This window comes from Callospermophilus lateralis, chromosome 7, assembly GCF_048772815.1.
Source record: "Callospermophilus lateralis isolate mCalLat2 chromosome 7, mCalLat2.hap1, whole genome shotgun sequence".
Lineage (NCBI taxonomy): Eukaryota > Metazoa > Chordata > Mammalia > Rodentia > Sciuridae > Callospermophilus > Callospermophilus lateralis.
The window spans coordinates 26,001,535-26,281,424 of record NC_135311.1 but is presented as its reverse complement, the minus strand read 5'-3'; the positions used below and the strand labels follow the sequence as shown (position 1 = coordinate 26,281,424).

The window sequence follows — 279,890 nt, the reverse complement described above, 5'->3', positions numbered from 1 at the left end:
GAAATCCTTTTGCCATTGTTAATTTGTTGGGTGTGGGTCCACCAATGAAAAGTGTTATGTAAAAGCTTTCAAACTTGCTTTATAATAGATTAAAGATTTTGAGAGAAGTAAGTGAAAGTTAAAACACATAAAAAGAATGTGTTAATTACTTTTGCTTTGACTATATATGAAGTAGTATAGTAGTAGTAATATGAAAAAGATTACTAAGTTAAAATTTTAGCTGGCTATATAGTGGTGCTTTTCTTTTCCTTCCCAATTATTTCCATTTTTAGAAAAGATGGGGCTTAAGTAGGGCATGGACCCAGGGTGATGTTGGTTATGTGTTCTCCATAAAGAAAGATAGAGCCAACAGCTTGTTAGCCAGTGAAGTACTGGAGAAGGAAAGAAACAAGCTTAGGAAGCCTGTGCCTTGTCCCTGAATATCAAGGAGGAGATCAGTCCTAGAAAGTTCTAAATCATTGCTCAGGGATCTAGATACTGTCTCATTGCAACTAGGTGTGAAACAATGTTCATGCCTTGCTGTGATTTTTTTTCCAGGAGTGTGGTCAGCCCATTAGTTACTGAATTGACATTTAAAAGTCAGCTTTCAAATGTAAGTTCTTTCCAGCCTGAGAAAATGTTAAAAATATTGTTTTTAAAAATTGGAAATTGTATTTTTTTGAGTTTCTAATAAACTTAGTTGCCTAATAACACTTCCCTCTTCTGATCCAATTATGCATATGTCCATGATTGAGGGGCAAAACAATATATAATAAATTTTAAAAATCAGTGAAACAGTAGGGCCAATTTGTTCAGGTCAGTGAGGTTTGTTTTGTTTTTGTTTTTTGTTTTTGAAATGTGGTTTCACTATGTTGCCCATACTGGCTTCAAACTCATGGTCTCAAGTGATTCTACCACCTCAGCCTCCCAAATAGCTGGGACCGCAGATGAGCGTGTTCCCAGCTTAGAGACATACTCTTAATTTAAGTCCTCTTAAGTTCTACTTTAAACACTTCTCAAACATTTTCATAGAAAAACATGCAAACCAGAGAACTTTCTAGGTTACATAGGTTGTATAATTATTTGTTACATTAAATACAAATTATTAAATAAGACTTAAGTTTCAGTCGGCTTGACAAGTAGCATAAACTCACTGTCCTCTCCTTTAGAATAATAGTGGAGAAAGATGATTGTTGTTGGATTCTCTGTCACATCTTACACAGTCTACTTGGTTTAAAGGTGGAACTACCAAGAAAAGGTGCATTTTTAGCACACTGGTGAGCAGAGCAAGACCAGCTGAAATCGAGAGACACGCAGTGTTAATCTCAAGAAAATCTGTGGTTGCTGAGCAAGCCAGAAAGGCATCCTGGGAGAAAATGAGAAGGGTGTGTTTTTGTATTGTCCCTATGTGAACTCCTTAGTCTTGGTTCCAGTGGAAAGATATATTTTTGTAGCTGAAAAATCAAGAGACTAGGATATTACACAAGTCTCCTGTGATAAATATCCAGGAACTGAAAGAACCCATATTAGTATTTGAGGCTATTTAAAGTATAATAGCTTTGGTTATATGAGTAACATATAATTTAAAGAAGGTTTGATGCCAAATTTAATAGTTTTCTTTTTCCAACTAAAAACAAACCACTTTAATGGCTTATTAGTGCTCCCAGTCTAGGTTTAGAAATTAAGTGAATACATAATCTAACTATAATCTTTCCCTCCACCAGGGGGAGCTTCAGTATCGGTAACACTGCTACAAGCCTTGCAAGTATTCAAGCCATCTCTTCTACACACACTGCATTCCTCAGAGTCATCTAGGCTCCCTCAAGAGTTTACAATCTAGTTGGGCAGGAAAGATACACAAATAAAATTCATCCAAGATATGGATAACAATAACTTACTGAACTTGAGTCCCCCTTTCAAGAATGGAGAAATGCAGGCTGGGGATATAGCTCATGAGCACAAAGCCCTTGGTTCAATCCCTAGCACCACCAAAAAAAAAACAGAATAGAGAAATGCAGGTGTTGATGTGTTGCCCGCTTCTTCCTCAACTCTGAACTCATTATCTGTTTGGTACCTTGATCTGCCACCACCAATGGCCGTCTTTCACTCCTCACTGAAACAGTCAATTCTTTGAAGTTAATGTACTTGGAAAACTTAATATTTAGGGGAAATATCTTTATTTTATTAGAGAATTTATTAAAACAGGTGACTTGGTGTGTAGTTATTCTTTACATATGAATAATAATAAAAACATTCTGCATTTTTGTACCTAGCTAATTTAAGATATTTTGCGTCTTTCTCCTCACAGGGGTGTGGTTGGGGGGGGGTGAGAGAGAGAGAGAGAGAAAGCGAGTGAGCGAGCATATGCCTGAGTTTTAGGGACTAAGGGACAGAAAGAATTAAGGAATACCATGGTATTTTCCTTTCTAAGCAATCCTAATAAGCTGTCAGAAGCTCTTATAAATCGTATGTCTTTTGAAACCAAAGTGCAAAGAAATTGTCAGGTAATGTGGAGGAGGAAAATAATTTATAAAACAACCTTCTCTTTGGGTCTTATTCTTATTTAGGTTCTAAATATGTGTTAAAATAGCTCCACTTGAATTAGCTCCAAATTTAAAAGGGTAGAGTGGTTTGGGTGCTTTTTCAAAATATGGAAAGAGCCCATCTTACAGTGAGAGAAATGATTGTGAGCCTTGAGGCTGCCTAAACCACATAGCTATTAGCATGTGTAATCTCCAGAAGTATGAATATTAAAGCTGGGCTTGGTAGCATTGTCCTGTAATTCCAGCTACTCGGGAGGCTGAAACAGGAGGATCTCAAGTTTGAGGCCAGCCTCAGCACCTTATTAAGACCATGTCTCAAAACAAAAAATTGAAAGAGCTGGGATGTGACTTAATGGTAGAATATTTGCCCAGAATGGTGAGACCATGGATCCATCCCCTGTACTGCAAAAGAAAAAAGTCAAAATTGAAAGTTAATCCTGAAAATGTAGTACAGATATTACATTGATCATGGGTTTTTCTTACTGCAGTTTTATCTTGCGTTAGTTGAATGTGTAGTCCATTTATTGCCTTGTCCTGCTTAAATATTCTAATTGAGAGCAGTGGGAGGCTTTGGACTGGGTGCCTAGTTCTGTTTTCTAGGAAAGGAACATGGATTTTGCATTTGAAATAAATAGCTTTTAAAGGGAATTGATGGGGAGCATATTCTTTGGGCTTGTTAAGAAGTGGCCTCCTGTGGTTCTGGGCCCAAGTTGTGATGTACATTTCCCACTAATTGCTTCTCTTAAGAAGCAAGAGACTGGCTGTTCCTCTTGAGGAAAATTCTTAATAAACCTTTCCATTTTAAACAGTGTTGTGACTCTTTTGAACTGTTGTTTTCATAGAATTTTTTTTAAGCTCAACCCTTTCCAAATTTTGTGCTAAATGTCATAGGGCCCACACAGCAAAACAGGGCATGACTTATGGGCCTATCAGCAAACATTTATTGTGCTTCTACTGTATACCGTGTGCAGTCTATGCTTGGGCTACAATGGGCGGACCATACAGACAAAATCTTTTAAAAAATTGTAAGTGTGTGTGTGTGTGTGTACACGCACACATACACTTAGTAAGAGAGCTCTTTTCCTTAATCCACCCCTGTTGGGTAGGTGCAAACTTTCCCACGGGGTCCCATCAGGCCATCCCCTGGGGGTGAGAGAAAGGACACAGGCCATACTTATTCATGTAGCCCCCTGTCATTCTAGCCCTAGGCATCACTGAGGTCTTTCTCCACTTTGGTGGGTTGGGAATTTGAAGGAGCCACCAGGATTAAGGGAATGCAAAGCATGTAGTCTTCCCGGTTTGAAAAGTAGGAACTAGAATAGTGGGACCGGAGCCTAGCCCCTGCCTGTCTTCCATGGGCAGGGGATATATTTAATGGAGAAGTTTAAAGATGATATTGTATCCCTTCACTCCCACCAGGGTCCTGAAGCCTATGCCAGAAGCTTTGGGGTCCTTCAGGCCCTTGAAAACACTGATGCAAAGCTAAACCCTTATTTTCTGGTACATAAGTGATTTTTTTTAATCTTTATTTTTTAGTTGTAGATGGACAATACCTTTATTTATTTATCTTTATGTGGTGCTGAGGCTCAAACCCAGTGCTTCACACATGCTAGGCAAGAGCTCTACCACTGAGCCACAGTCCCAGTCCCCATAAATGATTTATCTGAACAGAAGCTTAGAACCTCAACCCAGGGATCCAACACCAACACCAGACACCAGTCTGGCCCCGAGCTCTCGATAATGAGCAAGCTCACTGGCCAGTGGTGGGTAAGGAAGTTGAGTGATTCATTGAGGTGGTCTGGGATGACACTAGCCTTGACTGCTCTGTTCAGGGAGCCGAGTTGATGCAGGGGATTCAGTTGCTTACCTACCCACTTGGAATAAACTGTTACTTAAAAAAAAAAAAAAAAAATCTGCCTAATGTCCTCCCCTTTCCCACCATTTCCACACAAATGGCTGTACACATGCTGCCTTGCTGGCAGCACAGCTCCTGGTTGGGAGACAATGTCTGGAGTGTGGCCAGAAGTGGGACTGGAGGTGTGGAAGGCACCAACACCCAACTCTCAACTTCCTTCCCCATTGCCCTGCCTGTCCCTCAACAGTCACAATGAGGGGAGGAGAATCTAGTAGACTCAATGTCCCTGGTAGGGTGGGGCCCTAGCCCAGCAAGTCAGAAAAGATCTCAGGGCAGGGTAAGTCTGGGACCAGACACTGGCAGAAGAAATGAGAACGATGAGGTCAGGAAGGCCAGTGGAAAGGGGTCAGCCCAAGAGAGGGGAAACATTTGAAGACAGGAAACCTCTGGGATGACAGCTGGATCCATTTGGGACTGAGCAGGCATAGCTCTAGAGGACCCCAGCTCAGGGCAGCCCAGTGACAGCATAGCAATGGGAACAGATAGGGAGCTAAGTGGGAGGTGAGGACTGAGGCTCCCCAGATAGCCTGCATTAAAATAGAATTGGCCTGGGAAACCAGATCAGCAGGCCAGGGGAACAGGGAAGTGCACAACAGCTTAGAGGGAGGCCGGGGACCAAAGTTCCCAGAGGTCACCATGTCCCAGCCTGCCCTCTCCTGGGGAATGGGCTGTGGAGTAGAATGAAGAGAGGCCTTGGGAGGCAGCTACGGAGCCTTGCCTGCTGGCCTTCCTGAAACAGAAGCCAGAGCTGGGCCCGGCCTGCGTCTTGCTCTGGGAGTCGAGATCACCTTGGGAGCCCTGTGTGCAGTGCTGAAGATGCAGAAATGAGAAAGGAGCAGTTGCTCCCAGCCCAGCGAGGAGAAGCAGCAAACAGAAGTGACTTACAAAGTAAATACTATGGTTTGGTCAGAGGCACAGCTTAGGCCTGTGAGGAGGGTTTCCCCAATGGCCTTCAAACTGTGTGGTGAAAGGCAAATAAAAGTCAGCCTGAGATTATGGGGCAATTGGATTCCTCAGGAGACAGCATGCAAAGACATAGTGACATGAGAAAATCCAAACTTGGAGCACTCAAAGCAACCCTTCTTGGCGTGGGCTATGAGGAGTGTCCGGAAACAAGGCTGAGTAGGCAGGCTCGGGGCTCACTGGGCAGGGCTGGCCTCTAACCCCGGGCAGAGTGGAAGAGAGGATGGAGTCAGATCCTGCACTCTGCATCCTTTTGGACCCTGAGCAGCATTTCCTGGCAGGTGCAGGCCATAGCCTCCTGTTGGGGAGGTGAGGAAGGGGCCGTGAGGAAGGGGCCCATGGGTCAGAGGGAGAGCAAGGCAGAGGATGAGGACAGCTTCCTGGGTTTGCAGGGAAGTCTTGGATTGGGGTGGACTCAGAGCAGGAAGCAGCAGGTTGGGACCCAAAGAGAGCAGAGGTGGAAGCCCGTGGAAGATGGTATTTGGCATTGGTTTCCACATCCCTGGACAGGGGCCATGGTTTCGAGGGACATTGCCAGAAGGGTATAGCGAGGATAGATGGCTCCCGTGCAGTGGCAGTCAGGGATTGGACAGCTGGACCCAGAACCTCATCCAGTTAGTGATCCTGTCACCTATACTCAGGCCTGAGTGAGATGCAGGGAAAGGAAAGCATAAAGGGATTGTCATTTTAATAACCCGTCATCGGGTTATTATTGCCCTAACTCTGTTCAGAGGCATGGTCCTCAGGGGCCCCAGGAACACAGGAGTGCTCTGAGCAGCATTGGGAGAGTTCAGGGAAGAAAGGGGAACTCCAGCAGGGGACACGCATTTAAGCTTGTTGTGGGGACATAGGGAAGGCTGACTGCACTGTGAGGCTTGCTGCACCCACGTGTTCCTGGAGTTGTGGGTATCTATCGGGGGCTTAGAGGTGGTGAATGGAGGAACCTGTCAGGACTGATGGGAGGGAGAGTCTCTGGGGAATGGCAGGAAGTAAGTCCTGTCAAAATCAGGGAATCTGGGAGAGAGGTTTCCTCCCACTCTAAGGGTTGGACAGAGCGGGAGAGTAAGGCAAGAGACACCCTGTCAGTAGTCCTAAGGGGATGGCTGCAGTTTGAGGTCCTGGCCTAGGCCTTTCCGCACATCAGAGCCTCAAGCCTCTCCTGAGGGGCAGGCTTCACAGAGGAGGGAAGAGGACGCAGGAGCACAGCCACAGCACCTGCGGCCTGGGGAGCAGAGAGCAGACTGGGGGCTGGACTCTCCTCGAAACCTTTAGAACTTGACTCATTGTACTCTCCCCCTGACAATTGAGGTCCCAGGTTGACAATGAGGGACAGCAGGGTACAGGGGTGGTTCAGTGTCCATAGGTAAGTCCAGCCTCAGGCAGTCGTGTCCTCAAACACCTTCTCCCTGACTTGGCCCAGACAGGGGCTGCATCCCAACGCCCCATATATCATTCCTCCACAGGACAGTACCAATCTGCCACTAGCAAGTCATAGCCCACCTGGGTAATATTTCTACAATGTACGAAAACGTGTCCACACCTGGGCCTTCTCCAGTCCTTGCCACAATCCTGTGAGGCAATGAGAGTCAGTAGACATTTTTTAACAGAGACCAAGGCTCGGAGAAAACACTTTATTTTGATTTCGCCTTGGGTCACATGCTCAGTGCTGCCCTAGGGAATGGGCAGTGCAGTATGGTGGAGTTTCTGTGTTCCAGGCAGTGAGTGTGACCCCCAGGTGCATTGTGTCCTCTAAACCCCACTGCAGTCCTGCCTTACCCCTGTTCCACAGATAAGGAAAACAAGGCTCAGAGAAGTCAAGCAACGTGTTCAAGTGCACAGTGACAGAAACGGATCTCTCTGACTCCAAATCCAGTGCTCATACCATGGTGCTGGTACAGGTGCCTTAAATGCCTGGGTGGCATTTAAGGCAGATTGACAGCTGCTTTGGAGAAGCTGGAGACAGACTATGGTCTTGCTTTTTCCTTGGGCCCTGCAGGAAATGCTGGTGTGGCTTGGAAAAGACAAGGGAGTCCCTTCCCCAAGCCTCTGGGGAGCAGCTGGGTGTGGTGAGGATAGATGGCTCACTACCTACGGGAGCATAAGTGAACCAGGCTTCCCTTAGTTGGGGTTCAGAGATCACCCTGAGGGGAGAGTTTCAGAGGAAGTGCCTCAGGGAGAGAGAGGTCCCATCTGAAAGATTAAAAAGGAACAGGTCCCACCAGTCCCAGCAAGGACCTTTTCGTTCCACTAAGGTTAGAAAACATGTACAGGTTCTGGCCACGGGGCCGCATGAAGCAGGTGGAGCCCTGAGCAGATGCCTGGGTCAGTGGGCCAGGTGTGGGGTGGGGCTGTATGCCAGGGAGGGTATTAAATGAGCTTCCAGTTCATTTGCATGTCCTAATTAACCACAAAATGAGCCCCAGAGGCAGAATCAAGCTGTCAGTTTCTCTCTGCTGGCTTTCACCCTCTCCTCTCCATCCACCCCGCCCCGGGGCCCCATGATCTCCAGCATAGGCCCTAGGATTAGTCCCATTCATTTCTTCACTTGGCCTCAGCAAAACAGTTCTCATCATTGTCGCAGCAGGAGCCCAGAAGGTGACAGAAAAGTAAGAATTATAGGTGGGTTAATGAATCACCATAATCTTTGATTAGCAAAGCATGAAAGTGGGTGGGGCATGACATCAAGACCCAGGCAGAATTCCTCCACCGCACAGTTGGCGTGCCATTCATTATATGTGGGGAGGACAGGTTTTGTTCTTGATTTACCTCTGGAACAGTTTGGGGGGTAAGGTAAAAGGCACAAGATTGGAAGTAAATGGGAACTGTTAGAATCCCAGCTCTGTTTTTCTGCTGTGCGATCTTGACGAGTTGTTTAACTTCTCTGAGCCTATCCGTGTGAAATAAGAGGAACAGCACTCCCTTCCAGCATGTAGTGAAAAGGAAATAGCACAAAGGCAAAGGTGCTGGCACCTGTGGATTATGTTGGCAGCAGATGTCACTTCCTAGTTGCTTTGTTCTGGCCCAAGTTAAAATGAGTCTTCAGTCCTTTGAATCTGTTCTGGTTCATTGATGGTGGAGCTGGCCTCTTCTTTTTCCACTGGATCCCCTGGAGGTCAGCACCGGGCCCTTTTCATCGTGCTGTTCTGGGTTCCTAGCTGGCACTGGGCGGAATTCATCAAGTTTTGCTCAGTTGATCTCAACTACTATGACTAGCCCATGAAAACAGAAGAGTCACAGGTGAAGAGCCAAGAGGTGGCTTGGTTTCCTATGGAATCAGACCAGACTCAGAGCTGGTGTCATCCTGAATAATTTGCTGGGTGGCCCTCCTTTCAGGAATCAGCAAATCAGTGCACATTGTCCCCCCCACACACATCAACCACCACTACCAAAGGCAGCCACAGCCAACCTCCCTTCACAGAGTAACGTCAGAGTTTATTGGGGAGACAACAGGATGTGTGGGCTCTGCCCCCCAGAAAGAGGGAGCTCTGTTGGCAAACTGCAGGCGAAGGTGTAGAGTAGAAAGAACAGGGGTTTGGGAGCCAAATAACCCTCTGGTTCAATTTCTGGTTCTTTTCCTTTGCTGGCAGCCTGATGGGGGCAGTTTGCATGATCTCACTAGGAGCCTCCACTGCTGTACCTGGAAGATCATTCTTTCTAGGGTGACTCAAAGCTTGAAAGAGATGTGCACACTGCCTGGTAAACAGCGCGGGCTCAAAACAAGTGCCTCTCTGTCCTCGTATAGCTCACCCCACCAAAACTAACCATCTACCATTTGAGTGGCACTTGAGGGTGACCTTAATCAGGACTGCAGAGCCCTCTGCCCCTCCCTCCATCCATCCATCTCCGCCCCCTGGGGCTCCAGGCTGCCAGTAGAGCCTTTCTTGTTATTTTTCTTCTCCAATTTGCTCTTAATGCTCTCAGGGCGGGAATGCGTCTTGCCTCTAATTGCAGCTGTCACACCCCATCAGGCTGAGCTGTGGGTCCTTGGGGAGGGAGAGAGGGGGACGAGGGCTCTCCCTCCTGGGCGTGCCGGGCCAAACAGGGACCCATGTTGTCCTCTCGTGGCCAGCAGGCGTTCCTGCCAGGGTGGGAGGGCCAAGGCGCCGTCTCACCACGGGCCACTTACCCCAGCAGCTTTCAGAAAGCCCTGCACCACGGTCTGGAACCCTCACTCTCCAGTTAACTTCATTCTAGGGTGTGAGCAGGGAGACCCAGGCCCCTGGTAGGCTGGAAGCTAAGGGGCCTCAGGTGGGACTAAGAATTTTTTAAATGAGGGGGAGTTTCTCCAGGGCTCACCCTCGCTTCTCTGGTGAATTTACCTGTTCTGCCCCAAGAGTCAAGCGCAGGAGGCTGGCTGTTGGTGTGGGCGACAGACAGCTGTTAGGGGCCAGTGTGTGAATCCAGATCACAGTGGCCTGGCTGCTCACCTCCCAACGGTGTGTCCTGGGACGGTAGGTAGCCCCTGTGTAGGCTGCCTTCTCAACTGGAAAATGCCTGCCGGCCTGTGAGCACCAGGGACTAGAGAGCTTGATGTCAAAGGGCGTCCACAGTCCACAGTGGCACGTCCCCTCATTGCTTCCCTGCGCTTATGGGAAGGCACACCTCATCCACCGCCCTCCTTCAGCCCATATACCAGGACCCAGGTATGGGCTGAAATCCATGGAACAGGAATGCTAGCCTGGGGATTTGCCTTCCTCTTCTCTGACCCCCAATCTCTGCCTTTGGCAATGCCAAGCCGGGGAAGCAGACAGATGTAAAGTTGGGGGCACCAAAGACAGGTCTGTATGCGGGGGGTCTCTGTGGCACCTGCGGCCCCAGTGAGCTTTTCCATGCATAATGTTCCTCTGAGGTCTTTGAGACCAGTGGAGGAATGTCAGAGGGATTTTCTGGTCTCCTCCCCTGCTCCTCCCCAACTGTCATCTCCAACCCCTGAACTGACCCCCCCCACACACACACCCACATTCTCTCCAGGAACTCACCTCCTCCACCAGCCAGCCCTGTGACAGCCTCTCCCGGCTGCATTCTGGTCAGCTCTGCCTGAGAACTCTGGCTTCTCCCTCCTTTCTGGGGGAAAGGAACTTGGATTTGGGCTTCTGAAGGCCTTACCACCCTCCCGCCCTCCTCCCTAGGGGCCCAACCTTTTAGGTTCAGCCAATTTTTGGTCTCTGGTGTTCAGACCCAAACAGCTGTGTTAATATCAAAACCCGTGGGAGAGGGATCCATGGCCTTGGGGCTACTTGTCGGGGGAGTCTCCCCTTGTCTGGACTCCCCTGTACTCGGGAAGAAGAAACGTCCAGAGCCCTTGGAATGGCTCCGCTTCTTGACCTTCTGAGAACGTCCTGCTCTCGACTCGGAGACCATGGGTGTCACCCAGCCTGGCTTCTCCTTCAGCAGCCGGTCACGGTCGGGCCTCACGCTCCGCAAAAACTTCCTAAAGATGTTTGCTGTTAGGGCAAATTTGTGGCCCAGCTCCCGAGGCCGGCCTTTGTCTCCTTTGTGCTCTTCTTCCCTCTCCGGCTCATCCTTCTCCCCGACCTTCTCCAGTTCTGGCAGGTCGAGCCAGTTGCCCACCAGGTCTGCAAACACATTGTCCCCTAACACCAGAGGCTGCCGATTTCTGCCCCGTGACATCAATGTGGAGGTCCAGTCATCTGGTTCCACTCGCTCTGGCCCCTGCTGGGCACAGCTTTGGTGCTTTGGCAGCTGTGTCCTGGGCAAGGGGGCGAGATCCCTAACACAGATACTCCTATGGTATGGAAATTTGGTGCTGCTGCCGGGAGAAGGTTGGCTGGATGGGGAGCAGGATCCAGGTCTGGCAGGACCTCTGCCACCCTCCCAGTGAAGGTGCTTGGACTGGGTCGGGGGGCTTTCTGGGAAGCCTGGGACAGGATCCCCTCCAGAGATCTCCAATTGTTCCAATGCTGTCTGCACCTGTAGGAGTTTCAGTTCTTGCAGAGCCCCCATCATGCAGTTCATCTGATCCTGTAAGCCATCACCCACCTCCTTCATGGACATCTGCAGGGGAGAGGGAAAGCACGGGGCCAGTGAGCATGGGAGAAGCAGGGAGGACTGCCCTGCAGGGCCCTGAACCAGCCACCCGCCAAACACACTCTCCAGGATCATCCCAGCCTGCCACTAACCCCACTTCTACAGCCTAGAGCAGTGCCAAGCTGTGCTGAAAGAGGAGGACTTTTAACAGTGCTAAGGCTAGATAAGGGAACTGAGATACATGGCAATGAAAAAACTAAGGGATGCAGTTGTCCTAAAAGCTATACAGATATTCCTCCACTTATGATGGGGTTATGACCAGATGACCCATTGTAACTTGAAAATGTAAGAAAAAAAATGCATTAAGACACCTAACCTACCAAACATCACAGCTTAGCCTTGCCTACCTTAAACATATTTAGAACACATCAGCCCACAGTTGGGGAAAATCATCTAACACAAAGCCTATTTTATAATATAGTATTGAATATCATGTAATGTGCTAAACACATAAGTGACAAAGAAAATGATTTTATGGGCACCCTTTCCCACTATGGTTAAGTTCAAAAATTGTTAAACCAAGGGCCATCTGTATGTGTGTGCTTATGAATATGAATGGATATGTATGTGCCCCCAACCTTATATCTCTCTCTCTCTCTCTCTCTCTCTCTCTCACACACACACACACACACACACACACACACACACACACGTATATATATATATATATATATATATATATATATATATATATATATATATATAAATTAATTTATTTAATCTCTCCAACTACCCTGTGAGGTAGTGACTATTATTGTTCCCTCTGACAGGTGAGGAAACCGAGGCACATAAGTAACTTGCCCAAGATTAGATAGTGAGAGAGAGAGAGCTAAGATCACTTTAAGGGTGCACAAAGTTGTGGGAGCCATCCTTGTCCTCTTTTGTACCTGTGTCCTCTTCTTCCTGGGTGCTGATGGTCACAATATCAATTTGTGAGCATTTACTGTGTAATTGAAATGGCATCATCTCATTTAATCTTACTTACATGAACCCTGTGAGGTTGCTCTTATTGTTCTTACTTTAGTGAATGAATAAACTGTAGTGCACACAGCTCACAGAGCTGGGACTCAAACCCAGAACTGTCTCACTCCAAATGCTGTAGTCTTGACTACTAAACCCCTGCAGATGGATGGGCAGTGGAGCTGGGCTTTAAGGCTGCTCTGTCCTCTATAGGGCTATGGAGAGGAATTGATAAGAAACATTAACATAAAGGGTAGACCCAGGTTTCTTGTAATTGCTGTTCATATCCAACTGCTCAGGAGAGAGGTTAAGAGGCCAGGAGATTCCTGTTTGCTGGGAACCCTGGCCCAGCTCTCCCTCCCAAACACCTGTCCTATTTCAGCTGCCCTCAGACTTGGCTCAAGTGCTCTTCCTGCCTTCTCAGCCCAATAGGCTCTGCTGCCCTGGCCAAGCCAGAATGGGGATCCTGAGTTAGTTCTTCCAGCTCTTTTGGGGATTCTTAGGCTGGAGTCCCAGGTACCATCTGGACAGGCTGAGAGATTGCCTTGGGTATGGGCTGCATTTGAAGGTTGCTGGGGAGAGGTTCCAGCTGATAACATTCACAAGATTCCCAGCCCCTGGGCCCAAGCTGCCTGGGTCCTGCCAGCTCCCTCCCCAGATCCTGATCAAGTTACAAACATCAGGCCTCTAGTACGTTGACCATCTGTTTCTGAAGCCCCCCAGAGACCCAGGGATCATCTTACCTTCCAGTCTTGTCTTAATGTTCAGAGCTAAGCCCAGGGGGTGGGGGTGGGGGGTGGAAGGGCAGGCAGAGAGGCTCTGCAGGGCTGGGCTGGGCTGGCAGCTGACCTGGGGCTTCTGGGTAGAAGCTGTTCCTGCCAACCTGGCCTTGCTGGGGAGGGAGGATCCAGCACTAACGGATAGTGGAGGACTGGCTTCCTCAGAGGTCAAGGAGAGTTTCGCTGGGGTGTGGGAATTGCCCACACTTTGTACACCTTCCTAAAACAGGGCTAGAAATGGTGGTTTGAGGACCCAGGGCCCCCAGGGATTTGCTTGGGTGAGGACATGCCATTTAGATGGCAGCAGCCAGAGACACAGAGCCCATGGTGTGTGCTTGCTGTTAGTGGACCTTGCCCTGACCTCTTTGCTTCTACCTTCCTTTCAGAGGCACTGAGCTGCATCTGGGAAGAACCAGAGTATAGCAGGAGGAGACGCTAAGCCCCAAACTAAGCATGGTTCTTTCCTGGCAACTGCTTCTCCCTCTGACTTTCCTACCCCTCCCCACTCTCTAACCCATGTTCCTGTCACCCCTGCCTGGAACCTCAGTCATTTTTAGCTTCTCCTTTCAACCACCCTACTCCTGTCCAACTTAATCATGCACTATTTGAAGTCCTCCTCCCCCAGATGGTTCAGAGCTTCCCTTCTATGCCCTGGAAATCTACAGAAGCCTTGGAGAAGGCCTCCCAGCCACCAGAGGACCAGGGCCTGGCCAAGTCTTCCTGACCTCCCATCACTGACTTGGTGGCTCACCATGGCCCAAAGACTCAAATCCAATTTGGTCCTGCTGTCAAGACCCACAGCAGGATTTGCAAACTCAGGCAAATCCCTGCCCCTTAAGAATACGCAGCAGGCTCCCGTGAGTGCCTCTTTGTGACCTTAAGAAGCTCTTACCTCAAGACCTGCTACTGAAGCACTGATCCTATGTCCTCCATAAGTTTAAAGGCTCAGTTGCTCATGAAATAGTTATTGAGCATCTATTGCTTGAGGGAAGATTAAGACCTACACATCGTTATGTCACCCTGGAACCTAGCTGGCTCCTTGCACTTGCTGCATACTCACAAATCGTATGTTGAGTACCACTGGCTTCCCCAGATCACCCTCCAAACTGCTTGCATCCTTCAGACAGTCAACTGCCACTCAGGGAGAGAGAGCCGTTGCCCAAGGTTTCATTTCACCAAGCGGCAAGGAGTCTGAGCTGGCAGGCTTCCTTCCAGAAGGCAAAACACAGTCCAGGTTAGAGGCAGTGGGAGGAATGAAATGACCCCATTCAGTCTCTTCCAGGGTGGAAAAATCCATAAGAAATAATGCTGACATTTTGTGCAGTTTTCCAGTGAAAACGAATGTGTGGGTATGTGGGTATGCATGAATTCAGGGCTGCCCATAAAACAGAGGCCCCATTTAAGTAAACAAGGGCTGAACTTGTGCCTGTATGGAAAATAATATTCTCTATTAGTTAAGATCTTGGGTTCTGGAGACCAAAGGAACAGGGTTCAAATCCTAGCTCTGACACATAGTAGCTGTGTTGTTTGGGCAGATTATTAAAATTCTGTTTTCAGTTTCTCCATCTTTAAAATGGGAGGGCTGGGGTTGTGGCTCAGAGGCAGAGCGCCTGCCTACCATGCATGAGGCACTGGGTTCGATCCTCAGCACCGCATGAAAATAAAAAATAAAGATATTGTTATAACAAAAAATAAATATTTTTAAAAAATGGGAAGAAATTCCTGCCTTGTGCAGCTATTGTGCAAATTAAATGAAGTCATGTGTATCTCTGCATGACACACATAAAGCATCAGAGGAACAATGGCTGTTAAGACTTCCTGTACTTGCAGAACACTTCTTCCTCAGTGAAACTCAGCACAAGGTAATGGGAGGATTCCATCCATCGTATCTGGTCTCATTAAGTGGAAACAAATCTCTTGTCCTGTCCCTTCCCCTCCCAGCCCTGCCCCACGCCGGGGGAAAGGAAGGGAGGGAAAGGGAAGCCTCAGCATCCTCCTGCCCACTCTCGTGCTGACCTCAGTGAGCCCGGCCACAGGCAGGGTGCAGCACTGACCGTCAAGAAGGCAGCTGTGAGAGGGATGAGAACAGAAGGAGGAAGTGAGCTGTGGGAAACAGGGAGGCCAGGGCAGTGGGAGTAGGAGCATCTGCTGGGTCTTGACCACGAGGGGAGCCAGCAGGATAGCCTTTCCCACCAACCCCAAGGGGATGATGTCACCCACAGAGGAAGAGCCAGAGGTCAAGCTGCTCTCTTCACCCAGAGCGTGGGACCTTCTTGGGTCCCAGGGCTTCTCTTGCCTCAGGATGGAAGAGGGAGAAAAGGCAGCATGTGGTGTGGGGAATGAAGGAGTGGAGCCAGCTCCCGGGACCCAGGAATGAACAGCTCTAAATCCCAACCTGTAGGCTGGAGGCTGCTGAGTTCCTCTCTGGCCTCCTAGTCTCAGTGCCTTCTATTGTGCCTCAGGACAGGGACCAGATCATACCAATGTGCTCTCAGGGTCAGCTGGTCCTGATTAGTTTGAATGGAAAGTGATCTAACAGCCACTTCTCTTAGTCTCATCCCTAGTCTCTCACACACACACACACATACACAGAGAGAGAAAGAGAGAGAGACAGAGAGAGCAGTATCCACCATCAGATGCAAAGCCCTAAATAAGCAGATCCCAGTGAAAATCATGGGAATCGCTTCTGAAAAATGCCCTAAAAGGTGGTCTCACCCCCACCCTTGCCTCTGCATCAGTCCTTACCATTTCCCACCCCAAAATCTTCTGGGACTCAGTTTCCTTCTAAACATTTTCCGCCCATCAAACTTTAGTCTCTCTGGGAGTGGTTTACACCAGCCCCTGGCAGACTCTGTGTTAGAGCCGCATGGCTGCTGCGCCGTCCTGGTTTGGTGAGAGCCCCCACTGCAGTCTGGTGATCTGTCCCTAGCTGACCACCTTCTTTGGGCAAATTCACCAAGCTTTTGTGTTTCAGTCCTGAAGCTGTGAATGATAACCCCTCCCATGTGCATGGCACAGGCCCTTTTCTCTGTATGGCCTGAGCTCCTTTGGCCCGGAGGCTGGCCAGGCAGGTGGAGGTCGCCTCCCCAAGGGATGGACTAGGAAACTAGGGAGTCTCTCAGATCATCTCCCTCCATGTTGGCCCAGTATTCTCTTCCAGGCCCTCTTCATTATTTTCATCATATCTCTACACGATCCAGACTCCTATTTAGTAATTTATTTAAGTCAGCTTATGCAAATAAATGTATTTATAATGGAAGTTATAAGAAATGTGTGACTCGCCATCAACAGATCCCAGCCACAAATATATATGCCGTCTGGATCACCCCCAGGGAAAACACTGTTCTAAACTTAAAGTCCTGAGGACTGAGACCCCAAGTCCAAACCCTTCCTCTGGGCCAATGAACTTTCATGCCATCATAATCCCTGTCCAGTGGGCCTCACGGAATATGGAATACGTGTGAGAAGAACCCAGGCTAGTCAGCGGGAAGTGCAAAGGACAGTTGCCTCCAGAGGAGGAAGAGAGCATAAAACCATCCCCCCAAGGTACTCCAAGACCCAGTTTGTCGAGGGCCACAACTGAGTCGGAAGGCATTTTGCCAGAAGGGCCAGCGAGCCATTGAGATGATGATGGTTATGTTAAGCTGTGTATTCAATTGTGTATTTGACCTTTACTGTCCTTTACTGCCTCGGGTGCCTACTACTTTGGAGTTCCGGGTGGGAGAGGTGAGAGGTGGAGAGGGTGAGAGTGTTCCCGGGAGCCTGTGTGGAGTGCTGGTGGAATTCGGCAAGAAAGAGTTGCTGTTTTGAACCTACAAGTGCTTCGTGGCGGCTCGGTTATTTGTGCCCAGCCAGACTGCGGCACCAGTTCACTTCCTTCCCACTGAAGGCTCCTCTTCCTTGGGTCACCCAAAGAGGAAAGAGGAACTGCCTGCCTGGGGCTGAAGGAGAAGACGCCATTTTAGGAAGTCAGATCCCACCATCCTGAGCCCAAAACGGGAGTCTAGGGTCAGCTGCCGTAGATAGCACCCTCCCTCTTGGCACTCTCTGGGCGCTTTGTGGTGTGGGAGGAGTGGGGATGGAAGAAGAGATGCCAGCATCCTCGGCTCCCTTCCCAAGCCCTGCCCTGGGCCCCTGACTGATCCTGCAGCTGTGCCCTCCATCCATCCATCTCACGCCCTCTCCCAGCTCAGCCGGAATCCTTTGACACAGGCTCGGCTTTGCCCATGAACCTGGCAGTATGCCCTGCCTCACTTCCCCACCCCCATTACTCACAAGATCCCCACACAGATCCTTTCAGCCCCTGGGGAAGCCAGAGGAGGCTCAGGGCCGGAAATGGGAAAAGCCCCATTTTTGCCAAGTGGCCCATTCTCCAGCTCAGTGAATAGGGACCTTCTTGGCTCTTGGCTGGGACTCTCAACAGGAAGGTAACATGGAAACTGTGCCAAGAGCTGCAGGAGGGAGGAGAGTAAAGAAAGGAGGAAGTGAGGGATGTGAAATGATGAGCCCTCTTTCCCAACTGAACCATCTCCTGGGAGTCACATGCTCAGGCAAGAGGCAGACAGATGGAGAGAAGGGCCCAAGTTGCCTCCTCCAGGGCTTGCCTCTCAGTCTCAGCAAGGACCAGCCTTAGCTCCTCTCCCCTGCAGCCTGTGAGATTTCCTCCTTCCTATTTCAGGCCTTCATACCCAGGGCTTTTGTTTTGTTTTGTTTTGAAGCACACGCTTAACCACTGAGACATATCCCCAGTCATTTTTTATATTATATTTAAAGACAGGGCCTTGCTAACTTCCTGAGGCTGGCTTTGAACTCGCACTCCTCCTGCCTCAGCCTCCCAAGCCACTGGGATTACAGGTGCCTGCCACCGCGCCCGCTTGCCTGGACTCTTATATTAACATCCTCATTCACCCTCCTGCCTCATTTTCTGCCCTCCCTACCCTCTACTCCATACCACCTCTAGGTTCTAGGACATATCTCTGGCCATGTCAACCTCCAGTGCACATAGAAAAGGTCAGACTCCATAGCATAATGGTCAAGTTTCTTTCAATCCTGTTGCCTACTCCTTCTTTGCACACGCCTTTTGTTCCAGCCAAGCTGGCACATCCACGCTACTTCTGCCTCTGCACCTTTTGTCTGTCTCACCGTCTGCCTGGAATGTTGTATTTCTCCTGTGCCCATCTCTATCCATCCCTCAAAGTATGGCTCACATACTGCCTCTTCCATGACAGAAAACTCTCCCTGATCTCTCAGTTGGAGGTCACTTCTCCCTTCTTGGAGCACAGTGCCCCTTAAATGGCATGGACCCTCACGTACCTGCACTAGAGATGTGCATATATGTGTTGTGGGCTAGGAATGTAAGCTCTGCAGTCAGCCCGACCAGGTATGAAGCCAACTGCAACACTTATCACCTCTGGACAAGTCACTTAGCCTCCTCATGTCTATTTTCTCATTTTAAAAATAGGAATAATGAAAATACAGCTGCTTAGTGTTGCTTTAGCAATTAAATAACAACACATGATATGCCTGGTATATCCAGGTTAACACCAACATATGGTATTATCTTTTCTATTAAATTGTAGGTTTTCTGAAGACAGGATCTGTTTATATTTATAATTATAACATTAGTGCCTGGTTAGTGCCTGAAATGTATACAAGCTCAATAAAAATGTTCTGTGAATGTCTCTTACTCAAACCAGTCTGATCACCCAACACCAAGAGTTTACCAAGTGCCTGCAACACATAGGGTTCTGTGCTATGTGCTGAGGGCATACAGTTGGGAAAGTACTTTACTTATACTGCTATTTAATCTTCATAGTAGCTGTACAAGGTAGTTATTTTTTTAATCTTTTTTTAAAGTTGTCAATGGACCTTTATTTTATTTGCTTGCTTGCTTGCTTGCCTATCTATCTATCTATTTATCTATCTATTTATATGCAGTGCTGAGGATCAAACCCAGGGCCTACACATGCCAGGCAAGTACTCTACCACTCAGCCAAAACCCCAACCCAAGGTAGGTATTTTTAAAAGCCCATTTGAAAACAAGAAGACTAAAGTTCAGAGAGGTTAAGTAATATTCCATGGTCACACAGAGTCAGGATTTAAGTTCAAGTTGGCCTGACTCCAAATCCTATGCTCCATGTTCTTCCAACTAACCCCAGTCTAACTGGTCCAAAAGTCCTCTTATCCCTATCTTTAAAGATCAAGCACACTGCAAAATGAGATCCTTTTCCAACAATTTCGGGAAATTTGCTCTTTTGTTTCAAGAGCTGAAAGCTGCTCCTACTGTAACTCCTCCCTTCCCTTCTTTTCTCCTCATATTGCCTTTAGGTCCTGGTCCTTAGCCTTACACCCGAGACTTCTGAACTTGTAGCCACTAGAGACTAAAGAATTGCCTTCTGGGGAAAGGAGGGTGCCCTAGGAGGACTTTCCCACCTGAAAGAAGTCCCTCTGCTGCTTCCCCATGTCTCAACCAGGATGGACATTCCAGAAGATGGCCTCCTCCAAACTCCCCCTCCTCTAGAGAGCCTTTTGCAGCCTAGCCTGATCATTCAGCCTTTATGCATTCTGTTTGTTGCACATTGATATGAACTCACAGGAATGCCCTGTGAGCAGCTTATATTTGCTTCCTCTGTGTGTCTGCATCTCCCCCATTTGTTGGAAGTCCACTGGGAGCTATGTGTAAGGAACAGCTGGTCCCAAGGCCTTGTGCTCAGGCAGGGCCCCTCTTTGGCGGCTGGAAGGGGGAAGAGATGTGCTCCCTGCTGGGTCTTTGCAGCCCCAATTCCCTCATCTTAATGAAGAAGTGTGTCAGCTGCTACTACTTCTCCAGGCACATTTCATCCCTGAAACTTGACCCCCCCTCTTCCAGGCAGGGAGGAAGGGCCAGTTCTCTAGCCATCAACTTAATTGAGCCAGGATCCCTGAATTCTCAGCCCCCCCACCCCCAGTGCTCACTTGTTACAATGCAAATTTTCTGCTTCAGGGAATTGGAAATTTGTGCTACTGAAAATCTAGATTGTATTATCTAGATTTTCTGGGGCAAAGATAGGGCCAAGATGTAGGAGGGGAGCACAGAATCTACTAGAAAAAGATAATTTCATGCCCGGTTAATGTTTCTTTTTGCAGCAGGTTTATCCCACAGTGTCTCCAGGACTTATGATCTTGGAGTGAAATAATTAGTGAAATAAATGAATGTGGAAGTTGAACATTTTTACTACAAGAGGACATTCCTGGTCACAAACCAACTGGGGAGATCCAGGCAATACACAGTCCTCAGGCATGCGCACCCTCCCGTCCCCGCCTGCCCGAGTGCCTCCCTTGGATGACCCATCTGCAAGGCAAAAGTTTCCAGCTTGTGATGTAAGTCAACTTATGCATTTCCCACCCCATTGCAGCCAATAAGTCCCTAACCTAGCCACAGTCAAGCTGCATGAAATTCAGTCCCTCCAGTCCTTAGAAGAAGGCAGCCAAAGGGCTGACCTTGGACTAACTCAGCTCCCGGTTTTTCCCATTGGTGATACTGAGGCACTAAGATTTGACCCTTGCTACTTAAACTGAGATGTCAGGGAGTGAGACTCAAGTATCTGTGCCTTGTCACTCTGCTCTGTCTCCTTTACAAGCAGGCTGGCATCAGGGAGGGGTGGAGCACCATGGGGGGTGGGGTGCAGAGCTCTCCCATCTGAGTGTCATTCTGGGCCCCAGGCCAGGAATTTGGCTTCCTTTCCAAGAGAGTCAAAGGCTGGAGCTGCTCAGACAAAGGGCCAAATAAAAGCTGATGGGGAGCTGGGTGACTTCAGCCTCTCCCCTTCCTTCTCCCAGGCGCTGGGGGCTCAAGGCCTTGGCAGGAGAGGGTGCAAATCAAGATCTGGAGTTCGGCTCAGTTCAGAGTCTTTTTTTTTTTTTTTTTTAATTCTCCTGGCATCCACAGACTGTCTTCCTCCCCTCACCACCTCCCACCTAGGGTGCTGGAAAATATGCAAATCAGTAGGATTTTAAAATTCAAGCCCATGCCAGGAACACCCACAAACCCTCCATTAAGGCAGATCCTGGTGTGGGTGGTATAGTCTCTGATTCCAAGCACAAAGAGGATTCTATTAGATTCTTTTCTTGGCATGGGCCTTGGACCTCAGACATTATCTGTGATGATCTTGACCTCCCTTTCTGGTTCTGGACATATGAACAGGGAATATGAGAATTGTGTATGTGTGGGCTGGGACCACCCTCCTAAACTGGTAGTAATGTGCGTCAAAACTAGTGAGGGAACTAGTATAGGTTCACAAGATCAGAATGAATACTCTGCTCTGGGCTAGTAACTTTCACATCTGAGTGTCAGCATAAAAAAAGATCATCAATCTGAGAAGGCAGGCAGAAAGAGTGTCAGGGCAACTTGGTCAGGAAGTATCAATGAGAACACCTGCTCCTTCAAGTTCAATTCCCCGGACACCGCCCCCCCCCAACCATCACTGCCACCACCACCACCAAGGCTGTTCTTAATACAATGCCAAGTTCCCTCCCAAGCAGGAAGACTTAGCCCTTTGTAGGCAGAAGTGGGAAGGTTGTCAGGAAATCTGGAGAGCCATAAGCTGGCATTTTCTGGATACAGGTCTGCCATTGTGCACCTGGGTGCCCCTGGTTCTCTGAACAGTAAGAAGAGGAGGGGAGCAAAATAAGACAAAAGAGTCAACACCAAAAGAGACATACTAAAAGAGACACACAGAGGTCCAAGCAAAGACACCACATGGAGCCTGCTAGAAGAAGTGAAGGGCAGGGCATTCTGGGCGTAAATGCCTGAATTCTGGTGGTTGAAGGACTAATAAAGGTAGAAGGTATGTGTGGCGGAGGAGGTGGGAGTGGGTGGTAGGTGAAGTCACTGAGAATCAACCTGGCCTCCCTAACATAGCTTTAGTAATCAACGCCCCTAGTTGGGTGATTCACCCCCGCCCCTCCAGACTAAGCTACTTCTCCCAGCCCCAGCACCCAGGGTCTCCGCACGCTCCCTGCACACTCCCCAAGCCCAGACCTGACATCTGGCTGGGCCCGGGCAACTCCCGCTCGCGATCTGCCAGGCGGCGCCCCTCCTCCCTTGCAGGCCCTCCTCCGTCATTACAGCTGCCAGCCCCCTCCCTGCTGGCAGACAAGCCCAGGCAGACAGCCGGCCAAGCCTGCCCCCGCAGCCGCGCCAGCTCTGCCAAGCCAGGCAGAGTTAGGGGCCCGGGGCGGCGTCAGCTCCCCTCGAGCGAGCGGTCCCAGGTGACCTCCTACCCGGGGCGGGGATCCGGCTGGCGCACCCTCCCGTCCCCGCCTGCCCGAGTGCTCCAGGCACAGCGCAGCCCTAGCACCTAGGCGCTGGCGTCCAGCTGCCTGGGCCTGTCGCTCCCGCGCCTTCGGGGTCGGCGGCGCCAGAGCCTCACTCACTCCGTCTGCCCAACTAGCAGTATCCGCTTTTCTCCCTTGTTTTTTCTCCCCATGTCACATTTTAACCTGGTCGGTTGCTCTCAGTCACTTCTTGTCTCATCGCAAATCTTTCCCCTAAGTTTTCTTGTGGCCCTTTCCTCTGAAGACAGTCCCTACCTTCTGCCTGCCAGTCCTCGACCCCTCATCCCCTGTCTGGCCTTGATTGCCCTGACACGCGCCTGGGCACGTCCTGGCTCCCCGGACCCAGGCAAGGGCCAGGTACCCATCAGAGCAGAGAAGCCCTCCTTGCCCCTGCGACAGCTCCCGCTCTTACCAGCTCCTGTTTGAGGCGACGCAAATAGCAGTCCATTTCCCGGCTCTCCTTCCTTAAGCGCCCATTTGCCGGCAAGACTCTCCGAGAGTTCCCAAGCGGGAACACCGACCCCAATGAAAACCGCGCGCTCGGCGTTTCTTCGCCCCTGAGCTCCGCGCCTCTTGCAATGGGAAGCAGATCTTCTCCTCCAACGCTGGGACTTGGAGCAGCTTACCCCGCTGCTCGCTGCGCGCGGCCGGGGCTCGGGGAGGAGGGAAAAGTGCGGCAGCCAATGAGAACTCAGGGGGAATGGCTTCGGCCAATGAGAAGAGCGGCCCCCAGGGTGGTGGGGTGAGGCGCGGGCTAGGCCGCAGCGCCAGAGCTGAACCCCTAATGTGTGCGGGGGTCAGTGGGTACAGGTGGGTGTCATCTGGTCCTGGCCATCGTGGCAGGAGACATCGTAACCCCAGGCTGTGCCAACGTCTCCAACAAAACACACGACGCCCTATTTGGTTATAAAGGGAGTGCGCAGTTTAATGGGTGGGGAATTGAGTAGCTGTCTCAGTAAGGGACAAAAGTACCACAGTGAGGTAACCTTATCCAAATTCCAATCGGAGAAAAACACCCCAACCTCTCCTAGACATCCCTCAGAATCTCTTCTCTTTCCGAAGAGGACCCTGAGAGTATGGCTCCACTTTTGTCTCTCCTAGTATAGTGTCGGCTCAGCCCATTCCTCACCTGCAGAGCCGACTGGCCGCCACTCGGTCCATTCTCTTATTTAACACGAAGTAATGGGAGGGCTGTGCTCCCGGCAAGGTTGTAGGTCTGGGGATACTGAGTAAGACAACCTAAGTCTCTGCTTTCAAGAACTTATAATGGAGGACGGAGGTTGAAGGGAAGATAACAGGTAAAAAGAAAAAAAAATTAAATGTGTTAACTTCAGAAAGTGATTTTTAATGAAAACATAAAAACGGGGATAGTGGGACTGGGACCCGACTCAGGTGGAGGTACTGGAGTTGACATGAGCCACCGCATCCGGGTCTGCGGGTCTGCTTTCAAAGGGGTGGATAGGAAAACAGGCCTTCCCCCAGTGACGGCCTTTGTAAGGTTGGGGAAGGGAGGAGAGATTCGAAGACGCTCCAATTCTAGTCGACAGGCCCCTAGGTACCTGAGGCGTGCGAAGTCCAACCTGACCCTCGGGTTTGGAGTTGACGCGGACCGGCTCCAGAGGGGTGACAGGTCGTCGGGGCGCTCCTCCCAGCGGAACCCGAGACTCTCCACGTAGACCCTAGCACCCGCCAGGGCTGACATTATTCCCGTACAGAGGCACCGCAAAAACCCTCCGGGCCCACGGGCACGGTGTACAGAGCCTGAGAGTAATTAAGACAATTAGCGGCCTATTGCTTCGAAGTAATTAACGGGGGAAGTTTGCTCTGGCAGGATATTTGGACTCCGCACGGGACAGAAGCGTTAAGTACGCGAGGGAGCGAGGGAAGGCGTGAAGAGAGAACTCAGGCGCTGCAGGTCATTTGCCTCGGTGTCACTTCTGCTAACAATTGAAAAAAGGTGAAGAAAAACAGAGCAAACAGGGCAGAACCAGGTCCAAAACCTGCGTCTCTGGAACCCAAGCGCCCGCGCTCTGCTCACTCTCTTCGCAGTTACTGCTCTGGAAGCTGGCTGTCAGAAGACGAGATGGCAGCAGAATGGAATTGCAAATCTGAGTGGGCATTTCCAGTGCCCGCTGGAGGAGCCTAAAATCACTTTCCTTTGCTCTCCGGTCAGGTCTTGAATCTGCCATAGAAGGCAGAGCAGCATCTGCCCTAGGCCCTTGGGCTTCCTTGTAGTTGTGAGAAAAAATTTTCCAAGGGATCACTTTCCTTGTGATCCACAGGGTGTTCAGAGTGGGTCATTTCCAGGGACACAGCTATGGTTTCTGGTCCAATGGCACAAATTCTGGAATTTAATACTCTGGAATAGAAAGGAGAACTTTTGTAGTTGAAATCTAATCCATGCAGGGACCCTTACTCAAAAGGGCTCCCCAATCTGCAGGGCCTTGCTTTGCTCACTTTTATCTCCAGCCTCCAGCATAGACATTTACTCCTCAGTAAATGTCTGTGGGCAGTCACTGAAATGGTCTTTAGAGTCAAGTTAGCTCTGGTTTTCTCCATACTTGATACCATTTGGGCCTGAATCCTCTTAGAAGTTAGGAAGCTGGTTGTAAAACCCCAAGAGAAGCAGGCCGATCTCTTGAAAAGAACCTAAAACTGGGTAGTTAGATCTTCTATAGTTTTGACTACACAGTGCTTCACTTATAATTTAAACCTATGTGAATCTAATACTTCAAACTCCTTACAAAACTCTCTTCTGACAACCATCTGTCAGGACAAGAGGGATGTTTAGCCCATGATACAGAAGAAGACTATATTGTTAGCAAAGGCAGCCAACGTTCCAGCGTAAAGAAGGTAAAGAAGTTGGAAAGAAAAATAATTGATAACCTATCTCAGTACAGAGCTTAAAAGAGAGGTTCCAGACAAGTCAGAGATACTTATATTGCTGTACAGTTCCCACGGGACTTTGGAAGACAATGTCTGTTGTCTCTGAAGCCCTTTCATGATGCTGGGTCATTGCAATCCCTAAGAAGGCCAATATTACCCCAGGGGTGTATGAGGGTCTCTCCCTCTCACCTTGTTTCTAAAGAGGTAGTTCTTCTTTGGCAGAACATATGGCAAAGTAGGAAAAAGAGCTGCCTTTCACTGTTTCTTTTTTTTTCTTTTTTAAAAAAGAGTTTAAGTAATAGAGAATAAAGACTGTTGCCATGGTTTTATAAACATGGGTAAATATTCCTAGGTTGAGGATGGAGGTTGGGGTACGTGATTCATTTTTGCTGAAGAGGAATGTGATGGCTCAGCCTCCACACTCCCACCCCCTGAAACAGCCTGGAGGGAGAATGGATTATCTAATTTGAAAATAAATAATAAATTAGAGGTTTTGAGATTGATTGTGAGCATACTTTCTCAAAGTCATCCAGAGCTAGACTGGATCCTTCATAATGTACCTGGGCATTTGTCCCCAGCTAGTGGAGACAAATGGATAGTGGAGCTGGGCATGGTGGTGCATACCTATAATCCCAGTGACTCAGGAAGCTGAGATGGGAGGATCACAAGTTCTGAGGCCAACCTTAGCAATTTAGACGGTCTCAAAATTAAAAAAAAAAAAAGGAGGGGGGGAGACTGGGGATGTAGCTCAGTGTCCCTCAGTTCAATCCCCAGTGCCAAAAATTTAAATAAAAAAATTTAAAACCTGGGTAGTGGGTATTTTTCCTGTGGGGTATAGCTCTTGGAACTGTATCCAAGTAAATGTCAAACACTTGGGATTTATGCCCAGGAAGGGTGGTCCCCTCTGTTGGACTGCCAGAGCCTGAAGGTCCTGGCACCTATGCATGAGCTCAAAGGGAGAGGCAGAACCAGGTGTGTCCCAACAGAGCTTAGATCCTGAACCAAACATTGGAAACACTGCCATTCTCCTGCTTCCAGGAGAATGGCCCCCACCTGAAGGTTCCCACACACCAAGTTTTGGCCAGCTCTGGAAGACACACCCTTGGGTGACGTGGTGTCCCAACTTCTCATCTCCACTGGCAACAAAAGACCTGGGAGCTCATCCCAATACAAGGAAAGAAAATGTGACCACACAGAGTCTGGAAACCTCAATGTAAGAGCACTCTCCCAAGGGTAGGGTCCCACACCCCATTAACCTCTCGCCCCCTGTGGCTGTCAACAACCATTATTCCCCATCCCATTTCCCCTCCCCCATGACTCCTGAGCATCAACAGGAAAGGCTGACCCTGGAGATAAACACATGTTGTTGGAATGTGTTCAGATTTCACTGCAGAACTGCATCTCTCCAGGGAGAGGACCTGCCTGACAAGCTGGCTGAGAGGTGCTGAGCAGAGACTGTGTACCGTGTGTGAATGCATGGGGGCTGTGGAGAAATAACTATACCAGCTATTCTTGTGGAAGAGTCTAACTCCTGACTTGCATGACATATTACCCTGTCCACTTCAGATAGAGAACTGGGCTCCTCTGCCCCTTATGAGCCCAACATCATGAAGGGCAGTAGAGAGGGTGAAGTGGTCTCTGTGTTGGGGAAACCCCTCAGTTCCAAAAGAAACATTCATTTTTGTGGAGGGGATCCTTATGATGATAGACTCAAAGCTCTTGTCAAATCTCCATGAGTGGTAAGTGTTTTCAAAGAGTGTTATTCCCTCAATTTGTAAATGGCACAACTGAGGCCCAAAGAGGCTGGTGTGTGTGTGCAGAGGGAATAGGGTGTTCTAGTTTCTGGGATAGTGCTCTTTCTACTATTCTACTCTGTAGAAAAGCAGGAAGGATGTACCCTATGGTAGCACCTTGTGATGAGAGCCACTGAGGAGGTGAGTTCTGGTGGAATCACCAACACTTTCACCCTTTGTGCTGACTTACACCACTGCTCTCACAGCCTGAACTTCTTCACAAAGTAACTGGGCTTTAAGATCTGGTTATCAGTTCTTCAGGTGCTAACATTTTTGAAGGGGGACAAAAGGAATATGGTGGAGGAAGAAACAGTAATACAGTATTTTGAATAAGGTTTATGTATGATCTCTTACATGAACAATTCAGTGGGAATTTTGAGTGCAAAATTAGATTAGTTTAGGGTTGGGGATATAGCTCAGTTGGTAGAGTGCTTGCTTCGAATGCACAAAGCCCTGAGTTCAAAATAGATTAGTTTAAATAATAAGAATTTTAGTCTGTGGTTTGATATTCATCCTTATATGGAATTATTTGCAGCTATAGGTTTGGATCTTATGGTGCCTAAGCAATGTCCTCATCACTCCATGGAAAGCAAATATTTCCATTTTGCAAACATTTGGTGGAAAAGCAATTATTAGCTATAAAGAACACCTGAAGAATGTCAGGGCACAGCTAAGGGAAATACAGTATTTGTGCAAACTAATGCTGGTAGATGCAAACTGGACTAAGAAATGGCTCGCTTCCAGGAAACTACTGGGGACATTCTGCAATGTCTGACTCCCTAGAGACCCAGCAATGGGTCTCTGTAATCTTCCTGTAATCTTACCATGGTCTGTAACCCACAGAAAAGGCTTGTTTCATTACCTATTATTTGGCCCATTCCACCAGCTGTATGCAAGGACCAGGGACAGACAGCCTGCCAGGGAGTGACTTTTTAGCATGAGGGAAAGGGAAAGAAAGATTTCCTGCTTCTCCTCTAGGGGTCATGGGATGAGGAGAAAAACTTAAACAAACAACCCAGTTTGGCTTACTTCATATTTGTCTCTACTAGGTTGGCTCTTAAGCTTCTTCTGGTGTTCTGTAGGAGTTGAACTGTCCTAGCACTAGTCAGATATCATCCTGGGATATGGTGGAAATTTCACCCTGGAGAACTTGAAAGGAGTCAGTGCTGAGGATTATGGCTGGAGAGGCAGGACTTTATCCCTGGGGTTTGGAGTGGGCAAGGTTGGCAACAATAGTACCATCAGCAATAACCTGTATCAAAACTTGAAGCCTATATCTCAAGTTTCTAGATATCAAAGGCTGTGAGGTCAAGAAACAGTTTCTGCAGTAACAACTGAAGATGTCTATTGAAGAAATAGGAGCTGAACATGCAATGGGGTTTGGTTTTACTTCCCCCTTCTCCCTAGCATTGGACAGGTTTTCTTTGCTGTGATTATTCCCCATGAATCATCATTCATAGAAAGTGACTGAGGCAATGGAGAGTGAATAATAAATCCCCTTAATAGTCTTTCATGTCTCTGCCTGGAGGGTTTTAGAAATAACTTGAATTTTAATTTTTCTTAGAGTCATAGAATTTTGGAACCATAAAGGACCTTATGGATGATCTGGGCATGTGGCTTTATGGAGAGACTGGAAGAGAAGCTATGTGGGTTTCACTCTCCAGTCCATCACTAGAAATAGTCCTGACCTATCATGTATTGAAGGCCTTCCTTGTGTTGGGCACCCTGAGAAGTGAATGTTCCTATTCTTCCATTCTGCAGATGAGGGAGGAAAGATAAGGAGGAAAGATGAGGAAAGAGTGGCACAGGCTACTCTTTTTTTTCCCCCTTTGAGCCACCAAGGGGAACTGGATCTGGCTGGAGATCCCCCACATTCTCAGTCATTCTGCTCCTCACTTTAAAATCAAACTTCTGTGGGATCTTGATTTTCTTCTATGTAATCTCTAAAGTTTAAAAATCCCCTTAAAATCTGCATTTCCTTTCTAAGCACGTGATTTTACAAGTCAAGAAAGTGAAGTGCAGAAGTGTGAGTGACTTGCCCTAGGTCACTCAGAGGGTAGGGCAGAATCAGCCCAGGAATCCAGACCTAGTGACTACTGCTCCAAGTGAAGACCTCCTTGCCCTCCAACTTCTAATGTGAAGTATTTCTAGGAAAATTCAACTTCTTGTCTTAGAGGGGACCACTACAATGGTTTTAGCTAGATTGGAGATTTTAGGTTGGGTGTGGCCAATTGTAACACCAAAGATGAGTTTAGAAGACCAGTGATATTTGTCTTAAGTACCTCCAACCTATCCATCTGCCTGCTGTTTGGGTGTCTTTTTCAAGTCATGAATGGTGACCACAGGGAAAGAGCACAATGATACCCACATCTGTTGTGGCACATACATACTTTCCCCAATGGTGCTTCCAGTTGTTTGTCCCCTTCAAACAAATTTTACTGCTTTCCATTAGTTCTTTCACACAGCGTCTTTCGTGGGATCTCTCAGCAGTGGAATTTCTGCTCCGCTTTCCTCCTTCCCTGTGCTTTGCTCCCTTTGTCCAGAATCTGATCATTAATAGGTATGCAGCCTGGATGTAATGGGCATGGCTGTGTGGAGCAGGGTGCTACAGGATCCCGGCTATACTTTGGTAATTGGCATGTACTACCTTTAACAGAATCACCATCGCAGTGTCCTTCCCACTGAAAAAGAGATTGGAAAAGGGTGATTGTGTCAATAAGCACATGATTGGGTGCATCTGAAGCAAGAACAAGGTATCCTGGGTGCAGCATTACTCTATTCACAACACACCCTGTACGTCCCAGAGCAAGTGTGGTTCAGACACTCTGAAATGAGCTCTCACCCACTGGTGAGTGGAAAATTAGCTTTGGCAGGCGAGGAACTGGGTGACAGGTGAGGAAGCCAGCAGGGTATCAGTGTTATCCTCCTACTATTGATGTTTGATGGTGTTGCTAACAATCTCTCCCCACCTCTCCCCCTCCTCTGAATTGCAATTAGGTCAGGTGAAAATGACTTGGAAAGGCTTGAGTGTGTGATATGAGGATGCTGGAATGGCCTCATGCCCTTTGGAAGCTAGCTGTGTGCTTTGCAGGTGGGCTGCACTAGGCCAGTTGGGAATTGGCATTTTCCTGATGTCCCACCACACAAGCTGTGCGGTTTATATTTCTAGTGCGTGGAAGATGAGATGGCGCTCCAGGGACTAAATCATAGGAAATTCTGCCATATGGCATAATGTTGGAGGCAGTGTGTGCCAGGACTGGGAGGCAAAAGAACTGGGTTCTTGGACTGACTTTAGATCAGCCCTGTAATTTACAATGTCTTGGTTTCCTTAAGTGTAAAGTGGGGCAAATAATCCCACTGCTGCCACTCTGCTGTGAAGGTAAAGTATGTAAAGGCCCTTTGAAATGTCAAGAGTATGGTTCTAAATGTGAGGCCCGACTGCCAGGGGAGTTTGCCAAGCCTCCTGGGAAGCATCAGTCTGCCTCTGCATCAGTTTCCACAGTCTGTGCTCAGACAGGTCCTTAAGCATCACACATCCATGAATCTCATCGCCTATCTACAGTCAGCAAATAAGGGAAAGGGCAGGCTGATGCTCTGCTTGCGTCTGATCTTCTTACCACCCCCCCACCCCCACCCGGTGATGATCTTGCTGCCCTCCCTCTTCTGCTCCCGGCCTGTCAGTTTAATTTAACAAGGTTGGAAGAAAGGTTTGATTTAATCAAACCAGTTGCTGTATCCATTCTGCTCAGAGGTTCCTCAGTGTCACCACTGAGACTCAGATTAGACAGTGACAATTACTTCTTCCCTGGCTATTGCCTCCCCCTCCCTTTCTCCCCCAGAGGGAATAGGGAGGTAGACCAATCTCTTGGGACCTAAGAATAGATGCGGGAGGATCAAAGGAGAGAAACAGGCACTGGCCCCAGAAAGCCCCTCTCAGAGCCTTACATGGCCTTGTTCAAGGCTGAGGAATGGCCCAAGGGTGGGGGCAGGAGAAAATGTGAGCAGAGCTGCCTTACAAAGGCTTAAGGCTGCCTGAGGACAAAGCTTGCCATCATGATGGCCCTCGGAGATTAAAAGCAATCTCCCCTATTGTCAGGACACGGGGGTGGTAGGTAAAGTAGCTGTAAGCTCCACACACTCCAACCACAAGCATTTATTTCCAGGTTCTCTGCTGGGATTCTGGGGTCTCTGAAGCTGGGAGACAACAGCAAAAATAAGGTGAGGCTCTATCCATCTGAGTTCTGCAGCTCTGTTCTTGGCATGCAAGCAGCAGTGACAGGAGGAGCTGCCAACTGAGCCAGGGTTTCAGGGGAGGCCATGTAGGCCATGAAGTGACTGGTGTGTGTGTGTGTGTGTGTGTGTGTGTGTGTGTGAGTGAATGTTGGTATCTGGAAGACAAGGCAATGGGGGTCTGGTGCAGCAAGTTTAGAATTCCAGAACAAATCTCCTTTCTTTAACCCTTTTATTTCCCTTCGTTTTGGGAAGTGGGTGCTCAGCACCTCTTGTTTTCTTGTGCAGTTCACAGAAGAAAGACAAAGCCCTCTTGAGGGGAACCCTCACTAAAGGTGGTGGAAATCCTTTTGCCTTTTGCTCATTTGTGTCACATTCTTCCATCAGCTGGGCAACTGACAGGTGCACCCCTCCCCCGGCCCTTGCCAGATCGCCTCCCTGCCATTTGTCTCTTACCCAAATACCCAGCAGAACTCACTATCCATAAGAGCTGAATATGATTAGCAGAAACCCCTTCTGACAGCTCTAAAGAGAATCCTTCAAATGCATATTCTATTGAGTGCATCTCATTGCTGCTGACAGCTGCTTTATCAATTAAATTCCACGTTCTCAGTCTTTGGAGACGCCAAGAACCTCCTCACCTAATAAATCACAGGCTCCCAGTTATTGTTAAATGTCCCATCAGTCTCCAATAAACTCCCTGCCAAAAGGGACAGGTTACTTATTATGCTGCCTGGATAAGAATGGATCAGGCCCCTTCCTCACAAGGAGAAGAGCAAATGTACCACCTTCCTCCCTAAAGACTGAGGCAGTGATGCTAAATGGGGCAATCAATCAACTCGGGTCTCGGACAGAGGGGAATCTGGTCTGGAGGGAGGTGATATCACCTGGGGTTCTTTTCCCAAGCCAGGAAAATCCAATGAAGCACTTGTGAAAACAGTTATTCTCCCTGTTGAGAAGTAGTCAACTAGGACTCAGTAGGCTCATAAAACAGTATGTTCTTCCCAGAGGGCAGATGATGATTTTTGATAAATTTGATACAAATTAAGATTATGGATGGGGCTAGTCCACTGAACAGATGATCTAAGAATACAGGAGTGAAAGTCCCCTTTGCTGGTGAAAGGATCTAAGCACATGGCCAGCCATGCTTTGCAAGATAAGTGGCACACAGGTAGCATTGGCACTTAGCAAGTCCCAGGAGCTGTTAGGTGTTAGGAAGTGGGCTTTACCATTACTTGCCTCAAATTAGATTCCAAACTTAGTGATGCATCCAGGTCTGAAAGTTCAGATGTGAACTCCTCAGCTTTGCCATGAACCAAGCCCCAATCTCCATTTCCAACTGTTTTTTTTTGTTGGTTTTTTTTTTTTTTTTTTTTTTTTTTTTTACTGTTACATAACACTACCCTCTTTGGAAGAGCATAACACACTTACTTTACATTCCTTATGGTGGCAAACAAGGCTCTCCATCATGTGGAGCCAATATATCCCTGCAGCCTCATTTCCTGGTAATTGCTATCATACTTGCCTCTGTTCACACCAAAGGACTTATCTTCTCAAAACTATTATGGGTTTTCATGCTTCCACGCCTCTACACAAACTGTTCCCTTTGCCCAGAATATCTTTTGGAGACTTGTCTTCCTGCTCTCCTTCCACTCCCACTTCCTGGAGAGCGCCTTGTTCATCCTTCAGAAGCTCAGAATATCAGCCTCCACTGCTTCCTGGGATTGCTGCCTTGACAGAAATGCTGGACTCCAGATATTAGGTCAAGAATAATTTTTTGCACATGCAGTTTTTCTCATAGTTCCATGCATACTTTCAACCACTTCGTTTTTGAGTGGGGATGAGGAGGACATAGCGAAGAAAGCTACTGCACTCTGAATACCAAAAGCTGTTTTCATCAATTTTTCTGAAGTTCCCACTCTCTCCCACATGACAGCCACACTTTGAGCAACGAAGGCCCTGCAAAATGTCAGTACTGCATATGATTTTACACCAGCTTGTGCTACTTGCATATTTCATGCTTGATCATTTTCCCTGCTGGACTGTCACCTCCTTTAGGATGGGAGTAGAAAGAGGCTGGGCTTTGCTGTCAGGCAGATCTGAGTTCCAATCCATTTCTGAGCTCTGTGACTTTGAGCAGATTTCTTAATTTTCCTCTGAGGACCTCCCTGAGGGAAACATCTCCTTTAGCATCTGACAGAGAAGGCTTTTAGGGTCGGTATAGATCTGATTAAGAGATGTTCACCCAAAAGCTCATGAGGAAATGCAGGAATGTTCTGAGTTGAAATGTTAAGCAATATAGCCTAATGAGTAGATTAATTCACTTGCTAGATTATTAATCTGAATAGACTATTGGGTGGTAATCATAGGCAGGTGGGACATGACTAGAAGAAATAGGTCACCAGGAACATGTCTTTGGGGTTTATATTTCTCTGGCACCTTTCTTGCTGTATCTCTGCTTCCCAGCTACCATGAGTTGAGAAAGTTTTTCCTCTGCCATGTCCTCTGGTCATGATACTCTGCCTTACCTCCAACCCAGAGTAAAGCAATCAGCTGACCATGGACTGAGTCTCTGAAACTGTGATCCCACAATAAACGTTTCCTCCTCTAAGTTGTTCATATCAGGTATCTCAGTCACAGTGATAAAAATTTGACTAACACAAGGATAAATTGCAGACATGAGCTTGGCCTCAGCTCACCCCTCTAGTCTCCTCAAAGCTCACTCTCCATTTGCGTGCTAAGCTTCTCCAGACCCATTTCCCTTTCCCTGTGACAAGGCCCCTGTCTCCTATGCATTCCTCAGATTTTAACTTAGCTCCAACTTTGGGATGATATGGCAGACTGTTGATTGCTTCTAAAGTCCTTTCCCCTCTTCTTTTATAGTAATAAACATCCTTTCCAACAAGTGTTTAGCTGGGCAAGCAATTGCTGGAAAAATAACTACACTTCCCAGACTCCTCTGCAGAGAGGTATAACTCTATGGTTAAGTTCTGGCCAATGAAATACTTAGTAGGAATATGGCAGTTTTTGAGGATATTTCATAAAAAAGACTGTTGGATGATGACTTCTACTCCCTTTCTGCTTTTTTGAGTCTTCCTTTTTGCTGTTGACTAGATGCAGAGATGATGGCTGAACTACAGCAACAATTTAGGTAACAAGACAAAGGCTTGGGTATCTAGGAACTTTGTGGATGAGAGCTACTATGTCTGTATTACTTGCAAATTTTCCGCCAGGGAGAAATGAACTTCTATACTGGAAAAATAAACTTCAACCGTAAGGCTTTATCTTCAATCCAATCTAATTCTGATCCCCAGGTCTTTCCTGGCTTCCCATATTTGGGAAAGAAGCTACCTGTTTGTATCTTTCCCCTTAAGGTTGGAGGCTTTGTTTTGTTCCATTTTAGTTTCCTTAGCATTTTTTGATTTGTAGCAGATATTCAGAATATTTTTGTGAAAAAAATGAATAAAGATATGTTTGTGAATTGAATGTAAATAATATTGCCTACCTCTTGTTGCTTTGAGGGTTAAGTGAGAAAAAGTGACTGTAAAACTTAGTTTCTGGTCTGGGGTTGTGGCTCAGTGGTAGTGCACTCGTCTGGCATGTGTGAAGCATTGGGTTTGATCCTCAGCACCATATGTAAATAAATAACTAAAATAGTTATTGTGTCCATCAACAAATAAAAAAAAATATTTAAAAAACCCACAAAAAACTTTTAGTTTCTTTTCTTTACACATTTCCCCATTGATCCTCATACCTAGGGAAAGCCACTATCCAACCTGCCTTCATTTATACTGCCTCCCTTCTGGGCTCAGAAGTCTCTACTGCAAAAATGATTAGACAGGACTCTTGTGAATCACATCCATTCTGGGTCTAAGTCTCACTTTAACTACTTCCGTTCACAAGAATCTCTGAGGTGTAATAAGTCATGGAATATTAAGGACTTTGGTCTAGTTTGCTCTGGCTGCAGGAGGTAGGTGGGCTTCGATGCCAGAGAAAAGTCTGGGATCCCACCGTGATCCTGGGAGAGGCAGGGAGGCAGACATAGTCCAACTGATTGCTGCATGTTACTCTCACACTTAACCTAGTTATTAAATGATCTCTAGACTATGTTTTATCTTAGCAGCACTGAAGATTGGTTATCAACATTGTTAGTTTATATCTCCTGAGGAATAAAATTTTAGTGATTTGTTTTTATTTATAGGAATATAATTTATTCCCATCACTGCGATATTTGTGTCTATGAAATATCATAAACAAAAAATGCAATAAAAGAATGCCTATAAAACTATAAATGTTATTTTTTGGAAAGTAGTTTCTTGGAGAGCCAGTTCTTTGACATTGGTGTGAGTTCTACAGAATGACTGTTGTATGCATGAAGACTTAGTAGTGATTTTTCAGCAAGGAAGTGTCATTCAATTTGCTAGGTCTACTAAATGCCTGGTCTGGGCTGGAGAGCTTGGGGTGACAAAAGTGCTGTCCTTAAGAAGCTCATTATATATTTAGTAAGAGGCGTAGAGAAGTAAACAATATACCATGTAAGAGCCTAACTGGATTTATAGCATAAAAAGCCTGGAGTGGGGATAAAAAAAGTGTATCACAAGTTCAAGGCAGCCTGGGCAACTTAGAAAGACCATCTTAAAATAAAAAAGAACTGGAGATGAAGCTCAATGGTAGAATACCCTTGGGTTTAGTTCCCAGTACTACAAACAAACAAACAAACCAAGTCACTTCTTAGTTGGGATGCAGCTCAATGGTAGAATATGTGCAAGCCTTGGGTTCAATCTCCAGACCAAAAAAAAGGAAAAAAAGAAAACGAGGTCACTCTAGTACTGTGGAGTTCATAGGCTAGGATGGAGAAGAAACTCTGGGGAGGAGGTTTACAAAAACCTTGGGGTAAGGAAAGTGCCTAACATTGGGCAGATGCTACAAAAACTGAAAAGGAATGAATGAACCATTTGGAGGCAAAATTACCTGCTCAGTAAATTAATTTTAGAAAGAGGGATAAAATGCAGAGTGAAGAATGGTTCCTAGGTTTGTGATGTGTGGACTAGGAAGATGAAAGAAGTGGGATGTTAAGAGGAAGATGGGAATTTTAAGTATCATACACTCATATCATCTCCCCTAATTCATATGGATAGTGGACATTTTCTAAGTGTTTTGCAAATTTTAATCAAAACACATCTATGTTCAGTATCCTCTTCCAATGGGATGCACATGCCAAGGCCTTCCTACATCAGTTGGAATGTGGGCTGTCACTCTGTGTGAGAAACAAAGACTAGGATTATTAGGACAGATTGGGGTTGGATGAAGTCTATTTGGTACTGGGGATTAAACCTAGTGACCCCCTACCATTTAGTTACATTCTCATCCTTTTTTAAATTGTTTATTTTGAGACAGGGTCTCCTGGCAGGCCTCCAACTTGGAATCCTGCTGCCTTGGCTTTCAGAGTAGCTGGGATTACAGGCATGTACCACAGTGCCAAAAGCAGAGAAAATTTAATTTTATAATTATGTATAAGATTAAGTTCCAGAAATAATTTAAGAATTATGACTAAGACTTTGTTAAAGGAGCTCAGTTAATAAATACTGAGTACTTACTGTGTGTCAGATTTCTATTTCCTTGTCCTCATTAAGTGGGGGAGACAGACAATAAACACATATGATTTCAAGAAGTTAGAAGTATCAGAAAAATAAAGAACAAGGGGATAGAGAGAGATAGGAAAGGCCAGGGGGTGGGCAGGATTCCTAAGCTATCCTAGGTTTTAAAGAAAGTTCTCTTTAAAGAAAGATCCCTTTGACGGGTGATATATGAGCAGAAAGCTACAGTAAGGTAAAGGGCTATGCTAGTTTCCCATCCCGAGACATGGGGGAGAAGCAGCACGTACAAGACAGGTTAACTCCGAGTCGTCCACTAGTTGTGTAAACGGAGCCCTTGAGGAGGCAGGGGGATGTACCACCCTGGAGTTTAGAGATAAGTTCGAGCTGGAATTTGGGAATTGCTAGGATCCCACTTCGACTTACTTTGATCAGAGCTGGCCATTTTTTCAGTGCTAGGGAATGGGAGCACGGAGATGACAGAGCTATAACGAACAGGGGTCGACAGATCTTGTTCTACTCTGGGCGCTTCTGCGAGCACTGAGAGGGCAGCGAGTTGGGGTGCCGAGAGGGGAGCATTCCGGAAGAGGTTACCGCAGCCCAAGAAGCCGGGGCCAGGAGGGGGGGCGAGTGACGCGACTGGTGCGTCACAAGGTGCGCGTTGTGAGCACTGCGGCGCTGGCGCGGGCGCCAGGCCCAGTGGGCCTGCCTGGAAGAGGGCCGGAGGCGGACGGCGTGCCCACCGCGGGGACACGGCGCCCTCTGCAGGCCGCGGGAGGCGACACACCGGTAGTTCGTTTTTCCTCCCCTCCCTCTTCCCCAGGCCACATTTTTTTTCTGTTAAGTGTTCACCAGTCTGTGTGAGCCGTCGATTTCCGTCCCTTCCCTCCACTTCCAGGCCAGGCGTGTCACTGTCTTCACGGGAAGAGTGCCAATAAAGTTTTTCCTCTTCTCGCTCCCAGAAGCTCCGCCTCGCCCTAAGTATCGCGAGATCTGGTGGCGGGGCTACCATGGCGGCCGCATTTGAAGCCTCAGCGGCCGTAGCAACCGTGGAGACCGTTATGCCAGAGGAGCAGGTGGCCGGGGAGGCCTCGGCCCTGGAGCCCACTCCCGGGCCCGTGCGGAGCCTGAGGACGGCTCATGATATTGGCGGTCCGCGGACCCGCACCGGAGACGTACTGCTGGCGGAACCCGCAGACTTTGAGTCGCTGCTGCTGTCGCGGCCGGTCCTGGAGGGGCTGCGGGCGGCCGGCTTCGAGAGGCCTTCGCCGGTGCAGCTAAAGGCCATCCCGCTGGGGCGCTGCGGGCTCGGTGAGGGCGGGGTCCCGGAGAGTCCTCGAGGGCAGGAGGAAGGGAGGTCGAGAGGCGGCTGCGGCTTGGCCTGGGAAAGACCCGGCTCGGCGCCCATGCGGGACTCGGCCTGGCCGAGGCGCTAAGGGCACTATTGAGTCTGAAGGTAGTTTTAGACCCTTTCGCGCTGACAGGTGGTTCTGTTTGAGAAGATCCACAGTAGAGGTCTAGGGAACAAGCGTGCTTCTGGGTATGGCCTCCTGCATGTTTGAGAGTCAACTAAAAGTAAAGGTGCCCAACTGGGTGATCTCTCGAGACCATTCTGGTTCTCTTGTCCCATGTTGGTACCTAAGCTGCTTCAGTGCGTACTAGCTAGTGAAGATTTTTTAAAAATATATATTTAAAAAAATATATGTGGACACAATACCTTATTTATTTTTATGTGATGCTGAGGCTCGAACTCAGTACCTCATACATGCTAGGTAAGCGCTCTACCCCTGAGCCACAACCCCTGGCTCCTGATTTTTTTTTTTTTTTTCCTTCCTCAGATTTAATTGTTCAAGCTAAATCGGGTACTGGAAAAACCTGCGTATTCTCCACTATAGCTTTGGACACTCTTGTTCTTGAAAACTATAGTACTCAGGTGAGTTTAGCTCAAAGGATTTAGAGGTGGGTGTGTTATGTGTACTTTATCAAAGGTCAGATGAAATATAGCTCCTCAGAGGTGGAAGTGAATTTGATGAATGGAATTAAACCGTATGAAAAAGTATTTAAATAAAGTAGATATTAAAGTCGTTCAGTGATGATAGTGTGAATAATTACCAAGGGTATATTATTAGTGTTTGAAGTTTGAAATTTTCTGTTATTACCATATGTTGAGGGATGTGAGGTAGTGTTTGACCTGGTTCATAGTATTGTGATGCTTTACTACAGGTGGTCTTAAGTTCTGTGAATGTATCATTGATCTCATTTTCTAGGTTGTCTTGGAGTACATGTAAGATCGTCTTACCCAAATTATGAGGAGATCTGGGTTTGGAGATCAGTTCTTTGACAATAATTTGTTACACACTTATACTACATATAAACAGAATGCCAGGCATTGGGAAATTCAAAGATATTGTCTTTATAGTTTTACTCTGAAATTTAGTAGTTTTTGCAGATGTTTATTTCAAGTTCTCAGACATGTATATCTGATGATGAATTTTCAACAGTTGTTTTTAACCTGGGATATTTATCATCTAGGAAGGTTTTTTAGTCCTATCATATAATTACTAAATATTGTACAAAGGAAGGCCTCCTATTTCCTAAGGTCCTGGCATCAAGTCAAATGCAGAAACCTTAAAAAAGTTCCATATAAGACTCATATTTTTTTGTTTAAGATCTTTGCATTGTCAAAATTAAACACTTTATGTGTGTATGTGTGTCAAAGTAATACTAATTTTTGAAATTTGGAGCATCCAGAATAATTACAGAGGACTACTAGAAAACAAAACTTATAATTCAGCTACCTATACCGTTGGCATTTTTTTTTTTTCCTAGTCGTTTTTTTAAAGCAATTTCTTCTTTTCATGTAGTCTTACCTTCTTCTCTAGTAAGTACCTTGCAGAATTTTCACCATGGCTCTTGAGGCCTTTTGGGATCTTGTCCCTGGAATTAGCTGTCTGACCTTTACTTTCCCCCAAATCTGTCCAGCCTCTTGGGCCTTCTTGTTCTTCAGGTACTGTCTTAAGGTACATTTGTTGTACTTTGCATTTGTTGTTTCCTCTTCCTGAAATATTTCCCATGGTGTCACACAGCTAGCTCTGTGATTACCTTTAGCTCTCTTAAATGTTACTTCCTTGTCATTTTTTATATTTATTGTTTATCTCATCATCCCAGAATGAAAGTGCCAAAAGGTCAAGGACTTTAGACTTTTAACTGTTAATTCTCCAACAGCTAGTATGTTGCCTCACCCACAGTCTTATTTTTATTGAATGAATAGATGAATGAATGGTGTGTTTTCCCTTGTCAATTAAGAACTCATTATTTTATTCTATTAGAGCTATATAGTTATACATAGTATTGGGTTCATCCCAACAAACAGACATTCATGGATTTTGATTTCAGTTCATGATTACCCCTCATTTTTCTCCTTCATCTCCCTCCTTTCTCCCATTCTCCTTCCTCTGTTAGACTTCCTTTCACTTATCTATTAATTTATATTTGATTAATTCTTTCTGCCTATGCATAAAGGTGAAGTTCCCTGTCATGCATTTCTATATGCATATAACATGATATTCTAAGAATTCATTCTGCATTGCCTCGCTTTATCCATCTTTCCATTCTGCTTCTTGATCTCCTTCTTCTACATTACTGATCTCTTTATGTTATCCTATCCTTTCTTCCCCCTTTTTTATTGCACTCTAACTTTCGCATATAAGAGAAAACATTTGACCTTTGAATTGAGTTTGGCTCATTTCACTTAGCATATTATTCTCCATTTCCATCCATATACTGGCAAATGCCATTATTTCATTCTTTTTTATGGCTGAGTAGAACTTTATTTATATATACTCACAATGATTTCTTAATCCATTCCTCCATTTATGGGCATTTGAGTTGATTCCATAATTAAACTATTGTGAATTGTGCTACTACAAACTTTAATGTGACTGTATCTCTGTGGCATGCTGATTTTAGATCTTTCTTTTGGGAAAATGCCAAGGAGTGAGATAGCTGGATCATATGGTGGTTCCCATTTCTAGTTTTTTAAGGAATCTCTGTACTGCTTTCCAGAGTGGTTGTACTAGTCTAAGGTCTCACCAACAGTGTATAAATTTACCTTTTTCCCCACAACCTCACCAGCATTTATTGTTTATATTCTTGATCATTGCCATTCTGACTGGAGTGAGATAAAATTTTAGTGTAGTTTTGATTTGTATTTCCCTGATTACTAGAGATATTGAACATTTTGTCATGTATTTGTTGCCCATTTGTGTTTCTTCTTTTAAGCAGCTTCTGTTTAGTTCTTTTACCCATTTATTGATTGGGCTATTTGTTTTTTTTGGGTATCAAGTTTTTTGAGTTCATTTTATATTTCAAATATTATATTTCAAATATTATATTTAATAATATATTATATTTCAAATATTAATTCCCTATTAGAGGAGTGGCTGGCCAAGATTTTCTCCCATTCTGCAGGCTTTCTTTTCACAGTCTTAATCATTTCCTTTGCTGTGCAGAAGCTTTTTAGTTTGAATGGTATCCTACTTACTGATTCTTGGTTTTATTTCTTGCCCTTTGGGGATCTTGGTAAGCAAGTTGGTGCCAGCACCTGTGTGATGGAGTGTTGACTCTGTGTTTTCTTCTATCAGTTGTAAAGTTTCAGGTATAATTCCTAAGTCTTTGATTCATTTCAATTTGAGTTTACAGAGTGAGAGATAGGGGTCTAGATTCATTTTTATACATATAGCTATCCAGTTTCCCAGCACCATTTGTTCAGAAGGCTATCTTTTCTTCAAAATATATTTTTGGCATCTTTGTCAAATATCAGATGGCTGTAGGTATGTGGATTTGTCTTTATTTTCTATTCTGTTCCATTGGTCTTCATGTCTATTTTGATGCCAATACTATGCTGCTTTTGTTACTCCAGCTCTTTAGATCAGGTATTGTGATGCCTTCTGCTTCATTTTTCTTGTTTGCTATTGCTTTGGCTATTCTGGGTCTCTTATTCTTCCGAATGAATTTAAGATTTTTTTTTCTAATTCTATGAAGAATGTCATTAGTTTGGGGATTGCATTGATGGGGATTGCATTGAGTCTGTATATTGCTTTTGGTATTATGGGATTTAGACAATATTAGTTCTATCTATCCAAGAACATGGGCTCTTTCCATCTTCTAAGATCTTCAATTTCTTTCTTCAGTGTTCTGTAATTTTCATTGTAGAGATCTTTTACCTCTTTGGTTAGATTAATTCTCGAGTATTTAAATTTTTCTTTTTTTGAGGTTATTGTGAATGGGATAGTTTTTCTGATTTTTTCCTTGGTTGAACACTGTTGGAATATAGAAAAGATTTTGATTTTTGGATGTTGATCTTGTATCCTGCTACTTTGCTGAACTCATCTCTAGAAGTCTTTGATTGAGTTTTTTTGGGTCTTCTAGATATAGGGTCATATCATTGGCAAATAAAACTCATCATTTTAAATGATCATTTAAGTGAAAAATAGTACATCATATAATGAATGCCAGTTATGTGCTAGTTATGTGTATTTATTCCTTTGTCTTGTTAAAGGTGTTTTACATTTTTGTAGATTTTGATCTTGGCTCCTACAAGAGAAATTGCTGTACAGATACATTCTGTTATTACAGCCATTGGAATAAAAATGGAAGGCTTAGAGTGTCATGTCTTTATTGGAGGAACTCCATTATCACAAGACAAAACCAGACTTAAAAAGTGTCATATTGCTGTTGGATCTCCTGGTAAGATATCAAGACCTAACTGGGGTTCTTAAGGAACCAAACACTTTAATAACAGTAAGGATATAGGAATCTTTGATAACTGTGATATTATTTTTGTTGGGGGGATCTGGCCCTCATGGCCCTCACGCATGCTAGGGAAGTACTCTACCACTGAGCTATATCCCTAGTCCCAATAATAATTTTTTTGATTAGAAGTGAAGAGCATTAGACCAGTGAGACTGATACATGACTGGATTACCAACAGAATTTATGAACTCCATTCCTAAGGATATTTGAGTGTACATATGGGATAAGCTTCTGAGAAGAGAAGATATGAGATGACTTTTTGGAAGCCCCACTAAACCATGGATTGCAATTATTCTTTGGCCTCTTTATTAATCATTTGGTCATGAATTACTCAGAATTGAATGCTAGATTTGATAGAAATGGCATTTATTTTCCTTTTTTTAATGTAAAGGGAGAGAAAAAGTGGGCTTAGGTAAGATCAACACATTAGATTTCTTAGTTTGTTTAATGTATAAGTGAATAATGAGAATTGAGTCACAAAATTTAGCATTACAACCTGTGAATGGAGTAAAACATTGGTGCAGATTTAGTACATCATAAATATTTCAGTGTGCTTTTTTTCTGGAATTTAGGGAGAATTAAACAACTCATTGAACTTGACTACTTGAATCCAAGCAGCATTCGTCTCTTTATTCTTGATGAAGCAGATAAACTTTTAGAAGAAGGCAGCTTCCAGGAGCAAATCAAGTAAGCAAATAACTAGACTATAAGAATGGTACCTCAAAGTATCTGTCTATATCTTTTCTAGGTAGTGATTACTGCCTGAATGATTTCCATGATGTATGTTTTATTTTGCAGTTGGATTTATTCTTCTTTGCCTGCTAGTAAACAGATGTTGGCAGTATCAGCTACTTACCCTGAATTTTTGGCTAATGCTTTGACAAGGTATATGAGAGAGCCCACTTTTGTAAGATTGAATTCCAATGATCCAAGTCTCATAGGTATGTACGGATTTTGGTTACTTAACATTTTTAGTTTGTTCATGATATACTGGAGCTTTTCTTTGCCTAGTTGACTTTTGCTGTTTCATAGTTTTTAGGATATAGCAAATGTGTGTGTTTTAACTGATGACTCTTGACTTCTTTGTAGGTTTGAAGCAGTATTACAAAGTTGTCAATTTGTACCCTTTGGCACATAAGATTTTTGAGGAAAAGGCTCAGCATTTACAGGAACTCTTCAGCAGAATTCCATTTAATCAAGCCTTAGTCTTTTCTAATTTGCACAGCAGGTAATACAATTTAAAAGGTCATATGGGGAACTTCTGGAGTGAAAGGAAAGACAGGGCAATATTTGTAAAATTATAAACTGTTATGTTATTTTTTCATAGAGCGCAACATTTGGCTGATATCCTTTCTTCTAAAGGCTTTCCTGCTGAGTGTATTTCAGGCAAGTTCATCTTTTATGTTAATTTTTGTTTAGTATACTGACTTGAAGTCTGCCTCCCTAGTCAGAAAAAAGTACCACTTCATGAATTGTCTTGTTAATGACATTGCCCTGACTCTTCAGGGTAAAGGCTATTTCAGGCTTATTTTTCACTGGAATTGGATATTATAAGATCCTGATTTTATTAAGAAGTAACTTGGTATATAGTAATAAATTAGAAAACTAGTATTCAAAGAGACTTAATTTTTATTAGAATTTCTAAGTTATATCCACAAAAAACTTAAATCTATAAAATAAAGTTTGTTATCCTAAAAGAGTTTGTTTCTTGACATTGTTAAAATGCTAAGAATTGCTAGCTGAATTGACTTTTTTTTTTTTTTTTTTTGGTGGTGGTGCTGGGGATTGAACCTAGGGTATTGTGCATACTCGGCAAATGTTTTACCAATAAAGCTATTCCTTTAACCTTTGAGTTGACTGTTTATGGTCTTGTGGAAGGCAAAAGTGATTCAGTTCTTGCCTCAAAGTTATGTTGGTATTGCTGGCCTAATAGAAATGAAAGATTTAAAGGAAATTTTAATTAGTGAGATCATTTTTATAGTTCTCTCTGTTTAAATATATTTTTTAATTATAGATGGACACAATACCTTTATTTTATTTGTTTTTATTTTTATGTGGTGCCAGGGATCAAACCCAGTGCCTCATGCATGGTAGGCAAACGCTGTACCACTGAGCCACAACCCTGGCCGCTCTTTTATTTCTTAGCCTGTTAGATTGAGCTTGTTTAGTGTATCCTGAAGTACTAGGGAGTCTATTTTCTAACAGGCCAATATTTGGGCTCTGGATTCTACTTTAACACAAAATTTACAAAGGGTTGATTAAAGTAATTTTATTTTTCTAAGAGTTATTTGTTATACATCATATATAACTTTCCAGATGTAATGCTATGGGCATAATCTGGATACCATTTAAAATTAATTTTTAAATTTCAGAATAATTGCCTAAAGCATATTTTAAAAGATTCTGACTTTAGATCTTAATCTAGGTTTTCCCAGGACAGAATTAATTGTGACTGATGTATTTAAAGTATTAGGATTGGGAGTTATTGGGAGTTATTGCAGATTTGGTAAATATGTATTGTTTCATTGTTTTTATATGCCTTTTCTTTTGGTGGGGGGCGGATCTTTTTAGGCAACATGAATCAGAATCAGCGTTTAGATGCTATGGCTAAACTGAAGCAGTTTCATTGCAGAGTCCTTATTTCTACAGATTTGGTAAGTTTACTGATTCTGTTTGGATAACTAATTCATCTTGACATGTTCTATTATCAGATCTAAAGATCTTTTTTATTACTTTATGTGTATGTGTATGAATGCCAGAAGATAATTATCTTTCCAATTCTGGGGAAAACATTTCCTTAAAAATGTCTTTAACCACTGGGTGTGGTGATGCATGTCTGAAAACTCAGCAACTTTGGAGGTTGAAGCAGAAGGATCACAAGTTTGAGGCCAGTCTCAGTAACTTTGTGAGATACTATGCCTAAATAAAAAAGGCTGGGGATGTGGCCCAGTGGTAAAGTATCCTTCGGTTCAATCCCAGTACTGCCCTCTGCCAAAAATAAATAAATAAATAAATATTTTAGTCTTTGTTTTTGAAATTCGATATTAGGAATAGATTTTCTTTGCTCCTAAATATTTTCCTCTTCTTAATTTGGCTCTTGGTTATACTTAAAAAATATAATGTACATTGGTAGCCATGCTATAATTAATGTAGACAGATAATTCTTGTCTTCTTCAATTCAAGACTTCCCGTGGAATTGATGCTGAGAAGGTGAATCTGGTTGTAAATCTGGATGTGCCATTGGACTGGGAGACATACATGCATCGGATTGGCAGAGCTGGTCGTTTTGGTAAAAAAAAAAAAAAAAGAAAAAAAAAATGAAAAAAGTTTGAGTGTATTCTTTAATGGGAAGAATCTGTAATGTGATGGGTGGACTTGGAATGTCATGTGAAAATGATTTACTACCTAACACTCCCTCTACTTTTAGGGACATTGGGACTGACGGTTACCTATTGTTGCCGGGGAGAAGAAGAAAATATGATGATGAAAATTGCCCACAAATGTAATATCAATCTTCTTCCTTTACCAGGTATAATTTTCTGTGTCATTTTGTTGTCATAACAATTATAGTGATGATAAGTGTAAGATAAATAATAATAGAATGCTTATGATGTGTTGGCTATTATTCATAGTACTGTGTGTTAACTTAATTCTCAATACAGTCCTGTGAGGTTTGTACTGTTACTTGCTTTTTGTAGATTAGGACATTCAGGCATAGACAGGTTAAGGAAGGTGTTACAGCTAACTATTGAGAACAGAATTTCAAGCTAACTAATAGCACATGAAAAATGGAAAATATTCTACTACTATATTAGCTCTGTTTTTTAAGTTAATGGCCTTGCAATTTGGCTTTATTGTTCTTTGACATAAGTGAGGTATTTTACTTCCTGTAAGTTGTTATGAAGGTAATTCTTGCCATATCCTCTTTTTGTCACCAAGGGAAGGAACAGTATTTTTAATTTGAATACTATTTTGAACAATTTGAATGTTTTTCTTTTGATCTTAGTGGCTCATTCTGTTTTTAAAGTGTCATCTTGGAAATAGTAGATATTTGAAACTTAATGATTTCTTAAAAACAGCCTTAAAAAACTTTTTGAGTGGAAACATGATTTGATATGCATGTTATAGTAAATGTACACTATAAATGGTATATATAAATGTTTACATACACATTGTGTACGTGTGCGCGTGTGTATATATATATATGTAAAACTTGTGGAATGTGGGATGTATATTATTGAACAAATAGAACGTTATTGATTCTATATTTAATTTTGTTAGTTATTTTATAATATTAGATTAAACAGATCTTGGATTTCTGTGGATTCTAGTAATTCTGGCTTGGCTTGGTAATAATTCATTTTATGATTTTTTAAACAAATCTCTTTAGTTGCCCTAAGCTTATGTACTGGGTTCTGAATCAATTCTGTATTGGTTCTAAAACTATCAGTTCTTTCTATGTGTAAGTCTATTGATATGGAAAAAAAATTGAAACTTGGTAGAAGAGCATTAGGACTTCTTTTAGGATTCAGTATCATAGCATCTAATGATAAAAATAAAATTTGCCTTTGGATGCTAGAAAATGATATATTTGGATCTTTATGTAATGTGAACAACCCAGAAATCATGAGAATGATATTCATCCTCTTAGGTCTATATTAGAATGGGAACTTGTCTTACAAAACTGTTCAGATGAGTTACCTATGGCAAGACAAGGAGGGAAATTGGCCTGTATTTTAGGTCTAGATAAGCAAGGGATGTCATTTGAGTAGGAATCAGAGTTTTAGTCAGAGTCTGTTCATCAAAGGATCAAGAGCCTTCATTGAAGAATCCAGACTCAAGGGATTTAGTGTGTACACATACATGGGACATAAACAACAATAGATAGTAAAGATCTTTATGAAGCAGGGGCTCAATATGTCTTTTCTGCCTAAGATGAAAATCAGTCACACTTTGGGAAGGTCTTGATTATATATGTGGAAGCGAATTGTCACACTTGGGGAATCAAACTTAGAATATTGAAGGTAGCACATTTTTAAAAAATTAGAAGTGTATTAGTACTATAGATCTTTTCAGTTATCTAGCCCCCCCCCCCTTTTTTTTCTGTAGAGGATTTCTCTTCACTGTTAAAGAGAGTGTTGGAGTATAGGGTGGAAGGTATAGGTGAGTAGAGTTATGGTTGAAGCTTTGGAGAGCACAATTCATTTTCTAATAACTTATTTGGCTATCAGCAGTAGTGAGATAAAGGAGAGGGACTGAAGAGAGGAAGGATAAAAAAGATGAGAAACTTGGTGCAGACTTGTTCATCACTCTGAGAATAAGCTCTTTTTGAGTAGAGGTGGAGTAGCTACTGCTTAATAATATATATGGGTCTTATATCTTTCTTCCTTCCTTCCCTCCCTCCCTCCCTCCCTCCCTCCCTCCCTCCCTCCCTCCCTCCTTCCTTCCTCCTTCCTTCCTTTGATTGAACTCAGGGCACTCTGCCACTGAGCTACATACCCAGCCTTTTTATTTTTTGAGACAAGGTCTCACTAAGTTGGTTAGGGCCTCACTTGCTGAGGCTCTTCTCAAACTTAGCATTCCTCTTGCCTCAGTCTCCCTAGCCACTGGGCTTATAGGCATGCGCCTTTGCACCTGGCTGAAATGATGCGTGGTAACCAGTAATTATAGGATATATCTGAGTTCATCAAACTTTCAACAAGTAATTGATAGATATCTATCCTCCTTGACCTAGAATAGAGTGACACATAGTGGCATTTTTGAGGAAATTGATAAGACTTAATTTCTTAGGTAAATTCCTTTATTGCACCATTGCTTAATTGTTAAAAATATTAATATATTTCTTAAGTTTTTTAGTACGTTATTTGCATATTTTGTATTTAAACTTACATGACCATGGAAAATGTATAAAATCATTGAGAAAATGCTGGTTGAGCACAGCTTGAGAATTTTATATATTTTTTCTTTTATGTAGATCCCATCCCTCCTGGTCTGATGGAAGAATGTTTGGATTGGGATGTGGAGGTTAAAGCTGCTATGCATACATATGGCTTAGCAAGTGCACCTAACCAGTCCCTAAAAAAGCATATTCAAAAAATAGATAGAGCCTTTCAAACTCAGAAAGTACATGGTAACCATGTGGCTTCCTCTAGAAATACTTCTGTATCTGCATTATCAGTCAAATCAAAAGTTAACACCAAACAAAAGCTTCCTGTGAAAAGCCACTCAGAGTGTGGAATTATAGAAAAAGCAACATCACCAAAAGAACTGGGGTGTGCCATACAAGTGGAAGAACAAATGAAGAATTCTGCTCAGACCCCTGTGGAAAATTCTACCAGCAGTGAGCAACAGGTCAAAGAAGCTTTACCTGTGTCACTCCCCAAAATCCCTTGTTTGTCTTCCTTTAAAATCCATCAACCATGCACTCTGACTTTTGCAGAACTAGTAGAGGATTATGAACATTATATCAAAGAGGGGTTAGAGAAACCTGTGGAAATTATCAGGCACTACACAGGTCCTGGGGATCAGACTGTGAACCCTCAAAATGGTTTTGTGAGAAATAGAGTTACTGAAGAGAGAGTACAGATATTGGCAAGTAGTAGCCAATCTGGAGACTCAGAGAGTGACAGTGATTCTTACAGCTCAAGGACTTCTTCCCAGAGCAAAGGAAATAAGTCATACTTGGAAGGCTCTTCTGATATTCAACTGAAAGAGTCTGAATCTACTCCTGTGGATGGCCATATCTCTTTAGAACAACACCTGAATGGAAATGATGCTTCCAATCCAGAGGAATATCAGGAATCACCTGAAATCCAGGTAAAGACAAGGCATAAAGAGGGGTCAAACCAGCGAGCTAAGCAGAGCCGGAGAAACCTACCTAGGCACTCTTCCTATCGATTACACACAGAACCCCAGGAAGATGATTGGTATGATTGTCGTAGGGAAGCACATCTAAATTTTTCTGATGCCTACCAGGATTATGAGGAGTACTGGAGAGCTTACTATAGGGCGTGGCAAGAATATTATGCTGCTGCTTCTCAATCGTATTATTGGAATGCTCAGAGACATCCAAGTTGGATGGCAGCCTATCACATGAACACAGTTTATCTACAAGAAATGATGCGTGGTAATCAGTGATTATAGGATATATCTGCGTCCATCAAACTATCAAGTAATTGATAGATATCTGTCCTCCTTGACCTAGAATAGAGTGGCATATAGTGGCATTTTTGAGGAAATTGAAAAGACTTAAGACTTTCCACAGGACCCATCTATTTTTCACATTATTTTGACTAAGTCCAGGTGTATTCCATCTTTTTTTTTTTTTTTTTTTTAAAAAACAAAACTTCTTTATATTCTCAAAAGAGAATTTTGGGGGCATAGAGCTAAAAGTCCCAACATGCCATTTTCTGTAAGCTATTCCCAAAAGAAACATTTAAAAAGATGACATATATACCACTGCTTCCTTAAAAAAATAAAAAGAGTAAAGATTTGAAAAAGTCGTGTTAATCTGTCTGTGGAGTTCTTTACACAAGACTTGAGCTGCATTTTTGTAGAAATTCGTAGCATGGTAGATAGATCTTTTAGGTTCAGGCAGGGAGGAATATTTAAAGATAGCTTTAGGTTTTCCCAAAAGTACTTGATTTGGTGTTATTTACTTCCAATAAAAATTTTATTACTAATAAAAACATTTAGCTTAACATGTTGACATGTTATCTTTTTAAGTCTTTTTGTTCTTGAGATTGTGAAAACTATCCACATTTTTACTGTGTGTTTACATCTTATTTATGTTGTAAGAGTGGCCATCTGTATTATTTATGTTGCTCAGGTAGAGGAGCAGTTTTATATGTGTTGAATTATTTTTGGATTAGTATATTTGATTATTTTTTATTTTGATAGAAGCTATAGGTGGGCCACTGTTTCTCATTCTAGAAGCAGAATTCTGAATGTTAATTTTGGAGGGTTCATAGATCCCCTGAAGAACATTTGTGGAACCCAGGTTAAGAACTGACCTGCTCTGCTAGTAGGTAAGGGGAAGTTGTTAGTGCTGATTATTTTGTGGAAGCAGAGTTCTTCCCTTTTTAGCCTCCTCTTAGAGTGTCTTCATCTTATCTCTTATAGAAAAATTCCCTCAGTTTTTACCTTTAATGCCAGGATCCAAGAGGAGCTGTCATTTTTCTGGATGGTGTGACTATAAATTATGATTTAGAAAAATGTAATGGGAAGTTACATGTTCTTTCTTTTTTTTCTCTGGCAGTCCTTTTATCATTAAGCTTTTGGTTGCCAGACCTTTCTGTAAACTGGATTTTGTGTGAGAGAACCCTTATGTTTTATCTTTGAGAAGCTTATTCATTTTTAAAAGGCAGACACTTTTCCTTATACTCTTATATTGTCTAGGCAATATAAGTACTTTTTTCGGGCTGGGGATGTGGCTCAAGCGGTAGCAGGCTCGCCTGGCATGCGTGCGGCCCGGGTTCGATCCTCTGCACCACATACAAAGATGTTGTGTCCGCCAAGAACTAAAAAATAAATATTAAAATTCTCTCTCTCTCTCTCTCTCTCTCTCTAAAAAAAAAATAAGTACTTTTTTCTAGGGCTGTTAGCAAATACCCACAGTCATCACCATTTACTGTCTAACATCCACTGAACACAATCTTAAACTGGTTAACTTGGATTCTTGTTGAGTTGATCAATGATAGGCCTTAAATGTTTCAGCACTGTGCATGTGTTGTCAAGTTAGAATGAATTAATATTGTAGATAGCAAGTCCATAATTAGGTCCACCATGTCATTAAGGAGAGATCTTAATTACTCATTTAAATATGATCCTGTCATTGCTACCCTTTCCTACCCCTTTTCCCAAAATATAGCCAAGTTCACAGTTATCATTGCTAGGAGATTAATTTAGGATATGCTGCAGCTTAATGAAGTTACCCATTAGTCTTGAAATTAATGTGATTCTCTCTAGGTTTATTTTATTTTGTGTATTATTTTTTTCTATAGAAAATAAGCTAGAGGTGAGCATATCCATACTTTATGAAAATACTAATTGCTAGAATTTTCATAAGCATTTTCTAGGAAAATTTAATCATTACTTTCCCAAATAAAAGGTAGTTAAAGTAGTGGATGTGGAAGGTGTCTGATTTGTCTTTTGTGGCAAAGGCTTTTTGTTTGGATTTGATAGTCTAGGTGCATGTTCACATAATCTGTTATGAACCATTGTTAGGTTTAAGGTAAGTTCACTTGAAAAGAGTATTTGCCCTGGTTGAGAGTCTTCTACTTTCTAACCTTGTAACAGTCATTTAGCCTCTGAGGGTCCAGTTTTCTCATCAATAGAGTGAGAAAATTGGGGTGGGGACTGGGGATATACACAATGACAGAATGCTTACCTAGCAAGCATGAGGCCCTGGATTTGTTAGCACTGGGGAGTGGAAGATTTTTAGGGTTCCTTTTAGTTTTAAGATTTAATTGTTGGGCTGGGATTGTGGCTCAGCGGTAGAGTGCTCGCCTAGCACAGGCTGGACCCGGGTTCGATTCTCAGCACCACATAAAAATAAAGGCATTGTGTTGTGTCCATCTACACCTAAAAAATAAATATTAAAAAAAAAGATTTAATTGTCAGAACTGGGGATGTAGCACAGTGGCAGAGCACTTGCCTAGCATGCGTGAGGCATTGGGGTTTGATCCTCAACACCACATAAGAATAAACAAAGGCATTCTGTCAATCTACAACTATAAAAAAAATTTTTTAAAAAGATTTAAAAAAAGAAAAGAAAGAAAAATCACTACAAATATTTGCCTTATTACCACCCTGACTTAAATAGTGATCTGGCAAATAATTATGCAGAATTAGTGGTACAAGGACTTGCTTTCTCTATCCATTTATACATTTAGTTGGCTTCCTATTGGACACTAGTATAAAAATAATAAAATCTTCATTCACACCATATAGTTTTTAGTATGTATCAATATGGGTATAATAGCATTACTCCAGATTCCATTAGATATAATATTTGATTAAAAAAAAGATTTAATTGTTAATGACTCATAATGAAGCAAAAATAGAAAACCATAATGAAATTTATGAATATAGAGGACCTATATAAATTCAAGTAGTGTGGATGAACTCTGATGCAGATTGGTTAAATGTCTAAATTTTCAAATAGTTTTCAATCCATATGCTTTAACTTGAATTAGGATTTCAGTATTAACATGTAGAGAAATCTTTGGGAAATTTGCTTCTTTGGATATTTCTCACTTAGAATATGGTTTACTCTTTAATTAAAAGTAATATTTCCTAAATTTACTAAGCTTTAACGACATGTGGTTTAAAGGTAGACTTCAGCCCCAGAATATTAAAAATAACTGTACATATAAATTCTAGTATTTTCAGATGAAACTTTATAAGGGAGTAATTTTTTTTAAATTTTAAAATTTGTTCTAATTAGTTATACATGGCAGTAGAATGCATTTTGACATATTGTACACAAATGGAGCACAACTTCTCATTCCTCTGGCTGTACATGGTGCAAAGTCACATCAATAAAGGAATAGTTTGAAATTTTGGGGCTTTCTCTCCTTAAACTGAAATTGGGTTAATATTTAAAAGTAAATATTTTATAAATGTAAATTTATTTTTGATAGTTATAGCTGACATTGGAACTCTTGCAAGGTTATCCTCTTATTTTTGTAGAACATGTTTATTAATTTGTACCTCTGAATAAGCACATCTGTCCTACTTGACATTTAGTGCTTTTTAATGAAAACAGGGATTCACATCTGGTTTTCTTTCTACCAGATTATTTGAGCTGTAGTGACACCTAGTGGGTGATGGGGATGTAAGCATTAGTGATTAAAATGAATTGAACAGCCAACTTCTAGGACCTTAGGCCATCAAGCATCTGCCTTAATGTTCCATTTCTATTTCTGTTTTCATTGATTAGTAGTTGTAGGGAAATTAAAAGGATTCATATTTTTGATGCCACTCTAAAACATGAAAATGGCTGCTGTACGTACCACTTACATAATTCTTAATTTTAAAGCAGATCTTCAAGGTATCTAATCCGGTTAAGATGAGCAAAGAAATGAAGCAAAGAGAAAGTGACTGATAAGAAGTCATACATGTGATAGAACCTAAACAAGCTTCTGGTTACTAAGCTTTCTACTCAACCCCATATAACAAACACTTTGGATTTTTATTGCTTGAGACTTTAGTTTAGATAGAGGAGCAGATATTATATATATATTCTTAGTAGAACCAGAACTGCACATAATGGCAGGTTCTCTTTCAATGATAAAGGGCTGGGCCTCAAAAGAGCTATTGACAAATGTAGTTAAGTGATTTACCTTTTAAATGTTTATTTGTTAGTGAACATCCATTGCTATAGCATAGGGTCAGGCAAGAACCATCAGGAAGTTCTTATAGAGTTACTTACATTGAGGGAGGCTAGTAGGTGGGTTAGACTAGGCCTTTATGCAACCCTAAGATTGTCATTTCTTGGGCAAGGTAGAAAGCCCTCTTTGTTCATATTACTATTATTTTCTAGTGCATGGTAGTACCATAGGAAGGAACGGAGAACTAATCTTAAACTGTTCATGGCTGGGGTTGTGGCTCAGTGGTAGAGCGCTTGCCTAGCATGTGTAAGGCACTGGGTTCGATCCTCAGTGTCACATGAAAATAAATAAAGGTATTGTGTCCATCTACAACTAAAAAAAATTAAAAAAAAACTATTCATAGTCAATCTCAGGGTTTGTGGCACATAGTTTGTTTAATCCAGATTGGATACATCAGGTACAGCAGTGGCACACGACTCAATACTGTAAATGATATACATGTTGTAACATATGCACTACAGTTTCAAAAGAAGACGACAGGAAACTCAAGAGTCATTTTCCCATAGAAACTTTTCACGTTTATCTTCCTGCAGTTTTGTACAGTATACTTCTTTGCTATGTGATGTTGTTTAAGCAAAGCTCATTTATTATACGAAAATAGAAAAAAATCACAATTGATGTTTTTCACAATAACAATGGGAGAATGTGACCTCTAAGGAAAACATACTGGAATGTCTGATTATCAAAAATAGACCATCCCTCCCACCTCCCAGGTTTGTAAAATAGTCCATTGGTCCGAGGGCCTCCCACCCCTACCCCCAGGACTTGGGTCAGTGCCCTACACTGGTTAGAGTGATATTGGCCAATGTAGTAAAGTAACCTGCTAAGATAATGTCATTCCCACATTTGATAAGAAAAAACGTAGAACATCCTAAATAGAAAACAAGACTTATAAGGAATCCCTTTAAAGCTGCTTTCATTTTCTGATAGCCACTTTCTTTTAGTTCTAATGATGCTCTTCATGATTCCTTTTGGGAAACACTCCAAGGGTCATGGGTCAAAACAGTGTTTTTTCTTCATCCGATCATTTTAAAGCTTTGCAAATAACAAGAATTCATTAGGAAACTAAAAAGGGAAAAATTAAAGTTTCTCAGGTTTCTGTTATCATCGTAACCATGCCAACTAGTATAGAGGGATACTAATATTGCCTTAAATTAACAGCGTTGGGATCCTTCTGCCTTATGTTACCTGGTAATTAAAGTGAGGGGGGTAAATGCCTGAAATTCATTAATAACCTCAATTCTAGTGTTAGCTCAATTTCAACCACTACTGTGCAAAATTTTAAAAAGACCGAAAAAAATCTAGGTATATAATGTTTTAATGTATACATTCCCTACTTGACATAATCCTGAACTGCAGGAAAAAAAACCTGGATAAAGTCCTCAGCATATCCACCTGTGGTTTTGGTTAATCATGGATCAGTATTAACCACTTTCTTTTTAAATTCTGTGTTATTGTAGACTAATGTGTTCAGCTGTCATTGAGAATATCTATTGGTCTCTTGAAAAGGGTTCTGTACAATTAGTCCTGAGCTTGACACTACTTAGGAAAATAGGGGATTAGGGAAAAATAATAGTTTGCTTCTGGAAGTCCTGATTCCTCAGGGTGGTTCTGAATGAAATATTTTCTCCCCTAATCATCACCCTTGAAAACCAGGTTTTAAAAATATAAGCAAGCCTTATATTTTTAAACATAAAATAGAAAAAAAAAATCTCAGATCAAGATGTTTAGGTCCTGAATTGAATTGTGGTTCTGCCACTAACTTGCCATATGAACTTGGATGAGTCTGCCTGTTTCATCTCTCTGAATCAAGGTTTTAGACATTGTTGTCAGGAACATAAGGAAAGGTATGCTTTGAAATGATATCATCCTAGCCTTCTCTTCATTGAGAAAAGACATCTGACTCAAAAAAAACCCTTGGCTATTATCTGTTTCTGTCAGAGTTGGTGGTCCATAGATGGTTCTACTCAGGAAATGGTAACTTCTAGAGTACAATTTGTATTAGCACTGTCAGAGAATTTCCAAGGGCTGTGTCCAAGAAGTATTTCTATTTACAAGACTCTCTAATTCTAGCATGGAGTCTTTCATGGGTCGTCTCCAAAGCATTGCTTCTGGGAGGCAATGTGTGTGTTGGGGGGCGGGGGGTAGGAAGCATTAGCCAAAGGACTACACTTCTGGTCCCAATTCTGTCATTAACTGACAGCATGGCCTCAAGCAAATCCATTTCTCTGGGTCTCACCTTTCTATACTATAAAATGAATTAGATATTCATTCAATTAGACCTAGTCTCTTGTAGGTTTGATATACTCTACTGTATTTTCTGTTTCCATTCAGTTGACATATTTGAATGTAGTGGGTTTTTGTTTTTTTTTTATAACCCTCCTGCTCTCAATGCTGCCTACCTCCTGGTTACCTCAAAAACCATGAGTGGGAAAAGTGATTTTGGGACCTTTCTATTAAGCTAAAGTGGTTCACAAACTAAAGAAGCTCAACATCATTGTATCAAAAAGCTGTTGGTCTTCAGAAAATTGATTTCCTGGTTTTTCAGTTGCTAGTCAATAGTTAAGACTTATTAAGCTGATTCAGTACATTTTGATGGTGTGTTTATTTTAAAATACCCTTTAGCAGTGTAGTCTGGCTGTATTCTATTGTGTAGGTGAGCCATTTTCCTGGGTTAACATCTTTGGACTAGAGGTAAGGTGGGTCACTCATCACTAATGCTGCAAAGAAAGGTGGAAATGAAGGGAGTGGTCTAATGATCATTAGGAAGTGTCATGATGTGGACTTTGGAAATGAAAATGAAGCAACATAAAACATTCAATTCCTTAGGGTCAATAAAACATGGGGAATTGGAACATCAATTAAAATTAATTTTGTAAGGACCACTAACATACTCCCTTTGGTGTACTATCAAAAGTGACATGTAGATTCTTGGTTAAATCAGTCATTATTCTTAATACTGTAATGACCTTAAATGAAACACAGGCAATTTGTATATGCAACCTTGTGCCTATTTACCTCTCCATCCTTTATCCCATTCAGTTTTTAGGATGTATAATGTCCTTAGGAATTCCTACTTTGTTCCATTATCCATGGATTCAAGAGAAAGTTCTTAGTCCTTTGCCTGCCTTCTAAATGGGAATCTGGCTTGGTTCTCTGCCTTTCATGATGAGATGTGTGTATGACGTGGATGGATTTATTTATTTTCAGATATGTTTAGGTTGGTAGTGTGTTGTGTGCACACATATGCCTCCATAGTTGTATGGTAATACTTTCCTGCTTTCTTAAACCAAAGCTGTAAAGGCAGGAGCCACCCCATTCCCATGTTAAGGGGAAATTCTTGAGGCCAGACCCAGAGAAAGGACTATCATTGGGTAGTAAGGATAAGCACAAGGAGATGAGGATTGAAAGAAGGCTCTCCTCTGATCTTCTGCCTACCTCCTGGTTACCTCAAAACCCATTGACTTCTCCTGCCTACAGGGTCATTTGAACTGGGGTCAAAAGGAAGCCCACAGAGAGAGTTTTTAGGTTCCTAGCTGGTGAAACTCATCTAGATGACTGTGATGGGCAGAGAAATTCTTGGCCTACAATTAAACAGTTAAACTCCAAGCTACAGAATGGATGAGGAGTTCCAGGGAAGCTTGTGCATTTCAGTGCCCAGGCTACAGAGGCTGCAGTAGGGTAGCTGGGGATTGAGGAGGGCAGGAAAGGGCTTGTCACTAACCCTGAGGCCCACCTGCTCTGCTATAAGTGATGAAAATGGTTAGGAGGATTCTAAAAATGCTGTTCCCAGCCCCAACAGGATGCAAACTAGAACAAAAAAGCTGTCCAGGTTTTCAAGAAATAATCATCATTCCCTCATTTGTATGGAGGTGATCAGCTTCTTCCTCACTGCAGCTATCTTCAGAGATCAGGCCTGAAGATGCTTCAGACCCAAGGCATCTTTCAGACCAGGTAAGAATCTCTAATTTGATTTCATGCTTTGAAACATCTTTCATGAGGCACACAGGACCTAGCTTCTATGTGGGAGTTGCCTCAGGCTGGAGGTAAGTCAGAAGACTTTTGTCCATTATGCTGTCCTTTCTGGAAGAAACTGCTCATGGGGCCTTTTTGCAGAGCTCCTGATGGACTTTATGGTGGATCCTGACATGAAGGATAGACACCAGGTGCCAAAGGGACGGCTGCAGCTGTGAGTCCTGGAGTCTTCTGTCCTCTCTTCACAGGTACACTAGAGAGGATGGCTTCCCAGAAGTTGGATTTCCTTTTTCAAGATATCAGTGTGATAAATCTGACCATTTCCTCTCTTCCCCAGAAAGAGCAATTGCAAATACTAGTGGTTCCAGTGACAAGGGAAACATCTTTGTTCATAGGTGGACTGGCCTCATCCCGAAACTCCCCATTCTTGCGTCATTCCTTCCTCTTTCTCATTTGCATTCACTCAGATGTAACTCCCAGGCACAAGTCTGTAATACTTGGCAGTGACAGAGAAGGCTTTACTAGCACGTCTCAGGATCACTGGATCCGTGTAGAGACAGATGGTTGGACTCAGAGAAAAACAGCCAAGGGGAAGCAGAAAGGTACAGAGACAAAGGAGACAGGGACAGACAGAGCATAGGGTTATTGTGTGGTCAGTTGGCAGCTCTGTGCAGGTCAGCTGGGCAATGAGGGCCCAGACTCAGTTGACCTCACCCACCTGGGAGAATGGAGAAAGAACTCAGCTATAACTGACTTAGAGCCTGAAAGCTTTTGCTATAAAAGGAAGGAAAAAACAAAAAACAAACAAACCCTCACAAAATGCATTGTTTTGGTTCAAAGATGTTGGGTCCATGGAGAAAAACATTTCACAAAAATCCATTGGTGTTTTTGTTTTCCACCTTTTCCCATGAATAAATATTATCCATTAAGAGCCTTGAAAAAGGTGCTTAAATACACAGTGTTATATTTTCTTCCTGTTTTGCATGTGACCTCTTGGCCTCTGCTGCTCTTGGTCTTATAGTTTCCTCACTGGGGACTCCAGAAACAATTGTCATTTGGTCTGAGGCTCCCCTTCCAGGACCTGCCTTGACAGGCAGCCTATCCCCCCACCGCCCGTCCCCTACCCTTCCCCTCCCTCCCTTTCTCTGGCCCCAGTGAGATGCAGTATCACAGGGCTATGTCCAGGTCAGCAGTGGGGACCATGGGTGCCCCTTGCTGCCTCTTTTTCCTTCTCAGTGCTAAGGGTGCAATGGGGCAGGCAGAAATAGTGGAGAATGGGGGAGGGAGTGGTCCCACTGGCCACCCACCAACATGCCAGCCCCCTTCACTCTCCCTACCCCATGTGGCTTTCTGTCCAGTGGTTTTACAAGGCAGAGACCTTGACAACATTGCTGGCTATGGAAGGAATGTTCGTGTTGGGGCCCGGGCTGGCAGGGGGTGGCCGACTTTCCCCCTCTGGGGTGAGCGCTGGGGGAGTGGGGATGCTGATGATGGCTGTGGTGATCTGGGATGTTTTGCAGTTTGGTCTCAGTCCGTCATCTGCTTTCAAATTAAGGCTGGAGCGACTAGGATAGAAAAGAGTGAGTTGATGATGGTTCCTGCTTGCCAGCAGCCCAAAGCTTCCTTGACCCCCTACATTTCTTGCTTATTAGGAACTAGGAGAAAATTTTGGTGACCGTCTACCTCTGCCTTGGGTAATCAGCTTGTAATTTTCCACTCTCAACTATTATTCCTAAACTACTAACAATTACAAAGTCACGTGAATTGGGCTCAGAAATGCAGCGTATACATTCCCCCACCCTATCCCCCTGCCCTGCAGTGGTCATTTACCTGTCATTTGTGACATTTGGCATTTGCTTTCCCTGAATTCTCTGCAACTTATCTGAAGGTAGTGGGACGTGGCTTCAATAGAAGCAGAGAAGGAAGGGAAAAGTCAATCTGTGGTTCAAAATCATTCTGGGATAAGCCATGCATAACACAATTGTGAAAATTATTTCTTTAATAAAATTTCCTTCTTTGCACTGAGGTGGATCATTTTGGATTGTTTTTGAGTTTTAAAATCCCTAATACCCAACCCCACTTTTGACCTGCTCTGTATTCTCCCACAGCCTGTGAAGGCCTTTGGGTTAACTTCAAAGGATGAGAAAGATGGTGGGGGTGGAAGGAAGATGCGGGCTCATGCATTAGATAAAGGGGCATCTTGAAGGTCCACAAGTTCTCCAAATGCTGAAATTATTGAACTTGCGAATGGAGTTGCACAAGGCTTTGGGAATCATGGGAGGGAAGTCACCCACCTGGTAGTGAGGGAGGGCTGCTCACTGCCCTGGATGTGGATCGTACTGAGCTCTTGCATGCTGCGCAGGCGAGTTGCTGGCAGGTTAGAATTGGGAAGGTGTGTGGTCTTCTTATTACGACGGGAGCAGCAGGTGGTTGTGAGGCCTGGGTGGCTGGACAGTGAGGGACTTCTTGTGGATGGGTAGTTCTGCATTGAGCTCTCCATGCAGTTCTGCTCAAACATCTGCTCATCAATAAACTCATGGTTCTGTGGGAGGCAGAAGGAGAAGAAGTGGGAAAAAAAAAAGGTAGGGAGCAGGAGCATCACCCTATACTCAGAATGCTGCCTGTCCCTGTTTTGGGCCTTGTAGGAAGGGCTTCCATCTGCCCAGATCACTGATGAGCATTTGGGTGAGGTCCCATGGGCATCAAATGTGAAAAGAAAGCATTCATATTAGCAGCCTGGACCATCAGGTTGAAAGGGTGGGGACTGTAGTTGTTATGTCATGATATATCCATCTATAGCTTTAAGCAGAAGGGAAACAGAGGTCATGGAGAGACTCAGTGGCATCATCAGAGCTAGAAGCAAATATTTTTCTTTGTAAGCTTTGTAAGATCTGCCAAAGATGGCCGATAAGGAGTCATTGAGTAGAGTATGCTGGGTCGTCTTTTTTGGATCTTATGAATTATAAGATTGTCACAGAAACTTTTAAAAGCACTGAGTCATTCACAAAATTGGGAGAGCATTTGTCTTAAAAGGGCCTGGGTCAAACTGTCAGGGATTTGATTTCTTTCCCCCTTTTCTCCTGATTATGGGATGTAGATCCTAAATATACTTTAGGTCAAGTGTAAGCATGGGGAGGCAATGCTAACAGTCTCCTTCCTAATTTAGGTCAAGAGGGTGGCAGGTGGCTGAACTCAAGATAACTGGAAAATGACTGTAGGCCAAGGTAACTAAAAATCCTTGGTGTTAATGGTCTGACTGAGGCTACCAGGGTGAGGAGAAAGTCTGAGGAGAATTAGCATGAGAACTGAGTTCAGAGACAGACCAGCCCTGGCAGCCAATACCCGGAGTCCCCAAGATGCTAGGGAGGTGGCTAGGACAGAGGCTGTGCGTGGATACTTACAGGATGCCAACATTGGTGCTATGTTCTACCACCCCCTCTAAGCCCCTTGGGAGGTCAAAAAAGGGAATCAGAAAGGGAGTTTGATAGTTCAGCACAAAAAAACTGGAAGCCTGAACGGGTACATGTGTGACAGCAGAGGTAGGAAAAGCCCCAGAAGAATCAACAGCACATGCAGGGAACCAGACCAGGGGTAAAAAGAAGAGAATCTACAGACTCAGAAGAATCAGAGAGAAAAACATCAATTGAATTTTTAAAAAGTTATACCTTGATGGTGGAGGTTCGTACAGATAACAGGGGATCATCCACAAGATAGGACAACCCCTACAGGACAACATGCCAACAGAAGATAAAAACACCATTGATTGTACATTCCAGCATTCACAAGCCAGTTTTGACATTCAAACTCTTAATCCCAGCATTCCACCCTTTGAGTTCAACATTCCATCCCTAGTTCCAGCATTCTGTCTCCCTTGTCCAAACATTCTACCCCTTGGCTGCAACAGGACACCTCCACCCCCACTTCCCCAACATTCCTTCCTTCATTCCTCCCAACATTCTGTCTTTTCCATCCCAACATTCCAGCCCTGAAATCCAACATTCCTCCCCTAAAATCCAGCATTCCAGAGCTTTAATCCCTAAATCCCACCCCATAGTCCAACATTCTTTCCCTCAAACTCAGCATTCCACCCATTCAATGCCAGCATTCCATCCCTCAATTCCCAAACTCCCATTTTTTCAATACCATCATTCCAGCCCTTTAAACCCCAATATTTTCACCCATGTTCTTTCAATTTACACATTCCACCTAGCTCATGCAAACTTGGAAAGGGCAGTTGGGTCCCGGTCTATCCCTTTGGCAAGTTTAGTCTTTGAGAAAAACTCTAGATATGCATATACAGCTCTAAGTGATAAATCCTTGAAATAGGGGTCTCAGAGCACCTTCCATTTTGGAAGTTCTCACTGGGTTCTGCTGCCATTCATAGTATCCATGTTATGCTCAGATTGAATCATCTAGCATCTATTCCTGCCACATCTGGGAGGCCAGGATACAGAATAGTTGGAATTAGGACTTCCTTAGTGTATTGATCCCTGACTATAGGCTTTTGGGGGAGGACGTTTCTAGAAAGGAACAGGGAAGGATTTCCCTTTGGCCTGTCTACTCTGACTTCTCCCTCCCCACTATTCTCAGTACTTTTTGCCAAGGGTTCAGGGTTAGCCCTACTGCCCTTTCTTTGAGGCTGTTAGTGAGGCACAAGCATCATTCACATTCCAGCTGTGGTACCCTACACCATAACCACTTTAACAGAGTTCAGAGAATCTGAACTCCCTAGGAATTGCAGGGTGACCAACAGGGGTTTGAACTGATAAATGCTGGCTAGAGAAACATACACATTGCCTCCTTCATTCACTGCCTTCCATTTCAAGAGAAATGTAGGGCACAAAGGAACCCACAGATTGCATCAACCTAGTCCCAGGGGTGGGACAAAAATCAACATTCTACTTTCCTGTGCATATCCCATCTGGATTTTGAAAGGTGACATTTATCAGAGCTGAGAAATGGATATGGGCCAAGTCCTTAGCCCTCAGCCATCAAGAAGAGGACTGTCAGAACTGGTGGAGGGCATGGGAAGGCTAGTGGCCTGGCCTTTTCTCTGATGCTGCAGGATGGAGCAGATCTCCCACCCTTATGACCTTGCCCCATTTCTTAGGTCTTTTTCCTGGGAGTTGCCAGACCCCATCACTATCTTTTGAATCTGAAGGGGACAGACTGACTCCTAGTGCAGGATAAGGATGTGAGCAGAGCCCTAGGGAAGGCCAGGGGGTCAGGGAGGAAAAAGGAGATGGGGCGGACTGGCACTCACAGTGGTCTTTTCCAGGCAGTGCAGCAGGTGGTGGTGCTGGCTCTCGATGATCGATGTGGTCTTGCCCATGTGCTCCTCTTCTGGGGTGCCCTAGAGAGAGAAGAGGAGGAACTGAGAGTGAAGCTGGTGACGTCTCCTCTCTCCAGCAACTTAACTTCTCCACAGGTGGGAGGGCACCAGAAAAATCCAGCTGAGCCAAATTTTAGGGTCAGCATAGGACATGCTCACCTTTGGGGTGGGGGTGGGGCTTTTGTCGGCAGCTGGTTTAGGGGTACTGGTGATATCCCATAGGAAAGGTGTGTGGGTAGGGAAAATTTGGAAATGTCCTCCTCAGGGCTCAAACGGAATGTGTGTGTGTGTGTGGGGGCTTTTGGACAGGAGTGCTGGTGTCTGTTGAGGAAAAAAAGCTCATCTTTCCCTTTACGGTTCCCAGCCAGGTCCTTTAGGCACTTACCGCCAGTTCCAGAGCCTCATTGAGGAGCCCGTTGCGCTTGCTGTGCAGGTAAGCATTGGAACTTCCTGTTTTGGCCACACGGATCCTGGCAAGGCGGGCCTTCTGTGATGGGCAGAGATAATGAAATAGTGAGAGAGATCCAAATACAAAAAAGACAGCCGGGCTGGCAAAGCCAGCAACAGTGGGCTTCCCAGAGGCAGGTGACATCTGACAACGAGGAGGAGTGGCGTCTCTGCTTAGAGACTGTGGGGCTGGCTCTGAGACACTGTACCCACTTTGAGCAGTTTGGCCATGGTGAGAATTCCAAGGAGCTTCCACTCATGGTTTTTAGCCTGTGTGTACCTGGCAGAGAAATATCATCTATCCAAATTCTTTTTCCTCCCCAAAGTTTCATGACCTTTACTCAATATCACACAATGCTGTTCAATTGAGTATTATCTCCCAACTAGATTGCAAGGGCCTTAAAGGACAGTATGTGACAGTTGTCTTTATTCTACTAGGATCCACTACAGTTCCCTGCATCAGAAGGTCTCCAAATATTAGTTATAAGAAAAGCCACCAATGCACATGTGCCCCTTAAGAATATGTTTTATATATTTACCTTGCTACTGTTTCTCTCCCCCATTAGAATGTAGACTCTTTGAGGGCAGGAGTTTTCCCTTGGTTTAATGATGTATCCTCAGTGCTGAGTAACCAGAGAGTCAAACTTCTTAAAGTTAATAAATGTATTTACAATTGCATATCTGTCTTTGGGAGTGAGTCATGTTTGGATGTGTCAATATATGTGCACTGTGTTGTGTATGTTGGTGGGAATACATGTGGTGCTCATGAGAGGTGACCTGGTATGTAGAGGCGGGGGGATATACCACTTTGGCTTTAGCTAGGACTGTTGAAATCTCCCCAGCTCCAACATGGGAAGCTTCAGTAAAGAAGGCCCTCCTATAGGGGGTTTGCGTGGAACCTCTGTCTGAGCTTCTCTCCTGCTTGCAGAGGCAATGGGAGAGGCTGGCCATGCTTCACCTGCTGGCTGCTCTTCTTCCTAATGACCATAATCAGCGTCACCATGACGGCAGCACAGTCAAAGAGAGGGGACTAAGAGAAAAGAGTCTTTGGTACTGGGAAGAGGGGTTCATGTTTTTAGTTTAAAAAATGCAGCTTGAGTTTCAGGCTCTGTAGGTCTAGACCCAGCACCAGGATCTTGCTTCAAGAAGCAGAAAAAAGCCCACAAGGATCACAGACCCATCCTGGAGTGGAGGGCTTCCTCCTCCTGCCTCTGGGCACATCTACAGATAACTTCAGTATGGATTCTGAGCAGATGAATCCTTGAGAAATTGTGGCAATTTCCATTTCTTGTCACATTCTCCCCAAGTATTTCCCCAACCCCAAGCATCCCATCAGCCTGGTTCATCTGCTAAAAGGAAGCCATGGGCTCAGGTATTCAGGCCATCAGCAGACGTACTGTGTCTCCTGCAAAGTCCTCCATTAGCCAGAATTTCCCTGCAGAGACAATTCATTCCCTTCCCTGGATTCTAAATGTGGGGAAGATCCTGCCACAAATCTGAGGACAACTGCTCCTTTAGATACAGGAGAGAATGAAAAGGGGAACAATCTGGGAGAGAAAGTCCAGTAAGTCAGTCCTATTACTCTTCCTCCTCTTTGAGAAAAAAAAAAAAAAAAATTCATTCAAGGTCTAGAATAGTTCTCCCCAGGAATCCTGCTTCAGCCCTCTCCTTGGCTAGATGTTTGTATCTCCTCAAGCAAGTTTCTCCTTGTTTGCTCATGTGGCTGTATTGCCTTGGGTGAGTGGCAGGTGTTGAGAGCTGCCTATGGAAATCCAATTGTGTCAAGCTCATTATAGCCTTATATAATCTGATTGCACCACTTAGAGCCAGACCTTTCTCATATCTGGGGTCTGTCTTCATTACTTTCTAGAGATGGAAGATTCTCCTGTTCTCCTCTGTGGCACTTCTTTTAATCTTATCTTACCCTGAGCTCTATTAAAGCAACAGATTGTCATATCCAATGCACTGTATCATTTAATCATTTCTCACAAAGGATAAAGAGGTTTGTGATGTATTAACAGAACCATACCCAACACGTGAAAATTGTTGGGGCCCTTTGGCTTGGCTTTGAGCTCCTGAGGGCCAGGACATGTGGCTTATGCATATTTTTATCTTTGGCACCCAGCACAGGGCTTTATGCTTTGCTCAAGCAGTTTGTGTTGGCCAAGGAGGTAAGGAGGATAATCACATATGGTTGGATAGGCATTTATATTTATTAAGCCATTGGTGCAAACTTGGTTCTTGATCCTTGGACTGGTCAGCTTTACTCTTTCTCTGACCATAAGTATGATATGAAGGTTAGGAAAGCTTGGAGGTTATCTATAACATATCAATGAATGAATGAATGAAGTGTATGAGGGAAAATGATTTATCCAGGGCAATGTAGTGGACTAGCAAGCTTGGGCCTTCCTTCAAGCCAAGTGCTGCTTCCATGGTACCTCCTCCTCCACCTCCCCTGAATTTCTTTCTTTCTTTCTTTCTTCTCCCTCTCCCTCTCCCTCTCCCTCCCCCTCTCCCTCTCCCTCTCCCTCTCCCTCTCCTTCTCCCTCTTCTTCTCCTTCTCCTTCTTCTTCTCCTTCTTCTTCTTCTTCTTCTTTTTTTTTGTGGTACTGAGAGAGAACCCAGGGGCACCCCATCCTACTGAGCCAAACCCCCAGACCTTTTTATTTTTCATTTTGACACAAGGTCTTGCCAAGTTGCTGAGTTTGGTCTCAATTTTGTAATCCTCCTGCCTCAGCCCCCTGAATCACTGGGATTACAATAAGATGCCACTGCACCTGGTTTCCTTCCCTGAATCTCAACTGCTATCACACAAGTTTCTAAAGTTGAAGAGCAAAGCCCAGGAAACTGCATTTTTGACAGATGTGGAGATTCCAGGGTTGGAGAGAGCTGGAAGGAGGATGCTGCTTCCCCGGTACAGTTTGAGACACTGTTATGATCAAGACCATAATCCTAGGAAATCTTGTGATGCCTTTTAAGACTGAGTGCTTTCTAGCTGTCTAGCCATCAGGTGCCCTTTGGCCATGAGTGTTTATATCTCTTGCTCCAGAAGAAGCAGAAGAAAGAAAGAAATGGAAGGGCCAAAAAAGAAAACAGGCAGTCGCACCCTAAGGCATTATCTAAGAGATATTAAAACTTGAGCTTACATAAAAACCTGTGCATTTGACAGTAGCTTCATTTGTAACAATTGAAAACTAATCATCCCAGAAATTCTGCAACAAACAGTTACACTGATGCATCCATATTATGGAATATTACTCAGCAGTAAAAATGAATGGCTATCAATACACACAATTTGGGTTGAAACTCCAGGAACTATGCAGAATTAAAAAAGTTAATTTCCAAAGGTTACCTACCATATGAATTCATTTATGTGATATTTGGAAGTGACATTTTATACGTGGAGAACAGATATGTGGTTGTTGGGTTCTTGGGTGGATCTAGTTATGAAAGGGCGACACAGGGTCCTCATGGTATTGGAAGTGTTCAGTATCACTGTCATCAGACTGTGGAGGTCCGCATGGACTTAGGTGATGAAATTGTAAAACACTTGCAGGTAAACAGATGGAGTTAGAGAAGATAACGCTAAGTGAAGTTAGCCAATCCCCAAAACCCAAATGCCAAATGCTTTCTCTGATTAAGGAGGCTGATTCATAGTGGGAGAGGGAGGGGGAGCATGGGAACAATAGAAGAACTCTAGATAGGGTAGAGGGGTGGAAGGGGAAGGGAGGGGGCATGGGGTTAGAAATGATGGTGAAATATGATGGACATCATTATCCAAAGTACATGTATGAAGATACAAATTGGTGTAAATATACTTTGTATACAACCAGAGATATGAAAAGTTGTGCTCTATATGTGTAACATGAATTGTAATGCATTCCACTGTCACATATAAATAAAAAAATTGTTTAAAAAATTGTAAAACACATACACAGGTATAAGTAAAACAGGCAATTTGAATAGATTGGTGAATTGTATGAGTGTCCATACCCCATATAATATTTTACTATACAGTTTTTTAATACATTTATTTTGTTTATTTAGTTTTTTATTTTGTGTGGTGCTGGGGATTGAACCCAGTGCTTCATTTTATTTATTTAGTTTTTTATTTTGTGTGGTGCTGGGGATTGAACCCAGTGCTTCATGCGTGCTAGGCAAGTGCTCTACCAGTGAGCCACACCCCAGTCCTTACTATACAGTTTTATAAAATGTTGCCCAAACTGGGGAAAACTATACAAGGGATCCTTCCTTCCTTCCTTCCTTCCTTCCTTCCTTCCTCCCTCCCTCCCTCCCTCCCTCCCTCCCTCCCTCCCTCCCTCCCTCCCTCCCTTCCTTCCTTCCTTCCTTCCTTCCTTCGCCAGGGGTGCTTAACCACATCCCCAGCCCTTTTTTGTATTTTTATTTAGAGATAGGATCTTGCTGAGTTGCTTAGGGCCTCACTAAGTGCTGAGGCTGGCATTGAACTCTCGATCCTCCTGCTACAGAACCCCGAGCCATTGGGATTATAGACGTTTGCCACTGCATCTGACTCTCTGTATTATTTCTGAAAACTACTTGTGAATTTATAGTTACCCATCATTAACAAAGGATATGGGATTGCACCAGAGCTGGACAAGGGTCCAAATGTCCCTCTCCCGATGCACTGCAAGATCTCCCCACTTGACCTCTATTTCTCTTGACTCATCAGCATGCAGACTGAAGCGAACCAGTGTCCACAGATAGAGATGGCAATGTGAACTTCCTGCACTCAAGTCTTCTGGGCTGGAGCTTACCTCTGTGGCCTTGATGGCCCTCAGCCATGACATCTAGCTGGGGACTAACATTAATCTCCCTGACCTCCTTCCTCCCAGGCCCAGCTCTCCACTCCCATGAAGTACCTGGGCCTGCCTGTCTTGGCTCACCAAGACAGACTCGGCCTGGAAGCAGGCAGTATTGTTTTTTTTCCTCTCACAGGAAGTCCAAGGTGAAAGAGACAGAGCAGAGCAACCTTGAGGAGAAACAGTATCCAGGCGAAAACACTGTAAATATTTATTCTGATTTCAAAGGGAGATGAAGAAGGAGAGGAGGGTGGGAGGGAGGGACAACCCTCTTGAGCAGCAAGAGGGAGGAATAAGCCAGAATGACTCCTTCTGGATTCTAATCACACACAATGAGCTTTATTCAGTCCCAAAGGGACACATTCCCGGATATGTTCTTTGCAGATGAGATGCTCTAAGAAGTAGGTAAGAGTGTGGGTAGGGAGGCGGGCGGGGGCTGCAGGAGCAACCTAGAGCCCAGCTGTGATGGACTGTCCCGTGTGAGCTGAGAATTCTTGGGAATCCCACCTGCTGTGCCCAAGAAACCTACATCAGCTTGGGGTGGGGGATGGGAGGGTGTATATGTGACAGAATTCCTGGATCTTCAGCCTTAGGCTTCATATCCAGAAACTGGATATGAGTTTCCAATTTCCCCCTGCCCCTTTATTTAGAACTGTGTAATGAATTTAGACATTGTTCAAACTTGCCAGCTGACTCCAACAGGGAAGGAGATAAGACTATTTCATTTCTGGGATGGCTGGGAGCCGGTGGGGGTAGGGCAAACCTGACCTTGGGTGAGACAGGTGCTAGAAAGGTCGGAGAGGACAACAGAAGAGAAATCATGAGGCTGATGACATTATAGAACAGGTCAAGATAAGTAAAAATAAGTTTAGCACAGGAAGAAGGGGACAGGACCACAAGGGTACAAGATCTGTTGGAGGTAAGAAACAATGGGTTACCATATAATTAGAAATTGTGTATCTTTTATTATATATTATTCTGTGTAAAATATAATAAGTGCTATACATTTTGGAACTAGCGTTCACAAATTTGTGGCTCTGTCACAAGTTAGTATATACAGATCTGTTCTGAAATTCTGGAGTTCTTCGATCCGGACTGAAGCCGTACCACTGCCTAAGGCTTATCCTTACAAGTGGGAGGAAATAATAGGCCTGCCCATAGTAGATGCTCAGTAAATGTTTGTATCGTAAAGGAATGAAAGAAAGCCTAAAATAAGGAGACAAAAGCCCAGGCCTCCATAAGACAATCTTTTAGTGAGGTTCCCTCCTGGCCTTTGTACCCAGAGGCTCTGACCCTGCCACTTGGAGGCAGAGATGCTGCCGATGGGTACCCTGTTTTGGCCCAGATCAGGAGGGAAATGGAAAACTGCCCTCAGCCCTTTCCTTATGGGAATGCTGGTACAAATTCCTGCCTTACATTCACTAGCCAGGTGCCTTAGAAACTCAGGGGAGTGAGAGCTGGCTGAGAGGGCGAGTTGTTCCAGAATGGAGGTTGAGGGCGAGTTGTGCAGGAACATCCTCAGAGCCCAAGCCTTTCTACGTGTGGCTCCCTTGCACTTTGCCCTTCTCCATTGACTTTGGGAGTGCACACTGGGCATAATCTAGACCTTTTCTGAGGACTGGTGGTGAGCCCATCAGTTAAGTTCTGTGCCTTCACCCTACGACACCCTGAAGGTTACTAAAGCCTGATGTGCCATTTATCCCCGAACCCAGTGGCCTCAGATTGTTCTCCTTTCATGGTGTTCATTTTTCTTCTTGGCACAGTTATTTTTGTCACTAGATTTTGTATAGGCTATTATATTAAAACGGGACTGTGTTTACCAGCAAGCTCTTGGCTGGGAGAGGGTGGAGCCAGGGACCAAGAAAGTGCCACAGAATATCCAAAAGGGGGATGATCAGCTTATGGATATTGGAGGGTCTGTTGCATTTTGCAGCTAACCGGGGCTGGAAATAAGGACACGGTGGGCAGTTAGGGACACAAGGCTACCTTACCTTCCCCAGGCCTGACCACCTGCCTGTGCCCCCTCCCCTTCATGCCACCCCCGCCGCCATTCCTGGGTCCACAACTTACCTTTTGTGCCCTGCGTTTATCGGCTCTCTGATTCTGGTGGTAAATCCTGCTGAAGTTGGAAACAATCACAGGGACTGGCAGAGCAATGACCAGAACACCACTCAGGGAGCAGATGGAGCCGAAGATCTTTCCTGCAATGGTCTTGGGCACCATGTCTCCATATCTGAGAGAGAGAGAGAGAGAGAGAAAGAAGCAGAGTGTAAGGAAGAAAGGGACCATTTGGGGTCCAAGTCAGGCTTCCCAGCCAATTCACCCAGTTTTTGGTTTGTTCAAATATTGTTTAGAGTGCCTACTATGTGCCAGGTCCAGTGATCCAACCTAGGAGTGAACGAAAGAGACCGGGTCTTTACATTCACAGAGCCAACTTCCTACAAGGGACCATACACAGGAAAGTGAGTATGTCAACAAAAACTGGAGCGTGTAGTTTTTTCTAGAAAGAGAATAGAGGTAGATACTGTGTCAGGTGGCAGTAGCGTGGTCAGAGAAGGCCTCTCTGAGGCTGAGATCTGAAGGTGAAGGGTCCCGCTATGCAAATACCTGGGCACAAGTGTGCCAGGTGGGAGAACAGAAAGTATAGAGGCCCTGAGGCAGAAGGAAGGAGGATGACTCTTTCTAGAACCTGTCCATCGGCCAGTGGGACTGGAAACAGGGAGGGAGGGAGAGGAAGAGTAATGTCAGAGGAGGTTGAGGGATAGGCCAGGCAGAGCATGGAGTAGTGCAATGGGTCACGGTGAGGAGTACAGACTTTATCTCAAGAACAGTGGGAAGACATGGATGAATTTTAAGCCAAAGAGCAATAAGGTCTCATTTATGATAATAAAAATAAAATAATAAACCTGCTTTCTATTCCTGTGGAGGTTTATAGTTGACAAAGGACTCTTACAGATTGACCTCTCATAAGCCCCTGAGCCCTGTGAACTCTGCCCTTAACCCCACCTCACAGATGCAGGAGCTGAGGCTCAGGGACATTGCATTAATTGCCCTTCTTCCCTCAGACGGGCTTAAAATCCACTCCTCTTGCTTTCATTTTCTATTGACCACCCTGGTCTCAGAGGGGGACCAGTATCTGGAACTCAGCCCCTTAAGCTGTGAAGCCACATTGGGACAGTGCCGGCTCCTCTCAAAGCTTGGAGAAACTCTCTTAAAGTACTTCACACCCTGGCAGCTGCCCGCTGGGACTGGCGTGGTCTGGCTCCCACTCAGCCCCAGGCAAGCTGGCCAGAGTCTCTCTCCTCCAATCAATAAGATGCTCTCCACAGTGGTTAAGTGTTTAGCCTCCTCTTTATTGAGATAATTTAAAGGCCTTATTAAGCAAAGAGCTGTGATAACTCCTCTGGCCAAAGCCAGAAACATTATCTCCCCTGCCTCTGAGCAGAAACAGGCTTAGCATGACCACGAATGGTTGTTGCTGAAGTAGGCTCAAAGTCACTTGTCCTGAGGGGACCCTGAGAAGATGTGGAAGGGGATGGGCAAGCTGTTTCAGAATTCTGAGGTCCTCACCCGGTTTGGCTAAGGGCTTTGTGGAGGGTGCAGCAGCAGAGATTGATAGCTGTAGGGTAAAGAATGGATGATCTCACTGAAGCCCCTCTATCCCCTGTGAAGCAGGTTCCTGTTTTGAGAACTGCCTTCTTCCTCCTCAGAGTCGAGGCCTTCGTACTTGCTCAAGCATCCTCAGACACGCACTAACATCAGGGTTCTTTGCAGGCCAGATTTGCCTTCTTGGCTACGACATGCAGGGCAGGCTTTCACTAAAGAGTTTGAGAAGGTGGATTCTGCAGTGAGATAACCTGGGTTCGAGAACCCCATCCCACCATTAGTCACTGTGTGACTTTAAGGGACTGTTACTTGGGTCCTCTTTTTCCTTATCTATAAAATAAAGATGAGAATAGTAACCTGCATCACAATCCCACTGTGACATATCCAGCTTCCATCTAGGCATTCTGGAATCCATAGTAGCCATTGGTGGGAAACTCTAAAAACACAGTTAATTGTCCCAAGTTCAAAGAATCACAGTGCTGGAGAAAAGCAAGCCACCCCTGGGATTAAGCTGAGATTTTCAGATGACCCAATTGAGAGGCAGCCATGGCCTTGGATGAAAATGAAGTGTGGCAAGAGCATTCAAGACCAAAGCTGTTTCAGAGGGACCAAGGCTAGTGGAAATGCCAAGGTCAACAGAAAGATTGTTTTATCCATTCGAAGAAAAGAATGAGGAGGGGCTATGTCCACTGCTGAGGCAAGTGGTCCGCCAGTAGCCTATGACAGAGGGACAGCAAAAAACCCCACTACCAGGTGTTTCTGCCTTCTCCTCTATGAAGAATGAGCCTCATCTTGGAAAGGCTGGGACAAATGTCCATAGGAAGGATCTGGAGCTAGCTGGGAGTAGGGGAGTGGACTTGCATCACAGGCCCACGTGGACCCTACCCTGGGACATGGGAGGACTGTGCAGATGGGGATGCAGAACCACTGCTCATGATCTCTGAGAAATCATGATACAGCAGAGAAATACCAAGAGAATAGAGATGGAAAACTCTTGCATTTATATTTTTAAAGAAGGGGAAAGGAGAACTGAGAAACCATAGGCCAACAGGCTTGGCATCCATCAATTCTGCCATAGCATTGCTGGCAGAATGTGAGAGCAGATTATTAAGTGGACAGCTTGGGAACACTTGGAAAATAATTCGTATTGGTTTGCTATGCACACGTCTTGCCAAATTAACCCGATTTCTTGTTGTGAGAGCAAGGTTAACTGGCTGATGGATCGGGAGACTGTTACAGACCTATTGCATCATGATTTGAGCACGATGCGTTCTCGTCCCAGTTCTTTATACCCTTGACAAGCTTGGGAAGGTGGTGTGGATAGCAATGTAGTTATTAGGGGGTTGAGTAACCATCTCTAGACTTCTGGAACTTCTTTAAGATTGTCAAGGGGGATTCTGTGCCAGCAAAGAAAGCTCAGAGTTTCCAAGCTCACAATTTTTGCAAGGGTTGACTTTAGTGAAACAGTAAGTGAAACAAAGAGTGGATCTAAAGTTAGGTCTCCAGTGGTGTGTTCCAGTATTTTTCAACAACTTGTATAAAGCCAGAGGGAGGCAGCATGGCCTAATAATTGAGAGAGGAGACTGGACTCAGATATGAGTTTGAACCCTATCCCTGTATTACTTACTAACTAGCTTAATGGTACTGGGCCATTTAATTTGACCCTGTGCCACCCATAAGATGGGAATCTCCAGAGTTGTAATAGTAATTCAGAAAAAAAAACACTTCACTCAGTATTTGGGTGACTGTAAATTCTCTATAAATAGCCAGTGTGGTGGGCTCCTATTTTTTTTTTTTTTTTTTTTTTGGTCTATGAAAAATCCTAACTCATCTAGGACCTGTGCCCCACCCACTATTATGACATAAACTCTGCACAGAGGAGCCACCATAGTCTTGCAAACCTTCCCCTCTGCTCCTTCTGCCCTACTCAAAGTAAGCTCAAAATAGAGCATCTGACCTAAGCTGGGTCAATGGTTTCCTTTTCTGGGTTTATTTTTCAACAGCTTTATTGAGATACAATTGACATACCATAAAATTTGACTTTTAAATTATACATTGCAATAGTTTTTTTGTGTGTTTAATTATATAGTTATATTTCCATCATCACAGTCTAGTTTTAGAATATTTTCATAAGCTCCCCCCCCCAAAAAAAAACCACCTTGTGTTAATTAGCTGTCAGTGATCATTCTGCACCCTTATTCCCTGGTGACCACTGATTCTCTCTCTCTAAATTCCCTGTTTTGGATGTTTTATCTAAATGAATCATAGAATATGTAGCCTTTGTGTCTGATTTCTTTCACTCAGCATAATGTTTATGCACATATCAGTAATTCATCCTTTTTGATGCTCAATAAATAATCAACTGTATGGATATATACCATACCATATTTTGTTGATCCATTCATCAGTTGACAGTTTGATTGTTTCTACTTTTTACCTATTATAAATAATATGGCTGTAAACCTTGGCCTAGAAAGCTTTTGTGTGGCCATGTTTTCCGTTCTTTAGGAGTCAGATGGTAACAGTATTTAACAATTTGAGGCACTGCCAGACTGTTTTTCAAATGCACCATTTTTATGTTCCCACAAGTGATGAATGAGGGGTCCAATTTCTCCTTACCTAAGACAACCCTTATTACTGTCTGGCTTTTTGATTATAGCTATCCTGATGAGTATGAAGTGGTATCTCAGTGGTTTTATTTATTTATATTTTTTATGCTAGGGATTGAATCCAGGAACACTTTGCCACTGAGTTACATCCCTGTGCTTTTTGTGTATTATTTCGAGACAGGGTCTTGCTAGGTTCCCAAGGTTGGCCTCATGCTCCAGAGTCACAGGGGCTACAGGAGTGGGTACTGCTGGCCCCAGCATCTCAGTCTGGTTTTGATTTTCATTTTTCTGACGGCTAATGATATTGAGCCCCTTTTCCTCTTTCCTGGATTATACCTTTGGACCAGATCAGTCTCCTTCAAAGGAAGAAACTGCAACAAATATAGCTCTGGAGTTGTTGGCAGCTATGCTTTCTGCCATTGGAAAAAACCAGGGCGAAGTTAGAGAGGAAGAAGGCTGCCATGTGGAAAGAGATGCGAGGTGGGAACAGAAGTTGTGGAGTTTGAGTTCCTGTGACAGTTCTTACGGAAGGCCAGCTTGACCTCTGACCTTTCTGTGGTTCATGGTTCAGTCCTTTGACGCTGCTTACTGACAAATTATTATTGTTGTTTAAACATCTTTTTTTTTAAACCTTCTTCCATTTGGATCTGAAGATAATTATGATGATGATGCTACTGCTGATTGTTTTAAGATCATCCAATTTCTAAATGACAGAGCTACTATGAATTGGAGTCTTTAGGAGTCAAAAGGATTTTAACAGGTTGTAATCATGGGAGAAACCAACCAGCTTCATTTTAACAAAGACAAATGACACCACCAGCATTTTGATTCAAATAATCAATGACTTGTCTAGCTGATGGGAGGGACCTGGTTTCACAGGAGTCTATGTTAACAATCACAGGGGAATTTAACTTCAGCAGCGTTGGCCACCAGTAATAGCTGCTAAAACTTTGATTTAGCAGAAAAGGGGAGTAGGTAGGCCAGCCTCTCTCCTTTGTGCAGGCTGCTGGGTTGAGTTCCAGGCGCTATCGGACATTGGACATTGGTGAACTGGCCTGAGTCCCAGAGAAGGACACTGGGATTTGAATTATCTGGAAATCATCTCAAGGGAAACAAAAGGTCAGGAATGCCTGTCCTGAAGGAAAGGGGCTGGGGACGGAAGCATGGAAGCCAGCAGTGTACAGGAACCTTTCTTAAGAACTTGATCTGCATCAGCAGGACTCAAAACAAGCTGCCCTGACAGAGAGGGAGAACCCTCTACTGTGTTCCAGCTGGGCTAGTTTGTTTGACATGGCCCTGCTCTTTCATTTCCAGCTTCTCCTGGGCTGGGTGGGGTGGGGGTGAGGTGTCAGGGGTCAGGAAGATATGGTCCTGGAAGAGGGCTCTGGGAGTCAGTTAGACATTACCCCCCTTTTCTGCATACCCTCTAACCCCCAGCAATACAGTATTGTGGTCCAAAGCCCTCTGAGCACCAGACTGCTTGAGGCGAATCCTGGCTCTGCTGTTCCTTAGCTGGTCCACCCTGGGCATGTTACTTACCTTCTCTGTCCTTGGTTGCCTGGCAACGATAAAATAATGGAGGGAACTTCACAGAGTTGTTGTGATAGATTAAATGAGTTACTATTTGTAAAAGTGCTCAGCCTGGCACATAGGAAGAGCTTTATGAGTGTTTATTAAACAAGTCCTGGATCCAGACCACCATTGTTCCTAGACTGTACGTCTGCAAAGGGCTCTTAACCAGACTTCTCACTTCTACTTCTGTCCCCCTTGAATTCATAAGCATGTTCTTCAAATGCAAATCCAAGCACAGTCATTCCCCTGCTCAAAGCATTTCAATAAATGTTTGTGGAAAGTACAAGTTAATGAGTGAAACCTACCTTGCAATGTTGGTGTAAAGACTATGTGCCTGCTAGACTGCAAATGCTCATTAAGCTGTAGCTAATTATAATCGTAATGACCATGATGGGCAGAGACATTTCTCCCACATTCTCTCCTAGGTCCCTCCTGAGCAGGAGCACTATGGTGGGGAGCTGATGGTGGCTAAGTCCTGATGGATTCTTGGCTTATTTTCTCTGTGGAATTTCTTAGAGATTAGAAAAACAAAAATAGAAAAGCCATGACCTAGGGGAACAACGACTACAAAAAAAAAAAAATTTAACTAAATCCAGAGACTTATTCACTTGTCTTCCTCCATCCATGCCAACGAGGACTCTCTTCTAGGCCCTACCCCTGCTTTGAGGGCGGGGATGGTAAAGGGGAGGGAAAACCCTTCCGGAAGGCTACAACCCAGGTACAGGTGAGCTAGGTGCTCACACCAGACTCAGGAAGCCACCCAGACCCCACCTGGGGTCAATGAGGAGCAGCTATCTGCCCTGAGCAGATGGTGAGGGACCTAGGACTGCATGCCTCTCTGCCTCTCCTCGAGCATCCTCGGTAATCCACAGTGATGTCTGGGCTGAGGCAAGAGCAGAGAAGCTTACCCTCCTAATATGGAAGACTAATTAATTTGTATTAGGGCTTAGGGATAATTAAACTTTTTATCTGAACTTAAGCTGCACAAACCACCCGCCTTGTACAATTAATTGCTGCCTTCATTTCCTCCTCCAGGTGCCAGGAGATAAGTGCAAGCCAGGTTCCCCTGTCCAATTCTGCCTGCCTCCCAGTCAGGGACAAGGCTGCCCGTCTGCTGGGGAATCTGCGCTTACTGGAGACCACGACACAGCCCGTTTAGGGGGCTCAATCAAAGACACACTAGTGAGTGTCAGGAAGGAGGACGTCCCAGCCTCATGCCATGTCCACTCCTGCACCCACCTTCAGCCCTGGGATGCCCCTGAACTTGGCTTGTTGGAGACCCTGGTATGTGTGGGTGGGAGTGGGAGGGACAGAAGCTGTTCTGTTGGGCAGAGTCAGGGTGAGGAATGTTCTTGGAAGCGCCTGGGCCTCCATAATGAGTTCCACAGACTTATCTGAGGCTTCCTGTCTGTCCAGGGATAAAGGACAATTGTAGACCAGCCTGGATTGATGGCGTTTGCCCCTTGACACCAGTGCAGCCTCTTTCAGTGTCCAGGTCCCATCCTAGGTAGCAGCACTGCTGTCCTCTGTGTGGGTGTTTTAACCTCACCTCATGTCAGGTACCGAGCATATAACATTTCGTTTGCTCCCTCCAGCAACCCAAAGAAGTAAATACTATTAATACGCTTATTTTACAAATGAGAAAATTGAGGCACAAACTGGTCAAGAAATAAAGGCTGGATGTAGCTTAGAGGTAGAGTATTTGCCTAGCATGTGTGAGTCCCTGAGTTTGGTCCCCAGCACCACACACACACACACACACACACACACACACACCAATCTGACTATATGACTAAGGTTATCATTTAGTGTCAGTTGCAGAATTGAGACTTGGACCTAGACTCCACTACTAGTTACTCTGGTCCAAAGCTGTGACCCCTGAGAAGTCAACATGTCAAGTAGCAGTCAGATTAGAGGGAAAGGGAAGAAAACTTCAGAGGTGATCAGATCTAGGGCATGTGTTTAGTCATAATTCTTTCCCTAATCTTGTTTGTTTGTGGTGCTGGGGATTGAACTCAGGGCCTTCGCATGCAAGGCAAGCACTCTACCAACTGACCTATATCCCCAGCCCCTTTCTGTACTCCTGATTCCCAAGGAGGGAAAGTGGGAAATGAAAGCTCCATAGTAGTCTTCCTTTCTACCAACACCCACTCCCCATTTCCACCCCTGCAGCTGGGTGTTCTCCTGCTCACCTGCAAAGTGAGTCCTAATAGTGAAACCAGGAGCCAAAAGGCTGGGTTGCCTTTTGGAACCTTGCAGATCCTCTGAAAACCCCACCTGGGGATGGACTCAGAGGGGAGAGAAGAGGCTCAGAGCAGGAAGTCTAATAACAATCGCAGTGACAACTCAGCAACAGTTTATTTTTACTTGGTATCAATATGAGCTGTTCAATCTTCACAACAACCTTAGGTCATATCAGTCTCATTTTTTCAGATGAGGAAACTTGGAGAGGTTAAGTAACATGCTCAAGATCATCAACTAATCTAAGCTGGTCTTCCAAACCAGGCTTGTCTGACTCCAGGCCCTTCTACTTCACAGTACACCCTGCTTCAGGGAGGGGGAGATGAATCAAAGGGTTTGCTAATCCACTGGATTAAGAATAGTCTCCTGAATACAGCAGAGGGGCCCTCAAAGGGGTGTGATTCCTGAAACCCTGCTGGAGGCTCTCAGGTGCTAAGGGAGATGTCTCTGGGATCTGCCTGTAGAGATTCTTGGAGAAGGGGCTGTGCCACTCTTCCTGGTCATTGGTGGGTTGGCTGTGCCCTGCAGGGTCACAGCCAGTCTCAGCTTCAGGCTCTTGACAAGAGCTAGACATCACTCTTGGCCTGTGACAATCTTCTCCTTGCCTTGCCACCTCAATGGCAATTGTGCTGAGTGATAAAGCTGATGCTCAGAGTTGGTGGTTCTCAAACTTCAGTGTGTATCAGCATTTGCCTGGAAGGCTTGGTAAAATGTATATTGCTGGGACCCAGCGTAACACTTGAGAGTTTGCATTCTAAGTTCCTCAAAGTCAGTGATGTTGGTGATCGTGGGATCACACTTTAAGAATCACTGCTTGAAGCCATGTTCTCCTGTGGATCACAGATTTGCAGATTCATAGACTGCCAGCTTCAGGCCAGTCATTACACAATGAAGAAACCAAGACAAGCCAGGAGCATGCCTGCAATCCCAGAGGCTAGGGAGGCTGTGGCCGGAGGATCACGAGTTCAAAGCAGCCTCAGCAAAAGTGAGGTGCTAAGCAACTCAGTGAGACCCTGTCTCTAAATTTTTAAATAAAATACAAAATAGGACTGGGGATGTGGCTCGGTGGTCGAGTGCCCCTGAGTTCAGTCCCTAGTACTCCCACCCCCCGCAAAAGAAAGCAAGACAAGGTCATACATAGAGGGAGAGCCTGCCAGATAGTTCAGAGGGATGCCCTGACTATTGTGTTCACTTCGTATGTGCGTGTGTGCACGTCTCTCTCTCTCTCTCTCTCTCTCTCTCTCACACACACACACACACACACACACACACACACACACACACCTGCACTAGTCCACACATTTCTACCCTCTTGACTGATTCATTAAACCTGTGTCCATACTTTATTAGGCTCTGAGATACAAAGCTAATAGACAGGCATGTCCTTGTCCTCAAAGAGCTTATGACATCATAGGAAAGACAGACAAGTTAATCATGATGCTAGCCCAATATCACAAGGATGTATGCAGGGTCCTTTGTGAGTGCAAAGGAGGGGCCTCTAAATCCAACTGGAGGGTGATCAGAGGCTCTGCCGGGGGTGGAGGCACAGGTGGATCCTGAGCCGTGAGGGAGTTATGAGAAAGTGCTGGCTGGATTAAAAGTAGCTGGGAGATGAGGCTGGAGCGGTGGTCCCATGACGGGCCTTTGAGGTTAATCCAGCTGACTCCGGAAAGCAATGGGGAGCCAATGAAGGATGTGAAGCAGAGGATGGATATGATCCAATAATCATATTTGAAAGATCACCCTGAAAACACGGAGAGCGGACGGGATGGGGATGAAGTCAACCAGTTAGTAGGCTATTGCACCTGTCCAGGCAGGAAATGATGAGGCTTGAACCATGGCAATGGGGCTGGAAAGGAGGCGCCAGGTGAGAACTACTTAGGAAGCAGAATCTGCTGGACTCAGTAACTGACTCATTAGGGGGATGGTGGGGGAGGGGGAGAAGGGAGAATCCTGGAGGGATACTCGGGCTTGGGAAGTGGGGTAGCTTCTGTGTACGTCTCCAGCCAAGCTCCGGCCCTTCCCTTTCGCTGCCCACTCCTGCCAACTGTGCTCCTTGGTGCTCGCAGATGCACTGGGCTCCCCCATGACTCCAAGCCTCTACCCAGGCCCTCCTCCCTGCTGGTGTGCCCTGCTGTCTCTCATTCTTTGCCAGGAAACTCATCTTTTCAGATGTTGTTCCAATGTCACCTCCTGAGGCTCCCCCTGACTCCTCTAAGCAGAGTACCACTCATTCCTATCTTCCATTGGAGCACATACCCCTTTATGCCCTGATAAAGCCTCCCCAAATGTCTGTTTTCCCCCACTGGATAAGAGCAGTCTGAGGACAGGACTATCTATGCCTGAGTCCCTGGTGCCTAACATGTTATGTGATGCATAGCAGGGATTCAGTAGTTCGTGAGTGTGTGTGTGTGTGTGTGTGTGTGTGTGTGTGTGTGTGTTTCATCGACTGGATTTGCCCCCAGGGTCAATTTTTTCTGAAGCAAACCACAAGCTCCAGGAAGGCAGAAACGGTGTCCTCAATACTTACAACCATGTCTGGTACATGATAGGCACTTGTGATATTTGCTGAATGAGTGAATGAACTATGAATAGATTCTCAATGGCATTTGCTCACTTCAGACCAGATCATCAGAGGACCCATCTGCTACCAAACATCTACAGTCTGAATATGCTTTTGATGCATCATGGGGTTTACTTGACATAGGAGAAATTTCACCCTCAATAGAAAGGAACCAATCGTGCGGCAAAATCACAGCTGGGAGGAGGGGGCCTAAAGCAGAGGGAAGAACACTGTTGCTCTAAGGCCTAGGCCAACAAGAACCAGGTGATCTGATTGGTCAATGGGAAACTGATCCTTGGGCTAACAGCAGAAAGGGAGAACTTCAAGTGAAGTTGGGTCTTGGAAATGGGCTGAAGTGGTTCCAGATGGCAGTACTACCAGGCTGATAGGCAAACCATTTCAGTTCTGCCCAGTGGTAAACATCCTAACTTAGGCTTCCAGAATTCCCACAGATTAAGGGAAAAAAAACAAACAAATAAACCAAATCAAAACCAAAACCAATAAGCAAAAAGAAAAAACAAGGAAGTAAACAACCATGAGTGAGAGTCAACAGAAAAAAAAATGTAGACCCTGTTCCTTCCTAAAAGCTTCAGATATCATAGGTAAAGAATATCTATGTATGCAATGTCCTCAGAAAATAAAAAGATGAAATAACACAGATGAACAAGAATATCCATCAAGAATCACCAGGCAAATGTGAAAAAGCATCAAATGAGTTTCCATGTTAAAATTAATTAGGACTCAGCACAATGCCTCCCACCAACTGGTAATCTCCCAACCGAGTCCTTAAAGACCTCACGTTGTCACTTACTCCAAGACATCCTTGTACCTGAGTCTATTCCTATCATGACCAGTAGGAGAGCATTAAAGACCACTTGAATCAAAGTGTGAAATATGATATGTCAAGAACTATGTAATGTTTTGAACAACCAACAATAAAAATTAAAGAAGAAAAAAAAAAGACCAGGAAGCTGCCTGTACCAGCCTTGTCATCCAAACAGGTGACCAGGGTAGTGACATCACAAAGCTGAATGAAGCTGGCTTCCTGTAGAGACATCATCTCTTTGGCTCACATGGCCCCCAGGAAAGACCTGGACCAATGTAGAGAGGGTGAGAAGACAGCAAACCAATGTGAAAACCAGAGAGGGATGGAATAGCAAGTACCAGCCACCAGCAGATGAAAATCAGGAAGGAGATGTGACCATGTAATTAGGGTCACTACCTGTCTTCAATCGCTGGGATGATATCAAAAAGTGGGACTTGGTTACTGATGGTGATGGTGACATTTAAATATTCAGTCAGTTGTTCCTTGCTCTCTGGATGTGGTTGCTCAAAGTGTGACCTTCAAGGACATTTGTAATTTGGAGGGAACAAGTAGAAGGTAGAAGACTGAGGCCCCAGACCTGTGAAGCCAACTAGCCCCTGCCTGGGGACGAGGCCCATCAGATGTGGAGAGGGCAGATGCTTTCACCTGGGGTCATGTCCCCAGGTGGGCTAAGACACATCAGCATGTCCAAGTCCTAGCTCCATTTTTTTTTTAATGTTTGCTTTTTAGTTGTTGTTGGACACAATACCTTTATTTGATTTATTTTTATGGGGTGCTGAGGATTGAACCCAGGGCCTTGCATGTGCTAGGCGAATGCTTTACCCCTGAGCCACAACCTCAGTCCCCAGTCCCAGTCTTGATATATATGCTCTTTGGGGAGCTGGGCCTTGGTCAGTCCGTCCTCCCCAATCTCAGGCCCCAGGAAACGAATCCCCATCGTCTCCCCAGACTCCCAAGGGTCTGGGGAAAGAGCCACAAAGAACAGAACACGTGTCTGCTGGAACAACAGTGCTCCCTCGGAGACCTCTCCCCGCAGGCCTGCGCCATCTGCTTCTCCTGCGCCATATGTGCGTCGCAGCAGCCCCACTCCCTGGGGCAGCTTCCCGGCCTTCTGCCGCCCTGGGCCAGCAAGCATTTGTTGGACAGGAATGTGCTACGTCAACTCTACAAAGCAAGAGCCACGACAGGCCTTTGGTTAGGGCCACAGTGGGTACAGGTTGCAGAAGGGAGGGCTCCTATAACTTGTGCCCACTGTGGGAATGGGAGACGGTGGGAGGGGCTCCAGAACATCTGTGTGGCCAAGGTCTTTGTGGCCAGGGTCAGGCACCACTGGCACTCCAGGGGTGAAGCACTGAGGTTGAAGTGCACGGAAGCGATGGAGCGAGGGTGCAGAAGCCAGGGCTGGGCACTGTGGACTGAACATTCGTCCATGGTGTGGACCCTCACTGAGGCCCAGCCTCGTTTCCACTAGCCCCCCTCCGATTCTGTCTGCTGTAGATCCCACTGAGGTGGCAGTCGGGGTGGAGACAGGAAGGAGGCAGAAATGGGCAAGATGCAAGAGGACAGGGTGAGAGGGGTGTTAGCTCCAGGCCAGGACAGATTGAGGTGCTAAGTAATTTGGACCCTATCCATGGCCACCAGGTGTCCCCATTCTTCATACACACAGCTCTCCACTGCCCATGGCCTGGAAAATCCAGGCTGCTCTAACCGCCCTTTCTGCATCTTACCTGGTTCTTCTCCCCTCCACCCTGTGCTGTTCTAGGACCACCCTCTGCCATCTTGAGGCTTCTTCCTTCTGCTTTTTCCTATCCTCAAATCGTCTGATGACCAGAAGTTCTCCCTCTTCCCCAAAACCACCCCTGTCTCAGTTTCAGACTTTTACAGGGTCTTGTAGGGTCTTAGAGGGTGCCAGGTCCAGCCCCCAAAAGGTACAGGACCCTTTCCGTGGCAGCCCCAGCCTCTGCCCTCCCCTCCTGGCACAGGCTTTGGAGTCATACAGACCTGGACTGAATTCCATGAGCTCCCTGTACCCATCTAAGAGATCTCAGGCTTCCCGGGCCTCTGTTTACTAGTTTAGAAAACAAACTGTAACTTTGTGGGGCTGTTATAAAAGTCAAAGTCCGTCAGAATACTTTATGAACTGTGAGGTAGCGGATGGAGCTTATTTATTCTACTGCAAAAAACAACTTGGGCAAGGTGCCGTGGTGCCCACCTGTAATCCTAGAGGCTTGGGAGGCTGAGGCAGGAAGATCATGGGTTCAAAGCCAGCCTCAGCAAAAGCGAGGTGCTAAGCAATTCAGTGAAATCCTGTCTCTAAATAAATACAAAATAGGGCTGGAGATGTGGCTCAGTGGTTGAGTGCCCCTGAGTTCAATCCCCGGTACCTCCCCCCTCACCAAAAAAAAAAAAAAAACCCAAACCAAAAAACAACTTGGGTCATGGCTGGGCTGCTCACAGTGTAGGTTTACTTGTGAGTTCTGCTTCTGCCCTTAGGAACTCCAGAGCATGTCTGTCCCACCTGCCAACACCTCGGCTCTTCTCAGTCTCCCCAGGCACAGCCTGACTCCATCTCATTTACCTTGCACTGCTGCTGGTGGTTCTGCAGTTACCTGTCCCTTTTTCACGTGACCCTGAGTTTGGGAGAACGTGATGTCATGCAAAGGACACAGGCTTTGGAGTCACAAGGCTCCAGATTGCAAACCTGTGCCTCTCTCTCTCTAGTTCTGTGACTTTAGGGCGGTGATGCAGACCTCTGAGTCTCAGCTCCTTCTTTGTAAAATCTGGAATCATGACGTTTCCAGATGACGGGTTAACAGGCTCTCGCAGATTCCATAGCACGGCATTCACAAGGTGTTGGGTTCATGTCTTCCTAGCCACCAAGTTAGCTCCATGACAGCAGGCCTGGTACCCAGCTAGGCGCATCACAGGTGCATTATGAGTCTAATGTCACCATCCTGAAAAGGGGTCTTTACTTCCGCCATCCTACTTGACTGGACACACCACTTTTGAGGTGGCAGACTAAATCCAGTCTGTATTTCTAAGGCAGGTTTCCTCTTAAGTCTGTAGCAGGACTAAATTCCTGGGTCCCCAAGACACTTAACTACTTCCCCATCTCAGGCACTTAAAATCCTGCTCCAGGGCCTGGGGCCAATTTATTGTTTCCTTTGAGCCGAGGAAAACCCAGAAGAATCCTTTCTCATCTTACAAGCTTCCAGCCCCAGGCTCAGTGCTTCTGGGCTTGGTTTGATTCAGTTTGGTAAATTCGACTGAGTCTTGATCATTTCCCCCAAAGTATTTCTTTTGCTTTGGAAGGTGGAAATGGAGCTGTGTGCTGAACTCCAGCTGGCTTGGAGCCCACCCGAGGCTGTGCCAGGGTGAGGAGTCTGCTCCCGTGGTCCTCAGCAGGGATGTGGCCTTGGACACCTGGCCTCTCTCTGACTTGGGTTTCTGGTTCTCTGAGCCTTTGCTTCTTTCTCTCCATCTTTTACCCTCTGGTTCTAAATGAGAGGCTCTCCATATGACACCCTGCCACGGCACCCTCCCCTTCTCTCCCCTGCCCTCTAGTATAAGCTGGTGACAGCAGGGGCTTTGTCTCTGTGGGTCTCCTCTGCTTCTCCGGTGCCTCGCCCAGGGCCTGCTGCTGTAGGTTTTATTACCCATTTTAGGAATAAGTGGACATTTATCTGTCTCTCTTTCAGTCTCTGCCTTTCAGACCCCCATGTAGAAGCAGATTCAACCAGCCCTGCCTGAGCTGAGACCTGCTAGGATCAGCGAGGACAGTTTCTGAGCACCTGAGATGGACCTTGGGGCTGCTGCAGGTGTGTGTGTGTGTGTGTAAAATCCTCACCCATGCGGAAGCTGGACATGGACAGATCGCTCTCTGCTCATTCCTTTAAGGGAAACCCTCTGACATTCTCCATTACACGCACAGAACAGGACACAGAGCTACAAGAAGCCTTAAAAATCATCTGTTTGGTGCCTATTGAAGCAATCATGGGTGAAACGACGCATCTGGAATCCACTTTAAAATACTCTGGGGAAAACACGGCCACCTGTGGAAGCAGGAGTGGGTACGGGCGGGGGGGGGGCATTCATTTACCATCAACTCTACTTTTGTATATTTGAGAATTTCCATACTGAAAATTTTTAGAAAACAACAGCAGCAGAGTTAAGAAAGGAAGCATCTGCTCGGTGTCCCTCGTTTTCAGAGGCACCTGAGGGTCCTGCACAGTTTGCACATCTGGCCAACAGCCCTGCAAAGTCCCTCGTTGCTTCCCTGACTTTGCATTCTGGTGGGGCTCCTCTTAGCAGCTAGATTCTTGCTTCTTGGGGGCAGAAAATAGGACACTGGGTGGAAGCCACCCAGCCCTTCCCCTTGGAGGACCGAGGTCCACTTTGTAAGGCCCATGCCCTTGGCATTTTCCTCCTCCCCCGTCACTTGATTCTCGCTCTTTCCTGGCTCCTGCCAGGGAGATGGGATAAGGCGACAGCCAGACTCCCAGGTTTCCTTGGTGATCAGTCTCCTCCGGCCCCGGCACCGTGCATTCCTTGTTGGCCAGTATTTAATTTAGTTTAGATTCTAATGCAGACAGGAGGGAGGCAGGTGGGCTTGGGGGTCACTGTGGTGCTGACAGCAGCCCCGTAACCCTGGTGTGGCTGCACACGTTACCCTGTAACTCAAGCCCCTCTTTGCTCTGAACCCTCCTTTTAAAGCATCTATAGCCCCTGACCTTCCGTCAACCTTCTGCATCCTGGGCCCAATGTGGCTGCAGTGGGCAGGGTCCGTCTCAGGGCTCCACATGGCTTCTTGGGCAGCCCCACCTGCATCCTCTGCAGGAAATACAACTGCCACTCCAAGTGCAGTTGACGGGAGGGGTGGCTGTGCTCAGCTGCTGGGGGAGAAACTTTTGAATAGTCATAATGTATGAATACTTACTGTGGCACAGGCACTGCTCCAAGAATTAGTTCTTTTAATTCTCCCGACAAGCCCAGGAGATGGGTTCTATGGTCATTCCTGTTTTTCAGATTAGGAAACTAAGGCTCAGAGAAATTAAATAATAATGGTCAAATTGCACAGCTAATTAACAGGAGGTTGGAATTTGAGCCCAAGGAGTCTGCCTTCAGAACGTATGCTCCTTCAGGGAGGGAGGAACACAGAACAAAGGAGCACAGGCCATCCCATCTTCTGAGAACAGCCATGCTCCCCATTCCTCCTTGGTCCCCTCCAGGGCCTCAAGCGCATGGCTGACAGGCAGGAGGCACGAGAGACCCTCTCAGTCTGCTGCAGGGTGACGGGCGGATGAAATAAAGGACCCAGGTGTTCTTGGCTACAGAGCAGAACTGGTTCGTGTGGAGAAGAGGGTGACTGAGGCCAACAGGCAGGGCTTATTTATTGCTTTCTCTTTGTCAAAGGGCCCCTTTCAAGTGACTCAATCGACTATTAATCTTAATGGAACATCAACCCCAACAGAGAGAAGGAAGAGTATAAAAATCTGCAAGAAGAGAATGCATACATCTTAGCCCAGTCGGCAGGACAGGGGCATGTGGGGACACTGTGGGAGGCAAATCTTCCACGGCCTTCCATGGCTCTTGTCTTCACCCCTGCCCCAGCCCGAGCTCTGCTCCCCTGCGGTAGGGTCCTCGCTGGGCCTTCACCGTCAGGCTACTAGAACGTACCCTGGGCACTTTCATGTGCCTCCTGCATGGATGGTATGGAAATGAATCTTAGCAAATTACCAAGTTCAAAAAGGAAATTCCTAGAGGGGTGTAAATCATTTCCTCTTAAAGAGCTTGGCTCAGCAGAGGCCTTAAACTTTAGGGAAATCCACACTTTTCTTGAGAATGAAAGCCGGAAGGGGGAGAGGGGAGAGCTGCTCTCTGCCCTCTGCTCTGCTTAGGGGAAGAGGTGGAGGAGACTCTCTCTGCTGTTCAGCAAAAAGGGCCACAACTGGCTTGTGGGGGGCAGTGATTACGGATGTGCTAACCTTTTCATAAACTTGGAGGTCTGGGACCAATGTGTTTTGGAGTCATTTCTTGGTGGCAGTAAGAAGACGGGAGGGCAGGAAGGAGAGAGAGGAATATGAGTAGCTCCCAGACCGGATCCTAAGGCCTCAGGCTGACCTTCCTCTGAGGTCCTTCTACCACGGGGTCATTTAATGTCTCCTGGTAGCACCTTCAGCTGGGTGGAGCTACCTTCTGGGAAATGGCACCCAGCCTCTGGGGTGCTCATCAGCTCTCTGTGCGCTCCAGATCAAGGAGGGACACCTGTCTCCCAAGGGGGTCAGATCTCTTTCAACAGGAACCCTCCACACCGACAGAGATCACCCACTCCCCCTGGCCGGCTATTGTCCCTTGAGGAGACTCCTTTCCACCTGGCAGTCCTGCTCTCATGGATGCGTCTGTTCACGGCTGCCTTGGCCCAGCTCTCTCCTTTGTCTCTGAACTTTTGCACATGCCCTTCTGGAGCACTTTAATAACTTTTCTGTTCCTCTTCTCCATTCCCAAGCATTTTATAGTGGGAAAACTATGGGCTTTGGCTTTAGAACGATCTCGATTGTTAGAAATCATAGGGGAAAATTTCTGACCCTCATTCTCTCATTGGTAAAATGGGAAAATCCATAGCTTCGCACCTCACACAGTCATTGTGAGGAAAAATGGGAGAAGGGACATCAACTGGCTTCGGAAAACTAATTGATTTGAATAAATTAATAACTTTTCTGCTGAGGACAAAAACAAAAAAACAAAAACAAAGCTGGATAAAATAAACATTTTCTTAAAATCATCAAAGAGATAACAGAGTAATGAGAAGTGAGAACTAGCAGAGGTAAGCCCTGTGCTCCATACCGCTCTGCCTTTAAAGAAAATCAGTTCAGCCGGGAGCAGTGGCACATGCCTAAAACCAGGGGCTTTGTGGGTGGGGATGGGGTTGAGGCAGGAGAGTCACTTGTCTGAGGTCAGCCTTGGCAACTCAGTGAAACCCTAGCTAAAAAAAAAAAAGGCAGGGATGTAGCTCAGTGGTAGAAAGCTCCCTGGGTTCAATGTTCACTACCTCCCCCCAACAAATTAGTTCAGAAGTAACAGTGACAAAAATGAGCCTTGGCTTTTGCAGATTCCCTATTCCCAGCCAAGGTAGAAAACCTGAATAAGTAGTTTATTCCATTCAAAGTTGGGATGCTAAAGGGCCATCACCTCTCATGGGTTTTGCTGCCTTGAATTTGGATTCAGAAATTTGGAAGAAGGTGGTCCTAGACTGGTAGTCCTCCCTGGGTGTCTGTAAGAAGAAAACTAAAATGCTTTCTGGAGAAAGAAATACTTATTTTAAGCTACAGATCATTCCTTCAAGTCATTTCCAAGGACATGGGCTGACAGGGCCAAAGATAACGAAGTGCACAAGGGAAGACGACACTGCGAGCGAGAGCAGAATAGACAATAAAAAGATGCAGAGGATTTTTGTTTACAATTCAAATAAATAAAAGGTGGGCTTGAAAATTTTGTCAGGAAATGAAACTAAAGTGACCTACCAATTTTGAAAACTCCAGTAGAAATTCTAGAACTAGAAAAGCGCAACAACTAAAAGTAACGCTGGCTGGCTGGGTTTGGATGCTAATTAAACACAGTTAAAGAGAAAATTGGTGCACCTATCCAGAAAGCAGCAAATAGAATCACGCGTGCGCTTTGTACAATGCCTGGCAGCACAAGTAGAAACTCAACAAATGTTCTATTCTTTCTCTACCTTCAGGTTTTAAAGAAAAAGATTTCTTCTTTCAGCAAAACTTTCCTGATTCTTTCGACCTGACATCTATCACTCCAGTACTCTGATACTCTGAATTTTCTCAGTATCTCTGTGCTGGGTTAATTCATATTGATAAGAACTCATTTATTTTTCAAGATCAGTGAATACAAGAGCTAAAGTTACTCCCCAAACTGTCTCTTGGTCATACATTTCCTGGTTCACAAACCTTTTCTTTTCCTCGGCCATGATGACGTATCATGTAAAGTCTTGAGGTATTGATTCAAGGAAAAAGGGTCAGTTGAATTCCAAAATACATTCTGCTTCCTGACCCTGTTCCCTAATCAACGCTGGGTCAAAGGTAACTGCTAACCAAAAACAGGTGCTCCAAGTTTCAGGGTAAACCAGGACGTGTGGCAAGCTCTCTTAGGCCATGGTTTTATCTTCCACTGGAGCTTGTCGTCTCAGTGCATTCTGGAAATTCTGATGAACAAAGCTGTGATTAAGAGTGGCCAGAGGTCGGCCATTTATGTGACCAATAAAATCATCAAAGAGGAGACTGCCAGCTTCACGAGAAGTACTTCTGTTCTACAGCCCCTGGCTGCCCGGGGACTTTGAGAATAACAGTGGCCTTGCCCGGGAACACTTCTTTCTGAACACTGGCTTTAAGGATCTGCCCTTCATTTACAAGCACTGGAGCAAGAGGGACAAGGAGGCCCTGAACAACCCCATCCCCTATCCCCAGTCGGGCTTATCTGAGACTCTTGATTGGAACCAGGACCAATGGCCTGTCTCCGTGGACGTGAAGAAAGGGAGAATGGTCAGCATTGGCTCTTGGAGAGAACAAGAGAGCTCTGGAAATGTTAGGTTTGAGAAAGGTTAATGAGGGCCTGGGCTGTTCTAGAAGGGGACAGACTGGAGGCCAGAAGGTTGCTTTGTGCAGGTGGCAAGGAAAAATGGTGGTAGTTGTGTTTTGATTAGTAAATAGCCCAAGGGGACTACAGCATCCAACATCCTAGTCTTACTGCTTCTGTTCCAACAGCAGAAAATTGTGTTTCCAGATTTGGAAAAATTGTGCCACCTCCCCTCCCACCCCATGTGCTAATAAAGGGTTTGAACAGTATCAATTGATGACCTGTGTAGGTCAGGCACTGGGTTGAGTGTTGGGGACTCAAAAATGATCCCGCCAGGGTCCTCAGCATGCCTTCTGGATGCACACTGGCTCAGGTGCACTCTCCATGGCTGCAGGCTGTGCCCAGCCTGCCCTGGGGCTCTCTTCATTCACTGATTGGTATCTGGAGCAGCCAAATGTTTCTTCACAACTCCCTCCTGGGCTCCCAAGGCAGTAGCGGAAATTTCAAGCAAGAAGCTGCTTCCTTCACCCAATGTGGACAGGATATTACTGAGATCAAAGATGGATGACCTGTTCTGGCCCTTGTCCACCTTTTTTGCCCATGATCATCACAAAGCAGGAGATGACCAAGAAGGTCAGCCTGGGAGGGACCTCCTGAATCTATTTATGGATCCACTTTGAATGAGACTGGGTTTGAGTGGTTGTGTCTCACGACTCCTCTGGCTTTTATTTCCCTTCTTATTGGGGGTCAGATTAGGTTCCTGGACCCAGTAACTACTTAGCCTCTTTCAGTTCTTGATCCTATGGAATGCACCTTTACCTAGTGAGAAGAGGGCAGTGACCCTCATGCTGGAAAGGAGAGGTCCCTGGTTGACCTGGGACCCATAAGGGCCACTGAAGAAGCTGTGCTCTGCTGCTCCATCCATCTGCACCTAAACGCCCACTCTGAGCACAGGCCAACACCTCCTGACCTCTCTGTGCTCCATCCTGGCTGGAGGGACAGCAGGTGGCTGAGAACTGCTATTCCTTGTTTTCTCAGTGAGACTCTAGAGCCAATTAGCCGAGACCAGGCAGGTGGAAAATGCCTCTCTTCAGCCCTGGAGCTAACAACAAATCCAGTGCTTCTTGTAGACAGGTCTGTGAAGGGCGAGGATAAGGAATAAGCCCCCAGGAACCCAGGGAGCTGGTCTGTGGCTGTCAGCCCAAAGCTTCATAACAGAAAAGACAAAGGAACCCTTTACTTAGTAGCTTAAAATAAGTGAAATAAGAGTAAAACTTGGCCATATCTTTTCCAGAGTCTGTCTGTTCTTTTTTTTTTTTTTTTCTTTCCCTGGAGTCCAACAAATTGGGGTCTCTGCTGTGAGGGACTGTGGCAGCTGTAAGAGGAAGCAAGCCAACAACAGAGGGCTGAAATAATTGGTCTCAGGATGTACACTCCCTCTAGCGTCTGCCTGTCACCCCCTCCAGCTGTGGGGCCTCAGGCAGACTGACACACACGGGCTGCTGTGGCATCTTGTGTCACCGCAGTCAATATTCCATTTCATCCGATTTTGTCTGCAGAAGACTGCCGAGTGAGGGGACAGGGCCTGAGCAGTGTGGCTGGGGGAGGTTCTAACCCGTGAGTCTCACAGGCCACCTCCCTCTCTGCACTTGAGTATCCCTCATCTGGTTAGACAGGTTGGGTGACACCCACTCCCCCCCAGTTACCTGGTCACAGGAAGAAAAGAGGGATCTCGAGTTCCCTGAGGGGTGTTTCGTGTGTGCCAGGTCCTGGGCCAGGTGTTCTACACACTTCCCTCACTTGGCAGTTGTATGGTGGAGGTCAAATGGAGTAAGAGAGGTCAATGGATCTAGGATTTTTTTTTGGGGGGGGGGTACCAAGGATTTAATCCAGGGGTTCTGAACCACTGAGCCACATCCCCATTCTGTTTTTATTTTTTATTTATTTATTTTTTTTTTGAGGCAGGGTCTTGCTAAGTGGCGGAGGCTGGCTTCAAACGTGTGATCCCTCCTGCCTGAGACTCCTGAGCAGCTGGGATTTCAGGCTTGGGTCACCTCACCAGGGGAGAGGTCAATAGATTTAGACAAAAACTATAAAACGCTATACAAATATGAAGGTTGATATATTTTCCTGCTCACTACCCCAAATCAAGAAACCCTGACAGTGCTCTACCTCAGAGGATACACTGAATGAATGAACCCCAGGTTATCTGCGGTGTTCCTCTCTCCCTCACCTGGGGACTGGCTAAGGGATAGGAGATGACAGGTGGGCGGGTGAGTCGAGGCATGAGTAGGTCTTTCTGGGTCCCTGGGTGAACGTCATTCCTTGAATTCTGGGGTCAGCTGCACTCTCGGGGTCACCCACTCTCAGGGATTCTGACTACATATGCTTCTGTGCGCCCCCACGGGCACCCATGGGCAGATTCGGCTGCCTAAAACTGAGACTTGATTTATTTTTAAAAATCTTGGGCTGGGGTTGTGGCTCAGCGGTAGAGCGCTCTCCTCGCACGGGCGAGACCCATGGGTTTGATCCTCAGCACCACATAAAGATAAATAAATAAAATAAAGGTATTGTGTCCAACTGCAACTAAAAAATAAAATTAAAAAAAAAATCTACTGGTCTTATTAAGGTCTGACTAACGTTCTATTTTAAGCTTCCCCTGGAGAAGTGTTACTCACTGGGAATAGGTGAGTAACAATAGCATTTTTCTTTGAGAGTGGAGACCCAGAGATTTTAGGCTCAGAGGTTTCTTTTTTCTTATTCTTCCCCTGCCTGCTTCCTTGGCCTGGCACAGAAGTGGTTTCAAGACTCAGAAGCCGTGAAGAATGAGACTAAGAACAGGCGAGAACATTCCTGGCTCTATTATTTGCAGTGGCAAGCGGAGCAAGTCTCTCTGAGTTTCAGTTTTCTCAGGTGGAAGGTATTGTGATCCTGGGGACCCAGGGACGCGCTCTGTGTGCAGTAACTGCTGCTATCGGAGGGGAGCCGAAGGTCACGACCACTTCCCTGGCTGTACTGGGAGTGCCCTGTGGCTGGTTTTCATACCCCAAGGGTGTGGAAGGGCCTCTGTGTGCCACACCCAGCCCCCAGCATTAGGGACGAGGTACCAATGGCAAGGGTGTCGCTGGGCACCCTGCACCACCAAACATGGAGCCACGGGAGGGTGAACATGCAGAGGGTCACCATGCGAAGGGGCCTTCAGATCACAATGTGGTCTTTCTCTGGGAGCAGGGACAGAATACCTTGCAAAACGTGGGCAGCCATAAAAATAAGGTCTGTGCCCACCGAGTGGATGCTTACTATAGCTGAGAAACTGCGCCAAGCACTTTCTTAACTTGGACATTTTACATTTTCATCTAAATGAGGGCCCCACTGAAGTAGGTTCTTATATCACCCCATTTCATAGATGGTAAAACCAGGACTCATTGCATAATAACTCCACTGGTGTCACCCAGTTTGTAAGTGGTACAACCAAACATCACGCCTAGTCCTGCTTCACCCTAGTACCTGAGCCAAAGCCCTGCCCCCCACGCCCTGGCCACTGGGCACAAGGAGGCTGCAGGAGCCCTTGTCAGCTACTGCAGCCAGATTTCTCTGGCTCGGTTCTCGGGACATCCAGAAACATGTTCTCTTGGTCTCCTCTGCCCCTCACCCCCACCAACATGGGGCCTGCCATTTAGAACCTGTACAGTAGAGGCAGGCAGCTAGGCTAGGTTCCAAGGTGAGGGGTGGGCAGCAGTGGGTGCCCCTGTGTGAGTAACAAGAAGCCAAACATCATGCTTCTCCCTCAGCTGAAGAAGAGCAGGAGGGGAGCCCACCTGGAGGCCAGCAGGGTGGGTGTGTGGGGAAGGGGTCACAACAGGCTCACAGGGGCCCCAGATCACCCTAGAAACCTTAGCAAGGATCAGAAGCCAGCAGTTCTGGGGCCAGCCCTATCAGACTCCAGTCCCTCAAATTAATGCACAATCCAATTTAATTTCCCTTTAGGAAATTGCGTATTTTTAAAAAATACATGAAGAGTCACTAAGGAGCCATAGCAACGAGGAGGCTGGGCATCAGAGTCCAAACCCCAAACCTCTACCCCCCCCTCAGCTGGACCTGTCTGGTCTGCTGGGTCGGAGCCTCCAGACCTGCAGATGGAAGTGGCGACACAGTCCAGAGCACTGGCGTCACCAGGGACAGCAGTCTGTAGCCAGAGGTGAGCTGCTTGTGGCTCTAGTTGTCTCAGAGTCGCCCAGCTGCAGAGAGGTGGAGGGGCCCGGGTCTCTTCATAGCGGTCCAGGTGGAGTAGCTCTGCCCTGGACATCAGAGGCTGGCTCTTTAGCTGGGTCAAAGGTGCCAAATGGGGTCAGCTGACACTGACTGTAACCCGTGAGGAGCCAGGCAGGCCTCACCCATGGCTTGCATTCAGTGACTTGCCCAGGGTACCAATAAAAATACTCAGTGAGCACCTGTTCTTGGTCAAGCACTGTGCTAAGTACTTTATGCTCATTATCTCCTTTGCAGAGAGGCCTTACCACACCACCATGCCTGCCATCTCTCTGAGCTTTCACACAACGTGCTGAATGCACTTGCAGTCACTTATCAAATGAAGAGCAGTTATGATGTCCTGGGCCCTAGGGTAGGTAAATAATGGCAATGGTCCTGTCCACAGGAAGCGCATGCTCTAAGACAGACACGTAGCCATCTGGCCCCCATCGATGTTTATATGATGTTGGACATTGTGCTGGACACCTGTACAGAAGGATGAAGCACTGAGACCTACTGTTTGCCCTAGGAAAGTGCCAAAGGGGAGCCAGACACTTAAAATGATAAATTACAATGCAGCATGGGATGCTTTAAAATAGAGGTAGCAACAACCTGCATGGAACCTAGAGGAGGTGTTCCATCCTCCACAAACACACCTGTGGACACACGCCGCGTCTTGAGGATGACTTGTGTCTTGCATGACCCGGTTGGGTTCTGCATGTAGCAGGTGCTCATTGCTTACATGCTGCACCAAGGGTTGGCTGGGTGATGAGTAATTGAGGGGACCCTCTGCTATCTTCTTATTTTTTTTTTATTTCTCAGATGAATCTGGTTTTAACGAATGCTCAAAGCAGAGACCTCATTACTAGAGAAACCGCAGTTTGGGGATCAAGTTTGCTTTAAGAGCCTGGAAGTTATTGCCAGAGAACGGATGCTAACACCAAGTTTCTTCTGACGTCCCGTTGGTGTGGGGGACACAGGCTCTGCTGCCGAGATGGTGCCTGATTTTCCCTTGATGGGCGTCTATCTCCACAGCGCTGAGTTTTGCTGTTTAAGGCACATCCTCATTTTCTTCCCCGACTGAGTCCTGGCAATGCGTCTGCTCAGCCATGAGAGAGACCCAGTGCCCTGGTATGTTTATGGAGTAGCAGGACATTTGCCAGGTTGGGAAGGGTCACCACAGACTGGGCATGCTCTCAGCTACCTGGGAAGAGCATGTTGAGTGGGGTGGAGTTGACCCTGCCCTCAACTCCTGGACAAAAATCCTGGACAGATGTTTGGTTGGTTTAGCCTCCTCCTGCCTCAGAGAGAAGCAACCAGTTCTCTCTCTAGAAGGGGTAGCCGAGGTCCAGGGAGGGCGTGTGTCTTGTCTGAATCCCCAGGGTCTTGGTGGCAGAGCCCAGGCTAGAACTAGCCCTGACTATGGGGTGGGGTGGGGGTCAGGTGTCAGACTGCATCCGGGGAAACTGAGTCCTACCTTCTGTGTGCCATCTCCAGGGGTCTGTGGACCAGGACCGATCCTTTTGCTTCTCTGTAAATTTCATTCCAAATAGCACCTGGCGCTCCCCCTTTCTCTCCCTCTCTTCCTTCGGCTTCTGCTTTGTGCTCATTTCCCTTCGGGGGACAGTTTCTCTTTGAGCAAACTTTAGTTGGGCTCCTTGTCATCTTCCTCTTATAAGGTCCTTGCTTAGCATCTGGACGGCCATCTTAAGTGACAGCCGCCATTTTAAGGAAAAAGTTTTGCTTTCTGGCCCGTGGGCGTTTCTGAGTAAGGCTCACCACTCCCTCATACCAACCCGACCCTTCACTGCACATTAGGACCCTCTGGGCTCTGGTTCCTGAGCCTCCCCCATAAAAGTCCCAGAACTCAGGTCTGTGCTGCCTCTCTCTCCTACAGAGAGATGGCCTTCACTTGTCAGCTCTGACAAATACACTCTCTGGTCTCCGGCTTTCATTTCTCGCTTACCCGTCTCGTTCCTTGCTTTCCCTTCACCCCCAGCTAGGCCTTCCCTTTTGAACTTCCATGTCTGTCTTTGCATGGCTCAATTTTAATAAGAACACAATCTGATCACCCTCAATATCCAATCAGTTCCTCATCCCCTAGCCACCCCCGGGTGGGGGGGATGCCAGTTCACCAGTCACAGCTGCACTCAGGCTGCAACAGGCCTTGGGAACTTTTCGTGCATCACCTTCCTTAAACCCCACAATGTCATTGAGGCAGATGTTATCCATAAACCCATTTTATAGATGAGGAAGCTGAGGTACAAAGAGTTTAAATAACTTGCCCCAGTCACGTAGCTTGGACGGGTGGGGTGAAGAGGCAAAGCCACCCAGATGTCCCCAGAAGCTGCCCACAACCACACTGCCTCCCTGGGAAAGGTGTGGAGTCCCTCTCTCCATAAGGAGGCCTGTGGCTGCTCTCCCAACACCCTCCTGCCAGCCGGGCCTCCTCCCTCCCTCTCAGGCATTCACGTCTCACTCATGAAACGTCTAGAAATGCCAGGTTGGGAAGGGTCACCACAGACTCGCCTGCTCTCCGCTACCTGGGAAGAGCACGTTGAGTGGGGTGGAGTCGACTCAGCCCCTTTCTTCCAGTGGGTCCCCACCCGCGTTTGCATAGACACTTATTCATTCACTCCACCAACTCTGCAGAACCTGAAGAATGAGTGGAGTTTCTGTGGCTAAAGGACAGAGAAGCTGCTGTCTCTCAGGAGCGGTCACGGCCTTGGCACCCAGACTGGAGGACCACAGGGGAACTCTTCCCGGGGGCTTCTACTGGGCCTTCGTGGTTCACATAACATTCTCCACAATTCTCCATCTGCAGCACCATCGCCAGCCATCTTACAGCCGAGGAAACAAAGGCCTGAACAGAGAGGGAAGTAACTTGTCCCAACTCACCAAGGACGGACGTGGTGACACGGAGCCCAAGTGTGAATATTGGAGCTTACATAATTTCCTCCTCACCTCCCTCTTTCCCACAAGAAAGGGAAAACCCAAGCACCTGATCACAGAGACGCACCCACGGCCGTGTACACACAGAGGGGGTCCTCTGCACACACGGTCACACGCAAATCACCTTTAAAGATAGCCTTTGCATGTTTTGATCACTATTCATTAAACACATGGAAAGACATCTAGCCTCCCTGCATGCTAAAAAAAGGTGAATTAAACAGTACTTTCATTTTACTCCATCAAATTAGCCAAAATTAGAAGAGAGAGAAATGTGTCACCGTGAGAATGCAGCAAAATGACCATCCTCACACATGACTTTTTGAGAAAGTGACTTGGCAATATTCATTAAGATGTTTAAAAGTGTCCAAGACCAAGAGTTTTACCTACACAGCATCCCGAAGTAAATGCATCCAAGTGTTCAACACAGCCTTGTTTACTACAGCACACTTTTGATAGTGACCTGAACAACTTAAAACTAGTTGTCAGTTCATTAAATTATACAGAAGAAAAATGAAGATAAACATCAAAACTCACGATGTCATTGTTGGTGGGTTTGGGCCATCAGACTGTGATTAACTTCTTCCCCATCCCACATCCAGTTTTCTTTTCTCTCTGATTTAAAAAAAAATATTTTTCAATAAAAAAAAAAATCATGCCTCTATTTTCAATAAAACTAAACTTGGTGAAAAAAGTTGGGAGCAGATCAAAATACTACAAAATGAGTGAGCGTAAGCCGGACCACAGAATTCAGCGTTGTGATCGAGTGAGACCCACAACAGAAATGATCTATCACGTCAACCAGGTGCAAAACAGAGGCACTGCGCATATGCGGTTGGACATAAATAGTGAGGAGTGCTCATTAAGAGCTGTAATTCGTTTGACTTTTATACCACAAAACCAGGTTTTTTTAGTTCTTCTCTTTGTTGTTAATTCTTCAGCATCTGCTTACTCTATCAGGCTGATGGTTTAGCCTAATCCCAGGTGTAAGCTGTTCCCACAGGCATGTGTGCTCATGTGCATGGGGGAATGCACACACACACACACACACACACACACACACACACACAGCTATTAGGAGGCAGCTGTCTTGCCCATCAGGGTCCAGGGCTGGGCTTCATGAACCCCTGGGCTGGGCTGGTGGGTTCTTGAAGCTGTTAATGCGCTGGAGGGGGAGAAAACTTGGAGTGAGGGGGCGGAGAGGGAGGAGGACCAGGGCTGGGGGGACTGAAGGCCCTGGCCCCTCCTTCCCAGCAGGAGACCTTGAGAACAAATTCCCACTGCTTTAGCCAAATGTACTCAGAAGTAGGACCTGACTAATGTCAGATCAGAGGCTAAAAGCAGATGGGAGTCAGACGGAGAGGGCTGGAGAGTCCCCTGTGGCTGAAGATGGAGGGAGACTGTTGAGAAACAACCCAGAGTTTTGTTGGGGAGGGATTTTCACCTTCATGAGCGTCTTCTCAGTTTTTATTTTATTGATTTACCAATTATGCAATTGCCAGGCTTTTCAGCAGTCCCTTAGAGACGGGCTTACAGGCCCTCGGGGAGCAGATGTGAGTGAGGGGCCTGCTGATGTTCTCCACACAGCCTGAGTAGAGACAGCTGTCTTACGTTTTCTTACTTTTTTTTTTTTTCTTTTTTCTGGAACCCAGGGTGTCACACATACTAGGCAAGTTCTCTACCACTGAGCTACATACCCAGCCCTTTTTTGAAATATTTGGAGACACAGTCTCACTAAATTGCTCAGGCTGGCCTTGAATTGGAGACCCTCCTGCCTCAGCCTCCTGAGTGGCTGAGATTACAGGTGTGGCCATTGTGCCTTGCTAGATTTCCCTTCTTGCTCAAAGCTCTGAATTGGCCTCCAGGATCTGAGGGTCAGTCTGGGTTCACACTGGCTCCCACCGACAGGAAAGCAAGTCTCTGGCTTGGTCTCATTCTGGGGAGTTCCTGGGGCAGCCCCTGAGGCACAGGCCCAGAGGTGGCCCAAGCAACACTCTGTGCTCTTGTCCAAGCAGAGAAATAGGCCTTGGGGTACCTCCTCTACAGTTTCTGAAAGAGCAGGAGCGTCCCATTTGCGTTTGGACCCAGCAGGGCCTTCCAGCTATGAGGACAGCTCACACACTCCCAGATGTGGTCACGTGCGTGCACACATGGCGTCTCACTTGTGCCCACTTGCACACACACACACACACACACACACACACACCCCTCACTGCAGGGGGATGATGCCTTCCCCAAGCCACAAGTGTGGACTGCTTCAGCTGTGGCTTTGGAGCTTGGATTCTGCTTGGCTGTAGCAGGGAAAAGTCACACTGGCCCTGCTCACCTCCGAGGAACCCGGAGGAAAAGAGGTACGGTAGCTGGAATGCAGATTATAGGTGTGAAGAAGAAGAAATAGAAGAGGAAAAAAAAAAGAAAAGAAAAGAAAGAAATAAAAAGGAAAAAAATCCCCAGACCCAGCCAGGAAGGAAAGCTCATTAACGTCTCTGCTCCCCTTCTCATTAAGCAAGAGCTCGCTCATAAATATTCACAGAATTCTAAAGCAAGATGGAGGTGAAAGTTAAGTTAATGCAGAACAATTAAGACTGCTCAGCAGCCTGACCAGGCTCTCTCGCCTCCCCAAAGCCCATGGATCTGGATGCATCGGGGAAGGGAAAGGCAGCAGCAGATTCTCCCCTCCGCACCCCAGGATGCCCTGTGAAAGCAGCTCATTCGCCCCACTCGCGTCTCCTTAGGCTACGAGATACTAGCTATGGGAGGGTCTTGAAGATCTCCTAGCACCTGTCCCTGGCTCCCATCTTAGAATGAGCTGACCATAACCAGAGAGGTTACATGACGTGTCCAAGGTGATCAGCTCAGCCACGCCAGACTCCAGGGCACTTTCCAAAATGCACCTTCAGCCTTTGGCCAGGACCAGGAAAGCTCTAGTCTCCATGAGGGATCGATCTCCTGGGCTCCAGGACTTGGGCTTTCCCTGCTCTGGACACTGCAGAGCTCTCTGATTGTGCCCGGCATAGCCCGATTAATTTTCTTAAATGCAGGTTTAATTGTGTCACTCTTTCCAAAAAACATTCATTGGCTCCCCATAGCCCATGAATTAAAGGCAAACTCTTCGTGCTCTGCTGTCCAAATGCTCCTTTATGACCTCAATTACCATTACTCTTTATTCATTTCCCAAAATTCCAGCCAAATGGAACTTGGTGCTCTTCTTCAAGCACGCTCTACACTTCCCTGAAGCCAAAGCTTGGTTTTGTAGCGCTCACTTCCTGGAATTCTCTCCTCCTCAAGTCCCACCTGTCAAAATCCTGTCCACCTTTGCAAGGTCTATTTCAAATGTCATCTCTTCCATTAAGCTAATTCGATTCTGCACCATGTGATTCAGTCTCACTCCAGGGTACTTTGTGTGAACGTCTCCTAGGCTGCGTCATTTTCTTGTGCCTCGGCATTCAGGTAACAATGACGTGGTCACAACAATATCAGTTCCTTACTGCCTACTAGGTGTCTGTTGTCTTTGCAAGGTAGGTAGCCTCATCCCATTTTACAGTTGTGGACATTGAGGTTCGGAGAGGTTAAAAGCCCAGCTCTACCTGGCTCCAAGGTTTTTGTTTTTTTTTCCTTTGCTACATTGATTTTACTCTGACTTTTGCGAGTTCCCTGGGTTGAACTGTGTCCTAAAAGACATAGAATCCCTAACCCCCTGTGTATGTGATCTGGTTTGAAATAGAGTCTTTGAGGCTATGATCAAGTTAAGATGAGGACAGACTAGGAGGGTGGGCCCTAATCCAATGACTGGTGTCTTTATAAGAAAAGTAAATGGTGGATACAGACGCACAGAGGGAAGACGAACATGGAAAGTTGGAGGCAGAGGCTGAAGGGATGCAGCCATTAGCCAGGAGAGAGGCAGGGAATAGATTCTCCCTCTGAGTCTTCTTTTTTTGGGGAGGGTGGGGGCTTACAAAAAAGTCTTCTTTTTTGGGGGGAGGATGGGGGGTACCAGGGATTGAACTCAGGGGCACTCAGCCACTGAGCCACACCCCCAGCTCTATTTTGTATTTTATTTAGAGTCAGGGTCTCATTGAGTAGCTTAGTGCCTGACTTTGGCTGAGGCTGGCTTTGAACTCACGATCCTCCTGTCTTAGCCTCCCGAGCCCTGCTGGGATTACAGGCTCCCTCGGAGCCTTCTAATAGGACACAAGTCTGCCTGCACCTTAATCTTGGACTTCCAGCCTCCAGGACTGTTGCTCTAAGGTACCCAGTTTGCAGGGCTTTCTGACTGCAGCTCTAGGAAGTGAATACACTCCCCAGATGGGGATCTGTTTTCCACCCTCTCATTATCTTTTAGAGATGGACATGCTGTCTTCACATGCCTGCGGGACATAGCAGAGTTTCATTCCCTGCCTGCAGAGGTCCCAGGGGCAGGGAACCAATTTAATATTTTCCTGAGGGGTGTTAGAGGACAGGAAAGATCAGTAGGTCGCCTTATGACTAGGTGGCAGTAGGGTGGGTCATGTCATGACCTAAGATTTAAGTGTACCTTTTTTTTTTTTTTTGTCATGTAAGAAATTTCTTATTATGTAAATCACACACAGCATGACATTTACCGTTTGACTCATTTTTAGGTGTATTGTTCGGGGGCATTGTTTACATCGTGGTACAACCTGCAGCACCATTCATCTTTACAATCTTTTCATTTACTCAAGCTGAAACTCTGCACCTACTAAATAATAACACCCCCCTTTCCCCCTTCTCTGGCCCTGGGCAATCTCCTCTCTCCTTGTTGTTTTTCTAGGTACCTCATATAAGTGGAATCACGCAATCTCGGTCCCTTGGGTCTGGCTTTCTTCACTTAGCACGATATCTTTAAGGCCCATCCATGTTGCAGCACGTGCCACAATGTCCTCCTTTTTTTAAAGGCTGAGTCACTTTCTGCTGTGTGGCGATGCCACGCTTTGCTTATCCACTCAGCATCTTGGACACTTGGGTTGCTCCCACCTTTTGATTATAGTCAGCAATGCTGTCCCGAACACGGGTGAACAAGTATCTGTGAGAGGCCCTGTTTTCAATTTTGGGGGGGCTATACCAAGGAGAATTTCTGGACCACACGGTAACTCTGTTTAGTATTTTTTTTTTTTTGGTGGAATTAACCTTTTTATAATCAGAAACAGAAATATGGGGGGCTGGAGTAGTGGCTCAGTGGTAGAGCACTTGCCTGGCATGTGTGTGGCCCTGAGTTCGATCCCCAGCACCACATATAAATAAAAGATCCATTAACAACTAAAATGTATTCAGAAAAAAAGAAAGAAATAACAATATGGGAAGTGGACAAAGAAGAATAAAAGAACCCATCTTTTGAGCACATACTTCATGCTACGAATTTTATGTCACTTATTTAAATTTTGCAAGAAGCCTGTGAGCAAGGTATCATTTCCATTTTATTGATGGAAAAGCCAAGACGCAGTGGCCCCTGCCCACAGTCACATGGTTTTTAAATGTGGAGGGACAATCTGAACCCAGACAGATGGTGGTGGGGTCCCATAGGGGGCTGAGCTATGGATGGAACCACAGAAATGGAGGGACTTACTGCTCCACGGTCTCTCCACGGTTCTTTCCTGTGACTGATGAGGAGGCTGCCAGAGGCTGCAGTGTCCCTCAAAGATCCTGCAGGGGGTGCAGGGCGGGGTGGGGTGGATGGGGAGAGGCTCTCTACAGTCTGTGAGGCTCTTGCAGGAACCCCTAATTCTAAGCAGGCAGGGTTGTGGGTGCCTTCCTTTGAGTCTGTTCTTATCTAAACTTTCCAGTTTCTTTCAGTGATTTCTCATGTGGGACAGTGGCCAAAGCCCTCACTGTCCTTCTGGTTTTCTCTCTATTGAACCTACTCTGGTTCCCAACAAAACACAGGCTGATAATTTTGTCACTGCCCTGCAGACCGAGCCCAGAGGTTCTAAAGCACCCAGGGGTTGAGCTCCTTTAAAGAGTGATCTATTGTCTATCTTTGCTCCTATTTTGAGCTCTGCTTCTCTTTTTTAATGATGCTGGTTTTACCCTTCCCAATCGGAAGAGCGTTCGCCTTGATGCAAAAAAGCAAAAGGAAAACAGACACTGAATAACACATTTCATTGTGGGGTGCATTATGCCCTGCAAAGCATTTTTGGGACGACCAGCTCATTAGGACCTTGTTGCGACCCTGAGAGCTAAGTAGGGCAGAGACATTGCTCTCAGCGAGGTTGCCTGACTTGCACAGAGGCCCCCAGCTAGTTAGCAATCCGGGCAGGATGTTGAGGTATGAACCCACAGCCAGGGACTCTTAGGGGGAAATTCTGACTACACAAGCACAAATCACCCCCATCAGGAGGCATCTAAAGACACTAATATGGCCACATCTGCGAATCTTGAACAAGTTCTGTGAACCAAAAAAAAAAAAAAAAGGCTGCTTTAGTTGTAAATAGACAAAAGTCCAGCACCGGGAAGCCCCCAGGGAAAGATGCCAGAAGATGCTGGCTTTTTAGGTAAAGCTGAGGTTTGGGAAAAGTGCAGAGACAAACTGAAAACATTTTTAGTTATGTTGATAGCATGATCCCATGCTGGCTCCAACTTAAAAAAAAAGAAAGCCCAAATAACAAACCAACGAAGAACAATAAACAAGACAGAACTAAGTCTCTAAATATGCGGATTGGAGGAAGATGCAGAAATATCAACCTAGAGGAGGGGGCCTGAGAGCGTGGGGAAGGGGACCCAGCTGAAATTGGGAGAGCAGGCATGGCCTGGAGTCAGCCAGGAGGGTGACTGACAAGAGCCCCCGTGCCTCCTCCACCTTTGTGTTCCCGATGCCCAAGGTTCTGGACTAGCTCAGTGTCCCCACATGTCATTCATTCATTCTCCGTCACTCGCCATTTTGGCATTTCCACGCACGACCTGCATTATTACATTCTAAGCGGATGCTTCCGTCTCCTTCAGGGACGGAGCCGGAGGGGCTCTGGCTTGGTTAGAAAGAGAGGTTAGCAAGGGTTAGAGAGGCGTTAAAGATATTCTAGCATCCAATTAAGACTTCATCTTTGGTCAGAGAGACTGAAAGACAGATCAAGGAGAAAACACTTGGAAGATAATTCCACCTAAACAGCCTCAAGCATTGTTGTAGTCATTTGGAAGCCTACTGCCGGTCCAGGGTTCGCGCTTTGGGAAGCAGAGGACCACAGTGGTGGCCACTGTCATCTCTATTAGATTAGGATGCTTGAACTGCGAGGTCTGCAGTCCAGGATGCTTCTCCCTTCCTAGCTCAGTGGGCCATTGTGCTCAGGTAGTGTGTACCCTCCGTGCCTGTTCTCCGGTGGCACCTCACCCCGGTCTCAATCACATTCTTGGGGAGAACATGGTGTACGTTCCTCGTGTGGATCACAGCACTGCCCACAAGCCCAGACCCCTCTGAAGCTTTAAGGGTCCCTGACCTCAGACCACAGGGCTGCACCTGTCCATTGGATTTGTCTTCCATGATGGGAAAACTTCGTACTCTCCTTTTTACATCCCATCCCAGTGGGATGGTTTATTTTTGTGGTTTATTTTTCCATAATGATAATAAGGTATACTCATTGCAAAAAAAATCTGACTGCCAAATAAACGCCGAAAGAACTAAACAAATCATCTTGGGTTCCATCGCCCAAAGATGCCATCGTTCATTATTGTTCCCTTCGAGACTTATTGCTTTCCTAAAGTTATGGTTGTTCATAGATAATCTGTACAATTTTGACTCCTGCTTTTCCCCACGCTGCCATGAAATCATCATAAACACTGTTCTAGATGGTTACATTTTGATTCTTTCTGATTTTTGCTTGTACAAATAACATTATTAATTATAATATTTCAGAACTAGCACAATGTCCTTAGAAGAGATTCAAGAAGTGACTCTCCTGGGTGTCAAACTATCTGCAGTGTTTGAATGAGACAATTTTGTTTCACTCACCGGCAATGGGTCCTCATTAAAAATCAAAATTGAAGGCTTTGTAAATTTACAAGGCAAATTCTAGTTTGGATTTTCATTTTGATTGCAAGAAAGACTGTAGATAGTCCATCTGTTGAAAAGCCTGCCTTATTTCTTTAGTGAATTGTTTATTGCATCCTTGACTTACTTTTCTATTGTGTCCAAGAGGTTTTTATTATTGATTTATATGTGCTCTTTATATATTAACTATTTCCCAATATCTCCTGCAAATATATTTTTTGCCAGTTGGTTTTAAAAACTGGGTTCATTAGAAGTTTCTTAGGTAGCTACACCAATTTCTTTAGATGTTCCATTTTCTTTCTCCTTGGACTTGTAGGTGATTTTATTGTCATAATTTCATTATTAGAGTCTCTCTTTCCTTGTGAGCTATGTTTCCTTCAGAGTTTGTAGGCATTGGGCCATAATAACTCTGCTTTCAGCTTTCGCCCAGGACACTCATCTAACCTGCTCCTCCCTTGCTTCCCACCTTTACCTGTCATGGACACACAGAGATGCTCAGCCCTAGGCTCTCAGGTCTGGTTCAGGGATTTTCCTCCTTCTCTTGCTAGCATTAGCATTAGAAAGTCAGAAGGTGGCACACAGGTGGTTCATGATTTCTGAAAAGTTCCCAAGACTGAAGAGTGCATTCAGGATTTTTACAGGACTGGGGAGTGTCAGAGCAAAGTCTCCACTCATGGGAGATATGGACTTACTAGAATAATAACCCTAGCCATAATAGTAACAGCTAACATTTAATGATCTCTTAAAATATGGTACCCACTGTTCTCAGTGCTTCACATGGGACCTGGTTTAATTCTCAACAACCCTTTGAAGTTGGTGCTGTGATATTTCCCAGTTTTCAAATGGAAAACTAAGAGCAATTAAGTAATCTGTCCATGTGCAGCGGGCTGGGAGACATGCCCGTAGCCTATGTTGCCAGGAGAACAGATGTGTGTGCAGAAGACAGCTGGAATTTCCTGTGGGGAGTGGAAACTGAGGCAAGAGATGAGAAACGCCCCAAAGGTAGCTGGTACTGGCCTGGAGACTAAGCCTGAGTGAGCTCCCCTGCATCCTGTGACTCAGTGCTAGGCCCCTTGACCTTCGGTGGGCTCATGTATGGATCTCATAGATTCTGGAACTCGTTCTACAAAGGAACCATAGCTATCTTCAGGGATTCCAGAACACGGAGCAGACAGAAGGCTGATGCCTGCCTACACTGCGAGTTCAGCATTGGGATTCCTGACCCTAGTGAGGGCAGTGGACCCATAATGGAGCCTTGGGATAGAGAATAAGAAGGAAAAAGAGACTGCAGTTTGAAGGCCGTTGGATTCCATTTTTTTCCCCATCGTGAAAGGGCCAGGGAGTTCTGGAGGAGGGGGGCAGCCTTCTGCTGGGGGTTACTGGGAGCAGCATTTCAGGGCCCCAGACTCCCCCCTTTGCCTGAACAGTGCACTAATGGGGCATATTCGGGCGTGGGAGGCAACTCTCTTAGTGATCTTGGTTCCATCTGCATTTGCTGGGCTCCCAGGGCTGGCAGCAAGATCCGACAAAGGCTGTATCCTTCCCTCCCAGTGCTTGGCATTCATGCAGTTTCCCCCCATGGTTTTGTGAACAAAGACAGGACCTCGCCTTTACTCCGTCTACCTCTGGCTGTCTCCTAATAATTGTCTCACGTCATAGGCTCCTTTCACGGTTTTTAGCCGGCTACTTCTCTTGTTTGAGTAGACAAAGGAGTGTGTTCATACAGTTCCACTCCATCTCCCCTTAGTCACCAACATGAACCTCCTGCCCGAGAGAGGCCAACTTCTTCTCTGTCCTCCCAAATAACAAATGCCATCTGGGAGCCTCGGGTGCTTCCAGCTGCTCCTCGACAAGCCCCTCTAGTTGGAAGTCTCTGGGGATACCGCCCTCAGGAAGACCCAGTAGTCCCCAGAGTGAGCGAGGCCCGCTCTGAGCCGGGCTGATGTTTCCTGTCCCTCAGGTAAGCTCAGGAAGGCTTGTGCACCACCAGCCTCTTTTGTGTGGCTCTAACAGAACGTCACAGACCGGGTCATTTATGAAAAAAAAAAAGGGATCCAGTTTAGGTCTAGATACAACTCTGAGGCTGGGAAGTCCAACATCGAGGTGCCTGCTTTGGATAAGAACCTTGTTTTGTCAGCTTGGGTCTCTCTTCTTATAAAGCCACTAATACCATCATGGGGGGCCTCACCCTCATGACCTCATTTAACCCTAATTACCTACCCAAGACTTCACCTCCAAATACCATGAACACATGAATTTGGGGATTGCTTTTCCAACCCGTGGACATCTGGGGAACATATGGGAGCTATAGCTTCTGGTATGCAGGATATGGAAAGAGCCCACCCACAGCTCAGTGCTCTGTCCCTCATCCAGACACACTGCTTGGCTCTTTGCTCTTACCCTCTTGCCACCACAGCCACTGGTGGGCTCTTGTTCTGAACAAACAGGGCACTGGAACCAGGCAACTGTCTCCTCTCTGCCTTTGAGTTTTAGGATGCTCATGGGCCTCTGTGGTTTTGCTAACCCTCCAACTTAGATTCCCTCTGACACAGATGCTGGGTAGGCTGGCTGGGTGGAGCTACTGGTCCTGGGTTTCTTCCTTCCTCATCAAACCCATTTGGCTGAGGTCTTACCATTCCTTCAGGAACCACCCCCGAAACCAGGGCTACAAAGTCAATTCGATGCATTTTCTGCTGTCCTACGGCTTTCCCTGCAGTCAAGGAGAAAGTCACATGAACCCATGATCGCACTGCAATGTGAGGAGTGCACTGGGAACATCATGGCACCGCAACCCAGGAGCTGAAGGCGGTCAACTGTGTCCGATGGGTGTGCTTGGGGTGGGGTCGGGGGGACGACCTAAAACGAAAGGGGATGGTTGTACAGGTCTTGAAGAATGGGAGGGAATCCTCTAGGTGGACCAATTTCTGATGAGGCTGGAAGGAGGAAATGCAAATGGATTTTCTAGACAGAATAGTAAAACAGAAAAGTAAAACAGAAGCGTGGGGAGGTGTAGAGGACAAGGGAGGGAGGACTGGGCAGACCATGAAGCCATGGTAAGTGGGGACTGAGGGAAAGGGAGCGTTCTGGGTGGATTTCAGGTTGCCAGCTCCAACAGGAGCATCTTATTGGTATAACTGGTCTAATTAGGGAACTGTCTTCAAGCATAGGGAAAGACAGCAAATCAGATTTTAGGTATGTGGAATTTGAGGCAGGGTTGCAGGAACAGGTGGGTAAATATTAGGGTCCCTCTTCTCTTTGTGCACTGTTCCTTATTATCCACTCACCATCCGAACAAGTGACAGCTCTCCCATCTCAGTCCCTAGTGCAGTCCTCTATCCTGGGAGTTGGACACACGTGATCTGACAATTTGCTGGACATCTCCACCTGAGTTCCCCGTCATCCTGGGCACATCCCACTCAACGTGTGGCCAACTGAGCTGATCATCTTCCCTCAAGTGGCTTCTCCTTTTGGGTGTTCCAAATCAGAAACCAGTTAGAAAGCGGAGCATCGCCTTTAATTTCCCTCGTGGCGATACCGGTCGCTATTCTTCCCTTTGCTCCTACTCTCCAACGCTCTCGCCTACTCTGTTCCTACTGTCACTCTCCTGGGCACCCTGGTCTCGTCTTGGACTATAATTGCCCGACTTCTCCTCCCCTTGGCTTAATTATCCTCCAGTCCAACCTTCTGTGCCAGTAAGACGAATCTGTATGTGTTAGTCATTGTTCCATTGCGGGGACAAAATACCTGAGAAAAACAACGTAGAGGAGGACTTATTTTGACTCATGGTGTCAGAGGTCTCAGCCCACAGTCAGCTGGCTTCATGGTTTTTGGGCCTGAGGTGAGGCAGAACATTATGGCTGAAGGGCACTGGGAAAAGGAAAACTTCTCAATGCATGGCACCCAGGAAGTGGGAGTGGGGTGATGGTGATGCAGGGACAAGATATGCCTTCCAGGCATGCCCCCGTGACCTACTTCCCCCAGCCAGGCCCCACCTCCTGAAGTTTCCACCACCTCCCAGTAGTCCATTCAACTGGGAATCCCTCAGCGGACTCACCCATTGAGTGATCCAGTCGCTTCCCAAAGGCTACAGTTCTGAATATCGTCACACTGGGGACCAAGCCTTCAATACATGTGTCTTTGGGGGAATTTCAGATCTAAACTATAATAGTGCATTTTTTTTTTTTTGGTGGGGGAGGGTACTGGGGATTGAACTCAAGGGCACTCAACCACTGAGCCACACCCCCAGCCCTATTTCGTATTTTATTTAGAGACAGGGCCTCACTGGGTTGCCTGGCGCCTCGCTTTTGGGAGGCTGGCTTTGAACTTGTGATCCTCCTGCATCAGCCTGGGGAGCCACTGGGACTACAGGTGTTTGCCACCATGCCTGGTAATGGCTGATCTTTATTTCCATATTATCTGCTTCCCTTAGTAGAATGTAAGCTCCCTGCAGACAGGAGACTTCTCTGCCCATTGTCGTCCCCACTGCCTGGCACAGGACAGGATCTCAACGAATATCAGTTGAAGAGACACACAGTGACTCTAAAAAGGCAAACCTGATCCCATCACTTCCTGCCTAAGATTTCCCTGTGGCTCCTCCTTTGAGATACGGGCTGGCACCAAGAAGGTACAGCATTTAAGGCCTGGCCCCAGCCCTTTCTTTAGTCCCTCGTACTCCTGTTTCTCTGTCTCCGCCTGTGCTCCAGCTCAAAGTATGGTTTGTGGTTCCTTAGGGCCCCATGGCCCTGTTGGGGGTCCTATGATCCCTTGAGGTCGATGAGTACGGATAAAAGACCCATTTGAAATGCAAGAACAACCAGTAGTTTTAATGTAATTGAACAGGAGAAGTACATTGGTATGGTTCTGAGTCCATAATACAACGAACCCACTACTTTTTGGGTCCCTACATTTTGGGTCCTGGGCACCTTGTTTGCTCCACCTGACATTGGGCTCTTCATATACTTCTACCAAAAACACAGATAACAAAAGGTGGAATGCAGATGTGAGAATCCAGTTGCCTTCTATTAAGCCAAACATGGAAGAGATTTTTCAAAAATATAAAACAACGTCTCTTTTCTGTTTTTTTCTTTTAAAATGTAGTCATTTTTCTTAAAATTTATGTTAACATGCAACAGATTTACTTTAAAATGAATTAATAAATATTTAATTTTTTAAAAACTTCCAGTATAAAGTTCTAATAACACATATATCTCGGTAAATAAAAGCTCACTGGGGTCCTTGATAATTTTTCTGAGGCCAGGAAATTTGAAAACCGCTTTGTTAAACTATAAGTTGTAGGGAAACATTGTTTTTTTTTTAAAGAGAGAGAGAGAAGAGAGAGAGAATTTTTTAATATTTATTTTTCAGCTTTCAGTGGACACAACATCTTTATTTTATTTTATGTGGTGCTGAGGATCGAACCCAGCGCCCCGCGCATGCCAGGCGAGCGCCACCGCTTGAGCCACATCCCCAGCCCAGATTGTTTTTTTAAATGTAAAAATAAGCATTTTTTGTATGAGCTTTAAATAGGACCTCAGAGAAATCTCAATGGATTCGAGCAGCATCCCTTCAGGCCTCAAAAGTTTTCAATCATCACTTTCATCTGATATTGGCTCCGCTAACTTCCCCTTTCATCCTCAGCAAACCAAACCCGTGGAGATGCTTCTCCGTTCCCTAGGCTCAAACCTCTTGCCCAAATGCCCTGACCTACCCCTGGTGGTTGTTTTCCCGCATCCTGTGCTTAGCTTGTCTCCTATTCTATTTTCTTCTTCAAGGTCCAACTCTGGTCTCACCTACTGTGGGAAGTGTTCACTGACCAATGAGTCCCAGATGTGGTGCTCAGATCTGTACTGGGCTGGCCTTAGGAGAATCAGCTGGGGAGGCTGCAAAACAGACAGACTCTGCAAGTGCAGCCCACCCCCGGACCCTCTGACCTAGAGGACCCAGGGCCATGTGTCTTTATGACTCAAGGAGATCCTGCAGCCAGGGCTGGGGACGGCTAAGACTGCATTTCCTTCAACAGGCTGTGATCTCCCGGAGCACAGACCTTGGTAGCCTCCTTCCTTATACAACCAAAAAAAGGAGCTCAGGGCTGCTCACCAGGGATGCAACCTGACGGAGTCCTACTGAACAGGGATTGGGAGCACAGTGAGCAGAATCAGGCTCCTCGAATTACAGCTTTTTTTTTTTTTTTCCCAGTGGGAATTGAGCCCAGGTCCTTGGGTATGAGCCTCCCTTGTCTCCAACCACAGTTCGTGCAAACACAGGCACCCGCCCGCAGAGCCTGTGGCTTTTAACTCCAAGTCTGGAATGCTCAGTGACAACGTGGGCGCCATCCAGCAGTTCTTTTGTCCCTTTTTTGGAGACAGAAGTCCCCAAAAGCCTCCAAGGAGGATTTTGTCAAGCAAAGTCTATTTAATCAACATTAGTGTAATTCTCTCATCATTTCTTCTATGGTTACCCATACATCTCTCTGCTTTCTCCTTTATCTTTTTTTTTTTTTTTTTTTCTCTGAAAAGTCTCCAACCTCTGCTCTTCCCTAGAGGGTGTGGCAGCTGGAACTATTTCCAAGACCAGAGCAGGGCAAGGAGACCCTGGAGGAGACTGTGGGTCCTGCTTTCTACTAGACTCACCATAGTCCCAAGTGAAAACTTACAGCTTCATTTCAGATAGAGTGTCTCTGTGTGTCCCCCACCCTCAGCCCCCAGAATTCAGTAGCAGGATGACAAATGTGGTGCTGGAGATAATGAGGCCAAAGGGAGGTGTAGCTCTAATGGAATAAATACATCTTTGGTAAATCTTCCCACCAAGATGTCTTTATAACTAAAAACAGCCATTCTGCTCCCCACGGTTGCTGCGAAGGCCAACAGGCTCTTGTATTCCTGGGGAAGCGTCTCCTCCATCCTCTGGCTCCCCCACCAGCAAACAGACATCCGACTAGACCCAGGAGATAATTAAAATTTCAGGGGGCAGATAAGAGGCAAGAGGGGAAAGGCCTGGGACCATACATTGGCAGTATTGCTAAGGTGGCCTTGGTCCCTGATTCCTGGTGACAGCCAAGCATCCGCGTTCGCTTTTTTTTTTTTTTTTGGTGGAGATTGAGAAGAGCTGGAGGCTTTGCTTTTTGCCAGTTCTGACACCTCTCTGCTTTGCACATTAACAGGCTCACTGCTTGACACCATGTCTAATCCGTCCGCTGCTCTGCAGAAGTGTCAAGAAAACTTGCAGAGATACTAAGGGCCCAATTACAGTGCCCGGTTTACACTTGGATCTTGACAGATGCTGGAAGACTTTAAGACTCTGGGATGATTAGTGCAGACCTTTCCCTTCCTCGCAAGCAGCCCGGAACCCTTGCACCTGTTTTGTCGGCATCCCATGTCTCCCTTAATGAATGGCCTTTCCCAACGTGGCCCAGAGCGACAGTCAAAGGCTCGATGACAAGGAGCCTGAGGCCCAGAAGGGAAAGGTGACTTGCTTGAAATTATACTTCAAGCTGGTAACAGGGCCCCAGTCCCTTAGGAATCAGGCTTAAAATAAGAAATTCAGGCAGGTCAGGGCGAGAGCAGCAGGCCAGTTGGAATTTGTTGGATGAAGAAAAGAGCAAATTAAGGGGAACGCTGTCCAAGAATGGTGGTGCTGAGTTCTGGCACAATGACTCTGCCTTCTGCTGTCCATGTATGAAGGCCAGGAGTCTCCAATGGGCTCCCTATCACTTCTTTTTTTTTGAGGCGGGGGGTGGTTACCAAGGATTGAACTCGGATACTGAGCCGCATCCCCAGCCCTATTTTGTATTTTATTTAGAGAAAGGGTCTCACTGAGTTGCTCAGGGCCTCGCTGTTGCTGAGGCTGGCTTTGAACTGGTGATCTTCCTGCCCCGGCCTCCTGAGTGGCTGGGATTACAGGCGTGTGCCAGCGCATCCGGCTCTCTATCACTTCTATCCCTTCTTTTATCCATACCTTTGTCTGGGGTTTATCTGCCCAAGTACATAGCTGATAAGTAATATGTGGGTTGGCATTCAGGGAAGACATTGGTAGTTGAAAACCTTTAAGAAGAATAAACTAATCTGACTAAAGAAGCAGAAAAAGAAAGAAAGAAAGAAAAAGCTGAAAAAAGGAAGAGAATCCAAAACCCAGCAAGAAATGGCACTGAACAGGCCCTGTTTGGGGAGGCAAAGGAATCGTCTGGTTGCCTGCTCCGTGCAGGACACACAGGTCAGGAGCAGGAGAAAGATCAGTTATCCAATCCGATACTGATGTGTCTTGACAAGATGGAGAGGAGGGCTCTGAGTCAGCTGAGATGGCCACTTGGGAGGGCCCCATTCCATTTATCTCTGCTGCCATTTCAGATGGGATCAGGTAAGAATTTGACCCACACAAGGGATTAGGTATCTACGGCCATCTCACTCTCTGTTCCTGTGATCACCTGAAATTGGGAAGAGAGGATAATGTCCAGGGAATAAAAGGAGCTACTGATGCCCGCTAGAACTTGGAGACCATTTTCTTAAGGGGCAGGAGTCTTTAAACATCAAAGCAGAAGCTCAGTCGGGTCCAGGGCTCAGACTCATATTTACTGCATCTTCTGGGAGAAAACAAATTCAAAACCCAAACCCAAGACCTCCTGAGTAGTTCATCTGCCCCAAGCACAGATTAACCAGCTCATCTGCATCCACTGGGTTCAAACCAACGTGGAAGGACGGGCAGCAGCCTGGACTCCTGTGGTCTGGAGGCGTAAGAGTTTAAGTGAAGTGGAAACTCTAAGCCAATCATCCTCCAAAGTAACCTGCAGAGATGGAAGCCAGGCTGGCCGGGGCTCTGGGAAAGAATCAGCCAAAGCTAAGGAGGGTTAAGCTCCTGCCCTTGGGACCTGCATTCAGATCTTGTGTTGGCTCCTGCTGGGAGCCTCTGGCGCTTGGCAATGGTTGGGCGGGTGGGCGGGGATTCATTTTAGTTGTTTTTGTTTTTACCAACAAATATTCAGAAAATCAGTGTCTGTGTTATTTAATGTAAATCCAGATCCATCTGCCACTGTCTGTTGTAATTCCAGACTCCATAATTCTTTCCAAATACATTGCTGTTTATTTCCCCCTCCTCCAATGGCACCTAGGAACATCCTTAGAAATCTCTGGAGTATGGAGATTTGGGCATAATGTGGAGCTTTGGGCTTTGGTGCTGAGGTTTGCATAGCTGAATGCTGGACAAGAGACTTTGGATCATTTGAGATAGGTGACAAGTCCACGTGAGTCCTGAAGGGCCAAATCATTCATACTCCCTCGGCCACACTCCTGTCACCGGGCTGCCTCTGGGACTGGCACTGAGAGTTTGGGTCCCTTGTCTTCTGGGAACTGCCCATGTTTCTTTCTATACCAGATTCACTGCTGCAATGACTCCCCCATTTCTCTCACCAGTCTTCCCAGGAATCGGATTCCCTCTGGACTCTCATTTGACCTAGAACCTTCTCCAATGCTAAGAGCTTGATTTAAAAAAAAAAAAAAAAGTGTTTTGAAAGTGTCTGTGACAGATTACTGTTCTCAGTCTGCGCTCTGCTGACCTAGACTGTGTGTGGCTAAGTTGTTTCCCGGGGCTCACTGAGTTTGCCCCTTTTGAGGGTGGGTTTTTCTCTTCTGATCCCTAGAAACCTCCATTTTAACCGACAGGTCTGATGGATGTAGGGGTGGGGCTCTGTCAGGTGAACCCCACCCTTTATCCATCACTACCACAAAGGCAGGTCCCAAAGCAGCCACCACTCAGGACCTACCGTGGGCAGGTCCAGTCATACACATGGTCCCCTGGCAACCCTGTGGGGGTGAATTCACAGACAGGGAAACTGAGGCCTATAAAAATCGAGTAAATTTCCCAAGACCCCGCGCCTGATCCCAAGGCCCGTGCATTCTCCCATTCCTCTCTGAGTTCATGACATCACTCTCCACCCCTGAAGAGAATCCAGCGCCCTCGACTTGCCCTGGATGACGCTGGAGTTTTAAAAGGTAAATGTGTCCAGTGACAGTCTCTTGTCCTCACCCCAGCCCTGTGGACTCGCACAAAGGGACATACACATTTAAGATCATTTTTATTCACAATACATGTGGTCACCCAATTGTTTTCATTCCACGCACTTCCATATTTATTTACTCTTTCATCCGCTTAGTCATTCTGCAAACTTGACCTCAAGGTGTCTTTACCTGCATTTTGAGGATAAGAAAGCAAAGGCTCGGTGAGTTTGGGACATACTTAGGATCGCAGTGAATTAATAACCAAGACTGCCACTTCCACCTGCTGGCCCTTCCTTGCTCTGCCCTCTGGAACCATAGCCACCCCCCACCCTGGCCCAGTCTTCTCCAAGGTGAACATCATGGGTTGCCTCACCTGATGCTCTTTACTGAGATCCTGAACATCCTTTTGAAATGAGGCTTACTCCAAGAAACAGGTCACAGGCCTGCCTTGCCCCAGTCAGACATCTGCTGCCATTTACTGAAACATTCGCTCTCTGGGTAGTTACTCTGTGCCAGGGGCCTTGAGCTCCCCAGTGGCTCTGTGAGGTACTGCTCAGCATTAGCTTAGTTTGCAGATGAGGAACTGAGCACTAGAGAGACTAAGTGACTTGACTAGGTTCAGACAGGCCAGTATGTGGCAGAGTGTGGGATGGGACCCAGGAAGTTCCCACTCCAGAGCTGAGGCTCCCCGTGTGATCTAAGCCTGTCCGGACACTCAGGTGTGGTTGGTGCAGCCTGGGGACTACTCTAACCCTTTCCTACAGTACTGTATACTGAGGTCACGGTTGTCTGGAAGCCCTCATGTCTTTCCTCATAAGCTATGCTTATTTATATGTCTCCCAAAAACATAATTCATTTTTTTAAAAATGCTAAATGCAGGAGTTTGTAGTGAAAAAGCTATTTATTTGAGAATGATTTTATATTTACAAAAAAATTGTGAAGATAGTTCAGAGTTCCCATGCGTACCCTGTTTTTCCCATTATTAATATCTTACATTATAGTGCTGCAAATTTTTCATTATTAATGAATAATTAATATTAATTAATATTAATATTAACACCTTATTCTCCAAAGGCTGTATTCAGAGTTCCTTACTTATTATCTAGGCTTTCATGTTACCTTTAGTTGTCACGTCTCCTTAGTGTCCTCTGGACTGTGACAGTTTGTTAGACAATCCTTATTCTAAACAGAACAGGCCAGGTATTTTATAGACTGCCCCTCTATTGGAAATTGTCTGGTATTTTTCTCACAGTGAGACTGGGGTTTGAGGAGGAAGGCCTCAGAGGTGCTACTGCCAAATCATATCAAGGGGACATATCATCAACACGTCCTGTCACTGTTGATGTCGACCTTGGTCAGGGTCAGAGGTAGCGTTTGCCAGGTTCCTCCATCGTAAAGTTAAAGTCACTCCCCGCTCCTGTCAGATGTACTCTTTGGAAGTCACTAGGTGCAGCCCACACTGAAGGCGGGAGGAGGTATCTACGTAAGTTCCTTGGGATTCTCCCGTGTGTCTCCATCACATGCCCCTCCTGCAAACCCATCATTTCAGGTGGTGGAGATCTGTTTGAATCCTGCAGCTAGTACCTCCAACCTGGGGATTTGACTTGTCCCAGGTATGTGGTACCTGTGCATCCACAAGCAGGATTGTCTTTAGCCATGTCACTTCTAAACACACGGAACCAATCAAACACAGCCTGTGCCTAGAGCACCTGTGGAGAGATTCTCTTGATACTGGGGGAGAACAACTGGTACTTTCAGGACTGTTACTGAAGTCACAATTTACTATTGTCCAAATTACCTTTCTCCATTTTAGCTACAATGTGCTATTTACTACTCCATCTTTTTAGACTTCTTTAAGTTTGAGGTTGGTGGGATCAATTGGAATTTCTAGAACCTTCCTTTTTTTTTTTTTGTAAAGTAAGAGGTTCCCATTCTTTGGGCATCTCCTCTGTGCTGTACGGTTTCTCAGCAAAGACCAGCAGTTCCAGCCTTTGCACCTGCAGATTCTTTTAGTGCTTCCACAGCGAGCATCTGGCTCTGGAGTTCTGACCTCACCCATGGACGATAGATACGCACTTACTGACACGTCAGATCAGATTTTTTTTTTTTTTTTCTCTTTGGTGAAGAAGATGGAGGCAAAATGAGAAGCAGGTGGTTCTGTTTTTCTCCAGGCGTGCTTCTCCACGCAGGTGCGTGTGCTGTGTGCTCCCCACTGATGAGCAACATCCTCACTCCTTTTGTTAGGTCTTTCTTTCGAACAAAGCTAATATTACATCATCTTCCCCAAGGAACAGCCCTTTACCTTTTTCATTTTCTTGCTTTAGGCATTACTTAAAAATAACAAAACCACTAAAAGCTGACCTTTATTTAAGGGTTTGACAATCAGAAGAGGAGAGCAGGGGCATTACAAACAGGATATGCTGGTACTAATGACAATAATGATGGCTAATACGTATTGAACAAAATGTGCCAGGCACTAGGCCAAGCACTGAGCGTGCATGAGGTAATTTAGTCTTTACAATAATTCTTGGGGAATAGCTATTATCCCCATTGAACAGACAGAGAAACTGAGGCACTGGGAGGTTGGAGAGCTTGCACCGGTTGCCCAGGAGATTCAAATCAGGTGGGATCTGAGTTCCAAATTCTTGCTCTAAGCAATAATAATTACAGAAATAGTAAAAGTTCCTTTGTGCTATCTGGAATTTTTTAAAAAAATACCTTATTCTAGGTATCCGAGTCTACTTGGGCTACTATAATAAAACACCATTAACTGAGTGGCTTTTAAAAAACAAAACATTTGCATTTTTCACAGTTCTGTAAGCTGAGAAGCCCAAGGTCAAGGCACTGGTGAATTTGGTGTCTGTAGAGGGACCATTCTGCACGGTGTTTGGTCGCCATGTCCTCACAGGGTGGAAGGGCCAATGAGCCCCTTTTATGAGGACACTAATCCATTCATGAGGCTCCTCCATGTGACCTAGGCACCTCCTAAGGCCCCAGCTCCTAACACTATGGCTCTGGGCTTAGACCTCCAGATAATTCCCACTCAGCGGGATGCTCTCTGGCACTCCTCCTCTGTTTTGGAACCCTCTCATTGCCTGATGTGACCTGCACTCTTTCCAAGCAGAACCTTCTAGAAGCATTCTTTACACCTTCATTGCTTCCTTTATATTAAACCTTAACACGATATCGCTAATCTAAAATTATACATAAAACATTAAATAGATGTGTACTATATATATATATATTTTTTTAAATCTGGGAGAAAGGATCAATCATTTTCATTAGATTCCCCAGGTGGTTTATTATCCATTCCCTTCTCCCCATTTAAAAAGTCATATCATTTCTTTGGATGTCTCTTGTTTTTTCCTTGGCGGGGATGGTTTTTACTGGGATGCAGACATTCCATTTCCTGCCCCTCTAAGCCACGCTCCCTTGGGTCCTTGGTGTGGAGCTGGGTTGCAGGCTGTGCTGCCCCCTCCAGATCTGCCCCCCTCAGACTCATGTCTTAAGATGTCCAGTGACCCCCGGGCTACCAGTCATGCCAAGATGACATGGTCTTCTCCTCCAGTTTCCAAGCCCTGTTTTTCATGTTCATTGCAATAATGATCCAGCGACTACAAAGGCCAGATGCTATCCCAGGCAGGTGGGACACCCCCGTGAACGAAACAATGTCCTTGCCCTTGGGCCACCAGCAATTCTTCATATCAACAAGTCACTTTTTTTCTCCCTGAGGATCACAATGAGGTCTAGACTCAGTTCCCCTAGTTGTCTGTTCTACCTTTCAAGCGAGAAAATTATTAGCGGGTGAAGTAAAAAATTCATCAGCTCTTCTGCTTTTAGCAGGATAATATCTGCAGTCGTCTAATTAGTCAGAAGCCCCATCACTATTCCTTTTGGTTCTGTGCTGTGGAGGCATCATCCCTGGACCCATGCGGCAGGCAGTTCACCTCTTACTTCCCCCTCAAATCCTCTCACCTGGACTGTCCTCTCTGGCTCCCAGGTTTGGACACATGCACAGCTTCCTGGAGTGTAGTGCTTCCTTCTCCCTCCGCAGTTGGGGTGTCCCTTGCTCCATAGGCCAAGCCTCAGTTTTACTTTACAGACAGGAGGACCCATAAGATCACAAGTTAAGCCATTTCCGCCTTTATTTCTTAGCAGGTAGACATCAGAGAATTCGATAGCTCCTGACTGTTCGCCGGCTACTTCCTGAGGATTCCTGGTCACCTCCTCTGCGAAAAGTTCTTGCTCTAGAATCGCATTCTCAAATTAGTCTCTTTGTTGCTTTGGGCATATAAGAGATGTCTTCCTTTATATAGCAGGGGTAATGCTATTTATCTTGTGGGGTTGATGTAAAGACTAAGTGAATCCCAGGTAAGCAGCCAAAGGGCCAGCCGCACAGTGAGGCCAGCACATAAAGGCCAGCACACGTCAATTCCTGCTTTTCCTGCTCGGTCACATCTGTCTTCCTCCAGGATCTACAGCCTTTTCTGGGCATTTTGCCCCCCTCTGCTTACTTTTACTCTGAGGTCTGATTTTGGTGTCTGATAGTCTGTACAATGGTCAGGATGGCCGGAAGCTAGGCCTGGGTGTCCTGGGAGCACAGGCCTGGTGACCAGGGAGAGCTCTTTGGCCCAGAGATGCCATTTCCAACACTTCCTAACCCTCAGCCCCTGTCTCTAGAGCAGGGCGCACAGAGGCTTTGCAGCATGGAGACACATCCCGCAGAAAGGCAGGACAGCTGGGAAGCAAAGCACCCGAGAGGCCATATGGACATGAGAGTGGGTCCCCAGTGCCAGCCAGAAAGAGCTCAGGTGTTCTGGATTCAGGACTGCTCCAGAAACGGTGAGCATCCCGGGGGACCCAGGACTCCCAGAGCCCCTGGCAGAAGTGTTGTTGGAGAGGGAGCATCAGTGCTGGGCTCCACGTAGACCTCAGCTATCCAACTCTCCACCCAATCTGGGTGACCTTTACTGCCCATATGGCGGCCTGCTTTTTTGTTTAGTTTTCCATTTTAGTGTCCTATGAGGAGAGTCATGGGGGCATGATAGATGCCAGGGACCAAGAGTGGGAAACCAGGAGCCACTGTCCATGAGGAGGTCCAGCGAGGCTCTGACCAGACAGGAAATGCCAGTGAGAGGTGTCTGAGCTGCGAATGATGCAGCAGCATCTGGAAGACTGAAAAACAGGTTCCAGACTTCAGCCTAGGCCTGGGCTACTACTGAGCAGGGGCAGAAAATGATTCCAAGGAGCATCTTAACTCTGGACAGGGATCACTGGGGCCCTACAGAACAGCCCCTTAAAACTGTGGTTCTCTGCCACGGTGAGAGGTACCCACCTCCGTCTGCAGGACGATGTCCGCATGGCAGGTACCCCCCCAGTTCAGTTGTCTGTATGAGCCAAGAACAGAATGAACCAAGGGGCGTTGCCAGGGAAGAGAAAGAGGGGGAGAAGGGACAAACCCAGGGATCTGGTTCCCAGAAGAAAAAGCCCCGCTCCCTAGCCCCACTCCCTGTCTCCTCTGCCTTTGGTCCTTGGGTTGTGGCTGTGCCTGTGACCAGTGAGGACAACAGAATACATGGCATCTTGAGGGAGGAGATGAGGCTCATTTCCGGCACCCCTCGTTCCACCCTTTGCTGAAGGAAGAAGTAAATGTTGCTTGTGTTTCATTGGGTTAAGCTCAACTGGGAGCCTCCTTGTTGCTTTACCCTCTGAGTTACAGACTTGTCCCCAAACAGCTCAAGCCGAACCCAGGAAAATACCAGCTAGGGTTTAGGGAGGGGACTGTGGACAAAGTGACCCCTGAAGTTTGGGGGTCCCACAGCAAGGTCCTTGGGACTTCTGCCAGAGACAGAGCCCTGGGCACAGGACTGCCAACGTGGTTCTGATAGACTGCAGTCCCACTGGACGGACCGCCACAGATGTCCTGGCTTGGAAAACGTGGACGGGGTGAGGGCTGCGTTCCCCTGGCTTTTCTTCATGAGTGGTGACGAGAAGGCGAAGATTGCCAGTGTCCCCAATAGGGCCAGATGGTGTGGGCCCCAAGCTCTCTGTTTACAAAAGGGGGGGGGCAGGGCTCAGGGTCCCACAAGGGAGATAAAAATAACGTCCATCTGTTTCTGCTCCCTTGGTGGGAATCTGGGTGGCCTCTGGGAATAGGTGAGCTGATGTAAGAAAGAAAAAAGTGAAAGGAACAACTAAGAAACTAGAACTACCTTTGCAAAAGCCTAGGCCTCTCAAATTTGGACCTTGAGTTTCTTCTCACGCTGCTGCCACAGCTCCTTTGGTTACATATTGCAATGTTATTTAAATATACAGTGAGGGACACATTTCAAGACCCCAGCAGATGCCTCAAACCTTAGTATAACCCTATAAATACTGTTTTTTTTTTTTCCTTAGAGGCCTGTAGTATTGCCACAGAGCCTCTTTTGCATCACTACTCTTGGGCTTTGGGGCCATTATTAAGTAAAATATGGCTTACTTGAACTCAAACCCAGCAATACTACAACAGTTCCTTTGATAACAAGCTACGAAGTGACTAACAGGTAGGTAGTGTATACAGTGTGGATACACTGGACCAAGGGATGATTCAGATCCTGAGTAGGATGCACCACGATGACATGAGATTTCATCATGCTACTCAGATGGTACACGATTTAAAACCTATTAACTGTTTACTTCTGTAATTTTCCATTTAATCATTTCAAATCTAGGGCCACAAAAACCAAAAACCTCAGGCAAGGGGGATTACTGTACTGAAAAACCTAAGTGCTTGCAGACAGTGTGGCAATCATGTTGGACTGGCATAAGTGGGGTCTGGAAATGGAGCTGGATGGGTGACAGGTTTCGTGCTCCCTGGGACTATGACTCATACCAGGAGTGACAACAAACCTGGCTTTTCCCCCTGGTCCTTTCCAATTCCCCATATGTCCCCTGAGAACAGAAGCTACCCACAGCAGAGGTGAGGCCCTGAGCTGGAAACACAGGTATGAGGTATGAGGCTGGGCTCCCCAGTGCTTCTCTCCTTTGGGGATGGGAGAAGGCCTTCACTCATTCACTCGCTCACTCAACCACTCCATGTTGAAACCATCTACTATTATTTCCTAAATGCCAGGCCAGGGGGGAGCTAAGAAAATCAGGCCACGGCAAGCCGCACACAGCCTCTGCCCTCAGGCTCACCAGGTCCCTGCAGATCTGTCCAGGAGGGTACTCATTTTTTGTAGGCGGAGGTGAGGTGTTCCTCCCCTTGATGACCCATGTCATTTGGAAATTATTCTTTTGTTGTCAGATTTTTTTTTTTTTTTTAAAGCATCCTGCTTCTTGGACGTTAGCTGTGTACTTCTATTCTCTTTTCAGTCTCTGTTGTTTATTAAAGTCCTGGTCACCAAAAACCATGGCATTCAGTCTCACTCTGCTCCAAGCCCTGCCATGGTCCTGAGTGACCCCAGCCTCCCGGTGTGGTCCAGCCTAACAGCAGCCTTCCTTCAGGTCCCTAAGTGTCCTCTCCCTGTCATTCTTCACACAGTTCTTTCCAGTGCCAACCCCTCTCTCAAGCCTCCTTACTATCATTCTGTCACTTCAAACAGAACATCCTCCCTCTGATGTTGTTCCCGAGAAAATGGTGGCCGTCCGCCTCCGGGCGCTCAGCACCAGCGCAGCCGACCAAGGTGTCCCTGTTCCCACTCATCTCTGCCTTCCCATCTCACGGGAGGAGGCAGCCAACCTGCCATCAGAGCCAAGCCTGCTGGGACACCCAGTCCCTGTCCCCTCCTGCCTCCTCAAGGACTGTGCTCCATCCGTGGTAGCACTATCTGACACTGTCTGTGACCTCTCCATCTCTGCTACTCTCTCCCGGGTTCCTGCTCCTTAAAGACACAGACACCTCTCTCGGCCCCGCATCCTGCTGCCCAGCAGTCCACGTGCCTTCCTTCTGCTTCTCGACTCTCCATTCACAGCAGGGTCCTGTCATCTCCAGGGAGACGTGCACGCCAAGATCACCAAGGGCCTCTGCTGCTAAAAAGCCTGGTCTCTGCAGCCCTGGACACTGCTGAGGCCCACACCCCCACCCTTGAAATTCAATTCCTCTCAGCTTCTGGGAAATAATCATCTCTTGGGTTTACCCGTTCTGATCGTGCCTGGGATTCCTCCTGCTCCTCTGCTCCCTCCAAAATGAAAAGGCTGGTGCTCCCCCGTTGCTTCTCTCCTTCCACTCTGTCCACTCCCAGGGACATGTGGACGACGCCAAGGTTGAACTCTAGCCGAGACCTTCCCTGCGTCTGAGGCTTGGAGGGTCCAGCTTCCGGCCAGGTACCTCCACTTGCTTCCGACAACCTCAATCCAGCAAGTCCCAAATGGCCTCCGCGCTGTCTTCCATCCCTGCATCTCCTCTTCTCACCATCGCTGACCTGATGCTACCTGACTACCTGCTGCCACCGCCATCGATATCAACTCAACTGGACGTGGCTGTGTTATCAGAATATCTCATTCCCAGACAAAGGGAGGGAGATGGGGAGAGATGAAGTCACTCACCCAAGTTCACATGGATAATCAGTGACTGTTTTTCAGATTTCACAGGGACATTCTACCACTGAGCCACACCCCTCCTTATTTGTGTATTTATTCATTTATTTAGAGACAGGATCTTGCTAAGTTGTCCAGGCTGGGCCTCAAACTTGTGATCCTCCTGCCTCAGTCTCCTGCGTTGCTGGGACGACAGGTGGGAGACACCATGCCCGGCTACGGTTTAGATCTTACGAGTCTTTCTCTCTCAGGCCCATTTGCTAAAGGCTTGATCGCCAGCCTGTGGAAGTTATTGAGAGGTGGTGGAAACCTCAGGAGGAGGGGTCTGGTGGAAGGAGGGTGGGTCATTTGGGGTGTGTCCTTGAAGGAGATCTTGGGACATGGACCCCTTCTTCTTTGCTTTGCTTTCCAGTTGCCACGAGGTGAGCCCCTTTGCTACCTTACACATCCCCTATCATGATGTTCTGCCTAAAATCAACAGGCCCACCAAGCCATGGACTAAGCCCACCAATCTGTGGGCCATAAAAACCTTTTCCTCTTTATAAGCTGTTTATCTCAGGAACTTTGTCACAGTGACAGAAAACTGACTAACATAGTAGCCAACCTGGGATTTAAACCAGAAAGACTGGCACGAGAGTCTGTGGTCTTCCCTACAGGTCCGTCACTGATGGTAACAAAGCCCGCGGCTTCCCCTTCCTAAATAAACCCTTCAACATCTTTGTTCCCCTGAAAGAATGGTCTGTTCGCCTTAGCCTCGTCTCCCTATAATGCATTCCCCAATGGGTCCCCATGTCCTTCAGGATAAAATCAGAGTCTCCAGGTGGGTTAGCAAAGGCCCGTTTTTACTTCTCTGGAATTATGGAGACCATATAATTTGTCATCCTAACTGGGACTGAGAGTGAACAAGGGGGATTTATAAGTAAGCTGGGCCAGTAGCTATCAACCAGCACAGTTCCAGGTAGACTAGGCTCTGTAGCTGGTCTAACCACTATCCCCGTATGTTGGAGTATTCCTGTCTCCAAACAAGCTGTGTTCTTTCCCTCGGGGGCCTCTGAACACACAGTTCTCTCTGCTAGAAAAAGCCCCTTTATCCTCTTCCGGGAGCTCTTCCCTGATGTCACTTCTCCCAGGTTATGTAAGGACCTTTCCTCTGGAGCCCCTGACACCTTCTGCTGCTGCTCCTGCTGATAAAGGAAGGGTGGCCAGTGATTCCGGGTGGTGGGGTGCAGTGGGGGGCAGGATGGAAAAGTGATTAAGCATAAAGGCTGCGGAACTAGGCTACCTGGGGTGACGTCCCAGCTTGCTACGCACCCAGATCAGGCTCCTCCACCTCTAGACTTACGCCCAAGCCCTGAGCACCTGCAGCACCTCAGGTACCTGTGCTTCTCTGTTGGTCTCCCTTCTTAGACTGGGAGCCACCTGAGGGCAGAGGTGGCCTCATTTGCTCTGTACCTTCAGCCCAAGCCCAGGGCCTGGGACCTGCTTACAGAATGAACCTGGCAACTGGAAAAGCATGCTCCAGTCCGACCCAAACACAGCACCGAGAGGAAGGAGTGTTGTTGGGGGTCAGGGCCACCCAGCAGGGAACCCAAGTGGGTAGGATGTTCCCCACCAGGTGACCCGGGGCGTCGAGGGCATTGGGTTTTTAAGTGACAGAGTTGGGTTTTTAAACCACAGAAAGTGAAGAGATGCCTCTGTATCACCTTTTCTCCCGAAATTCAGGTTTTAAAGTTTTATTTTTTTGGGGGAAGGAGGAAAACAGAAAGATAGGAGAAAGAGAGGGGAGCAGGGGGGAATGAATTGCACCAATTTGGGCTTCTCTGTGCATCTTATCTAAGATAAAGACAACCCAAAGGAAATAAACCTCTTTCAACCTTCTTTTCTGGAATAAAATCGGCAGGATGGGCAGCCCAGGATGCCACGGGCCTTAGATGAGCATTTATAGTAATTGGGCGATAATGAAGCTGTGCGTGCGTGTGCGTGCGTGGGGCATGATCTAGGTGGGGTTGGCATATTAGTGCTCGTTCCTGAAGCGAAACAGAAGCAAATTAACAAAAAATATTCCTACCAGGCCTCACACTGCTAGAGAGTAAATATAATTATCCTTAATCAATACAGGCCCTTCAGCACTAACTAATGGCTGTCCTGGGCTTAATTGTTCTCAGCAGTTAGGGAGGGTGGGGAGGGAACAGGGTACTCCAGCTTCCCTCCAGCAGGGCAGGGTGTCCTGGAGCTGGGGCAGGATCCCTAGGTCAGTGAAGGAGGCCAAGTTCAGCAAGGAGGAGCTCACGTCGTTTGCTCCAGATGGACAGAGCCGTGGCTGGAATCACACAGCTCCTCTTGTGCTGGCGGACAAAGCTCTCACCTAGCCCTCCTCCCACCTGTGGGTCCCTCCTGAGGTCACCTGTGAGGTAAGGGAATGCAGGGCCAAGTGGCAACTCTGCTGCCGCCTTTTAGCCTTTAAATGCTCCTTATGTTTCATGAGCACCTACTTGTGTTCCAGGACCCGAGGCTGCAGGTGACAGGTTGAGGCACATGCCTCACCTCAAACAGGGGTTCAGCTCCCTCCTCAGTGACTCCATCTCCTGGCACAGTCTTCTCTAATACAAAGGGGATGATGCCATCAGGGGACGAGGCCACATCCTGTGGATCCTTGTGACAGAGGCTGTCTGAGACTCACCACCTGAGATCAGAGTTTGGGCTGCGCCGTCTGCTCTAAGAGTGCTAGTGTTTCTGACTCAGGGCCTCCTGGGGTCATTGGAGGGGTGCAGTTATGAATGGGGGTCCACAGACCAGAAAGTTCAAGAGAGCTGCACGTAGAGAGGGTTTGGAGGATTAACTGTTCCCTCCCAGGTGCCCAACGCTCTCCTTCTTTCCTCTCCCCGCATGCAAACCTCTGTCTTGAGGTGACTATCGGTGTCTTTCTGCAGGAAGTGCTGGCTGCCCTATCCAGAGACGGCCGTCCAAGCTCTTCCCCTGGCCCCTGTATTCCCCAACTCTAGTCTGGCCTCCACCCTTCTTTCAGGTCTTCTTGTCTTTCTCTTCTCCCCTCTTCACCCCCAGTGCTCCCTGCAGCTCCCTCTTCCTCAAAACAGAGGCCCTCGGGAAGGACAGGCAGCAATGGGAGCTCCTGTCTGTTATCTTGCTGGGCCAGGTGCAGGCCACCTGGGAGACTGGCGTCGTATTGATTGGGCCTGAACACCGTCTAGACATGGCAAAGCTCCCAAGGTGGGTGCTTGCTACAGTATCGCCCGTGACTCCCTGCACTTATTTCCCTCTCCCTGGGGAGAAGACAGAGGCTGTGACCTGACAAGCTGCCGGCCATGCTGCAGGGACCAGCGAGGAGGGGCTTGGCCATAGAAGGTGAAGTTCAGGTCTCACCCGGCCCAGACTCCTCCCTCACCTCCTCCCTGAGGACTCACAGAACCCCGCTTCTTTGCAAGAAATACCTGTGGCTTCAGGCATGGCCCAGTGCCCTGGGTCCCTCTACCACCCTGGGTAGCGCCATCTGTACAGGCCCCAGGCCAAGCTCTGGGAACAGTTCTATTTCTAGATGGGGGAAGCTGAGGAGTCCAAAGTCAATCCCTTAGAAACTCAGCTCCAAGGCCATTGTGCAGACATGTGCAGGTCCTGGACAAGAAGGGGCTGAAATCTCTGTGACCACCCTATGGAGATGGGGGAGGCACCTTTTTAATGCATATAATGATGCCAGCTAGCCTGGCCAGGCCCTGCTCAACCTAGAATCTTCCTGCTTATTGGTCCTCCCTAAAACTTGTGGCTTGGTTCTCTGTAGGGACTCTATTTTCTGATCTAAGCCACAGTGTCCTCCTCATGGCCTCCAGATCTTCCAAGGAACCTGTGCTGAGTCGGTTCTTCATTTCCTCAAGGCAAAGAGTCTCCCTTCTTGCTTGAAGAGCCTGCCGGAGGGCCCCTTCACTCTCCACTGCTTTCCGTCCCATCTCCTCTTAGCATCTGTAATTCTGGCCCTTTTCTCTGCAGAGCTGGAGGGTACCTGATTTTTCCCTCAACCAACCCCTGACCAACAACGTCATCTTTCCTGGTCCAGTCCTAACAGGCCCGGCACAGAGGATCACACCTCCTGGCACCCTCGGTGGGTCTCATTAGAGACGCCCAAATTGCCCAAGTGCTAAAAATAGCAACATCATCAGTGACTAACAACCTGACAGACAGCACCCCATCCCCCCTCCTTGCCCTCGGGAGCTTGGGACACATCTCCTGAGCCTCTGCTCCCTCAGGAATCCTTGGGGGCTGCAGCACCCTCTGGGGACCCCTCAGGGCCAACCCACAGGCCTCTCCCCGCCTGGGAACACACCTGCAGCTGAGGCTCCTTTCCCTGTGAAAGACGGGAAAACCAGGGGAGGGACAGATGTGATCAATAAGCCTGTCACAACCACTGCCCTGGGTCACGGCCTGGGCCCCCGAATGGGATCCTCCAGGAGAGGCACAGGAGCCCTGGGCCAAGAGGACCCTCCAGGGACTCCCCAGGCCACTGGGAGCCAATGGCTTTCTCGTATTTGTCTTCAACTAACAGGACACAAAGGGAGTGACCAGGGGACATTGCTGGTAGCAGAAAACGGCTGGCTCCATATTCAAAGGCCTGCATGTCCCAGCCACATAAGGCACAAGCCACCGTTGCTGAGACTGAACAGAGTGTGTTTCTCATGTGCAAAAAAAAAAACCAAAACCCTGTGTAGGTGAACAACTTAGGTTTATCTTCAAAGCTGGGGCACCTTGTATGTCTCCCATTTGTATTATTGTTGAGCCCCTGAATTGGCCAATTGTTTGTGTCCTTATAATGATTCCCAGTGATGATGACCCTCATCCTGCCACAATTTATCAGACAACTCCTAATCACTCTTCAAAACTCACCGTGGTCATGACCGTCTCTCAGAAGTCTTCCCTGAACTACAGCTCAAATCCGCATTCCACGTGAGTAACTGATTCTCTCTATAGTGGGAAAAGGCTGTTCTGTGATGGATATATATATATATATATATATATATATATATATATATATATATATATATATATATATATTTGTCCCTTTCCCCTTTATACCAGGGCAGCTAATCATCTTTATATCTTCTGAGTCTAGCACAACGCCTGGCATACAGTAGGTGTCCAATAAATGCTCATGGAGTAAATGAGTGCAGTGGGACTTATCCCACCTAGAATGCAGGCTCTTTGAGTCTAAGGACCAGATGCTTTCCAAAAGCCAGTCCCTCTAGTGCTGAGCACAGAAATGCTCACACATCTCTGTGGAATGAGAGATGCCACGGCTTCCAGTCTGCCCCCAAACTCACCTGAATTCAATGAAAGTCTAAACCTTCTCATCACCGACTCCTTCTGGCACACTGAGTCACTCCCTCGTCTGTATTCAAGTCTCTGTAAACACGTCTGCAATGTGGCATTTATCCTACCGTATCGCAGCCTTTTGTTTACATAGCTGTCTTCCACACCAGACGTGAGCTCCTTGGGGACCAAGCCTGCTCCTCACTCTTCTACGTTCTCCCCACCCCAGCACCTAGCAGGGTAGCCGCACCAGGCAGGTGTTCGGTGCCTGCGCATGGAGTGAGTCACCACCATAAGCGGACTGGGCTGTGGGACCAAGAGTGGCTTCCGGCAGGAAGGGAACCCTGGAATGAGACCGATATGCCTCTGGATTCTCACAGAAGCGCCTCTCCAGAGCCACGCCCTGTTGAGGGCGACCAAGTGCTGGGACAGTTGACTGTGATGACCAGATCCTTGATTTGGCTTCCTCTTGTCCCCGCCTTTAGGTTCCCAGGAGTCCTTGACCCATCAATCTCTCTAGTGGCCACCATCTGGACAGCTGACTCTGGGTGGAGGCCCCAGAATATGTGGGCCACAGGCTCAGGTGGCTACTTGGGAAGACTGATGGAGCACGGTTTTGTCTTTTTCGCCTCCTAACCACCCCTTGCTCGATATAATCAGGTACCTACTATGTCTAAGTCCCTAGTCCAGGTGCTGAAAGCTCTTCTCTGGCAGTCTGAGAGGTCAGTGGCTGTCACCCTTTGGAGGAAGGCTGGCAGGGAGAAGATGAGGCCGGGGCTGGACAAATCAAGCAAGTCTGGGGACAATAAATTACAATGGCCAGGCCAACGGTCTCGGCCCCTCCGAGGCAGTCAGAGCTCTCGGTAGGCCTGCTCAGCTCCATGGGAGCCCTTTCTAGGGGCCGTAGGGACCGAGATGGAGCCGCACACACTCCTCATCGTGTGTGTGTGTGCCTGGCCCAGAAGGTTTCCAGCCTGGTGCTGGGCTTTGTCCCCAGCACCTCATTTAAGGGGTAATCATTTTAATAAATATAAACGGTGGGACTCTTGCCTGAGCGTGAAACTGAAATGGAATCCATAATCCAGACATGGAGGAGTGCAGCTGCACTGGGTTAATTACACACACACCAAGCATATGGTGGCGCACCTCCAGACCAACAGGCGGGGAGCGATCTCGGGGATGCAATTAGTTCCTGCGCATGCATAAAAAATGAGCCAGCGCCTCCAAAAGGAAAATGAAATTGCTGAAGTCATAACCTCAAACCGAGGTAATTACAATCATCGAATCTCACCACTTGGCTTTAAGCAACATTTACCCATCCGCTGTCCCTCAGGTGGGCTTGCTGAGCAGGGCTTACTCTCCAGCTTCAGTTTGCTGGTCTGTCCTCCATTGTCAGGGCCTCTATTTCCTCCCCAAGTCCGGAGCACCATGTTGCTTAACCCCAGGGTCATTCCATGAGTGGGAGCGATATTTTTAGAATAATAACAGCCCAAATGCAGTGAGCCTGGCACATCCTTTGCGTTATTCATGGAAGGGAATAATGTCAATCCCACTTTTCAGGTAGGGAAATTGAGGCTTAGGAGGTTCAGCAAGTTGTGCAAGGCTTCCAAGACAGTCTGACCCACAAGCTTCCCCATAGGCTCTGGCGGACCAGGAAACCCAGGCAGGAACTTCCAGGAGCAGGACCCTGAGCAAGACATTTCATCTTCCCTTGCTGGAAAAGTGAACTAACAAAAGTTACCTTCAGGGTTGTTCTGATATGGGGATTAGGTGAAATGACAGACCCTCAGCCAGGGTCTGGGGGTAGAAATGCCGAGTGACTGAGAATTGCTACGGAATCGGAACCTTCTGGGTTGAAGCTCCTCCCCCTTCTCAGACTCTCCCCTCCCTCCTTTCTGTCTTCACTCAAATGCAGAAGGAGGCCCATCCCGACACCCTAAATTTGGTCACAGTAGACCCCCCATGCCACTCCATAGTATCATTCTTTGCTCTTGGTTTCTCCTAACACCACTTTTCATGTACAATACGTTGCACTTTCTTTGTTTATTCCTATCTCCCCCACCTTGCTGCGCATCCAGAGTTGAGCTCCAGGATGATAGGAATGGTTTTCTGTCTTATTTACTGCTATATTAACAGCACCGAGAATGGTGCCTGGCACCCACTAGGTGCTCAATAAATATTTGTGCATGAATGAATGATGAATATCAAGAAGCCTCGGTTTCCTCATCTGTACCACCTTCTTGTTTTTTTTTTTTTTTTTGTGTGTGTGTGTGTGTGTGTGTGAGGATAACAGGAGATAGCCTCTAGAGTGCTTAATACAGTGCATGACATTTAGCATCTGCTCCAGAAGTGATGGCTATGAAACAAGACTTTATTTTCCATTCATTACTGTAGCTCCAGTGTTTAAGAGCAAGATTGGTGTTAGGTAGATATTCACTAAATATCTGCAGAATGGATTATTGTTCAAAGGTTCTTTGAATCTGAAAAGATTCAGATTTATTAGAACCAGAGGCCCCAGGATTCCTGTACTAAAGGTTGGCTGATGGCCCACAGAGAGGGCCACAGCTGAGTGTATTGGAGTCTCACAGTGTGGCCCCTTGCCAAGGCAGGCACCAGGCAGCTGACTTCTATTTGCAAGCCTAGGAGAAGGAATGCCAGATAAAACATGACGCCCAGCTCAATGTGAATTTCAGATAAACACAAGTACTTTTTTGTGCATAAGTTGCAACATTTGGGACATACTTATACTAAAAAAATAAAATAAAATCCATTGTCCTATAATTTTATTTACTAAATCTAGCACTTCAGCTGGAGTGTGTGTTTCAGGGCACCCTGAAAAGATGAAGGCTTCAGGAAGATGCCCCTGGACACAGCCACATCTTCTCTGCTATGGCAGAGTGTGCTCAGACAGGGACTTCAGTGAACTCTGAAGCTAGAGAAGCCAAAACTTGTGGGTGTTGGCTGTCCAGTGGAGGGAACCGAGGGACATGGAGAGACAGGCTCTGGGGGAAACACTAACCTCTGCCACCAGGTAAGGGCTGATGCTCTGGGTGGGTACAAAGGGTGATAGTACAGGGTGCTCCCTTGGGACAGATATTTCTGCTCTCAGTTGCTGTTATTTCAAATATCCCACATTTGCAAATGCCTTCATTAATCTTGTGGTAGGTGTCCCTTTCATGTTGAGAGATGAAGGGATTAAGGCCTGGAGCTACCCAAAGTACTGCCTGCACCACTGCTGAGCTGGGCCTCCACCTCTGGCCTCCAGATGCAGGCCTCCCGTTGGAAACAGGGTGAAGTGAGGCCATGCTACCTAGCCTGGGCCATTCTAAAGCACCTGGAGGATCCACTAACATTTGTTCAGGGCTCTCTGTGTCTCTGGAATTATGTTGTGGGTGCACTTGGGTGCTGGTACTCTGTGGCCTGGTCAGCCTGTGTGCCCACACCACCGGGCCCAGTCTCCATCCTGGCCTGGCTGGCTGTTCTCCTCACCCCTGGGGCCACTGTGTGGAGCTGGGATCCCTAGGTCCATGGTGGAAGTTAGGGGGGGTCAAACCCTGACTGAACCTCAGAACCAGACACACAGGTCCGTCCCTTCCTGCAGTTCCACGGCCTAGGCTGCTCCAGATGGGAGCCTCTGGGCCTCGCAGCCTGATCCATTCCCCACGCTGGGGCAAGCCCACCCATCTCCCTCCTGAGTATCAGGGTTCTTGGTGACCATCATCCAACCGCTAACCAATCTGACCCCTCCCAGGGTCAGGGAGGCATGTTCCAGCAAGAGAAACCCAAGGGGGACTCTAATCACCAGCCTGTAATTACTTTTCACACTTTGGTTACATCTTGATGATCCTTCCCTAGCAGAGTGAGCAGTCTGTCATATGCTAATGACTATGTCCCAGGCTGGGGTGGGGCTGCAGAGGGAGGTTGGGAGGTTGCTGGGACCTTCTCCCAACTGCAGGAATTTGGAGCTTTAAGTCTGTATCTTGGTGGAATGGGCCACAGACAGTGTCCGTTTCTACACGTGAGTCTGGGAGGACCATACCTCTCACCTTAGACCTTCTCCGTGAGCTCCTGCTGCACCCTCATCCCAGAGAGATGAGACCCCCGATTGGAGCAATGGGGAGGATTACAAAGGGACCTGTGCAGAGGCCACAGGGCGAGAGGATGGTGGGAGGGAGTGGTACCAAAGCCTAGGATAAGAGAAGCATGTGAAAGGGCTTCCATGAGAGGTGCTACGGCCTTCAGCTGTGGGACAGAGTCTGTCCCAGGTGACCACAAGGAGGCAGCCAAGGGAACAGTCCAGTTGCACTCTCCTCACCCCCACCCCCTTGCCAGGACTCCCCATGGGTCAAACCCAACAAGAAGCCAGGTAGAGCTGGATGGTGGGGGACCTGGAAAGAACTACTCTGGTGCCCCTGTCCCAGAAGCCCTCCCTGGTGACTAAGGGGATCATTTCTCTACTCTGCATCTGCCTCGGGATGGGAAATAGAGGGAGGATAGCGGCGGGGGCGGGGGTGGGGTTGGAGTTTCTGTTTCCCACGGTACTGCGAGGGCATTGATGAGCTATGGGCCGAGGCTTTCAGAAGTTCCAGAAAAAGGCCTACATACAGGGCTTGTTCAGAGAAGCCTCAGGACCTCACCCTGTGTGACCTTGGGCAAGCCACTCACCTCTTTGGGTCTGTGTTCTCATTTTGAAATAGGCATTGCTAACACTGACCACCAAAGGCTCTTGTGAGGAATGCACAGGACAACGTGGAAACCCTGAGCACAGGGCAGGCCACCTAGCAGGTGTGCAATAAGAGAGACCTGAATCTCAAAAGGCAGGTGGGGGGGTCACCTGAGGACCTCAGTGTGCCCACAATCCCAGGCTTGCTGCCTGCGGTCTCCCTCAGCCTCTCAGCCCCTCACACAGGGTGGAAGCTGAGCTCTGCCCTGCCTGGGGTGGGCTCCAGGAAGTGGGCTGCCAGTCCCACTTGCCAAGAGCAAAATCCTCGCCAGCACCCAGCCTGCCACAGCTTCCGGCCGTGTTAGGTTATGAGCACTGGCTCCGTGCCCCAAGGGACTGTGCTGTTGGGTGCCAAGGGAGCAAAAAGGAGCTGGAGGCCGGGCTGGGGCCATAGAGGGAGGAAGAGCCACCCTGTAGGATCCTGCGCTCTGCACCCTGGATAAGCAGCTGAATAGGGCAGGAAGGGGGGAGGGCTCTTCCTGCCTGGAGAAACGGGCAGCTGCCTGTCTACCTTGTTAACTGGAGCACAATCAAGGCAGTTAGGAGTTGAGGATGTCTCATGTTTATTTATGCAGCTGTGACACACTGTCTTTCTGTGCTGGCCCCCGTCCCTGGGGGTGCTCCGTGGCCACTCTTCCTCCTTTAACTTGCTGTGTCTCCACGCAGCTCCTGGGTGCACGTGGGCACCTTCTCACCGACTCATTTTCAAACGGTAAACGAACATCTGTATAATATCTTACAGTTTACAGAGCACTTGCCACATCCGTTACTCTGGGGAAGTCTCACGACAGCCCTGTATGGTTTCTAAGATCATCATCCTGCTTTACAGATGCTCTGGGTTCCATGGTCCCCGCAAGACACCGGAGGCTGTGTATGGGTGTAGCTCTGGGTGTGGAGTCACAGTGGGTTCTGGGAAGGAGAATGGAGATTGTGCCATTCTGCAGCGGCTCTAGAGGCACATGGGTTCCATTTTGCTGACGCATGTGGTGGGAATAGGAGACAAGTGTTCCTGGGGCTGAGAGAAGGGTACATTTTCAGGGGGAGCTGTCACCCTCTCCCTCTGCTGGCTGAGCTCTGGGGGCTCCTTTGCCGGCACGACAGCAGAGAGAAGTGAATGCCAGTCACTGTTGGGTGGGTGAGGGGGGGCGACCCTCTGTGGGAGAACAGCATGGTAACAGGTGCTGCCTCTCAGCCCCTAGCCCAGGGCTCCTTCTCTGCTCCTGTTGGGGTGCCCAGAGCACTCCTCGGCACACCCCGCTTCTTGGGAAGAGCCTCCCCAGCTACAGATGAGCAAGATGAGTTCAATGTATCTAAAAAGACCCCTGGTTAAGAGCATATTAGCCCTGATAAGAGACTTGAAGTCTCTTATTGGCTTTTCTTCCCACTAGAAGACAAGTCGCATCAGGGAAGGGTTTTAATCTAAGTCCTTGGCGACTGAACTTGTAAATGGATGAATAAATGATACTGGGTCTGAGGGAAAGTCCAATGCATATTTGTGAGCACCTACTATGTACCGGGTGCTTTTACTTGGTTATGCTAAAAGATCTTTAGGTTCTTACAATAATGCTACAGGAGAGATTTCGGGACCTCTTATTTTGGATATAGGGAATCTGAGGCTCCGAAGGATGATGGGATTTGCCCCTGGTTGTTGGCTGTCATGTTCCACATCTCAGCACATCTCACCTTCAAATGCACAGCTGCCCAAGTCAGTGAGCTGAGAGTGACGCAGGCCTGCTCCATCTTCCCCTCCTCACCCTGAGGCGCACACTGGAACAATCCTCGAGGCGCCTGCTAGAATATTTCTTGATTTCGCCTAATCCCATCCTCCTTGCCATTTTCCTAGGCAACCCACAATCATTCCAAGGGACTGCCTTGCCTAGTCCCCTCTGTGTCTTAGCTCCTTTCTTTGTAAAATGAGGGTAAGTCCTATCAACCCTGAGCCAAATTCCCTCCAGAGGTCTTCAAAGCAGGGCGATGAAGCACATCTGGTTTCCAGGGCTACATGAGGATCGTGCTGGATCTTTGACTTTTGCACTTCTCTTCCTTCATAACAAACTAGTAAAAGTGAGGCTTTACAGTTACACTGGGGTAAAGACAAACACACTCCAGGCTTCATTCATTATTACATAGTCATCGTTATCATGTTCATTGTTTCTTCTGGTTAAAAATAAAAACATTTTTGTGAGCCCTGAAAGTCCAGGGGGCTCTATCCGCTGTCCTCTGTGCCTGATGGACAGGTCTCTGCAGCTGATTTGGATAAGGAAAGTCCCACGTCCCAGGAAACGCTTCAGCCCTGAGCAGCTGTTTACTGTGCTGCAAACCCTAGGAGTCTGGCTCCCCCACCTCTCTGGGCTCATTGCTTACCTCCTTGCCTCAGCCAGTCTGACTCCAGAGACCACCACCTCTGCTCAGAACCTATGCACTCACTCCCACTCTGCCTGGCGTAAGCATCTGGCCAACTTCCTTCGGATCACCGCTCAAATGTCACCCTGTTGGTGTAGCCTTCTGTGACCACCAATGCAGCAGCCTCCTTGCTGGTCTCCCTTCCTCCCTCCTACTCAAGTCCAGTTCTTTCAACGCCCAGCAGCCAGAGTGACCTTTCCAGAAAAGCAAATTTGATCATGTCTGTCTCCTACTTAAAAACGTTTCTGGGTTCCCATTGCTTCTAGAAGAAGATCAAAACTCCCTGGTGTGACCTACAAGGCCCCGATGAGCCAATGCAGCTGCTAGGGGCTGCTCTGGTCTGGACCTGCATCTCCGAGGGCTCGGGCTGCCTTGGGAGCAGCTTTCCAGGTCACATGAGCCTCCGTGGTCCCTCATCGGGGATGAGGAGAGACCTCAATGAGGCAGGGAAGGACTGAAGGTTGAGGGGAAGGAACGGGTAGATGGGATGACTCCACAGGGTCCCGCAAGTTTAGGGTCTCTCTCACTCTGTCCCTAAGCCCAGCTCGATTCCCTGGAGAGACACTGCAGGACACTGGGGCCTGGCCCATGAGCAGCGCCTGGAAATTTTCTTGGCGGTATTTGCCTTCTTTCACTTCTGGCCGTTTTTGAGCCTAGACAGTGCTTTCCAGAAGCCCTCAACTGTGCGATTTACAGATCCATTAGGAAGTACTTCCTTGTGTCTATCCTACAATCCTGAGGCCAGGATTTCCCTGCAGGGTGGAAAGTGGAGCCAGGAGGTGCCCTAGCACAGGGTCCTTGGTTTCTGCCAAAGCTGAGTCCTGCTGAAACAATAAAAAAAAATGGGGACTTGATAAATATCCATTTAAAATTGGATGCCAACTGTGTGGTGGACGCTATGCACCGCACATGCATGGAGTCACTGGCCACAACGGCCCCAGGAGTCCGAGGGCCCATCTGCCCACCCCTGCTGATGAAGCCAGGGTAGCCAGAGTATGTGGATACCTTTCTCCATCTCAGTGTCTTACGGGAGGGGCTCTGTGCTCTCCAGGAAAGCACCCCCATTCAAGCTGGGACAATCCTGAGGAGATAACCTCACTGGTGCTGTGGCTACAGCTGACGGTGACACTAAAGAATTCACTTGTTGAGCATCTACTTGGTGCCAGTGCTCTAAAAGATAATGCATACACATCATCTCGTTTGAGCCACACAAACCCCTAAGAAGTAGCTATTTTTCATTCATTCAACAGATAAGAAAGGATAAGCCGTTTAACCAAAGTCGCGTAACACATCAAAGTGACCAATGCCACATCGTGAATAAAAGCTTTGGGATTTGTTCCTAGGTCTGTTTGACCTGCTCCTAATGCCTCGGATGCTTCGTTAATACTTGTTAGGTGGCTGATGGACGCTGGGCTTCTGACAGCTCTACCTGGAACAAAATGACAAAAAATAGCCCCTGGGGGAAGAGGTGTTCTGGGAATGTGGCTGGTGGCTGCCACTCCTCTGTCTTCCCCACCCAGCGCCGCCCTGGGGGATTTAGCCCTGTCCACGCTGCTAACGCATGACCTGTGCTGCTCAGCCGCCTCCTCCGCCTACCCACCCTGGAGCTGCGGCTGTGAAATTGTAATGACAGATCCAGTTCAGCTCCCAGGATGAGCCTTGTTTGTATGTCTGCCTTGGCAGGGAGGTGACCTCTGCTCTGTCCTTGCACCACGACCAGGGAGCTTTCTTCTCTCATTCAGGTAGCTACAGGAACGCTACCTCCTCCATGGAGCCTTCTTGGATTGCACAGACAATAGCTATCCTCTAATGCAGGTCCTGCATTCCAGAGAGAGAGCTTTGAACCCAGATCTTAGCCACTGCCTGTCTTACTGGGTGACTGACGGGGACTTCTCTGTGCAGGTCTAGCTCCCAGCTCAGAAGTGTTCCTGTGGGTCCCCAGGGGGGGAGTCCTTCTTGCAGGAGGTATCCGCCAGAATGATTCCCACCACTTCTTACTTCCCAGTGTCCTGGATAAACTCACCAGCTCTCGGATGGTGGCCAGTCATGGGTGTGTTTTGAAAAGGAGGAAGTGGGGAAATGGGTGGGAGAAGTTCAGTAGGGGTCAGAGGTAATGGGGGGGGGTTCCTTTAAAAAGAGAAAGGGAGAGAGTTTCCTAAATGAGGCCCTGCTGGGTGAGGCTTGTGGGTGACCCATAATAACCCCAGCCTGCAGCCGGGTCTTAGAGGGGCCATGCTCCAGCTCAGGCTGGAGATCCAGGCACGTGGAGGCACTTTACGTTCAGACTTTGAGTTCTTCTAGACTTTGGCCTGCAAAGCACTTTCTTTCCCTCCCGTGGCCCAGTCTCAGGAGCTCAGAGTTAAAAGGCTGCTGAGATGACTTCCAGAGCCTTCTCATTTGGCAGATAAGAACACTGGGGTCTAAGGCTTGCCCTGGGCCCACTACAGGTCCTTGCTCTGGTGCTCACAGAGGGGAGCTGGTGCCAGGAGGGGGCCAGCTGGGAGCAGAATGAGACCCCCACGTTGTGTAAGATTTTCTTCTCCTTCCTCCCCATATCCCGAGGTAGTATTTCCAGCCTGGCAGAGCAGGAGTGGGGGTGCAGAGAGGCTCTGCGGGGAAGAGGGGCCTGCAGGGCCAGGGCAGACACCAGTGACAAGAGCAATTTATTTCCCAGACACAGATTAGACGGCAGCCGAGAAATTCTTCCTCATGCAATCCATCAGGGGGCTGCCTCCGGCTGCCGCTGGGGACTCAGGGAATTTGTCTTGACTGCATTGCCCCCACCACTTTATTGGGGCCCCTGTGGTGCGAGTCATACCACAGACCCCCAAACCAGTAGACGATCTCCGCAGAGCTGGAACCTCACGAGCTGCAGCCACTCGGCCACCTGGGAGAAGATGAAGAGTTTCCTTGGGGTCTTCAGGAGTGAGGGATGGGAAAAAGCAGCCCCTGGAGGCTCTGTCCAGAGAGCTCAGGTCACAGGGGTTGTCCCAGCCTGCTTTGACGCCAGGGTATTGGCTGAAAGTACGTCAGCTGAAGGGTTGGCAAACGTTTTCTTTAAAGGGTCAGATAGGAAATATCTGAGGCTTGCAAGCCATAAGTCTTCTGTTACAGCTACTCAACCTGGCTACTGTGGTGCAAAGGACACCATATGCAATACGTCAAGGAGCGAACAAAGTCGTGTTCCAAGAAACTCTTACACAAACCAGACGACTGGCCCCTGCTTGAATGTTAATGCCCCCAAGACCTTGGGAATTTGGAGACGCCTTCGCCCTGTTATCCACTAGTAGTGATAGGTTTTGCAATGGAAACTTCTAAACTAAACTAAGCAATGGGGCTGTTGGAGATTACCCTACATTCTAACATGGTGATTCTGTAAACCGTATCTCCAAGTCTCAGAAACCAAGAGATGGGCACTCGTGTGAATCTGGGGCTACTCGATCACATAATCTCCCTCATCCCCAGTGTTGGACAGAGCTGGGTAGGAATTCCACGTGGGCCTGAAGTCCAATCACTTGAGTTTGATCCTTGCTCTACTACTTTCGGCTGATGACCTTAAGTCCCTTGCCCCAGTTTCCTCCTCTGTAAAATGGGGACAGTGAGTGTCTGCTCTCATGTGACGCAGAATGAGTTATGATAGGTAAGGCATGTGGAAGAGTGGCTGGCACATAGGCAGCCTTCCTGTTGTCGGCAGACCTTAGTTAACCTTCACTAAACAGTGACCAGGGGCTGGCTGACCTTGGGTGATAAAGGGAGTCGAGGTGTGGGCAATAGGGATTGCTTTCATCCAGGAACTGGGGCATAGGCAGGTAGGACTTCTCTTTTGTCTGTGCCCATTTTGATTAGAATAGGAACTGCACTAATTATAATAAAGAGAAGGAAGAAAAAGCCAAGGAAATACATTTATTATATTTTGTATAATGGACTGGGCAGGGCTAGGCGCTTCACATCTCTTTATTTCATAAAATCCACAAAACCACTCTGTAAGGTGGGTATTAATGTCCTCGGTTTTTATCGTCTAAGACATTAAATCTCAGAAAGGGTCTGTAAGATGTTCAAGGTCACCAAGATTGCCTAATTACAAGTTCATTGTTCCATCAAATATTTCTTTTTCACCAATTATGTGTCAGACACGGGCTACCCTATTTGTTTGGGAGAAAGAAAAAAAAAAAAGAAAATGAACTTATGGTTTAGATGGGTGAGAGGAGAACTTAAATCAATCATTAAGGTGGGGTTGCAGAGGAAGTGGGGCGGGGGAAGCAAGAAGGCTTCAACAGAGAGGAGACACTTATTCTGAGTCCTGAAAGATGAATGGGTCTCCTGGGAGAGCAAGCAGAGAAACGTAGTGCAAGGAGAAGTAACATCACATGCAAACACGCAGAGGTATTAAATAACATCTCGAAAATAGCCATTCATTTTCTCTGGTAGGGTTGTGAGGACAAGTGGAGGGCCGCGAGGTCAGAGAGGCAGGTTGCAGGGGACCCAGGGAGGTCAGTATGGAGAGTTTGAACTTGATCCTGTATGCAGTGGAGAGACATTTAAAGGGTTTTAAGCACCGTCCACGTGTTTTAAAAATTAAACATGGGGGTTGGACTGGAAGGTGAATCGGGGCACGGCGCAGGAAGACCATTTGAAAGACACCTGAAATAGTCCAGGTGAGAAATGATGAGTTACCCAAGAGAGGGCAGTGGGGGGTGGTTGCGGGAGAGATATTACGGAGATTGGGTGGGCTGCAGTTGATGGTGACTGGAGTTAGGGGTAAGAGGAGGAGGGAGGAAGGGAGTCGAGGATGATTTGGAGCCTGCCTTGGGTGATGAGGTGGGCGGGGCAGCTTTGACTGACAGAAGGAGAAGAGGAAGGGGAGCAGGATCCTATGTAATGAGAAGGAGTTCCATTTTGGCCCTGCAGAGGACGGCTAGCATGCGGGTAGGTGTGGTAGAGGGCTAGGTGTCTGGGGGGGATGTGAGGCCAACACACTTCTCCTAGGCACCCGCTGAGCAGAGCTGGGAAATAGCAATCCGTCGGGCTTGGAGAACCAACTCTGGGGAATTGTGGAGGGTAATCCTGAGGTTGCTCTCTTTGGAGGAGAGTCCTGGGATGGAGGGAACCACAGAGAAGCATCGTGCAAGGAGAATTTCTCTTTCTTAAAAACACAGTTTGGTGTGAATAACCTCTCCTCTCTTTTCCTCTTCTTCCTTCCTTCTCAGTAAAATGTAAATTCTGATAATTATGCTGGGTGTCCAGTTTTGTGGCTTTTTAAAAGACTGAAGGAAATACTATAAACAAAGGTGAGCCCAAACCCGGCCTTCCTTTCATGCAATTTGAAAATATCAGCTGGACTTTCCCTGTCCCCTCCAGACCTTGACCATAGATGGCATCGCAGGAGGAACTCCTGACTCAGCGAGGTCAAGCACCTCCCACAATATGCCCTTCAGACCGACTTACTGCAGTCGCAGTCTTGACCTCCTAGAGGGCACACCAGGGGGAAAGGGCAAAAGATGTTGCACGGGGTTATTACAGTCGTGTGCCTGTTTATCTTTTTGCACATTTGCATGTGCAGGACTGTGGGAGGAGCGGAAAGAGGGGAATGCCAGGGAGTGGAGAAGATATAGGAGACGAATACAGTCAGAGAACCACAGAGAGGATGCTCACATCAAGAGAGGTGCAACCGAGAGGCTGGAGGTAGGAAACAGATACCAGGCGGCGGTGATGGGGCGCATGCGTGTACCAGGAACAGACAGGGATTCAACAACCCAATCTGTGTCTTGGTGAGAGGGTGTCCTTGGCCATGGTGCTGAACTCTAAGTCTGCTATCAAGTGGAGGTGGGTGAATCCCGCTGTGATTTTAAGCTGTTACATTCACCAGGGCCTTGTTAGTAACACTGAGAACCCACTGGATACCAGCTATTCTGCTACTGGTGCCCACCCATTTTGTTTAATCACTCAATAATTTCCTAATACAATACTTCAAAGGAGTGCCCAGGTCTTGCCTTCCGTTATTCAAACCAAACTACAGTGGGGGGCAGATATTGACCAAAAGTATTTTACTTTAGGAGGACCTTAAAAAATAGGAAAGGGAAGAGGGGACAGAGCAAGTCTCTGGTTACTTTTAAATGATGACCAAAGGGGTCAGGGCTACATGGAGAAGGAGCCAGGGTGGATCATGTCCAGGGTGTGTCCCACCAGAACACTGCAGCCCAGTGATGACAGTGGACAAGGACTTGGGGAATTTCAGGCATTATTATAAATTAGTATCTTTAATTTAAAAATGGCACATCCAAATGAGAATGCTTCATGGTAGAGATTCTGACAACTCTAATTCATCCCAATTATATTGCTATTGTTAAAAATGGTTTTAGATTCTTTTTTGGGGGGGCATTTCCTTAAATATGTGTATTTATTATATATATTCAATTGTAAAACTTTGTGGGTGCAGATTAGGGGGTTTTTTTTAGATGTTTATTTATTTATTTTTTTAGTTGTAGTTGCACACAATAACTTTATGTATATGTGGTGCTGAGGATCGAACCCAGGGCCTCGCACATGCTAGGCGAGCGCTCTACCACTGAACCACAGCCCCAGCCCCAGATTAGGTTTTAAGTAAAATATTTTTGACTATTTTATATTTTTAACTTTAAATTTCTTAATAGGCTTTTTTTTTAAAGAGCAGTTTTAAAAATTACAGTAAAACTGAACAGAGACCTTTGTGTGTGTGTGTGTGTGTGTGTGTGTGTGTGTGTGTGTTTACTTCCCTGATTTTGTTTAAATACACACGTAACCACACTATGATTAAGAAACTGAGCAAAACTCTTTGGGGTCAACATCGAGGTGTGATCCTCGTGTGTTAAGGCTGACTTTCTTATTGGATTCCTAAATTGTATCTAATGACCATTTCCAGAGAGGCATTCTACAATCAATCAACATGCTCACACCACTGGACTGAAAACCCCAGGGACCCCTTCAGAGGGCACTGCAATTATTTTAACAAACATCATGGAATGAATCCTATGTATGCTACTTTTAAGTAATTATTGCTTCTAAGTCCTGGCTCTACTTCTTAGTTTCCCGTGTGACCTTGAGGAAGTCTGTGCCTCCATCCTTTCATCTGTAGAAAGGAGATAATGATAACTGCTAATGGACAAGTAAAAGGTGCTTGGAGCCATGGTTGGCCCATGGCAGGTGCTGGTTTCCTTTGAAGGCTCTGCCTCCAAGGCCCATTCTTGGGTAGAAAATTCGGTTTGTTCCGGCATGGGAGTAGCTTGGTCCATATTCTGGTATTAGGAAGGTGCTCAAAATGCATTTGTTGATCCAAGTGGAACTAAACATGGCCCTTGGAGGGGCTTTAGGGCTTGTATTGGGATTCACTGAAAAGAGAAAACTCTTGTGGATCCTACAAGATAGTCCTGAGATCAGTGTGTTTGGGGTATTTTCTGAACATGAAGAGTACCCAACCAATCCTGCATTCAAAATGGGGTGCTGCAGTGAAGATGGAAAGGGAACTGGCCTTAGGATCCTTGGGGGGCATCCCTCTCCCCTGGGGAACACTTCTCATCCCCACTCCCTTGCATGGGGCTGGGGAGGGTTGGGGTGGAGTCTGAGCTCTTGACTGGAGCTCCCCTGGTCCCATTGGAAAGCAGATCTCATTAAAATGTTTATTCATGAGACTTTATCCCCCCTCCTGGAGGGTGTTATGCTCTTCTAAGAAGGAAATGCTTGAAAAACTCTAATAATAGATTTGCCAGAGAAAGCATGGCAGGTTACTTTGAATGACAGGCAAATTAATAAATGGTAGCTATTATAGTCGTGACAGGTGAATAGGAGAGTTTGGGGTTACTTGGAAGGAACCAGAATCCCTCTGAGCTCAGTGGAAAACCAGAACCAGAGAAGAGGGCTCCCTCAGCAAGAGCAGCCTGTGGCACGGACCTCAGCTCCAGCTCTGGCTCCAATGCACACAAACCACGTGACCTCGAGGAAGCTGCAGCACCTCATCTGTCAAATGGGATGCTCCTAGCACCCACCTCACTGAGTTGTTCTAAGAGTTCAATGAAATAAAGCCCATGAAACACTTAGCAGAGTGCCTGGCACACGAAGCATTCCCCATAGCGACTGCTATTATTATTTTATGCAACTGACTATAATAGCCACCGTTTATTAAGCACTTACTGTTTGCTAAATACTGCTAGAAAAACTCTATGCATAATTTATTTAAATTTGACAATTCCCTTTGAAGCATCGTCCCTGCTTTACAGTTGAAAAGACCGAGGCCAGGGAACAGGAGTGGTTTTGTCCCAGAGTCATATAAATAGTTTAAGGGCAAGTCAGGATTTGAACCCTGGACACCTGGACTTGGAAGCCTGTGTTCTTAGGCTCTGTGCTGTACCTCCCACCACTCGCCACCCACCTCACCCATGGGCCAGCCCACCACGCGGACACTTGAGGGAAGTCAGAAACCTTCTTTTCCTCCTTAGAATGTTTCTTCTCAAAACTCTGCATTGTAGACTTCAGCCTTATAAGTGTGCTCATGAGACACAGAATTGTATAAGCTGTTAAGAGTGACAGGGCAGGAACAGAGCTCTTGGGCTCCCTTGGCAGCCTCCCCAGGCATCCAAGATGTGGGCTTCCTCCTAGACTTCACTCTGTGTCATCCACTAGCCTAAACGCTCTTCTTCCATTATAGCATCACCCCACCCTCTTTCCCCGTGTCACCCTTGGACTTTGAATGAGCTGGGTCTCTAGCCCCATTACACGTAGCCCACACATTCTTCTAGGAGTCTTGTACTCCCTGCTTACAGACTGGAAACAGAAATACCAGCTCAGACCAGAAGTAAGCAGAGATCAGTGGGGGTCAGCAAACAGAGATGGGACTAGAGCTCAAATTTTGCTAATGCCAGTCTTGTCCTGGATAAGATCACTTCCCATCAGAGCAAACAACAGACGGGGATGTCACAGGGGGCTCGGAGCCCAAGACTCCAAGCAACCAATTCTCTGTGTTCTCAGTCAGGAAGAGAGGAATGAAACCAACATGGGGAACAGCCGTGTCCCAGACCCTGTCTGTCCAGCTTCATGTGAATCATCTCATTTAATAATACTGCAAGGAGTATTATCAGCCTGCTTTTATAGATGAGAACATTGGAATTTGTGAAGGTTCACATGTAAACCCCAAGTGGTAGGTCCAGGTCTGAGATTCACATTTGATAGGGTCTATGAGTGTGTATGATGTGTGAGTGTGTGAGTGTGTGTGTGTGTGTGTGTGTGTGTATGATGTGTGTGTGTGTGTGTGTGTGTGCGTGTAGCTGTCTTCCAAAAGAATGAACACACACATTCACATAAGCAAACACAGAGTCAGGTGTTGGAATAAAGTATTACTCTCAAATAAATGTGAAGGACAACTGTATCATACATATCATGTTTTTGAAGGGGTGCGATGGGAAGCCAAAGAGACTATTTTGGATACATACTGGCAACACAATAGAAGGTAAAATGTATTGAGCACTGGCTGTGTGCCAATAATTTCTTCTGTTTTCCATGTGTTAGCTTATTTAAAATCTATGAAGCACATATGTGTGTCTCTCCCCATTTTAAAGATAAGAAAATGGATGCAGAGAAAATAAGCAACTTACTCAAAGTTATTAACCCAGGAAATGTCTTTTTCAGATACTGTTTCAGCTCCAACCATTTCCTATTCTTTGTTCTGAGCTGAGACTCTGGATTCCCTCGATGGCTTTCCTATCACGCCTGGCTAATACCAGGTATTAGGAGACTGCAGGGCAGGAGGAAGGGAAAAGGGGAATTCTTTCCTTTTATTACCTGCTCCTGTCCACGGAGCTCTCACAGTAGCTCTTGGCTCCAGCCACTAACTCTCGGGGCATTCTAGAACTGGTCTCTGTGCTCCCTCCTCCAAGGTCTGAGCACCAGCCCCTCTGAGCTCTGGGTTGGAGGGCTTTTCCTTTTCATCCTCCCACTCCTAGAGACGGTGGTGTCTTCCTGCATCTATTATCTCCGGGTGACTTTGGTGCTCCCTTTGTGCTTTTCCAGACTGGAAACAGAAATACCAGCTCAGACCAGAAGTAAACAGAGATCAGTGGGGGTTAAGAACTTAACTAGTCATGGAACCAACTCCCTGTGTTAAATTGCCTCTATGTGAAATACCTAGGGTGGCCTCTTTTCCTCTATGTAACCCTAACTACTAGGGTACCTGGATTAGGTAGCTTGTTTCTAGACCATGTTCTCTGTCTTTTTTTTTTTTTTTCTTTTGGTACTGGGGATCGAACAGAGGGGCACTCGACCACTGAGCCACATCCCCAGCTCTATTCTGTATTTTATTTAAAGACAGGGTCTCACTGAATTGCTTAGTGCCTTGCCGTTGCTGAGGCTGGCTCTGAATTCCCCATCCTCCTGTTTCAGCCTCCTGAGCCGCTGGGATTACAGGCATGCGCCATGACGCCTGGCTTGTCATTCACATTCTATGGAACAATGTTCTACAAAGCAGACCTTAGGAAATGCTGGTATGAAGGATTTTCACAAAGTCATGGGCAGAAACTCGAGGGACAGAAACAGGAGGATTCTGTTGCTTTGTGTTGGGGGGAAGTGGGGTTTTTTAAAAGGGGAGCAAAATTTTAGGATGAGCTAATTAATGGAAGTGGTAGTGACCCACAGCAGGAAATAAGGAATCTGGGTGCCAGACAATAAGTCCACAACACATTCAGAGAGCTTGAGCTGGGATTCTTAGAAAAGAGACCAGAGGAGAGAAAATTATTATGAATTCCATTTTACGCGGCTCACATCAGCTCGTCCATTCCTATGCACTCAGTGTGAAAATTGAACAGATTTACAAGAGCAGATGTCATCATGGTCTGTGAGGACAATCTGTCATTCTGAATCCTCTGCTTCATTCATTCATTAATTTATTCACTCCAGAGGTACCTGGGCGAGGGGCAGTGTTATTATCCCTTTTACCTTTATGCACTTTCCTCAGCTCTGAATACTACAGCCTGGATTTTGCTCTTGCTTCTGATTCTTGGACTTGGAGTTTCAAGTTCATGCTTGAGTTTCCTAGCATCTGATGGTCAGTCTCCCCACTAGCCTCTAGCCCATACCTCTGTGGCTCGCCACACCTCATGAAGCTCCAGGTTAAGAACTCAGATCCACACCAAAAATACAAATCACCCCCCAATCAATAAATGGGCAAAGGAACTGAAAAGACACTTCACAGAAGAAGAAATATGATTGGTCAACAAATATATGAAAAAATGTTCAACATCACCAGCCATTAGAAAAATGCAAATTAAAACTACACCGAGATTTCATCTCACTCCAGTTAGAATGGCAATTATCAAGAATACAAACAACAAATAAAAGGTTGGTGAGGATGTGGGGCAAAAGATACACTCACACATTGCCGGTGGGACTGCATATTGGTGCAACCACTCTGAAAAGCATGTATGGAGATTCCTCAGGAAACTTGGAATGGAACCACCATTTGACTCAGCTATTCTACTCCTTGGTTGATACCAAGGACTTAAAATCAGCTTATTATAGTGACAAGGTCACATCAATGTTTACAGCAGCTCAATTCATAACAGTTAAGCTATGGAACCAACCTAGGTGTCCTTCAACAGATGAATAGATAAAGAAAGCATGTTACATATACACCACAGAATATTATTCAGACATAAAAAAGAATGAAATTGTGGCATTTGCCAGTAAACGGATGGAACTGCAGACTATCATGCTAAGCGAAATAAGCCAGTCCCCCCAAAAACCTAAGGCTGAATGTTCTCTCTGATAATGTGGATGCTGATTTATAATAGGCAGCAGGGAGGGAGGAGGAGAGGTTCATCAGATTGGAGAGGAGGGACTGGGGGGACCGAGGGGGATGGGAATGGGAAAACAGTAAAATGAATGGGACATAACATTCCTGAGTTGATGTGTGAATACACAACCGGTGTAACTCCACTCCCTGTACAGCCACAAGCATGGGAACTTATATTCCATGTATGCATGCTATGACAGAATATATTCTACTGTTATGTATAAATAAACAAGAAAAAATAAAAATAAAAAAAATAGAAAAAGAACTCAGATCCATTGCAGACCTGGGCCATCCCTCCCTGACCCTGGCCCCTTGTGGAATGTCCCAGATTTCTCTGCCCATCTGCCCTCTGCCAGGAGGGGTGTGCGTGTTGTGTACGTTGGGGGGTGGTGCCAAGGGTGAGGACACTTGGGCTAGAAGAGACCCTGTTCCAGCCAGGACAGAGGCGACGCCCACGCTCTTTAGCACGGCCTACCCGTGTGCATATCGACAAGGCACATGATGGTGTGGGGTGTGTCACGAGGCTCCCGTGGCATGACAGGTGGTAGGGATCCTTGACTGAAGACTTCTAAGGAGTCTTAAACAAGTAACCCCCCCTTGGGGGTAGAGGATTATGGGCAGAAGAAAGTCTGGTTTGGGAATTCTACTTTATGAAGACGAGAGTCCTTCTTTCGGCCGGAGATATTCCATGGGGACAGCAGTGCTGCTCCCTCCACCTGGGACAATGAGCTAAGTACATTTTAATGTGCAGCTGCAGCCCCTGCCCAGGGCCCTGATCAGGCCCTAGGCATCTGGCTGGAGAGGGTCTCTCTTCAGCAGATGCTTATTATAGGCTTATTCTGAACACTTACCATGCCTTCTCTCTCCCAGCTGCTAAATGCCCATTTCCAAGTTATTGAAATTCACTGGGAAGTGTGGTTAATATGTGAATATAGATTAGCCAGCCCCCTTGCCACCAAAGCAAAGCTGCCTGCTTGGCAGCCTCTGGTACTCAAGATTCATGAAATCTCTGACAAGCCGGGGAAGCGGGGAACGAATGGGCAGGGCTGGGGACGTGGGCAGGTTTAATTCCCGGGCTGCTAATGGATCTGATTGCAGCCAACAGTGCATCCTACCCAGGTGGGTTACACACCGGGCGAGGTGTCTGTCGAAAACGTTAAGTCCCGGGAGATTTTCCCCATTGCTCCACATACTCAGAGAGCTCCCGAGCAGCCTGACCCAGCCATTAATGGGTGTGCACTCGCAGACGGGCAGCTCATTTCCATACTGCTTGAAGCAAAACACAATTATGAAGGCAAATGCGCTGTAAGATATGTGCAATGTCTGTATTTCCTACCACACGTTTGAAGTCAAACAACACTGAGCTTTTTGATTATCCACCGTTTTGAATTAATCACCCCATTGCTCTCCCCCGTTAGCAGGAACCAATAAGAAGGAGCGACAGCCCAGGAGGCTGTTTTAACAAACATCCGAGAGAACATGCACATTCAGACGTGTTGTTCTTTGGAAATCGGCACCTTGGGACCCAGCGGCTGCCTGGCTTGAAACACTTCCCCGGAAGTTCTTTTTGTTGGTTTGGAATTGCCTTTGGGTCTTCTCGTCCATTCTTTAAATGCCTGCAACTGTCTCCCACGAGGACAGGATTGATTTTTGGTGACAACTGGAAGCATTCTGGAGCCAAGCACAGTGAGTCAAGTGTGATGTTTTAGTTCTTACTCAGATTTGTTTTCCTACTTTCTTCTTCTTCCTTTTTTTTTTTTTTTTTCCAAGAAAGTAGTGTGAGATGAACTTTGTGAGCCCTGGCCAAGCAAAGGGTGAGCTCATCCCTTGAGCAAAATGAGCCAGAGAACACCCCCGCCCCCAACCCCAACAGTGACACATGTCCTTTTTCTTCTGAGTACACATCTCTTGGCCTGGCATCCACTGACCAGCCCCCAGGGCCTCTCCTTCCTGGAGATGCTAGAACACTGCTTCAAACGTGTCTCCGCTCTGGGCTAGCTTCCCCTGCCACCCAACCAGTCCTCAACCCACCTCCCAGGGCCTCGGATCAGCCTGTGCCAGGGAAGGCAGATTCACAGGAATGCCCATGTCCAAGGTAATCGGGAGGATGAAACCATGGCAACAGCCTCCAGCAAATGAATCTAATGTCCCCAGGAGACATTCCAACTCCAGAGGGGCAACGTGGGCTGCAGTGAGTGACCTGGGGATGGACACTTTTCCAGAGGAAGAGAAGGACGGGAAGCTGTGCTAGGAGATGGCAGTGGCTAGAATGGTGGATCCCCCAAGAACCTGTCAGGGGAGATCAAGCCTGCTTCTCGGTTTTAGGAGTTCTGATCCATTGGCTAAAAAAAAAAAAGTCAAACGTCTATGTTTGTAGTCAGAGGGAGGAAGCAGCAGTCTGGGGGTCCCTACAGGCTGGGTTAAGTCTGTTTTTAATTTATGGAGTAAGAGACCCCCTAAATTCTGTTCAGATCTCTAGAAAGGCAGGTGAACTGTCCCCAAGACCCTCCAGAATTCCCTTCCCTTAAAATATCTAGATTGGAGCTTGCCGCTTCAGAGACCATCCATTCTGTGCAAATGAAGGAATGAGATTTTCAAGAATGAAAGTTCAGAGAGTTGGATCCCCAAGGAGTGTGTGTGTGTGTGTGTGTGTGTGTGTGTGTGTGTTGGCTGGGGGCGGGGAACCTGAGCATCAAGAGAAGAGGGATTCTTGGCGACAGCTGCAGCCCCTTCTCTCTTCCTTCTAGGATCCCAAACCTCCAAGACGCCAGTCTCTGGAGAGTTTCCCTGACACTGGGGAGAAGTGAATTCTGGGGTTGTCTCAGCCTCTCCTCCCCCGCAGGGATGCTTTCCAGCCTGCTCCAATAATTTCCTTGTCTTCATTTCCCTGGACTCGGGGCCTCTAGATTCAGAGAAACTAGAATTCCATTCTTTCCTCTAAGGAAAACCATTAGACCTGCACTTAGCAACCACCAGGAGGGTATTTTTAGCTCTCTGGCAGAATTGTAATGTACAAAATGTAATAATCTCGGCCTTGAAGTTCCTCACAGCCCCATTCAACATGAAATTGTGGCTGATGGATGTTCGTGGAGGCAGCAGCAAAACAGGGCCAATGAGCTTGTCTGCTGTTGGCCTTCTCTGTTCAGAATTAGGCATCGGAGATGGCAGTAAAGATCAGAGGCACGCAGACTTGGCAAGCCCGCTATTAACTGGTGGGGAAGCTAGCCTCCAAGCATCCATTTCCTTAGGCCAGGTTTATAGTCCACAGGCTAAATCCACTATGCTGACATCCCAGCATGAACCAGGTGCCTCTTCCCCCAGCTTACACGGTGCCCAGGGGTAAGTCCCTTCGTCGATCTGCCTCACCTGTCACATGCTCCTTTTCAATACGGTACAGTCTATATTCCAAACACTACCTGGAGCTAATACAGGGCAAGCCCTGGGGATTTAGGTAGGTGGGGGCCACAAACAACCAAATGGCATGGATTTAGCGAGGGCTTATGAAATATTCAGCGCTGCTAGGTGGCTGCTGTAGACCTGGCCCCGTGTGTGGCTGAGTCACTTCCTAGGCCCTCTGCAGACAAATTTTAATTCTCAGGATGTATCAACCCTCCATCTGACACCTCTGCTTCCAAGCTGCGTGCCCTGACTTTGGCTGGTGAGAGGCCCAGGAATTGCGAGTGGATTTTAATTCCAGCCCAAGCAAAATAAAACTAGGCAGGTTCAATCTGCTCCCAGACACTCACGGAACCTATTTTGAAGCCAAAGAAAAGTGATTTTTGAATTAGTTACTATTTTCAGATCACCTAAGGGGTAGGGAGAAGCAGATATTTTGTTCTCCCTCTTTGGCTTGGGCTCTCCCCTCGGCAGAGAAGGCGAGAAGAGGGCAGGAAGAGGAGCAAAGACATTTACAGGGAGGAGGAAGGAGCTGGAGCCGTGGCCCCTGCCCAGAAAGGAGAGAAGACTGGGGGCCCCTAACCCCTTAAAGGAGTCCACTCCCTGGTCTTTCCTCCTATCCCGCCTGCCTCCAGGGAACCATCTTTCTGCCTCCAGGTAGGAAGGCTCCATATCTAGAAGGAGGGATTGGGACCTCTCATTTATTCAAATACATTTAGAAAAGTACCTGGCACTTAGCCAGGTAGTGTGCTAAGTGCCCTGGGAGGTAAAAAGAAGTTTTACACAGGATTATTATTATTATTATTTTCTTGGTGTAGGGAATTAAACCTGGGGGCACTTAACCACTGAGTCACATCCCCAGCCCTTTTTTTGTATTTTATTTAAAGACAGGGACTCACTGAGTTGCTTAGGGTCTCACTAAGTTGCTGAGACTGACTTTGAACTCATGATCCTCCTGCCTCAGCCTCCCAAGGGATAACTGTCGTGAACCACTGAGGGATTCAATTCTCAAAAAATTAAACTCTCAGGAAGAAATATCCTGACCAGTTTTTTTTTTTTTTTAAAAAAAAAGCTCATTCATTCAGTGAATTCATATAGTACATCTCACTTAGTGCCAGGCTCTGGGCTGGGCACTTACAGGTCATTTGGAGAGTTAGTTCCCCCCCCCCCCCCCCGCAGTGGAGTTGGGATAAGGTTTCTATAGGTCTTAAATGTCCTTAAAGGCAAAAATGCTTGAAACCGCACCAAATCAGTTTTCTCAACACTTTCTGTTCATGTGTCCCTTGAGAAAGGGGGTGGGGCAGGGAAAGGATACATTGAGTCCCCTGGAGGAGGGGAGTAAGGGGCCAATTCACTTCTGACACCGTCATAACCAGTGAGAAGGGCGTAAGGGGGACCGAAGGTGCAGGGCATACAGGACGGAGCGGGGAATTACGAGGATGGAAGGGCGTCAGTTTCTATGCTGTGCGTCAATTACCCATGGCCACTGCTTCCGTCATCCACGCCAGGAGGGAGGCGTGATCATGGAGGATCTTCTGCCTCGTTCCTAAACCCCCCAAGCCCATGGTGGTTGATCATCAGCCTCTTATGGGCAGAGGGGAAAATGTCCCTGAACTTCCCTTTGGTAAGTTCATTCCAGAGCACATATCACTGGCTGCTAGAGTGAGTCAGCCTCGGACTTGAAATCCCCTGTGGATGCTCCCCTAGCACAACACGGAATCTCCAAAATCTCAGGGAGCAAAAGAAGGAGGCTGATGGCCAATAATAACCATCAACATTTATGGCGGCCCTACTATGTGCCAGGCATTCCATTATACAACGTCATAACTCACTGAATCCTCACAAGTACAAACCTGTGGGGGCACCGTGTTCTTTTTCATTTTTTTTTTTTTTCCAAATGAAGAAATCTGCATGGAAAGGTTAAGTGACTTGGCCAAGGTCACAAAGCTGGTGAACAGAGGACAATGTGTGACTGGGACAAAAGCCCCCATCGGAGCCTCAGAGCTGTCTCCCCTCTGGAGTTACTGGAAAGAGAAGTCTGTACTTATCTCCTCTGGCTTGTTGCCACTGTCAGCTTTCAGATGAGCAGGCAGAGAAGCCTGTATATAAAACCTCTTCCTGTCTCTTTGCCGAATCCCATTTCCCAGAGTGCGAAATGTGCTGCCCTCCTGCCAGTCACAATATGGCCTTATTATGCCTAATAAGACACCGGCTTCTAGTCAACACAAGCTCACTGCTGAGCAAAGGGGAGATGTGGGGACTCTGCTTTCAACCCAGTCTCCTCTTGTCCAGGGTACCTGGGGCTGGGGCCTGAGCACACAGACTTGGAAGGGCTCACGTGTGGACCCTTCTCCTCATCTCTGACTTCTCTACTCCATTCCCTCTGGTAGTGTGGATCTGGGGAGAAAAAGAAGGGGGTTAGGAGTGGAGAGGAACACTCCCACGGCTGTGCACAGGTGCTTTAACCTGCACAGCTGGTCGCCGAAGCCAACAGATGTGGGAGGCCCAGGGAAAGGGCAACCTCGTTAGTGCAGTTAATGGGATGCTATAGGCACACTCTCTACATTCCTGCTGTCTAGAACAGGAGCTGAGGGGTAATGAGCAAAGAACGTAGAGCTACTGCACCCAGGCAGAAGCAGCAGGATGGTTCGTTTTCTTGTCAACTTAACTGGGTCAGGGGGTGCCCAGATATTTGGTCAAACACACCCTGGGTGTGTCTGTGAAGGTGATTCTGGATGAGACTGATATGGGAATCACACCGAGTAAAGCATATTGCTTTCTCTACTGTGGATGGCCCTCATCCATTCAGCTGAGGCCCGAATAGACAAAAAGACTGACCCTCCTGCAAATAAGAGAGGCCTCTTCCTGCCTGGCTGCTTTGAGCTAGAACGGAAGTCTTTTCCAGTCTTTAGATTCTACCTGAAACATCATCTCTTCTTGGGTTTGAGCCTGCTGGATTTAGGACTGGAACTAAGCTGTGACTCTCCTGGGCCTCCAGCTTCTTGGCTGCAGATAGCGGAACTTCTCAGCCTCCCCAGTCACATGCGCCAATGATTTATTCTCTCTCTCTCTCTCCATCTCCCACTGGTTCTGCTTCTCTGGAGAATCCTAACGTCAACACCATAAACACTCATTGGTGGGGACCCGGCTTAGAGATTGGTGGTTTGGTTCTGCATGTGACCAACAGTTCTGAGCCAATGCACTCGTATTCTCGCCTCACAGCTTCTGGGGATTACTCAAATGGCCCCTGAAATAAATACAGTCTTGAGCAGGACACTCAGCATGAAGGCATTTCTCTGACCAAATATTCCTAGATATAGCATGTTTTTCAAAGCTTGAAATTAGAATCCGTGCTCAGAGCCCTTGATTTTTTTCCCCAGCTCTGCCAGTGCTCTAGGGCTGAAAAGAACCACATGGTGTGAAAGGTTGAACATGCTTTATCTCAGCCTTGCAGAGAGAAGCTTACTTGGGTGTCCAGACGCAACGGTTAAGTTCCAGGGGATTGTGTTGACCAGCCTCCTGCTTCTGAGAAGAAGGGTTCTCATCCCAACATGTGCTCCTCAAGGTCCCCAAGAAAGGCACCAGCACAAGCTTCCCCTATCATCTGGATCTTCTTCTAGTACTTTTGTGTTTTTTTTTTTTTTTTTTTTTTGGTATTGGGCATTGAACCCAAGGGTGCTCAACCCACTGCGTCACATCTCTAACCCTTTTTTTCTCTATTTTGAGACAGGGTCTTGCTAAGTTGCTGAGGCTGGCTTTGAACTTGCAATCCTCCTGCCTCAGCCTCCTAAACTGCTGGGATTACAGGCATGTGCCACCAAGCCTAGCTTCAAATACTTGAATTCTAAGGAACTGTTTCTGCAACGCAAACTTGAGTAGGTAAATCTGGGTGCAGGCGGGTGAGACTTAGAAATCGAGTTATAGAGGCCTGTCCACCCTCGCTGGGTTCTAAGTTGGCACCTACTGGAGGAGACACAACTGAGCATGTGGGTCTAGGGAGAGCTTCCGCAGCTGGGCAGAACCTGCCATGGCACACAGATGAGTGAGAGCCAGTTGGCCTCAGGTGACTCTGCTGAGGTCCCAGGTGGGTGGACAGTGCCATCTCCTCTGGGGCCCGGATAAAGAGAGAGGCACTCTGAAATGGCAACAAAGTTTTGAAGTTTCCTGCTGGGATTTCTTTGCTAGCACCGTACAAACATGGTTAAGAGCACAATGTCTTCAGTAATAAAGGAGGAGGAGGGAAAAAAAAATAATCCAGAGAGAAATCAACTTATGGCTCATTTAAACCTTATTGAAATTTCTACTGTGGAAACATTTAAATATCATAGTTACTGCCGTGTGCCTTCGCTCCTGCGATTCCCCGGTGGATGTTCCGTTGCACATTTGGTTGGGGAGCAGAACGATCAAGCGGCTTGGAGATTGCTTTCCCACTGCTAGGTAATTACAACAGGTTTTTATTCCAAATGTAAAGAATGAACTGTTTCTTTTTTTAATAAAGGAAGCTCTTGATTGATCCAGGCCCCCTGCACCCCCAGACTCAGCCTGCACTGGCCCTTTGTTCCCATGTACCACGTCACGTTCCCAACATGACCTCCTCTGTTTCCTGCCTTTTCTTCAAGAAGCAGCTGGAAGGAGCTCTCCAGCCTCAGCTGCCGGCTCTTCTGTCTCCCAGCCCGGGAGCCTGGCTGTTACTGTTTAGAGAAAGGGACAACCCCCTCCAGGTCTCTGTCAAGAACATTAAATATTTAGCCTGACTCCATCCTGACCATCCAACACACTCAGTCTTCCTTTCTTACCAAAGTGACACATTTCCCCACCTCCATCTTTTTTTTTTTTTTAATCCCAAGCAAGCAATTCAGGATCAACGCGGCATCTGTCAGCCCTGTCTGCGCACAGGCGTGAGCTCATCGGCTCTCTCCCATCAGACAGTTCCGCCAGGCAGCCAAGTGAGCACCTGCCCAAGACTCAAGTCCCCATCGGCTGCCCGCACCCTGCTTTGCTCGGGCATCCGGTTACTCAGGTATAGCTCTGGGCAGCCTTCTCCTGGTCACTCGACACATTTCTTTTCTTCCCTCACTCTCTCTGCCTTTGGCTACTGTGTGTGGGGAAAATAAATTCTCTTTATGCTAAGTCACCTCGAATGTCACCAGGAGGGAGAAGTCCTGGCAGCAGCCTCTACACCTCAGGTGACATGGTTGGGAGTGCAGGGCAGACTCTGGGATAGGTCAAAGAGCATGGCTCTGAAGGTCAGCTCATTCTTTTGCAGCTGTTTGGCTCTGAGGGCTCCCTACCCCTCTGTCTCTCAGTTTCCCTTTCTGTAATATAAAAGAGGTAGACTAGATATCTATCCCTGCATCCCTTTGAATGATGATACCCCACAACTTGGCATTTTGATAATGCCCACTTCAGCCCATTATCTGCTGTTACCTTCTCCATGTCCACGTGCCCTTCCCTGAATATAAACACGCAGGGCTGGAGCCAGAAAGAAGCAGTGTGCTTGGCGTGGAGTCACATGGCTTTGAGGGACAATCGTCTGTTAATTATCAGGTTTGTTCTTGGGAGAGGAAGAGAGTGAGGAATGCCACAGGGCCCTGGTAGACTGAAGAAATATGAATGGAGACCCAGCAGCTTTCAAGGGAGGCAGGTGAGTGGCCTCCCGGGGACAGACTGGCTGTTGGCTTCGGGAGTTGGCCCCCTGCACTGTTTCTGGCTGTACCTTTGGGGAAGCCACTTGTCCTCTCTGAGCTTTGGTTTTCATCATTTATTTAATGGGGTGATATTTTCCATGCACTCACTGTAGGGGTATCGGTGAAGAAGTGAAAACAATTTTTTTTTTGGAAAGGAAAAGAAGCCGGAGGACCAAAGGGAAACCGAGGCAAGGGCTGTTCCATGCAAGTTAAGAAATACTGACTACAGCTCTCCACTGGAGGGAGAAAAGGCCTCTTGTGTCCAGTCTGGATATTCATCGGGGTCCTGGCACTTCTCAAGGTCAGCGTCAGATGGTAGAGACCTCTATTGCTGCTTGGTAAAGAGATCACAGCAGAGAGCTGGGGGACAAGAAGGGGCCTGGAAGGAAAGTTTCCCTGCTTGCTCCTGGCCTGGGGGGCAGGAGGCCGTGACCTTGTGGGACGAGTCCTCCAGGTGAGAGCAAAGGCAGGGCCCAGGTCCTGGATTGCAAGAGGCTGGTTTCTGTGGTGTGGCCAGCTCAGCACAGAGGGCGAGGGGGTGGGGGATGGGAGGAGAGCAGCGGCTGTGCTGGGGGCGGACAAAGGGAGAAGACAAAGATTATTTTAAACCTGTATTAATCACTGCTCCAAACAGGGACTGGGGGTGGGCGCCGCAGCTGTCACAGGGAGGCTGGTGAGGGCGGTGCAAGAGAGTCCGTCCAGTAGGGAGGGGCCCGGAACACTTCACTTCCACCCAGGACCTTGGTGCAGCCCAGCTGTGAGCCCCAGGGCCTGGTTGAGTCTCTGCAGCACATTCCAGAGACCAGAGTGAAAATGGTAAAAACCAAACTGTGGCCCAGTTTCCTGGGCCAACTGGTCTCCCTGCATCTATGCACTCTCCTTGACAGCTTTACCTTCCGCTGTTGCCAAGAGTCAACCCAAATCAGTTTGGATTAGGTGACTCTTCTCCAAAGCTGGGAATGGCTTCCCACTGCCCAAAGAGTGGGACTCCTCCATGGCATGACATACAAGGCCCTTGACCACTGGTTCATCTGGACCTCATGGCCTGGAATCCTGGCCATGAGTATGATAGTGATTGCCCTCCACACACCCCCATGTGCCAGGACCAGAGCTAATGCAAGACTTTTAGAGTATTCACATCTACCTTGCACGTTACTTTCTACAGATGAAGAAATCAAAGTTCAGAGAAGTTGGATAAGTGGACCAAGGTCTGTCTGATATGCAAGCATATGTTCTGAACTTCTGGAGAGTTCCACAGATATTCATGAGTTCCTGCTTTTTTAGCTCTTGTCTCATCCAAGGGGTCTCCTCTTTTCCCTTCTGTCCTTATAAACATACTTCTCATTCTTCAGGGTTCAGCTCCAATACCATCTCTTTCAAAGAAGGCTTCCTGGTTGGAATTCAACCACAGGCTCCAACAAACATTTTTATTTAATCTTCACTGTCATTTCTGTAGTTTCTATTATCTCCGTTTCATAGATAAGAAAAAAGACGCTTAGAGAAATGAAGCAAAGTATCTGTGTTCAACAGCTAAGCCACAGGACAGAGATTCAAAGCCAGGTCCCCTGATGGCCCTAGGTCCAGTGTTCTTCAAAACACTTTCCACCATGTCAGTGACCCTTCCTTTATTCATCCACGGTCTTTTGTTTGGGTCTTTATTTAAGCTTATCAGATTCTATGGGTCTAACATCTGTTGTAGGATATTAGAGTACTCAATAATAACGACAATAGTCACTTCTTATCACATTTATTAGGCACTGCAGACGCTTTTTGTTTTTGCAACCATGAGGTCGTTATTGCTATGCCCATTCTTATAGATGAGAAACTGGCCCTTCAAGGCGCTAAGAATGATAACTGGCTAACACAGTCTCTAGGCTGCTGTGAGACTCTGATGCAGATTTGTCCCAGCCTCATGCTTTTCCCACTAAAAGCCTGACCCTTGCAGGCTCTTCAACAGTGGGGTCCATGCTTCATTTATCCCTGAATCAGTAAGACCCTAACAGCATTTGGAGATTGGCCAATCCTGGTTAAGAGCACTGGCCACCATGGTCTCCCTGGGGAGCCTGGGGCTCTGGGCTCTGCTGGACACCAGCAGCTCCTCCTTTCACATTTCAACTCAATTGTCTTACACCTGGTCTTCTAAAGAGGTGTGGAAAATTCTCCTCATCCTGTTTGACAAGGATTTTGAAATGTTACACTGGGGACACAGACACCTCCCTGAGTGGGACATGGGTATCTTGAAGAGGAAAAGGGAGCCACCCTGCGGTGCCTGTTCCCTTGTTAAGACATTTCCCCGTGATCTCCTAACTCTCTGTAGATTCTGTTCCATCCCTGGCTGGGGTGGGGTACAGTGAAGGGAGAGAACCCAGAATTGAAACCATCCCCCGGGATGTGAGCATTCCCAGGAAACAGAGGAGAGAGACTTCATTCACTCGGAGGAAGAGGGACCCTCAGGAGGAGCCTATTTCCCATGAGGGGAGCCATTCTCAAGTCTGAGGACTCGTACATGAGACTGGAGAATATAGATGATGTTTTAATTCATTCAGAGGACTCTTTCGTGCTAAAAAGAAATTGCACGTTAATGCAACTTTTGAAAAATGGTAATTATTAAGAACCAGCCTGGATTCATCCAGATCAGGTGACACCAACTGAATCTTTTAATTATAAAGTTTGGGGGGTGGCTAAGTTTCTAAACCAAGGTTTCTCAACCTTGGCAATATTGACACTGGGCCTGATCATTTGTGTGTGCGTGTGTGCGCGCATGCGTGTGTGTGTGTGTGCATATAGATTGTCCTTTGCAATGTGAAGTGTTTAGCAGCACCCCAGCCTCTACCCACTAGATAACAGCAGCACCTCCCAATACACACGCACTCAATTGTGACAACCAAAAATGTCTTCAGACATTGCTAAATGTCCTTTAGGAGAAAAATCTTTTCTAGTTGAAAACCATTATTCCAGATCAATCAATCAGGAAACTTCTATGCACCTAGTTCTTCAGCAAGATATCTCATGCATTTGAACATTATCCCTGTGAATAAGAGGGGAAAATATGGAATGTGAATGATCCTGGTTAGATGTGTCAGGAAGTGGAAGAACACTGCGTGACAGCGTGGATTTGCGGATGTCATTAAGCTGGGGCATGTCCATGGTGACAGGGCCCTGGGGTCTAGACATTTCTCTCAACATTTTGGAAAAAGACATTGATGACATGCTTATTATACATACAAATGTCACAAGACTGGGAGACATGAAATTATGTCACATGAAAGACTGAAGATGCAAAAGAACCTCAGACAATGTTAGGTGAAAAAAAGCCACACTTCAGAGCAGTTTGTACTATAGGATAACGTTTGTGTAAAAAGTGGTAAAATGTGAGAATCAATATTGGTATTTCCTTATATCTGCATAAGAAAACTCCAAAAGGCTACATAGGAAACTAAGAACAACATGGTCATGACCTACGTATCTATGCGGAGAGCAGGAAGCCTGGAGAGACAGAACAAAGTGGATGTGGGAATTTCTCGGTTTACCCAGTTGTATGTTTTGATTTCCAAATATGGAAGTGCATTATCTATTCGAATAATGAAATTAAAAGCAGATATCAACCTATAGTCAAAATGAATCCAATGCAATTGAACAGATGCACATCAATCCTGCATTAGTTCGAAAAATTAATTTGGCCGAGCACGGTGGGGCACACCTGTAATCCCAGCAGCCTCAGCAATTTAGTGAGGTTCTAAGCAACTTAGCGAGACCCTGCCTCAAAAAAAAAAAAAAAAAAAAATGGATGTGGCTCGGTAGATAAGCACCCCTGAGTTCCATCCCTGCACTCCCCTGGGAAAAAAATAAATCAATTTGGCCAGTATGAGGAAATTAGGCTCGATAGGCTGATGTGAAAATCAGGTAGGAGTCACAGGCCATTAAGCCAACCAATTAACAAAGTGACCCACCAACATACACTAAGAGAAGCTTGGACTGTGCACTCTGGGCAGGTCAGACCCCATTTGCAGTCTTACCTTCATTTCTGTCTGCTATATTTTTGGAAAGGCATTCACAAGCATGGACAAAGGACAGTGACCTAGATGGCAAAGACCTGGAAACCATGAAAAATATGAGCTATAGGTGATGCAGCTAGAGATTCTTAAATTGGAGAAGACAAGACTTAAAAGGGACATGAAAGCTGTCTTCAAATAGCTGAAGGGCTGTCCTGTGCCAGAGGGATTAGTGGCTTTTTGTGCCGCTGCTCTGGACTGCAGGCTCCAAGCTATGGAACCAGGCCCTCTTCAAATTATTGGGAGGCCAATTTCAGCTCAGAACCATGCGAATCTGCCTTGGGAGAGAATAATAAACAGTTACACACGTTGAGCACCTAGAAAGCATCAGGCACCGTGATAAGCATTTTCCCAGCATCATCTCCCCGACTCTCTATAACCCCTGGACAAAGGTACTTTCTCCACTGTCATTTAACAAAAGGGAGAACTGAGCTTTCTGGAGAGATTGAGTGAATGTGCCTGAGGTGACACCTCCAGAAGATGGTGGACCAGGGTGACCCCAACACACTGATTCTCCACCACTAAGCCAACTGCCCAAAGGTAGTGAGCTCTCCAGCATAAGCAGCATTCAAAAGAGATAGAAACCCTGCCTGGCCCCAATGCTATAAGGAAATTCCTGCAGTAAGTGCCAGGGAATGGAGTGAGGTATATGGAGAGAATCAAGCAGGCTCTGAGAATAAGATCGCTGCTTTTTGTGGGAGTTGTGGTCAGTAAAAAAATCAAATAGGAAGAGTCAATGAGTAACACTTCCCTGGTACTGGACAGTAGCTTCTGTTCAAGGAAGCCTGTGACAACACATTAAGTCACATGTGCAGCAGTCCCCCTTAGCTCCAGATTTGCTTTCTGTGCTTCAGTACCTGTAGTCAACTTTACTATGAAAATATTAAGTAGAAAATCCAAGAAAGAAATAATTAACAGGTTTTAAATTGCCCACCATCTGAGTAGCATAAGGAAATCTCACACCATCCCATTCCTGCTCAGGATATGAATCATCCCTTTGTCCAGCGTATCCATACTGTTTATGCTACCCACCCATTAGCCATCTTGGTTTTCAGATTCACCATCGTGATGTGGCAGGGCTTGTGTTCCAGGAATTCATCTTTTACTTAAAAATGGTCTCAAAAAAGTAGTGCATGGCAGCAACTTGGCTATGTGAATCAAATAGTAGCTGTAAAATGTTTCCTCTAAGTGAAAAGATGGAAGTTCTCTACTTAATACGAAAAGAAAACTATATGCTGAGATTGATTGACAGCAAGAACAAATCCTCTAGCTGTGAAATTATAAAGAAGGAAAAAGAAACCAAGCTAGTTTTGCTACTGCACTTCAAACTGCAGAAGTTACAGCCACGGTGCATGAGAAATTCTTAGTTAAGATAGAAAAGGCACTAAGTCTATGGATGCGTTCATAGAATGAAACAGTATACGTAGGGTTTGGTACTATCCATGGTTTGGGGCCCCCACTGGGGATTTTGGAATATATTCCCTGTGTATAAGAGGGATTGTGCTTTCCTATTCACAAAGTCCCTTCGTGGATTAATCTTATATAAGTAATCAACCGTCTTATAAGAAAATGTCCCCTCTGACAGGATGCAGGTGGCATGGTAAGGTGAGAAGTTTCTCCAGAGATGGAAAGGGAGAAAGATAACACAATTTGGTTTTCATTCGACTAATAAGGATGAATGGGGGGGGGAGAAGAGAAGAGAGGAGAGAAAAAATACTCAACTCTTTCCAACCTCATCTGGGCCCATCAGACCTGCTTGTCTGCCCCCATATACTTACCAGTATTTCCAAACTGACCAAACTCCAAAAGGCAAAGGACCAATCGAGCACCCTGATTCCTCCATCATGGAGTAGCAAAGAGTGAACATTTATGGGTTGGAAAAAGGAAAAGCCTGCAAGTAATAAGCCAGATTTAACTCTGGCTGAATGAAGGCAGATAAACCAAGTTTTATAAAGTTATCTGACATGCTGGCTGTAAAAAAGAAAGATGAGCAGGACTTAAATATGAGAAGGAATTGCTTTGGGGCATCAAGAAAAATTCATGCTCAGTGGAAAGGCGCTAGGAAGAAGGATTTGTCATTTGGAGGGACTCCCACCGGCCCCATTTACACAGGGGACTCGGGAAGTTGGCATGAAATGTCGGAGAATGAGCTCAGGCCTTGGGCCCACTACAGGGCTCTCTCTGGCAAAGGGGGGAGGCCCCAGGTCCTGGCAAAGGCCATGGGTCAACACTGCGGGCCTAGAACGAGGTCACCTCAGCTGAGCGAACAAGAATTACTTCGGGAGCTTCTTACAGAGAGGGCAAGGAGCCAGGAGGGTTGATGGGCTGATGGCAGATTGTGCTCAAACCAGAGGCCATGGTCATGGATGGAGGGGCCCCGAGTGCCTGCCTATCTGAAGGCCAGTGGCAGCCCAACCTCCTGTCAATCTCTGGTTATGTCTGCAAGGGAAGCAGGAGATGGGAGAGGTCAGTTTATCACTGGGGACCTCCCAGGACCAGGGATGTGTGTTGATCTTGATTAGATGAGTCTTTCTGGGTAAAGGGAGGTGACGAGGTTGCTGGGCTGGGCCTTATTCTATGGTACTCAGTACGTTACTGCTCCTCCCTGGACCAGGCCATGGAGCACAAGCATCAGCGCCATCAATAAGCAGAGGGCTGGCCTGGAAATGTGGGGGGCAGCTGCTCTAGCTTTGCCAGTGGGTCAAGCCCATGTAGTAACTGGTGGACCCTGACCCTATTCAGGCAAAGAGGAAGGACAGGAGGCCCCTGGTACCCACTGCCTCGCTGTTGGCCTGCTTTTCCCCAGAGAGTTGTTCGACAGGTACTTCTGGGGTGCTGGCTCTGTGCTTAGAATGTCACTGAACAAAACAAAGATCCTGCTCCTGTGGAGCACACACTCTAGTGAGGGGCGGGTCACGTAAATAAGAAACGTGTCAAAAGATGGAGGGTGAAATGTGCTGAAAGAGGAAAAACCTGAGCAGAGGAAGTGGGAGCTGGAGGCCTGGGGAGGTTAGGGTGGGCTTCGTGCAGGTGATGGCATCTGAGAGAGCTGGCGATGAGGATACCTGGAGGTGAGCATGTCAGGCAGTCAAGAGAAAAGTCCTAAGTTGAGAGCATGTCTGGAGAGTTGAGTGACAGCAGACAGAGTGCTGGGATCAAGAGGGAGTTGTGGGTGATGGATTCACAGAGGCTATGGGAGCCATATCATGGAGGTCCTGAAGGGCACTGTAAAGATGTGGCTTTGCCTGTGGATGAAAAGAGATTTTGAGCATCAGAAGGGTTTTGAGCAGAGAAAACAAACTCTGAATTAAGTCTGAAAAAAGTCATGCTGGCTGCTATGATGAGCAGATAAGGGGTCCCGGATAGCAGGGGGAGACCAGTGAAGAGGACCTTACGGTAATGCAGAGAGGACAGGGGCTTGCAGCAGCGAGGTAGGAGGGGGATGGGAGACATGGTCAAGGCCCGCGTGTGCACCGAGGGAAAGATGGCGAGGTTTCTTGAGACGTTGAATGTGGGCAGTGAGATAAACAGAGGCAGCAAAGATGACCCCCCCTGGCTTTCTATCCATGAGGGTATATGGGTGGAGCAGGTGTGGGCCAAGCAGGGCAGGGGGAGGAAATCACAAGTTTGGTTTAGGACTCATTAAATTTGAAATGTTCACTAGATACCTAAGCGGAGATGCAAAGAGCTCAGCTGGATACTAAGCTGGAGTTCGGAGAGGAGTCTACGGTGGAATTATATACACAGGAGTCTTACTATGCAGAGTGTCTAAAACCAGGAAACTAGAAGAGATGACATGGAGTGAGTGCATTGGAGCAAAGAACCCAGGGCAGGTCCTGGGCCATTCCACATCCATAGGTCAGGGAGAAGAGAATCCAGCAAGAGACTGTCAGGGAGGGAACACTGAGGTGGGAGGACAGGACAGCACAGTGTCCTAGAAGTCTGGAGAAGAAAAGGCATCGTGCAGGTTGAGTGACCAGGTGGGCTAAATACTATTGACATGTGTCAGGTAAGATGAAGGATGAGCAATGACTGTAGAATACGGCACTATGGAGGTCACTGTCATCTCAAAATAGAAGAGCTTCAGGAGAGTGGCCTAGGAGAAACTCTGGATGGGTGGTTTCAGACAGCCCAGCGCAGAGGAGCTGCAGAGCAGAGTGATGGAAAGCGTGGGCCGTCCAGCCACTGTTCGAATCCCAGCTCTGTCTAGGACCAGCCCTGTGACTGTCAGCGGAAGTTTCTTTGCCCCATTTCCTAATCTAAGGCCACCTACTTCATAAGGTGGTTATGAGGATTAAGCCATTTAGCATCTGTAAATCGTCAGGCACAGGAGCGACACAATAAACGCTTATTAGCTAAAAAGAAAAAAAATAGGGATTGGGCTGGTGGCTCAGTGGCAGAACGCTTGCTTTGCAAGGGTGAGGCACTGTGTTCAGTCCTCAGCACCACATAATAAATAAATAAAGTAAATTTTTTAAAAGGAAAAAAACAGGAAGAGATGAATCAGTCCCTTCTTTCAAGGAGGATCGGCTGAAGAGAAATGGCAAGGGCTTATTAGTAAAAAGTAGTAAAAGGGAAGGTGTTTTTTAAGAGGGAGGGAATATGGAGCGTCTGGATGCTGACTGTAACAGTCCACTAGAGAATTCACAGTGCAGAAGACAGAGGGGAGACTTGGTGGAGAGCTGTCTTGCAAGAAGGGTGGGACCCAGCACCCCAAAGCTGCATGTGGCTCCTCAGTTCCTGAGGGGCTCCCCACCAACCCCTTCTCAGAGCAGCCCTGGCTCACCTGTTAAACACTCCATTCCCATGTGCACTGTACCCCCTTCTCGACGGCCTTCATCAACATCTAACTTTTTACCTCACTTATCTTATTTTTGCCTGTCCCCCAAAGAGTATGTAAGCTCCCTAAATGCACGGATCTTTGGCTGCCTTGTTGATAGTTTAGGAAGTGCTTGGTGGATAGTAAGTGTTCAATAAATATTTGCTGACTAAAAAAAGGAATCGGCATCTGTACGGAGGGAGATCCTTGCCCATCAGGGAAGACTAGCTTCCTTCTTCATTTATTCTACAAATACTTTCTGAGCATCTGCGTTCCAGGAACTGCATTAGGTTCTAAGGAACTAGAGATGAATCCCAGCCCCCCTTGTCCTCACTTAGACAACTTCTGTGTGTGTGTGTGTGTGTGTGTGTGTGTGTGTGTGATGTGTGTGGTAGGTGAGGAGAAAAAATACAAGGCAACGTGGTAAGTCCACCAAGAGAGGGAAATCAGGGTCTCAAAGGTCAGGGCATGTGGACTGGGAAAAGCTTCCTAGAGGGTACCCAGGTACCTGAAAAGTAAAACAGAGTTGGCCATGTTTTAGGTGGAGGAGCCGCAGGGACAAAGGTCTGGTAGCCAGAGACCAAAGCTCACCTCAGTCCTTGTGCCCTCCTCCAGAAAGCTCTTCTGGCCACTCTGGCCCCCAGACTCTCTCTGCTCAGACCCTTAACAGCACCCGTTGTATCACGTAGTGGTGAGTTTTGCCCTGGACTATGGGCCCAGCCTCCAGAACAAGCCCTGAGCCCTTAAGCAGAGGTGAGTCTTCTTAAGGAAGGAGCTATGCAGCCTCTAGCAGCGATTTATAGGTAGCGAATGCTCAGAAGCCATTTGCTAACAAAATGATCCTGAGTGCTTACCGTGACCTAGGTATAAGGGAGGCAGCTGAGAAGGCAGGAAAAGCCCTGCTTCCTAGAACCACCATCTGTGTGGGGAGATAATGCCATTGGTCTCCTGGTGTTTCCATTGACTCAGGGGTCAGGTCGTATATGGAGAGAGAGGAATCAATAGCTCCCTTTTGGACATAATAGGTCTGAGAAGCCTGTGGCTTAGGGCGGAAGGCAGGACAGAAGAGAGGTCTAAGCCTCTAAGTTTGGACATGAGGTGTCCCCTGAAAGCTTCCGTGTTGACGCACCAATGTTCAGAGGTGAAATGATTGGACTGTGAGAGCTGTAACCTAATCAGTCCACCCTGATTTGCATGGACTGACTGGGTGGTAACTGTGGGCAGGTGGTGGGTGGCTGGAGGAGGTGGGTGCCTGGAAGGGTCATCTTCCCTGCGGCCTCTTCCCCTCTCCTGCCTCCTGGATGCCATCAGGGGAGCAGCTTTCTTGGGCTGCACCCTTCTGTCATGTTGTTCCGCCTCACCTTTGGCCCAGAGCAATGGAACTGGCTAATCATAAACAGAACCTCTGAATCCATGAGCCCCCAACTTTTCCTCCTCTGAGTTGCTCTTGTCGGGAATTCTGCTCACAGAGATGAACAGCTGACTAAAACAAAGACCCAAGACTTCTTCGATCAGCCCTCTCGCTGGGCTCTCAGAAGCCCCCTCATTCCCCACGACCCATCCTTCACACACCAGCCAGAGTATTTCAAACACGAACCAGATCATACTACCTCATGGCTGCCAACCCTCCAGTGGCTGTACATCACATCTCACATAGGTCCCACATCTTCCTATGGATGGCGAGGGGCCTTGTGGTTTCCCCCTCTGCTCTGCTCAACTTGGGATGCCTCCTCTCCACCAGACTTGCTCACTCTCCCTCCTTCCTCAGATGGGCCAGGACAGGGGGTGGCAGGACCTCCGGCCTGGAATGCCCTTTCCCTGGGTCTCTGCAGAGCCATCTCCTCTACTTCAGTTCCTCTGCCCCTTCCTCAGAGAAGCTTTGAACTTGGCTGAAGCTGGGTTGCTTTCCTACCCGACCTGTCCACGGCATTTTGCTTCAAGTCATCTTAGATGTCGCATGTGTATTTTTTACAGTTTGTTTATCCCCCTGTGCTCTCCCCCTGCAGAACATAAGAGCAGGAACTCTGGCCCTCGATTCCAGAACAGGACCTTGGCACCTAGCAAACACTGATTAATGCTCTTTGCAGGAGTTGAAGACGGCAGGAAGGACGGTTGGTTTCTGCACTGCCTGCATGGGCAGCGATGTGGGCAGCTCCTGGTTGGGTTGGAGAGGGGCTGGTCCAGGGTCGCCAGGTGAGGAATCAGTGGGCCTCAGCTGGAGGGAGGGAGAGCCTTGCTGGCTGTGAGACTGTTTGTGCAGCCGACTCTGGGCCTGCTTCTGCCTGACCTTTCTGAGGATTTCTTTCTCTTAAACAAATATCCAGAGACTCCTCCTTACCTGGGAGAGGGGGAAGAGGAGAGGGAAGTAGAAGAGGGAGGAGGGAAGAAAGGGGAGGGGCAAGATGAAGGAGGAGAAAGAAGGAGATCAGGAGGGAGGAAGGGAGAACAGGGGAAAGGGGGCAGAGAAGGAGGGAGTAGGAAGAAGAAAGGGAAATGGAGAGAGAGGAGAAAGAGGGAAGAGGCAGGGGAGGGAGGAGGAGGGGGAGGGAGGAGGAGCAGGAGGGAGGACTCTGGCTCTGTGGGATCAGGCTGGGCCAGACGGCCTGGGGGATTCTCTGCCGAACCCTGAAGCTCAGGGGAAGCCCTGGGGCAACAGAACGCTTGCTTCAGAGCCCCCAGGCCTCCTAGAGCCAGCGCACCCAATGGGGAGGTGGAGGAAGGGGTAATAAAAATTAAATTAAAAAAATTTTTTCAAAGTTGGAAGAACAAATTATTTGGAGACGAAGCAAAAATATCTGTGACACACCGAGCACTGTTTTAATGACAGCCCGTGTGGGAGGACAGTTTAGTCATATTTTTCATTTTCTCTTCCCCGGGGAGCTGCGTTCCAGTGATCAGGCCCTGATATCAAATTGGCATGTTCCCTGAATCAGTCACCTCCTCGGTATATCCAGTGCGTGGTGAGTCAGGGGGCTGTGGAGGAACCCTCGCCTTCTGTTCAGGATGCCTCTGTTTGCCCTCCACCCTCCGTGGGGGGAGCAGGGGGCCTGGGGGGGGCCTGGTGCAGAAGAGCAGGTGGGCAGGGGCCAGCAGGTGGGCAGGGAGCTGCGGAGGAACAGCTGTCAGCTCCCCCGCAGGGCAGGGCGCAGTGTCTGAATCTCCCGCCAGCTCCGGGGCTGAGGACGGGACTCCTCCCGGATCTGGGGCCACCTTGAGTGTGGAAAAGCACTTCTTCGAAGAAAGCTTGGTGAAATGCCAGGAGGAAGAAGAGCGGGAAGCGGTTCTGCCATCCCCTCCCTCAGGCAAAGAGCTTCCAGAACTAAAGACCAAAATAATGAGGATGATTTCAAATGACTGCCAGAAGGCGAGGGCTCACCGGGCCTCCTCGGTTCTCCTCCTCAAGGCCCTGGGAGGCGGTGCCAACAGTCCCTTGGCAGCGACAGAAACAGAAGCTTAGAAGTCAAGGGACTCTCCACATCAGAGTGGAGAGTGGAACCCAGACCTGCAGGGTCCCAGAGTCTGAAGCCCTCCTGCCCAGAATGGTAGGGGACAGCAGGTGAAAAATGACACAGAGACTGGGAGGGGGCCTTCCTCTACCGCTGCCTCTTCACCCAGAAGTTATTTATTTATTTATTTAGACACAGGGTCTCACTCCACTGCCCACACTGGCCTTGAACTCCTGACTCAAGCGATCCTCCTGCCTCAGCCTCCCAAGTAGCTGTGAATGCCTTCACCCAGATCTCAACTCGTCCTAGTTACCGTTTTATTTTTAATATGGTTCACTTATTCCCTAGAACTGTATATTCCCCCAAAGTTAACAGGGATCAGGAATGGTTCTTCTTGTTTGATAGGTGGGGAAACTGAGGCCCAGAAAGAGGTAAGGGGCATTGAAGGACAGTGCCATTCAGGCCCTACAGAACTCCAAGTCTTACCTCAGTTACCTACTCGCTATCTAGAAGACAGCGCCCTACTTCAATTTTCCCTCTTTGTTTTTCCTCATCTGTAAAAATCAGAATAATGAGCCCCATTTCAGAGAACTGCTGATAGGTTCAAATGAGCTCAAGAAAGAATGTTGAAAGTACTCTAAAGTATCGTGCCAAAACAGGAGGTGTTACCCTTCTTCAAAAAAACACCATCATCAAATATTGGTCAACAGCAAGGATTGCCTGGGTTCAAATACTGGCTCCTTCCCTGATGAGCTGTGAAACCTTTGACAAGTTCATTAACCTCTCTGCTTGTTTCACCCCCTGTAGAGTGGGAACATTGTTAGTACCTTCCTCATGAACACACCTGTGAGGGGTAAGAGAGTTCCAGTGCATGTAAGAGCTTGGTAAGTGCCATTACTGCCATCAACACCACACTGTCCTGCTGACCACATGCAAACTCCTTGAGGCTGCTGGGTCTGTCTTTTCCCTTCTTCTGCATGCTTAGCACACAGGCTGGCAGAGTAGGTGCTTGGTATGCACTGGTGAACCAAGAGCTGCCCACCAGCAGACCCCTTCCTACGAGTGCATGCCCTGCCCAATAATGCCAGGGGACTTTCTGAAGTCCTCAGCAGTGTTTGGTGCACATGAGGTTTCTCAGGGTTGCCATGACAATCCCATAGCTCCACTGCACTGAAGCCCCTGACCCCAGGCTCCAGCTCCTGCCTGCCCCCCGGGGATGCTCACGGCCTAGAGAGGTGGGGGGTCTTCCCTGCCCTCCATGGTGAGGGGGTCTTCGCAGCTCTACCAGTCCTGTCTCCTTACCCCAGAAAACTGCTGACCCTGAGCCCTTGGCAGGGCTCCTGGACCTCAGTCAAGATTGCCTCCCGGACTCTGGCTCTGGTTTGGGGGCTGCCCTGCAGGGGTGAGACTCAGGTGCTTGCTCCTCTGGTGCCTCTGCACCTGTGGCGTGACATAGCACTGCGCATGCAGGTCTGGGAGGGGCAGACCGAGGGGAGTGGAGGGCAGAGGATGCACGTGCAGTACATGGGGTACAGAAAGAAGTCCTCCGTGTGGGGGTGGGGGAGGCTGGGTGCAGGAACAGGTGCCTGCTTGTAGGTCTGTGTGTGTCACATGGGGGAAGGGGCAGGAGCAGGTCCCCAGACCCACCTCTCAAGATGTGACATGGACTCAGCATTTAATTTCCATGAGGAATCTGAAGGATGGATAAATACAGATCAGCCATAATGGAGAAAAAACTTTTTATTTCCAGTTCAGCTATGTCTTGGTCCACCAGATACTTTGGGACATCAGAAGTCGATCCTCTCCCAATACAACCCTCCTTCCAGAGAACACAATCTGGCCTCACCAGCCCTTGGGCATCCCCAGAACGGCAGCTGCTGAACCTGGACTTCCAGGGTTGGTGTCCCAGCCTCACTTCCTACCTACGACCCTCAGCATGTTACTCAATCTCTTGGGTTCAGTTTCCTCTTGCAGCAAATAGCACCACCATAGTGACCAGTCCTGGGGGTGGGGAGGAGGAATCCATTAATCCATGGGGAGTGCTTAGAGAGGGAGGGGCTCCTGCGGTCACTCAGTCTCTTTTCTAGACTTGATCACACCCATGGGCGGGCAATAAAAATGAATTCATAAAAGCCCACCACCCCTGCTCCGGGGAGCCTTCCTGAGTCTCCCTGCAGGGTTTACTGCCCTTCACTGCACTCCACAGTTCAAACCTGCACCTCTCTGGGCCTGGCCGTGGTTGTTCTCGTCACTGTTTGACAGTGACTACACAAAAGGTTGTCACTGGAGGCACGTGGCCATCTACCCTGGGAGCTTCTTAAGGGCCCAGGATGTTTGTCTCTGGGTCTCTGGGTCTCTGGGGCTGGTACAATGAGACTTTTAGTAAGTGGGTGGTGAATGAAAACCCCAGTAAAGTGGCACTGCAGAGAGTAAATATGTGTGTTTTACTGATGTTTACCGAGTGTGGCGCTTTAACCAAAGATAAAGAAGTGGCCTCATCTTCTAGAAGCTCAGAACCCTAGAGTAGGGGCAACAGCGGGTGCACACAAGGAAACAGCAGCGGATCAAACTATGAGGTCCAGATGGCTTTCCAAAGGAAACTGAGGCCACTTCTGGCAGAGGGCAGGGAGCAGAGGCAAGGGTAGAGGGCACTCCTGGAGCAGAGGTGCCTCCCTCGGCCCTCATCTGCAGGACCCCAGACCAGACTAGTATGGCAATTGCTTTACACCCTAGTAAGGGACGGAGCTTTTCCAGAGCTCAGCACCATCTCATTTGTTCTCTTCCCTGGCACACTAGGGCCAGGGACAGGGTGGTAGATCCGGTTCCACCCTCCTCAAAGTAGTGGCAGGAGCTCTCTCTAACCACCTCCGCACCCTGTGCCATCCAAGCCTCCCAGCATCAGGGACCAGGCTCTGTTCTTACCCCAAAGGCCACAGCCAATGTCTGCCCTTGGTGCAGTCAAACAGTGGCTGCGGGAGTCACTGTAAAGCTCAGTTCCAGTCTCTTCCCTGCTGTTTTACCCAATCTCTAGTCCATCGCTGTTCTGACTGGTGACTCCACTGAGCCCTGAGTGTCTCAGCTGTAGAACAGGGTTGAAAGTCGACCCTTCCTCCATGGATCTGGAGAGGCCTAAATACAGGGAATGTAAAGTGCTTAAGGTTTTGTCCATAAGAGTCCCCTGCAAATGCCAGCCCCCTCTCCAGACTCTGCTTTTCTTCCTTTTGCACAAAGAGCATCAATCTGTAAAGGTCTTTATGTTCTGCCTCAGGTTGGGGCAGGGCTGGGGAGGCTGGGATGGCCTTGGCATTCTGCCTTTTGCTCTGCGTGACAGAAGGGATGTGTCTGCAGAAAGGCCTACCGAGAGCCACGCTGACCACACATCCAGACACAATTTCTGTGGCTTCACGCTCGTCTGGTCAACTACATTGAGTCTAGCAAAGCGAGGAGACTGAATTCCATCTGCTGCCCACTAGAACCCTAACCCTCGGGAGTCAGACCTGGGAAGTTGTTTTTAATCCCTCCTTTGATGTCTTGAGCACACAGGTACACCTGTGGGGGGAGGAGGCAAGGAATGCAGGTGGTGGCAAAGGAGGACAGAATTTAGCGCTCCCAGGAGAGCTCCCTGGCACTTGAATATGGAGCACCCTGTGGCTGGGAAAGGGTGGATCTGATGCTACATGGGTGCAGTCTGAGGTTCCTTGCCACACTCACTAGGGGACCACGTCATCCATGTAATGCTTCCCTGGGACTCTATGCAACATGGCCTGGAGCGGTGGACAATCAGGGACACTTTCCCCTAACTCCTCCATGTCCCTCTCCTGAGGCCCGTGCCCCGGCCTGCCTTCCCTCTCAGCCCTGGCAGGGAAGAACCTCTTTCTGCACCTCGGAAGCTCTCATCATGCAGTATCTGAGATGAGGGTGCAGTAGAACCCCTACTCAGCCTTCCAACCCCCAGAGAGGGCACTTCAAGGACTGGCGCCCAGAGTGTTTCCCTGCCCGACAACCATTCACATTAGATTCTCGAGGAACTGCACCCTAGTCCCAAACTTGACACAGCGAGGAGAACAAGATGATGTAGACACAGACCCGCCTCCCCCCACAGGGTCTCACCGTTGCCCAGGCTGGCCCTGAGCTCCAGGGCTCAGACCAATCTAATGCCTCAGCTTCCTGAGCAACAGAGGCTACAGGCACGTGCACCTGACCATAGAGGCAGACTGGTCACTTGTGAGCTTTGTGATTGCAGAGAGATTCCTAAGGTTCCTGAGTCTACTTCCTCATCTGTAAAATGAGGCAAACAAAATTGCGTTTGTCTTGCCCAGGCAAACAATGTAGTCTGAAAGGCTGGATGAATGAACGTGTATGGAATGATTCTTACTGGGATTAAATGAGATGGGAGAAGCGAGGCACTCACCGGTGCTGTCACATATTAAGCATTCAGTAAAAGGTAGTTATTATTGTTAGCTATTATTCAGGAACAAAGTCTTATCATTCAGTCAGATCAGTTCCCAGAGCTAATATAAAATCAGGTAATTAAGGTTAAATAGTGACATGCCCCAAAGAATCCATGCAGTGGCTCCTGGAGTCCAGAGGTGATTTGTTGTATTCCATTCCATTTATTTTAACAAGTTTCTATTGAGCACATCTTATGTACCCAGGATTGGTGAGATCTGTGCAACGTACAGAAGATGAAGCCAAACCAACCTCCTAAAGAGTCACTTTTTAGTTGGAGAGGCAAGATCAACTCTTATTAGCCTAAGCACCTTCTGGCTGGGCTAATAAAGATGTGGACGCATGCTAAGGCCAGGGTGAAACTTTCATTTCTTTTTTTTCAATGAATATTCCTAGTGCAGTAGCTGTGCACGGCACGCCCCTGGCGAGGCACTGGAGACCCTGAGATAAACTGATGAGCTGCTTCCAGATTCCAGACAGAGACCTCATGAAAATGGGTCAGGACAATAAACACTAAAGCAGAACACCGAGCTCGGAGCACTATCTCTGCATGGAAGGTGGGGAGACCTGTTCCCAGTACTTCAGGGGAAAGAATTGAGGAAAAATGCTCTCTTTTATGGGGGACATAGAGCCCAAATCCTCAACCTGCCCTCACCTCCCTGGAGGCTGGAGGGAACCAAGGGACCGACCTGGCACCCCATGTGGACCACTGTAGACAGTCCCTGAAAGCAGCATCTCCCACCACGATTCCCAGGCATCCCAAGCTTAGCAAGAATCCTGGAGCATCAGCACTGATCAGAAGGGAACTTCAAGATTGTCCAAATGAGATGGAGCCTTGTTTTGCAGCAGAGACTGAGGCCCGGAAAAGTTAAAAATCCCAAACTACTCCATCAGGCAGCAAGAAATTGAGAAAGATCCCTGGGCCCCCAATCTGGACAGTGCTCTACTTATTAAAGCATGAAAGAGCCGGAGGATTCAGAATCTCCCAGAGCCCCCCAGCCTCAACAGATGGATCAGGTGAAGGGAGAGAGGTGGGTCCCTGCTCCCAGCACCTGGCCAGTGGACCCAGGAGGCATGGGGCTCAAATTAATAGAATGAGGGAGGCCAGTTTCAAAGTGGGCCCAGGACTCTAGGGAGCTAATATGTGGGACACTTTGTACTGTGAGTCAGAAAAATCTAGTGTTCAAGGGTTAGAAGGGTGGAGGAAGGAGCAGGTGAGTGGCAAGAGACTTAGTAAAACATCTGTACCCATTGGATACAACTAACAGGGCCCTGAGCAACAGACATCAATTTAGTGGAAGAAAAGCCCCTCACATCCCCCGGACAAAGGGGAGTGTGGATGGAGACACAGGAAGTATGTGGCTAAGATAGGTCCCCAAATCTCGCACAAGCTCCTGGGCAGAATGCTGTCTCTAACACTGGGTAGACAAATGAATCCTGCTCCCATCCTGCCTCCTCATTGCTTGGTAATGACAGTAGTGTGTGAAGGTGCCTGACTTGTGTGCTTACTACCATGAGAGTTGTTGGTTCAGAACTCCAGGGCCAGGAGAACATTTGCATTCAAATCTGAGCTTTGCCAGTTATTTTCCAGTGCAATACCCTAGGACAAGTTCAACCTCTCTGATCCTTAGTTTTTCCATTGTCCAAATGAAGTTAACTACGTATCTTGAGGTTGTGAGGCCTCTATGACATGCACTGGGTGTCAAACATCTAATACAGTGTCTGGAATATAGTAAGTGTTTGGTAAATGATATGATTATTATTTTTTCATATAGTCCCCTGCTCATTCTCAACACCCTTTGGGAAAGGAATAGTGCTTTGCCCATAAATATTATTAACAGTACACATTTGCATATATTCAGGCATATGGATACACAGTTAACATACATAAATAAATGCGGAACTGCTTACAATCCGAGTTCAAAAACAGACTCTGAAAGTCAGAAGGCTTCCTTCCTCCCATATACTTTGGGGTAGGACTGGGCTGCCCAGAGAAAGAAGTGGGACTCTTTTTCTCTCCGACTCCAGACATGGACTACTATGGCTGAGAGGCTGGTGGCCACCTGACCAGGAGGGGCAGAAGGAAGTGCCAGTTACAGCACCGGGATCTTTGCTGTGGCTTTCCTTAGTGCCCACTTATTACCACCAGCTGAGTTAATGTAGGAAAGGTCAGGCCAGTGGGAGGTTGGAGACATTCAACATGGATGTGATACAGAGGGAAACTTCCAAACGTCTTTGCTAACATAAAGCTGAGCAGTCTGGAGAGGTACCCAGACACCCACTTGAATCTTCCTGGCCAACTGTGGTTCAGGCCTCTGAAGCCTGCTTCTCTCCTCAGACTCAGAGATGCCAGAGTGGAGGTTCCAAGGGAGAAGCCATTGATTTCTGATCTTTTAACTTGCTTGCTAAGCAACAGGGTCATCTGCATCTACTGCCATATTTGGGCAAAATTTGAACAATGAGAATTATCCTGATGGAAGACTTCACCTAACACGGCTGACATCCCTGCAGAATGTCAGGTCTGCTGGGCACGTCCCACACAGACAGGCAGGGAGAGACATGTGGACCCAGACCCATCGTGGTCCTCTGCAGCCCCCGACCCACCATTTCACACTGCGTTCGGCTGTGTGAGCCTTGGGCTCTATCCTTTGGCTTCGGTTTAGTGCCATGCTCCTGGGAGCTTAAGGAGCCTCAGGAGGCCAGAACCTCAAATTCTCCTTTCCTTGTACAGTGCCCCAGGCTGAGGGAGCTCAGTCCAGGACACAGCTTGGGCTGCCAAAGCAAGCAGAGGGATAAATAATTACTTGGTGAATTCAGGCAAATAAACAACTTATTGGTTCTGGTGTGCTGAGCTCCTTTCTTGTGTCTTTGGAGGGCATGGAGGGGGGCACTTGGAGCAAATCCTCAGGCTGCCTGGCCATTAACTTCCATTTCCAGCCACCAAGTCCTGCTGTGCCCTCCCGAATGTGGAGTCCCTCCAGAGTTCCATTACTCCGGGACCCTGGGACAAATGCTCAATTGCCCTAGAGTGCGCTTCCCTGGGTCCCCCTTGTAGATGCTCCTGTGCCCTTTCCAATGCCTGCCTGGCTGTCTGCTTCTGCTCTCCAGGAGCTATGGATTTGGGAACGGGTGGGTGGGTGGAGGGGCTGTTCAAGGGCAATTTCTCCGTTGCTATGGCCATCAGTTTTGCTGTCCCTTTCCCTCTTGCTTTCCTTTTAATCTATTTTTCTTTTAAGGCCCTCAATGAGCAAAACACAGCCCCGTGGAGGGTGTGCCTAATTGAGGGATGTTAAACCTTCCCATGCTGGGCTGGAAGTCAGCCTCTCGTGAAGCCGGTCCACCGGGATGCACCCGGGGCAGGCGCTAAATATAGAAAGGGCTCGCTCCTCCCCCAGCCTCCGAGCGCTCCGCGGCCCCGCACCGGCCAGGATCGACCCGCGCTCGGCGGCGGCAGCGGGCTGCGTGACAGCCGCCCCTGCTCGGAGACCCTTATCTGCACCTGCCGCCGATTGGCTCAGAGAGAGCCCTGACACTGCGAGAGGACAGGAAGTCACCATGGCGACCTCGCACGGCGGAGCGAGCGGGAGGGGACAGGCGGGGAGAGGCCGGCTGGGGACACGCCCTCACAGGCTACCAGCGGGCCAAGCAGGGGTCCTGGCCCCAGGGCAGCCCCGTCGGCGGTGGCGGGGAGGCGGGCGACATTATTCACGCCGGATGTCCGTGCGCGCTCAGGAGCTCTTCTGAACACCAAGAATGGATGAATCAGTCCCGGCTCATCAGAGCCTTTCATGCTAAACCAGCCCAAACGACTGATTTAGAAACTGCGTGGTCCTGTTCTTTGAGTGGATTTCTGAGGCGCACCCAGAGCAGGCCCAGGTCTTCATTATCTCCATGCACACCCTTTGATTAAGCATCTGTGACCCAACAGTGCTGTGTGCTGGGTACTGTACCCAGGAGGCACAGAGCAGGACGCACTGATGGGAGACCCAGTGTAGTAGGGAAAGAATAGAAATGATACCATTTATAACAACACCTCAGTGGAGCTTCGCCAACCCGCAAAGAGTTGCTATGATTCTAATTGAAATAGAGCAGAGGGGTACGGTGCCTTTTACGTGGACCCCTAGTGACAGAAGGGACAGACTCCAGTTTTCTAGCTCCGATTCTTTGTAAGAACTTCTGGTATTTCCCAAACAGCTGACCATGTACCTGCGGCATCAGAACCACCTGGGGACCTTCTTGAAGGCAGATGGTTGAGCCCTGCGCCAACCTGGCTATCTGCTTTGGGATGTGGAGGTAGATGTTGTATCAGTCCTTGGGTGTGCGGCCCTTCTGGAGGTTGCACATGAAGCTGTTGCTCCAGCAACCTTGGCAAGCAGGTCGTCCAGTGGTTCTCAGCCTCAGCAGGGCTTCAGAATCACCTGGTCAGTTCAAGGGCACAGTAAGTTCAGGTGGCATCCCAGGCCCTTTAAAGTAGATTTCTTTGTGCTTGCTGACCTTAGAAAGTTCCTTGGGTGAGTCTAGTAATGTGCAGCTGTAATGGGAACCCACCTTTTCGGCCCCTTTGTCTTACAGATGAGGACCCCACCAGCTCCCACAGCTGGAGTGAGTTGTCAGGAGTCCCTTCACTACGGGGGGTGGGGCGGGCAGGAGCTGGAGAAGAATCCATTGCTTTCCCTTTTATTTCAAAGCTCTCTCTACTCCTAAACTTCATGTTCTTGAGGTTGTGAGTCCAAAAACAGCCATAGGAATTACTTACCTGTACACCACAGTTTGGAGGGAAGTGCTAATTTTTTTTCCTAGTCTCATAAGTTTTATGGCTATGAAAGGGACATGGAAACGCCCCCATCCCTCTAAAGTGCATGAGGAGGGAACAGGGACCCCCCCTACTAGTCACTCTGATTCCTGCCTTCTGAGTTCAGGATCTGTGACTATGAACAAAACTGAACATTTGTGCCTCTCTGCAGGGAAACAGTGCATCTTGCCAGGTCACACTTGCCAATGATGTGGGCCCCATTAAATGTGAGGCACACTACTGTCCAGACCACACCAGGAGGATGAGCTCTCATCCTCTCAGGTCAGTGTCAGCATCAATTTTTTGGCACTTGGACATTTACTTGTGGCATATGACACCTAGGATATCACAGTAATTTAACAAACAACCAGAATTCCAGTCTTATCAAACCAAACCAGTGAGGGTTTGTTTGTTTTTGTTTTTCCTTCAGTGCTCAGATCAAATTCAGGGCCTTGCACAGGTTAGGCAAGTGAGCCCATCAGTTGGTTTTTAAATATTGTCCTAGCCTTGACCTGGTTTCCTCTCGGGACCCTGCTTTTCTTTTCTCTTTCTTTTGGACACTGCTTTTCGCACCTTGCTTTTCCTTTCTATCTTGAGCTCAGAGACGGTCCCTCAATCCCAGCGTTTGAGGCTAGGGGATCTACCTTCTGAATCCAGGGTGACCAAGGTCATCTAGATGGATGCAAAGAGAACTAGAGAATCAGCTGTCCCGTTCCTTGCCTCTCCCATATTGCACCAGCCTGGAAGCCTCGGTTGTCCCCCAAACATGACGCCTTTCTTCCCTCCCAATTCCTGCTTTCACTGTCCCCACTGACTGAAACGGACATCTCGCTGTCCTTCAGTTCAGAGTTTGCCAATGGAATGACATCTCTGACCTCCTTCCCCCTCTGCTCTCCTTCCCTGCTCCCTTGGCTGTGGCTATCTATTGTGGCACCTGCAGAAGTACTCGATAGATATCGATGACCTGATCTCCATGAGAGAGCAGACTGGCTACGGGGGTGTGCTCAGGGAACCCCCCGTCAATGTTGTCTTCTTTGGAGGACCTAGGAGACAATGTTTTCTCTGTGCTTGTGTGAAACAGCAAAGGTATGCTGTGGCCTCCTGGTACTGATGTCTCTTGCATTGCTCTTGTGTGGGGGCTGCACTTGTTGACAGTTGACTTGCTGCTAACTAGTAGAATATGGCAGAAGTGCTGGGATCTCACTTCTGAGATGATAAAATGACTGGGGCATCCATCTTGGGGCACGGGCTTTCTCTCGTCCTGGATCAACTGCCCTGGCATCACCTGCCAGCTGCCACGTAGACAGAGGCCACATGGTGAGGGGCTGAGGCCAGCCAAAAGCCACGAGTCAAGCCTTTACATGGCTGATGTTTTAACTGCAGCCACATGAGAGTTCTTGAGCCAGAGGCCCTCAAATAAACCCTAGCTGCATTCTTACCCTCAACATCTGTGGGATAATAAATATTTATTGTCTTAAGTAGCTCAGTTTGGGAGGTACCTTGTGATGCAGCAATAGATGACTAAATAATATACATCCTTTGTGTTCCTCCTGGGTGCCCATAAGCTGTGGGCATGGAAAGAGCAAGTGGCACCTAAGGGAGCTTAGGGCAGGCCGGTGGGGTGGGAGGGAGAGCTGTGGGTCCCAGACCTCTGGAGACTGCTAAGAAGCAGAGTCCCAGTGAAGACAAGCAGCTTGCAGGGTTCTCTCTACCCTGCTCAAATCCAACTCCCCTACTGGCCCTTTTAACTATACTCGCGCACACTGGATGTTCAGCCTCTCTGTTTTGTCTCAGGAACACGCTGCCTCAATTCGTATTTTATTATCTCGAAATTCTTTATCCTTTTGTTCTCCTGATGTTTGTAGAGTGGCTCCGAGGACCCAGGGCTGTTCACCTCACAATGTAGACAGAATGTCTTCTGTGCTTTGTTCTGCTTCCTTCGGCCATCCTGAGGCAACTTGCAGTAGGACACCCTTTCCTCAGAGTGGGACTTCCCATAACACAGGCCCCGTTCAGCATGTTGCAGGACTGGATAATGAAGAATTGCCTGTCAGCAGCATTTTAAAGGTGTATGTTTATGTGGGAGGAAACAGCCGAATAGGTGACTGAGAGCTTTTTGATTGACATTTAGTTAATACTTATTTTATGTCTGGTGAGCAGCTAGACACATTTCCACATATTAGCTAATTTAATCTGCACAAGTATTTCTTTTGTGAGGCAAATATACTTCCCATTTTACTAGCGAGTAAATTAAGGCTCAGAGAGCTAAAAGAATTTGCTCCACTGCACAGTAAAAATAACAGCCAACACTGGTGGATGTTCCAAATTAGCTCACCAAATCCTCTAGTATAAGCTAAGGCAAATAAATATCAGTGAATCTGCTCAAGTTTACATTTGTAAGCTAGCAAGTGGGCAGTGCCAGGAATAAAGTGCCAGGGGTCTGACTCTGGACTTTTTCTTCTTCTTCTTCTTTTTTTTTTGAATCCAGGGATTGAACACAGAGGCACTTAACCACTGAGTCATATCCCCAGACCTTTTAATATTTTATTTACACACAAGGTCTTGCTGAGTTGCTTAAGGCCTCGCTAAGTTGCCGAGGCTGGCTTTGAACTTACAATCCTCCTGCCTCAGCTTCCTGAGCTGCTGGGATTACAGACATGCACCACCACGCCTGGCTTGGAGTTATTATTCTTAACGCTGCTAATGGTGGTAGCAGAACCAAAATTCCAAGTGAGGTCTCACAGTCACTGCTGTTCTGTGCTGCTCTTTCCCGCCTCCTGCCCACAATCCCCTAATCCACCTGACTTAGTTCTCCCCCACAAACCAGTGACCTTCCACTTTGACCATGAATTCACTTCTCTTGCATCTTCCCTTATCAACCCCTTTATTCCCCTCAGAAGTGAAGAAATCAGAGCTCTTCTAGAAAGAACTCATTGCCTTCCTCAACTTTTTGAAGGTCCTGCTGCTGGGTGAGATGTTTGTTGGTGGGGGAGAAGGAGCAGAAGGAAGAAAGATGGAAGGAAGGAAGGAAGGAAGAAATGAACTAGAGCAACATGAGTTTCTCATCTCTGAGGCTAAGTTTTGGGTTAAAATGAGTCTAAACCACCAGTCTGGTGCTTTTTTTTTTTTTTTTTTTGGACAGTAGGAGAATAATGGAAGCTGAAAAGGAACCAGATTTCTTCAGGCATCAGGTGGGAGTTGACAATTCAGAAGGCGCAAGCTCCTCAATTGTGAACTGACTCCCTTTCTCCCTGGACACTAGAAGGTCTGGGTTGCCCTCATCTTCTCCACAGCCCCACACACGCTCTTCATGCCAGTCAACATTCCTGCCCTGCAAGAGGTGTGATTGCTTCCCATTTTGTTGTCATGGCAACACCCCTTGTCATCTGGGGGGGTGGGGTGGGGAGGTGACCACGGAAACAAATGAGTGGCCAATCAGGCTTTCCAGGAAAGTCTCGTTGTGACATACTGCTCACTGCCAACTGCCAGCCCTGTGGAGTGAAGCTGGCCTAGGAAGACCCTGTTCATGGGGCACAGTGACGGCTCCCTCCCAATATGACCAGGGGACAGAAACAGAGGGTCACGGTTATTCGGCGTTAATGACTATTTACTGATCGATAGATTATTGATCAACATGAGATGGGAGATATAGACAGCAAAAGGCCCTTTAAGGTTGTATCTGTCGCCTGATTCATATGAAAGGTACACAGGGGACTAATTTTTTCCTGGGCCGAGATAAGCCAGGGATTAGAGAACCTAGAGTCACCATGGTCATTCCCTTCTTCTTCCCCCACTGTCAAGACCTCCAAGGACAGTGAGCCCTGACTCTAGTTTCAGATACACAATGCTTTGAAGGCTGTGCCAGGGAGCAGCTGTGTGGCCTCCCTCCTGCTAACATCTGTCGGCCTGTTTTGTCCTCTAGGACACTGGGGATCATATAACAGCACATCCCTTGTAGGGTTGTTGGAATGACTGAATGGGGTCATCTAAGTGCCTGCTCAAGGTAAGTACTCAGTAGGTGCCAGCCATTCTGTAACAACTGCTCACGTAGGCTCTGCCGTCGAGGCTGGCGCATCCCAGTGGCTTCCCATCTTCCTACCTTAAGGTCTGTGTTCTGGGGATCAAACTTTGCAGGAAGAATCTTCAGAGGCACACAGAGAATTCTGCTGTAAGAAACTCTCAAACTCTGTTTATATCCCTAGGTGGGGAAGAGCCACTGCCATGCTCTGAGCACTTGGGGGAGGTTACGGCTTGGCCTTCCTCTTTAGAATGGTCATTGACTTCACACGGCCCTCCCTTTAGCTCCACCCAGTCAAGGTCTACATCATGAAATGGGCCTTGAAGATGAAGCACAGCATCACCCTCAGGTGCCTCCCCATCCATGGGCAGTTTCTCAAAGCTCAGATCCAGAAGTTTCTAGTTCTCTTGTGTCCCAATACCCAGTGTCCGATACTGAGCCCCTGGGGCTTTCTGATCAAGAGCAGGGAAGACAGCCAGCCAGAGCAGGAGACTGAGGTCGACTGGAGTAATTAATCCTAAAGGTTACCGGTGCCTGTCCTGCTGGGGAGCAGGAATCCAATTACCCACAGTGACAGCAGCTTATTCCCCTGGGACTCACTCAAACGCAGGGCGGCCGACAACCTGTCTGCTTGAAATCTCGTGACAAGCGCCCTCCACTCACCCCCTCCACTTCCTCCAGTACTAGCCCGGCACAAGCCTCAGCTGCCCAGGACCTTGCCCAGGCCATGGGCTGTGGAGCAAGGGAGCGAATGTGGAAGGCTGGACCAGGATAGTTTTGGAGGCCTCCTGGGACGTCCCAACTCCCCTGCAGAAACAGAGACCAGAAGAGCCTGGTCATTATACCAGGCTGATCCAGACCTAAATGATATGTCAAAAGCAGGAGGGAAAGAGAAGCAACGAGAGACTCCAAATGAGTTTATCTGACCATTAAATAAATATGCAAAATTATGCAGATGTGAAAATGGGCATATAATTCTCAATTGCTGTGGCATCATCTGAAACAGACCTGTGGTTCTGGATAAGGGGCCACTGGGAGAGAATTCCGGCTCTTTCCTCCACCATCCCAAAGAATGTAGGGCAGGTAGTGGGACTACTGGAGGGGGGTGCTATGCCAGATGACCCCTTTTCCACATAGCCCTGACCCCGACCAAGATAGGTTCCTCCTTGTCCAAAACCTCCACCTGGACAAAAGTGAAAAGGAAGCCAAGCCTTCTGCATGGCTGTCACCAGGGAAAGGATTTCGACTTTTGTAATGCAAATTGGTTTCCTGGCTTGAAAGTACATGATTAAAATGATATGTTTCGATGTGGGAGCCAGACAGCAGATTTGGTATTAGAAAGCACCAGCTGCTGCTTACACATAGGGGTGTCACAAGGTGCGTGGAAGATTAGGTAAAGAAGTACTTTCTGAGGTCTGGAGACCCCGGGACTTGCTAATCAGCATGGACTGAAGGTGAGAATCTATAAACCTGAACACAACCTGGATGTAGGATAAAAAGACTGAGTACCCCTCTCTCCTTCCTGGGAAGAACTCAATCCCAGATTGGTCATTCATTCAACATTTACTGAGTACCAACTCCAAGTACCAGGTACTATGCTAGGTGCTTAGAAAATCGCAGTGAACAAGACAGGCAAGGTCTGTGACCTCAAGGAATTGATAGTTTGGTGAGGGCGGCTGACCAAGGTTCAAAAGGGACTCTGCCATTTAATGATAACATTATAGCTGGGAAATTGTTTAATTGCTTTCTTCATCTTTAAGGATTTGAAATAAGCAATGAAAGTACATACTGCCACGATAGGTTGGCAGAGATTGGACTTACCTTTCTGTCTTTAAACAACTAAAAATAATCATATAAAGTATATTAAATATTTTCAAACATTGGACCAGTATGGGACTGTGATTTCTGAGAGGTGAATCAAACAACTTCCCCATCCTGTTGTCTCAATCCAATTTCCAGGCTCAGCACAGGGAAGGGGAACCTGAAGTGACCCTAGAATTCTTAGGGTCTCAGTCAAGGAGACTGAGGCAACTAGAATGTTCAGGGAAGAATCCCAGGAAGAGCTCTTGAGATCCGGAAGCAATCTCCTTACATCTTTGGCTGATTCACTCACACAAGGAATGAAATTCCACGAAGTCGGAGGAAAAACCATTGCAAAGCAACGGGCCACACAATTTCCAGAGCTCAAACAGGACTGAGAAGTTCAAGTTCCCATGAGCCAGAGCGGACAAACCTTATAATAAGTTTTCAAAGCATCAGGTAGAGCTCAGAAAGCTGCCACCTGAGACATAGGGCTAGATTAGCCCTAAATGAAAGGTGGCTCCAGACTCTCAAGACTTTGAAAGGATCAAACTGATCCCAATGAATGGTGTACCAGACCAAAAGTCTTAACAAAAGAAAACAAAGAGAAAGAAAACTCAGCATCCGGCAAAGTAAAATTTCACTAACAGTTAATGAGAAAAAAAAAAAAAAGTGTACAAAAAAAGAAGCGTCACCAATAACCAGGGGAAAAATCAGTCCATAGAAAATGATGCAGGAATGACAGAGATAATAGAATTAGCAAACAAGAATGTTAAAACTGGCCGGGTGTGGTGGTGCACGCCTGTGATCCCAGAGCTCAGAGGCTGAGATGGGAGGATCGCAAGTTCAAAGCCAGCCTCAGCAACAGCGAGGCCTTAAGCAGCTCAGTGAGACCCTGTCTCTAAATAAAATACAAAATAGGGCTGGGGATGTGGCTCAGTGGTCAAGTGCCCCTGAGTTCAATCCCCAGTACCCCCCGCCAAAAAGTTAAAACTACCGTAGCGAACATAATATATCTGTATGCTCAAGACCACAGAGGAAAACATGAACATGATGAGAACAGAAATGGAAGACAGAAAAATGACCCAAATGAAACTTCCAGAAATGAAAAAAATATATAGTTAACTGAAATGAAAAATGGAACAAACAAGATTAATGGCAGATCCGACACATCAGAATAAAAGGTCAGTGAATTTGAAGAAACGTAGATAGAAAATATTCAAAATGAAGAAGCAAAAAGAGAAGAAAGATTGAAAATCAAAACAAAACAAACAAAACCCCAGCCTAGCATCAGTGACCCGTAGGACAAGAAGTGATCTAACAGGTCTGTAATTGGAATCCTCAAAAAGAAGGGGACACTGAAGAAATGGTTAAAAAAAGTGATCCGAATTAGCAAAACCTATAAACAGTGTCACTGATTTGAGAAACTCACTGAACTCTCAGTAGTGTAAACATAAAGCAAACCACACTGAGGCACATTGCAACCAAATTGCTGAAAACCAGTGATAAAGCAATCAGTGGAAAAATGGCATTGTAAATAAAGGAACAAAGGCAGGGTGGCAGACTTCTTGTCATAAATTATGCAAACCAGAGACAATAACAGCTTTAAAAGGAAAAGCGCTCAACCTAGAGTTCTATATCCAGCAAAAATAGCCTTCAAAAATGAAAACAGAAGAAAGGCTTTTTCAGATTAAAGTTGAGATAATTTGTCACCAGACCTGCCAATAAGAAATGTAAGAGGAAATTCTCCATAAAGAATAAAAATTCTGTTAGACAGAAATTTGGATCTGTACAAAGAAATGAACAATATGGAGAATAGTAAATAAAAGACATTTTTACTCATTTTTGAAATCTTTTAAAAGTGTTGACTATTTTATAGCCACAAAATTTTACCATATTGTGGAATTCACAAAATGTATTAATAAAGTAAAATGTACAACAACTATATTGCAAAGGGCAGGAGGTAGAAGGTAAGATATACAGTTATAAGTTTTTTACATTGTATGCAAAGTTGTGTATTATTATTTGAAGGTAGATTTTGAGGTTATTATGTGTATTGTAAATGTGCAGAACAACCACTAAAACTAAAACAGAGATATAGCTAATAAGTCAGCAATGGCGATAAAAAAGAATCATAAAAATAACATAAAATAATGCAGAGAGGAAAACAGGAACAAAGCACCTATGGGACAGTTAGAAGGTAAATAGCAAGATAGTAGATCTAAATGCAACCATATCAAAACTGCATTAAGTGTACATGATCTAAAAGCTTTGATTAAAAAGCAGAGATTGTCATATTAGATTTTTTTAAAAACCAAGACCTAACTACATGTTGCCTATATGAAATACCCTTTAAAAATGAAGACACAGGTCCTTATAAATAAGTAAAAAGATGGGAAAAGATATATTAACAAAACACCGATCAAAACAAAACAAGAGTGACTACATCAGAGTAGACTTTGGAACCAGGAATATTACCAGGGATGAAGAGGGATATTTTATAATGATAAAGGGTTGACTTATTTAAGAGATGTAACAGCCCTAAATATACATGCACCTATTATTATTTTTTAAAATATTTTTATTAGTTTTTGATGGACCTTTATTTATTTATTTGTTTATATGTGGTGTTGAGAATCAAACCCAGGGCCTCACACATGCTAGGCAAGTGCTCTACCACTGGGCCACAACCCCAGCCCATTTTTTAAAACATATTTATTTTTTAGTTGTAGATAGACACAATATCTTTATTTTATTTATTTATTTTTATGTGGTGCTGAGAATCCAACCCAGGGCCTCGCACAAGTAAGGTGAGCGCTCTACCACTGAGCCATAACCCCAGCCCCACCTATTATTTATAGAGCTTCAAAATACATGAAACATAAACTAATAGGAATGAAAGAAGAAATACACAAAACCCAAACTAGCATCGGAAACAAACATTCTTCTCTCAGTAAGTATAGAAAAAGTAGGCTGAAAATCAACAGAAGAGTAGTAAAAGACCTGAATGATCCCAGCAACTGCCCTTAGCTGACATAATCATGACATTCTACTCAACAATCGAACAATCCACATAAATCTTCAGGTGCATATAAATCACAGACCAAGACAGACCATGTTCTAGGCTAGAAAACCAGTAATTTTTTTTTTACTTTTTTTTTTATTGGTTGTTCAAAACATTACAAAGCTCATGATATATCATCTTTCATATATTTGACTCAATTGGGTTATGAACTCCCATTTTTACCCCAAATATAAATTGCAGAATCACATCGGTTACATACTCACGTTTTTACATAATGGCATATTAGTGACTGTTGTATTCTGCTGCCTTTCCTATCCCCTACTATCCCCCCACTCCTCCCCTCCCATCTTCCCTCTCTACCTCATCTGCTGTTGTTCAATTCTCTCCCTTGTTTCCCCCTCCTTTCCCCTCACAACCTCTTATATGTAATTTTGTATAACATTGAGGGTCTCCTACCATTTCCATATGCTTTCCCTTCTCTCTCCCTTTCTCTCCCCCCACTCGTCTTTGGAAAACCAGTAATTTAATAGAATAAAATCATACAAAGTCTTTTTTCTTTTTTTAACCATGAAGGAATTAACTAGAAATAAAAGATATTTGGAAAGTCCTCAATTATTAGGAGTTTAAGTAATGCATGAGGGAAATTTAAAAAAAATATTTTGAACTGAAAAAATGAACACAACATATACAGCTCAGTTGTATGTAGTAGTGAACACAGCATTACATATTTACAGTAGGCTCAAAGAAGAAAAGGTTCAAATCAATGGTCTAAACTTCTACCCTAAGAAACTGAAGAAAGGGGAATTAAAACCAAAGTAAGCAGAATGGAAGAAATACTAAAGATAAATGACATAGAAAACAGAAAACCAAACGGAAATTCAATAAAACCAAAACCTCTTAGAAAGGTGAATAAAATTGAAAATTTGACCAACTGAAGACTGATCAAGAATATAAGGAGCCAGGCATGGTGGCACACATCTGTCTGTAATCCCAGCAACTCAAAGGCTGAAGAATGAGGACCACAGGTTTGAAGCCAGCCTAAAACTTAGCAAGGCTCTAAGCAACTTAGCAAGACCCTGTCTCTAAATATATATATGGGCTGGGGATATAGCTCAGTGGTTAAGCACCCTCGGGTTCAATCCCTGGTACCAAAAAAAAAAAAAAAAAAAAAGTCAAACTCACAAATATGAGACATGAAAGACTGAACTTCACTATAGCTTCTACACATTTCTAAAATCAAAGAGAATATTAAAAACAACTCCATGCCAATAAATTCAAAAAGTTAGATGAAATGGAGAAATTCTTTGAAAGACATTACATACCAAACCATCGAAACTCAACTCAAGAAGAAACAGATAACTGAAATAGCCTTATATCTACGAGATAAATTGCACTGCTTTTTGAAAACCTTCCTATGAGTAAAACTGAAGTTACAGATGGTTTCACTAATATATTCTACCAAACATTTAGGGAAGAAATAACACCAATTCTATACAAATTCTTCAATGTAATCCACTATATCAACAGACTAAAAATGGAAGTTCATATGATGATCTCAAGAGATGTATAAACAGCTTTTAATGAAATAGGATACCTACTTGATTAAAAAAAAACAACCACCACCAAACAAGAACCAAAGGACTATAGGCAAACTTTCTCAACGAGGAAAAAGGCATCTATTAAAAACGTACCACTAACATTATACATAATGGAAAAAAACATTTCATTCGACATTGTATTGAACATCCAGTTAGTGCAATAAGACAAGAAAAAGAAATAAAAAGCATATGGATCGGAAATGTAGGAAGAACACTGCCTTTATTTGCAGACTCCCTGCTCATCTTCCAACTCTGAAGGAAGTTGCAATGATTACCTTACAAAGATAGAACTCCAAGTGTGTAGAATGCTTAGCACAGTTCAAGTGCTCAGCATAGATCAAATGTTCATTCACTACTGTTATTGATTCAAATGATGACAAGAGAACTGAGGCCACGTAATGGGGGTCTAGCTTGGAGGGAGAAAAGGGTTGTGAGAAACATGTCTGTTTGCCTCTGAGGCAACTGGTGCTTACGGAGGTGTGGGAATGGAGCAGGGCCACTGTAGGATGGGAAAAAAATGAGCTTCACATTTGTATTTCCCCTTACGAAGGTCTTTAGATCTTTGGGAAAGGACAGGGCAGGTAGAAGTATCTTTATCCTGGTAGGTGACAATACAGGGTGCTTCCTGCTTTGGTAGGAGCATTTGAATTTTGGCAAATCTCAATAGGCATATGAGGAGTCCTGTCCAGAACATGAGTGGGCCTTGAATTCAGGATGGCCATCTGGGACACTGGGAATAGGGCCCTTGGGATTTGCCTTCTTGCTTTTATACCAATGTCCATATTTGGCAGAGTTTGCACAAATGAGGCTTCTAGAAAACCACCACATAAAATACTCAAATCCAGTCACAGTACCCAGCAAGTGCCCAGTGAAATGTTCACTTAGAAACTCAAGCCTGACCGGAGGCCAGAGGAGACACTAAGTGGTTTAGATGTAGCAAAACGATCATGCAAAAGAAAATCATTTTGTACAGTGTCAAGGGTTGTACAAATGCTGGTACTGACCCTGGCAATCATCTGAGAGGACAACGAGGCCTGAAAAAAAAGGGAGACCTGAGAAAACTGTCATTTGGGAGGAGTGGAGGGGCACATTTGGGAAGGGACTTGGAAACTTTTAGGAAAAAGAGTTTTAAAAGCGTGTCAAAAGTCGAATGTCAGGAGTGGGGCTTCAGGGAGAAGACCATGTCTCCAGCACCTCTGGAGGACTCACAGGCACTGCGCTAAGTGCTGGAGAGAGAGAGAGGAAAGGTAGGTCTCCACCGCCAACCAGCTCACAGCCCTGTGGGCAGTGCCAGGCAGACAGACGGGCAGATGCTTTTGATGCACGGTGGTGAATGCTGGGTGATGGTAAGCCCACAGTGCTTGGGGGGGGGCACAGGGGAATCTGGGGAAGGGCAGAGGGAAGCTAAGATCAGCAGAGAGCGGTGGTTAAAGGTTTTCATATGAAGCTGAGGGTCTGGACGAGGCCCAGATAAAAACCCATCGAAAACAATGTAATTTCCTTTTGTTGCTCCAAGGAACTAACAGGAAGTAGTTCCCAAGGCTGGAGGCGAGGAATGATGAACTGGGAAGTTGAGCTAGAGACGATGGAGCAGGTCGCTCTGAGCCATAGCGTTTTCCTGTGTATGGGTCATCCCCTCAAGATTTTGCTGCTTAAATGCTTTTTTGCACTTTAAATGTCTGTGGGGTGGGAGAGAGGCAACTGAGGAAGAGGGAAGGGGGCAGATGTCCAGGGGACGGCAGAAGAGCTATGATAAAATCACACAAATTGTTCATTTGCTGAGCTGCACTGGCCTCAGCATCGGAGCCCAGGGGATCATCTGACCACAAGGCCTCCTTCATTCATTGATTCTTCAGAATAATTTCTTGAGCACCTACTATGTGCCAGGTACTAGAATATGTTAGGGAACCAGATAGGCAAGGTCCTTGGTTCTCACGCAGCTTACATTCTCATCCGTGGGCCAAAGAAAACTTTACTGTCAGGCACTATTCTAGATGCAGGGAAATGTAGCAGTAAACATCTGCAATCTCAATGTTCCTTTCAGCATCTCTGGGAAATGATCATATTCCCAGCACTGGGAGACAGATAGCCAACAAGAATACAAAATAAATGAATAAGGTAAGTATAGATAATGATGGGTGGTGGGCACACAGTAAATGAGAGTAATGGAACAAAACAGGTTGATGGTGGGCAATGGCAACTTGATATGATGCTCAGGGGAAAGCATCTCCAGGGATGTGACATTCACCTGACACCTGGATGATGAGAAGAGGAAGCCTGAGAAGACAGGGCAAGCAAAGCCACAGCTAGTGCCAAGGTCCTGAGGCAGGAATGAGACCGGCACGTTCAAGGACTGGAAAACAGGCCAAAGGGGTTCAAGCCCTGAGGGTACAGGGACACATTACGAGATGGGTTAGGAGAGGAGATGGGTCTCATCAGAGAAGGCCTGAGAGGACAGGGTAAAGAATTTGGATTTTATTCTAAGTACCTTATTTAATCTCTGGATTAGTGGCCCTAATCCAGATTGGATGGTGTCCCTGAAGCAGGTTCAGCAAATCTACACATTATAAAATACAAAAATCTCACAATTTCATATTCTTCTAGTCAAATCCATGCTGGAGTTGTTTCCGTAATGGTCTCACCAAAGGATTAACCCAGCAAAAACTGGCACCGTCTCCCTCCTGTGATGGCATCTTCTGGACAGTTAGGACTCAAATTGGTTTGAAATAGGTGCCACCTACTTGTCTGGGCTCTGGACGGTGTGGGAACAAGTGACACTGTCCTTGAAGGAGCCAGTGTGCAGGAGGGAGGAGGGGGGTATCTCAAGGCCCCCATTAGGAAGCCAAGCCCCCTTTTTCTTAGGAACAGGGAGCAAGGACTGCTTTTCCCTGGGGCCACTGCACAGACACCCACCTGATGTCCTGGGGACCTTGAGGGCTGGGAGGAGCCCCACCTGAACCCTCCACTGGCTGCCAAAATGGGCACTTCCACTCCCCGCCCACGTTCTGTCTGGGAAAGGTCACCCAGACCCTGGACCAGCAGGGGCAGCAACAAACCCCCTGGGAGGACAGGCCATGTGGCCGCGAAGGCCCTGTCCGCACGCGAGTCCTGACCCGGGCCAGGAGGGGTCATCTTCCCGCAGCCCGACCTCACACATTCCTTCAGCATCTCTGGGAAATCATCACACTCCCCGCACCCAAGGAACACAGTCAACAGATTCTGGTTTCCTAGAGACGCCAAAGGCTTCTAAAAATAGCCCGGCAATGACAAAGCAAATTGGCATATGGACTGCAAATAATTCCAGGACCAGCTTGCTTGGCAGTGCCTGGCGCTCCCTCCTCTTCCCTCCCTGTTTCTGAAACAGTCTCTTGTGGCCGATCACCCCAGGCCACGCGTGAGCTGGAGGGCAGTGGAGCCCCAGGGTGGGTCCTGCCCAGGGCTGGCACCTCCTGCCAGGCTGATGCCCCTCCAGCTCCTGCTGCTGCAGTCCTGCCTCCCTATCCATGCTCTCCGCCACTCCCAGGCAAGTCACCAGTGGCTCTGCACCTGCCCTGATACCTCCAAGCAAACAGCCGTGTCCCCTTTGGTGATGGGGCTGCCTGGACCTTCCCACCCTGGGCTCCTCGGGGGTCTGGGAGAGGACTCAGTCCATGACACATCTTGTTTTGACTCAGTCCCTCTCCTGGCCCCCAGAGGGAGACTCTGAGAGTGGCTTTCCGATTTCAGCTTCTCCAACGCCTGGGCACTGTGAGCTGGGGGGTGCTGGCCGTGTTGGATGGCATGCCTGGTGTGGCTTTCCAGGGGAAAAAGACAGGGGCCTGGCCCGGGAGAGGGGAGCCAGGCCAGCTACTGCGCTGGGTGAGCCTCACCGGAGTGTCATTTACTTCTCCATCAACCTTGATAATGACCCCACAAAGCAGAGAGTCTCCTCTCTTCTCATCTTACTGTTCTTCTTACTATTAACTTTACAAACAAATGAAGGACAGACGCTCAGAGGCGTTGAGTCTTTTATGCAAGGTTACAGCTGAGGACAGTGTGGTGGGCTTTCTTTTCACCCCCCTCTGGCCTGAAGGCCCTCAGCCCCTCCACGAAGCGCAGCACCCACCTTGAGGGGTGAGGCCCAGCCGGCTACCAGCCCCCCCATATGATGCTACAGGAGACTGTGTTGGGAGGCCCATTGACAGAGCTGGGAGCAGGATTAAGGGGCCGGAGGGATGCTGAGACACCCTGGTAGGAGTCATGGCAGGGGGCAGTGACCTAGGCCTGAAGACACAGGAGGGATCGGGGCGAGCCGGAGCTGATGGCTGCCTGGCAGGAGCACTGACCACACAGCGATGCCCAGAGCAGGGAGTAGCACGGGCACAGGGGGACCTGGTCTCTCTTCCAACCTGCCAGTGCCTCTGCTGAGCTCGAGTGGGGGCCAGGAGGGAAGGAAGTGCTGGGGATGCCACACCCAAGGCACAGAGTGGACCCGGAGGACACAGAGCGGAGGGAGTAAGAGGATGACCAGCACCTACAGGACACAGGGTATGCAAACAGCTCCAAGCTGCCCGGATGCTCAGAGCTCATTAAGCCAGCGCCAAGACAAGGCAGGGAAATGAAGGCTAAAGGAAGTGCCCACGATGATAAGGGACGGGGAGAGGGGCAAGAAGGGAAGTTGGGAAAGATGGGCTCTAGTATGGATGGGTCTCTGACAAAACTCTTAATTCTGTGGATCAGTTTTTGTGTTTGTTTTTGGTACCAGGGATTGAACTCAGGGGTGCTTAACCACTGAGCCGCATCCTCAGCCCTTTTTTTGTATTTTATTTAGAGACAGGGTCTTGCTGAGTTGCTGAGGGCCTCGCTAAGTTGCTGAGTTGTTGCTGGCTTTGAACTCACAATCCCCCTGCCTCAGCCTCCCCGAGCTCCTGGGATTACAGATGTGTGGGGCCACAGCTGGCTGGTGAATCATTTTGAAACTATTATTTTAAAAACCATTTAACTGTAAAAATTGCCAATCTGTAGTCTATGCCTAGATTGCATTTTGCACACCCCTGTGCCCCCAGGCCTAGCACAGTACTAGCACAGATATTTAGTGGCACGCCTTGGCTATGAATGAGTGGGGAGACCTTCTCCCATGTTGGCCTTCCCACTTGGTTCTGAGAACACATACCCCAGCTCATCAACCAGGTGAGGACCAGAGAGGCTTAACAATTAGTAGCTGTCATCATCCCAGGTAATACTTGCATCAACCTGAGTGTCTCCATCCCCATTTTACAGGTGAGGAAACTGAGGCAGACAGAGCCTGCTGGGCCTGACTCTCTTCCTGCATCAGCTTCTTTGGCCAGATCCAACGTGGAAGGCACTGGTAGAAACCCGGGGGGCAGGAGGAAGGGGGAGGCCAGGGTATATCGCGCATTCCCTCTTTGCATGTGTGGTGTCTGCCTTTGGAACTCTGAGAGATGCTGACCTGAGGTGTCCCATCTCTTCCTCTCTGGGAGTAGTGACCTCTGCTAATCTCTGGTTACTGTCCCCACCTGCAATTTGTCAATTCTCGTCAATTCTCTGCACTGATTCTCTGAGGTTCCCCCCCCCCCGTTTCTAATATTCAGAGTGGTCTCTGTTTCCCTAGTTTGAAGTTGAACTTTGATACAACCATATGTAGAATGTTACCAGGTCCCTGCAAGGGGTACATGGCACAGTAAGAATTCAAGTCCAGGTCTCCAAATAAAGTGCTCCTAACCACTTTCATCTGCATCTTGAGTCAGAAATCATCTAGGTCCTAACTTCTCATTTTACTGAGGCTCAGAGTGAGTGAGTGACTTGCCTGAGGTCACAAAGCTAATTAACGGCAGAGGAAGGGATTCAGTACACAGGTCTCCAAAGTGTTCCCAGTGATAATTTTCCTTTTGAGCACCACAGACTCCCGGATTTCTCCCAGGCCTTTGACAGAGTCCCCATTTATTCTTACAGCTAACTTTCCCTCGCTGCGTTAGAAAGAGGCATCCTGGTCTTGCCTTCCCCAGAGCTTTAAGAATATCAACAGGATAAACCAGGGCAGATCATGTGCATCAGCCTCAACACGAGGCATCATGGCGGTGGTGCTAACAGAAAGGCTGAAGGGTGAGCAGTGATCTAAAAAGAAATTTAGTTCCTGCCGTGGCCACGGGGGTTCTCTTCTCCTCTGAGATGTTGCTGTCTCCAACTATTTGTTGCCTTGAAGCCCAGGAGTGCTTCCAGGCAGCCCTAATTTGTCCAAGATGAACACAAAAGAGGTGACGCCATTATGAACCCAGGGCCACAGGCAGCATCTTTAATTCATAAGCAGGCGGCGTTGGCAAGAGGAAAGGAAGGGAGACGCGAAGAGGCGCTGCCTTGGGCCTCCGCCTGGAACTCAAGGTAGAACTGAGATTTCCAGCCAGTTCCAGCTCGGCTAAGTGGATTTAGTCTGTGTGTGAGGAGAGCCGAGATGGCTATTGGTCTGGAGAGGAGGGATTCTTCCTACCCACCAGACTGCTGCCCGCTAAGAGCACGGCTGAAATCCACCAGCATGATCCCTGTGCTTTTATTCATTCATTCTTACTAAGTGCACTTAAGTAATAAAAGTGAGTTATTCTGAGTCAGAAAGTCTGGGTTCAAATCTTGGCTCTGCTCCTTACTGGCTGTGTACGTTTGGGAGATACTTAACCTCTCTGTGCCTAAGTTTCCCTCCCCCCACTTTAAGTGGGAATAATAGCCACACTGGTCTCCTAGATTGTTAGGCAGCTCAATTAAATTAATACATGAAAGGTCTTGGAATAGTGCCTCGCCTATAGGAAGCATGCTGAGATCTTTCTAGACACACTTTGGCTCTGAAGTCAGACCTGAATCTGAAGTCTGTGTGCAGCACTTAGTAGCTGTGTGATGTCAGGCAAGTAATCTGACCTCTCTGAGCCACAGTTTTCTTCATCTACAGAAGAGGAGTCCCTGTTCCAAATGGTAGTTATGAGAATTCAATGAGATGGCAATATAAATTATCTAATAAATGTTTTTTGGAGTGTCTCCCTGTTTTGATAATGGCCCTGACCTTAAGGATTCTGTCTGGGGAATAAAGTCAGGCATTCAGGGCTGATGAGCCCCGAGGGCTTTGGAGGAACACTGGCCCACCAACCACAAGGCCTGGTCCTATCGTGGCTCTGTCCTGATTAGCTGAATGACCGTGCACAAGGCTGCCTGATTGGCAAGATGGAGGTTTGGAGTTCATGGTCTCTAAGGACCCTGACAGCTCAACCATCCCGAGTCAGGGGACGTTCTCCCAGACTCTCTGGCCCAGACCTCATATCGAGCACCAATGTGATAGAGCCGAGTGGGCACAGCAACTCAGTACAGACCCAGCCTGCATCCTGGGTACACGGTGGCCTTGCACAGTGCGAAACACAGTGGGTTCTTTCCTGTCCGCTCCTCCTGCCCTCCGATTCCTCAGGGGCCTGAGGCCGGAAGGCTGAGAGGGCTCACACTCCTCCTGCGCTCTGTGCCTCACCTTCCCACAGCAGCTTCCTTCTTTTCTCGGGTTGCTTCAGGCATCAGGCCTCTGGGGCTCCCGAGGCCCAGGGTCTCACCTACAGCCATACCCAACCCGGATCTGTAGACAGGGATCCCACCTGGGCGGCATTTCCAGGGTTCTAATCTCTGGCGGTAGAACACCTGGCAACATCTTGGAAGTTTATTTCTGAACCATCAGCTGAGGAGGCTGCATATGTTTCTGTGTCAGTGAAAAACCCAGTAGGGTCCCGCTGCCTCCTCCAGAGCTTGGAGCTCCTCACTGGAGGGAGGGGCAGGTGACTTGGGACCTCAGTGCTGGTAGTTGGTAGGTAAACGATTCCTCCTCACCTTACTCCTCCCCCCAGCAGGCAGAAGTGCTGCTCCAGTGCTCTAGGCAGAGGGACCCGGGGAGAGGGTACAAGGTAACTGAGCCCTGGGCAGATGACAGGGAGTGAGATTTCAAGCCACAGCTGAATTCACGAGCTGTCCCTCAAAACATGCCCATGGCAAGGACCCACCAGCACAGCCGTCTCTGCACATGAGCACATGGCCAGCAGATGGCTGGTGTCCGCATGGGCCACAGAGGGCTGTGCCTCCTGCCTCCCTCCCACAGCCACCTGGCAAACACTTCCCGGGCACCTTTGTGTCAGGCTCTGATGTGGGGCTGCAGAAGCATAAGTGGGAAGGGAAGACTATGCATATATAAACAAATAATTACAGTGGTGTGCACTAAGTGCTACAAAAAGCAATAAACGCCATGCTCAGGGAGCAGGAGATGAGAGGCAACATTGGGCCCTGCAGAACACTCAGCTAGGAGAGGTGGAGACCTGGGCTCCATCAGGCCTGTGCAGAGCCTCTCAGATCACTCCCAGTCCACACTTCGGGCTCGGGAGTTCTTCCTTTGTGGAGGTTAATGGGTGGGGGAGGTCAATGACACAGCTGGACGCTCTGGCCCTGGGAGATGCCAGGGGGCATGGCAGGGCAGAGCCATCCCAACAGAGTGGCCAAAGACCCCTTGTGCTTAGAAAATGCTTCCCCACTGGGATTTTGTCAGCTTGGAGGGCCAGGGCAAGGGTAGCTCTGGTTGACCTTGGTTTGGGAGCAGTAGAGGTCGGGGGTGCTGCAGCTCTGGGCTATTTCAGGACAAGGAGGACTTAAGACATCAAAGCCTGACAGGACTTCCCTCCAGACCAGGCTCCCCTGCACCTGAGTCTTTAATTTCCCTGGAAGGGAAACCATACTGCTTGTGGGTCTGACCCTGAGAGGGACGGAGCATCTTCCTTTTTGACTGCTGTCTCCTCCCCGGGAGGTGAGCCAGACCTGCAAGCATATCCGTTCTGCAAGGGGACACTTCTGAGACAGGGATCCATGCAGCCAGGCCAAGCATCTTGAAGTGAAGACCGTTACTGCTCTTGTCTCCACATCTTGGCCATCCCCCATGTCCAGGGACCAGCCCCCTGAGGTTCAGGTGATGCTTTGGACCTCACCTCAAATCCCCCTTGACCTCTGTGGTCAGCTGCCTAGCAGCGAACTAGGCAGGGCAAGGAAGGGGCTGGCCAGCCCCATCCTTCTCTCGGGGCTGTCCATGCCTGTTGCTGGCATGGGCTGTGCGGGCTCTCAGCGGCCCCAGAGCGGGTACCCATGCCGCGTCATGTCCTATGAGATGGGCTAGGCAAGAACAGTGGCAAACAGGGTCTCTGCCCTGGCACTCTGACAAGTGTCTTTGGGGGCATGAGGTCATCTCTGAGCCAGGCAGCTGAGTCATGTTCTGGTATTGAGGGGAGCTGTCCACCAGGGCAGGGGCTGGACCCAGCTCTGGAAGTCCCAGTGGAACCACGCTTTCCCTCCTGGCTGCTGTTCAGCCCTCCTGTAGCTGGCCAGTGGGTGAGGGCACCAGAGGGAGGGGCTAGCTGCAGAAGCCGTGACCACCCTTCGTGGTAACAGCAGCAGACATACAGTACCCACGTAGCACCAGGCACCGTGCTCAGCCCTGCACACGGGCTAGTTCATTTCATCTCCACAGTGCCATTATGATGCCCACTGGACAGGCAGGCACTGAATGATAATGAGAGGTCACCGTCATCCTGCTCAGGGTCACTCAGCTGTAAGCATGGAGGTGGGGGGGCACAGGATTGAAACCCCAGAATGTGAACCCAGGGGCTGAGCACCTACCAACCACACTACTCCCTTGAATTCCTCATTTAACCCTGAAAGCAGCACAGTGCCTTATAAATAGCAGTTTTAATGGTGAACGGGGCAAGTTCCACAGTCTGACCTCGGTGGACCTGAAGGCTAACGGTGTGACGATGGAATGTCACACTCTCCCTGGGCCTCAGCTTCTGCACATCTGTGAAATGGGACGGAAAGACTGGCCTTAAAGGAGGCCAGAACAGAGTGTGTTTAGCACAATGTCCTTCACTGGTAAACATTCCCCAAATATTAATGATGATCATTGAGCCTACACAGGGAACTGGCCAACTCTTGATTCCTGGTGGTGTGACCTAATCTGGGCCATTTTGCACTTCTGTTTTTCCATCTGTGAAATAATGGGAATGTAGCCTAACACATGCCCTGAGCGAGCCCAGGTGACGGGGGCGAAGGTGGCTTCTAGTTGATCTGGGTTTAAAGTGATAAGCTAATAAGCATATGGCACACTTAGTTGTCGTTGTATAAAGATCATGAGCTTCTAGTTCTTTCTTGGGCCTTTTGGTCGTCCTTCTCCCCACCCCTCTGTTGGCTCTCTTAATTCTTCTCCATAGCCCTCACCACCAACTCCCATAATGCACATCTTACTTATGCTTATTAACCGTCTCCCTGACTATATCATAAGATCCAAGAAGGCAGTACCTTGCCTGTCTTGGTCACTGTTGCATCCCTAGATCCTAGGACAGGGTCTGGCACACGAGGTGCAAAGTAAACCCAAACGTGTGCTGAGTGAATGAATGAATGAATGACAGGCCTCAGACCTCCCTCTCCCACTTCTCACCACGGGCTGCTCCATCTGCCTTCTGCCACTGTCCCCCGTCTCCCATTTCATCTGCTGCTAAGTTGCAGAGGAACAATATGATCAGGTTTCACAAGACCAGATGTTTACAGAAAAGGCCACAATAGTGGCTAATCGATGACTTTATTGAGCATTGAGGGGTACCCTGCACTGGGCTACGGACTTCACATGCATCAACTATATTAACTCAACTGGTCCTCATCACAAGTTGATTGTTTTCCAGTTCACAGGGCAGAAAACTGAGGCAGGAAATTCAGTCCAAGCAGTCCAGCTCCAGAGCCCGCACTTCCAACCACATGGTTCTGCAGCCCCCCAAACGCTGGTGATGATTCCCACCAGCTTTTCTTCCTCCTTCAACTCTATCTTCCCACTGCCTTCACCTGTTTGCCCCCATCCCAGCCATTCCCATTCATCCTACACATTCACTCGACAGGCACAGTTGAGGGTCTTCAATGTGTCAGGCACCGTGTTAGGCACTGACTGTCCTAACCAGAAGGACTCCCTTCTGGCCACAGCCCAGGGTTTGAGGACGGCCTAAGTGGATTGTCAGGCCGTAGTGTTGAACCTGGGGTAGGGTGGCTATGGGGCCTGGCCCCAATGTCACTTGGAAAAGGGACCACAACCATCCCGTACAGAATAAAGGATGGACTTTCAGACACATATGATCGGGCATCTTTCCCGCTACTCTGTCCTCTTCCCCAGGCCTGGTGTTCTCCTTCCTATTCGCTGATCACAAAAATGCCTTCTTTGCTTAATTATTACATATACTAATTATTTTCACTTACATGCCTAGCTTACCATTAATGCCTAATTATTGTGCGGCTCTGAAACAATTATGCATACCATTAAGGATGTATCAGGATAACCGTGCAGTGAATTTTATTTAACTTCTATACCAAATGATTCGTGTGTGATTCATCTCCACATCTGTGGTTCCCATGGTATAACAGCTCCCGTGCCTGAGCTGGGTGCGAGGGATACTGGGGGTCCCACTGCTCCTGCTCTGCGATGGTGCTTAAGAACAATAACAAGAGTCGTCATAGCAGAAACGGTAATAGGCATAGCTGCAATTTACTGAGCAATTAGTATGTGCCTTACATGGCTATTTATCTAGATTATGTCCTTTGGACTTCATGACCACCCTGTCATTAGAGATGAGGCATATGAGACTCAGCGATTAATATACCCAAAGTCACTCCGCTGGAAACTGGCAGGCCTGGGGTTCAGATCTAGGTATTTGAGACCCTTGACATCTTTGCTGCCTCACAGGTGCCTGTCCCATGGGAGAGCGCCAGGTAAGCCCTGGGAGGCCTCCCATCTACTCCTCTCATTCTTCAGAAGAGAAAAGGGGAAGTGGCTTGACCAGACTCTCCCAGGAGGCTGGGACAGACCCGCAGGAAGTCCGTCTTGCTCCAGCGCTCCAGGGGGGAGCTGCCTGGGGACAGGAGCACAGTCTCTGGCTTCCAGCTCATCTCTCTGGTCAACCCAGATGGTGGCGCACCTGTGCGGCTCGTCGGCCTAGTTCCCGAGCTCTGGCCTGCTTTAGGAAGCCCGCATCTCCCTTCATCCTGCAGCCTTCTTCTCTTGAGAGGCAGTAGCCCTGAGCACCCACCGTGGGCAGGCTGTGAGGTCAAGCGCTTTGTATCTGTTTTCCCTTGACTCTTCCTGACACCTCTGTGCGGCAGCAACAACCATTTCCCACCATTTTCCAGCCAAGGACTCTGAGGCCCAGAGCAGTTAAAAGAGGTCCAAAGTCACATCTGGTGACATCGGAGCAGGATCCAGGGCTAAGTGTACCTGCTTCTGGAGCCTTGTCTCTCAGTCTCGTCTCTCAGCATGATGGTTCCTGCTGTCACCTGTTGGCCAGGTTGGCCTCGGATTTCTTTGTTAAGCAGCCCAAATCAAGTATCCCAAAGTTTTGAACCCAGAGGTTCAAACTGGCTCCAGAGCTGACTTTCTTTCTATTCCAAAGCTTTGGGCATTGCCAACAACGTGGACACTGCAGGGACCAGGCCAGAAATGTCGAAGGGGCCTTTCTGGAAGATACCCACAAGTTCTCTGCTACTGGTACCAGCTCTGGGTACCAGGAGATGTAGCTCCCTAGGCCAGAAGTTGCCTCCTCTCCTTGCCTATTGTTAGACTCAGCAACAGGTGGGGAAGAACAAGACAATGGTGCTTCAATTAGAGCTGGGGCTGTTCCCAGTCTTAAAACAGCACTCTCTCCCCCCAGGCCTTCTGAGCTCTGAGCTGGGCCTGCCATGGGCCCTTCCTGCTTCCTGCCACTGGTTACCAATGCTTTCCAAGGCTCTCCCGGCCTCAGGGATCAGGGAGGACCAGCAAGAAGGAGCACCGCCCACCCCATGGAGGTTGCAGGGGACACACAGGAGGAGGCAGGGCAGGGTCCCCACAACCCTGGAGGCCTGTTGGCTGTCCTCCCCGCTGGAAGCCTGGCTGTGGACCATGATGCTCCCACCCCAGCTGCAGGAGGATTATCACTGTCATCCACTTTTGGAAACCCCTCCCCCAAAATGGGCATGCTCCCCTCTTTCTGAGTCACCAAGAACAGGGTGGGGGAATGTGACCGACAGCCAGGGTCCTGTGTTGTTGACTCCATTAAGGTGAAAAGGCCAGAGTCCTTACTATATGCTGGGTGCCAAAGACACAGACACAAATGATATCACTGCTACTGGGTTCAACAACAGCTCGCCAGAGTGAGTGAGTGAGTCAGAAACTGCCTTGGTGACATATGGTGGCCTCCAAGACCCCATGTGATCTGGACCTTCTCTGCTTTCTGACCTCATCTACCGCATAGTCCTCAGACATCCCAGGCCGGCTCCTCCTCCCTCGCTGCTCACCTCTCAAAGGGGCCTTCCCTTCCCCTCCCCTCCCTTCCCTCCCCTCCCTTCCCACTGCCCAATTAAGCCCGCCATGCCCTGGTGGCTCTCCACCTCTGTCCAGTTTTCTTCACATAACACTTACTACCTTGATATTTTTCTCACTTACAGACCTCTGGGTTATCAACCCCCACTAGGGTATAAGTGCCCTGTGGGCGGAGAATTTATTCTATTATGCTCACTGTGAAATCACCACATGATCAGCATAGTACCTGTCACACAGGAGTTCAACAATACCTGTTAAGTGAATGGATGGCACAGAGGGAGAGGGGCCAGCAGGCATGAGAAGAGGAACAGGCACCTGAACAAGGCTTACCTGCTCCCTGGGAAGCTCAACCTCTGGGAGCCTCAGCCGGAGGGCTCCCCTGTTCAATAGATCTCCAAGAGGACCCCGCTCCAAGTCCCTCCTCGCTTGTGCACAAGGAGCACAAAACACCGTCCTTGCCTACTGTTCTGCCCCAGGGGAGAGGAGCAGTCATGAAATTCAACCAAGGCAGGGGCCCTGGCCGTGGAAGCCACTCCCCTGGGCCTTCAGAAGGCACCCTGCAATTGGTTTGGAGACAACATCCACCACCCCAGCTGCCTTTGTGTAAACTGAGGTTAAGATTAAGTTTTCCCTCTGGTCACTCTGGGACAGTCCCCTCTAGCCCTACCTCCCATGCCAGCCTTCCAGTGTTGGGAAGGAAAAGGCCACACAGCCGGGGGACCGGAGAGGAAATCTCTGCTGTGCAGACATGACTGTTTCAAGAGAGAGGTAACAAGCCTGTGATGGCATCAGGGGTAATAGACCTGCCTGCAAACTTGGAATCCAAATGGCTCTGGCAGCTGCATTAAAATCTAAACAGTCTTTCCTGTGGATTTTTCTGATTAATGCAAATTTGTTTTGCTTTGCAAATTGAAAATCAGCTGCAAGCACCTGGTGTAATAATTCCAGCAGGAAGCTGAGACCCCTGAGGGGAAACCAGGCATCCTCACACCATCCCCAGATCCCCCACTGTGCCACCTTGTGCCCCCTCTGCTCCCCGGGCAGCCAGGCCACCGCCTCAGTCCTCAGCTGGGTCCCTCACCTCTCTGTAAGCTGCTCTCCATGGCGCACCATGGGCTGACAGCACCCAAGTGGCTCCCACAGGGGTCCCAGTCTTTCTTCCTTCTCAATGGAAGGTGACAGGTACAATCAGGGAAGTCACTCAAGCCCTTCATAAGAAGCCCACCTTGGCGTCTCCCGGGGGGGATGTCATTATCATTAGTGGCACTACAGAATGGCACTGCTTCTTCTCTCAGAGAACTGACACATCTCTTGGGAGGCACAGCTCCTGTTGGAAATCCGGGCCTTTCCACAGTATTTGTCCCAATAGTCTCTGCTTCCTTCTGAACAAGTGCCTTTTCCCACAGCACCAGGGAAAGTGGGGTGACTCGGGATGCTTCAGAGATCTCATAACTGCCAGTCCCATTCTGTGTCTCCCTACCTGTCATAGCGGAGCCAGGAGCTGGGAGCTGGGAGCTGAGGCAGGAACACCTTGGCTGCCTGCCCTTCCCCCCACCCAGCAGATACGCATCGTTCATTCAGCTCCAAGATAAGTCGGGAGGGACAGCAGTTATGAACGGCTTGGGTTGTGCTCCCCCTTCCTCTGCTACGCAATTTGAAGTCAGGAGACAGAGAAACGCTCTGGAAATCCAAATTAAAATGTATTCCTGCAGCAATCCCGCACCCAATTAAAGTAACCCAGAGCCTATTGTCCTTTTGCTAAATTTAGAAAATGCTCAGGTGTGTCTGATCCGACTCTGCAAAGATATTTTTAATACAGATTTAATCATATTTTGGGTTAGGAGAAGAAGCTAATTAGGCAGGCAGATTTAGAAAGGCTGCCGGAATGCGGGACAAAGAGAGGTGATTTGATGCAATTCACTGTTTGGGGCTTTTTTTTTTTTTTTTGAGCATTAAGTTGTGTCAGGACTGGGCTTTAGACTCACAGCAAAGTGACTTGAAAACAGAAGTGACAGTAAACAGGGAAGTCTCCCCATGTTAGTAGTCAGTGAATCCTGGGGCTGGAGGGGACCCTGAAGAAGGGTCTTACCCACCCCTGCCTCCACAGACAGCTCAGCAGCAGAGGTCCCTCACTTTAATGTGACACTAAACTGGAGCTCTTGATCCAGGGAAGTGTTCGCTCATCTCTGCGAGAAGCCATGACCTGCTGCTCAATGAATGCTGGCTGGCTGGATAATTGGATCAATGACTGAGCCAATGAATCAAGAAACCAGCCTCCACCTAAACAGGTGAACGCTCTCGCTCCTGCCCGCCTTGTCCCTGGACACTTGCCCGCCCAGGGTCCCTGGGTGCTAGATGAGAGCCAACCCCTACCCGCTTCTCGGTAAACCCATTTCCACAGATCGCCACTGACTGCGCCCAGATGTTAACAGAAAACAGGAGTCCTGGCTTAACTCTGTGCTGAATGGTTGTAGAACTGAATAAGCAGCTTCAAAGCCCCTCTGAGCCTCAGTTTCTCAGTGTGGCCTGCTGGGAATGAAGCCAGAATCAGACAGGCAGTCAGTGGAGATAGGTAAATCAAGTCGGGTTGGATCAAGGAGGCCAACTTGAGTCTGGGAAGTTGGAGACAGTCCCCCGAGGGAGTGAAATGCCTACAGAGCCCTTCCTCCGCCCTTATCAAGATAACCTGCCCCTGCTCCAACCTGTGGCTAAGGTTATCGGTCCCAGGAATTGTCCCTCCCTACAGGGGGTATAAAAGTTGTTGATTAATGTGTCCTGGGCTGCTCCATCCGGCCTTTCCCCTGTCCATCTACTCCTTATCTTTTGGGCATCCCACCTAGGCATCCCACAGGGGCAGGAAGGAGAGAGATAGGGGAAGAGAGCAGGAGACAAAGGAAGACTAGGACATATAAACAAGGCAGAACTATGGTCCCCTTCTTCCTCCAGGGAGAAGTCTGTGTTACCCCTTTTTAAATAAACCCTGCTTTATCTGCTTGCCTCTGCTTGCTTCTCTAATGTTAGATTTCAACCTGTGGGGAAGCATGACTGGTCGCCGGTAACTACCAGGAACCTCAGGAAGTCAAGCCATGGCAGCACACGCCCAGGTAGCTCAGTGAGATGGGTTCCGTTGTTTGGAACTACTGTGCGAGTGCTCTGGGGGCTCTCCATCCAGCCCCCCGGGCTGTGTGATGAAGGAATCTGAGCCCGTGAACAGGCAGTTAAGTCAAAACAAAGTGCAAAAAAAAAAAAAAAAAAAAAAAAAAAAAGTATCTGCAGTATGTAACCCCTTTTGTGAGGGGGGTATAAGAAAGCACACAGGTAACTTGCTCCTGTGTGGAGAACCCCCCCCCTTAAGAAAAAACAGCTCTGCAGAGCTCCCCCTGAGGCTTTCTTGTTCTCAAGGAATGACTCCATAGAAAGGAGAGCTCATTATTTTCCCAGTGTAGTGGCTGAAGGCAAAGATTCTGGAGCTTGGCTTCCCATCCCAGCTACAACATTTACAGGCTGTGTGACTTTGAACAACACTCAGCCTCTCTGGGCTTCAGTTTCTTCATCTGTAAAATGAAGTAAAACAGTAACTACCTCCTACAGTTAATTGTAAGGAACTTATATGTTAGTACAAAACCAGGGCCATAAGCCCCTCAGGGCAGGCAGCACCTGGCACGCAGTTAAATGCTTGCTATTGTTATTTGGGGGTTGGATGGTTAGGGACAGGTGCACTTACTCATTTACTGCCCCAGGGGATTAAAGTGCCTTTCTTCCCCCAGGGTCTCCCATAAGCATTGGGAATAGGATTTTCTAGTGTCAGGCTCAATCTAGTGACATGAACCTCTGAGCTCAGGGACTGTATGGGCTTCCTGTTGCTGCTATAACAAGTTTCCACATTTTTTTGTGGTTTAAACAACACAAATGTACTATCTCATTGTTTCGGAGATAACAGGAATGGGTCTCACTGGACTATAATCCTCAGCTTCCAAAACAGCACAGTGGTCACATCCTCCTGTCACATCACTCTGACCTCCTCCTCTGCCTCCTCTTCTACTTCCAAGACCCCTGTGATTGCACTGGGCACCTGGATAACATGAGATCCCCGCTCTTCCTTTGGGTGAGCTAATTAGCACCCTCCATACCCTCTACGGCATTAATTGCTCCTGGCCATGGAAGGCAACTCATTCTCACCCAGATGTGCACATCATTAGAGGGCAATATCCTGCCACCTGCAAGGACCAACTCTTCACTGCTCCACCCTCTCTGCTTTGCTCAGGGCTTGGGTTTTGTTTGTTTTTACCATTTTAACCATTTTTCACATGTCCATCTCAGTGGCATCAAGCTCAGTCACACTCTGGGGTACAGCCACAATTATCACCCATCTCTACACTTTTTAAAAAAAAAATTTAAAGTTGTAGATGGACACAGTATCTTTATTTTATGTATTTATTTTGATGTGAAGCTGAGGATCCAACCCAATGCCTCACACGTGCTAGGCAAGCTCCCTACCACTGAGCGGCAACCCCAGCCCCCACAACTTCTTCATCTACCCACACTGACACTGCACCCAATAGACACCTAACTCCCTATTCCCACCCCCAGCCCCTGGCAGCCACCATTCCACTTTCTGTCTATGAATTTGGATCTTCTAAGGACCTTATGCAGGTAGATTCACACAGTGCTGTCCTTTTGTGACTGTCACATTTCACTTAGTGTAATTCCCCTTTGCTGTGGAAGGTGACATGTGTACAGTCCTTGAGTCTTCAAGGGTCATTGTGCTGGTCTCGTTTTGCAACAACTCTGCACTCCTGGTCCACTCATGCATTCAAAAGTTGGCCCTGCAGAAAGTCCCTACCAGGAATGACATTTTAGGCTAAAAGTTTGCCAACCGGTGGCCTGAAGATTTAAAAAGAACAGGAAGACCACAGGGTGTAGCTAGAGTTACTCACACGTGGGTCAGCTTCCAGACTAAGCCGCACGACAGTGTGTAATCTCAGAAAAACACTAAATCCCTTGAAGGCCAAGTTCTTCCTCTGTAGAATGGTGATGATGACGTACCTTATAGGACTTGCAGGAAGTTTAAAGAAAATGAACAAAGGCATATACTTAATGGGGTCCTTGTCTCACAGTAGGTGCTTGACCGTGTTGGCTGTTGCTCCTCTTATTAATAGATATGCACACTGGGCCTTCATGGGTCAGAGGATTACTGTGTTGAGAAAGATCTTGGAATTCACCTAGAGCAGCCATAGGCAGCACAGCAAAATCCTAGCTGAACCTGCTTACCCTGCTGCTGGGACACTGCAGCACAGTCCTAAGTTGTACCCATGAGAAATGTCACATCCGAGAGACAAGGACAGGTGTGCTGCCCACATGAGGAGACGACATGAGTGAAAGGCCAGCTGTTGGGGCACATCAGGTTGGTACTGTTCCTGGGTCCTTGTCTAACAGGGGACCCTTGAGGAGGCGGCAAAAGCAGAATAATAATTCTCCACCTTTGCTGGCCTGAGAAACTCATTCCCTCCTTCTCTCCTCCCTCCCTCCCTCCTTTCCTTTTTTCCTATTTATTTATTTATTTTCTCAAAGAAGGTACAGAGGAGAATGTTCTGGGGAGCATCCGGGTCAGTGAGCTATAATGCTCCTGATCGCAGCCCTGTGCCAGGACTTTAAAGCATTGATCATATTTTTCTGGCTGAGGTCTCCATCCTCCCATCTGTAGAATGGGGATCAGGCCGATCCACTCCCAAGAAAGACATGGAAGAAAGTCAAAGTGATCAGAGACAACTCTCAACTCTGAATCCACAAAGTACAACGCCAAGGCCTCCTTCACCCTCATTTTCCTCCCCTACTCTTAGTGGCTCTCCTATATTCAAGGAAGTAAGACCTAAGACACATCTGTGTAGGTTGCTGCTCTTAGAAAAGGGCACAGAACTGGGCACGGGGGCCCAGCCTACAATCCCAGCATCTCAGGAGCCTGAGGCAGGAGCGGGTCGTGAGTTCAAAGCCAGCCTCAGCAACTTAGTGAGGCCCTAAGCAACTCAGTAAGACCCTGTCTCTAAATTTAAAAAAAAAGGTCGGGGGGGATGTGGCTCAGTGGACCTGCTCAATCCCAGGTACAAAAGAAAAGGAAGAAAGAAAGGGGCACAGAGAAAATTTGGTAAGTTTTGACCATGTGCTAGACACTCGACAGCCATGATGTCATTGATTTCATTTATCATCACAAGAAATCCCACAGGGTTATTCCTATGTCACAGAAGAGGAAACTAAGTCGCAAAAGTACACTAATACCAAGTCACCCTAGTGTCATTCTGTGGATCGGTGGAGACAGAGGGCAAGTAGAGCAAGTGACAATGGTGAGGTTGAGGAGTTTTCTGTATGAGAAGAGGCAGCTGCGCTGACCACCCAAGGCTAAGGAGGCTGGTCCTAAAAAGCACAGTCAACTCTCATTTATCCATGTCACTGGAGGGACGTGGAGCACCCAAATTCCTTTCTGTTTGGCTCTGATGTTTATGATGCATTTTATGATTTTTTTTTTGGAGGCAGATTTATCCTCTTGATTATACAATTCTGAAGGCAGTTACTAAGATGGATTTTTATTCTCTGTGCCCACATGCCCCTGGGTGTGTGAGGAGCTGGCTGGGACTCAACAGGCTGTGAAACACCTTCCTGTGGCAGTAGAGAGTTGCCAATGTCAGAAACAAAGGGCCGAGTGGGAGGGAGACCAGGTTCAGGGGAGAGATCAAGGCTGCCCTGGGTGGTCCCTGAGCTAGCCAGTGTGGGCTGGCCAGGCTGGGCCTGGGACAAAGGAGAGCAAGTTGAGAGCTCCTCACTGGTTCCCCCATGCCCACTCCCCACCCTCTGGTATCAAAAGAGGCAGGGAAGGCTGGGCAGCTGTGCTAGCACCAAGCTGGTGGTCTGAGCCCTGATGGGCTCCACTCTCACCAGGTGGACTTCATCTTTGTCCGGGTGACAGTCATGATCACAGGTTTCTGGTTCCTGAAAATTCCTTACCTGCTATGGGATTAGGAGAGAGGGATCAGGGAAACCGGAGTTTGGAGATGCTGGTCACAGCCAGGAGCCTACCCTTGAGGCAGGAAAGCCTAGGCAGCCCAGGGGAATGCAATTGTCTAAATTAACCTGCAGGGAATCTGTAAACCAGTCCCAGGCCACCATTCTACCAGACTCCTGTGTGTTCTAGAAAGACTGATACCTTTCTTAGAAAGAAAAAAGGGGGCTGGGGATGTGGCTCAAGCGGTAGCGCGCTCGCCTGGCATGCGTGCGGCCCGGGTTCGATCCTCAGCACCACATACAAACAAAGATGTTGTGTCCACCGAAAACTAAAAAATAAATATTAAAAAAAAAATTCTCTCTCTCTCTGTCTCTCTCTCTCTCACTCTTAAAAAAAAAAAAAAAAAAGAAGAAAGAAAAAAGGGGGTTGTAAATCCACCAAGTGTGCATGTGAGTTTGCGTGTGTTCCTGCAGCTGTGTGTGTGGATACTGAAGACAGTCATGCAGGTGATGGAGTGGTTGTGAGCACAGGCTCTGGAATCTGTGTCTGATTCCTGGTCTAATTATCTACCCATTGGGTGAACTCAGGCCAGTGCTCCAACCTGTTACCCCTCGGTTTCCTCATCCATAAAATGGAGATATTAATGTATCTAATTCTTGGGACTATTGTGATGATTAAAGAAGTCAACATATACAGTTGTTCTCCCTTCTTTAAGACTTTGCTTGCTGAGGTTTCAGTTACAGAAGGTTGACCATAGTCTGAAATTTTTAAATGGAAAATTCCAGAAAAAATCCATAAGTTTTAAATTGTAGGGCATTCTGAGTAGCATAATAAAATTCTGTGCCATCCTGCCTTGGGCATGATCATCCCTTTGTCCAGTGTATCTGTGCTGTATATGCTACCTGCCCGTTGTTGAGTAGCCTCTCAGCTATCAGAACAATTGCCAAGGTATAGAAGTGCTTGTGTTGGAGTAACCCTCATGCAGTAGCTTAACGCTATATTACAATACCTAAGTCAATCACCTCACTTTACCTCATCACATAGGCATTGTATCTTACACCATCACAAGAAGTGTGGGTACAGTACAATACGGTATTTTGAGACCACATTCACATAACTTTTATTATAGCATATTGCTACAATTGTACTATTTATTATTAGTTGCTAATCTCTTATTTGACCAATTTATAAATTAAACCCTATCATAAGTATGTCTGTTTATGAAAATACATAGTATATACAGGGCTCAGTGCTATCCTTGGCTTCGGCCACACACTGGAGGTCTTAGAATGCATCCCTTGTGGAGAAGGGAGCCTACTGCAGAGAACTTTATGCTTGGCATTTGGTTCAAGCTCAACAACTTTTAGCGATGCTTAATATTATTTGTATGCTTATCCAGGTAAATTGACTCATGTATGTCCCTTCTTCTTGATTCTAAAATAAGGCCTGGGCTGGGCATTGTATTACATGCCTATAATCCTACCTACTCTGAAGGCCGAGGCAGGAGGATTGCAAGTTTGAGGCCGGCTGGGCAATATAGCGAGACACTGTCTTAAAATAAAAAATATAAAGGGCTGGGTATATAGCTCAGGGGTAAAATGCCCCTGGATTCAACCCTTAGTACCACAATAAATACATAAATAAATGAAAAAAAAAAACAGATAAAGCAGAATGAGGTGCAAAGGGATCCCTGGAGGCTGCCATGCTTGAGCCAGATTCAGGCATGAACATATAGTATATATGTACACTCACTTCCTGTACTTTTAGATTCCCAAATTCACAAGAAGGACTTTCACAGAAATGCCATCTTAGAACTCAAGCCATTCGGGACTCTTTTATACATCCAACCACTTTCCAGCAAGGTCCTTCTGATACTTCATCAACGCAGACCTTTTAAACTGGCCCAGCCAGATCCACCTCGTGCTCTCTGGCTTGATTGCAGAGAGCTTTCGGAATCGATTTTAGAGCCTGCTTTCTTGGCTTCTGGATTATTTGTGTAACCACTTGCTTTCTTTACTCCCAGATAATTGAATTGCCTGTTTTTACTCATTAACATAGAGTGATATCTACATAAATGAAATCATTTTAATACCTTATCCTTATTGGGTTGTAATTGCTCAGAGAGAGAGAAAAAAAAAGTCCTTTTCCCTTGGGAGATGCAAATCTTCAGTATTTGGGCGATACACTTGGTGATAATAATAATGAAAAATTAAATAAGTAAAATGGCAACAATATTAATGATGATACTGAGGAAGGTGGCAGCAACATCTATCTCTTGCTGAACACTTATGTATGTCAGGACCTGTGGTAAGTCCTTATGGGCATCGGCTCATCCAATAGAGTGGAGCTGCCACTTTGCAGCAAACTGGTGGGCTTTCCCTGTGGAGCTTTGCAGGAGAGGGGCTGGGGGCCCCAGAGCCCCGGCCACAGATCCAGAGGGGACGCAAGAGCATCCTCCTGGAATCCGGAAGCACTGCGATCCACAGGGAGGACACAACACCCCAACCCACTCTTCAATTATACACACACACATTGCCCCTATGTCATTACCCCAACAAATGTGCTAAAGGAAAATAAACTCCGCAAGACTGGCTTATAAAAATAGCAAAATGCACAGCACAGGCCTGCTCTGTATAATTCATGCAGAAAACATGGAAACATCTTATCCTGATAAATTGTGCTTTTTGTGGTTTCCATGAATTTGCTGACTGCATACACACACACACACACACACACACACACACACTTGCATGCATGCACAGACTGCCCCTGTGTGTATTTTGGTAATATTGCTTATATTTCAGTAAAGAGAAGGCGAGAGCCCCAGGCTAAAGACTGGCATGCCCTCGGGGAGCTTTTGGCCTATGGCTGGGAACCTGGGTGGGGAGGCTGACCCCAGTTCAGCCTTGCCCAGCTTATTAATATTTACCAAGTCCCTGCATCATGCCAGCACCCGTGAGCAGAGGACTTCCAGGGAGGAATAAAGGTTCAGAGGAGGAAGCAGACTCCTGAACAGGTAGGTGTGACCATGAAGTTCAGCCGGAGGATCAGGCAGGCTTCCAGAAAGAGCGGGGCTGAATATTAAAGAACAAGGACAGTGCCCAGGGAAGGGGGGTGGGAACAGCATTCTAGTTGGAGTAAAGGAGCCGGGCCCAAGGAAACAGGGGACAGGGTCATTTGGAATCACCAAGGCATGCAGTGGGGCAGGCGAGAGCTGAGGCTGGGATGGTAAATGGTAGTCACAACAGAAGGGAAGGCCTGGCCACGCCAGTCAGGAATCAGGCTTCACTGTGGGAGTGGTTGCTGAGCATCCTGTTAACCCCTGCAGCTTGTCACTCATGCGAGGAGACCCTCCCTGCCCTCCAACTGACTAGGTTAGAGCCCAACACCCTGGACTGCCTTCCCTGCCCACCATGGTGCTTCTAATTCCAACTGGAATTCTAGCATGATCTGGATGATTTGGGGAACCTCTCTGCCGCGCCAGACACTGCGGACTGTCCTGCTCATTGCCAAGTCTCCAGTGCCCCGCACAGTTCCTGGTAAAATGAGTCACGCAGTAAACATTTGTTGAATGAATGAATGGCTAATGACTGACTCTTGCAACTCATCAGGAGAAGGCATAATGGGGGGAGATTGGAGACTGGGAGACCAGTTGGGAGATGAAGAGTTCTGCCTGAATGATGCTCAGGGTCTGAATTAGAAAGCAGGAGTGAATCCGAAGGCATTTAGAGGGTACAATCAGCGGGCAGAGGCTGATGGGACCTGCGTGGGGAGAGGGAGTTGTCTGGATAAGTCATTTGCTGAGATGAGGAACGAGGGGGAAGGAGCAGGTTTCAGGGAGAGGGGAGGGAAGAGAGGGTGAGGAGGGGAGGGGTTAAACGAGGACAACCTGGACATGGTGAGTCTGAGTTCCCAGAGGCTCAGGACATCCTCTTCCTGGAAACAGACACAGTGACCTGTCTCGCCACCCCCGGGAATGCCCTCACTCCCTGCCCTTCCATTCCCCCAACCCCGACCCCCACATGCACAGGCAGATCAGCCCTCGCTCTGCTCCTGCAGAAGCCTGACCCACCCCGGGCACTTGTCCATCCCACCGGCCAGGCCAGGTCATCAGACTCCCTTGGGGAGATGGTGGAGATGGAGGTTCCTGGCCTCTCTAGGAGGACGGGAAGGATGCCTGCTGGACATGGAACCCAAGCGGCCTCCCAGACAGGCCAGTGCTGCTGCTCAGTCACACTCGTCCCTCTTGGGGCCCTTTTCTCTCATCTTAATAGGCCTGGGATGTAACAGAAACAAAGCAGCTAAGCCCCTGCATTCTTGGGGAGGCGGGGCGCTACCTAGCCAGTAAGAAAGACGCACCTCAGAGGGCAGCAAGTGCTGTGGGGAATAAGCCAGGGGAAGGGGTCAGACAGAGCAAAGGTGGAAAAGCAGAGTTCACCCAGGGTGCTAGGGAAGAGCTCTTTGGTATGTGGACATCGGAACAGAAACTTGAAATAAGGAGCAAGTGCAAAGCCTTGAGCCAAGAACATGCTTAGTGGATTAGAGGCAGAGCAGGGACCGAAAGTGAGGCACAGAATAACACCAGTAACCTCAGAGGGGAACCGGACAGTCCAGGTGGGGGGAAGACTTTGCCTTTTACTCTAAGTGAGATGGGATGCCACGGGTTCTGAGCAGAGCTGGGATATGAGCTGATTTTTGTAGGAGTGGGGAGAGTCAGACGGACAGGATGCAGCAGGATGAGGGCATCCCAGCCATGGTGAGGCCTGGGAGAAGGCCAGAGAAGTTTCCCCAGTGAGACTCCCAAAGCACGATGGGCAGGTGTCCAGATAAGGAGCATGTATGCATGCGTTTGGTAGGGAAGAAGGAAAGAACAGAAAATGATATTCAACATTTGCAGAGGATGTGGCATATGCCAGGAACTGGGTTAAATATTTAAACTATTTTATGGCATGAATTCGATTCTCCCCTTTTACAGATGAAGAAATTGGGACCCAGAAAGATTGTTGTTCGTCCCCACTCCTAATAATAGGAGAGGTAGCACATAAAGCCAATCAGTCTGGCTCCCAAGTTTGCATTTCCTTTTTGTGGGGAGGGGTGTACTAGGGATTGAATCCAGGGGGTACTTAACCACTGAGCCACATCCCCAGCCCTTTTTATTTTTTTATTTCAAGACAGGGTCTCACTAAGTTGCTTATGGCCTCACTAAGTTGCTGAAGCTGGCTTCGAACTTGTTATCCTCCTGCTTCAGCTTCCTGAGTTTCTGGGATTATAGGCATGCACCACCATGCCTGGCTGAATCTACATTTCTAACCATCACACAGTGTCACACTGGGAACAGTGTTCCAGGCACTAGAGTAATAAGTTCAAAAGTCTGGAACTAAGAGAGGTCAGGGGAGGGGGCTGGTCAGGCAGAGGGAGCACCAAGGGCCTGGCACTATCCTTTCTCTGAACAGTGGATAAGAGTTAAGGAAATCCAAGCTGGAGCAAGGTCAGACGTGCACCATGGTTGGCGGGGGAGAGATCACATCTTAGCCCTAGGGGATCCAAAGCCTGAGGGCAGGGCCACCCAGCCTGGACGCTCTACCAGCACGTCAGTCACCTAGATGATTCCTAATTGTTCTCTAGATCATAGTTACTCAAAGTGTGGTCCCTGGACCAGTAGAATTGGCAAAACCCAGAAGCTTATAAGGAGAAACACAGGCCTCACCTAGATCTACTGAATCAAATCAGACCCTGCGTTTTAGCAAGATTCTCAGATCTGTAGTAGAACCATTAAAATTTGCAAAGTCCTGTTCTTGATCTCAGGCCAAACACATTTTCTTAGGAGCTTTTCTGACCCTCTGATCCCCTAAGGGTCTCCCAGGTGATTCTACACTCAGAGCAGTTTCGAATCCTGATTCATAGTTTTCACCACTATCATGCAACTATTCTCAAAAACCTGCCATACATACATTATAGCAATCGGAGAAGTCAAAATCTGAGAAGTACTGAGGGTCAACTGCACTACTTACCAGTGACATCAGAACCCCTGGTGATGGGACCCAGGTTCTCTCATATCTAATCCTCCCCCGTGTCACCCCACATACACACCCCGGCATTCCCAGGACAGCCACAGTTTCGAGTCCCTGTGGTAACTAAAGCTTCATACCTGCCTTCTGTACATAAGTCCCTGAGGGCAGGAACTGTGTTTTCCTGACTTACTGCTGTTCCCAGTGCCAGGTTCTCAGCATCTGGCACAAAGTAGATGCTCAGTGAAGACTTTCCCAAAAGAAGGCAGGGAGAGAGGAGAGGAAGGAAGAAGCCCTCCCCAGCCACCAGCCACTGCTCCTTCGGGGTTAAAAAGCAGGGCAGGGCCTTCTCAGTGCTGGCTGCCCAACTTCACACATAAAACTTGACATGTTTTCTGTTTCTTCTCACTGACTCCTCTAGGGAAAGCCAATAGGCCAGCAGGGGTCAGCTCTGGCCTCCCCAGAGGTTCATATCAAGTTCTGGTGTGGGGCACAGGTGTGGTGCCTCCTGCCCGTGGGGCACCCTTTGAGAATCCAGTCCTGCCCCCTCTGCTTCTGAGCATGAGCAGGTCTTTGGGGACATAACCTGGGAGAGCCTGATCCCAAACCCCAGGCCCAGGCCCTAGGCCCTGGCCCAGCTGGGGTCCTGACTCTAGGTCTACTTGGGTTTTTATCACAGCAATCAATCAGGGCCTTGTTTTACCCCAGAGCACACAAGACTTCTCCTCTCTCACCAAAGCAAACTTCGCTCCCATCCCTTCTGGAGAAGTTCATTTAATAGCGTGTGAAATGAAATGTCAACAAGAATTAGAACAAATGGCACTGTAATCCCCAGCAGATGACAGGCAGCCAGGGGGCAGGCCTGCTCCAACAGACCAGGGCCGAGGGGAGCTGACCAGGGGACCACTCGGCTCTGGTTCCAGGAAGGAGACCCTTTGGCACACCATCTCCCTGCTTGTGGCTGGAACATCATCTTTGAGTTTCTGACAGAAAAGGAGAAACTGCCTTTGACGTAGGGAAACAGCCTTCCTTTGACACACAATTAGCAAGGACTCGTGTTCTCCAGTGCAGGACCCGAGAGTCCTCATCAGTTGGCCGTGGAAACAGCGGGCCAGCCAGACGCTGTCCTGACCCACTGCGGACAATCATTAGATCACCTTGTCTTGCTCAGAGCTGCTGCTTTTCACAGGTCCCTGCAATCTGTCCACTTCTCCTGCCTGGGAACTTGGGGTGTGAGAGAAAAATACCTCTGCCCTTTGACAGTCGGATCCCGGTGGACACAAGCCACATCCTCATCATTTGATGATGGTAACAGCAAGCATTGCTTAGGTGCTAGGCGCCAGGCCCTGAGCTAAGAATTTTATATGTATCATTCCTTTTAACGAACTCATGTATTCATTCAAACACATACCTACTGTCTACTCCATACCAGACACACTTTGGCACAGCGGACAGCAGATACAAATCCCTGCCCCAGAGGGGCTTATGTTCATGTGTGGTGGAGGAGGAAGACTATGGTAAAATGAACAAACAGGAAAAACATCTACAGAGAACCAAAAGGTGTGCAGACTGCGGGGACCGCACCACACCCCCATCAATGCTGCTGTGGTATAATGATGGGGTCCACCCTAAGTCTGCACCCGTGGGACCCCCGGGGTTACTCTGCTCTGCTGTCTCAGGGTTTCCTCCAAAGCTTAGGGAACAGCCAATGGGAATGAAGGCAAGTGCTCCAGGCTCCTTTGGGTGGTAATTCTGAGGAGTGCAATATAGCTCCTCAGTGGTAACCAAGTGGCAGAGCCCCTTGGGGTGACCAGCTCACCCTTCCCGCAGGGCTGCCCCTTCTCTGTGTCTCGCTCACTCATGCCTGCTGCCTGGACTCACCCAAGTTTTGATCTTGGATCTGTTTTCAGAAGGACCCAAACTAATCTGCAAGGAAATACATGATAGGGAGGAAATAAAACAGGAAAAGGGGGTGAAGAGTCATTTGAAGTCAGGAAAGAACCATGGCATTTTCTTTTCTAGAAGAGAAACAAAGCGCTGGCTCTGTTTCAATAGCTTTGTCAAGGTCAGCAAATGACTGATAGAGCTTAGACTTGCTTGCCTTCCTTTTGACCCCAAAGTGGAAGATGCTCCTCAGCACTCTCCTCCTCCCCTCTCACCTGGATGAAGGAAGGATGCTAAAACCCTGGAGGCGTGTGCTGGAGGGCAGGCTGCAGAAGACTTCTGAAGGAGGCGGACAGAGGCAGACTGCTGGAAGGAAGTCCACCCAGGAGTGGAAAGGAGTGTTGGGCAAGGGGAAGTGGGAAGGTCACATTTTACTGAAGAAGGAGGTGGTAAGAAAGCCATGCGTCAGTGTGAGCTCAGAGGCAGCCAGAGACCCTGGCTGAATCCTGGCCAGTAAGAGTACACCGCACACAGGGCAGAGGCACCTTGGTCCCCAACTGTTTCCACTCAGCTCTTTCTCCAGGGCGAGCCCCATGCCCAGCCCCTGGCCCACAGGCAAAGCCTCAACACCTCTTCAGATGCAGAGCCCTGGTTCACCCTCCCCTGCCCTGCAGACTGGAATGTCAGTGGCTTGTTCAAAGTCACACTGTAAGATGGCAGCAGAGCTAAAGTTGGAACCCGGGTCTCCTGATGTCTGTGCAGGGGCTGGATGCCCTTTGCCTCTCTCCCAGGAGAGGGGCTATGTTTCCACGGTGTGTGGCCCATTAGTGTGTCGCCTGGACGGGCTGAAGCCTGGCAGGGAGGAGGCAGGTGAGGGCAAGGGCTATCCACATGTCTTCCGTGCACTCAGAGAACGCACTTGAGTTCTTTCTCATGAACTCCTCTGCCCTGTGAAATCGACAGAGTGGCCATTATTCACCCCACTTTACAAGGAAAGAAACTGGAGGCTCAGAAAGTTCACCCAGCCTAGGAGCGGCATGGCCAGACCCTAATCCAGAAACTTGATTCCATGTTTCATGCTCTTTCCAATTACTCGGAGCTAAACCCAGCCAGCCTCACAGTGATTACCTTTCATTAGCTGTAGAAAAGCCTCTGCTTTGGTGAGTTTCATAAAGGACTAAATCTGTCAGGAAAACAGAAAGACAGGGCCCTCATCCATCTTCTCGACAACTATTTATTAGACTTATTATTATGTAAATACAAAGGAGGAGGGGAAAACTACATTAAAAATCTAATCGAGCAGGCTTCAGAGGAGGGGTGTAGATGGCAGGGGAGGAGGAGGGAGGCTGGGTCCCTCTGGCCTTGGCAGAGGCCCACCTGGTGGAGGGAGGCTGGCTGAATGTGAGTCTGCAGAGGGGCAGGAGCAGGGAGCAGGCCACAGGAAGGCCACTCACAGCCAGGGCGGCACTGCTCAGCTTACAGACTTGCCATGTCATCCCACTCCCACTAATGAAAGGTTAGGACACAATTAAAAAGCCAAATGGCGCTCTTGATTGCGACCGTAGGGGTGGGGGAGCAGCTAGGTTAGTGCCCCCTCCCCCCTGGTCCCCTGTAAAGGGCTGAGAGTCCCTTTATGCCCTTTTGTGTGTAGAGCCCAGCCAGCCCTGTTCTGGGCACAGGTGTGCCCCAGAGTCCCCCTGGGCTGGTGCATACCGCCCTGTAATTGATCTGCTCACGTGTCCCACAGCCCTCTGTTGCCACTAGTGGGCTCATTGGTCTTGTGCATCCCCTGTGGTGCCTGGCACATACAAGGAACGCAGTAAATGTTCCTTCTCAAACATGTGAATACATTCCCTGGAGATGATTATGCTCTGAAGAGAGGAGAGGGAAAACAAATATGGGCATTTGGGCATTTCAGTCATTACCATTACAGGAGGCCTGGGGCGAGCCAGTTAGCAGGCGAGGCCGTCAGCAGCCAGCCCTGGCCTGCCGACCTCGGCACTCAGCAGGCCACACAGTGACTAGAGGTGCGCCTGCCTCCGCAGCTCAACCGGGAGCCATTGATGATGCATCAGGTCCCCAGTGCCCAACAAACAGCAGGTCCTCCATAGGAATGTAAAAATTAGGCAGGATATGGGCAGGGCTAAGTCCCCACCCACTTCAGCCGCCCACAGACACACCCTGGGCACCCCATGGAGAGTCAAGGGCAGCCTCACCCCGAGCTCAGCCCTGCTTGGGGGACAGCACGTCCCCACTGCCCGTGTCCTGGTGCCTTACGCAAGGCACAACTGGCACAGCCATATGTGACAGCTTTGTGAGGTTCAGCTGGCACAGGGGGGAATGCCAGGGGAATGCACAGAAGGCAGATTCACATTGGATTATTCTGGTAGACTAGAATGTAAAGTTCAGCCTTCAAGGTCAAGGGCATATATCCCATGAGTTCGGCTACAGTTATCTCCCACTGATGGAGCACTGCCGGTTCTGGACACAGTTACTGAGAGATTTGCCCCCGTTAGTCCTCACTACAGTCCCATGAAGATGGCATACCACTACCCACTTCACAGATGAGCTTGTGGAGGCTCAGAGAGGAGATGGGAAGTTGCTCTGGCTGACCCAGGGCAACCATTTGTGTGGTTATGATCAAGTCAGTTCTTGGCCAGACAGGAACTTCTCAAAGCTCTGTGCAAGGGAGTCGTCACCCAGCAACTGCCAGGTGAGAACCTTGAGAGAAGTTCTGGGCCATGACCAGTGCTGGGGAACAAAGTGTTATAAAACTGCCTTCCTGTGATGCCTGACGCCTGCACCACGGCCAGCCCCTCTCCAGAGGGCACCAGTGGTGTGGGAACAGGGGCTTTGGGAACAGATGAACTGTGCTCTGGTCCTGGCTCTCCCAGGTCACTTGCTAGCCTGGTGATCTTGGACAGCTCTGACTTCCTCATCTGAGAAAAGAGAAGCTACCCACCTCACTGAGTGTCATGAGGCTCACCTGTGCTCCTCTGTGCACAGCATGCGGCCCGGGGCTTGGCATGGACTGGGCCCTGGAGAAGCAGGAGCTGCTATTCCTAATAAACTGTCCGCTCACAGAGTTATGTAATCGGGAAAGACTGAGGCTATGGTGGACCCCTGCTCAGAGTGCAGAGGACACACAAAGAAGAAGTGACTCCTAATGTCCATGTTTATGAGGGGAGGAGGGCGTCTGCGGATGGTCAAAAAGGTCTCCATAGGTAGGGGGAAGGCGGTTGTTTCAGACAGAAACTGACCATAGTAGTGAGCCCCAAAATAAGCAGGTCTGGGAGTACAGTTGAGACTCAGAGGGGTACTTGCTGAGTATACAAGACGGGAGAGATGTGGTCTGAGTCCTGCATGCCTTTTCTGGAAGAAGACAGCCTGACTCTTCAGGGTGATTGTTCATGGCCTCCAGCCCCAGTGCTGGCCAGGGATCTCTCCCAAGCCTCTAGAACCCTCTGTCTGTTTCCTTCTTATCTAACTTCCCTGGACATAGGCAACACATTCTCTCTGCAATACTCCCCCAGAGACGGGCAGATTATTATTAAATACCAAGAAGTGAGGACTCTGAAGGTTATGTTGCTCTGTGTGTTTGCGAAGGGCTTGTCCACATCCTGCCAGAGCTGCTCCTGGTTCCTACGCCCCTCCTCGCAGGAGGGCCCCACTGGATCAACACGGTCAAGGAGACAGGCTGTTCTGCAGGCAGAATCATACATCCCCTCAACCAGTCCATCAGTCCAGCAGTAACGTAGGGAAGGAGGGACAGCTCAGAGCAGGAACTCTGCAGATAGAATGGCACAGTCAGGACTACTTCCTTTCTCTCTCTCTCTTATGGTGTTTGATTGCATGGAATATCTTTTCCCATTCCTTCACTTTGGTCTGCTAATGTCCTTTAATGTGAAATGAGTCTTTTAAGCAGCAAGTAGTTGGGTCGTTTTAAAAATACCTCCGGCCACTCTAGGCCTTCTGGTTGGAGAATTTAAGCCATTTGCATTCAAAGTACTTATTGATAGCTAAGAACTTACTGGTGCCATTTTGTTAATTGTCTTCGGGTTGCAGGGCTGGCTCATTTCCTCCCTGAGGGCGTAGTCTGTGTTTGAGGTAAGTGAGGTTATTGCCTAATTTCTGATTTCTAGATATACAATCATATATTTTATTAATTTATTCAGCCTGTGAGTGATTACTATGTGCCAGGCCCTGTTCTAGATGGCAGGGACAGGGCAGGGACAAAAATAAGGTTCTGCGGGCGAGATAAGCAATACATAAGGGAAACATTGGTAGAACACTTTAAAGTTTATAATATACTTGCTCAAACATTATCTCAATTAATTTTCACTTCAGTCCTGTGATAATTGCATTTTTGTTATCCTCATATTATAGATGAAGAAATTCAGACTCTAGAGAGTTGAAATGACTTGGCTTCCTTCGCACACCTAGGAACTGATGAGATCAGGACTCAACTCTCAGTTTTCAGGCACAGAAGATCACATGTTCTTCTGGCAATAGCCTGCCAGGGCAATGGCTAGTCAGAAGAGCAAGAGGAGGAAGGTCTCACTGTGTGGTGGTGGGGGTCTTCCTTCCTCTGTCTGGGGCTTCCAAGAGGATGCTGAGTTGCAGGGACTCCAGATATTCTCAAAATGGCTAACAAATGACCTACACTGGTAAACCTGTTGTCTAAGAAACTGTCAGCCGGGCCTGTGAAATCCGGCACAGGGATGATATTTTTATTTGATTTGCTTTTTGTTTTTTATTTTGCTTTGCAACTCTTATCTTGGGCACAAAGACACCTTTTTAATGGGGACTGTAGGTATGAGAGGGGCCAGGTAAGCAAACGGGGAGACGTGAGGAAGGACGGGAGGTAATGCCCTGACCTCCAAGGAACCTTGTTCTTTCTTCCATGGACCCCTGGTGAGTTCCTGGGGGGCCTGGGGTAAAGGATGACCAAGCCAAGCCCTGTCGGCCCACTTCAGGGAGGTGGCCTCACCAGGCCTGCTGGACAAGCAGGGTTGGCTGTGTCCCTGTCCTGTACATGGCCTTGTCCGTGCTCCCTGTCTGCCTGTCCTCCACAGAAAGATCTATTTCAAGGCACTGGGATGGTGCTGGGCACGGGGCTCCCCTGCCAGAGAGGAGTGCTGTTCCCATCTGTAAATGGCTCCAGCTCCTGGAAAAGCAACCACAGACGAGTGCTTAGCAGCAAATAGATCACTCCCCACAGAGCCTGTGATTCACAGGGCAGAGCGCCAGCCTCCCGGGGCGGCACAGGGAGGCAGCAGCCCTGGAAGGTGCCAAGGAGGTGCTCAGGACTCTGGCCTGCACTTAAGGACAGGATTTATCTCTCCTTTCCCCACAGCCTGCCGGGCTGCTCTGCCTCTCTCTTCCAACCCCCTCCTCCAGGGCTGGAGAGAGTTTCTTCTCCGTGGTGCAGGGCATTTCCCCAGAGAGGCTTAAAAACCATCAGACCAACTAGCTGGAAGTCTGCGCAGGCTCCTCTTGGCTTTCCCTCCTCAGCTAGTGGACCTGTGGTCCCCCTCTGGGAACTAGCCCAGCCCCCTCTCCCGTCCCCTTACCTCTGCAGTGAGCAGCTGATGGAGCCAAGCAGCCAGCAAGGGGAAGGGAAGAAGAGGGAAGCAGGGAGAGATTAGGGAGGATGGGGAGAAGGGCAGGGGTTCTGGGAGGCGAGAGGAGGAGCAAGAAGGGTGGAGAGGGCAAGTGCAAATGAGCAGAAGACTAAAGGGCAGAAGGCTTGCTAAGATGGGGATCCTTTCTTTGGGGCCCAATATCATATTCCAAAGTGGACAGAAAATCACAAGCATTTCCAGAACTCACTCTGGGTAGGTCTACCCTTGAGGGGAGTGTTCAACTATAATCTGTGGCCTTCACCCCAAAGGGGCCAATGATCCATCAGGCCGCAGGGCTGCTGCGAGCATCAAATAAATAAAATACTTTTCTGGGAGTTGAAAATACGATGATGGTTTGTAGACTTGGGGCCTGGACCTGAGCTGGGTCTCCCTGAACCTCCATTTCTCTCCTCGAAAGGGAGGTAATATGGTGGACCCTGCCAACCTCACATGGCCAGTGGGACACTCAAAGGTGACATTCTGGGTGAAAATGCACTACAAATTCTAACACTCGAGGGAAATAAATGCAGGGAACAGGGAACAGTGGGGGGCTGATACTGTGCTGAGCGCTGAGACCACTCAGAGTGGGTGGTGGGAAGAGAGAGCCAGAGAGAAGTCCTGAGGCAGGGTCCGAGGCTGGGCTGGAGAAAGGAACCATCAGATTGAAAAGGGACAAGGAGAAGAGTGGGGAGATCAAGGGGGAAGACAAACGCTCCATAAAAGGCATGGAGGTAGGTAGGCCTGCACTTATTTGTGGGACAATTAAAAATACAATTCTTTTTTTTCCTTTGCCGTTTCTGCCCTCCCCACCCCTGGCATTTCTAGGTGAGTCCCTCTGCCTAGACCTCCCACCTTCCCACCCTTCAGCGGGGAAAACTTTCTTAATAATCCAGGTCTTATTGCGACATCACTCCTTCCGAGAAGCTGTGCCTGATTCTCAGGGATGGGTGCTCCCATAAACCTTACGTCAGTGTTTTTTTCCAGAGAGTTCTGCCGTGATCCAAAGTAAGGAATATATTTTACATCACACAATCAATCAATCATTATGAAAAATGGAAATGGTTTTTAAGAAGTAACATTTTCCCTTCTTAGGACTGCGTGGTGCATCCTGTATTCATTTCTATTCTGCTCTACTTAATTTTTCTTTTTTTTTCCTTTTCAAAATGCCGTTGTGACCCACTAAGTTAATTTCGTGACCCACTAATGGGCTGGTAACCCACTGTTTGACAACACCGCCTCTGCTCACCCTGCCAACGCACTCACTCCCTGCCATGGACAGTCGGGCAGCATCTGGTCTCTGGCCGGATGGCAAAGTCCCCAAGACAGGCATCTCCCTGGCTCTCCCCTGGTGCAGCCCCAGCACTGTGCCTGGGTCCCAGCAGGTGTTTGAAAAGGTTAAACAGATTAATTACTGAGTGGAGGGACGCCTGGATGGGGCAGAGGAGTGCAAAGTAGAGCGGAACAGGAAGAAGAGGGTCTTGCAAATCAGGTGGGGGAGAGTGCAGCCTGAGGGTAGCAGAGCACACACCTCAGGCAGGAGAGGAGGTCCTGGCTGCAGGGGTCTTGAGGAAGGCTCCTTCTTTGAGACTGTTTGAAGGGAGAGGTGATGAGGCTCTGAAAGAGCTCTAGAGGGCAGAATAAGTGACAATGAGGACCCCAAGTCTCCAGCCTGAGGTGGAAGACAGGATGAGCTGTAAGAGCCATTCTGCCCAATCCTCACAGCTTAGTAGAGAACAGCTTGCATTTAGTGAGCACCTACTGTGCACGGGCACTGTGCCAGGTCCTTTGCATACTACAGTCACAGGCCGAGGGCACAGCTGGTGAATGGCCCAGACAGAATTCGAGTCAGATGGTCTGAGTCCACAGTCCATATGTATCCCCTGCACCACCTGGCCTCTGTGTCGGCTCTCACCGCCACCTCCTGGCATCCATTTGCAGATGACATAGTCTGTAAGTCCCCGATTTCTTTAGAATTGGTAACTATTATCACCAGGAGAGGAGCAGATGTGAGTATGGGGGGGTGGATGGGGGGTGGGATGACATCTATATTGAACACCTTTAGCATGGGAACCGCCAAAGGATGAGGAGAAGGGCATTCACTCATTCATTCACCAAACCTGTGTCTAATGCCTTCTATGTGCCAGGCTTTGGCCAGGATGCTACGGACCCAACAGAGAACAAAAACAAAAGTCCCCTGCCCTGAGGAAATCCCACACTAGAGGAAGGAGGGAGCAGATATGAGCCAAGTAGATAACCATGGCAGGAGGCATAAGTGCTAAGGAGAAAAAGAAAACAGCCTGGGTCAGGCTAAGTGGGTGGGGAGTCGGGAAGGCCTCTCCAGGAGTGAACAGAGACGGGGAAAAGTGCGAGAGGAATTCTGTTGGCTTAGGTCTGAGATGTGCTCCCATCGCTCATGTGTGAGACAAGGCAAGAAGGTTCCAAGATGAAATGATAAGATCACGGGAGGTGTAACAGTCAGCGGATGAACCCACTGATTAACTGGGCAGCAGCACAGTAAGGTGTGGCAGCAGGGAACAGGTGGGGGGTGCCCCTGGGCTTTATATTTTGTCCCTGGTGAGTGGCATTCTGTGCTTCCTGGTGTCTGTATCCAGAGCTGCTTTCCTCTGCCGTAATGTTCCACCTCATCTCGGGCCCTGAGCTATGGACTTAGCTGTCTATGGGCTGTGACTTCTGAGACTTTGAGCCCAAATACACTTTTTCCTGTTCTATATTGTTCTTGTCATGTTTTTTGGTTACAGAGGAAAAACAGGTGACTGAAATAAAACTGCAAGGATGGGGGTGGGGAAAGAAATAGCAAACAGGATTAAACAGAAACTCCAGCTACAGAGCAAATGCTCCCCCTGAAAGACGGCAGGGACCGGGCCCCTGGGGGAACAAAGGCCCCTGATCTGCAGCCAGAACACACCTGAGTCCAGGCTTGGGGGAGTGGTTTGGCCCAGACCAAGGCCACTATGGAAAGCCTCTGGAGCCTGCCTCAGGGCTCCCGAGTCACACAGTGAGGTGAGAAGGGCTCTTGGCCTGGACTAGGTCAAGGCTGGTCCTGCAGTCCCTTCAGAGGTGGCGCTGGCCGTGCATGGGGATTGGGCTTTGCTCTCAAAAAGATCCTCACACATCCCCACCCACCCTTGCAGGGCGGAGTGGGACTGACCAGAGGCCTCTTCCACACAATTGTACCCTCCCACCACCTCACCTTCCCATGGAGGGTCTAAGGAAGGGAGAAGGACCCTGAAGCTGGTGTGGAGGACCCTGGGGCCTGGGCAGCTCCTGCTCAAAGGTCATCATTTTTCATCAGAGCTTGCAGCTCAAGAAGAGGGAAAAACTTCCAGGACTTGGCTGCCACCTCTGCCCGTCCTCTCCCTCACTTCCAAGGTGGCTGGAACGGGTGGGAACAGCTCTTGTCCTCTCTATTCACACGTTCAGTGCAAGGGAGATACTGAAGGCTGGACCAAAACTCAGGTTGGGCTCAATGCTAAATATGAGAGAACCCAGAAGCTTCTGCACTTTGCTCCTCTGGACACACGAGCCCAGTGCCTCCTGCTCACCCCCACCAGGCTTTAAAAGCCAGAGAGAGGGAAGTAGGTATCTCTGGTTCCCTTCCTTACCTCTTCTTCTGCAAGAGTAGACTTTCCCCATAAGCCATCTCTGAAGCAGATGAAAAAGAAGACTAATATCAACAGCATTATATTGAACTCTCAGTAAATTCTCAGCATTATTCTAAATGTTTTATCTGAACAAACTCACAAAATCCTCCCAAAATCTAACAGCTAACCATGACCCCGGTGCACAGACAAGGGAACCAAGACACAGGGAGGTGAAGCAATTTACTCATTATCACGAAGCTGGTGTAACTGGATGTCGGACTTCCTGAATTTGAGATGCAGACAAGTCTGTACATCAATAGCTACCACATCCTCCAGTGAGGGGTGAAGCCACCTGGGGGAATCCGAGCTGTCTGTCCACCCCAGCCTGTCGGTGAGGTTGGAGAAAACCAAAAAAAAAAAAAAAAACAAAACAAAACAAAAAAAAGGGTTATCAGAAATTGGAAGAGGACCATTAAAGAGAGTCACTGGTTTACTGTGTGTCAGCCAAGAGTGAAGGGCCTGAAGGAAACCTCTCAGAGAATTTAACATGGGTCTTCTGCATTTGGGGGACACAGAAAACTAGTGTCTGACTCACAATGGCATAAATGATGAGCTCACAGCAGCTCAGGCCACAGGGCCAAGGAGGACTCTCTCTGGTGTCCAGGCCAAGGTGTGTTCCCTGTGAAGCCGACTTGAACCACACCTGGGAGAAACCCGACTGAAAGGCTGTGTGATGGGTGGTGATCCCAGAAGGAAGTGGAGAGCCTGTCCCACACTTGGGGACTGAGGAGGGAGCTGAGCGTCCACCCAGGAAGAGGCAACTGCCTTCTGGTGATTGTGCGGGGGCAAGGATCTCTGAAGAACTCCCCCACCCAGGGGAGAAGTCAGCTTTACACATGGGCCGGGCCCAGAGAGCTTGGTCAGAGCCCTGACCCTGTCACTCAAGCAAGAACTTCTGTGCCCTGCTCTCCTCCCATCCCTTGCCTCCATTCCAACCTGGGGCAACTCCAGTTAGCAACGTGGGAGAAGAGGATGGCCTCACTGAGGGTATTTCCCTGCCCCTCCAGACCTGCCCTCCACCTGTCCCCCACCCCACCCTCAGGCCTGCCTCTGCGGACCTCATCCATAGGCTCCCTTGCCCTGCCCAGGAAGCATGTGGGTTACAAAGAAGTATTGCCTCTGCTCCCTCCATGCCAAGTCACCATGGGTTCCTGAGTCCCTCTCCTGAAGGTAGTACCCCCTTCAGGTGGCCCATCTGTATAGCTGCCTTCCCTTGGTTCTAGTAAATTCTCCTTCCCGTTGTACCTACAGGCCCGGGAGTCTCGCCTTTTTAAATAGTCCTTTTATGATCCTCCCTTCAAATGCCCAGTTTTTATGAGGCATCTGCTTCCTACAGGGACCTCGACACAGAGGGGAGAGGAGGCAACTGCACCCCATCTCCCATTTCCACCTGTAACAGGAAGAGCCAAGGAACGGGAGGCGTCTCTCACTTCATTGGAGTTGATGACTGAGTTGGACACACAGAATTAGGTGCTAAGAGTGACCTGAAGAGTCATAGGACACAGATCTCTTCCAGAGCATCATAAATGGCTCTGCCAAGCGAATTCACAGGGACTGTGGGAAACAAAGTCACTCTTCGGTTACTCCAGGAGTAGTACTCTTTGGTTCTCCTAAGTACCAGCGCTGGGATCCAAGCCCCGCAGAGCTGCCTCCAGGGCCTATGTTCTAACCACTCCTTTCAGAGTTGGTCCTCCTAGAAGTGCCAATCCCTGTAACTGTCAGTCTATTGTGAGAAGACCCTCAGGGAGGAAACTTGTCTATGTCCTTGGAACCAAAGCACTTATGTAGAGTGTGACATGGGCTTCCTCTTCCTGTCTCTCCACTCAATATTCCCCCTTTCTGCCTTTGATGATGACAACCTAGACAGACACACCTGCTGCTGACCTCAGGGGTCTTTCTTAGGTTCAGGCCAAGATTTCCTAGAATTATCTAAATGCTAACTTTCACAATTCTGGGTCTTTTCTTTGAACATACTCTTCCCTCTGCCTCTATATGCCCTTCCTTTCCTACAGTTATCTTTCAAGTCCACCCTATAGACTACCTATTTCAAGAGGTCCCCCCATGGTATCCCCAGAAGGGTCAGTCACTCCCTCATCTGTGCCTCTGCTGGATCTTGGCCACACTTCTCTTACTGCTCTCATGCTGCATCATAAAGATCCAGTTGCACATGCGTCTTGCTCACCAGGCACCAAGCAGCTCAGAACAAGGGTCATCTGTGATTAACGATTTTCCTATCTTCCATATCTGGTATGAGACCTGACACATGAGCACTCAATAATGGTTTTCAGAATAAATTCACAAATATATTAATAAGATAATTAATTCCTTTACTTTGGAATCAAATAGATTAAACCAGCAATACTTATTAAACGTGTTCAGCCTGCCAGCACTGTGCTAGGCACTGAGGGGGGCACGTCAAGCAGGAGGGCTCCATTCCTGCCCTTGAGACACCACGATCTGGCTGGGGAGGCAAACTGACACCCAGGTAGCTGTGGTAGTGGTGGGAGTCACAGCCACCAGTAGTGATTGATGCTTTATTGATTTTATGATGTGGTGGGCACAGTTGTGGTGGGCACAGTTCTGGTGGCCACGTGGAAACTCATTTTAACCCTCATCTGCCACCCTACCAGGAAGGTGCTACTCTTATCTCTAGATCTACAGATGAGAACACTGAAGCTTAAAGCCACCCAGCTAGGAAGTGGCTTACGGAATCCCAGCCAGAGCATCTGACATGTTGGGTGGGTTGCAGATGTTGCCAGAGTGGACAGAGCTGGGAGGTGCAGGCTGGAGTAGTGGGCAGTGTCATTCGAGAGAGCCAGGACAAGAGCAGAACCAGGACGAGAGCAGAGCCATGACCCCCAGGCCACCCCACTTTTCCTCCTTCACCCCTGGGTGTCTGGAGCCCTGGGGAGTCCACTGCTTGTTAGATGACTTTGTGAGGCGCCAACGTCATCATCACTCCTGCCAGGCGCCTCCCCAGTTCCGGAGCCCAAGGGGGCAGGAGCCCGAGGGGGCAGGAGCCCGCAGCAGCCACTGATTAATTTCCACTGACAAGAGGTTGCGTCTTCGGCAAGCACGGTATTAAATAGCTCCTTTTGATCATAATTAAGTTTCTCTCGGGCTGATGCTATAAATAGCCATGCCCTATTGATTGGAGGGTCTGGGCTGTGAGCTCAGCACCCTCCGGGAGCCTTTCCAGCCTGGCCCAGGGCTCTTGAGTCCCACTTTTCTCTTCCTGACACGCAACATTCCTGATTTCAAGGGCAGGTGCAGCCAAGCACCGGGCTTGGGTTCAGCCCATTTTCTCACCTGCCCCCCTCAACCCTCCTCCTGCCGTCCCACAAACCATTCCAGGGTTGGCTCACTGGGTTGCTAGGTTTCACAGGGACACTGGCTCTCCCCTGGCTCTGCAAACACCCCTGTTCCTCCCTACTATGCCTGGACACCTCCCGGTTATACCAATGGGGAAACTGAGGCCCAGATAAGTCAAATGTCTCCAGGGGAGAAACAAACTCACAACTAGGGTTGCCCCTTCCTCCTCCTCTTCCTTCACCAAACCTTAACCAAATTTGTTTCGCTGACCTCAGTGCTATGTCCAAACGGATGGGAGGAGGGACTAGGGACCTGTAAGGCCCAAGATCACAATAAGAGGGGAGGGAACATCCAGAACAAAGCACACCAATAATGATTCCTCTGCCCAGCACATTTTTATACTGCTGAGAAAAACACTCTGGGGAACACCCTCCCTTCTCCCCGACTGGAGGCCTAGGAAAGTCACTCCCCAGAAAGCACCACGGTTCTTTCTCCAAGGCTACACCCCAACTCTCTAGAGCTCCTCAATAACCACTAAACATATACAAGGTACCATTCAGCCCAGTCTGTGATTTCTTGGTGTTTGGGGGGGGGGGGCGTTGCTGGTTCCACCCTAGGGATCTGATGGGAACCAGGCAGTGTGGCCCAGAGGAAGGGTCTGCCTGGAGATGCCAGGCTTTGCCTGATCCCACCTCTGCCACCAACTAGTGGCATGGTCCTGGGCAAACTGCTTGACTTCTCTTAATTCCCATCATCTATAATATAAATGGTGAAAAGAAAGGACCTGTAATGCTCTTTTCAGTTCTAAGGTCTATAATGTTGCGATTCTGAGTAAGAAACAGGCACGAGCACCCATGTGCCAGGAAGGTAGCACGGACTCTGTTCTCACTTTCAAGCAAAATATTGCTTGAACCCCAAAGGAGGCCATCCACAGAGAAGAGGCCCTGGTGCCAGGGTTTTGCCCTCCTCTCTATATGGCAAATTCTGGCCCTTGGGCCAAATATGTTCCAACATTTGTCCTTGGAAATAAAATGGGAAGAAATCCATACGCGTTCATTCACCTGGTGTCTGTGGCTGCTTTCATGCTGTAACGACAGAGTGGAGCAATTGTTAACAGAGAATATACGACTGGCAAAGTCTAAAAATTTACTCTCTGGCACTTTATAAATAGATTTGCCATGCTAGGGCCTGTCGGTGGGGTAGGAATAGGGATGGAAGGACTTTCCCAGTTGAGGTCCGACTCGGGGAGATTCTAGGGGAGACAGACTGCCTATTCTCCACTGGGCTATAGATTAGGGTGTGGAAGGGGTACTTTTCCAGGAGAGACAGGTAAGTATCTTTGAATCCCTACAAACTCTGCTCACTGACCTGGCTGCCTAGAGATAGGCTGGCCCAAATCACCCCCCCCCACACACACACACACAGAACTGGGTGGAGGTGGGGAAGGAAGGTATTTTTGTCTTAGTGCCTGACAGAGTGAGGGTCCTAATCCAACCTGACCAGGCTGTGCTCCTCCCTGCTGGGTTCCATGGTTAATCTGCTCCTGAAAACCTCTCCAATCCCCTGTGGAGCCTGAGCTGAGTCGGGGAGGAGGGAGCCTGGGGTCCAATTCACAGTGCTTAGCTGCACAGCCATTCCCTAGGAAGCGCAGGAAAAGTTGGTCACCGACAGACAAAACAGAATGGAGCCCTGTGAGCTTCACTTAGCTCTCTGATGTATGAACAGAGCTGAGGAGCTGCCAGGGAACTGGGGAGCAGGAAGCGGCTGGAGCCAGAGGGAGGAAACAGAGACATTAAGGAGAATCAGAATTGATGAAATAAAAACACATTGCCGTTTAGCTTCCACTCTTTGTGCTCCCCCAAACTTTCCAGGCTGGGGCTGATCCGGTTTGGATCTCTAGGGGTGCTCCCGTTGCTCCCCACTATTCTCCCCTTTGGAACTGGTAATTTAGCTCCATCTGGCATCTGTCCTGGCAGACAGCATGGCAGGATGGCCCCTTGATCTTCACCCCAGGGTCTCGGGCATCCACCTGGCGGGATATGGGGGTCTTTGATCATTTTCTCTCCCTCAGCATGAAGTCTAATCAGGTTTTTTGGGGTGGTGGGGGACAAAAATCTCCCGATTAGTTTTTACACAGAGGCTGCCGGAGGCCATATGCCGTGTTCTTCAGCTCTGCCATTATGCATCTTGCTTGTAATTGCTTTAGAATGACACTCATCATGTTCTATTTTATCACCCAATGACAGATCCGTCCAGGAGGAGGGAAACACACGCACTCACAGAGCAAGGCAGACTGCATAACGGTTAGGCAGAGTAATTGTTCTGAAATTCTAAGAGCTGGACTCTGTCCACTTGCTTAAATAGAGAAGGTGCTGCATTCTCGGCTCCTGCCTCTGCGTGTTAAGAGCCACCGGCAGCACAGCAGCGCAACAGCCCGTGCTTCCAAAAGCACTTTCCCACATTCACCAGTTCCCTCCAAGCTCTCCCATAAAACCCTCCCCTCTTTCTTTGCTGTAATTACTCAAGGAGGAAGATTTCCTTCAGCGGTAAAAAAGCAACTATAAACAGAGAAGCAGACATCAGAGTTATTCCCTGGTGTTCAAAGATTCCTCTGCCTCAAGCATCCTGTGCCCTGGGACAAAAGCCCTTCCTTCCCGTCACCCTGGGCCCTCTGGTTACTTCCCTTGTCCCAGGAGCTCACCCACCCACCACTTCCCACCCCAATAGGCGAGGTCCCTCTCATTCCTAAGTTATGGGGGCTCCTGTGAACTAAGCTGCAGACACTTAGGATCATTGATTCCTGCTTCCTACGGACAGCAAGGGCAGGACATCTGAACCCTCTCCCTACCCACTGCTGGGAGGGGCAGAGAATCCAAGAGACCAGCAGCTAGGCCAACAATGGAGGCATCTTTGGCACCAGTGCTGTCCCTGACAGGTGCCATGTGACACACAGTGGGTGAGCAGTAGAGCACCAAGAGCGTCCCTTCCTCAGAGGCCCGAGGTACAACAGATGCTTCCCGAATGGGCACAATGCCCGAGCCACTTCTCCCTTTTCCATCTTGAACCAAAGCTCTCCATGGCCCACTGTTAGGGCCTGACTCTTTCCCCGAGCTGGCTTCATAGCAGAACCCAAATGTCCAGGACCCCACCAGGTATTTAGGGCTTGAAATCTGGGCCCAGAAGAAATATCCCAGAGCCAAAGGTTCTGTGTTACAAAGAAGGAAGATCCTCAGAGGGTTTGATACAAGTCCCACTTAGCAACCCTGAGGACAGCTAACAGCCTTCCGTCACTCTGCAAATAGAGTCCCCCTGGGGCTGTGGATGCTACCCAAGCTGAAGACCAGCCAGGGCCTTGCCTCCTTGCCTCCATCCCCACAGCAAGGCCTCAGGCTCACAGGGTTCCCAAGAGCATGGTACCTCCCCTGGCCCCGACAGTGGCCAGGGACAGAAACTGAAAGATCCTCGGGGAAACTCAGGACAGAAGTGAGGTAAGGGGAGACATCCCGTGGTGACCGCGCAGGCAGAGAGTAAGGAGAGGCTTGATTGATGTAAATTGCTTCAACTCCCAGGGAGATACCTTCCCTGAACCCCCTTTCTCCTATAAAGATGGGAATAAGCCGAAGTCCCCAGGGATATAGAAGAGAACAGAACAGACTGTTTCCAGAGCGATTTTCACGGCACTCATTTTTCTATTTCTTAATGAGGAGCCCGAGGGGATCCTGAGGCCTTGGCAGTAGGAGAGGATAGCGAGTGATTGGGGAACCCCATCCCATCAGCTTTCCATGATAAGGGAGCCCCCCACTCTTCCATGGGGTGCTGCCTTGCCCACTCCACTCTCCCTACCAGAGCAACAGGGAGGGGGCCTAGACAGGAACACCTTCGACCATGCTCTTGTCCTGGGAGGAAGCAGTACAGCTCAGGGCGAAGCTCTCTCTGTCCAGGGACCTGGGCCTCGACCTGGCCCAGTTTGCTCCTCTCTGGCTCAGATGCCAGAGATTGGCGGCCAGGATTCTAGCTGGCCACAGAGGGCCTGTCCACCTGGGCTCATCACAAATGCAGTGGGCATCCTCAGCTGTCCCTCAGAAAGCAAATGTCAGTGCCAGAAAGGCCACTGTGTTCTGAGCAGCCCCAACACCCCCATCAAAACTCATTGGCACAATGTTTCCTGGTCTTTGTTGCATGTGTCCAGTTCCCTACTCACTTATCCCAGATAAACTGTTTCTTGTTCACTCCAGGCAGCTCCGGGCGAGGGAAGAGTGGAGGCTCACATGATGCTTTGGATGGTCCTTTCTTTTGTTCCTGGGTGTCTGGAGGCCAGGATTGACTTCTGCTTTGAGCTGGGGGCACGGGCTGCTTTGCAAAGCCCGTAGCCTCCCTAGCAGTGGCCGGCATTTACCATGCTCCTTCCCTCTCTGCTCCTCTTCCCACCTACAGTCTGCAAGCTTCTCTTCCCATCCCCTGTGCTGAAGATGTGCATCACGGAAGGGAAATGAGAGGGGACCCAGGATGTTGACCTAGGGAAAAGGATATTTTAACAGAGGCCAGAGGAAAGCATTTGAAGATCTCATGGCATAAAGAGAACATCTCCAGGAAATAGTCATCTGGGTTCCAGTCTGACCATGGCTGCTGCCCAGTTGATGCTGGGGCTATCATCTCAGAAGGGGCTCGACTAGATCCCATCAGGCCCATGTGAGTGATGCCCACAGAGCGGAGCCCTTGGGCGGCTCCAGTCCCATTTCTGTTCTCCCTCCCATTTCTGCCCTGCGTTTCCCTGGCCTGAGTTGCTGGCACACCATCTGGTATTACTGGGTGAGCCAAGAGTTATTTACCAGTGACAGCTCTGTTCATCTGGCCATTGCCGCCCATGTGCAAGGACAGAAGCGCTCATCCAAAGCCAGCGATGGCTAATATTGAGCACTCACATGTGCTGGGCCCTGGTCTAGGCACTTAATAAACATCATTGTATCCAGTCCCCATGGCAACCCTCATTTGCCAGAAGAGGGAACTGAGCTTCACAGGTGGACTTCTGCTTGATGACGCTGTCAGAAAGTGGCAGAGCTGTGGGTGGCACCCAGGCCTGCCTGCCTTCACAGTCCACGCTCTTACTAACCCATCTGCCCGTGGGGGGGCTCCTGAGACAAGCCAGGACTGGCCCAACAGGTGCAAGGGGTGTGGCTCAGGCTGCCATTAGAACCTCAGGACAGGACAAGCCCATGGCTCTTTCTCCTTTGGCCTGGAGCAAGCTGCAAAAGGCCTCCGAATGCAAGTGACTATTAGAGGACTGCACCACTCCACTCTCTGCCTATTCGCCGCTTTCCTCACCCAGACCGGAACAGCCATATCAGTCATCACATCCCACACTCAGGGACTGAGATCCCCTGCCTGGGCACTGGCTTTAGCACCTTGGTGGAAACAACTAGGACTTTTGACCAGGCTGAAGTCCACGTGGACCCCTAGCCTGTTCCTTCCTCCCCTCTGTTTCCCACCATGAAATGCAGCCCACTGGGTTCCTGGTAAGGACCCCATGGTGGGTTACAAAAATGTCCACCTGTTCTTCCCACCTTTGTACTCACACCTGATGTGATGTGATACGATGCTCCTCCTTTCCAAAGGTGGAATCTGTTTCTCTACTCTTTGAATCTGGGCTTGGCCATTTGATTTCCTATGGCCATTAAGACATCAGCAAAACTTGAAAAGAGCTTTATACATTGGGACTTGACCTCCTGGGCAGCAGCTGGGAGCCCTGCAACTGCCACCATCTGAGGCATCTGGGCTAGTCTGCAGGATGGTGAGAGACCTGAGCCCAGCCATCCATCCCTGCTGCCCTGGGCGTTCTCGAGCCAGCTGCCAGATACGCGAGCAAGGCCATCCCCAGCTGAGCCACAGATGACCAGGAGAACAGCTGACCAGCTAGCCAAATGAGGACAACTGCCCAGGCCACTCAAACCCACAGAATCATGTGACATAATAAATGTTTATGATGTAAGCCACTGGATTTCCAGGGTGGTTTGTTGTGTAGTAAATGAATTCCAAACTCCACAAAGAAACTGATGAAGGTGCTAGAAAATAAGTCCTGCAGGAGAGAGTGGCAGTCTAATGCAGTGGTTTGGGGCTTCTGGGGGCAGTTTTAAACCTTTCTCAGCCATTGAGTAGTTGTGCAACCTTTGACAAGCTGCTTAATCCCCCTGTACTTCAGTTTGCTCATCTGTAAAGTAGAGATGATGGTAATGTCTACTTGGTGGGGTTGTTATGAAAATGGGTTAATAAACAGAGCACTTAGAACACGGCCTGATCTACTATGTGAGGGTTTGCCAAAGTCCCAATAGTCAGAGGGTTCTTACACAAAGGAAGGGCGTCCATCAGATCTCTAGCTCCTGAGAGGGCTGACCTCAGGCAGCGAAATGACCCTATCATGAGGGACAAAAGTTTGACATCAGGAAAGACTTCCTGAATAGGGAGTATGGCTAGTTGCAAAAAAGGTTCTGGAATATCTTTTAGGCAGATGGCCGCCTGAGGCCAAAAGCAGCACGGTCAGCAGCAAGGTTCTACCATCACTGCACCAATGCACACACAGGGGATCCTATTTTGGGGGGCGGGGATACTGGGGATTGAACTCAGGGGCACTTGATCACTGAGCCAAACCCCCAGCCCTATTTTGTATTTTAGTTAGAGACAGGGTCTCACTGAGTTGCTTAGCACCTCACCATTGCTGAAGCTGGCCTTGAACTTGCGATCCTCCTGCTTCAACCTCCTGAGCTGCTGGGAATACAGGCATGTGCCACCACACCCAGCTAGTCTTCTCTTTAGAAAGACCTACCAAAGCAAAGCTTTCATGCCCTCAGAATCATCTTACTGCCTTCCTCGATGCAGCATCTCAGAGGGAATTCGTTCTCTGAAAAAAAGAAGAGCAAGAACTCATCCCTTGCCTCCATTCACCCGTTAGGGCCTCTGAATTAACTTCTGGCTATAACTTTACTGAAATTCAGCAGAAGGAGGGAACAGGTACCTATATACCACTATGACTACTTGGGCATCCAGCCAGGGGCAGGCAGTGCCAGGAGAGGGGCCAAGACTCCCCTTGAGTCACCAGCCTGGGTTCTGGGACCTGACCCTCTTCCCTGGGCCAACATTTTCACTGAGGATGGCTCAGCTGGGACCCTGAGCAGCAGGTGAATAGGGATGACTTCTGAGTCAGATGAAACCCAGGAGGCTAACGCAGATATTCCTTGCCTGTGGGCCATGGTATGCAAGTGATAAAGCACCCCTGGTTTCAATCCCCAGAACCAAAGGGGTGGGGGGAATAATGGTTACAGGCATAGAGACAGACATGGATCCTCTCAGTTCCGAAGGTGGCTGGGTGGGGTGTGAGCAGAACCCCTCATCAGCCTCGAGCAGCCTGGCCAGCCCCGGGTCAAAGAGCAAGGTTAAACACACAGCCAGGTGACCACACCAAAAAGCAGGGCTCTGAAGAAAAACACCACCAAGCCTAAATGGGAAGGAGGCACAAACTCAGAGGGGTTCCACTTGGAGCAGAATAGAAGGTGATGTTTTACAAATTCTCGCTGTTACTAGAAGGTACACACCAGAATAGGATGGGGATGGAACTTACTCTGGATCTTGCAAAGTTGGGAAAAGGAGGGGTATCATTGTCTCCACTGAGGTGGAGCTAACCATTGCCAAGAAAGGAGCCCTGGGTGCCAAGGCACCAGAGAAGGCTGCCTCCTTCACCTTTATCCCCATCTCCTTTCACCGCTTACGTGCCTAATTATAAGTGTCACCCCAATTCATTTGACTTATTTTCTGTGCCTGGCAACCATACCTGGCAATCATCTGGGGACCTGAACACATGGTTAGCACGCCAGGAATGTTTGTTGAATGAATCAAGGCCACAGGCAACACTAAATTCAAGTTGGCATCCACAGTTGGAAGCCCTGCTGCCCTCTGCCCACCCACCCCAATACTTTTTTTGTGTGTAAACCAGACTACAGATCCAACGACTGCTGGACCTCCCTGGTTCAGGAACCAACCCCCAGCAACTCTCTCAGGATTCTCAGGATTCAGAGTCAATTTCTGGGGAGAAGCGGTAGGTGGGTGGATGAGGAGATCAGGATGATGCTTCTGGTGTAAGAGGGTCACCTCTCAGCCTACTAATCTTCCAAGAATAGAGGGACTCCGGTGGCTGAAAGGAAACAAGTACCTAGAGGTTTCCCGTTTCAATAATGGCCCAGGTTATCCTGAGAATTTTGCCCTCCATACCACGCTCAGCCAGCAGGCCTTCTCTCCCCTCAACCCGCTCCCCTCACCCATAATATTTACACACTCCTACCAGGTCTCTCTCTTGCGTGATTTCTCAGGATGAAACAGATCTGATGATCCCTTAGCCCTGCTCCATCTGGACTGGAACTCTCCAGAGCTACATACCCTGCTACCCTGCCCAAATTTGGGGAACTCCTCCCTTGTTTTATGCCACGAAATGCACAACGCTGGCACCCAACTCACTGTCTAATGGTGCTTGGTTAAAGTTTTAGCTTTCTGTGTGTTCGACCATACCCAGGCAGGTGCTTCTCACTTTGTCCACAGGGAGCAGGCAGGACCATGATGAGGTGGCAGTGGGCCCGTGCACATTGCGGAACCCCTTCCGAGGCACTCTACTGCGAGCTGGGGCCCAGGACGAGAGCCCCTGACTTTGAGAGGCCAAGGGTGCGTGTGCAAGCAGGGGCTGTTTCATCCAGGCTTTATGATGGCAGGGGCTTTCCTAGGAGAGGACTCACTCACCTGGCCCCATTCCACCACACTTCCCCTTCACTGTCACCAACCTGCCACCTGCTCTCTGTCCTCCACCCCTCTGAATACTGGATAGAAAGCCAATGATACGTTCACAGCCCAAGAGAGTCCACACACTTACCCTTTCCCCAGTCCTCTGTGATCATTTAATGGTTGACTTCATTCAAATAATAGAAGATAATATACACCAAGCTGCCCACACGGATGCTAACAGCAATCTATAGATCCTCCTGCACTCCTGGGGAGCTCATAAGAAAATAATGGATGTGGAGAAAGGAAGGGCCATTTACAGACTATCAGGATAATAGTGGAAGGATGGGGTGGGGCAGGTAGGAGGTGGAGGTTATCAGGGAGGTGGGGTGGTAGGAGACAATGGAGGGGGTGGGGATGCCAATCATCCCCAGAATCCATCCACCCATGCTACAGGGTCCTTGGCTATCCATTCCAAAGGGGCTGATAAGAACCTTAGGTTGTGGCTCACCCAGGGAATCTCCATGGCCCAGGGGGACTGGATCTGGCAGGGCTGGATCCAGGTCATTCTAAGTCTGTGGTAGGACAGATACTCTAGGGTCTTCTTGACACCAAATCCCCAAGAATTAAATTTTCTGACCAAAATTATCCCTGCCTTCCAGAACTACTTCCTTATAGAACCTCTGGTTTTTCACAGCCCTTTGGACTTTGGGAGCTTAGACAATGTAGATCTGAGTTCAATACAAAGAGGAGGTTTATGATCACTGACTTGTCTCCAGCAATGGAATGGACTGCATCAAAAAGGGTAAGGTCCCCATTTCTAGAATGTTCAGCAGACCTGTTGTTGAAGGGAGTCTAGCTCTGAAAGGCGATAGCAAACTAGACTCTTTCTAAATCTAAGACTCATGGGGCTTAAATGTCTGTCTGATCTCACCCTTTAAAAGCCTCTTGGTCCCAGGGTTAACATCTGATCTTTCCCTTCACATGGCCCAACAGAGGTGTCTAGGGAGCTAGAGTCACAGTCCCCCGCTGTCTCTAGGCACAGCACTCCAGCCCTGTGTCACAGAGGGCAGTGACCTTGTTGACTATGTCATAGTGGCTCACCATCAATCAATCCCTCTGGGGGAGTCTCCAAAGAAGGACCTCCCAAGCTCCTCTGCAGATTTGCATTTTGATGGATGCTTTGGCCAAGGATCCTTTTAACTTCTGCCTCTTTGGAGAAGGAGAAATGAAAAGGGGAGGTTGCCAGTGCCCTGCCATTTAGAGGCTGGTTCTCCAGGCTGTGGATTATCCAGGCTACTGGGTTAATGACCCATTTTCCTTGGAAGAGGGAGAGACGTAAGGCGCATGTAACCGTGACAGGTGGTGATAACTCACTAGATGCAACCCATTTATCATTTGGAAGAGGATACTGAGGACCAGAGAGAAGAAGTGACCTGCCCGAGGTCACATAGCCTACCAAAGTAGGTTTCACACAGCCCTACTCCAGCCAAAGGATTCAGCCACCCCACATAAGCCAACTCAGGCATAAAACACTGAACTGGTTGCATGAACACAGCAGCCTCTACTCTCCAGATGAGAAGCTGACCTTACATGGGAATATTCAGAACATCAAACACGGTGTGTGGGGGTGGGGAGGGGAGGGGCATAATGATTCCTAATAATCTCTCTAAGCCTTGCCCGCACTGAGCATGCCAGTTGAGTTGCAGGAGAATGTTTTATTAATCAACACAATGCCTTTTGCTCTAGTGAGTTGAGATTCTGCTAGAGAGGGAGGACAGGGGAGGGAACCAGGTGCTTGGCTCAGAAGACAGGGACACAAGTCCTCAGGTGCAGAAATCTCAGGAGAACTCCTGTCAGCTACTGAATGCAGAAGAGAAATGGGAGGAAAAAGAAGGAGAAAGAAAAACCCTAGGGTCACATATTGTTCTTCCTCCTGCCCATGCAGAAATGGCACAAAAGAGGCAGACCGAGCCCCACGGCCACAGCGTCAGAAAAGCCAGCCGACAACGGGGAGTAAGGGCCACGACTCAGGAGGAGGGATGGCACCTGATCACTGGGATCCCTCCAGGAGGCTGCAAGGCAGGGCTTTGACACCCCAGGAGTGACATTTTCCAGAAGGATCCTCCCCCTCCCCACCCATCTCCCAGAGCTGAGAGAGGTCACAGTCACCAGGAGGGGCTATTGCTAAGGGAGCACAGGGGTCTTTCAGAACCCGTGACAAGCACAGGCCCCCACCAGGGCTGCTGCCCCTCATTCCGAGACTGTCGGGACTGGCTGTGTCCGGCTCCTGCTGGCTGAGCTGTGATCCTTCTTGTGGGCAGGGAGGGGCCAGCTAAAAGGCTAAGTAGTGCCCAAAGGCAGCTTAGGGTTGGGCAGGGATGCCACCAATTCCTAGACTGGGACATTAGCAGCCAGGCCACCTGGGACCAGAGCCTCTCCAGAGGACATGGCTTACGATTCTGAAAATGTTATTATAAAAGATAATTTTACAGGGTATTTACAGTTGTTCCTCTCCCATACATTTTTCGGAGAGAGTGGAGGAACAAATTCTATTAGAATACACTGAAAGATCCCCTGTTCTTTTTAGTCTTCCCTCTTTTTCACCGGAGTGCCCCCTGTTGTGAACTCCCTGCCTGCCTCGTGTGTCCATGTCACTGTGGGCCCAGCGAAGCCTCAACTCCCATACTTGCGTGCCCACTGGTCTCGTCTCCCTTGACTCTGATCTTTCCTTTGTCACATTCTGCGTCCGCCACTCATCCTTGTTACCTTTGCCCACTGACCCTGAGAGTCTTCGGTCCCTGCATCTTAGGGAGTCAGGGGGTGCTTATGTCTCCTCCACCCAGGACAGAGGCTGTGGAAGGAGATTTGTCACCTTCCAGGAAATGCAATTTCAGGCTCCCCAATGCCCTCGGAGGGAAATGTGGCCGGTGAGTGACAGGGCCAGAGCTGACATGGCTCACAACAGTGCCAGCGGTCTCCAGGCACCAGTGATGGCCTCTGAGCGGGCCTCAGTGTTCACAGCTACCAAACATGGGCAATATCTCACTCCTATGGTTATTGGGAGAATTAAATGCATATAACTAATTCATATTTAGCACACACCTGGAACATTGCTAAAGCCCAATAACATGAGTTATTATTGTTGTTAAGGATAATGATAGGCCCTCAAGGTCACGGTGAACCTACTTCCACCCATTCAGTCTTCAGTGGGGCTGGCAAACCTATGTTTCTCGTCCTCTGGGTAACAACCCTGAAGAGACTAAACACAGTGATTAAGCCATCACTCCTGTCCTAGAGACGGCCACTCTCTGACACCTCGCCCACCACAGAGGACCACGCTTTATTCCCTCGGGCTGTGTCCCCACGGCTCTCCCCGCAGGTCAGGCCAATGGCTTCACTCTCTCCCCTTTACCAGCTTTAGTCCCTTTTTCAGAGCTTCTCCTTCTACCTTTCATTCTCATTTTATACATTGCTTTGTTTATTGTCTGAGGTTCCTGAGAATTTGAATTAACATTCACAGATTCTTCCACAGACCCCATCACGATGTCCTGTGCACGGGAGACCCAAGGTATTTTTGAATGAATGGTCAAATGTATGAAGGTATTTCATTTTTCCACCATGATCTTCCAAGGACCAACTGAATTGCCACCTCCTCCAAGAAGTCTCCCTGATTCCTGCCACCCCTACCTTCTCTCATACCTTCCTATCTTTTGCTCCTGCCTCTTAGCTTACTGAGCCCAGGAACACAGCTCTGTGAACACAGCCCTCTCCATGACTGAACTGGGTTTCCCTACGAGGTCAGTGAATTCGAACACCCACCTCACAGGGTTTGGTCCCCATCTTCCTTGTCTCTTTGTGACCCCTCATATCAACTAGGCCTAGTTCACGGTGACACGTGCTTGCTGAATTACTGAGCTACAGTAGCTCGCCCGGAGCTCAAGACAGGAGCCCCTAGAGGCGCAGGTCAGAGGATGTGCTCAGTGATGTCAGGGGTGCAAATGACATTTTTCTCCAAGGAGAAGAAGGAAACAAGCAGGAGTAGCAGTGTCTCAAGTCCCTGGAAAGTCTGCCCAGGGGTTTCTCACCTTAAGGGTCAGGACAAGTGCCACCCACAAAGGCCGGACCACTCTCAATCACCCTCAGCCAGGCAGAGACAGTTCTTTGGTCTGTGACCATTCAGACCCCCACCACCCATCTATGTGACAATGTAAAGGTCCCTTTATTAATTTTATTAATTTTTTTTCAGCAAAGCCCATAAATTTTGCTTTCTTTTATGGATGCTGTTTATTTAATTATCATTGTAGGAGTCTAAAAATAAGCCTTGTTTTACTCAGAAAACCAATCTTCGCTTTCAGCTCCAACAAAAGCACAGTATGAAAGGTAACTTCCACAGGCCAAGAAGAGAGAACAAATAGAAGCTTCTCTGGCAAAGCGGTTGGTTTGCAGGTGGTACCGGCATTCCTAATGGGAATGGGGGTAGGGCATGGGGCAGGAAACGCTCCCCAAGGTCCTCTCCTCTGCCTGCTTTAATTTTCCTGGGACAGTCTCATCCATTTTTTTTTTTTTTTTTTTTTTGCTGCTTTAGCTGATGATTTTGGAAACTGCCTCTTCACTCCTGCCCTCCCTGCTGAGCGCCAGAACCACCTCTCCACCTGTCTGCTGGCCCCCTGGAGGACACCCACCATTAACTGAAAACACTGTAGGTACAAAGCCAGGTTCATGGTCTCTACCTCCTCTCTTGACCTCGTGCCAACCTGTTCCTTCTCTAATGTCCACTAAGGCCACACCTCTCGTCATCCAGACTCCTGAGTTCCTTTTGACTTCTCCTCCTCCTGGCTTTCCATTCTAGTCTTTTTTTCTGCTCTAATACTGTGCCTGCACCAGGTCAGGCTTTCTTTACGTCTTTCTTCATACCTGGCTCAGTCTTCTGGCTGACTATCCTGGGTCCGGGGATTCCCTTCTGACATTTATCCAGAAGACACCTTCCAAATATATCTTCCTGTCCGTACGTCACTGGAGCCCCCAGAGTGGCTCCCTAGTGCCTACCAGCTGAATTCCTTAACCTCATGTTTTAGGTCCTCTGCATCTCTAGCAAACCTGTTGTTCCTGCTTATTTCAAGCCACTTCCCTCTTTGTACACCTGAAATGCTAGCAAACCAGCATACTGGTGAAGTGTCCAAAACATCATGCCCTTTTGCAATTTACTTGGATTTCCATTCCTGTATATTAAAATCCTGCTTGTGGTTGTTGGTCTAGCTGAAATGTCACCTTTCCCACAAAGCCAATCATTCCTTCATCAGCCAATATTTATTAAGCAATTTATTCTGTTACAAACACTCCTGATCGTTTCTGCACACAGACACTCTTGTGAACATACTCAGATCCCCCATTATGCTGTAAATTTCTTAGAGCTGATCTTTTATTTATTTTTATATCTTCAACACTGCCTAATAATGTGCCTTGCAAATACTGGGTGTTCAATAATATTTGTTGAATCAAGATTCATGCTGTCTGTGGTCTTAATGTTGTTTAGTTTAATTCTCCTAGGGTTTTTTTTTCTGCTTAAGTATGCATGTCCAGAAAGAAGTAAAAATAAACTAATGATACTTCTCAGCAGCTCTAAGCCTGTAATTATGGTTAACTCTCAGTTATCCATGCCATTGGAAAAAGAGAGCATCCAAAAGAATTCCACACGAGAAGCAAAGAAACATTATTTCTATCAGTCTTTGACATGTATTGCATAATTTTTAAGCATCTGATTTGTCATTTTAACTCTGTTTGGCTGATCAGTTGATATTTGCTTTTACAGTCCCTCAATAACTGGCGGGGTGATAGGTACGGAAGGGGAGATGGAGAACTATGCTGGTTTGGAATGAAACATTTGCCCTGAACAACTTCCAAGGCAAGGCTCCAGATCATCACAACATCACATGCCCCCAGGTGTGGCCATTTCTCTCCAGTGACAAAAGAGACTCCCAAGACCCCTAAACAGCTCATTATTTGCTAAAGAAGATGACAAGAGCCACCAGGACCAACGGGGTTCTGGGATGGAGGGAGGGCTCTGCTGCCTTCCAGTCTGTTGGCATCAGAAGGTGCCTTGCTGTGCCACTGGGAACCTCTGGATGCAAATCAAAGGAACCGGTATTTGCAATGTTGCATCGATAACCAGATAATGTAGGGGAGAAAGTTCCCCTTTTCCACTTCTGAAGCAAACAAATATCACATGTGGTGACTCGGCAGCTGCATTAGTTGGGGAAAATTGATGCACATTTCATGTGTCAGGGAGCTGAATCCCAGAGAACGGAGCCAGCCTCCCAGAAAATGGTTTCTTTATATAGTTCCATCCATTTATTGTTTGATTGGACTTTCTGTATATTAAATTCAAGCTGTTCTGCAGCTCACGGGTATTATGATGCGTTGGCTCGGTGGGAAATAATGAAGGTGATGGGATTTTACAGCATCACATTACAAAGGAGGCGTCCCCAGCCTCATCCATCTCTCCATCAACAAGCTTGTGTGTGAGGTGGCACTTATATTAAAACGATTTTTCTGATTCAGTTTAATGACACTCATTCGAGTCCTGACTCCAGGAATATGATTACATGAGCTAAATGCAATCTTCCTCCATCCAGTCGTGGTCAGTGAAGGCTGAGCTCTTCCCTCCTCAGTCCCACCTTCCCATTCACCCATCCCTTGCATTGAGCTGGGTGGAGGGAGGCAGTGGGGAGACGAGGTGGGCATTCTGACCGGAGGAAAGTGGGTTGAACAGAGTAGGAGGCTGAACTTGAGCTGGGGGCCAGGGGAGTTGAGCCCTTTGGCAGAGAACTTTGAATATCCAAAAGCACCATGATCACACTTCCCTCCTTGTCACAAACAAGTCCTCCTTAGAAGTTGGTTAGCAGTCAATACTGTGCACTCCTTCCAAAAGAGATGGACTGGTCTGGTCCCTGCTTCCCAGAAAAGAAACACTGACCAGTGGATGAACATTTAAGATACATGTGAGCCTTGGGGAGAGCATCAGCTTTCTAGAAACACTTGGCTGTGTACAGAGCAGGAGGGGGCACTCTGCTCCTCTCCCTGTTCTAGAAGAGCTCCCAGCCCTGATGGAGTGTGGATGGGACCCTGCAATAGCCTGGGTCAGGTGCTCTCTGAAACAAAAACACTCAAAACAGTGACTGAAGGGCTCTCCCCCTCCCCTGAGGATGGGGAGGGCCAGGTTGCCTTTGTTTACATGATTTTGTGGCAGAATAATTGCTGCTCCTGGGGAAGAATCCTGTTTGTGTTTACGGGTGTATTTAAAGAGGGAAACCCAAACAAAACCAAGCAGAAAGAGGTTGAGATTGATTCCAAGAGAGATTCCGGAAGAGAGCTGTGAAATGAGCACCAGCCTGGAAATCCCTTTCCAAAAATTGCAGCGATTTGAATTACTGAATCGGAAGACAAATCCAACACGAGGCTCCTAGTGCGAAGCACCCAAAGCCTCAGGACTGACCTTGCCCTCCTCGGTAGCCTGAAACCCTGTGCCCACCCCACTGTCTAGGGAGCTCCCACAGTTGTCGAGTGGCCTCTGTTTGGTGTCTGCATCAAGGCATGATGGTGAACACATATCAGTCCCTTGCCAGGTGCTCAGGAACTGCTTCTTTGGTACAAAATCCAGGTGCGGATGCTTCCTGCTTATACTCTGAGATGCTGTGACTACAACTCAGCTCCTTGGGCTTATTCTTTCCATGCCAAGATCTCAGCTGCCCTGGGCCTTGGAGCCACCCTGCAATACCTTGAGGCCTCTACTTGAGAAATGCTTCTCCTCGGGCAGGAAAAGAGCTTTAGGACTGTGTCTTCCCAGCCAGTTCCTTGCTGTACAATTTTGGCTGGCTTGGTGGCAGCAGGACCATGGAATACTCCTGAGAAAGTGTCCTGTTGCCTCTCTACCTCCAAATATATGCAAAATCCCTCCCTCTTCCCATCTCTACTGTCACCACCACCACCTCTTGCCTGATTATTGTGCTGGCTTCTCCCCTACATTATACTTACTACCCAGCAGCCAAAGTGATTCTCTGGAACATAAGACGGTGGCTCAAAACCCTCCAATGGTTTCCCATGCAAAGCAGAGTAAAAGGCAAAGTCCTCGTGGTGGTCGAAAGAAGCCTGTCTGAGCTGCTTCCCCCATTACCTCTCCAGTCTCATTTCCTGGTCCTCTTCTGCCCCCTCTCATGCAGCTCAACCATTAGCGACTTTCTTGCAATTCAAAGAATAGCAAACCAGACCTCTCCTGCCGGATTTTGCATTTGCTGTTCCTTCTGCCTGGAATGTTGTTCCCCAAGCTACCCACATTCTTTCAAGTCTCTGCTCAGTATCACCTTAACTGAGAGCGTCTTCCTGACCTTCTAATATAACAGAATAACTCACTCAGTACTCCTTCACACTCAGTACTCCCTGTCACGTCATGCTTTATTTTTCTCTGTAGCCTGAGATGATTATTTGTTAATTTGCTTACTGTCTAGTACTGTCCACTAAGCGGCACAAAACTGTGTTTCCAGTGGCTAATGGGTGTTCAATATATATTTGTTGAATGAATAATTAAATTGAGGAAAGCATCACGGGTAGGGCACTTAGCTATGGCTCCTTTCCTGCTTCTCCTGGGCCCAAGAGTCTGGAGGGGAGCATCGCCAAATAACCAAAAACAATAACAAGGATTGGGTGCAGATTTTCCTTGCAAGAAGGCCCACTTCTGCTAAGGCTAAAGCCTTATGGAGGGCTTGCTTGGCTCCCAGTCTTTGCCCTGCCCATAAACACCCGCCTGACATCTGGCTAACTCAGCTGCTGGCTCTCCCAATGGCCAGAAGATGGTTATCAAATGAGAAAACGAAAGCTGGGCAAGTCAAGGTACAAACCTGTTTGGTTGAACAAATAGATATTAAAGCCCTGTGCTAGGCACACATAACTACAGTGATTTTTGGTACAAAAATGTGCCTTGAAGAGCTCACAACCTGGGGAAAAAAACAAACAGCCAAAGTCAATAAAATGTGGCAATGACAAGACAGAAGAATGCAAGGGCTACACTGGGAGGCAAGACGAGAGTCCCTATCTCCTGGAGGGACAGGAAGACCTCATGGAGAAGATGCTGTGGGGTTAAGTTTGAAAGATGATGTGAGTCAGCAAGATACAGGAAGTTAAGAAATGTCACCAAAGAAAGGATTTTGAAGTCATTTGTTCTCAGTGTCTTATGATCCGTTCCCTGGGCAAGGACCCAGTGGGCACATTAACCAGTGCCCCGACTGAGGCACTTGGGCACTGGGAGGAGGGTTGATGGGCCCTGGAGGCAGCCGATGAAGGTACAGACATACTTCTGGAACCTGATGGGTTAACAAAAACAGATCTCAGACCGACTCCAGTTCTGGCACCAGGAGTGCCCGATCGAGTGCCCCCATCCATAGTGTTCCTGTCTCGTTCTCCTAAGCCAAGTGTCCCTGTCTCCTGGAACCTCAGACAAGCCCCTTCCAGGATTGTATTTTAAAGGGAAATGCAAATCACCTGGAGGCTGCTTTGTGCCTGGAAGAAGTAAAAATCGATTCTGTTTTCGTTAAAGTGATTTTTTGGACACTGTCAAAAGCTCTCATCTCCGAGCACAGGGTGACAGATAGGCTGCCGATCTCCATTACGTAACTGAGCCGACCGGGCAGCAGAGGGCCATCTCATCAGGAGCAGACGCGGCTCCACGCCATTCCCAAGCCCAATTCCCCTTCTCTAAGATACCCAAGAGTGATCCCATTCCATTCAGGCCTGGACCTGGCCTTCTACAACCCTTGCGGAAGCCTGCTCACAAGGCTCTCCTTCCACATGCTCTCCTGGTCCCCACCTGAGTTGCCCTGAGGGACTGGCTGGGGCAGTCCAGCCCCACCGTGAGGCTAAGCAAAGTCAACCAAATGAAGAAGGGAAATCTGCTTTGAAAAGGTTTACGTCACATAATACATTCTCGAACTAGTTACGTTGGTCTTATTGAATATTGGGAGTTCTATGTTATCCCTTCCCCTCTGCTAACTCAGATAATTGGGAATTTATTTTATTTATAGCATCAATTATGAATATGGAAATTAATCCTTGGATGGTGAATTTCCGGAATTCAACTGTCATGGGAGCGCACGGAAAGTCTGGGCAGAGCTCCGGGGTCTCTCCCACTAGCACAAGAGGCTGTAAAGGAAAGCCACCCTCAAGCCCAGGTGGCAGTTTGGACTGTTATTGTTCTTGTGTGTGGAAGGAACGTGAGAACATTAAATAAACGGTAATCATTGGCTCCAGGAGATCCCTCCCTGGGGGACGCTAGTAACTCATTGGCAAAGTGCTGGAAAAGCAGGCAGAGATGGCAACGGAACTAGGAAGAGCCAGCGCCTCCCCTCAGCACATCAGCCCTCATCCTGTCAGCCAGCCCGGCTCTGCAAAGCTGCTGAAGACCGTCCCTCTGCAAAAACGGAGCTTGGGAGAGGAGTAGGGCAAGGGCAGTCTGGAGACAGGAAGAGGTAGGTGTTTGCTGGGAGGTGCTGGAAGCAGGGACACTCTGGCAGAGAACTGGTCCTTGATATCCAACGGCCACTTGAGGCTCCAATGCCAGTGCAGAGTGAGACAGAGAGAGGCTTTTCCCAGTGGTTGAGAAAAGCTACAACTAGCCAGAGAATGTGCTCAGGACCGGCACCAGCCAGGGGAGAGAAAAGGTTTCCCCAACTGAGTCAGCAAGTCCTCCAGTAAGAACAGCATCTCCACAGTCCCGCAGAGCATCTCAGTGGACAGATCAAGTCACCAAGTAAAGGCCCCTCTCCTCTCTTCCTGGGAACCAAGACTTGGATCTATACCCTTAAGAGAGAACAGACATGTCCAAAGGGGACTGAGGACAGCATTGGGCCAAGTGAATGGAGCAGGAGCCCCATTTAACCCGACCCATCCATTAAAAAGCCTTTTGTCAAGCGTCTGCTATGGAGAGTCAAGCAAAGGAGCCTGGTAACGGTGCCAACTGCCAACTTAGGTCAAAGTCAAAGTAGCCTGATCCGGCACTGAGCTCCACCAGCCAAGATGGAGGGGGGAAGAAGAGGCTGCTTTCTCGTAACGTATCTGAGTTTAAGGAAGACACTACTGAATGGTTTCCTTTCTTGCCTGAGTGGTTCTCCTCCCAGAAGTGAGACAGTTTAATGCATGGGGAAGGAAGACAGACTTGTTTACTGTAGATGTGGGGTGATCAAGCCCACAGGCCCACGGTTGGGGAACCATGCTTCTCCCCGATGCAAGCATCTTTCTCTTCATTTTCCCCTTCACTCTTAGAGTCTGTCTGCTCCCCCATCTCCATCCTAAGAAAATAAATAGGAAGCCAAGACTGCCCAGCCCTCATGCTGGACTTGCCCCTTGAACTACAGGGCAGATGCTAAAGGAAATTAGCTGTTTCTCCGGCAGCAGTAAAACACTGGATCTTGCTACGAAAGCAGCCTTTAATATCTAAGGCAGTACTTTAAACTGCCTAGAAAGAAATGTTTCATGTATAAAATTTCTGTGCCTGGTACAGTGCCTGAAATGCAGTACTCACTGAGCGGATGTTTTCTTGACTAGTAATATGACCTGAATAGAATATCATACCCTGAGGCCATCTAAAAAGGCAATAAACCTGAAGGTCTGATTTCTATCTCTGGGCCCTGGTGGATTGAGAACGAGTGGAGTGATAGAGTGAAAAAAAGAATGGGCAGAAGGCCCTAGCTTTTGAAAATTAGCTCTGCCCTTTATCTGTGATTATGGGAAATTTACTTAACCTCTCTGAGTCTCACCTTTTGTATCTTTAGAGGGTATAGAATTGTTCCTACTTAGCAGGACTATTGTGAAGACTCAGAGCTAATATATGCAAAGTGCTTAGCACAGTGCTGACACATAGTAGACACCCATATGTTGTTCTACTAATAATAAAAAGTAACGGGCAGGTGGCCAGTGAAGTTTCCATTGATGTCCTCTGAAACGATTTAATTTTAATTCTGACATCCATCAGTCTACTCAGGGTTTATTCCTATAAAAGTTTCTCCCTCTGTTGTCATGAGTCCTATCAAAAGGAACCTGAGGACACTGGGCAGTCAGGGCCATATCAGGAGAATACCTTGGGATCCGGGGTGTGTGTCCCTGGCCATGGGTGAGGTCCCTTTCAGGAAGGTGAAGGGATGGTCTGGTAGCCACAAAAGTGCCTCTTTCTCATGACAGCAGTCAGCTTCCAGGTCCTTTTTATACTTCAATATCCCAGTATGCCCAAAAGCTCACATCTACCACTTGAACCAGGAAAAACAAAGTCAAATAACCCCAAATTCTTACCCACCCTGGGCGAGCAGCTACTTGAAAAAGAGAATATGTGTGTGTGTGTGTGTGTTGGAATGGGAGGAAGGGGCAGGGAGGCTTCTGTTAGACACAGAGGTAAAGGGAATGTCCCAACCAAATGTGGCCATAATCAAATGATTATGACACCCCTTGCTCTCCCCCTTCCTCTCCCTTGTGGCAGAATGACAAATATAATCATTTTAAAAGGTCCCATCACCTGCTCAGTATTCCCAATAAGCATACGCAGCACTATGGAAAAACAGACACCACCGCCATGGGGTTCCCGCCAGGAAAAGAAATCAAATCACCAGGATGCCACCAATGGAATTGTCAAAGACCAAATAAAAAGCGTCATGAATTCTCCATCAGCAATATAACGCTCCCTGGCCTAAGCAAATATAGACCCAGCATATGAACTGTGGAGGGATTTTGCATTCGCCTCAATGGCTTCCGACGGCTGAAGCAGAAACCCCTATGAAATCCATGTCTCCATAAAGATGCCTTTATTGGCTCTCATCCAGTTAGGGTGAAGACTGTAATCTCCTTCCTGAGTCCCCTGCTTCTGATGGAAAGCTTCACATCCCTGCACCATAAATACATTCCTGTGACCTCAGTGAAGAGGAGGAGTCCTAGAGTTGGAAGAGACAGAGTCCCCTGAGACCTCCCTGAGCACCCTCCCTCCCTATGACTATGCTGCCGCTTCTGTCTGACCATGTGATCCACTCAGATGATCTCACTGCTACCCAGGTGGGCCAGGTCATTCCATCATTGATTCAGGCTGAGAAAGCAAGACTTTCCTCCTTTAGTGAGAAGAGAGAAAACAGGTGCCTCACTTTTTAGGCAAAACCCCAGTTCAGGGTCACTTAGAGAAAGTCTGCTCAGAGTGACCGAATCCTTGATCATTTGTGGCAGCAGAGAAATAAATAAATACATAAATAAGGCAAATGAGAAAACAGCTGGCAAATATACTAGGAAGAATCCAGAAAGAATGCTCTGGGTGTCTTCTGGGGAGGGAAACCTACACCTTCATTACCACATTCACTGAACTTCTCATAGCCCTCTTCCTCCCCAAGACAGCCCTTAGAGGCGCAGATGCTCCTAAGGATACAGCCATCAACTCCCCTGACCCCACATCTCTCACACACACACACACACACACACACACACACACACACTGCATGGCTGACAAAAGAAATAGTGACTTAATTTTCCACCTTTTATGAAACACATGCCCCAGCCCCCAAAGAATCAGTTCAGAGCAGCTCACACGCCCCTACAAGCCACACATGTTCATTTTCCCTTGCGGTGATGCTCTCGGACTTGGATGAGGCACTCCCTGCTCCTCTCCCCAGGCCTGATACCAATCCAAAGCTTCACGGTCCACCCAACCTCCACCCTCGTGGAGTCTACCAGTGCTGACTTACCCCAGTGTGGTCATGGTGACAATGGTGTACCAAAAAGAGGCTGGGATGCTCGTGAACTTGCTGGCAGAGGAGCCCTTCTCGGCGTAAAACATCACAGTGGCAAAGATGATGATGGCCATGGTGAGGGAGAAGAGGAGAAAGCCCAGCTCCGAGGCGCAGCTCTTCAGGGTGTAGCCCAGGATCCGCAGGCCCTGGGAGTGGCGCGAGAACTTGAAGATCCTAAAGACGCGGAAGACCCGGAGCGTGACGAAGGCCCCGGACACGTCCTCGTTGTTGGTCATGACCAGGCCGATGTAGTAGGGCATGATGGCCACCACGTCGATGATGCTCATCACGCTGCGGATGAAGCGGTAGCGGCTGGGCGCCGCGAAGAGCCGGAGGAGGTACTCCACCGTGAAGATCATGACACAGGCAGTGTCCAGGCAAAAGAAGGCCACTGAGTAGCGCTCTCCGCACGGCAGCTCCTTGCTGCCGGGGACCGTGCCACAAGGCACCGTCTCCACCACGTTGGTGATGACCGAGACAGCAATGAAGAAGCCAGTCACGTAGTAGAAGACCAGGGCCAGGGTGCTGGTGTGCGGGTTCTCGAAGGCGCGCCACATGGTCTGGCGGAAGCTGAGCGAGGGCATGGACTCCTGGTTGTTCTCGGAGTCGTTGTCGTCCATGAGCCGCTCGGCGTTCTCGCGCTTGCGGTCTTTGTACTCCTCGTAGCAGCAGTCGCCGATGATCTCGGGGAGGATGCCGTAGAAGGCCAGCTCGTCGTCGTAGGCCGAGATGCACTCGTAGCGCGGGTAGTGCAGCTTCCCCGTGCGGTAGAAGTTGAGCACGCAGCGGAACACTTCCGGGTCCCGGTCAAAGAAGTACTCCTTGGTGTCCTCGTTGAAGAAGAATTCCTTCTCGGTGCTCCCCAGCAGCGTGTCCGGGTAGCGCTCCAGCGTGGTCCTCCAGGTCTGGAACCGCCGCCCGCTCACGTTGAGGACGATCAGCTCATCCTGCCGCTTGTTCTTGTCGGCCGGGGCCAGGGGCATGGGGCAGTTGGCCACGGGCATCCACCCAATGGCCGCAGCCCGGGCGAAGGGCAGCCAGGCTGCAACTCCAGCCGCCATGGTGACTCCAGCTCTTGGGCCGGGGACTGCGCGGACACTTTGCACACCAGCTTGGAGTCAGCTCGGCGACCCCTGGGAGACAGGAGAGAGCACAGAGAGGGGGGCTGAGTCCATCTTGCGTCACCGGCAGGAAAAAGAACAGAGGAAAGGGTCACCCGTGGGTGACACAGTCTCCAAGACGACTTGATAAAACGGAAACCCTCACAGAGAGGGGACTTGGTTTTGTTTGTTTGTTTGTTTGTTTGTTTTCAGTCCTGCCCACTGAGGGGGCACACCTAGCAGGGGGTGGGGCATCAGGGCGGGATCACCAGATGTGGCTGGCTGACTGACAAATTGTCAAGTTCCGAGAGGGCTCAGGAGCATTTATTTGGAGGGAAAGCCTCTTTAGCAGGAAGATATGGGAAGACTCGGGTAATAATCAGCTCTGAAAGGTTATGGCGTTATTACGAATTTAAATTGAGAGAGGGTAAATGAGTTCTCATTAAACGAATTTAAAAGTGGGATAAACATGCTAATTTTTATTTCACTTCATCCACCGGGGTAATCAGGAATGGGGTGTGGATGAGGGCGATCAACTACATAGATCCTTTCTATTCCTCCCTGGGGAGGGAGAGGCTGGGGCTACCCAGGTCTGGAAAACTCTCTGCCACCCACAGGTGACCACACTAGGCCTAGCTTAGTGAAGCTCTGTCCTCACTCTGTGGGAGGAGTCTGTCTCTGGCAGAGTGCTACTTTTGGGGATACTTGGTCTTGCTTCTGTCCCTGTTAACTTAATGTCTAATTATGCCCCTAAGAACCCTGATGGAAAGACATAGTTGTGAGGCTGGTCAGGATCTCTTGGATTCTTGGTTCACCTGGCTTCCATGTATTGTCCCTCTCCCTCCCCAGAGGAAGCTGATCTAAGCCCTGCCATCCCTATCCTATATTCCTTGCTTCCCATCTCCATCTGCCCAGCATCCATAGCTCCTTCTAGTTATATAACAATACTCCTTCCCAAGCCAGCCTCTCTCACCTGGCCCTGCTCCACCCTTGGAGATTCCTCCAGAGCTGGGCCACCTTGTCCCTTCACCCACAGCTCTCTCTATTTCCCTATCACCTACATGAATGGAGAGGACAGTGGCATGGGAGAATTATATTTGGCTTTGGGAAGCACATTTACCTTCCCAAATCTGGCTTTTTAAAGATGATAGTGAAATGACTCTGCAATCCCCAAATGTACACCATCTGTAGGAAGACATGTGGTGACACAGAAACACACGTAACAGCGACGGAAAATTGTTTGGGGTTGGCACACTCATCTCCACTAATCCTAAACTGATCACACAGAACAAATCCTAACTCAAATTATTTGGATCCTCTGGAACTCACTTGATTTGACTCTGTGTTTAAATAAACGAGGCAGAGGTGAGTCCTGGAGTTTTTTCTGTTACACAAAGACTTGTAGTGGGATTTGATCTTCATTGCTCTCTAAAATCCTGCTTGATCTTCTGACTCCTGGGCTCATCTAAGTTTCTCTTGCTCTGAGATGCTACTGGACATTTTCACCTGGATGCCTTTGAAAGTGGACAGGTTTTAAACTACCTCCTTGCAAAAATCTGTCCTTTACCTTTTGGTTAGCATTCCTAACTCCAGGCCTGTCACCTGGCACATCTTTTTCATAGTCCCACCCCAAGAATTGACAAATAATGAAACAGCTGCTCTTAATGTCTTCGTGATGGCCCAGATTCCTTCCAGCCTCCTTCCCACTGGAATTCTTATCTCTCACTCTCACCCTCTACCTCATTTCTCCTGTTCCCCTGAAATCTATTCTACTCAGAGGATCCTCCCCAAAGCAAGGTTCCAATTGTGTTTTATCCCACAGCCTTTAAAATAAAATCCAAACTCCTTGGCCTGGCATTCCAGCATCTCCCCAATGGATCCTGGATTAACATTCCAGCTGAACGGCCTATGCACCTATGCTGGCCTCCAGCAAAATGAGCACTAGCTCGAGAACGGACCTGGGGAAGGTTTGTCTCTAGGTCATTCATCCTTCTGTCAGGAGTATCCCTCTCCCTCACCCTGCCTATTAGAATCCTACCTGTTCATCACCTTCCCTGAGATTCCTCCTCATCTCCCCACTGTAAGATGCTTTCCTTCCTTTGGGCTCTCAGTATTTTGCCTCTCTACTTTAGTGCACACCACCCTCTGGCCAGGATTGCACCTTCTTTACATATGTCTTAGTAATAATAATAGCTAACAGTAATTTAACACCTATTCTATGCAAGCTTTGCACCATTTCCCATGGTTTGTGTCATTGAATCTTCACAGCAATCCTAGGAAGAAGAGTCTGTCATGTTTCTTGCTTCATAGATAAGAAAAACTAAGGTTTACAGTTACAGAGCAGTCTAGCAATCCCCAAAGTGGCAGCACAGAGATTCCCCTGCCAGCAGTTTACTGAGCACTGATCATGCCAGGTACAGGACCCCATGCTTCCATGCCTCATCTCCACCTAGCCCATCAAAAGCCCTGTGTGCTACACACCCTCCTAGTCCTCATTTTGTGGATGAAGAAAAACAAGTATAAGGAGTTATAACAATTGCCTAAAGGATGTGATAAGGACGCAGAGAGCTTTAAACCCAGGCAGTCTCAATGCAGAGTTAAAAGTGCAGCCAGGCCACTCCCTGGCTCTCCCCAGCCCACACTAAGCTCTTTAAGGGCAAAGGCCATAACACCTCAACTTTTCCATCATAAGCCAGGAGAAGCACAGTGCAGTGCAGGAGTAGGCACTCAAGTTGGCACCATTTGTGGTCCATTGATTTTACTCTGTGCCTTGCTAATGTATTTCAGGGACGTCAAGGGTGGGTGTTCTTTCTCCAAAAGATAGTGGATTCTGAAGACAGAGCTGAATCAAAAGAACCCTAGAATTGAGTGTCTGCTTCTGACTCACTGTAGCCTCAGTCAAGTATCCTCAAGGAGCTGAAATCTGCCTCAATTATGCCCCCCGCACACCAAGGGAAATCTCACAGGTCCCTCTGCTCCCTAAAAAAGGGGGGTTGATCCAGATGCTACAGAAGACAACAGCAAAGACAAGGATATTGCCCATAAGTGTCACCCTCAGAAAATAGAAAAACAGCACAGGCCTGATGAGATCTTGATTAGGGAAACCAAGAGATGCAAGGAATGAATGGGGATCTTTAATCCAAGACAGTGGGTAGCCCACATGCCACTAACAAAAGATGCAGGAATACATCCTGCATTGTCTATCTTTCTTCAATAAATTTACCCTCATAACGAACGAACTATGCTTTTTTTTTTTTTGGACAGGAGATTTTACTGTCCCTCAGCATGCTTGGCTAATTTTCCAAGAGACCAGGGAGCTGGGAAGCAAGCCCACAATCTAGACGCTGGTCACAGAGGTTCCAATTCTGACTTAGGTAATGTTTACTGAGCACTGACAATGCCTGGGCACTGTGGGAGGCACTTTTCTACATAGCACTGAATTTTTTTTCCACAAAAATCCTATGATGTTTCTGCCCATGGGAATCAGAAAATTTCCTTCAAAATGACTAAGTTTCACGTATATAGGAATTGACAATTTTTAAATAGACCATTCATTAGCTCACTACCAAATGGCTTTCCTGATCTAGGTATGGCCAAATACAACATTCCTGACAGGCAAGGGCAGGATACAGAGACTCCTCTCCCTGCCTTCCCCAGGCAGCAGATAGCAAGGGCTCTGGAGAACTTGCATTCCTGTTTCAGTGCTATCCTGAACCTGTAAGCAAATCACTGATACCCTCTGAGTCTCAGAGTCCTCATCTGTGAAATGAAAGAATTGGACAAGAAAATGACAGGGGATCCTTTGGTTCAAAAAATCTCCAATTCTACTGGATCCAGGACATCAGGAATGTAACTCTGGTCTCACTGAGACAGCCTCATGACAGCTGCCCGTGCAGAGCGGGAAGTAGAGCATCTGGGCTTGTTGCTGTGGGGATGCAATTAGCCTGAGCTTCGTCTCAGCAGAGGGAGTTCTGGGAATTCCTGATGAGGCTGGTGCCCAGAACAGGGCACACAACCTGAGTCACTTGGAACCCAAGGCAACCCAAGGCCTGGTCTGACCACAGAACTCACCTAGAGGGGGCCAGGCCTCAGACTCTGGGCCCTGAGCTTTTGACCCTTAACATCCTTGCTTTATCCCAGAATGGAGCTCAAAGAGGTAGGACCTGCAGAGGGGTCAAGTGACAAAAAGTAAGACTATTGAATCAGAAGATACCCTGTGGAACCCTGCTTGGCCAGCTGCATGGCTATACACCCTGAGGGGATGATACCCTTTCCCTTCCGTTCTCCAAGTTCAGCTCCGTCTGACTCCCAAGCCACAATGCCAGTACCTGTCTCTGCTAAACTGAGTCCCATCACCTTACTCTCTTAATCCCAAGCCAATTTCCTCTTTTCTAAAGGCCACGAGTATTTTATAAACTGCTTTTATATGGATAATTGAGAGCTCAGGGGAGGGCAAAAAATACCCCCCTCTGTATCTATCATAAAGTCTTTGGTCCAAGGCCAAACATTTACCCCATGAATTAATGCTGTACAATCTTCCAATCTTCCTGAAGAAGGTCAAAAAAGTACCAGCCTATCTCTAGAGCCTCAGAATTTGTCCTCCTGGTTAAAGGTACAAAAAAGAGCAATCATCCCATTGCTACTTTCTTTGTGTGTGTACACACACGTGCGTACATGCACACATACATGGATGGGCATACACCTGGGTTTGGAAGGGAAGGACAGTGTCCCACCAGGTACCATGCCCAAAGCCACTCCAACCGTACCAGCATACAATCCTGCAGGCATGACCTGCTTGATCAGGGCTTTTCCATGGCGGCCACTGCACCACTCACCGCTGAAGGCACCAACACCTCCCAGAGCCAGCCAGGGTATGAATCCTGCAACAGGCACTACCGTGCGGCCCCATTTCCAGCCAATGGCACTGCACATGCCTCAAATGCCAAGGTTTTACTAGGACGTGGACGCTTTACAAATGAAAAATCTGAAGCTATTTTTGTTTTTGGCAGAAGAATTTGACAGTGGAAAAGATTTGGCAGTGGGGAGGGGGTGGGGAAGACATTTAAAACAGGTAAGCTCTGAAAGGACAAAGGTAAAAAATTCTGGAAAAGGGAAACATATTTTTTTCCCTGCTTTAAAAAGTCAGCTGCCCTGTTAAACAGCTTCTGTTTTGAAGGTATAAGACCAAAAACAGGCAGAGTGACTACAGAACCCATCCTAGGGCTTGACACCTAACTTCAGCACAGGCACAAAGCAGCAAAAATGTCATATCCCCAAGGTCTGCCCTTCAATGACCTCCGTGGAGAGTCTCTGGAAACTTACTTTCCATAATCTTATATCACATCCCCCTTGGCTCGGAATGGGGCTGGTTTGGGGACAGGGGAAGGTGCCCAGGATCCAGAGGGTTTCTATTGTGTCCCCAGGGTTTGGGTTGGCAGGCATGAAACTGACAAGGTGAGTCAAGCTGGAGATCCGAGAGGTACAGGCCTGGGACACAGAGATCCTCTTCTCTACAGTGCCACTCCTAGGCTGGCCAGGGCACTTTCCTGAACTCTTTTTCTTCAACCTCAACAACAAAGGGGAACAAGTCACTAATCTTTCTTCCTCTGGGGGTCCCTGTGTATTGCCTTGTGTTGCATTCAAGTAAAGACAGGGAAAAATTAACACGTAATTCCTTTCCGTGTGCCCATGTATGTCCACAATGGGAAAGGTGCACATGCCTTGCCTTTAATTTGTGCACACCCAGGAGCCCCTTCTACGGACATTAAACATCCAGATTTGCTTGAAGTAACAAAAAATAAGGCGGAAATTTATCATATATATTCATGCAAAATACAGCAACACATGCTTGGTCTTACAAACATTGTGCCTTAGGACCCCAAGAAAGTTCAGACGCTCTCTCGAAAGGAATACACTTCTTTTTGCTGTTAAGATTCCAGGTCTGGAACCTCAGCCTGTTGCTGACTTATCAGGACAGCCCGGGAGAAAAGCAGAACATCTTGGATCTGATTCAAATATCAGCACTAAACAAGCGCAGGAATTTAGTTGATTCCAGGTAACTTCTCTGCCCAGTCCCTTCTGTCCCCCACCCCCAGTGTAAACACCTCGTAAAGCAAGTCACTGGAACCCATTCACCAGGGCTGCGATAGCCTCTGGTGTCACTGAGAGAGACCTTTCCCAGAGCTTGCAGGGTGGAAGGGGCGCCGGGCAGGACCAGATGGACTGGCCCCCAGCCTCTGGTAGGCACACCGCAGGCTCGCTGGGCCGGAGAACTTTGCAAAGCGCCCCAAACCGCTCCCAGCATCCACTCTCAGCCATTTCTCTCCTTCTCAGCTCACAAAGAGCGGGGACGGTGCAAGCCGCCGCCACCTGCAGCGGGATCCTGAGGCGCTGCCTCTGGCACCCCGGAGGGAAGGCAGGCCAATGGAAAGAGGGCAGAGGTTCACACCCCCACCCCCAAACCTCACAGCGCCTAGCTGCCCGGAGGTGGCTTCACAGCCGGAGGGAACCGACGCCTCCGGACCGGCTGCCGGCTCCCCCACGGCACCGGCCCCACCCCCAATCCTTCCGGCTCCCCAGCGCCCACCCACCCGGGCGCGGGAGTGGGAGGGTGCCTCGTGGGCAGCTGGAGCAACAGGCGTGGGAGCAGCGCTCCTCTCACTTGCTGGCTCCAGAAGGCTCGGTCGCGTCCCTCTTACCTTCCGCGAAGCAAGCCCCAGGCCCCGCGCCCCGCGCGCGCGAGGAAGCTGCGGCCGGGAGCCGGGGGCCGCGGAGGCGCTGAGCGCCCAGCCGCGCGGGGAAGCGCCCAGCCGCTGCCGCTCGCGCGGCTCCTCCTTGCCGGCGAAGTCTTGCTCTTGCTCGCTCCCTCCCTCGCTCGGTCGGTTCGTGCGTCCGTCGGTCCGTGGGGCCCTCCCTCCCCCGCCGCCGCCACCGCCGCCACCGCCGCGGCCGCTCCAGCCCCAGCTCGGTAGCGCGTCCCCTCACCGCCTCTCCGCTCCGCTCACGGGCTCGCAGGCTCCCTCGTTGGCTCCCTGCCCCCGCCGCTGCCGGCGCCGCGCAGAGCGGAGCCCGGCCGGCCACGGGCTGCCTCTCCCGAGGTCCCTCTCTGGAGGAGGTGGTGGGGGCGCGGCGCAGGCGGGGCGGAGAGGAGAGTCCGGGGGAGGCGGCGAGGCTGCGCCCTCGGTTCTCTACCGATCCCCGCCGGCCGGGCGGCCCCAGGCCCGGCCGGAGAGCGCCGAGCAGCCAGGCAGCGGAGGGAGAGAGGAGGAGGACCTGGAGCCTCGCCGCGGGAGGGTGCCCAGGGCGAGGGCGTGCGAGGGGGAGTGACTCCGCGCGCGAGGGTGTGTGTGAGTGTGTGTGTGTGTGTGTGTGTGTAGAGGGGCGCGCGCGTGAGCGGTGATGGGGGGGGAGGGCGGGGGGCGGGGAGACTAGGCAGAGCCTGGTGCGTCTCCCCGGGCGAGTGAGGAATCCTAGGGTGTGCCTGAAGGTGGTGAAGTGTGCCGACGCGGGTGTGAGCGCGTGTGCCGGCGAGGGTGGGCACCAGGGTGAGCGTGGCAAGGTGAGCTCGGCCTGGAGGTGGGGGAGGAGCGGGGAGTACTGCGTGAGCGCGTGTTCGGGGGCGTGTGTGGCCGGAGACCCAGGGAGAGGTGGCAGGGAGTGCCGGTGTGTGCGCGCGTGGGGTGTGTGCACCTAGCAGGGTGTTTCTCATTCACTGTCCACGCGGCAGCAGCACCTGCTTGAGGCCAAGCCTGGCCACCTGGCGAGGTGGAGCCCATCACCGCGCAAGCTTCCGGGCTAGCCCCGGGCGCTGTTTGTACCAGGGCTGGAGAGATCCCGGGAGGTTGGAGTGGGGGACACACGGCCCTTATCCCACCGAAGAGCTGCTCTCCTGCTGGAGTGCAAGGGCATGGCCCAGAGGTCGGGATTTGCTCTTCTAACCCGCCACGTGTACCCAGTACCCAGAATCATGAGTCCGGACTTGGGAGCGTGAATTCACACCTGAGCCGGTCCCTTTCCTCCCAGAGCCGGCCCAGCCCCAGTGACCCTTCCTGAAGCCCTTAGATCCTCACTGCTTGTTCCCTTGACCTAGAATGGAGAGTGGGAAGTTGGCGTGCGCCCCCATGGCCGAATGTCCAGCTCCGGTTCCCACCCTCAGGGCGGTGGCGCGCAAAGGTCTGAATCCTTGCTGCTGTGATGACCGGCGGCTCCGACTTTCCCTGTTGTCTGTCGCCTCGGTGCTGAGAATCCCAAGATCTCGGCCTGCCGCTCCGGAGGTGAGACAGCTGCTTGCCTTTGCCAGGACCGGAACGCTAGGCTTGAGCGATGGCAGTTCTGAATGTGGAGAGGTGGGTGCTGAGACATACACCGAGAGCAATACAAAGTGTTTGGCGAGGGCGAGATTGTACTTGCCAGGGCAGCTCTAGATCAGGCGCTGGAAAAAGACCTTCCGGAGTACAGAATGGGGCTTTTGGCTTGTGACAAATCCTAACTCTCTTTCAGATTAAGGGGTGAGTGTCTGTTATCGTGATCTGAGTTTAAAGGACTATTGTGAGACCTTGGAGGCTTAGAACCCCTAATTCACACGTGTCCTCTCACTCGGTGCAGAGCCCCTTTCAGTGTGTCAGTCTGAAAGGTGCACAATTGGCCTTTCAAGAGGTGGGCGTGGGCCTCATTAGCATTTGCCTGGAATCTCTGAGCTGTGTGGGATTTGCATACTGATTTGCATACAGTAATAATGATTAACAACACTGCCACTCCCTGGCAGACCAGGGAAGAATTCAGGGAAGGCCCTGGCACTGATCCCACCTCTCTCCTCCCCTCTGGGGAAGAGCTAATTTTCTCACAATTGCCATCCTCAACGGCTGTGACCCCTAGAAGGTGCCTCAGTCTCTGGGTAGGCAAGTCCCAGAAGGGACACTTTCCTTTGGTCTTCCACCCCATGTTGAACTTGGGTGAGATGAAACCCACTCCTTTACTTCTACTCAGGTTTGAATCCCTGTACATTCCCATTGTTTTGCATCTTTGCCAGTAGCTCAGGGGCTGGCCCCAAAGCTTGGAGACTTCAGAGGACAGTTAGGCTGGGGACTTCGTTCCTTCCCCAGAGTGGCCAACTAGTGGGACAACTGTGGCCTCCTGGGACTTGTAAGCCCTGTGAAGCCAGGACACTCATTCAGAAACTCCTTGCTCCATTCCTCCCAGTCTAAGTGAACTAAGGGTAGACTGTTCTCTCTCTTCTGAGACTGTTCTCTCTCCAAGTTCTAGAGATGCATATGAGAGACTTGGATTTCTAGTCCAGGCCAGTGTGGATTTTATTTACAACTCTTCCCGTAGCCAGGTGACCTGGAAAATAACAGTGAGTGAGGGGAGAAAGGATGTCCCTGGGCCATTAGAGGATCCACTGTCCAGGGGATGCAGGTACTCCCTGGTCCCCCAGCCCTCCAGTGCATCGTCCAGTACTGCCTGTTCTCCTTCCCCCTCTGCCTCTGGCCCAGCCTGGCCGGAATTTTCACTTGCTTTTCCCCCATGACACGGCCGCTTTTCCTTTAACTCTCAGCTTCTATTTAAAAAGCTAATTTGGGAGCTTGTCGATGCTCCCAATTCAGACATTTTAAATAGGAACTGAAAACCAGGAGCTGCCAGGGCACTAGATTTTCTCCTCTTGCCACTGGCACGGCTGAGTCTTCGTTCAGTTTCTCCACTAGCGCCCTGGCTGTGTGTGTCTCTGTGTGTGACGCCCGCAAGCTCAGAGAGTATTTCAGGCTATCTTTTCTATTTAAAGACGATGCTCCTATGGATGACTATTCTGTGTGTGTATGTGAGTGTATGTGTGTGTCCTTTCCAAGCTGTGCACACATGAGGATTCTTCTTTAGTCCCCTGGCTCTGGCCGCTATTTGCAGAGCTTGTCACCGTGTGGACCGTGGGGGTAAGCAGCAGCCTCGCTCAAAGTCGGCTGCTTCTTTGCTGATATGCCAAGCCGATGTGTCTGCTGCTGTTTCCAGGGGCTGCTCTGCTCGGGCTTGCTCTTTGAAGCTTGCCTCAGACTATGCTAAGGGTCGCTCCCACCCTCACTGCTTGTGGCTGTCCTACTTCAGCGATCTGTTCCATCCTGGGGCAGAAATTTTGGATTTGTGGGCCTGTACTTCTGAGGGTTACGGCTTTCTACATTCAGAGTACTGTGTACCTTGCAGGTAAAAAGCATAGATTCTGAGGTTGGAGCTGTCTGGATTTGAACCTGTATTTGCTATGACCTAACGGTGTGAACTTGGGGAAGCTACTTAATCTCTCTGTGCCATGATTTCCTCGTTTATAAAATGGCAATAAATAATACCATGGCATAAGAGGGTTATTGTGAAGATTAAATGAACTATCATAGATAAAGCATTTAAAACAGCACCTGGCACATTGGAAGAACAATATGATCTTTGGTTGTTGTTGTTATTGTTGTTGTTGTTTAAAATAGCAGTGTTGCAGGCAGGAGAAATGTATCTAGGGAGGAAGATAGAACTGCTAGATTGTACACACACACACACACACACACACACACACCACACATGCATATAACAATAAAAATGCCAAACCACAATCCCCAATGAGTCAAGTTTACCTTGCTGGGAGAGCCGATTCCCTAAGCCACAGAAGAGGGAAGCTTCCCTCAAAGGAATGGAGGAAGAATCTTAGGGGTGAGGATGAGGAAGGGACTTCCCCTTTCAGAAGTCCACGGGGAATTTCCTATGGGCCAAGTTCCAGGACCCTTACTGTTAATTCTCCCCCAGCCTCCCTGATTCACCTGACCACCTAAAGTCAGGGTTGCTGGAAGTGGAGCCATAGTGAGGCACTTAGGAGACGTGGCCCCTCATCATCTCCTAGGGCTTGGAGTCCTCTCACTGGGATACTGTCCCTGCCTCCCATCCTCGATCCACCCCTGGACATATGAGTATTGACTCAGGTGCCATCAGAGTCCTTGTCACCTCCATCTGTGAGCATATGAGAAAGAAGATGGGGCCCCAAGGAAGCCACCAGCAGGAAGAGGAGCTACCAAGGATGGAGGACAGGAAGGCTGCCTGAGAGATCCAAAGCAACAGGCAAGTCCTGGATTGTATCCGACTTTGCATATCAATCTTAAGTCAAGGAGCTGCTCCATGCTTTGATCCTGGGTGGTCAATATCACCAGAGTTTTATGGATGGGAGACCAAAGGTAGTGGTGGCACTGCCACGGGGGTGTGAGGCTGAGTAGCTAGCAAAAAGCTCTCAGCTCTCCCTCCTGCCACCTCCCAGGATGCTGACTCCCCTCTCCTGTGAGCAGAGGGCCTCCACCAGACAGGGTCTGCCTACGGGGACACGTGTGGCCTGGCTCTGCTGGCCTCTCCTGTGTTTGGTCTCCACAGGACGGGGCATGGGGGCTTGGTGTGTGCAGGTTGGGGTTGTACCCTTTTGAGTTATTTTCAAGGTAAAATCTGCCTGGGGGGTCCCAAAGCTCAGCGGTGACTCGACTCTCTCTTGTTTTCCAAGGTGGGGTAGGTGGTGGTGGTGTACAGATGCCAGGGAGCTTTGTCCCTCTCAGGAAGTTCAGGGACTCACCTGCTGAGCGTCAGCCCAGATCATCCAGTTGGCCAAGCCAGGATATGCTGTCCAATCTGGTGGCCCCAATGGCCGAACTCAATGCCTTCTGATGCTTCCAGTCCCTTCTTGAAGGAGAAGAACCCTTACCTACTTCCTAAAGCCTTTCCCTCATTTGGGAGGCCAGTCATGGCGTGGGTGGTCATCTCATAAGACCAGTCCAGTCGTGGCAAACTGGAAGCCATCAGGGTTGCTGGGCTCCAGTGAAGCTTCCAAAAGCCAGTCCTCTCCGCGGACCCACTGCCAGCTCGACCCCTGCTCTGACCGAGGCGGATCCTAGGAGAGTCCTCGCCTTGGTGGAGGGCTTTCTGCGCATTAAGACCTCTCCCGGAGAGAGAGGCCAGGAAAGGAAGCCAACCCTGGGAGAGGAAAAGGCCCTGATCACCTGATTATTTGTTTAGTTTCTTGCTAGAAACAATCAGGAGGCATCTGGGTGGAGGCTACGGACACAGTTCTCCTCCAGTGGCTCCTCTTTCTTGCGTGCTGATGTTTCCCAGGGCTCTTTGCTTTTCTGTCCCGTGTCCCCGAGAGTTTATTTCAGCCCATGGTTTCAAGTTCACCCAGATGTTTATGCTCCTTCCCTGAGCAATCCCTGGCCCCTAACCATCCACCGGGCATCTCCACCGTTGTGCAAGGCACCTCTGCGCTCCATCTCGCCACTCCTCTTCAACCTCCCGCAATCGTCTCTTTCCTCTAAAACGCTGTTCCCCTCACGTCTTCTCCCTCGTTTCCTTTTCAGCCTTACCTTTCTCCACCCGCTCACACTCTGTTTTCTAGCACGCAGCCTTTTTTTTTTTTTTTTTCCTCCTGGTTCTCTGACAAATCTCTCCCCTGTCCACATCTTGAGGACTTTATTCGTGTTGTGCCCTATTCTAGAGATGCCCTCCACCACTCCCTGTTCCCCTGTGTCTTCTCTGAGCAAACCCCACTCAGCCTCAAACCTTAAATACCCAGGGCAGAGTTCAGATAAGCATTGGTGAAGTCATTCCCCACTCGGGGCTTCCGCAGTCCTTCCTGCGCACCTCAAACTAGGTTCTTTGCACCTGGGTGGTCTTAGTTGTCTGACGGTGGAGTCTTTTTCTGGCCGTGAAGCTGTGTAAGCCAAAGGACCTCAGCCAGTCTTGAGTCTCAAGCTCAGTGCTTGGCACATTTTGAATTCATTTTAACCTTCGTTCGCAGTTCGCAGGCTGAGAATGTGGGATGGATTTGCCAAGGGGTCAGCCTCCAGGTCCTATCTGACTGATCTTAAGCACTGGCATGAGGACAGAGAGAAAGGACAAAGGTGTTCCATTTGGGGCTGATCCTAGATGAAAAGAGTCCCAAAGCCCTCCTCCTAGTGCAGGAGGAGCGCTTTTCAGATCTACAAAGTGAGTCCGTGTTGCCTGCCGAGACCTGGCCCGTGTCCTTCTCTTGAGCCAGATTGGTTTTCAGGGGCCTCTTTTCTTTCCCCTCCGGCAGGATGTCAGTTACACCCCCAGAACACCTCCTTGGGAACAGCAAGGTCATAGTCAGTTGGAAATGTCCCTGGTTGCCTGCAGCCGTGACTGTGTTCATCATAAAGATCAGTTTGGGGGCCTGTTGGAAACCCATTAGCTAGAACCCGGCATGGCTTAGGAGGGTACCGAACGAAACCAAAGGTTGCTGGACTTTTAAGTATAAAATTGTGTGAAAAGTCACATCAGCAAATGTGGGACAATGGAAGCTTAATGGTGTGAACATGGGTTCCGGACAGACCTGTTTAAATCTTGGCCCTGTCATTTACTGGGCTGTGTGACTTTGGGCAAGTCACTTTTTACTTCTCTGGTGCTTAGTTCACTCACCTGCAAAATGGGTTCTAATGATGGCACCAACTTCATAGGGTTCGTGAGAATGGAGTCAGATATTACATACAACATGTCTCACCTCCAATAATAAACAAAAAAAAATGTTGGCCATTAAGATATTGTAACTGAGTCCACAGATGTCTGAAACCAGCTCTTTTAAATCTTGGGTACAGTTTCACAGAGTTTATGTGTAAAGCAATTTAGACAAGTTGCTTGAGTTCTTTCCACGTGATTACTGTTCACACTGGACTTCCGTAAGTGTGCGAGATCAGGGAAGTTTGTCCCTAGACATAAATTTTCCATTGCCTCCTCTTTTCATTTTGTAGCACCCCATTTCTGCATCCTGGACCTTCAAGGGCCGATTTCTCCCCATTCCCTCCTCATTAGCAAGAATAGATGAAATTGCCTAAACAATGTGGAAGTAACTATGTCATTCAGAAATATAGTTTAAACTATTCATGTTTTAAACAACAGTAAGCTAAGACAAGGAAATAGAGTGGGTGGGATTTCAGCATTCGTCAAGAAATGGGGGAACCTTGGGGGAGGGTCTTCTGACTTTCTGACTTGAGTCCTGTCCACACATAAAACTAGTCTCTACGAAGCAATTACAAGCAACAAGGTAAGCCATTCCTGAACTCTGTAGCCAGAAAATTGAGTCTCCAGCCTTGGCAGAAGTTTGTAACCCTGAGGGGATCTGTGCACTGATTTTACACTGACCATCCTCCTCTTGGTAAACACACACAAACCCCTGACCATCAAGGCCCGGTCCAGCACGGCACATCTCTAATGCTCCTACTCAGATGCATTTTTCCTTCAGAGCTCAAGTTGAGGTTGGGTGTTTGCCTCCCTAGGTTTGTGGAAAACCCAGCTACAAAATCATTAATTTCTTTGATGAGTCAACAAAATAAACAAAGACAGTCTGGCTGCTGTCGTATGCTTGGTCATAAGAGGTTTCTGGACTCTTAATCATAATCCTTGTTTAAAGATGAGTCCTCATGGCTCTTTAAAAATTCTTTATCATGGGACATTTCTAACCTACACAAAAGATGAAAGAATCGTATAATATTCCCCCTCGTTTAATGAACCCTCATTTAGCTTTTGATCATTACCAACTCGAGGACAATCGTGTTTCATCTGTACCCTATCCATCCCACTTTGAAGCAGATTCCAGATACCCTTTAATTTCATGTGGAAATATTTCAGCAACTGTACCTTTGTGGGAGTCAAGAACAGCCACGTTGCTGGGCACGGTGGTGCAGGCCTGTAATCCCAGTAGCTTGAGAGGCTGAGGCAGGAGGAACACTAGTTCAAAGCCGGCCTTAGCAACTTATCAAGGTCCTGTCTCTAAATAAGATTAAAAAAAAGGGCTGGGGATGTGGTTCAATGGTTAAGCGCCCCTGGGTTCAGTACCCAGTACAGCCACAACAATAGCCTTCTCCAAGGGAGAAGTCCTTCCTCCTGACCCTCCTGTTTGTCCAACACTTGTATCTGGGTCCAGCAGTAGTCCTTGGGTCAGGCAATCTCAAGGGCTTGCTGAGTTCTGCCCAAAGTCTGCCCTATTCCTTGGGAAGAAAGCAGGATCTATGAAATGGCTGAGTGGTGCTCCGGGTGCAAGATTTCTAGGATCTGCAGGGCTTCCGCCCAAGAGCACAGTGAGGCCCAGGCTGAGAGGCAAATGTGGTCATGAATCCAACCGTACTCCTGGTTTTTCATGCATTACTTCATTTAGCTTTCATCAAATCTTATTTTACTCCCAGTTTACAGATTTAAAACAACAACAACAAAAAACTAAGCTCTAAGCTAGTGGTTACCTGTGGCAGAGACTAACTAGATGCTAATCAAACTTAGTTTCTCTTTTTTAGGGGACACAACTGGATTACATCCCCAGGCTCCCTTTCAGTTAGGTTTGGTCATGTGACTAAGTTCCTGACAAGGTAAGTAGTATAGTTTGGATTTGGAGTACCACCCAAAGACTCATGTGCTGAAGGCTTGGTCCCCAGATGGTGGTGCTATTGGGAGGTGATGGAGACTTTAGGAGACGGGACCTGTAGAAGGGAGTCCATTAGGGGCACCTTTTTGAAGGCTGTATTTTGTTCCCCACTGCTGCCTCTTCTCCCTCCTCTCTTTCTCCCTCTTGTCAACGATGAGGTGAGCCACATCTTCCCTGCCATGATATTCTGCCCCATCACAGGCCACGAATGAACAGAGCCAGGTGACCATGGACCGAAACCTCTGAAACTGTAAGCTGAAATAAATCTTTTCTCCTTTAAGTTGATTTTCTCAGGTATTTTGACACAGCAACAGAAAACCGACTAACAATAATAGAGGCCAATCTCAAAAACCATCCAGGGTAACCCTGGATGTTCTCTTTCTTTCTCCATGAATGGAGAGAATTCCAAGAGATTAAAGGAGGGCAGAGCCACAAGAAGAAAAGAGCCTGGATCCTTGGAAGACTGTGTCACACAGAGACTACTCCCAGCCTTCCGTGGATTGTAAAATGAGCAAAAAATAAACTTGTATTATGTTAAGCTGCTGAAATTTGGGTGATGCGTGTTAAGGCAGTAAGTCTACCCTGACCTTCAGTGGCACAGATAGGATTTAAATCCTTAGTCCGACTGTGCCAACATCCAGTATCCCCTGCACACAGCACCTCCAGGCACGACAAATATGAATTGCTTATAAGAATTTCCTTCCTGCTCAGCTTTTGATAAAACCGGCTTTAAGAATCTCACATTTTAAGACTTTTCCTGTCTAGTATATAGCCGCTAGCCACAAGGGGCTGTTTAATTTAATTCAATTTAATAAAATTTAAAATTCACTTTCTTAACTGCAGAGGTCACATTTTAAGTGCTCGATAGTCACGTGTAGCTAATGGCTACCACGTTGGACGGTACAGATGGAGACTATTTCCATCATCACAAAAAAGTCCTGTTGGACAATGCTGTCTTAGATACACCTGTGTTCATGGTGCCCCCTTCCCCAGGCCCGTGCAGGAACCTGGGGGAAACTGGGGATGCTCCCCAGAGGACAGAGGGTTGCGTAGCCAGCGGTCAGCTTGTCACAAGCATAAAAACCCCTTCTCTGAGTGGAACCTTGGGCCTCTGTTCCTGCCTTTCCTGGTGAGCCCCCTGGCTGTAATCTTGTGATGCTCCTGAATTAACTGGTAACAGGATTTGGGTGTGACTTCCTCCTACAGAATGAGCTCCGTCTGTCCCATGGGGCTGTGTGTCCCCAGAGTGGAGCCAGCATTTCACTGCCACCTTAGTTCCTGTGCAAGTACTGGGCACCAGACACCAAGAGGTTGGCAGAAGACCCAGAGCTGTCATAGTTCCGGGGGTTTTAAAAAATGGACACCAACCAAGGAGGCCAGTACTGCAGCTCACTGTCCAGAGCAGTTTTCTAAAACACAAGCCCAGGACTGTTGCCCCTTGGTTGAAGTTGTTCTATGAATCTCTGTTGCCCCCAGCACTGAGCACACCTACCCCAGTGTGTCTCATCCTGTTACCAAATCCTTGCTGACTTCTGCTTTCCTGCTTTTCTATTCCCGGACATCTTGAACCTGGTGCTCCCTCCATGTTGGAAGAGTCTTGGTGTTCCCCAAACCTCCAGGTTTCTTTTCCACGGGAACGCTCTCCTTCTTCCCCACCTCTGTTGAACTAACACCGCATGGCAGACTGGGCTTGGAAATACGTCCAACCCACCCACCCCTTTACCCGCTATGGAACTTACCACACAGCCCAAGGGAACAGCAGATGTTTGCAATGCACGGACCAAAAGCAGGGACAATTATATGGAGGGTTTTCTCAAGAAGCTTCTGAGAACGCCTTCTGAATTCTTCTAAATTATGAGTCTTGGTTCCTCTCTCCCCTCAACACACATATATACGTCCCATTGACTTCCTCTGGAGAGTCATCAGGGAGGAGCCCTGCGAATTGTCTCAGCAAGTTGTGATGCTCCTTACCCCATCAGCCACTTGGAAACAAGTGCCACTCAATCCAAGCACACTGGGGCTGGGGTTGTGGCTCAGCGGTAGAGCGCTCACCTGGCATGTGCGAGGAGCTGGGTTCGAGCCCCAGCACCACATAAAAATAAATAAATAAAACAAAGGTATATTTAAAAAAAAAAAATCGAAGCACATTCTCTACCTCTCCTTCCAGCTGCCATCCTATCCTTTGAAAGGAGGCCTGATATACAGAACGGGGAGAGTGGTGGTTACAGTCCAAAGCTGCGCTGTGGGTCTTCCCTTCATTGCATTATTTTTATGGGAATCAGAGCAGATCCAGGCAGGACTCCCATGCCTGAGACATCACGGTAAATCGCCAAGGCGGCTCTTCCACAGCTCATAACTAGTAAATCAAATCTATTGAACAATACATTTACTGCAGATTTAAGAAGTTGTTCTTCCATTTTTTAAGTGTATGTGTTAAATCATACTCAGAGTCATAAAGAATGGAGACAGCCGGCCTGAGAGTGAGGGAACAAAAAAACAAAACCGCATGCCTAAAGAGGTTAAAACATTCCTTGCCCTTTGTTGATGAGAGTGAAGGCCCTCTGTGATAGGCCCATGGGACCTCCTCTCACCCAGACGACCAGAACCCCCAAAGTGGTAGGGTCCTGACTTCTTCACTACTCCCTGAGTCAATTTTGCAAATACAAGTTCACTGTTCTTAGGCTCCTTTAAGGAAACACACAACAGCCTTCTTCGTGAAATACTGAGCAGTGGGATGGTGATGAGGGGCAGAAAGAAGTCTTCTTCTATTACTCACTTCATCCTCTTCAAACGCTGCCAAGTGGAACTCAAGTCCCAACTCCAGGTGCTGTTGGCCAGGACACAGGAATAGGCTCAGTCTCATCGGCACACCCTGCCCCACCCACATACTAACAAGAACCTGGCATTCAATACACATTTTATATGAATTGATAGGTCTTTATCCACTAATGTTAGTATTAGCAAACACCAAAAAAATTCACGGGTCCATCCAACGCATTCTTATCGGGGCCCCACTGGTCGCGGTGCTGGACATACATGGTGGTGAACAAGACAGACCCAGCCCTGCCTTCTTGGAGTGGAGCTCATGGTTTAAAGAGAAAATGAGTCTGCGCTTTGCAGTGAGTGATGTGCAGAATCATTCAAACCTCACCGGAGGGTCAGTGGAGGTTGGGAGATGAAGAGATGCTAGATTTAAGAATTTTCCGAAACAAGTCCACGAGGCAGGTTTATCATTATCCCCATCGTTCAGATGAGAAGTTGGAGGCAATTGTCACCCAGCTGTGGGCAGTGACAGAGCTAGTGCATGTGATGAGTGTCATGGACTCTGGGGCAGCATGTGGTCCAGTCTGAGCACTCGGGAAAGCTTCTTGGGAGGAGATGAGGTCTGAGCTGAGTCTAAAGAGAAGAGAGGAGTCAGCCAAATGAGCAAGGAGTTGACGTGAGCATCAGATAGAGCAAAGATAGCAGGGCATGGGGCAGGGCACAGCGGGCTCAAGGCTGGGCACGCCAGCCCACAGAGGTCTTACCTGCCAAGATAAAGAGCGGAGCTCTGTATGCAGGCCCCAAGACGCCTCTGCTTTGGGCAGATCCATGGTGCAGCCAGATATATGTTTGGAAAAAAAACCCCACTCTGGCCCAGAAGTGTGAAGGATGGATTTAAGGAGGACCAGATAGGAAGCAGGGGGACCAATTAGCAGGCTCATGCAGTGGTCCAGGAGAGAAATGATGAGGACCTCAACTAGGGCAGTGGTACTGGGAATGGAAAAGAGAGGACATGAGAGAGAAATATGTTGGAGGTAAAAAACAATCAGGACTCTGGCTAAATACGGAGCAAAGCAGAGGGGCTCAGGTCAGGCTGTACTTCCTGAGCAGACAACCCCGCCAGTCTGGGGCATGAGAATGCAAAGCAGAGCCAGGTTGGGGGTATCGATGCAGCCCTTCCAGGAGGGAAGGTGGTCAGAGTTCTCTTTTCAGGGTTCTGTCCAGTCAGAGCTGTTTCTGCTGGGTGAGAGGAAGCTGTCAGCTGGGGACATCCAAAACCTGAGAGCAATGCAGACCTTCAGAAATGGTCAGGGGTTAACTTAGAACAAGCTCATTCCTTTGGCTACCGGGGAATGAATTCTCCAAATAAAGCTGAACAAATCCCAGCCTAGCAGGCCACACTATCTAGAGGCTTACAGAGTTACTGATAAGAGGAGAGATTAACTCTTGGGTCTCATCTCTTGCCATTCTTCTTTCCACCCCCCTTATAATCCCCAACAAGCAGATACACGTGCACATGGGTGCGTGCGTGGGCCTTATCCCTAAAATTCTCACCTTCCTCCGGATGCACCAGGCCTTTCACACTTCCTCTTTGCACCTGCTGTTCTCTCTGCTTGCACTCCCCTCCCAGAGTTCTCCACTGGGCAAAACCGTCTTCCTCCTTCCAAACCAATCCTGGCATGAGGCCTCTCTGATGCCAGGCCTCACTGCTCCGTATGGGGTGAGCTGTTCTGCCCCAAGTGTCCTCTGCACACTTTCCCCTGTCCCAAAACACCCTGTGCTGTGTTTCTCGGAGGTCCTTCTTTGATGCCAAGCTGAACTCCTGAAGTCTTATTTGTCTTAATGTCCCCAAGACTGGTTCATCACTGGTGTTCAAAAGCCGTTGGAAGAAAAAATGAGCACATCCCCTGGAGGTGAACTACAATACACCTTCACTGGCCTTTGCTTTATTGAAGAAGGTTGCCTTTGCCCTTGCGTTGCTCACAAGCCACATGGGAAATAGAACCGGCACATGCAGGAGACAAGGCTGTGAAGATGGCACCCACCTTCACCCTCGGTTCTCACGGGCAGGTCTGTGTTTCTCTGAGATTGGCCTTTATTTTTGTCCCCACTCTACAGATGAAGGTTCTGTCTTCTCCAAAGGCAACAGCTCTTGTGCTAAAATAATCACACACCTGTGTTTGTCAGCTTTCCATCACGGTAACAAATACCTGAGATAATCAACTTATAAAGACAAAAGGTTTATTTTAGCTCACAGTTTGGGAGGTTTCAGAGTATCGTCAATCGGTCCCGTTGCTTTTGGACCTGTGGTAAGGAAGCACATCATGGTAGAGCTCATGGAGGAACAAAACCATTCACCTCGTCGTCAAGGACTGGAACAAAAGAGAGGAAGAGGAAGGGGCTGGGGTCCCACAATCCCCTTCCAGGCACAACCCCATTTCCTGGAAGACCTCCCACTAGACTCTAGATCTTAAAGGTTCCACCACCTCCTGACAGTGCCAATCTGGGAACCAAGTCTTTAACCCATGGGGCTTTGGGGAACATTCAAGATCCAAACTACAGCACTAAACACCTCTAGGCAGATAGGAGTAGGTGAATAAGACCACCAGCCATCTGGGGTTCTATCCTTACAAAGACTCTCTAGGCTGACCTGGTGGCCCAGATGGAGCCCACAGAAAGCAAGGCCTTTGGTCATTTGTCAGGTGGCCTCTGCAAACCTCTGGGTTTCTGAGTGCCTTTTGGAGCAGGAGAGGACTGATTGCTGTGAACCAGCTTGTCAGTCTTAGGAGTCGTCTCTGCCTGGCTCAGGCTGGGTAGCTCAATATGACAGAGGGGGTGGCAGTGACAGCAATGGAATGGACAAGGGCCAGGAAAAGCTAGTGTCTGGAATCTTCATCCTCCTCCTCATCCTCCTCATCCTCATCATCAAATTAAAAACAGCTCCAGTAAAACAGTGATAACTTTGCCTGGCGTTTGCTGGGTGCTGCACACTGAAAATCTCTGCATTCTTATTTTTCCGTCTTTACAATACTCCTATAAGGCAGGAACTGTGATCCCCATTCTCAGATGGAAAGATGAAGGCACAGGAAAGTTCAGCCGTTTGCTCAAGATCACTTAGCAGGGCTGGAATTTGAAACCAGAGTTTCTTTCCAGACGCCTTACTCTTAAATTCTATACTGCAGGGAGCTATAGAAGGCAAGCCAGGCCCCTGACCATCCAGAGATGGACACCTTAGAAACCAAGAAGCCAGCACCTGCTCACTGGCCCAGCTCCCTCCGGGCTCTCCAGCTCCAGGCCTGGTGGGTGCCTTTTCCCCTCTAGGTGAAAGCTGTGCAGAGTCCCAGAAAGCCTGGATAATTTGGTGAGTGCTGTGCAGGTGAGCTGGGGTACCCCTTACCCGCAGCCCTGGACCTCTCAGGATGGCCTTGGGATCACTGCTTCTCTCGTATGCCTGTATTGCTGCTGTCTGGAGCCTAATCTCCATTCTGGTGGTTTTGGTTGCTATGGTAATTGAATTCGCTTAAAGTTGTCTCCAAGCTAGACTGTCTACCTCTTTCTGCCTGCAGCCTGCAAGAGCACAGGCTTAGGGCTGACGGCAAGGAGGGACTGGTACCCTGGGAAACCGGTGTGTATTTCCTGAACAAGAGGTCTCCTCAGAGACAAAGAGAAGAGACAATCACGGAGAAGTGTTCTTTCCAAGTGTCTCCTTCCACCTTTCTCTTTGCTGCCTTAACTCCTTTCTCTATAGATGCTCTGGAATTGGGCTAGAAAGGCAGGACCTAGCAAAAGGAGAAGGACAATCCGAGAGTATCTTCCATTCCTTGGCACTCTGTTACTCGCTCAACAAACACTGAGCTGATATATTTGTCAGGTGGCCTCTGCAAACGTCTGGGTTTCTGGGTACTACTAGATACTAGTACTTATCACTGCAGGCAGGGATCACTCCGGGGGCAGATGAGCATCCAGAGCCTCAGGAAGTACCCCCTGATGACATGTTTCCTATGGCTACTGCTCTGATCTTTCAGAAGAATGGCCAGCCAGGGTCAGACCTTGACAAGGAGGTGAGATTGTGGGTGATTCTCCTTTCTTCCTCTTTCTGCTGGAGCAAGATTTATCGTGCAGCTCAGGCCTATTCCCAGGTAGGGAGAGACCAGAGGGTCTCAAGACTGAGCTGCAGTGGGACCTGAGGGACAATTCACACTCAATCCCTCCCACATTCTCACACCAGAGAAACTTTGACACTTGAGATCAACACCCAGGTGGACACCAATGTCAAAGAGCTGCTGAGCCTCTGCAGGAATAACAGACCCTTCCCTGACCACCGCCACTTTGCTTGGAAAAGAGGATGAGGATAAGGTCCCAGTGGATCATCGGTGATCATATGTTTGCAAGTCTCAGCCTTGTAGCAATAACTGGGTGAAGCAAACAAATAATAAAAAATTTATTTAGCTTAGACTGTGTCCTGGGGCAAGAGGCTGGTAAGACAACGATAACTGAGATACATGGAAACTTTCAAAGAGCTCACCATCCAGGAAGAATAACAAATGAGCAATACAAAGGAGTGTGTCCTATGACATGGGCAAGAGCAATGTGCTCTGGAAACCCGGAGCTGGGAGAAGACGGGAGGGCTGTCTGAGAAGAATGCACAAAAGTCAAGCTTCATTGAGTTGCATTGGAAAGGGTGAGGGATTCTGGAGATAGAAAGTCATTCGGTGCAAAGTCAAGAGCATGAGCAAACGCCCAGAGGTGATACATGAGCGGCATATCGAGGGGTGGGTGTCCAGGCCAAGAGAGGACAGGCCCAGGAAACAGATAAAACAGGAAACACCAGAAAATGAAAAGCCCAGTCTGGGTTCTGTCCTATAGGCAACAAGAGGCCCTTCCACTAAAAGAACTGCATTTCAGCAAAACAACGCTGTCAGCATTGAGAAGGGCGCTTAGAAGTGGGAGGCAAGGGGGTCTGAACTTGGGTTGTTGAACTAGCAACAACCCAGCAGAGAATGGGGAGTGGCAGAAACTGTGGTCTCTGGTGAGTGACGAGGGGGAATGGGGGAGGAGGGATTAAGGGCTGAAGGACACGGAAGAGTAGAAGTCACTGGGCAGAGTCGGGTGGGGAATGAAACTAGGAACCCTAGCCATCAGCTTGGGGGAGCTGTGTTTGGGGTGGGTGAGCGTGGCATCAAGGTCAAGTTTCTGAGGGCAGAAGGAAGTGGATTTCTAGAACCCGGGAGGGAGAGTGCATAAGGGAATCGTTAACCTAGAGGTGACAGCTGAAGTTGCGAGAAGAGACGGCACTGCCCAGGTGGAAGGCACAGAGCAGGGACGTGGGAAGAGGCAGACACTGCTTCCAGTGGTCAGAGGCAGAGGCAGAGGTGATCTGAGGCAGGGCTCAGGAAGGTGGGGGAGCAGCCCGGGGTCCAAGATCCGTGGGAAAAAGCAAGTACACAGATGCGCTAGGGTTTCAGAGAAGACCCTGCTGGGGGACACCTGTGCAAAGTGGTCTAGAGTTGTGGGTCTCGAACGTGAGCACCCATCTAAAATATCCTGGCGTCCTGGCCCTGGTGATCGTAATTCATTGGTCGTGTGAAGAGGCCCGTGGCGAGTTAGGCAGGGCTGTGAGGATCGGAGCTGGCCGCAGGGCTGTCAAGTCTTAGTCTTCCTCCTGAAAAACCTCATCCCTCTCCCCATCCTTCGTTTCTAGCCTTTTAGGGTCATTGCCAGCCTCTGGGCCTCAGGCCTTCCCAGCAGAGCGAGGCAGCTGCCCCACGTCCTGGGTCATCTTTCTCAGGGGTTTCTCTGAGGACAAGAAGACACGACACATTTTTTTATTCTCTGCCCAAGACCCCAGATCCCACGCCCTGACACCGCTCTGAAGAGGCTCCTGACCTCCCACTGGACACCCTCCTCGGGCTGATCCGTCCTGCCAGGGGAGGCTTTGAGGTTGAGCCTAATTTTCTACCAGTGAAGCGAGTCCATAAAGTAAATCCAATTCATCGGTGTCCAGGAGAACATTACCAAGATGGACGAGACACCATGGGCAGTATTTAATTATGAGCCGGCAGAGCAAATAGGAGGGACACAATAAAAATGCTAATCAGGGAGGGAAGAAAAAAAAAAAAAAACGGCTTCATTTTCTTCTAGAATAGACTAAAATCTCATCTCTGTCCCCTCCTTTCTTAGCCCCCAAATGAATGCCACTGTCCTCATTTTGAATGTGACATGGGTGACCGTGGAGCCCGTTTGAATCCCGATTCCCAGCTTCTCTTGCTTCTGTGGTCTCAGCAGCCCAGTTCCTAGAAGATCCAGCCCAGAGGAGGGAGGCGGGTCCTTGCAAGTGCACAGCTTCCACTTTGGCCAGGGAGAACTGGCAGAGAACTTGGAAAGGGAAGAAAGTTGCTGTTCAGGGCTCCATTCCATGTCCCCGGGAGCAGTTGGGAAATTTTTTTTTTTTTCCTTTCAGTGACATACTCAAAATTTGTACAAGAAGAGAAAGATGTCAAAGACATACCCCTTGACCGGCCTGAATTCAATGGGCCTGGCTGAGTCTGGCCTGTAAGTCAATCCAACTCCAAGCCTCTTAGGATGAGCCCGAGAACACCCCTCCAGGCCCTATGCTGAGTCAGTCCAAGCTGGCTGAGCTTGGCTCTGAAGCCTGACTCAGGATCTGCAGGCCACTCCTGTCTTACTCCCAATTTGGCTCACTACTCCTGTTGTCAGATCCTTTGGGTCACTTCGTCCTTCCTTGCAGCCTGCTCATTTCTCATACTTCTGCAAATGACATTTACTTCTCTTATTTTCTTTTGTCTCTGGGATACCAGAGCCCCCCAATTGGGGGTGAAACTTGCTTTCCTCACAGCCCTAAGGATCCCGACTCACCCCAGGACCTTCCCCTAGGTTGGCCTCTTCTGTGTACTGGACACTCCAGTCATCCTGGCTGGTTTCCATGCAGCCTCCTCTTCACTGGAGTGGTCTCTTGTCTCCTCAAACCCTAATGCAGCTGTGAGTTCTTCCCGACATCACCAGTGAAGAAATTGGTATCTTGTCCTGGCCCACCTCCTCTCTCTGCACCACTAGGAGACAGCACCCAAGACTTCGGGCTACTGCCTCTCCTAGAAAAATATCTGTTGGATTAAAAGTTCATGTATCAGCTCAGCTACTTACTTGTTATGGGACCTTGGACAAGTCAACTACCTTCTCTGTGCCTCGGTTTCCTCATCCAACAAATGGAGATGGCATGATCGACTTCGTATTCATCCTAAGAAGTCAGTGCAGATGCGTGCCACAAGCTTAGAAGGGTACCCACCACATAATAAACACTCTGAAATTGTTAGCTAACAATTATAATTGTTAGCTGTCAT

General features: G+C 48.0%; 3 protein-coding genes across 5 annotated transcripts; 1 reads left to right on the top strand and 2 right to left on the bottom strand.

The window, feature by feature from the left end:
• Positions 1-7,022: 7,022 nt before the first annotated feature.
• Inka2 (inka box actin regulator 2) lies at positions 7,023-23,121 on the bottom strand. 2 transcript variants are annotated; one of them, XM_076863036.1, is made up of 2 exons: positions 22,915-23,121; positions 7,023-11,415 (listed from the first exon to the last, which is right to left on the bottom strand). In XM_076863036.1, exons 1-2 carry the CDS (start codon positions 22,948-22,950, stop codon positions 10,573-10,575), a joined length of 879 nt encoding a protein of 292 aa, XP_076719151.1. In that variant the 5' UTR covers positions 22,951-23,121; the 3' UTR covers positions 7,023-10,572. The 2 variants fall into 2 exon arrangements, with proteins under 2 accessions (XP_076719151.1, XP_076719152.1); XM_076863037.1 differs by lacking the exon at positions 22,915-23,121 and adding an exon at positions 14,248-14,385.
• A 14,890-nt stretch (positions 23,122-38,011) lies between these two features.
• Positions 38,012-50,407, top strand: Ddx20 (DEAD-box helicase 20). The gene is made up of 11 exons (XM_076861586.1): positions 38,012-38,316; positions 38,844-38,938; positions 42,585-42,753; positions 43,392-43,506; positions 43,618-43,760; positions 43,909-44,047; positions 44,147-44,205; positions 45,391-45,473; positions 46,003-46,108; positions 46,247-46,348; positions 48,794-50,407. Exons 1-11 carry the CDS (start codon positions 38,016-38,018, stop codon positions 49,954-49,956), a joined length of 2,475 nt encoding a protein of 824 aa, XP_076717701.1. The 5' UTR covers positions 38,012-38,015; the 3' UTR covers positions 49,957-50,407.
• Positions 50,408-59,550: 9,143 nt separating this feature from the next.
• On the bottom strand, positions 59,551-254,300 carry Kcnd3 (potassium voltage-gated channel subfamily D member 3). 2 transcript variants are annotated; one of them, XM_076861769.1, is made up of 7 exons: positions 253,195-254,300; positions 70,857-71,019; positions 63,905-64,006; positions 63,451-63,540; positions 61,853-61,909; positions 60,482-60,729; positions 59,551-59,752 (listed from the first exon to the last, which is right to left on the bottom strand). In XM_076861769.1, exons 1-7 carry the CDS (start codon positions 254,298-254,300, stop codon positions 59,551-59,553), a joined length of 1,968 nt encoding a protein of 655 aa, XP_076717884.1. The 2 variants fall into 2 exon arrangements, with proteins under 2 accessions (XP_076717884.1, XP_076717885.1); XM_076861770.1 differs by lacking the exon at positions 61,853-61,909.
• Positions 254,301-279,890: the final 25,590 nt, after the last annotated feature.

Bases quoted from the DNA above. Each gene is read 5' to 3' on its own strand.
- Ddx20 (XM_076861586.1), top strand. From the start codon at position 38,016: ATGGCGGCCGCATTTGAAGCCTCAGCGGCCGTAGCAACCGTGGAGACC. The intron at 43,507-43,617 runs GTAAGCAAATAA...TTTATTTTGCAG, and splicing joins AGCTTCCAGGAGCAAATCAA to TTGGATTTATTCTTCTTTGC. The intron at 44,048-44,146 runs GTAATACAATTT...ATTTTTTCATAG, and splicing joins TTTTCTAATTTGCACAGCAG to AGCGCAACATTTGGCTGATA.
- Kcnd3 (XM_076861769.1), bottom strand. From the start codon at position 254,300: ATGGCGGCTGGAGTTGCAGCCTGGCTGCCCTTCGCCCGGGCTGCGGCC. The intron at 63,541-63,904 runs GTAAGTGCCTAA...TTCTCTCTCTAG, and splicing joins ATGAGGCTCTGGAACTGGCG to GGCACCCCAGAAGAGGAGCA. The intron at 60,730-61,852 runs GTATAACTTTTT...TGCCTCCCACAG, and splicing joins TACGAACCTCCACCATCAAG to AACCATGAGTTTATTGATGA.
- Inka2 (XM_076863036.1), bottom strand. From the start codon at position 22,950: ATGGACTGCTATTTGCGTCGCCTCAAACAGGAGCTG. The intron at 11,416-22,914 runs GTAAGAGCGGGA...TCTCCCCTGCAG, and splicing joins GTCGCCTCAAACAGGAGCTG to ATGTCCATGAAGGAGGTGGG.